The sequence below is a fragment of the Brienomyrus brachyistius genome, unplaced genomic scaffold, assembly GCF_023856365.1.
Source record: "Brienomyrus brachyistius isolate T26 unplaced genomic scaffold, BBRACH_0.4 scaffold115, whole genome shotgun sequence".
Taxonomy (NCBI): domain Eukaryota; kingdom Metazoa; phylum Chordata; class Actinopteri; order Osteoglossiformes; family Mormyridae; genus Brienomyrus; species Brienomyrus brachyistius.
Window position 1 is genome coordinate 217,267 of NW_026042390.1, and position 280,149 is coordinate 497,415.

The following is a 280,149-nucleotide window of genomic DNA, read 5'->3' on the forward strand; positions in this document are numbered from 1 at the left end:
ATAAACTATCATTTAAGAAACTGTGGAAAACTGAATTTACAATATTTTTGTATGTAAATTGAAGGAAGAGTCCATTAACGTAACGGAAAATGTGCTGGTAATTTTCTGCCAGTACATTTTCCATTTTTTGGTGGATTTTTTTTTACAGTGTATGACACACTTGAATTCACTGAGCTCAAGTGTATGTGAAAATTAATATATTTACATCTAGTATGTTTCATGGCTTCACTGTATTTCCCACTGCAATGATCAGTTTCATCTAACTGCTGATGTTAAAGGCAGAGCTGAAATTTAGTTTAGTCATGACCTCAAAATTTAATTGAGTAGGTATTCTGTACAACCAGACGGAACTGCTGGTTGGGCTGGTCATCACCTGCATTTTCTAAGTGAGGTCTAAATGTAACGTTTCAAATTGCACAATATATATTAATCTGTTTTTTAATGTTTTTACAAAATATTTTTTATGTGTTTGCATCTTATATTTTGCATAATGGGCTTGTACATTTGATTCTTCCTTGATTTTGGTGTAATGAAGTGTAACTAGTGAAAAAGAGAGAAGCTTTTGGGAAGCATTATTGAGCTGATTGTCCAGAGTCACTTGGGTGACAATTAAGGTCAATATAAATCACCTATTACCCACTGTAACCCTTTGTATTCCCCCCGCACACTCTGTTAACAAAATAAGAGGGTTGAAGTCAAATCAGGTTAAAAATGTAAATTTGATCCTCCGCCTATCGCGGAAGATGCGTTCCAGACCCATCAGCGATAGGTGAAAATCCACGATACAGAAAGACCATATACATTTTTTTTAAGTTTAAGCCTTAAAATACCCCTCCCACATGCTTTAAACACATGTAAACTCATTAAAATAACACATATCTGTTTAAATAACAAACATCTGTTTGTCAGGCTAAGGATATGAGTGACATAATAATAATAATAAAAATAAATAATAATATGTAATATATATATATACACACACACACAACTTTCTCTCTATATATGTAATGGAATATATAAAAATAAAAACATATATGGCTCTTACATATTCTTTTCATCCTTCTTCATGTAGCGTACTGTTGATTCATTCAAGCCATAATGGCGAACGCCGTCCGCATAACGCTTTCCTTCCCGAAGCACATCCAGAAGTTTTACCTTCTCCTGAATGGTCAACGTCTTCCATCGTAGGGCTTAGAACAAAATGAAAACAATCGGACCACAAACAATGTACGGGATATGCAGAGAATTGTGAGGCGTCGGAGGAAAATCCGCGATATAGTGGGGGAAATCGCTGTAATGTGAAATCTGCCAATCCTGGTTTTCAGCACCATGGACAGAAACCTTTCGTTTATGCCCATTTTCACTGTTCATAATTGGATTTTTATCTTCTCCTAGAATAGATTCACCCTTTTAATAGGTGATATCCTAGAATCCAATATATTATTGCAGGGCTGTTTTCATTTGATATTAACCAAATGTGATATATTTATTTTTACTTTTGATATCTCATCCTTTTCCCCTTATCTGATAAGAGCCGCTGTCCGCTGAGACAAGCTGGTGTGTTTTTACTGCTCACTGAAAAGTGGGTGGTGTGGACATTGTGTATTACATCACACTCTGAGACAGTCACTGATTGGTGGGCTCTGAGGGGGCGGTGTGACCTGAAAATCATCCATCAATCAACCCAGGATGGGGGGCCAGCCCATCGCAGAGCACACTCACACACCATTCACTCACACATGCTCTCCTACGGGCAATTTAGCAAGTCCAATTAGCCTCAGCATGTCTTTGGAATGTGGGGGGAAACCGAAGTACCCAGAGGAAACCCCACGACGACATGGGGAGAACATGCAAACTCCGCACACATGTGACCCATGCGGAGACTCGAACCTGGAACCTTTATAAAAGATTTTCAAAAGGTTGAAATCTTTATAAAATTTTCATATCTATTAAATCAAAACATTGGGCAGTATACATGCTATAGCTACTTATTAATGAATAAGCAATATAATAAGATTCAATTTTGCTTTCACTACTTAAAGCGCCAGAACAACGTATTTGAAAAATTCAACAGCAATATCTCTTACCAGAAATCAGGAACAGGTTAAGAAAATCCACAGACTTCGTCGCGAGCAGTTTAATATACGAACTATTTCCTTCTACCAGACTCCACACACCAATAATATCACTGCGCAGCAGATATCGCCAGGGAGCTCGCGCTTGTGTCTAATGCGAAGTGATACGAGTAGTGTACTTCGATAGAAGCCCGACATTTCTACGGCTGATATTTCCAAACCTGAACAACTCCCAGCAGAACTTTGATGAATAGATAGCATTAAGGCCCCTCTAAAATATCTTTTTATAGTTTTGGGGTGAACCTCCCATTTAAACGAAGTACATCGTGGTGCTCATGAATTTGAAAGCCTAGATGCCTCACCTCGCTTTTCCACAACGTGTCAGCAGCGCCACCATCTTGGAGCGATAATTAGACATAAACAAGCAACATGTCAGGGTGTAGATGGAAAGATCTTTTAGCCATAACTTCTTTACTAATTAACGCATTTATGTCTTACAATTATGTAGAATAAATAAACAAGCCCACCACTACTGCCCCCCCAAATTTATGTAGTACTACTCATAGTATTCTCAACAAAAACTAATCATGCTAGTATCCCGTCAGTATCACAGGATAGTAAACATGTTATGTATCTTATTTGACCGTACCGCAGATTTTTTTACCTGTGAAATGTGGTTCCCTGTTTTCTAGTTTTAACATTCCTCATGTTGTTGCAGTTTCGAAAATAGTCGGTTCACTAAGTCATATCTATGAATCCTCTATTTCACAATTACCGCGCCAACATCGCGTATCGGCATACAGGGTTTCAAATCTATGGCGGTGCTGCCTACGCTACTACCAGTCACATGACACAGGAGCTACCGTATACCCGCCAATCGGGAGCCGGCTAGATCAACCACGCCCACCCGTCACATAGAGAAGAGTGAGGCGAAAGAAGCGAATCAGTTTAAAAATGTCACCATCAACACAGTGTTCAGTAGTCTGAAGATATTTTACTTTAAGCAAGGCACAAAATAAAGTTGTAGTATTTGTAATAAAATTTGAAGATTAGCCATCCCCAAGGAGCTGACAGGAAAGCCAGGTACAGGTTTAGTCCTCCTTAATCAGCTTGTCGGTTACTAAATGTCGGCAAATAAGCTTGCCTTTTTCTGTGATTTTTTTTTCAGTTAAATTGACACTTGACGAAGTAATCTGAGACCTGAGATATAACATTGGCAACGATGGTCATTTTTACAATCATAGATTTTAACACTGAGGACGTGTGTCTCATGTCATTTTCACATAGAGGGAGTTTAATTGTTTTTATCTGTGTCTGTGTGTCAACATATGTCTATTTAGTTATGTCACTCAAATGTATGATTAGTATCGACATTTCGGTAGACTACTATGTTGTAATAAAACTGCATGGTCCTCTGGGAGTTGGGCAATAGAACGGAATTGTAAAGTATCAATAAGAAACACTATTAATGAAGTAGCCGCCCTAACCTTTTACTTTGTATGAAGTGTGCATACAAAACACAAATAATGCAGTTGTACTGTTATGTATGTAATTTAAAAGGTATACTTGCCAGCAAAAGATTGAGTTAATAAAATTAAATGAAAAGTATTAAGACCCCTTGTCATTAATAGTATTATATACTTCTTAATTTTACAAAGACTTTTTTTTCTGTCATATATTTAAGTTTTTGAAATTGATAATCTGGAAAACTGCTGCCTGGGATCCACTATCCATTCTTGACTCTTGGAATAGGAATTGAAGTCGAATCAAACAGCCTTCCAGCACCCTCTTGTGACATACAGTAATATGAATGAAGTGTCCCGTTTTAAGAGGCAGACGTTGAGGCCGAATTTAAGTTGGTCACAAATGTATTTTTCTTCTGCAGCTAGAAGCGTCGTCTGAGCCTGATTTTAACTGGCATGTCGGTGTGGGATTCTTGTAGTAGAAGTTATGTGAATTGCGGTACTCTGAAATTAAGTGATATGTGTATTAGAATCATGAAGTGTCATCTTCCTTTTGTTTTAGGTTCGCCCCGGGCATTTTTATGAACTGTATTGTAATATCAGACAGTGTGTCATGAATTTCTGAAGGGATGTTATATATGACCGTTTCTTGGATACGTCTCTTGTACAGTAGTTGCAGTTTGTCAGGACAAGACTGTTTGTCTAATCTGACATGGTGAACAAGTCCTGTGATTAAAGCATGTCTGCTGCTTAAAACATTGTGTTGTATGCTGAAGGTTTCTTGCCGGTACACGTTGAATTACCGTTCCATTAGAATATTCAAGTGTTATTTTTAAAATCATTTAATGAAATAGGTATTTATCTCATCATTGATGACTGTGGTCCACCTGTGTGACAAGTAACCTGTCCCAGACAGAGGTTTCTTCAAGGCCTGTTGTAGGAACCCCATGGTGTAGCATTATGAGAAAGTATACAGGGAGTAGTACAAATGAGCAGTCGCCCTGCCCCTCTTTTACTCATTTTGGATGCTTAAATTACTAAATTGTGTCTTTAATGCTAATCTGTATGATTCTATGGTCTGAGTGAGTCTCCAGTACTACATGAATGGTAAACCTAAAAACTCTACTTCTCTTAGCTTAATAATATTTTCTTTATTGAGTTGAATTAGTTTGTGTCTAATTTTCATTTTATTGATTTTCTGCACGGGGGCGGCATGGTGGTGCAGTGGTTAGCACTGTTGCCTCACACCTCTGGGACCTGGGTTCGAGTCTCCGCCTGGGTCACATGTGTGTGGAGTTTGCATGTTCTCCCCATGTTGTCGTGGGGTTTCCTCCGGGTACTCCGGTATCCTCCCACAGTCCAAAAACATGCTGAGGCTAACTGGAGTTGCTAAATTGCCCGTAGGTGTGCGTGTGAGAGTGAATGGTGTATGAGTGTGCCCTGCGATGGGCTGGCCCCCCATCCTGGGTTGTTCCCTGCCTCATGCCCATTGCTTCCGGGATAGGCTCCGGACCGCCTGTGACCCAGTAGGATAAGTGGTTTGGGAAATGGATGGATGGATGGATGGATGGATGGATGGATGGATGGGATGATTTTTTGCACACTTGGATTATTTATTTGCCCCCCTTGTCTTTTGTACATCTTACTTTGAAAAACTTTCATGTTATATTTTAAAACATCTGTACATCTTACTTTGAAAAACTTTGATGTTACGTCTTAAAACATTTGTGTAACTAAAAAATTATGGTCAAGTTATATTACCAAAAAAACTTCATTTGATAAATTTATATAATTTGTGCAACATGTTTGAAAAATAAACAATGTACAACTATGTTCAAGTTAGATTAAGAACAACACATTTGATAAATGCACACATTTGGTATAACATCTGTAAAATGTTACACTACTTGATAATGGTTGTCCGTTCTTCCCCATTGCTAGCATTCCGATCTTTTGCTCACCCCAGACATGGATATTACATTACAAGTTTTTTCAACGCTTGCATCTCCTTACGCCCCCGACTATCCTTGAACAGCGAATGGAAGAAATCCCCCTTTTCTTCAAACATCCGCATCCAAGTCACGAACGGTATTCTCAGCCCAAAACAGTCGCATTTCGGCCGCTGACATATATTCAGCATTCTGTCCCCCAGCTCCCCGGTCGCGTCCCACTTTATAAAGGTCCTCCGATCATTACCTTTGTCAGGATTTTTAAACTGCATGGCCAAATTGTAGATGTTCCCCCGATTGTCAGGGTTGGTGGTCGCTTTCATCATCGGGACGCTGATAGACTTCAAGTTTTCCCATTCATCTTCAGAGGAACTCAGTAGATGCGGGTCGTCTTTCGCGGGGTCTGTGCCGTCTACGGCGATCTGAAACATGTGCAGTTCCTCCTCATCGTAGTCAAAGAGCCAGATCAGTTTACCCCCGTTGGGCATCTCCCAGGTAGCCCTCAGGTATCCCGACGCTCGCATCGTAGGTACCCGTCTACATGCTGTACGAATCTTCCTGGGAGCCCCCGGAGGCCGTACACCATCCTCCTCCTCCTGCATCTTTGACCGTGCCGTAGAATCTTTCATTTCGGGCGTGTCGGACATGTCTGTATCTATATTCTCTGTATTACTTCTTATTGTTAGGCCTACTGCTCGAAGCTTGTTATATTACCCACGGCCCTCTGGGGGGCGGGCGTGGTACTCCCGACATGCATCTTTTGCGTTAGACGAACTTTTTTTTTTTTCTTAGGATTCTTTAATGTCGTGTCAAGTTTTAGGTTACCGGGGATTCCTAATTCTTTTGATCATCACGGAGTTTATTTCGTTTGTAGTTATGCGCAGACACCGACGGTAAGCTCGAACCAGGGTTGATCTACGACGGGGCAAAATAACAGGTGCATGGGAAAAACTAAACAGGATATGGGTAAAACAACTGGACCGCCCCAACTTCAAATGGAAAATAACTTGTTATATACTGTAAGACAAAATGTCAGTTTGATGTGTGGCTTTTCTATTCTGTCTCTTAGCCAACAGACAGGTGCACAAACATGGGAGCGCTGCGGTGGTAGGGGTCACACACTACCCCCCACGCTCCCTCTCCCCTCCCCGCCACTTTTCACAGACACACATCCGAACCGCTGCAGGAGGGGCGTTCATTGGAGGATAGCGTCGGACACACCTCCTTTCAATCTATGCTCTCTCACTTTCACAGGGTTTCTTTCATACTCATACAACACTCGCTCCAACACAGAATGTCCGAGTCTTTTGCAGACGCAACCAGCTCACAGAGGACCAGCCTACAGAGGGTCAGCCCACAGAGGGGCAGCCTACAGCGGGGGCACCCTGCAGAGAGTCAGCTTACAGAGGGGCAGCCACAGAGGGTCAGCTCGCAGAGATCCTGCCTCAGAGATCCAGTCTACAGAGGGGGAGCCGCAGAGACCCAACCTACAGAGACCCAGCCACAGAGGACTGTAGTATCCGCAACATTTTCCACGCTCCGGACCGGAATGATTCACCTTCCGACACGGTAGCGCCATCGGGAGCACCAGCAGCAGACGGTCACACTCGATTATTTTGTGCCAGCACCCTCATAACACAGGCTATAGCATTTCAGACACAATCACACTCGTATCCATAAGCACACAATTGAATTAAGTCAAGTTGAATAAATAATAACCAACCATAACTAATTTCATATCCCCAACATCTGGAAAAATTATCAACCATGAACAATATTTGTGACGTCACATGGCCCACACCTGGACCTTGCTTGGGCCCTGCCTGGCCCCGCCCCCTTTTGACCCCAATCCTTTGATGTTCGTGACCTTTGACCCAACCTGTCAATTTGATGTGAGTGGTATCCTTCTACTCTCTCTCACATTGATTAAGTGTCATTGTGTTAGTTCAGCTGCAGTGAATTTAACTTAATCCAGCAGACTGTGGTTTCATTATGTTACTCAGTTATGCTTTGGGTGACGCTGAAGCAGGACATTAATAGGACAGAACAGAAAGCCTTTATTGTCATTGTACAGGGAGGAAATACAGTAAATGGACATAAATATATAAAATGTACATATACAGGGGAGGGGGAAAGCCCCCCCCCCCAATCAGGATTACATTTAGTTACATTTTAGTCAGAGATAAAAACCATAAAACTATATTTTTCATGTTTATGCAGCTCGTTGAACACAGTCATTTATTTTTGTCAAACATACAGTACTGTGCAAAAGTCTTAGTCAGTCCAAAGAAATGTTTGAAGCTGTTTATCTGGGTAACAAGTGTACTTTGGCTTAGAATAAAAAACACAATATAACATTAGAATGTGTGCAAATTAAGAGTAACACAATAAAAACTAGTAATAATTTCTTCTGTTTCCTAAAAAGTTACTGATATCTAGTTGGATGGCTAGATGAACACCGCTTCAGTTCCCAAACTTCTCCTCAGGGGGACCTCAGCCGTTCCATGATTTTGTTAAATTTCACCAACAGCTCAATTAAACAATGAAATATATTGGTTTAAAAAGTCAGTGAGAGATTGACTACCTGTATGAGGTGTGTTAGTGGCCAAGTCAAAAAATACATGGCTGCACTGGACGGTCACTGCAAATACTTGGATGATTTTAGCAGAGGTTCTGAAATGGCGAAGCTGACACACTTTGACAGGCATAATATCATAGTTTTACATCAACACGAGGATAATCTAAACATAATTTTCTTTGCCTGCCTAAGACTTTTGTACAGTACTGTACATTTCAGAGTAAAAAGGATTATAAAGGCTAAAAAGCAGAGATTTGACCTTTTTGCCAGGATAACCAGCAGCACGTCACAGTGACACTGAGGAGTTTCTATAATGAACCCCAAACCCTGGATAGAGGGACTCAGTGAATGAGGAGGTGAATCTGTGCAGGGGGGTCAGTCCATCAGAGGAGACTCTGTAGAAGGACAGAGCACCAGCCCCCCAGTCCAGATACACTCCTACTCTGCGGGAGCCTGAGGGCTTTATGGGTATGAGAGTCTCTTTATTATTGTGCCAGACAGAGTATCTGTCAGTATTACAGCACAGACTCCATGACTTGTCATTGTATCCAAGTCCACAGTCCCTCCCTCCTTTCCTCCTGATCCCTTTATAAGTGACTCCTATCCAGGCACCAAATCCATCCCACTCAGCCTCCCAGTAACAGCGGCCAGTCAGACTCTCTCTGCACAGAACTTGGTTCCAGCTGTCAAATCTCTCTGGATGATCAGGATATGGCTGCTCTGCCCCCCCTGTCACCTTCCTCTTCCCCCCTGACAGAGACAGGAATCTGTTTGCTGTGTTGGGGTCCAGCGTCAGCTGGCAGGAGTCTGTAGGCAGGAGGAAGAATTATTAATCCCATCAGGCCGCCTGTACTTTATGTTTCTGTACGATATAAAAACAGCACAGCTTCCCCTAACGAAGCGGGAACTGAAGCTTATGAAACAGCTCAGGAAATGTCGGAGGGAAGAGCCGGCAAAATGCGGCGCGAGCTAAACTAACAGCTTAATTATGGGGAAATAAAATGACAAAGCAGCGACATTCATTTATCAGACATATTTATCAGACGCATATTTACCACAAAACGGCACCAGAGATCAATACTAAAGTCAGTATATTTCCTTCTAACCGCTAATTCCGGTGCGTGCGGCTTGAAAATGGCCATCAATAACAGAATATTTAAGCAATATTATTACATATTTAAAGTGATATTTAATAAAGGTTTGGACCTGGACTCTGATACAAACGATGATTCTGGCGCCGGAGTTGCGCTCCATGAGGATCCAGTATTTGCAGCGATTGTCTGACATGGTCTTTAGTCACAGCAAAGCCGGTCTGAATGCATTTCACATGCATCAGCTTATTTCCGTGAAGCATGTCATACTGTATCTACTGATCCGGGAGAAATACTGCAGTGTCGAGTGGGGCGGAATAGGTGCTGCGCAAAGTGCTCATTAATTAAACAAATCAGAAAAATATTGTTCAGAAAAACTGGATAATTATCTCATTAATTCGGAAAAAAACAGGATGATTATTACGTTAATTCGGAAAAACAGGATTTGGACACCCCTGCCTTAGGCAGAAGAAACCGGCAGAACCCCATCCATCCATTTTCCAAACCGCTTATACTTCTGGGTCGCGCGCTTACCGCGCGCGTGACTCTAGATGCGGCGCCGCTGCCGCGAGGCGTGAGCCCCGCATCTCGCGCACGCACGCGGCCGCTCTAATCTGTTAACATGGGCGCCGAAATGAAATTTGATATTTTCCGCCACATATCAAGTGTGTCCCGGGCGCTAATTTCTTTTAGCACCGTGGATCAGGAGAACTTTTTAATATTCATGAGCGAAGCCCTACATGGCTGTATGATTAATATTTATAAGAGGGGCACTACCTGATTGACCAGTTAACATCGACAGGTTCTGCTGGTGGGGTGGCATGGTGGTGCAGTGGTTAGCACTGTTGCCTCGCACCTCTGGGACCTGGGTTCGAGTCTCCGCCTGGGTCACATGTGTGTGGAGTTTGCATGTTCTCCCCATGTCGTCGTGGGGTTTCCTCCAGGTACTCTGGTTTCCCCCCACAGTCCCTCGTGCCCATTGATTCCGGTATAGGCTCTGGCCCCCCATCCTGGGTCGTGACCCAGTAGGATAAGCGGTTTGGAAAATGGATGGATGAATGAGGTTCTGCCGGTTTCTTCTGCCTAAGGCAGGGGTGTCCAAATCCAGTCCTGGGGGGGCGGAGCCCTGTGTAGCTTATTTCTATCCCTGTTCCACCATAAATGATTCAGCTCAAGAGCTGTGTGGTTATTAGCACAAGGAGTTGATGACAAAAATGTCATCCCTCTACTCTGTGCAGGACTCTGGCCCTCCAGAACTGGATTTGGGCTCCCCTGGTTTAAGGGATTCAGTGACCAATCTGCAATATTCTCTCATGAATATTAAGGAGTGTTCGAGATCCACTCTGTAAAAATGCAAATTCACATTTCACACTTTAGGAGAGAGTCACTGCTTACGGGTGCCGTCTTAGGACAATACTAATGAATCTGACACAGGAAACACGTACACTCACGGCATCCGCAAAAAGAGCAAATGCAAAGGATTCTTTTTTGTGAAATTAAAGATGTATAACTAATTCAGAATATATATTAACCATCCTACACTCCCACACAAACACAATACGAGCAGCTATAAAGCATTTGTAACAAATACTTTTTAATATCATTAAATGAATTGATAGTGTTTTTGTTGATGATTTTGATATTTTGTTTCTCGTTTGGATGTTGTCTAAAATGACATGAAACTCACCTAAACACAAACATGGAAATCCATCTACACACAGTGCAAAAAGTCACACTCATCACAACAATTGTGTGAATACAACCATAACATAGTTTTAATGCTATTATTAATAAAAACATGCAAAGACACTTACATTTCTGTAAGCCTGGTCTGGTCCTGCACTCTCCACCGTGATCCACACTATAGGAGAAACAGAATGACATAGTGCTGCTGTATCCATTTATTAATTGGTGCCTCTTCTTCACATACATGCATAAGTATCTGTAGCATGTCAGACACACACTCTGTACTCACTTCAGCTTCTCCAGTTTACAGCTGGGATCCTCCAGTACAGCAGAGAGCAGCTTCACTCCTGAATCTCCTGGGTGATTGTAGCTCAGGTCCAGCTCTCTCAGGTGTGATGGGTTTGACCTCAGAGCTGAATCCAGGGAAGAACAGCCTTCTTCTGTGACTCTACAACCTGACAGCCTGCAGAGAGAGAGCGACAGAAATTCCCCAATAAATAAGATCACCTCACCATTACAAGCATTACTTTTAAGCAAAAGTGACTCCTCTAATAAATATTTCAATAATCACGCAACATTAACATCTTTTGAACATTTTATAAGAACCTATACTTCTCAGAACCAGATCCAGTTGATATAGAATCATTTTTAAATAATCTAGACTTACCCATATTAACCAATGAAACAGCAGATGCCCTTGACACCAGAGGTGGAGATTTCAGGTCCAGAGAGTACAAATCTAGACCAAGATTTTGTTTTAACCAACCAGTTGAATATAGAGTTACAGTCACAGAGTACAACTGGTTTGTTGAAACAAAATCTTGGTCTGGATTTGTACTTCCTACACCTGAAATCTCCACCTCTTCTTGATGCACCATTAACATCAGAAGAACTCCATAAGGTCCTCCACCAAATGCCTAACAACCAATCGCCAGACCGGATGGTTACCCTGCAGAAATCTATACACATTTTTGGGGCATATTATCTCCACTCTTCAATAGACTGGTAAGAGAAATTAAACATGCATCACAAATCCCATCACGTATGAGCGCAGTGACCATTACAGTGTTATTGAGACCTGATAAAGACCCAACACAGCCCTCCAGTTACCGGCCATTACAGTGTTATTGAGACCTGATAAAGACCCAACACAACCCTCCAGTTACCAGAGATTACAGTGTTATTGAGACCTGATAAAAACCAAACACAACCCTACAGTTACCCACCATTACAGTGTTATTGAAACCTGATAAAGACCCAACACAACCCTCCAGTTACCGGCCATTACAGTGTTATTGAAACCTGATAAAGACCCAACACAACCCTCCAGTTACCGGCCTTTACAGTGTTACTGAGACCTGATAAAGACCCAACACAGCCCTCCAATTACCGGCCATTACAGTGTTATTGAGACCTGATAAAGACCAAACACAACCCTCCAGTTACCGGCCATTACAGTGTTATTGAGACCTGATAAAGACCCAACACAGCCCTCCAGTTACCGGCCATTACAGTGTTATTGAGACCTGATAAAGACCCAACACAGCCCTCCAGTTACCGGCCATTACAGTGTTATTGAGACCTGATAAAGACCCAACACAACCCTCCAGTTACCGGCCATTACAGTGTTATTGAAACCTGATAAAGACCCAACACAACCCTCCAGTTACCGGCCATTACAGTGTTATTGAGACCTGATAAAGACCAAACACAACCCTACAGTTACCCACCATTACAGTGTTATTGAAACCTGATAAAGACCAAACACAACCTTTGAGTTAAGATGGAATTCAATAAACCCTCCAGATAGAATTCATACTAATAACTGAACATAAAATTAGTCTCTCTGCAAATGATATCTTGCTGTTTTTACAAAACCCTCAATATATGAAATTTTAATTTTCTTTTCATATCTATCAAAATACAGAATAAACTGGAAAACACCCATAATATTCTCACTGTCTGAAGATGCCTGGGATTCAGCTAATCAGGATGGTCCATTTCACACCAGAAATATCCGGTACTTGGGTATCTACAGTACAGGCCAAAAGTTTGGACACACCTTCTCATTCAATGTGTTGTCTTTATTTTCATGACCATTTACATTGGTAGATTCTCACTGAAGGCATCAAAACTATGAATGAACACATGTGGAGTTATGTACTTAACAAAAAAAGGTGACATAACTGAAAACATGTTTTATATTCTAGTTTCTTCAAAATAGCCACCCTTTGCTCTGATTACTGCTTTGCACACTTTTGGCATTCTCCCGATGAGCTTCAAGAGGTAGTCACCTGAAATGGTTTTCCAACAGTCTTGAAGGAGTTCCCAGAGATGTTTAGCAAGTGTGTAAAGCAGTAATCAAAAAACAAAAACGCAAAATCAAACATTCCACATTACAGAAACATAAATCTCAAGGTGGATTAAAAGATCATTTTTCTTAATTATTACTTAGCAAATCAACTGCAAGACTTAACTAAATGGTCACATTACAGTAGTAACAGCAGCTCATGGTTACAGCAGGAGCAGCTGTACTGTAAAAATCAGACATGCAGACTTACTCAAAATTTCATTAAAGAAACAAATCTGCTTTGACAACACAGTGCTGCCATTTCCATAGCACTGACAGCCCAGTGGAAAGCCATTAAAATCACTAACTGTACTCTCAGACCCTGTAAATACACGCCAATCTGGAATGATCTGGACTTCCTACTTCACAATATCACTATTCACTATCACTCACGGGGACAGAAAGGGATTACACATCTCCACCTCCTTTTCAGTAACAGTCATTTCACGACATTCGAAGACTTAATCCAAAAATCTTAATTGAGAATAGGCATTTTTACTAATATTTACTAATTGAATCCAGCATCAAAACCAAAATGAAGCTCACACGTAATACACTGAATCCTCCTAAAATGAGACAACATTCTGCAACTTAAAAATAAAAAGAAACTAACCTCTAGAATATATAATCCTCCATCTGCGACAGACACATTGATATTTGTACCAAAAATTAATTGGAATAAGGACCTTATCTTTCCCCCAGCTCTGATTTCTGGATGGACGTCTGCAACAACATATTCACAGTGGGAAATACTGGCCTTCAGTTCAGTACAAAGTAATTCACATAAAACATGTAACTCAATATAAAAAGTATTCAGCACTGATATCTGCTCACAGTGTACAAGGGGTGTCACAGATAATTATGCACTTATGCACCCCCATACCATCAGAGATGCTGGCTTTTGAACTGAACGCTGATAACACGCTGGAAGGTCTCCCTCCTCTTTATACCGGAGGACACGGCACCCTTCATTACCAACAAGAATGTCACATTTGGACTCGTCTGACCATAGAACACTTTCCCACTTTGAAACAGTCCATTTCAAATGAGTCTTGGCCCACAGGACATGTTCAGATATGGCTTCCTTTTTGCATGATAGAGCTTTAGCTGGCAAGATTGTGTTTACCGACTGTGCTTTCTGGAAGTATTCCTGGGCCCATTTAGTAATGTCATTGACACAATCATGCCGATGAGTGATGCAGAGTCGTCTGAGGGCCCGAAGACCACGGGCATCCAATACAGGTCTTCGGCCTTGTCCCTTACGCACAGAGATATCTCCAGTTTCTCTCAATCTTTTGATGATGTTATGCACTGTAGATGATGACATTTGCAAATCCTTTGCAATTTGACGTTGAGGAACATTGTTTTTAAAGTATTCCACAATCTTTTTATTCACTCTTTCACAGATTGGAGAGACTCTGCCCATCTTTACTTCTGAGAGACTCTGCCTCTCTGACATCCCTGTTATAGCTCATCAGGTTACAGACCTGATATGAGTTAACTTAATTAGTTGCTAGATGTTCTCCCAGCTGAATCTTTTTAAACTTTCTTGCATTTTCAGCCATTTGTTTCTCCCGTACCAACTTTTTTGGGACATGTAGCAGGCATCAAATTTGAAATGAGCTCATTTACAGTATTACTTCCCGGTCCATGTGTGAAGGTGGGTGATTATAGCACGTCCGAGTGTAGATGGCTTGCAGCTACTTTTCCATTTTATTACTTAATGGGATTATCAATCAATGCTTATGAAATGTATCATAATTTTGTGTATATTTTAATAAATATTTCTGAACAGACCAAAGCGAACCTGTTTGTTCCTTCAAAAGCCCTATATCCCCCTCTCACATTAAAACAATATTCTAGGTGGGGTCTTACTAAGGCATTGTATAATCTTAGCATCACCTAATTTAACTTAAACTCCACACACCTAGAGATCCAACATCCTATTGGCCTTTTTAATTGCTTCCCCACACTGGTGAGAGTGGGACATAGAAGCATCAACATACACACCAAGGTCTTTCTCATGATCAGCTACCTTTATTTCAGTGGAACCCATAAATATCTGTACTTTATATTTCTGCTCTCTGCATGGATTACCTTACATTTATCTACGTTAAATTTCATCTGCCAGGTATCAGGCCAGTTGCTAATTAAATCAAGATCCCATTGTAGCCTCTGTGCTGCTAGTTCAGTATCTGCTACACCATCCACCTTAGTGTCATCGGCAAATTTAACTAGTTTACTGCATGTAAACTACTGTGTCAATATCATTAATGTAAATTAGGAATAATAGTGGTCCTAAAATTGAACCCTGCGGTACACAGGCCCACTGTGACATTGTGCCTCTAATAACTACCCACTGCTTCCTGTCTGTTAATCAGTTTTCAAGCCAAGCTGCTACATCCATCTATCCATCCATCCATCCATTCATTATCTACCGCTTTTCCGGGTCAGGTCGTGGGGGCAGCAGTCTAAGCAGGGAACCCAGACTTCCCTCTCCCTGGCCACTTCATCCAGCTCCTCTGGAGGAATTCTGAGGCATTCCCAGGCCAGCCGAGAGACATAGTCTCTCCAGCGTGTCCTGGGTCTTCCCTGGGGCCTCCTCCCAGTGGGACATGCCCGAAACACCTCACCAGGGAGGCATCCAGGAGGCATCCTGACCAGATGCCCAAGCCACCTCATCTGGCTCCTCTCAATGCACAGGAGCAGCTCTACTCTGAGTCCCTCCCGAATGACCGAGCTCCTCACCCTATCTCTAAGGGAGAGTCCAGCCACCCTGCGGAGGAGTAGCGGCTCTACTCTGAATCCCTCCCGAATGACTGAGCTCCTCACCCTATCTCTAAGGGAAAACCCAGCCACCCTGCAAAGGAAACTCATTTCGGCTGCTTGTATTCATGACCTTGTTCTTTCAGTGACTGCCCACAGCTCATGACCATAGGTGAGGGTAGGAACGTAGATCGACTGGTAAATCCAGAGCTTTGCCTTTTGGCTCAGCTCCTTCTTCACCATGATGCATCACTGCTGACATCACACTGATCCACCTGTTGATCTCCCGCTCCATCCTTCCCTCACTTGTGAACAAGACCCCGTGATACTTAAAATCCTCTACTTGGGTAAGGACCTCCTCCCCGACCCGGAGAGAGCACTCCACCCTTTTCCGGCTGAGGACCATGGTCTCGGATTTGGAGGTGCTGATTTTCATCCCTGTCGCTTCACATTCAGCTGCGAACTGCTCCAGTGAGAGTCGAAGGTCACGGTCTGATGAGGCCAACAGAACAACATCATCTGCAAAAAGTAGAGACCTAATCCTGAGGTCACCAAACCGGACAACCTCAACGCCCTGGCTGCACCTAGAAATTCTGTCCATAAAAGTTAAGAACAGAATCGGTGACAATGGGTAGCCCTGGTGGACTCCAACCCACACCGGGAACGAGTCCGACTTACTACCGACAATGCGGACCAAGCTCTGACACCAGTTGTACAGGGACCGAACAGCCCTTATAAGGCAGCCGGGGACCCCATACTCCCGGAGCACTCCCCACAGGACTCCATGAGGGACACGGTCGAATGCCTTCTCCAAGTCCACAAAACACATGTAGACTGGTCGGGCAAACTCCCATGGACCCTCCAAAACCCTGCCGAGAGTATAGAGCTGGTCCACTGTTCCACGGCCAGGGCGAAAACTGCTCCTCCTGAATCTGAGGTTCGACTATCCGATGGACCCTCCTCCCCAGCACCCCCGAATAGACCTTACCAGGGAGGCAGAGGAGTGTCATCCCCCTATTGTTGGAACACACCCTCCAGTCCCCCTTCTTGAAGAGGGTGACCACCACCCTGGTCTGCCAGTCCAGAGGCACCGCCCACGATGTCCACGCGGTGATCCCCACTGAACCCTTTTTACAAATCTTTACCACGTCTCCAAAAAGCTGCTACAGTTCCTAAAATCCCTGCAGCTTTGAACTTAAGCAAGAGCCGTTTCAGGGGGACAACATCAAAGGCCTTCAGCAATTCTAAGTACTTTTTGTGATCAATTTCTCTTGTAGCTTCCTCAAAGAACTCAAGTAGATTACTTGAACAGGATGTACCTCTCCTAAATCCATGTTGGCTATCCCTCAGAATGTTATTTGTATCCAGGTGATATACCATTTTCACTTAGATTATAGCTTCCATTACTTTTCCAGTAATCCGCAATTATTGGCAGCCCTTTGTACAAGGGGTAAGAAAAAATCCACCTTCTGGTGAAGTTGCTCCATCTCACAAAGAAAATATGAGAAAAATCCAACTTTAATTAAAATCAATTTATTTGAAGAAAAATCAAATCCTTCATCAAGAAATAATTATTTTTAAGAAAAACACATGAGTCACGATTATTGGCATCTCTGGAAATTATAGTGAACACAATGTAACTGAAGCATGTTTCCCATGTAAATTATACATCTTTGAGTTGATTGGAGTGAATAGGAACCTTCAAGCTGTAATCCATGACTTCCTGAGTAACTGGGGTACAAACATGAGGAGACACAGAGGGCAAATTCCCTTAGTCATCCATGAACATGGGAAAGATAAGAGACACACAGACCAAATGAGGGAGAAGTGTGCTGACCTTCATAAGTCAGGGAATGGGGATTAAAAAATAGCTACTCGCCTTAAAATGCCCATTTCTACTGTTAGGGCAATAATTAAAAAGTGGACATCAACTGGAACTGTTAGAAACCTGCCTGAAAGAGGAACCAAGTTTATTTTGCCCCCACATACAGTGAGGAGGATCGTAAGAGAGACAAAAAATCCCCAAGGATGACTGTTAGTCAATTACCAGACAAAGTAAAATCTTGGTGTTACCACGTCTCCAAAAAACCATCAGACGCCCCCTTCATGCTAACAGACGTTTTGAAAGTTATGACAGAAAGAAGCTTTTTCTGTCAGTTACTTAAAATGTTAGTGCCAGTAGTTTGCAAAACATTACTACAACTTTGACTGGAATCAAATTCAATGGTCTGATGAAACAAAGATGGAGCTTTTACCAATAAACATTCAAGGTGGGTTTAGCGTAAAAAGAAGGATGGTTATAATGAAATGAACATTATCCCAACTGTATAATATGGTGGAGGTTCCATGATGTTGTGGAGCTGTTTTTCTTCCAAAAACCCTGGAAACCTCGTTAGGGTACATGGCACTATGGGGTCCATGAAATACCAGGACATTTTATATCAAAATTTGGCTGCTGCTGCCAGGAAACAAAAACTGGGCCTTCATTGGATCTTCCAGCAGGACGGTGATCCTAAGCACATGTCCAAATCAACATTAAAATGGTCAGCTGACAGCAGAATCAAGCTTCTGCCATGGCCATCTCAGTCCCCTGACCTGAACCCCACTGAAAACCTGTGGGCTGAGCTGAAGAGGAGAGTGTACAAGAGAGGGCCGAGGACCCTGGGTGATCTGGAGAGATTCTGTAAAGAGGAATGGTCTCAGATGCCCTGCTCTGTATTCTCCAACCTTATAAAATGTTATAGGAGACTCAGTGCTGTTATACTGGCAAAGGGAGGTTGTACAGAGTATTAAAAGCAGGGCTGCCAATAATCGTGGCACATGTGTTTTTCTTGAAAATTATTATTTCTTGATGAAGGATTTGTTTTGCTTTGAATAAATTAATTTCAATGAAATGTTGGATTTTTCTAATTTTTTGAGAGTGAGATGAAGATTTTTTCTAACCCTTTTTACAAATATTTACAAGGGGGGGAAATAACTGTGGAGAGAGTGTATATTGTTTATATACGACACTGTATTTGTACTAAATGGTGGTAAGTTAATCATGTCCTCTACTGTGAACACCCGCATAAAATAATCATTAGACTCATTTACTATATCAATTTTCACTTTCAATTATAAGGCCCTTACTATCCTGCAGATGAGTGAGTTCACCTTTTAGAGCTTTTTTGGAGTTAAAATATTGGAAGAAACCTTTAATGTTATCCTTAGTCTCCAGTTTAATCTTCCTTACGACATTCTACTTAGCGAGTCTGATGTTATTTTTTAAGTAAACCTGTAGACTTAGATACTCCTGCTTTATTTTGAAATCATTAGTTATTTTCTACAGTACTTTAGTATCTTCAGCATACAGTGTGAAATACCCAGTAATACTCAACTCACTACTACCAGTTTACAGTGTGGAATACCCAGTAATACTGACCTCAGTATCCCAAGTTTACAGTGTGGAATGCCCAGTAATACTGACCTCAGTATCTCCAGTTTACAAAGTGGAATACCCAGTAATACTGATCTCAGTATCTCCAGTTTACAGAGTGGAATACTCAGTAATACTGACCTCAGTATCTCCAGTTTACAGTGTGAAATACCCAGTAATACTGACCTCAGTATCTCCAGTTTACAGTGTGAAATACCCAGTAATACTGACCTCAGTATCTCCAGTTTACAGAGTGGAATACTCAGTAATACTGACCTCAGTATCTCCAGTTTACAGTGTGAAATACCCAGTAATACTGACCTCAGCATCTCCAGTTTACAGTGTGAAATACCCAGTAATACTGACCTCAGTATCTCCAGTTTACAGTGTGGAATACCCACTAATACTAACCTCAGTATCTCCAGTTTACAGTATAAATCCCCCAGTCCAGCAGAGAGTAGCTTCACTCCTGAGTCCTGCAGGTCATTGTCACTCAGGTCCAGCTCTCTCAGTTGTGAGGAGTTTGATCTGATAGCTGAAGCCAGTGCCTCACAGCATTTCTCTGTGAGTTCACACAGGCCCACCCTTAAAAAAATTAAACACTTTTAAATCCACTTTTTACACTGCAGCTCTCTATTCAAATGAGGAGAATAGGGACCATGACATAATGGATTTTTAGAAAACAATTAAATTATTAAAAATCATTTTAACCATAACATGTTAAAGTCAGCATGTTTAACTGTAACAGTGCCGTTAACTTTGCTAACCAACACAAATGTTTTGCATGGATTATATGGTTGAATGAATGTTTCCTGCTTCACTGCTTAATTATTTCTAACATGGATCGAGGGCTGATAAGATTGTGGGATGTAAGGAAGTAGGAGAAGAAAACAGAAGCGGCTTGTGTTTGTTTATTATGTAACTGCTGAAAGGCATTGTGGGTTTTCTTGGTGTCCAGTTACTTTTGTGTAAAATGCATATTCTGTACTCACTGTAGCTTCACCAGTTTACAGCTGAGATCCTCCAGTAGAGCAGAGAGCAGCTTCACTCCTGAGTGATTGTAGCTCAGATCCAGCTCTCTCAGGTGTGAGGGGTTTAACCTCAGAGCTGAAGCCAGGGAAGAACAGCCTTCTTCTGTGACCCTACAGCCTGACAGCCTGCAGAGAGAGAGACAGAAACTCCCCAATAAATAATATCACCTCACCGTTACAATTATTAAATAAATGTGATGCTCTAATAAATATTTCAAGAATTACAATTTAGTGTCTAAGACAAGGCAGGCCCCCTCCTCCCTTTCCCTTAGCTAATTGTTCACTATCTCCTCTTTATAGTGTGGAATACCCAGTAATACTGACCTCAGTATCCCCAGTTTACAGTGTGGAATACCCAGTAATACTGACCTCATTATCCCCAGTTTACAGTGTCGAATACCCAGCAATACTGACCTCAGTACCCCCAGTTTACAGTGTGGAATACCCAGTAATACTGACCTCAGTATCTCCAGTTTACAGAGTGGAATACCCAGTAATACTGACCTCAGCATCCCCAGTTTACAGTGTGGAATACCCAGTAATACTGACCTCAGTATCTCCAGTATACAGTGTGGAATACCCAATAATACTGACCTCAGTACCCCCTGTTTAGAGTGTGGAATACCCAGTAATACTGACCTTAGTATCCCCAGTTTAAAGTGTGAAATACCCAGTAATACTGACCTCAGTATCCCCAGTTTACAGTGTGGAATACCCAGTAATACTGACCTCAATATCTCCAGTTTACAGTGTAAATCCCCCAGTGTAGCAGAGAGCAGCTTCACTCCTGAATCCTTCAGGTTATTGTCACTCAGGTCCAGCTCTCTCAGGGGGGAAGAGTTTGATCTTAGAGCTGAAGACAGCACATCACTGTGTTTATCTATGAGATCACAGCTGTTCAGCCTGAAACAGAAAACACTTTAAGACACAGACATATACACATCCTACACATTAGTAAAATACAAAGCATTACAATAAGCATTTGTTTTCAGTATAATTAGCAGCACAGCTTACACTTCAAAATGAATTATAGTCTGCAGAGTCTTCTGTGTGTCCTGACAATCTGCTGCAGTCATATGATCACTAATTGTGAGTCAGTGCATCTTTGCTCAAAACTAGAGGTAAAATCATTAAGTACAAGCTACAGCCAAAAATCACAGAATATACAGGTATAGGAACACATCAATAGCAAGATGGACGTGAACTTCCCATAAGAGTCAGACCAGTGCTTCCAGTGCAGTCCTTAGCCATCTTTCTGCCAGGTGTCCCTACACTCGACACGTATCACTGAAAGGAGGAGATGTGAACATTCCCAGCAGCTAATGCAGCAGCAACTGGCACTTGGATTCCTGATCCCATGAGTAAAATCCTTTTTCTCCCTGTATTGTTATACCTGGGAACATGTCAAATCACCAATTACGTCTGGGTGATATGACGATATTATCGGTAATGAGCGTAATCAGACAAGTATCCCGGTGTCGATATCTGACAGTGACTAACCGGCGATTATCGTCTTTGCTGGGGAAACGCGCTTAGGCTACATACAAAGCAAGATAACAGAAGGATTCATGATTTGCTTTCAGTTCAGCTTTCTAGCCTAAGATTCTGAGGCAGTTAAAAAGAAACATTGCACAGAATTTCACAAGCATTGTCCCTTGCAGTAACCATGCGTTTGCCATTCTGGTAAGTTCAGTATTGTCACATCACCAACTTCTATCTTTGAGTCAGCAGCCATAATGTCAGCCATTCAAGTGCAGCTTTCTGGTGGGAATTTTGAGCTTCCCAACCATTGTAGATGTGATCCCTGTGACTGGTGCGTGTAAATACTCTGCCAGCGGCATTCTGGGTCCATTGTAGAAGTGAAATAGATTTCTTAGGCAGACCAGACAAGAGGCCATTACAGTAATCTATTCTACTAGAAACAAAAGCAGGTATTATTTTTCCCCAGCCAGCATATGACAGCAGACCCCATAACTTATGTGGAGGGACGAACAAGACAAGCCCTTACGAATGTTAGTTTCTGTACAAAGTAAGAACATTGCAGACAGCCTTGATAACCCAGCTATGAATCCCTTCTTTGCAGATCCTTTCATTACAATCAAAACTTAAGATAAAATATGAAGAACCATTAATGGTTTTTAAATGAACTCTGCCTATTAATTAGGTAAACGCTTGTCCGTTGTGATGTGTAACCTCCATTTTTAAGCATAATTTTAATGATAATACATTAAGCATGATGTATTATTATTATAATAAACAAAGTGACTTATCATGGAATTCCATGCCAGCTGTTTCACTATTGGAGTATCACAGTTGCCTGACAACCAATTGACCAATCATAGCCCAACATGCAACCAGCCAATCACAACATGAATCGCTATTCCTCTGGGCAAAATCGTTCTGCACTGATCCACAAAAATATGCAATTTGTCCCGAATTTTCACAAACATTTTCTACTCCTGAGCTCGGCAAAATATATTATAGGTCACCCCCCCCCCCCCCTTGGCAAGTTTCAGTTAGGGAACTGACGTTACACCCCAACATGGTTGCGCATTCTGTTCACATCTTAAAAAAAGAAAAGAACGATAAAATTTATGTAGAGCTATAACTATTGACTGTGCATGATTCTGCAAAGACAAATTTCATAGAGGTGTGCAGCCTTGCGAAGATGTGTGTGTCAGTAACGCACTCTGGCCCCATCCCTGCTAGACATGGTGATGAAATATACAGCAGATTATCGTTGCTGCATCGCTGGCTGTCAGAATGGTGCCCGAAAAATGCTGTGGGTTATATAGACAATTAGTAAACGTTTTGGGGTAGGTCTGGGCTTTTGAAGAGGGACGGTATTCACCCCTCGTGGGCTGGTGCCAATCTCCTGTCCAAAAGCATAGCTCACAGTCTCCAGGAAAATCGCTGACTAGCCAGGGCCAAGTCCAGGCAGCAGGCAAACCGGCATAACCGACCGCCTGCTAGTCGCTTAGAGTCGTCACCTAAGGTTCATGTTACTGGGACTGTGTCTGTTCCCCGCGTCTTTTAATCATGGAGGTCTATTTCACCATAGTGTATGTCATGATAACTTAATAATAATTAAACCAAATCCGTTTTTAGATAATAGGTGTAATGAAAGGCTAAAACTTGGACTTTTGAATGTAAGATCACTGGCTCCTAATAAATGAAATGATTACTGATTTTAGTCTTGGTCCTTATGCCTTACAGAGACCTGACTTAAACCGAATGAATTCATGGCACTAAATGAATCTACTCCAGCTGATTACAGCATAACCCTCGACCAGATGGCAAAGGTGCTGGTGCTGCTGCAATATTTCAGTCTGACCTAGGAGTGTCTGAGCAAAGTGCTTATAGCTTTAGCACATTTGAAATTCTTCTTCTTAGTCTTGCGGGATCATCTCTGTGTAGTTCTTCACCACCAATCACCATTGTTATTGCGTATAGACCGCCTGGTCCCTAACTTCCAATCACAACTGTTATTGTGTATAGACCTCCTGGTCCCTAACCTCCAATCACCATTGTTATTGTGTATAGACCGCCTGGTCCCTAACCGCCAATCACCATTGTTATTCTGTATAGAATGCATGGCCCCTAACCTCCAGTCACCATTGTTATTGTGTGTTGACCACCTGGTCCCTAACCTCCAATCACCATTGTTGTTGTGTATAGACCGCCTGGTCCCTAACCTCCAATCACCATTGTTATTGTGTATAGACCGCCTGGTCCCTAACCTCCAGTCACCATTGTTATTGTGTATAGACCGCCTGGTCCCTAACCTCCAGTCACCATTGTTATTGTGTATAGACGGCCTGGTCATTGGAGTTTGCAGATTTTTCAACAATCCTGGTGTCACTACTGATAAAGCCGTGATTTTAATATTCACATGTAGAACGACAGCAATCCTTTAACAACGTTTTCTGCTATCCTTGACTCTGTAGATGTTTGTCAGACTGTAGTCGGGCTACTCATGCCTGCAACCACACCCTGGATTTGATTCTTAGCTATGGTGTCCTGGTGGATCACATATCTATTATACCTCAGAATCCTCTGCTTTCAGATCATTACTTGTTAACGTTTGATATACCATATAGCCTCCCTTCGTCTCCAGGTCCAAAGTTATATGTTGTTCCCACATGTGCAATTTAAATTGGTATTACCACAAACTAAGGGCCACGTCTATCTAAGAGTAAGATGTGCTATTTAAATGTGAATATGTAATGTAATGTCCGTACAAATGATCCAAAGTAGCAACCTCTGTTGATGTATATGGATGGGATTTATTAACATACATAATATCAGAAATTGTTAATTAATACAGATGGTATGAGGTGTGACCCCCCAGGCTGGTATGGCATGTTTGGTGTCAAACTGATGGAAAATCACTCCTGATTCCAAATCTGGTCAGTGGTTACCATGAAACTGTATGTATTAAAAGTTACACCAGTTTAATGAAAATCATCGGTAAAGTGGTACCAGTCTAGTCATAAATCCCAAAAGGACTGAAAACCTGCCAACTAGATGATCAGCCATTGCTTCAAGTGTCGAATTCCTGGTCATCCCTATTCATGAACTTTAGATCATAAAACATGGCACCTCAGAACAGAGCAGGGAGAAGAAGAGAGAGGAGCAGAGGAGAACATCAGCCCCGCAGAGGGAGGAGAAGAGAAGCCCCGGGAGAAGAGCAGCCCGTGAGAAGCCCTCCTGAAGCCTGCCGGTGAAGGCCTGCTACCCAACAGAGAACTGCAACCAAGACAGAGCCTTTCACCTTAAAGCTTCACAAGGAGAGAGAATCCAAGGGGCTCCACTCCAACAACCGCTCCAGACGCCGCGCCTTCTTGGGTGCTACCATTCCCTCAGCTCATCACCTCTGCGACCTACTGCTAAGACCCCCTCACTCTGCAAACAAGTAAACCAGCTTCCTTTCATTCTAACAACCTAAGCAGTTCTGTTAGCCTGCTTTATGACTTTAAGGTCGTGTTTCCACAAACTGTGCTTGCTTTGCAGAACAGTATTTCCCTTTTAAGGTTACCCATTTTAAATCTGGTCACTGCATTTTCATGTTACATTCTGTCTGGTTCTATTCTGTTATTTCGTGTTTGTTGTTTGTGTTAAGTGTTATGTCTGTCCTATGTTAGTTGTAGTGTTAGTTAGGAATAAATGCATGTCTTTTACACACCTTCAGCCTCCTTCATTGAGAGCTCACAATAGTCCAGCCTCTGTGCGATCTGGCTACTAAGCTCTGAAACCTCAAACTTGCCTGAAAAATCGCGAGACTCTCTCTCATCGGCCGTGAGGGGAGCTTCACTACCGATCGTTTGCATTACCTGGTGTAGTGCTGGGCGATATGGAAAAATCATATATCGCGATATGGATTAATTTATATCACGATAACGATATATATCACGATATACCACAATAAAGTACGTTTTCAGTTATTCTCTGAAAAGTTTGACAAAAATATCATTGCATACTTTTTTTTGCAACTTTATTTTGAAGTTACATTTAACTGAACTGTCACAAATGAGAAAAATACATTTTAGTTTAGCAATATAAATGTATCAAATGACAACAGATGTGGTGGAGGTAGAGCTACAGTAGCCTTCACATTTTTTTTATCCACATCATAGTTATTTAAATAGTATTATCAAAATAAACTCTATTTAAAAAAAAAAAATTAAAGTGCACAACCATTTCAGGTTTCTGAGCAGAAAAGCACTCAATTATAAAAAATAAACACAAAACATTTTTCAACCTTGTAGTGCAAAGTTTGCAAACCAAAATAAAGTATCAAAAGTAAATATCAGAGTTGAACATAACACTGTTTAAGGCATTAGCCATGAATAAAAGTGCAAACATAAAAGGCTACTTTGTAAAAGTAGAAAAAATGTCTCTGTCAAATTTAGAGGTTGAGTGCGAGGAAGACAAGTTGGTCAACTGTGTTTGGCTTAAGACATGACCTCTTACATGTGATGATGTTCCCACTCGCACTGAAGGCCCTTTCAGATGAAGAACTAGTAGCGGGAATGCTTAAGTACTTCTTGGCGAGCCTGGCCACCGATGGGAAACTCAACTCATGCTGCCTCCACCATTCCAGAGGGTCGGTCTCCGAGTCAGGCCCAGGTGCCTGAAGATACATGGAGAGCTCCAGTTCAATGGATGCTCTGCTTGGCTGGGAGTGGGTGGTACCTTGACCTGCCTTTTTGAAGTAGCTACCCAAACTCTTCTTTGTTTTCTTTGTGGGATGGGGACAGGGAAGCTCTGGATTATCTTCAGCAGCTGGGGGTGAAATGGAGGCTGCTTCTGTTTGTGCACTTTTAGGTGCCGCCATGTCCACCAGCTCTGCTGCAGCTCTCATTTTTATGAACTCCACCCTCTCTTCCTTCATGTAGGCTGTCTTAAACTGTGGGTCAACAAGTGTCGCCATGTCCAGAAGGTTGTTGGTGGTATGGTCATCATACTTTTCATTAAGGTACTTGAGAATGCCCTCTTTTATTGCTTTTGTGAGCTCTGTATCCCCATCCTTCTGGCTGAGGATTTCGTTGTTAAAGAGGTGCAGTATCGGCTTCAGAAAAGATACGCTGTGATACTTCTCCCCCGACAAAGCATCAATAAACCCGAACAGTGGACCCAGTGCTCTGTTTAAGGACTCTAGCACCACCATGTCTTGCCAGCTTGGCACCAGGTGTCTTGCCTAAGTCAGATAGCAAGCAAAGAAAATGGGTTACTATCATGAGGTGAATCTAGGCTACAAACAAATCAGAATCCACAATGAAAATCAGTGTGTAATGTCCATGTCTCACCTTCTTGTCTGCAAGGAGGACCTGTGAAAGAGCTTTCTCCTGTACAAGGAACCTCTCTATCATCTGCTGCCGAGAGCCCCATCTTGTAGGGGTTTCAGTAATGAGCTGATGGGGAGGCAAGCCCAGCACTGCTTGTGCCTTGGCCAAGTCACGTTTTCTCTTCCATGAGTTGGAGAAGGCACTGACCACCTTTTTACAGACTCCAACTGCACGTTCCACAGCCTGCTTTGTAGATGCTGGTGTGAGAGCTTTCAGAGCGTTCTCTGTTTGGATCAAATGGAAAAGTATGTAATTTAATAACATATTTTGACATTTTAACTTGATCATGTATTCCTTAACCAATTTATAGATTTATTTAACATTTAACGTATGGTAATACAACTAGATCTGTGGGCAGCTAGTATTCAGTTTTTGCCATAAAAGGGTAAAATAATAAATAATGAATAAAATGTAGGCAAGTATAACTTGTTCAATAATAATGTCTTGTACATCAAACATAACACAGGATAACCAAACTAATCTCAATTCACTAATATTTTTGCTGTTAGTATAGTATTCCCATTGCAATATTACACTAGGCAATTTTTAGATTGTTTTACACTTACCAATGGCTAGCTGTAAACGATGACCAAAGCACTGTAGCCGTTCCCACTCATTCAGTTCCATTGCAGAGATGTTGTTAGTGGCATTATCCGTGGTGACACAGACAAGGTGGCATTCTTGCAGTCCCCATGACTCCAGTGCATCTCTCAGACCTAGATAGATAAATACTTTAAGGGGTCTCACTCGGAATTACTACAGTAAAAATGACAGAACAGTAAACTAAAAGTACATCATACAAATTACTGCACGAGTAACGCACCTTGGGCTATCATGGCTCCCGTGTGGTCATCTGGAAAGTACGCAGTCTGTAAACAGCGAGCATGGAGGACCCAGTCTTTGCTGATGTAATGGATGGTTACGCTCATGTAGGGCTGCGTAGCTCTGCTCGTCCACAGGTCAGTTGTCAAGGCATAATGGACCACACTGCGAACATCCTTCTCTACTTCGGCCCGGCATGCGTTATATAAGCGAGGCAACTCGACTTTACTGAAGTGCTTACGACTGGGCATAACGTACCTCGGGTCAAGGACTTTGACGAGGTCTCGGAAGCTACCCTTCTCAACTGTATACACGGGGGTCATGCCTTTACAAATGTAATGCAAGATGGCACATGTGATTTCTTTATGGCGCTGGGACGTTTTTTCATACGGTGTGCTTTTTATGAAAGACTCTTTAATTTTAGGCTGGCTATATTTTTTCTCGCCACTTGCCCGGGCTGTTTCACAACTTTCTTTACGTCGCATTTTTTCGATTCTCCCGTATTCTTTTTCGTGGACCTTCTTCAAGTGGTAAAAGAGGTTTGTTGTGTTTGTCACGATCCAGGGTGTAGCTGACGGGCGATCGTGCGGGTAAGGAGAAGGCAGGCAAGCGGGATACGGGAAAACGGGGGTTTATTCGTGGGAATCGGGGCAAGGGACATCAGACATCAGGAAACATCAATGACAGACAAAACAAACTGGGGAGACCAGGAGTTAAATACACAAGACTGAATGACAGCAAACGGAAACAGCTGGGTACAATTCGGGAAACACACGTGGGTAAGCAGGGGGCGTGGCACACAGGAGGAGCGGACGAGCCGGGCGTGACAGAACCCCCCCCCAAAGGCGCGCTGCACCGGGCGCGCCCGGGAGGAGGCGAAGGACGGGACGAGACCAGGGAACCAAAACCTGAAAAACAAGAACCAAAACCATCAACGAGGGACAGGGAACAAGACAGACAGGCAAAACTGACACAAAGGCAGAAGCCAAGACAGGACACTACACAGGACAGGAAAAGCGGACAAACAGACCAGAAAAGGGGACACAGAGGGAACAGGCGGGACAAAAGGACCGGGAGTGAACGGAGGGAACCCAGAGGGAGAAGGAGGAACACGAGGAGCAGAGACGGGAGGAACAACGGAACGAGGAACGGAGAAAGGAGGAAAGACGGCAGGAGGAACAAACAAAGGAGGGACCAGGGCAGGAGAGAAGGGAGAGAAGGCGGGGGAACAAAGGGGAGCCCGTGGGAGCCCCAGCGGGCGACGGGAGGCAGCCGGAGGGGCCGCAGGCGGCCGGGAGGCCGGAGCCGGAGGGGACCACGGAGGGGCAGAGGAGACAGGGCGAGGGACCCGCGGAGGGGCCAGGGAGGGAGCAGGAGGGAGCACCAGGGAAGGGGACGAGGGAGCTGGAAGGGGCCAGGGCGAAGGCAAGGCGAGGGGGGGAGCCGCTGCAGGCGGCGACGTCCTCCGACGAGCCGAAGGTGGGGGCCCCGCAGGCGACCGAGGAGCCGCCGTCGGGGAACCCCCAGGCGACCGACCAGGACCCGGAGGGGGGAGCGAGGCAGGGCGACGAGGCACCGGAGAGGGACCCGCAGGCGACAGCCGACCTGGAGGGCCAGGACCCGCGGGCGCCACCCGAGCCCCAGCGCAGGCGAGGCAGGGCGAGCCAGGGGGCAGGGCGGGCGGGACCCCAGCCCTGCGTCTGTGTCCCCTCCCTTTACGGGACACAGACATGACCCCAGGTCGGGGTCGAGTTCGCCGGGGCGAGGGAGAAACAGTCACAGGGGGAGAAGGGACAGGAGCGCGGTCAGGACTTGGAGCGTGGTCAGGACTTGGAGCGCGGTCAGGACTTGGAGCGCGGTCAGGACTTGGAGCGCGGTCAGGACTTGGAGCGTGGTCAGGAGCTGCAGGTGGCTGCAGAGGGGGCGCCGGCCCGGGAGCTGCAGGTTGCTGCAGTGGGGGCGCCGGCCCGGGAGCTGCAGGTTGCTGCAGTGGGGGCGCCTGCCCAGGAGCTGCAGGTTGCTGCAGTGGGGGCGCCTGCCCGGGAGCTGCAGCAGGCGAAGGGGGCAGCGAAGGCGGCTGCGGCTGCACGGGAGCGGGGTCCGCCGGCAGCGGCGGCAGCGAACGGAGGGAGGTCCTCCGTACTGGCGATCGCCGGTCTCCTCCTTCTCCCCCGCTGGCGCCTGGCGGTGGCGGGAGGCGGCGCGATGTCCGTGAAAACGGACGGCGGAAGAAAGGCCTCCGGCTCCGGGTAAGGGTAGAGGAAGGGCTCCTCGTCCTCGTCCTCACTGGAGAACCAGTACTTCCACACGGGATCGGGGTCGCGTGTGGTCAGCCTCCGGGCTGGAGGTAGGGCGGGTACTTCCCTCTCGTCCCCTGTCGGGAGCCAAAGCCTGGAGAGCGAGCAGGCGCCGAGACGGATCGTCCCCTGCGGGACTCTCCGTCTCCTCCGCTTCTTTTTGAGGTCTGTCATTTTGTCACGATCCAGGGTGTAGCTGACGGACGATCGTGCGGGTAAGGAGAAGGCAGGCAAGCGGGATACGGGAAAACGGGGGTTTATTCGTGGGAATCGGGGCAAGGGACATCAGACATCAGGAAACATCAATGACAGACAAAACAAACTGGGGAGACCAGGAGTTAAATACACAAGACTGAATGACAGCAAACGGAAACAGCTGGGTACAATTCGGGAAACACACGTGGGTAAGCAGGGGGCGTGGCACACAGGAGGAGCGGACGAGCCGGGCGTGACAGTGTTAGCGTCGGGCACGGAAACAGTCTTTTGGCAGAGTTTGCACATGACTGTCTTCTGCTCCGTGTCGGAGCTCTTGAAGCCAAAATGCAACCAAATCACTGACGTACCTCCACGTTTCGGTAAAAGTACTTCTTGGGATGCTGCCTGCATAGCAGTTTCAGTTTGTTGCGACTCCGGGCATTCATCTTCAACCTCTTGCTTCTCCATCACTAGCGTAAAGCATGTCGCAACAACGTAAAGCGTCATGTCGCAAAACCACAAAACGGAGTTACTTTGCGAAAAGGTTTTTTTTTTAAAGTTCATTTTTATTCTTGATTATCACTTATATAAAGGGTAGAGTATGCATTGCATAGCGACAAGACATTATCATACATTTGTCATAGCCTATTTAATGCAATATTTTCGTTAGTAAGTTAGTAATTAGGTTAGAAACGATAGAAACGATAGAAGAGAAATAGGACGATAGACACTTTTCTATCGTCCCCACGATATATATCGTCATATCGCCCAGCACTAACCTGGTGATGCAGTTTGCTGGACGAGCCTTCTAACCCAGGTTACTAAGCGATACTGGTAACTAGTGAATCCCATGTAAGTCTCACATTAACCGACTCACGGGGATTCGCAATTGAGTTTGGAGCAACCAACCATTCGGCATAACAATTAGTTAATAAACATCATTAAATAATAATTAATTAAAATGTAATAAATTTCAAAACATATTGGTGGAGATATAAAAATTTACCTGAGCTAAATATTCCTACAATGGTGTCCCACAGGGATCAGTGCTGGGCCGCTACTGTACACTGTATATATTGGTCACATTATCAGAAATCATGGTGTTGGGTTTCATTGTTTTGCTGATGATACACAGTTATATATATCTGTTAAGCCAGATGATGCATCACAGCTCTCGGTTAGAAGACTGTCGACTAGATATCCGGTGCTGGATGGCAAATATTTCTTTATGTTAAAGACAGAAAAACAGAAGTACTGTTAACTGGTCCGAAGGCAGCTCAAAATAAGTTTGACAACCTCAACCTTGGTGGTCTTCATACCCAACCTAACACAGTGGTCAGAGATCTTGGTCTTCTGGTTGATTCAGATTTATGTTTCGATGCTCATATAAAAAAACATCACTAAAGCTGTGTTCTATCCTGTACGGAACCTCGCCAAGCTTCGGAAGATGCTCTCCTTTCATGAAGCGGAAACACTGACACCTTTATAACTTCCGGGCTGGATACTGTAATGCCTTCCTTTCTGGGAGCCCATCTGGATCCTCACATAAACTTCAGCTGGAACAAAATGCAGCAGCCAGAGTTCTTACAAACACTAATAAATGTGATTATATTAGCCCTGTTCTATGCTCCCTTCATTGGGTTCCAGTTAAGTCTCGGATTAACTACAATACTGCTATTGATTTATAAAACACTGAATGGCCTTGCACCAGAATATCTGCAGGCCTTATACAACTCTCCTCGCTTTCTTCGATCTCAAGGAGCAGGATATCTGTTAGTACCCAGAGTAGAAAGAGCTACGGCAGGCTGCAGAGCTTTCTCTTATAGAGCTGTGGAATAGTCTTCCACCGGATGTGCGGGATTCAGGATTGAGACTCTCAATATTCAAGTCTAGACTAAAATCACACCGGTTTAGTTTAGCATATAGTAACACTAGTTCTAGCTCTAGCTAACTGCTCACTCCCAGTCAGACCTATAGTGTGAGGTGTAGAGCTGGGTGGGGATCGGTGCCATTGGCTTTCAATAAACTGAACTGTCAGTCTCTCACTTTAGCTTCACACCCCCTTGTGGAATTGGAGTGCTGACATTTCAGGGACTCCCCATGCCTGCGTTCCCACCTGCCTCTCCCTCCTACTTATGCTGCCATAGCCATATCTGCCAGAGCTTACATACTGCACTCACCTAACTGTTCGCACTGTCTCTACTCTCCCCTACTTTGGCTAATTGCACATTTTATTTCCCCTAATCCCCCTGGGCTGTGCTGCCTGGCGACCCCGAATTTTCAAGATATCCTGCCTACCCTGCTGCCTGCGACATCTCCACTACCAGTGACGTCCTTCTGGCCTGCTGCTGCCCCCTGGAGGATGGGCTGCCCCTTTGAGTCTGGTTAGGGTTAGGGCTTCCTCTGCTGCCCTCTGGAGGATGGGCTCCCCCTCTGAGTCTGGTTAGGGTTAGGGCTTCCTCTGCTGCCCCCTGGAGGATGGGCTCCCCCTTTCAGTCTGGTTAGGGTTAGGGCTTCCTCTGCTGCCCCCTGGAGGATGGGCTCCCCCTTTGAGTCTGGTTAGGGTTAGGGCTTCCTCTGCTGCCCCCTGGAGGATGGGCTCCCCCTTTCAGTCTGGTTAGGGTTTCCTCTGCTGCCCCCTGGAGGATGGGCTCCCCCTTTGAGTCTGGTTAGGGTTAGGGCTTCCTCTGCTGCCCTCTGGAGGATGGGCTCCCCCTCTGAGTCTGGTTAGGGTTAAGGCTTCCTCTGCTGCCCCCTGGAGGATGGGTTCCCCTCTGAGTCTGGTTAGGGTTAGGGCTTCCTCTACTGCCCCCTGGAGGATGGGCTCCCCCTTTCAGTCTGGTTCCTCCCAAGGATTCTTCCTTCTAGGGAGTTTTTCCTTGCCACTGTCCCCTCTGACTTGCTCACTGGGGGCTTTGGGCAGGGATGCTGTAAAGTGCTTTGAGATGATGTAATGTTGTGAAAACACACTATACAAATAAAACTGAACTGAACTGAAAATTGCATTCAGCATGTGGGGGGGGGGGGGGGGCACAAAATGATAATTTATTGCGATATCTTTAAACTAAATACACATTTTTTTATTACCTCCCAGCCCTAATCAACAATATACTAATGGGAAGCTATCAATCCTGTGAAACAGGCTTTTAGAAAAATTGTTTGTTTGAATGATTTATGATTAATGGTACTTCATTCACCCCCATAGGGAAATTGTCTTTTCGCCCCTCCCATCTTGCTCTCCAAGAGACACACAGACACATATACAGGTCAGAGGAAGTTTGGGGGTCGCAGTGTAGGATCGGCCAGCATCCAGCACCCCTACAGCTCAAGGGCTCAGCGATGACATCACTCTGCTGGCCAAGAGATCTGAACCAGCAACCTTCCGCTCATGGACACAGAGTCCGAACCCAAAGAGTCATGCACCACACCCAGTATTTACAGAAATGCTTCCTACAGCATCCAGAACTGAAACGAATATGAGTGGTTTTCCCACTATTAATGAAAACTGGACCATTCTGTATGATGCTGTATCTTTGGTTATTTGTTACACAAAGGATGGTCGTGGAAATCTTGTCTTTTTGCTTTTACTACATCACTACCTTCAGCTAATATAAACTAGATTAAAAATTAACCTTGATGATAAAAAAGGGGAAATAAATTACATGTATACATATTCATTTTATATTTTAAACAATGTTTATCTATTTCTGCAGGACTAGATGTGCCGTCACATCCTCAGCCAGGTGCAGCTGAGGCCAGCAGAGGGCGCCAGTGAGCAGCCAGAGACAGCAGTCATACGGAAGCTCTGGGCTCCATCACATGAACACGCCTGCTGACAATAACACTCACATACCACTGATACACCCTGTGGATAAAGAGCCCTCACTGTTTCTATAGCAGGTTAGGATGCTGTGCCTGTGATCAGAAGGCAGACTGGATGGGAATGGAAACGTAGTAACAAACAAAAAGTGACATCACTACCTTCGGTTATTATAAAGTCTGTGGTCAAGATTAGCTACTGCTATACAAACAGCTATAGCTGTGATTATCAAAATAAAACTCACTTATTAATCCATGAGGAGAAATATATAGTATATATTACACATTTCAAACCATATTCATGTATCACTGCCAGACCAGACATGATTTCCCATCCCCATGTCACTTACAGAGCCGTCCTGGAGTTCTTGACCACAGGCAGCAGCCTGCAGTGCTCTTCATCTGATCTGATGTATTTCTTCAGATCAAACACATCCAGCTCCTCATCTGACATCAGCATCACAAAGGCCAGAGCTGAGTACTGTGCAGGTGAGAGGTCATCTGCTGAAATGTTTCCTGAATTCAGGTATCTTTGTACTTCCTCTACTAGGGAATTGTCACCCAGTTCAGTCAGACAGTGGAACAGGTTGATGGTCCTTTCTGGAGATAAATTCTCCTGTATTTTCTCCTTGATGTATTGAGCTGTTTCCTTAATGGTATGTGAGTTGATTCCTGTTGGCCCCAGTAGCCTTTGTAACAGAGTCTTACTGGAGTCTGTTGAGAGACCAAGGAGGAAGCGGAGGTAGAGGTCCAAGTGTCCATTCTTGCTTTCTAATGCCTGATTCACTGCAGTCATCAGCAGGTCAGCTGATGAGTTTGACAGAAACACATATAAAGCAGCGAGATACTCCTGGATGCTCAGATGCACAAAGCAGTACACCTTCTCCTGGTACAACCCATACTCCTCTTTAAAGACTTCTGTGCACATTCCAGAGTAAACTGAAGTTTCAGTGACATCAATGCCATTCTCTGACAGATCTTGTTAATAAAATATGAGATTGCCTTTCTCAAGGCTGTCAAAAGCCAGTTTACCAAGTTTTAAAAGGAACTCTTTGCTGTATTCCTTAAGCTTAGTTTCATGGTTTTTCATATACTTGTCATTTTTTAAACTTGTCTGAAAGATCAGGAAGTGTGTGTACATTTCAGTCAGTGTCCTTGGAATTTCTCCCCTGTCAGTCTCACTAAAAAACCTCTTAATCACAGTGGCTGAAATCCAGCAGAACACAGGAATGTGGCACATGATGAAGAGGCTCCTTGATGATTTCACATGTGTGATAATCCTGTTGGCCAGGCTCTGATCATTAAATCTCTTCTTGAAATACTCCTCCTTCTGGGCATCACTGAACCCTCGTATCTCTGTCACCTGGTGGACACACTCAGGAGGTATCTGACTGGCTGCTGCTGGCCGGGAGGTTATCCAGAGGAGAGCGGATGGGAGCAGATTCCCCTTAATGAGGTTAGTCAACAGCACATCCAGTGACGTTTTCTTTGTTACATCAAACCAGCTCTCATTGTTCTGAAAATCCAAAGGAAGGCGACATTCATCCAGACCATCAAAGATGAACAAGACTTTGTACCTAAACAGCTCAGTGGATTGAAGTGATTTCAGTTCTGGGACAAAGTGGTGAAGCAGTTTAATCAGACTGTATTCACTCTTAATCAAATTCAGGTCCTGGAAAGGAAGAGCAAATATGAAGTGAACATCCTGGTTTGCTTTTCCTTCTGCCCAGTCGAGAATGAATTTCTGCACAGAGACTGTTTTCCCGATACCTGCCACCCCTTTCGTGAGTACAGTTCTGATCAGTGTCTCACGCCCACATAAGGGTTTAAATATATCATTGCACTTGACTGTAGTATCTTCTGTTCGCCTTTGCTTGGATGCTGTTTCAATCTGTCTCACTTCATGTTCATCATTGACTGCTCCAGTCCCACCTTCAGTTATGTAGAGTTCTGTGTAAATCTCACTGAGAAGTGTTGGCTGTCCTTCCTTAGCTTTCCCTTCAAATACACACTCACATTGCTTCTTAAGTTTACATTTGATTTCCTGTAGCATGAGCTGTCCTGAAAAGAAATGAGAGGAAAATGCACTAATTCTCACCGTGATCCTGACCAGTATGAGAGGAAGAATATTTTCCAAAAACACATTTTTTTACACATACATATCCAGATATTTCCCTGTGACTGTGAATGTGAAACTGAAAGTTTTATCATGCGTATTTTACTGGAACACCGCATACAGGACCGTGAATAAGCCTTAGGCAGCCAAAGGAAATGTTTAAAGCCATTTATCTGGGTAGTAAGTGTATATCTGCTCAGAACCAAAAAAAAACACAAAACCCCTTTTCATTTCCCAAACCTCTCCTCAGGGGCACCACAGCCTGTCCATGTATTTGTTAAATTTCACCACCAGCTCACTTCATTAATTAATTAAATTAGTTTAAAAACTCAATGAGATATTGATCAGCCACATGAGGTGTGTTAGTGGTCAAGTAAAAAAATATGTGGATATACTGCACGATTTCTGTAAATATTAGGGTGATATTGGGAGAGGTTCTGAAATGGCAAACACACTTTGACATACATATTATAGTAGTTCTACACCAACATGAAGACCATTTAAACATCCTTTTCTCTGGCTGCCTAAGACTTTTGCACAATTTTGTACATGTATATAATGTTATAAAGCTCTTACTATTCTCCAGCAGATCAGCAAGATCATTTTGCTTCATGGTCCTCAGGATGTACAGTGTGATCTTCAGAGCTCCCTCTCTACCACTGGTCTTCTGCATCTGACCATCACAGTCCAGGTCATTGTCCTCCTCCAGCTGAGGCTCAAAGCATTCTGGGTAATTCTGATCTAGGTGGCTCACAAACGTCTTCAGCTCGTCCTTTAGGAACTTCGTGGCTTTTTCCTCTAGTGACTAGAATAAACAGTCAGAGTTAATTATTGCTACTTACACCAAACCTTTTCAGAGTTTCACTTGTGAATCATAATTTAAAACATATTTTCTTTAACATGATGAATTTCTTATTATACAGCTGTATAAAATATAAGCTAATTCACATAACAGCCAAGAAAATATATATCAGCAATAAACACAAACCTTCAATATGGATGATAAACCTGATTTATCATGTAGATCTGAACTGCATCCTTCCATTTGGTCTCTGTGAATTAGGCAGAAACATAAAGACCTCAATTCATCTACACAAATGTAATAGAAAGACTGAAAAGTTCCCCATTAAAATTGCTGTTACTGCAGATAAACAATAACATTCTGTCATATTACAACATCAATTTCAAAAAGTTGGGACATTGTACAAATTGTAAATAAAAACAGAATGTAATGATATGGAAATCTCATAAACCTGTATTATATTCATAACAAAGTACAGAAAACATATCAGATGTTTAAACTGAGACATTTTGCTATTTCATGAAAAATATTGGCTGATTTTGAATTTCATGACAGCAACACGTCTCAAAAAAGTTGGGAGGGGGGCAATAGGAGGCTGGAAAAGTTAGTGGTACAAAAACCCAACAGCTGGAGGAACAATTTGCAAATAATTATGTCAATTGGCAACAGGTGAGTAATATGACTGGGTATAAAAAGAGCATCTTAGAGTTGCAGTGTCTCTCTGAAGTAAAGATGGGCAGAGGGTCACAGTCCCCCTAATACTGCACTGACAAATAGTGGAGCAATTTCAGAAAGAAGTTCCTCAGTATAAAACTGCATAGAGGTTGAATATTTCATCATCTACAGCACATAATGTAATCAAATGATTCTGAGAATCTGGAGAAATCTCTGTGAAAAACCAGACCAGATGCCTGTGATATTTTGGCCCTTAGGCAGCACTGCATCACAAACAGGCATGATTCTATAATGGAATCACTAAATAGGCTCAGGAATATTTCCCACAAACATTGTCAGTGAACACAATTCGCGCTGCCATGCACAGATGCCAGTTAAAACTCTATCATTCAAAGAAGAAGCCGTATATGAAGATGATCCAGAATCACTGATGTCGTCTCTGGGCCAAAGCTCATTTAAAATGGACTGCGGCTGAGTGGAAAACTGTTCTGTGGTCAGTCGAATCTAAATTTTAAATACTTTTTGGAAACCAGGGACACCATGTCATCCGGACTAAAGAGGAGAAGGACCACCCAGCGTGTTATCAGCACTCAGTTCAAAAGCCAGCATCTCTGATGGTGTGGGGGTGCTTTAGTACATATGGCAGGGGCAGCCTGCATATCTGGAAAGGCACCATCAGTGCTGAAAGGTATATCCAGGTTCTAGAGCAACAGATGCTCCCATCCAGACGACGTCTCTTTCAGTGAAGACCTTGCATTTTCCCACATGACAATGCCAAACCACACACTGCATCAATTACAACATGATGGATTCGTAGAAGAAGGGTCCGGGTACTGAACTGGCCTGCCAGCGGTCCAGATCTTTCAGCCATTGAGAACATTTGCTACATCATAAAACAAAAAATATGACACAGAAGATCTAGGACAGACAAGCAACTAGAATCCTGTATCAGACGAGAATGGGACAACATTCCTCTCCCAAAACTCAAACAACAGATCTCCTCAGTCCCCAGACATTTACAGACTGTTGTTAAAAGAAGAGGAGATGCCACACAGTGGTAAACATGGCCTTGTCCAACTTTGTTGAGATGTGTTGTTGCTGCGACATTCAAAATTAACTTATTTTTTCCTTGCAATGATGCATTTTCTCAGTTTAAACATTTGATATGTTTTCTGTGTTCTCTTAGGGCCTGACGGGGCAGAGTCTGGCAGAGGAACACACCTGACCTCTTATCTGCAGCCGCATAACTGGCCCAGCTGCGCATGCAGGGCAGACAGCCTGAGAGCTGACAGGGCCTGGAGGGGCAGAGTCTGGCAGAGGAACACACCTCACCTCTTATCTGCAGCCGCATAACTGGCCCGTTGTTTTCTAATGTTTTTTTGTGTTTTTTTAGTTCAGTTAATAAACCCTGTTTATCCAGTGAGCCGCAAGTGGGTCATCCACATCTTCTGTTCCAGCTGCATGATGCCTCATCCCTGCTCAAAACCCGCCCGGATCCATGACACCTTTCTACATTATTTAAACTCAGATAAGGAAATGGGGACATGAGCTCTACGGTATATGCTGGGGTCCTCATGGTTAATTTGCCCCACTGGCCCAGTCCATAACCCAGCCAGTGTTTTTTCCTCATCGCTTGTATGTGTCTCTGTGCCATTTGACTGAGAGTCTGAATGTCATTAACAGTGTTTGTTTAAATGCACATTTACCTTTGACCTGTAGGAAAAGGTCCCTCTCTGAAGTGGAGTATGGGGTCCATTGACCAGTCACTCTTCAGGGAAACACAGCTGGGTACAGGGGAGTCTGCTCTCTTCATCAGGACACTGTGGGCAGCGAGAGGAAACAAACCCTCATGGTATAAATATAATTCATACAATGGGGACGGCGTCACACTGCTGTTTAGCCTTCTGCTCTGCCTTCATGTACTTTGATATGCTGTGAAGCTCTTGATGTAAACAGACTTATAAACATTCAGCTTTTAGGGAGATTTTCTCATCTAAAATTTAGATATTATATGAAACTTTTAGTATGTCCATTAAAAACCTCCATAACTAGACTAGACTGATGTTCCTTTTTACCTGTTTATATATGTTTTTGTTTGTTTGTTTAGTTTTGTTATGTGGCCATTTTGTATAGGAGGGATGGTCTGTTACTCGCCTCTAGTATAAAAGAACTGGCTGATTGTGGAAGAAGACGGTGAAGACAGAAGATGGCGAGGTCTTTTTATTAAGCTACACATATTAAAGTGCTGCCCACTGACCAGCCCTAGCTAGGAGCCCAGTTTACTTTTATGTTATGGCCTGACTATAGACCCAGAGAGACATGCATGCTAGTGGGCTGTAACACTGTTACCTCTCAGGGCTCTTTCTGTTACACCCCATCGGGGGGCGCATTTCAGAAGCAGATCCATCCATTTCTATGCTGATCCAGACCAGATGATTCCTGCTGGGGCCTCTGTGAACATCAAGGGTTAACAGATACATCCTATAATCTTTAAATTGTATTTCGTAATACCATTGTGATTCTCATTATTCATTATTATGAAATATTATTTCACATAATGCAAATGTCACGACTTCAATTATTCCAACTGTCCTGCACAATAAAGTACAACTTTCCACACTGATATTGTGCGGCCAAATGTAATTTTTATCGGTGTTGTGTCGAACCACACAATCATCGGAGCTAGGAGCCCAGTTTACTTTTATGTTATGGCCTGACTATAGACCCAGAGTGACATGCATGCTAGTGGGCTGTAACACTGTTACCTCTCAGGGCTCTTTCTGTTACACCCCATCGGGGGGCGCATTTCAGAAGCAGATCCATCCATTTCTATGCTGATCCAGACCAGATGATTCCTGCTGGGGCCTCTGTGAACATCAAGGGTTAACAGATACATCCTATAATCTTTAAATTGTATTTCGTAATACCATTGTGATTCTCATTATTCATTATTATGAAATATTATTTCACATAATGCAAATGTCACGACTTCAATTATTCCAACTGTCCTGCACAATAAAGTACAACTTTCCACACTGATATTGTGCGGCCAAATGTAATTTTTATCGGTGTTGTGTCGAACCACACAATCATCGGTGTGTGTTACGGTACCACGTTTCCACAAGGGAGCACAACCCGTCAGAACATCGGATCCTACTCTTCCACTCCCACCTTGTCTGCACTCCATGTGCACATCTATGTAATAATGTTCTTGTAGCGATGTGTAACTTATTTTGGAATTTACCCCGAAAATACAGGTTTTGTTTTCTGATTGGCTGGTAAGTGGCTATTAACTCACATCAGTTATTTCATCAAAAACATTGATAAGTTAGGATATTTTAAAAATATATTACAGGCCAATTTGTTGAAATAAAAAAAATATATAAAATAATATACGGTGAAAAAATTAGGACACCCCACTAAATATTTAGTTCTTTATTAAGAAATATCAACAAATCAGTATGAAAACTTCTTTCAAACTATATCTGTAGATAAAGGTTATGTAATTACATCATCTATGCAAAAACAAGAAACAAATTCACTTATTTACGACAAGAAATTGACTAAGACGCTAATTTCCACTGAGAAAAAAGTTAAGACCCCCTCACATTCATCACTATTTAAAATGCCTAGAGTTAGATTCAGGTGGCACCATATCAGGTGAAGATGGTTAGAACATCGTTACAGAGCTTTTTGGTGGAGCCTGTCTTATTTAAACCACAGATATTTAGTCTGGTTTGCCCTTGATTGTTGAAATGAGTGATATCACCATGTGAGATCCTAAGAGCTCTGAGGCCTTCAGGAAGAAGCTTGTAGATGCATATGAGTCTGGGAAGGATATAAAAAGATCTCGAGAGAGATTGGAATCAGCCATTCCACTGTCCGGGAAATAATTTACACAATAATTCACATTTAAAACAACTGCCAGCATGGCCAGGGCAGGCTGTCCTAGCAAGTTCAGCCCAAGAGCAGACGGCAAGATGCTGAAAGACATCTCCAAAACTCCTAAAAGGTCATCACGAGTCATACAGGAAGCTCCTGCCACAGCTGATGTCAAGGTACATGCATCTAGCATCAGAAAGAGACGCACAAGTTTGATTTACGTGGGAGCTGTGCAAGGAGGAAACCCTGCTGTCAAAAAAACATCTGAGCAACATTGAAGTTTGCCAGAGACCATCAAGACACAGACTGGGACTTAATGAACAATGTGCTTTGGACAGATGGATCTGACATTGAATTAGTTGGGCGCAGTAACAGAAGACATGTTTGGCATAAACCAAAGGCAGCTTTTGAGCAAAAGAACCTCATAGCAGCTGTGAAGCTTGGGGTGGAAATGTCATGGTTTGGGGCTGCTTTGCTGCAGCAGAACCTGGCCAGCTCACCATCATAGAATCCACTATGAAGTCTTCATCATATCAGAGGGTGCATGTGCCAAGGAATGGCTTACAAGAAAGAAATGGGGAGTTCTGGAATGGTCAAGTCAAAGCCCGGATCTGAATCCTATTGAGATGCTGTGGGGTGATTTGAAGCAGAAGTGCATGCAAGACACCCTTCAAACATCACAGCTTAAGGAATTCTGCACTGGAGAGGGGGGGGGGGGTACTTTCTGCCAGTCGAATCAGAGATTGATAGATGGTTATAGGAAATGTCTCGTTGAGGTTATTTCTGCCAAAGGAGGAAATACTAGCTACCTTTTTCCTCTGTAGGAATTGACATCTTAATTTCCTTTGTTAAATAAGTGAATTTGTTTCTTGTCTTTGCATAGGAGATGCAATTACATCACCTTTATCTACAGATTTGAAAGATGATTTAATCTTGATATTTCTTAATAAAGAATAAAATATTTCATTGGGTGTCCTAATTTTTTCACACGACTGTACTTATCCACACCTGAAAACACAAAATCAAACTCCATACTTTTCCGTACTGTACAGAAACCATGTAAATACATTTCTCTATATAATATTGTAACGAACCGAAACTAGCGTCAGATGCTGTAAATGGAGAACAGAGCACCACCAGAATGCAGCTACAATTACAAAGATAATTTTATTCAGTACAATTAATGCAGCGACCCATCGGGTCGGATCTGGATTCACAAAGAGTTCGGTCCCGCTTTCTCCCCGTAGCACACCACCCCTTTCCAAGCGTGTGTTAACACACGTTACCGCACAGTAAATCCCGCACCACACAACATCCCTATTAGGGCACGGCACACCAATAGCATTGCAATGCACAGTAATCCCCGCACTTCGGGCACAGGCAAGCGTTACGGGACCAGAACCGCCTCTATAGTCCCGCCCCGACCCTTAGCGACTACGCTGCTTACATAAAACACACAGGACACACATACAATAAGGACACGATTAAAACATAGCGTCCCCCCCAAGGATCAAGACCCTCCCCGGGGAGGGAACGTTCACACAGCTCCGTAATCTGAAGCGCCACACGGAAATGGAATTCCCCCCTCCCCCGATCCGTCACTTGAGGGTGCCGCTGCTCACGTCTATCAAACACCCCGGACTAAGCAGTGGTCATGCGCTCCTTCCCCCACCGTCCTGACTGTCCTCGCCCTACCATCCCGAAACCTGACCTTACAGCCCGCTATCTGGCTTCACCGCCGTCCGCCCTAAACTGCATACGAGCGGCACCTCCCTCCCGGACCCCACGAGTCCTGCGCCTAACAGAACGTTTCTCCCGAGCGCGGCTCTCACTCCCTCTCTTAACCTCAGATCCCTCACAACCCAGGTGTAGCCACTTAATTAACTACTACCTTCCACGCGCATCCCTCACCCCCCACACATCATTACAATTCCATACCATTTTAAATAATTTATTTATCCTAAACGACGCATCATCCTACCTAATCCGTCCGGCGCTAAGCCTGTCTTTACGTAAAAATACCAAACTGTTTATGAACTAAGAAAAAAGGAAAATACAGCAATGCCGTGGTTTAGCCTTGCTTCATAAAATATTAAGCCTTAGGTTTATCCCGGGTTCTTCGGCATGCTAGCAGTTATCCCCAACATCTTAAGACAAGCTTAATATAACTTCAAAGTATTATAATCTAGCCCCATGTACATGTTTAAGCGACGCTGTATATTAGGCGAAATCAGGATTGAGCGTAAATAATTAAATTTATTATTGTTGTTAATTCGCTTTACATTCGAAAGTTCAAAATATTCCGTGTCACAGTTACTTACTGTAATGCACGGAGGTATATTTAACGGGTGCGGGTAAAATGCGGAAATCCGTCAGACGTGAAAAACGGAAAGGTCGAGGAGCTCAGCAAGGCGCTGCAACTGCGCAGTCAGCCAGCGCTGTCATGATTCGGGGAGACACGGGGCGGGGAAACGGGAACTGGAGTCCAAAGTCAGGGAACGCGGGGTTTATTTTTAAAACACAGGACAGCAATGCACACGCAACGCGCGTGGCACACACGAGGATCGGACGAGCTGGGCGTGACAAGGGCAATATTGTTAGCCATACTACAGTGCAATACGGTTGTCCGAAATCCGTATTGTTGTTAATGTTAACATACATTTTATTGTTGATTTTTAAAAAAATTGAAAATGATCTGTATATTATCTGTTGAGCGTTATCTGGGCAAGGATAATCTGCATTTTTCCCTCTCTGTTATCCTGGCAAAAGACAGATGTGCATGTCCAGCTACCAACGTCACTGTTTATGGATGCCAGTTCCTGAGGAATAACATAAATCATAATAAATCAATAAATAAAAATGTGTCTTTCACCAAAAATGTCAATATTTTATTGTAATTTTTCAGTATTTTTGTAGATCTCATATCCAAGCACTATTGAACTGTCTTTGTTATCTGATTCAATTTTCTCATATAAGTAAAGCTACTGTACACCTTGCAAGCACTCCTGTGAAATATCTACACTATTATAGAAACGTCTCATTGGCTGCCACTATATAAGCCATCTTATTAGAATTAATACACGAAAGAAATGAAAGAAAAAGGAAATTGCAAAGCATCTGTTAGATTGAATGGAATGTAACCCTGGTCACTCCGAGCAGCTGTGCATGATAAGAGCGTAACAAAATATAGGAAATATAAGAAAAATAATAAGATACAAAATATATGAAATACATAATCTACACGTAAGATAGGTAACAGGTATTTTGCTCTACAATATAAGTGCAATGCCCTGCGATGGGCTGGCCCCCCATCCTGCGTTGTTCCCTGCCTCGTGCCCATTGCTTCTGGAGTAGGCTCCGGATCCCCCGCGACCCAGTAAGATAAGCGGTTTTGGAAAATGGATGGATGGATGGATATAAGTGCAATGTGCAAGAGGCCTGATGTGCAAAGCATTTGGACAGTGTGAAGCAGCACCTAGAGGCATTGAGTATTGTCCTGATGTAGGGGCATTTTGACCTGGGGGAAAAGCTCCTCCTTAACCTTTCTGTTCTGGGGGGCGTTTCCCAAAACCATAGTTCGAAAGAACGTTCGCAAACACTGCCGTTAAGTTGCGTAGTTCGAACTTCAGTTCTCGAGCTGTAGTTAGAAGCTTAGTCCCGGGTGAATATGTCAGCGATGGTGGAAAATGCCGTCTAAGAAGGGTATAGTCACCATGTAAGTAAGAAATGTAATAATCTTTCATAACTAATAAGGAATAATTCAGCTCTACAATCACATATAATGTGAAGTTGTCTGGAAATGTAGTTTGAAACGTAATTGTTGTGTGGGTCTCTGGTCATAAGTACCGTAACTGTCTAGTGAGCAATAGGGAAGTATTGTAGTAGCACAGGGGTTTTTATCCAGAAAAGGCCGTTAGACATGCAGATTTTCACTGCAACTACGTACTTAGAGGACTGTTTGACTGAAGAGGTCACACACCTGGGTTTGCATAACTGATCGAACGGTTATCCCAAAAAAACCTGCAAACACACCGGCCCTTTCTGGGTAAGATTGCCCACCCCTGTAGTAGCATATACAGTTAGTGTGTATTGCTTGGTAAAGGATGTTGTACCCAGTGGACATTGTGCCATATGGTACACTTCGCCATGTATAGTACAAAAATATGGAAATAATGATAAAAAAATTTATAAAATAAAAGAATAAAACCCAAAAATAATAATAATAAATCATTATCCCTTGTATGTGTACATGTGTGTATTTGTAGCCCTATGCAGACCATTGGGTGTTGTGCAGTTTCTTCATTACACACATAACTTCAGAGGGACAACAGTCGCCTTAGAAAAGAGTACAGCACTTTGATGAGGTTCTCCTTCATCACTGACAGATGTCAGTGCCATAATGGAAGAGCAGAATGACACTACAGCGGTCAGATAGGAATCCATGCCTTTGTACTGGGGACAACAGTCACCTTAGAAAAGAGTACAGCACTTTGATGAGGTTCTCCTTCATCACTGACAGGTGTCAGTGCCATAATGGAGGAGCAGAATGAAACTACAGTGGTCAGATACGAATCCATGCCTTTGTACTGGGAAAATGACACCTGTTAGGTTTGGATATGTCTTAAAATGGATGAGAGAGGGATATAGGGCTCTCGAAGGAACAAACAGGCACGCTTAGGTTCACTGAAAAACACTTTAATACAAGTGATACAAGATAACCTCGCATTAAAATCAATATCAATTAAAAAATGCAAGACAACCTTATACCACCAGAGATATAGAATAGTATAAATTATACGAATATATATATAGGAAGCAACAATAAAAATATAGGTAAGGCAAACTATTATCACAAGCGGTGATATTTAATCCCCTTAATCAATCGAACGCAAAAGCAGCTGCTAAACTATTTACACTCGGACGTGCCATCATCACCCACCTTCACACACGGACTGGGGAGCCCTTTTCAGTCCTGGCAGGAGACCAACAAGTAAGTTCCGAGAAATGCCGGGCCATGCGAGCTCTATCCCACGGCTGAGCTCCGGTCAGTACTGAGTTTTCCCCGTCCTTTATACTAAATTGGGTGCTACCTGTGGGCAGGGGGTGATCTGGCCAGGCTCACCCCTTCCCCCCAGGGCAAGGTGTTATCCAATTCCCCCTTTTGTCCGAGTGTTGCTGCTTGTGATAATAAAATACAATAGGCGTCCTGGTGCCGGGTGTCTGCGCAACGCCTCCCTGTCCCCCCTACCGACAACATAGGGTGCTAGATAACGACCCCCCTCTGTCTCCCGAAACCAAGATAAGCATTCTGTATGCCGATCTAATGGCTCAGATAAGCATCCTGGTTTCTTTTATGAGCCGAAGTTCTTTACGGCGAAATAGATTTCATTGTATGGAGATCGGTAGCGAAATAGATTTCATTGTATGGAGATCGGTAGCGAAATAGATTTCATTGTATGGAGATCGGTAGAGGACAACATGTTCGTGCAGTTCACTTGGGGTGAATCATGGACGATTAATCTGAATTCAGAATCCACCCGATCAGAATCAGTCCCCTTAATCAATATTACCGTAAAAGGATTAACTCCATACCACGTGGTCGACGTAATCGTCCGTGAATTCATCCTAATACAGGATATTACACGCATCAGTCTATTCCAGTCAGCCACTAACATTCTGTAAGCGACGACGTCGGACAAGGAATTTGTTTGTGTTTGTAGTGTGACTGAGACACAATCAACTGAAATCAAGTTCATTACAGATGGAGCGTCTTTCACAGAAGCTGTGTCACAGCTAAAAGATCTTCTGTTCACCACTCCAAGAAGCGTGACATTATTCTGCCGCTATATATTGTGAATATATTTCTGAGGTTTTCATATTATTGGTCTTATGTGACTGACACAATTAATTGGTGATATATATACATATATATATATGATTATTATATATTTATATGATTTTACACAGTTCTCGAGTTTTTGTACGCGACCGGATGTGAAAGTTAGACCATTGATATTATAAAGTTTGTTAGTTTTTGCACACGACTCGCCATGAGTCTGACCAATCAGCACTGGAACCACTGTAGTTCGAACTACGGAAATCCCAACTAACTAACGTGGTTCAAACTACTGTGGTACGACGGTTTTTTGGAAACAGTCGTACTTCGGATGTTGGTTAGTTTGAACTACCATAGTACGATGCATCGTTAATGCTAACTTCCGCCTTTGTTTGGAAAACGCAACCCAGGTCAGGTCACCCTCCAATTCAGTACCCAGGAACATGAACACCAGGACCCTCTCCACAAAAGCCCTGGCGATGGTGAGCGGCTGAATGTCAGTTTTATTTTTCCTGAAATCAATAACCAGCTCCTTTCCCAGATAGCAGAATCTTTCTGGCCCGGATGTGGCCACATCATGCATTTTCATCAGGCCCACATACTGCATGGAATGACGGCGATTGAGCAGACCGCTCTCGGTTGCCGCGTCAGGGTAACATCTGGGCCAGAGCAGGACCTTACTGTATGTTAGTCACAAGTGACCAGGCTCTGTTTGAGATTAGGCCCTATTGTGGCCCACATACCACATGGAATGACGGCGATTGAGCAGACCGCTCTCGGTTGCCGCGTCAGGTTAACATCTGGGTCAGAGCAGGGCCAGATGTTAACCACAAGTGACCAGGCTCTGTTTGAGATTAGGCCCTATTGTGGCCCACATACCGCATGGAATGACGGCGATTGAGCAGACCGCTCTCGGTTGCCGCGTCAGGTTAACATCTGGGCCAGAGCAGGACCGTACTGTATGTTAGCCTCAGGTTACCAGGCTCTGTTTGAGATCAGGCCCTATTGTGGCCCACATACCACATGGAATGACGGCGATTGAGCAGACCGCTCTCGGTTGCCGCGTCAGGTTAACATCTGGGCCAGAGCAGGACCGTACTGTATGTTAGCCACAGGTGACCAGGCTCTGTTTGAGATCAGGCCATATTGTGGCCCACATACCGCATGGAATGACGACGATTGAGCGGACCGCTCTCGGTTGCCACGTCAGGTTAACGTCTGGGTCAGAGCAGGACCGTACTGTATGTTAGCCACAGGTGACCAGGCTCTGTTTGAGATCAGGCCCTATTGTGGCCCACATACCGCATGGAATGACGGCGATTGAGCGGACCGCTCTCGGTTGCCACGTCAGGTTAACGTCTGGGTCAGAGCAGGACCGTACTGTATGTTACCCACAGGTGACCAGGCTCTGTTTGAGATCAGGCCCTATTGTGGCCCACATACCGCATGGAATGACGGCGATTGAGCGGACCGCTCTCGGTTGCCATGTCAGGTTAACATCTGGGCCAGAGCAGGACCGTACTGTATGTTAGTCACAGGTGACCAGGCTCTGAGATCAGGCCCAATTGTGGCCCACATACCACATGGAATGACGCCGATTGAGCGGACCGCTCTCGGTTGCCACGTCAGGTTAACATCTGGGTCAGAGCAGGACCTTACTGTATGTAAGCCACAGGTTACCAGGCTCTGTTTGAGATCAGGCCCTATTGTGGCCCACATACCACATGGAATGACGGCGATTGAGCAGACCGCTCTCGGTTGCCGCGTCAGGTTAACATCTGGGCCAGAGCAGGACCTTACTGTATGTTAGTCACAAGTGACCAGGCTCTGTTTGAGATCAGGCCCTATTGTGGCCCACATACCACATAGAATGACGGCGATTGAGCAGACCGCTCTCGGTTGCCGCGTCAGGTTAACATCTGGGCCAGAGCAGGACCTTACTGTATGTTAGCCACAGGTGACCAGGCTCTGTTTGAGATGAGGCCCTATTGTGGCCCACATACTGCATGGAATGATGGCGATTGAGCGGACCGCTCTCGGTTGCCATGTCAGGTTAACATCTGGGCCAGAGCAGGACCGTACTGTATGTTAGCCACAGGTGACCAGGCTCTGTTTGAGATCAGGCCATATTGTGGCCCACATACCGCATGGAATGACGGCGATTGAGCGGACCGCTCTCGGTTGCCATGTCAGGGTAACGTCTGGGTCAGAGCAGGACCTTACTGTATGTTAGTCACAAGTGACCAGGCTCTGTTTGAGATCAGGCCTTATTGTGGCCCACATACCGCATGGAATGACGGCGATTGAGCAGACCGCTCTCGGTTGCCACGTCAGGTTAACAACTGGGTCAGAGCAGGACCGTACTGTATGGTAGCCACAGGTGACCAGGCTCTGTTTGAGATCAGGCCCTATTGTGGCCCACATACCGCATGAAATGACGGCGATTGAGCAGACCGCTCTCGGTTGCCGCGCCAGGTTAACTTCTGGGTCAGAGCAGGACCTTACTGTATGTTAGCCACAGGTGACCAGGCTTTGAGATCAGGCCCTATTGTGGCCCACATACCACATGGAATGACGGCGATTGAGCGGACCGCTCTCGGTTGCCATGTCAGGGTAACGTCTGGGTCAGAGCAGGACCGTACTGTATGTTAGTCACAAATAACCAGGCTCTGTTTGAGATCAGGCCCTATTGTGGCCCACATACCGCATGGAATGACGGCAATTGAGCAGACCGCTCTCGGTTGCCACGTCAGGTTAACAACTGGGTCAGAGCAGGACCGTACTGTATGGTAGCCACAGGTGACCAGGCTCTGTTTGAGATCAGGCCCTATTGTGGCCCACATACCGCATGGAATGACGGCGATTGAGCAGACCGGTCTCGGTTGCCGCGCCAGGTTAACTTCTGGGTCAGAGCAGGACCTTACTGTATGTTAGCCACAGGTGACCAGGCTCTGAGATCAGGCCCTATTGTGGCCCACATACCACATGGAATGACGGCGATTGAGCGGACCGCTCTCGGTTGCCACATCAGGTTAACATCTGGGCCAGAGCAGGACCTTACTGTATGTTAGCCACAGGTGACCAGGCTCTGTTTGAGATCAGGCCCTATTGTGGCCCACATACCACATGGAATGACGGCGATTGAGCGGACCGCTCTCGGTTGCCATGTCAGAGTAACGTCTGGGTCAGAGCAGGTCCGTACTGTATGTTAGTCACAAGTGACCAGGCTCTGTTTGAGATCAGGCCCTATTGTGGCCCACATACCGCATGGAATGACGGCGATTGAGCAGACCGCTCTCGGTTGCCGCGCCAGGTTAACATCTGGGCCAGAGCTGGACCTTACTGTATGTTAGTCACAAGTGACCAGGCTCTGAGATCAGGCCCTATTGTGGCCCACATACCACATGGAATGACGGCGATTGAGCAGACCGCTCTCGGTTGCCGCGTCAGGTTAACATCTGGGCCAGAGCAGGACCTTACTGTATGTTAGTCACAGGTGACCAGGCTCTGAGATCAGGCCCTATTGTGGCCCACATACCACATGGAATGACGGCGATTGAGCAGACCGCTCTCGGTTGCCATGTCAGGGTAACATCTGGTCCAGAGCAGGACCTTACTGTGTGTTAGTCACAGGTGACCAGGCTCTGAGATCAGGCCCTATTGTGGCCCACATACCACACGGAATGACGGCGATTGAGCAGACCGGTCTCGGTTGCCGCGTCAGGTTAACATCTGGGCCAGAGTAGGACCTTACTGTGTGTTAGTCACAAGTGACCAGGCTCTGAGATCAGGCCCTATTGTGGCCCACATACCACATGGAATGACGGCGATTGAGCAGACCGCTCTCGGTTGCCGCGTCAGGTTAACATCTGGGCCAGAGCAGGACCTTACTGTATGTTAGTCACAGGTGACCAGGCTCTGAGATCAGGCCCTATTGTGGCCCACATACCGCATGGAATGACGGCGATTGAGCGGACCGCTCTCGGTTGCCATGTCAGGGTGACGTTTGGGTCAGAGCAGGACCTTACTGTATGTTAGTCACAAGTGACCAGGCTCTGTTTGAGATCAGGCCCTATTGTGGCCCACATACCACATGGAATGACGGCGATTGAGCAGACCGCTCTCGGTTGCCGCGTCAGGTTAACATCTGGGCCAGAGCAGGACCTTACTGTATGTTAGTCACAAGTGACCAGGCTCTGTTTGAGATCAGGCCCTATTGTGGCCCACATACCACATGGAATGACGGCGATTGAGCAGACCGCTCTCGGTTGCCGCGTCAGGTTAACATCTGGGCCAGAGCAGGACCTTACTGTATGTTAGCCACAGGTGACCAGGCTCTGTTTGAGATCAGGCCCTATTGTGGCCCACATACTGCATGGAATGATGGCGATTGAGCGGACCGCTCTCGGTTGCCATGTCAGGTTAACATCTGGGCCAGAGCAGGACCGTACTGTATGTTAGCCACAGGTGACCAGGCTCTGTTTGAGATCAGGCCATATTGTGGCCCACATACCGCATGGAATGACGGCGATTGAGCGGACCGCTCTCGGTTGCCATGTCAGGGTAACGTCTGGGTCAGAGCAGGACCTTACTGTATGTTAGTCACAAGTGACCAGGCTCTGTTTGAGATCAGGCCTTATTGTGGCCCACATACCGCATGGAATGACGGCGATTGAGCAGACCGCTCTCGGTTGCCACGTCAGGTTAACAACTGGGTCAGAGCAGGACCGTACTGTATGGTAGCCACAGGTGACCAGGCTCTGTTTGAGATCAGGCCCTATTGTGGCCCACATACCGCATGGAATGACGGCGATTGAGCAGACCGGTCTCGGTTGCCGCGCCAGGTTAACTTCTGGGTCAGAGCAGGACCTTACTGTATGTTAGCCACAGGTGACCAGGCTCTGAGATCAGGCCCTATTGTGGCCCACATACCACATGGAATGACGGCGATTGAGCGGACCGCTCTCGGTTGCCATGTCAGGGTAACGTCTGGGTCAGAGCAGGACCGTACTGTATGTTAGTCACAAATGACCAGGCTCTGTTTGAGATCAGGCCCTATTGTGGCCCACATACCGCATGGAATGACGGCGATTGAGCAGACCGCTCTCGGTTGCCACGTCAGGTTAACAACTGGGTCAGAGCAGGACCGTACTGTATGGTAGCCACAGGTGACCAGGCTCTGTTTGAGATCAGGCCCTATTGTGGCCCACATACCGCATGGAATGACGGCGATTGAGCAGACCGGTCTCGGTTGCCGCGCCAGGTTAACTTCTGGGTCAGAGCAGGACCTTACTGTATGTTAGCCACAGGTGACCAGGCTCTGAGATCAGGCCCTATTGTGGCCCACATACCACATGGAATGACGGCGATTGAGCGGACCGCTCTCGGTTGCCATGTCAGGGTAACGTCTGGGTCAGAGCAGGACCGTACTGTATGTTAGTCACAAATGACCAGGCTCTGTTTGAGATCAGGCCCTATTGTGGCCCACATACCGCATGGAATGACGGCGATTGAGCAGACCGCTCTCGGTTGCCACGTCAGGTTAACAACTGGGTCAGAGCAGGACCGTACTGTATGGTAGCCACAGGTGACCAGGCTCTGTTTGAGATCAGGCCCTATTGTGGCCCACATACCGCATGGAATGACGGCGATTGAGCAGACCGGTCTCGGTTGCCGCGCCAGGTTAACTTCTGGGTCAGAGCAGGACCTTACTGTATGTTAGCCACAGGTGACCAGGCTCTGAGATCAGGCCCTATTGTGGCCCACATACCACATGGAATGACGGCGATTGAGCGGACCGCTCTCGGTTGCCACATCAGGTTAACATCTGGGCCAGAGCAGGACCTTACTGTATGTTAGCCACAGGTGACCAGGCTCTGTTTGAGATCAGGCCCTATTGTGGCCCACATACCACATGGAATGACGGCGATTGAGCGGACCGCTCTCGGTTGCCATGTCAGGGTAACGTCTGGGTCAGAGAAGGTCCGTACTGTATGTTAGTCACAAGTGACCAGGCTCTGTTTGAGATCAGGCCCTATTGTGGCCCACATACCACATGGAATGACGGCGATTGAGCAGACCGCTCTCGGTTGCCGCGCCAGGTTAACTTCTGGGTCAGAGCAGGACCTTACTGTATGTTAGCCACAGGTGACCAGGCTCTGAGATCAGGCCCTATTGTGGCCCACATACCACATGGAATGACGGCGATTGAGCGGACCGCTCTCGGTTGCCACATCAGGTTAACATCTGGGCCAGAGCAGGACCTTACTGTATGTTAGCCACAGGTGACCAGGCTCTGTTTGAGATCAGGCCCTATTGTGGCCCACATACCACATGGAATGACGGCGATTGAGCGGACCGCTCTCGGTTGCCATGTCAGGGTAACGTCTGGGTCAGAGCAGGTCCGTACTGTATGTTAGTCACAAGTGACCAGGCTCTGTTTGAGATCAGGCCCTATTGTGGCCCACATACCGCATGGAATGACGGCGATTGAGCAGACCGCTCTCGGTTGCCGCGCCAGGTTAACATCTGGGCCAGAGCTGGACCTTACTGTATGTTAGTCACAAGAGACCAGGCTCTGAGATCAGGCCCTATTGTGGCCCACATACCACATGGAATGACGGCGATTGAGCAGACCGCTCTCGGTTGCCGCGTCAGGTTAACATCTGGGCCAGAGCAGGACCTTACTGTATGTTAGTCACAGGTGACCAGGCTCTGAGATCAGGCCCTATTGTGGCCCACATACCACATGGAATGACGGCGATTGAGCAGACCGCTCTCGGTTGCCGCGTCAGGTTAACATCTAGGCCAGAGCAGGACCTTACTGTATGTTAGTCACAGGTGACCAGGCTCTGAGATCAGGCCCTATTGTGGCCCACATACCGCATGGAATGACGGCGATTGAGCGGACCGCTCTCGGTTGCCATGTCAGGGTGACGTTTGGGTCAGAGCAGGACCTTACTGTATGTTAGTCACAAGTGACCAGGCTCTGTTTGAGATCAGGCCCTATTGTGGCCCACATACCACATGGAATGACGGCGATTGAGCAGACCGCTCTCGGTTGCCGCGTCAGGTTAACAACTGGGTCAGAGCAGGACCGTACTGTATGGTAGCCACAGGTGACCAGGCTCTGTTTGAGATCAGGCCCTATTGTGGCCCACATACCGCATGGAATGACGGCGATTGAGCAGACCGGTCTCGGTTGCCGCGCCAGGTTAACTTCTGGGTCAGAGCAGGACCTTACTGTATGTTAGCCACAGGTGACCAGGCTCTGAGATCAGGCCCTATTGTGGCCCACATACCACATGGAATGACGGCGATTGAGCGGACCGCTCTCGGTTGCCACATCAGGTTAACATCTGGGCCAGAGCAGGACCTTACTGTATGTTAGCCACAGGTGACCAGGCTCTGTTTGAGATCAGGCCCTATTGTGGCCCACATACCACATGGAATGACGGCGATTGAGCGGACCGCTCTCGGTTGCCATGTCAGGGTAACGTCTGGGTCAGAGCAGGTCCGTACTGTATGTTAGTCACAAGTGACCAGGCTCTGTTTGAGATCAGGCCCTATTGTGGCCCACATACCGCATGGAATGACGGCGATTGAGCAGACCGCTCTCGGTTGCCGCGCCAGGTTAACATCTGGGCCAGAGCTGGACCTTACTGTATGTTAGTCACAAGTGACCAGGCTCTGAGATCAGGCCCTATTGTGGCCCACATACCACATGGAATGACGGCGATTGAGCAGACCGCTCTCGGTTGCCGCGTCAGGTTAACATCTGGGCCAGAGCAGGACCTTACTGTATGTTAGTCACAGGTGACCAGGCTCTGAGATCAGGCCCTATTGTGGCCCACATACCACATGGAATGACGGCGATTGAGCAGACCGCTCTCGGTTGCCATGTCAGGGTAACATCTGGTCCAGAGCAGGACCTTACTGTGTGTTAGTCACAGGTGACCAGGCTCTGAGATCAGGCCCTATTGTGGCCCACATACCACACGGAATGACGGCGATTGAGCAGACCGGTCTCGGTTGCCGCGTCAGGTTAACATCTGGGCCAGAGTAGGACCTTACTGTGTGTTAGTCACAAGTGACCAGGCTCTGAGATCAGGCCCTATTGTGGCCCACATACCACATGGAATGACGGCGATTGAGCAGACCGCTCTCGGTTGCCGCGTCAGGTTAACATCTGGGCCAGAGCAGGACCTTACTGTATGTTAGTCACAGGTGACCAGGCTCTGAGATCAGGCCCTATTGTGGCCCACATACCGCATGGAATGACGGCGATTGAGCGGACCGCTCTCGGTTGCCATGTCAGGGTGACGTTTGGGTCAGAGCAGGACCTTACTGTATGTTAGTCACAAGTGACCAGGCTCTGTTTGAGATCAGGCCCTATTGTGGCCCACATACCACATGGAATGACGGCGATTGAGCAGACCGCTCTCGGTTGCCGCGTCAGGTTAACATCTGGGCCAGAGCAGGACCTTACTGTATGTTAGTCACAAGTGACCAGGCTCTGTTTGAGATCAGGCCCTATTGTGGCCCACATACCACATGGAATGACGGCGATTGAGCAGACCGCTCTCGGTTGCCGCGTCAGGTTAACATCTGGGCCAGAGCAGGACCTTACTGTATGTTAGCCACAGGTGACCAGGCTCTGTTTGAGATCAGGCCCTATTGTGGCCCACATACTGCATGGAATGATGGCGATTGAGCGGACCGCTCTCGGTTGCCATGTCAGGTTAACATCTGGGCCAGAGCAGGACCGTACTGTATGTTAGCCACAGGTGACCAGGCTCTGTTTGAGATCAGGCCATATTGTGGCCCACATACCGCATGGAATGACGGCGATTGAGCGGACCGCTCTCGGTTGCCATGTCAGGGTAACGTCTGGGTCAGAGCAGGACCTTACTGTATGTTAGTCACAAGTGACCAGGCTCTGTTTGAGATCAGGCCTTATTGTGGCCCACATACCGCATGGAATGACGGCGATTGAGCAGACCGCTCTCGGTTGCCACGTCAGGTTAACAACTGGGTCAGAGCAGGACCGTACTGTATGGTAGCCACAGGTGACCAGGCTCTGTTTGAGATCAGGCCCTATTGTGGCCCACATACCGCATGGAATGACGGCGATTGAGCAGACCGGTCTCGGTTGCCGCGCCAGGTTAACTTCTGGGTCAGAGCAGGACCTTACTGTATGTTAGCCACAGGTGACCAGGCTCTGAGATCAGGCCCTATTGTGGCCCACATACCACATGGAATGACGGCGATTGAGCGGACCGCTCTCGGTTGCCATGTCAGGGTAACGTCTGGGTCAGAGCAGGTCCGTACTGTATGTTAGTCACAAGTGACCAGGCTCTGTTTGAGATCAGGCCCTATTGTGGCCCACATACCGCATGGAATGACGGCGATTGAGCAGACCGCTCTCGGTTGCCGCGCCAGGTTAACATCTGGGCCAGAGCTGGACCTTACTGTATGTTAGTCACAAGTGACCAGGCTCTGAGATCAGGCCCTATTGTGGCCCACATACCACATGGAATGACGGCGATTGAGCAGACCGCTCTCGGTTGCCGCGTCAGGTTAACATCTGGGCCAGAGCAGGACCTTACTGTATGTTAGTCACAGGTGACCAGGCTCTGAGATCAGGCCCTATTGTGGCCCACATACCACATGGAATGACGGCGATTGAGCAGACCGCTCTCGGTTGCCATGTCAGGGTAACATCTGGTCCAGAGCAGGACCTTACTGTGTGTTAGTCACAGGTGACCAGGCTCTGAGATCAGGCCCTATTGTGGCCCACATACCACACGGAATGACGGCGATTGAGCAGACCGGTCTCGGTTGCCGCGTCAGGTTAACATCTGGGCCAGAGTAGGACCTTACTGTGTGTTAGTCACAAGTGACCAGGCTCTGAGATCAGGCCCTATTGTGGCCCACATACCACATGGAATGACGGCGATTGAGCAGACCGCTCTCGGTTGCCGCGTCAGGTTAACATCTGGGCCAGAGCAGGACCTTACTGTATGTTAGTCACAGGTGACCAGGCTCTGAGATCAGGCCCTATTGTGGCCCACATACCGCATGGAATGACGGCGATTGAGCGGACCGCTCTCGGTTGCCATGTCAGGGTGACGTTTGGGTCAGAGCAGGACCTTACTGTATGTTAGTCACAAGTGACCAGGCTCTGTTTGAGATCAGGCCCTATTGTGGCCCACATACCACATGGAATGACGGCGATTGAGCAGACCGCTCTCGGTTGCCGCGTCAGGTTAACATCTGGGCCAGAGCAGGACCTTACTGTATGTTAGTCACAAGTGACCAGGCTCTGTTTGAGATCAGGCCCTATTGTGGCCCACATACCACATGGAATGACGGCGATTGAGCAGACCGCTCTCGGTTGCCGCGTCAGGTTAACATCTGGGCCAGAGCAGGACCTTACTGTATGTTAGCCACAGGTGACCAGGCTCTGTTTGAGATCAGGCCCTATTGTGGCCCACATACTGCATGGAATGATGGCGATTGAGCGGACCGCTCTCGGTTGCCATGTCAGGTTAACATCTGGGCCAGAGCAGGACCGTACTGTATGTTAGCCACAGGTGACCAGGCTCTGTTTGAGATCAGGCCATATTGTGGCCCACATACCGCATGGAATGACGGCGATTGAGCGGACCGCTCTCGGTTGCCATGTCAGGGTAACGTCTGGGTCAGAGCAGGACCTTACTGTATGTTAGTCACAAGTGACCAGGCTCTGTTTGAGATCAGGCCTTATTGTGGCCCACATACCGCATGGAATGACGGCGATTGAGCAGACCGCTCTCGGTTGCCACGTCAGGTTAACAACTGGGTCAGAGCAGGACCGTACTGTATGGTAGCCACAGGTGACCAGGCTCTGTTTGAGATCAGGCCCTATTGTGGCCCACATACCGCATGGAATGACGGCGATTGAGCAGACCGGTCTCGGTTGCCGCGCCAGGTTAACTTCTGGGTCAGAGCAGGACCTTACTGTATGTTAGCCACAGGTGACCAGGCTCTGAGATCAGGCCCTATTGTGGCCCACATACCACATGGAATGACGGCGATTGAGCGGACCGCTCTCGGTTGCCATGTCAGGGTAACGTCTGGGTCAGAGCAGGACCGTACTGTATGTTAGTCACAAATGACCAGGCTCTGTTTGAGATCAGGCCCTATTGTGGCCCACATACCGCATGGAATGACGGCGATTGAGCAGACCGCTCTCGGTTGCCACGTCAGGTTAACAACTGGGTCAGAGCAGGACCGTACTGTATGGTAGCCACAGGTGACCAGGCTCTGTTTGAGATCAGGCCCTATTGTGGCCCACATACCGCATGGAATGACGGCGATTGAGCAGACCGGTCTCGGTTGCCGCGCCAGGTTAACTTCTGGGTCAGAGCAGGACCTTACTGTATGTTAGCCACAGGTGACCAGGCTCTGAGATCAGGCCCTATTGTGGCCCACATACCACATGGAATGACGGCGATTGAGCGGACCGCTCTCGGTTGCCACATCAGGTTAACATCTGGGCCAGAGCAGGACCTTACTGTATGTTAGCCACAGGTGACCAGGCTCTGTTTGAGATCAGGCCCTATTGTGGCCCACATACCACATGGAATGACGGCGATTGAGCGGACCGCTCTCGGTTGCCATGTCAGGGTAACGTCTGGGTCAGAGCAGGTCCGTACTGTATGTTAGTCACAAGTGACCAGGCTCTGTTTGAGATCAGGCCCTATTGTGGCCCACATACCACATGGAATGACGGCGATTGAGCAGACCGCTCTCGGTTGCCGCGCCAGGTTAACTTCTGGGTCAGAGCAGGACCTTACTGTATGTTAGCCACAGGTGACCAGGCTCTGAGATCAGGCCCTATTGTGGCCCACATACCACATGGAATGACGGCGATTGAGCGGACCGCTCTCGGTTGCCACATCAGGTTAACATCTGGGCCAGAGCAGGACCTTACTGTATGTTAGCCACAGGTGACCAGGCTCTGTTTGAGATCAGGCCCTATTGTGGCCCACATACCACATGGAATGACGGCGATTGAGCGGACCGCTCTCGGTTGCCATGTCAGGGTAACGTCTGGGTCAGAGCAGGTCCGTACTGTATGTTAGTCACAAGTGACCAGGCTCTGTTTGAGATCAGGCCCTATTGTGGCCCACATACCACATGGAATGACGGCGATTGAGCAGACCGCTCTCGGTTGCCGCGCCAGGTTAACTTCTGGGTCAGAGCAGGTCCGTACTGTATGTTAGTCACAAGTGACCAGGCTCTGTTTGAGATCAGGCCCTATTGTGGCCCACATACCACATGGAATGACGGCGATTGAGTAGACCGGTCTCGGTTGCCGCGCCAGGTTAACTTCTGGGTCAGAGCAGGACCTTACTGTATGTTAGCCACAGGTGACCAGGCTCTGAGATCAGGCCCTATTGTGGCCCACATACCACATGGAATGACGGCGATTGAGCGGACCGCTCTCGGTTGCCATGTCAGGGTAACGTCTGGGTCAGAGCAGGACCGTACTACTGTATGTTAGTCACAAATGACCAGGCTCTGTTTGAGATCAGGCCCTATTGTGGCCCACATACCGCATGGAATGACGGGGATTGAGCAGACCGCTCTCAGTTGCCACGTCAGGTTAACAACTGGGTCAGAGCAGGACCGTACTGTATGGTAGCTACAGGTGACCAGGCTCTGTTTGAGATCAGGCCCTATTGTGGCCCACATACCGCATGGAATGACGGCGATTGAGCAGACCGGTCTCGGTTGCCGCGCCAGGTTAACTTCTGGGTCAGAGCAGGACCTTACTGTATGTTAGCCACAGGTGACCAGGCTCTGAGATCAGGCCCTATTGTGGCCCACATACCACATGGAATGACGGCGATTGAGCGGACCGCTCTCGGTTGCCATGTCAGGGTAACGTCTGGGTCAGAGCAGGACCGTACTGTATGTTAGTCACAAATGACCAGGCTCTGTTTGAGATCAGGCCCTATTGTGGCCCACATACCGCATGGAATGACGGCGATTGAGCAGACCGCTCTCGGTTGCCACGTCAGGTTAACAACTGGGTCAGAGCAGGACCGTACTGTATGGTAGCCACAGGTGACCAGGCTCTGTTTGAGATCAGGCCCTATTGTGGCCCACATACCGCATGGAATGACGGCGATTGAGCAGACCGGTCTCGGTTGCCGCGCCAGGTTAACTTCTGGGTCAGAGCAGGACCTTACTGTATGTTAGCCACAGGTGACCAGGCTCTGAGATCAGGCCCTATTGTGGCCCACATACCACATGGAATGACGGCGATTGAGCGGACCGCTCTCGGTTGCCACATCAGGTTAACATCTGGGCCAGAGCAGGACCTTACTGTATGTTAGCCACAGGTGACCAGGCTCTGTTTGAGATCAGGCCCTATTGTGGCCCACATACCACATGGAATGACGGCGATTGAGCGGACCGCTCTCGGTTGCCATGTCAGGGTAACGTCTGGGTCAGAGCAGGTCCGTACTGTATGTTAGTCACAAGTGACCAGGCTCTGTTTGAGATCAGGCCCTATTGTGGCCCACATACCACATGGAATGACGGCGATTGAGCAGACCGCTCTCGGTTGCCGCGCCAGGTTAACATCTGGGCCAGAGCTGGACCTTACTGTATGTTAGTCACAAGTGACCAGGCTCTGAGATCAGGCCCTATTGTGGCCCACATACCACATGGAATGACGGCGATTGAGCAGACCGCTCTCGGTTGCCGCGTCAGGTTAACATCTGGGCCAGAGCAGGACCTTACTGTATGTTAGTCACAGGTGACCAGGCTCTGAGATCAGGCCCTATTGTGGCCCACATACCACATGGAATGACGGCGATTGAGCAGACCGCTCTCGGTTGCCGCGTCAGGTTAACATCTGGGCCAGAGTAGGACCTTACTGTGTGTTAGTCACAAGTGACCAGGCTCTGAGATCAGGCCCTATTGTGGCCCACATACCACATGGAATGACGGCGATTGAGCAGACCGCTCTCGGTTGCCGCGTCAGGTTAACATCTGGGCCAGAGCAGGACCTTACTGTATGTTAGTCACAGGTGACCAGGCTCTGAGATCAGACCCTATTGTGGCCCACATACCGCATGGAATGACGGCGATTGAGCGGACCGCTCTCGGTTGCCATGTCAGGGTAACATCTGGGTCAGAGCAGGACCTTACTGTATGTTAGTCACAAGTGACCAGGCTCTTTTTGAGATCAGGCCCTATTGTAGCCCACATACCACATGGAATGACGGCGATTGAGTGGACCGCTCTCGGTTGCCATGTCAGGGTGACGTTCGGGTCAGAGCAGGACCTTACTGTATGTTAGTCACAAGTGACCAGGCTCTGTTTGAGATCAGGCCCTATTGTGGCCCATATACCACATGGAATGACGGCGATTGAGCAGACCGCTCTCGGTTGCCATGTCAGGTTAACATCTGGGTCAGAGCAGGACCTTACTGTATGTTAGTCACAAGTGACCAGGCTCTGTCTGAGATCAGGCCCTATTGTGGCCCACATACTGCATGGAATGATGGCGATTGAGCAGACCGCTCTCGGTTGCCATGTCAGGGTACCATCTGGGTCAGAGCAGGACCTTACTGTATGTTAGTCACAAGTGACCAGGCTCTTTTTGAGATCAGGCCCTATTGTAGCCCACATACCACATGGAATCACGCCGATTGAGCGGACCGCTCTCGGTTGCCATGTCAGGGCAACGTCTGGGTCAGAGCAGGACCTTACTGTATGTTAGTCACAAGTGACCAGGCTCTGTTTGAGATCTGGCCCTATTGTGGCCCACATACCACATGGAATGACGGCGATTGAGCAGACCGCTGTCGGTTGCCACGTCAGGTTAACATCTGGGTCAGAGCAGGACCTTACTGTATGTTAGCCACAGGTGACCAGGCTCTGTTTGAGATCAGGCCCTATTGTGGCCCACATACCACATGGAATGACGGCGATTGAGCAGACCGCTCTCGGTTGCCGCGTCAGGTTAACATCTGGGCCAGAGCAGGACCTTACTGTATGTTAGTCACAAGTGACCAGGCTCTGAGATCAGGCCCTATTGTGGCCCACATACCACATGGAATGACGGCGATTGAGCAGACCGCTCTCGGTTGCCATGTCAGGGTAACATCTGGTCCAGAGCAGGACCTTACTGTGTGTTAGTCACAAGTGACCAGGCTCTGAGATCAGGCCCTATTGTGGCCCACATACCACATGGAATGACGGCGATTGAGCAGACCGCTCTCGGTTGCCGCGTCAGGTTAACATCTGGGCCAGAGCAGGACCTTACTGTATGTTAGTCACAGGTGACCAGGCTGTGAGATCAGGCCCTATTGTGGCCCACATACCACATGGAATGACGGCGATTAAGCAGACCGGTCTCGGTTGCCGCGTCAGGTTAACATCTGGGCCAGAGTAGGACCTTACTGTGTGTTAGTCACAAGTGACCAGGCTCTGAGATCAGGCCCTATTGTGGCCGACATACCACATGGAATGACGGCGATTGAGCAGACCGCTCTCGGTTGCCGCGTCAGGTTAACATCTGGGCCAGAGCAGGACCTTACTGTATGTTAGTCACAGGTGACCAGGCTCTGAGATCAGGCCCTATTGTGGCCCACATACCGCATGGAATGACGGCGATTGAGCGGACCGCTCTCGGTTGCCATGTCAGGGTAACATCTGGGTCAGAGCAGGACCTTACTGTATGTTAGTCACAAGTGACCAGGCTCTTTTTGAGATCAGGCCCTATTGTAGCCCACATACCACATGGAATGACGGCGATTGAGTGGACCGCTCTCGGTTGCCATGTCAGGGTGACGTTTGGGTCAGAGCAGGACCTTACTGTATGTTAGTCACAAGTGACCAGGCTCTGTTTGAGATCAGGCCCTATTGTGGCCCACATACCACATGGAATGACGGCGATTGAGCAGACCGCTCTCGGTTGCCGCGTCAGGTTAACATCTGGGCCAGAGCAGGACCTTACTGTAGGTTAGCCACAGGTGACCAGGCTCTGTTTGAGATCAGGCCCTATTGTGGCCCACATACTGCATGGAATGATGGCGATTGAGCGGACCGCTCTCGGTTGCCATGTCAGGTTAACATCTGGGCCAGAGCAGGACCGTACTGTATGTTAGCCACAGGTGACCAGGCTCTGTTTGAGATCAGGCCATATTGTGGCCCACATACCGCATGGAATGACGGCGATTGAGCGGACCGCTCTCGGTTGCCATGTCAGGGTAACGTCTGGGTCAGAGCAGGACCTTACTGTATGTTAGTCACAAGTGACCAGGCTCTGTTTGAGATCAGGCCTTATTGTGGCCCACATACCGCATGGAATGACGGCGGTTGAGCAGACCGCTCTCGGTTGCCACGTCAGGTTAACAACTGGGTCAGAGCAGGACCGTACTGTATGGTAGCCACAGGTGACCAGGCTCTGTTTGAGATCAGGCCCTATTGTGGCCCACATACCGCATGGAATGACGGCGATTGAGCAGACCGGTCTCGGTTGCCGCGCCAGGTTAACTTCTGGGTCAGAGCAGGACCTTACTGTATGTTAGCCACAGGTGACCAGGCTCTGAGATCAGGCCCTATTGTGGCCCACATACCGCATGGAATGACGGCGATTGAGCAGACCGGTCTCGGTTGCCGCGCCAGGTTAACTTCTGGGTCAGAGCAGGACCTTACTGTATGTTAGCCACAGGTGACCAGGCTCTGAGATCAGGCCCTATTGTGGCCCACATACCACATGGAATGACGGCGATTGAGCGGACCGCTCTCGGTTGCCATGTCAGGGTAACGTCTGGGTCAGAGCAGGACCGTACTGTATGTTAGTCACAAATGACCAGGCTCTGTTTGAGATCAGGCCCTATTGTGGCCCACATACCGCATGGAATGACGGCGATTGAGCAGACCGCTCTCGGTTGCCACGTCAGGTTAACAACTGGGTCAGAGCAGGACCGTACTGTATGGTAGCCACAGGTGACCAGGCTCTGTTTGAGATCAGGCCCTATTGTGGCCCACATACCACATGGAATGACGGCGATTGAGCAGACCGGTCTCGGTTGCCGCGCCAGGTTAACTTCTGGGTCAGAGCAGGACCTTACTGTATGTTAGCCACAGGTGACCAGGCTCTGAGATCAGGCCCTATTGTGGCCCACATACCACATGGAATGACGGCGATTGAGCGGACCGCTCTCGGTTGCCATGTCAGGGTAACGTCTGGGTCAGAGCAGGTCCGTACTGTATGTTAGTCACAAGTGACCAGGCTCTGTTTGAGATCAGGCCCTATTGTGGCCCACATACCACATGGAATGACGGCGATTGAGCAGACCGCTCTCGGTTGCCGCGCCAGGTTAACATCTGGGCCAGAGCTGGACCTTACTGTATGTTAGTCACAAGTGACCAGGCTCTGAGATCAGGCCCTATTGTGGCCCACATACCACATGGAATGACGGCGATTGAGCAGACCGCTCTCGGTTGCCATGTCAGGGTAACATCTGGCCCAGAGCAGGACCTTACTGTGTGTTAGTCACAAGTGACCAGGCTCTGAGATCAGGCCCTATTGTGGCCCACATACCACATGGAATGACGGCGATTGAGCAGACCGCTCTCGGTTGCCACGTCAGGTTAACAACTGGGTCAGAGCAGGACCGTACTGTATGGTAGCCACAAATGACCAGGCTCTGTTTGAGATCAGGCCCTATTGTGGCCCACATACCGCATGGAATGACGGCGATTGAGCAGACCGGTCTCGGTTGCCGCGCCAGGTTAACTTCTGGGTCAGAGCAGGACCTTACTGTATGTTAGCCACAGGTGACCAGGCTCTGAGATCAGGCCCTATTGTGGCCCACATACCACATGGAATGACGGCGATTGAGCGGACCGCTCTCGGTTGCCACATCAGGTTAACATCTGGGCCAGAGCAGGACCTTACTGTATGTTAGCCACAGGTGACCAGGCTCTGTTTGAGATCAGGCCCTATTGTGGCCCACATACCACATGGAATGACGGCGATTGAGCGGACCGCTCTCGGTTGCCATGTCAGGGTAACGTCTGGGTCAGAGCAGGTCCGTACTGTATGTTAGTCACAAGTGACCAGGCTCTGTTTGAGATCAGGCCCTATTGTGGCCCACATACCACATGGAATGACGGCGATTGAGCAGACCGCTCTCGGTTGCCGCGCCAGGTTAACATCTGGGCCAGAGCTGGACCTTACTGTATGTTAGTCACAAGTGACCAGGCTCTGAGATCAGGCCCTATTGTGGCCCACATACCACATGGAATGACGGCGATTGAGCAGACCGCTCTCGGTTGCCGCGTCAGGTTAACATCTGGGCCAGAGCAGGACCTTACTGTATGTTAGTCACAGGTGACCAGGCTCTGAGATCAGGCCCTATTGTGGCCCACATACCACATGGAATGACGGCGATTGAGCAGACCGCTCTCGGTTGCCATGTCAGGGTAACATCTGGTCCAGAGCAGGACCTTACTGTGTGTTAGTCACAAGTGACCAGGCTCTGAGATCAGGCCCTATTGTGGCCCACATACCACATGGAATGACGGCGATTGAGCAGACCGCTCTCGGTTGCCGCGTCAGGTTAACATCTGGGCCAGAGCAGGACCTTACTGTATGTTAGTCACAGGTGACCAGGCTCTGAGATCAGGCCCTATTGTGGCCCACATACCACATGGAATGACGGCGATTGAGCAGACCGGTCTCGGTTGCCGCGTCAGGTTAACATCTGGGCCAGAGTAGGACCTTACTGTGTGTTAGTCACAAGTGACCAGGCTCTGAGATCAGGCCCTATTGTGGCCCACATACCACATGGAATGACGGCGATTGAGCAGACCGCTCTCGGTTGCCGCGTCAGGTTAACATCTGGGCCAGAGCAGGACCTTACTGTATGTTAGTCACAGGTGACCAGGCTCTGAGATCAGGCCCTATTGTGGCCCACATACCGCATGGAATGACGGCGATTGAGCGGACCGCTCTCGGTTGCCATGTCAGGGTAACATCTGGGTCAGAGCAGGACCTTACTGTATGTTAGTCACAAGTGACCAGGCTCTTTTTGAGATCAGGCCCTATTGTAGCCCACATACCACATGGAATGACGGCGAATGAGTGGACCGCTCTCGGTTGCCATGTCAGGGTGACGTTTGGGTCAGAGCAGGACCTTACTGTATGTTAGTCACAAGTGACCAGGCTCTGTTTGAGATCAGGCCCTATTGTGGCCCACATACCACATGGAATGACGGCGATTGAGCAGACCGCTCTCGGTTGCCGCGTCAGGTTAACATCTGGGCCAGAGCAGGACCTTACTGTATGTTAGTCACAAGTGACCAGGCTCTGTTTGAGATCAGGCCCTATTGTGGCCCACATACCACATGGAATGACGGCGATTGAGCAGACCGCTCTCGGTTGCCGCGTCAGGTTAACATCTGGGCCAGAGCAGGACCTTACTGTATGTTAGCCACAGGTGACCAGGCTCTGTTTGAGATCAGGCCCTATTGTGGCCCACATACTGCATGGAATGATGGCGATTGAGCGGACCGCTCTCGGTTGCCATGTCAGGTTAACATCTGGGCCAGAGCAGGACCGTACTGTATGTTAGCCACAGGTGACCAGGCTCTGTTTGAGATCAGGCCATATTGTGGCCCACATACCGCATGGAATGACGGCGATTGAGCGGACCGCTCTCGGTTGCCATGTCAGGGTAACGTCTGGGTCAGAGCAGGACCTTACTGTATGTTAGTCACAAGTGACCAGGCTCTGTTTGAGATCAGGCCTTATTGTGGCCCACATACCGCATGGAATGACGGCGATTGAGCAGACCGCTCTCGGTTGCCACGTCAGGTTAACAACTGGGTCAGAGCAGGAGCGTACTGTATGGTAGCCACAGGTGACCAGGCTCTGTTTGAGATCAGGCCCTATTGTGGCCCACATACCGCATGGAATGACGGCGATTGAGCAGACCGGTCTCGGTTGCCGCGCCAGGTTAACTTCTGGGTCAGAGCAGGACCTTACTGTATGTTAGCCACAGGTGACCAGGCTCTGAGATCAGGCCCTATTGTGGCCCACATACCACATGGAATGACGGCGATTGAGCGGACCGCTCTCGGTTGCCATGTCAGGGTAACGTCTGGGTCAGAGCAGGACCGTACTGTATGTTAGTCACAAATGACCAGGCTCTGTTTGAGATCAGGCCCTATTGTGGCCCACATACCGCATGGAATGACGGCGATTGAGCAGACCGCTCTCGGTTGCCACGTCAGGTTAACAACTGGGTCAGAGCAGGACCGTACTGTATGGTAGCCACAGGTGACCAGGCTCTGTTTGAGATCAGGCCCTATTGTGGCCCACATACCGCATGGAATGACGGCGATTGAGCAGACCGGTCTCGGTTGCCGCGCCAGGTTAACTTCTGGGTCAGAGCAGGACCTTACTGTATGTTAGCCACAGGTGACCAGGCTCTGAGATCAGGCCCTATTGTGGCCCACATACCACATGGAATGACGGCGATTGAGCGGACCGCTCTCGGTTGCCACATCAGGTTAACATCTGGGCCAGAGCAGGACCTTACTGTATGTTAGCCACAGGTGACCAGGCTCTGTTTGAGATCAGGCCCTATTGTGGCCCACATACCACATGGAATGACGGCGATTGAGCGGACCGCTCTCGGTTGCCATGTCAGGTTAACATCTGGGCCAGAGCAGGACCGTACTGTATGTTAGTCACAGGTGACCAGGCTCTGAGATCAGGCCCAATTGTGGCCCACATACCACATGGAATGACGCCGATTGAGCGGACCGCTCTCGGTTGCCACGTCAGGTTAACATCTGGGTCAGAGCAGGACCTTACTGTATGTTAGCCACAGGTTACCAGGCTCTGTTTGAGATCAGGCCCTATTGTGGCCCACATACCACATGGAATGACGGCGATTGAGCAGACCGCTCTCGGTTGCCGCGTCAGGTTAACATCTGGGCCAGAGCAGGACCTTACTGTATGTTAGTCACAAGTGACCAGGCTCTGTTTGAGATCAGGCCCTATTGTGGCCCACATACCACATGGAATGACGGCGATTGAGCAGACCGCTCTCGGTTGCCGCGTCAGGTTTACATCTGGGCCAGAGCAGGACCTTACTGTATGTTAGCCACAGGTGACCAGGCTCTGTTTGAGATCAGGCCCTATTGTGGCCCACATACTGCATGGAATGATGGCGATTGAGCGGACCGCTCTCGGTTGCCATGTCAGGTTAACATCTGGGCCAGAGCAGGACCGTACTGTATGTTAGCCACAGGTGACCAGGCTCTGTTTGAGATCAGGCCATATTGTGGCCCACATACCGCATGGAATGACGGCGATTGAGCGGACCGCTCTCGGTTGCCATGTCAGGGTAACGTCTGGGTCAGAGCAGGACCTTACTGTATGTTAGTCACAAGTGACCAGGCTCTGTTTGAGATCAGGCCCTATTGTGGCCCACATACCGCATGGAATGACGGCGATTGAGCAGACCGCTCTCGGTTGCCACGTCAGGTTAACAACTGGGTCAGAGCAGGACCGTACTGTATGGTAGCCACAGGTGACCAGGCTCTGTTTGAGATCAGGCCCTATTGTGGCCCACATACCGCATGGAATGACGGCGATTGAGCAGACCGGTCTCGGTTGCCGCGCCAGGTTAACATCTGGGCCAGAGCAGGACCTTACTGTATGTTAGCCACAGGTGACCAGGCTCTGTTTGAGATCAGGCCCTATTGTGGCCCACATACCACATGGAATGACGGCGATTGAGCAGACCGCTCTCGGTTGCCGCGTCAGGTTAACATCTGGGCCAGAGCAGGACCTTACTGTATGTTAGTCACAAGTGACCAGGCTCTGTTTGAGATCAGGCCCTATTGTGGCCCACATACCACATGGAATGACGGCGATTGAGCAGACTGCCCTCGGTAGCCGCGCCAGGTTAACATCTGGGCCAGAGCAGGACCTTACTGTATGTTAGCCACAGGTGACCAGGCTCTGTTTGAGATCAGGCCCTATTGTGGCCCACATACCACATGGAATGACGGCGATTGAGCAGACCGCTCTCGGTTGCCGCGTCAGGTTAACATCTGGGCCAGAGCAGGACCTTACTGTATGTTAGTCACAAGTGACCAGGCTCTGTTTGAGATCAGGCCCTATTGTGGCCCACATACCGCATGGAATGACGGCGATTGAGCAGACCGCTCTCGGTTGCCGCGTCAGGTTAACATCTGGGCCAGAGCAGGACCTTACTGTATGTTAGTCACAAGTGACCAGGCTCTGTTTGAGATCAGGCCCTATTGTGGCCCACATACCACATGGAATGACGGCGATTGAGCAGACCGGTCTCGGTTGCCGCGCCAGGTTAACTTCTGGGTCAGAGCAGGACCTTACTGTATGTTAGCCACAGGTGACCAGGCTCTGAGATCAGGCCCTATTGTGGCCCACATACCACATGGAATGACGGCGATTGAGCGGACCGCTCTCGGTTGCCATGTCAGGGTAACGTCTGGGTCAGAGCAGGTCCGTACTGTATGTTAGTCACAAGTGACCAGGCTCTGTTTGAGATCAGGCCCTATTGTGGCCCACATACCACATGGAATGACGGCGATTGAGCAGACCGCTCTCGGTTGCCGCGCCAGGTTAACATCTGGGCCAGAGCTGGACCTTACTGTATGTTAGTCACAAGTGACCAGGCTCTGAGATCAGGCCCTATTGTGGCCCACATACCACATGGAATGACGGCGATTGAGCAGACCGCTCTCGGTTGCCATGTCAGGGTAACATCTGGCCCAGAGCAGGACCTTACTGTGTGTTAGTCACAAGTGACCAGGCTCTGAGATCAGGCCCTATTGTGGCCCACATACCACATGGAATGACGGCGATTGAGCAGACCGCTCTCGGTTGCCACGTCAGGTTAACAACTGGGTCAGAGCAGGACCGTACTGTATGGTAGCCACAAATGACCAGGCTCTGTTTGAGATCAGGCCCTATTGTGGCCCACATACCGCATGGAATGACGGCGATTGAGCAGACCGGTCTCGGTTGCCGCGCCAGGTTAACTTCTGGGTCAGAGCAGGACCTTACTGTATGTTAGCCACAGGTGACCAGGCTCTGAGATCAGGCCCTATTGTGGCCCACATACCACATGGAATGACGGCGATTGAGCGGACCGCTCTCGGTTGCCACATCAGGTTAACATCTGGGCCAGAGCAGGACCTTACTGTATGTTAGCCACAGGTGACCAGGCTCTGTTTGAGATCAGGCCCTATTGTGGCCCACATACCACATGGAATGACGGCGATTGAGCGGACCGCTCTCGGTTGCCATGTCAGGGTAACGTCTGGGTCAGAGCAGGTCCGTACTGTATGTTAGTCACAAGTGACCAGGCTCTGTTTGAGATCAGGCCCTATTGTGGCCCACATACCACATGGAATGACGGCGATTGAGCAGACCGCTCTCGGTTGCCGCGCCAGGTTAACATCTGGGCCAGAGCTGGACCTTACTGTATGTTAGTCACAAGTGACCAGGCTCTGAGATCAGGCCCTATTGTGGCCCACATACCACATGGAATGACGGCGATTGAGCAGACCGCTCTCGGTTGCCGCGTCAGGTTAACATCTGGGCCAGAGCAGGACCTTACTGTATGTTAGTCACAGGTGACCAGGCTCTGAGATCAGGCCCTATTGTGGCCCACATACCACATGGAATGACGGCGATTGAGCAGACCGCTCTCGGTTGCCATGTCAGGGTAACATCTGGTCCAGAGCAGGACCTTACTGTGTGTTAGTCACAAGTGACCAGGCTCTGAGATCAGGCCCTATTGTGGCCCACATACCACATGGAATGACGGCGATTGAGCAGACCGCTCTCGGTTGCCGCGTCAGGTTAACATCTGGGCCAGAGCAGGACCTTACTGTATGTTAGTCACAGGTGACCAGGCTCTGAGATCAGGCCCTATTGTGGCCCACATACCACATGGAATGACGGCGATTGAGCAGACCGGTCTCGGTTGCCGCGTCAGGTTAACATCTGGGCCAGAGTAGGACCTTACTGTGTGTTAGTCACAAGTGACCAGGCTCTGAGATCAGGCCCTATTGTGGCCCACATACCACATGGAATGACGGCGATTGAGCAGACCGCTCTCGGTTGCCGCGTCAGGTTAACATCTGGGCCAGAGCAGGACCTTACTGTATGTTAGTCACAGGTGACCAGGCTCTGAGATCAGGCCCTATTGTGGCCCACATACCGCATGGAATGACGGCGATTGAGCGGACCGCTCTCGGTTGCCATGTCAGGGTAACATCTGGGTCAGAGCAGGACCTTACTGTATGTTAGTCACAAGTGACCAGGCTCTTTTTGAGATCAGGCCCTATTGTAGCCCACATACCACATGGAATGACGGCGAATGAGTGGACCGCTCTCGGTTGCCATGTCAGGGTGACGTTTGGGTCAGAGCAGGACCTTACTGTATGTTAGTCACAAGTGACCAGGCTCTGTTTGAGATCAGGCCCTATTGTGGCCCACATACCACATGGAATGACGGCGATTGAGCAGACCGCTCTCGGTTGCCGCGTCAGGTTAACATCTGGGCCAGAGCAGGACCTTACTGTATGTTAGTCACAAGTGACCAGGCTCTGTTTGAGATCAGGCCCTATTGTGGCCCACATACCACATGGAATGACGGCGATTGAGCAGACCGCTCTCGGTTGCCGCGTCAGGTTAACATCTGGGCCAGAGCAGGACCTTACTGTATGTTAGCCACAGGTGACCAGGCTCTGTTTGAGATCAGGCCCTATTGTGGCCCACATACTGCATGGAATGATGGCGATTGAGCGGACCGCTCTCGGTTGCCATGTCAGGTTAACATCTGGGCCAGAGCAGGACCGTACTGTATGTTAGCCACAGGTGACCAGGCTCTGTTTGAGATCAGGCCATATTGTGGCCCACATACCGCATGGAATGACGGCGATTGAGCGGACCGCTCTCGGTTGCCATGTCAGGGTAACGTCTGGGTCAGAGCAGGACCTTACTGTATGTTAGTCACAAGTGACCAGGCTCTGTTTGAGATCAGGCCTTATTGTGGCCCACATACCGCATGGAATGACGGCGATTGAGCAGACCGCTCTCGGTTGCCACGTCAGGTTAACAACTGGGTCAGAGCAGGAGCGTACTGTATGGTAGCCACAGGTGACCAGGCTCTGTTTGAGATCAGGCCCTATTGTGGCCCACATACCGCATGGAATGACGGCGATTGAGCAGACCGGTCTCGGTTGCCGCGCCAGGTTAACTTCTGGGTCAGAGCAGGACCTTACTGTATGTTAGCCACAGGTGACCAGGCTCTGAGATCAGGCCCTATTGTGGCCCACATACCACATGGAATGACGGCGATTGAGCGGACCGCTCTCGGTTGCCATGTCAGGGTAACGTCTGGGTCAGAGCAGGACCGTACTGTATGTTAGTCACAAATGACCAGGCTCTGTTTGAGATCAGGCCCTATTGTGGCCCACATACCGCATGGAATGACGGCGATTGAGCAGACCGCTCTCGGTTGCCACGTCAGGTTAACAACTGGGTCAGAGCAGGACCGTACTGTATGGTAGCCACAGGTGACCAGGCTCTGTTTGAGATCAGGCCCTATTGTGGCCCACATACCGCATGGAATGACGGCGATTGAGCAGACCGGTCTCGGTTGCCGCGCCAGGTTAACTTCTGGGTCAGAGCAGGACCTTACTGTATGTTAGCCACAGGTGACCAGGCTCTGAGATCAGGCCCTATTGTGGCCCACATACCACATGGAATGACGGCGATTGAGCGGACCGCTCTCGGTTGCCACATCAGGTTAACATCTGGGCCAGAGCAGGACCTTACTGTATGTTAGCCACAGGTGACCAGGCTCTGTTTGAGATCAGGCCCTATTGTGGCCCACATACCACATGGAATGACGGCGATTGAGCGGACCGCTCTCGGTTGCCATGTCAGGTTAACATCTGGGCCAGAGCAGGACCGTACTGTATGTTAGTCACAGGTGACCAGGCTCTGAGATCAGGCCCAATTGTGGCCCACATACCACATGGAATGACGCCGATTGAGCGGACCGCTCTCGGTTGCCACGTCAGGTTAACATCTGGGTCAGAGCAGGACCTTACTGTATGTTAGCCACAGGTTACCAGGCTCTGTTTGAGATCAGGCCCTATTGTGGCCCACATACCACATGGAATGACGGCGATTGAGCAGACCGCTCTCGGTTGCCGCGTCAGGTTAACATCTGGGCCAGAGCAGGACCTTACTGTATGTTAGTCACAAGTGACCAGGCTCTGTTTGAGATCAGGCCCTATTGTGGCCCACATACCACATGGAATGACGGCGATTGAGCAGACCGCTCTCGGTTGCCGCGTCAGGTTTACATCTGGGCCAGAGCAGGACCTTACTGTATGTTAGCCACAGGTGACCAGGCTCTGTTTGAGATCAGGCCCTATTGTGGCCCACATACTGCATGGAATGATGGCGATTGAGCGGACCGCTCTCGGTTGCCATGTCAGGTTAACATCTGGGCCAGAGCAGGACCGTACTGTATGTTAGCCACAGGTGACCAGGCTCTGTTTGAGATCAGGCCATATTGTGGCCCACATACCGCATGGAATGACGGCGATTGAGCGGACCGCTCTCGGTTGCCATGTCAGGGTAACGTCTGGGTCAGAGCAGGACCTTACTGTATGTTAGTCACAAGTGACCAGGCTCTGTTTGAGATCAGGCCCTATTGTGGCCCACATACCGCATGGAATGACGGCGATTGAGCAGACCGCTCTCGGTTGCCACGTCAGGTTAACAACTGGGTCAGAGCAGGACCGTACTGTATGGTAGCCACAGGTGACCAGGCTCTGTTTGAGATCAGGCCCTATTGTGGCCCACATACCGCATGGAATGACGGCGATTGAGCAGACCGGTCTCGGTTGCCGCGCCAGGTTAACATCTGGGCCAGAGCAGGACCTTACTGTATGTTAGCCACAGGTGACCAGGCTCTGTTTGAGATCAGGCCCTATTGTGGCCCACATACCACATGGAATGACGGCGATTGAGCAGACCGCTCTCGGTTGCCGCGTCAGGTTAACATCTGGGCCAGAGCAGGACCTTACTGTATGTTAGTCACAAGTGACCAGGCTCTGTTTGAGATCAGGCCCTATTGTGGCCCACATACCACATGGAATGACGGCGATTGAGCAGACTGCCCTCGGTAGCCGCGCCAGGTTAACATCTGGGCCAGAGCAGGACCTTACTGTATGTTAGCCACAGGTGACCAGGCTCTGTTTGAGATCAGGCCCTATTGTGGCCCACATACCACATGGAATGACGGCGATTGAGCAGACCGCTCTCGGTTGCCGCGTCAGGTTAACATCTGGGCCAGAGCAGGACCTTACTGTATGTTAGTCACAAGTGACCAGGCTCTGTTTGAGATCAGGCCCTATTGTGGCCCACATACCGCATGGAATGACGGCGATTGAGCGGACCGCTCTCGGTTGCCGCGTCAGGTTAACATCTGGGCCAGAGAAGGACCGTACTGTATGTTAGCCTCAGGTGACCAGGCTCTGTTTGAGATCAGGCCCTATTGTGGCCCACATACTGCATGGAATGATGGCGATTGAGCGGACCGCTCTCGGTTGCCATGTCAGGTTAACATCTGGGCCAGAGCAGGACCGTACTGTATGTTAGCCACAGGTGACCAGGCTCTGTTTGAGATCAGGCCCTATTGTGGCCCACATACCACATGGAATGACGGCGATTGAGCGGACCGCTCTCGGTTGCCATGTCAGGGTAACGTCTGGGTCAGAGCAGGTCCGTACTGTATGTTAGTCACAAGTGACCAGGCTCTGTTTGAGATCAGGCCCTATTGTGGCCCACATACCGCATGGAATGACGGCGATTGAGCAGACCGCTCTCGGTTGCCGCGCCAGGTTAACATCTGGGCCAGAGCTGGACCTTACTGTATGTTAGTCACAAGTGACCAGGCTCTGAGATCAGGCCCTATTGTGGCCCACATACCACATGGAATGACGGCGATTGAGCAGACCGCTCTCGGTTGCCGCGTCAGGGTAACATCTGGTCCAGAGCAGGACCTTACTGTGTGTTAGTCACAAGTGACCAGGCTCTGAGATCAGGCCCTATTGTGGCCCACATACCACATGGAATGACGGCGATTGAGCAGACCGCTCTCGGTTGCCGTGTCAGGTTAACATCTGGGCCAGAGCAGGACCTTACTGTATGTTAGTCACAGGTGACCAGGCTCTGAGATCAGGCCCTATTGTGGCCCACATACCACATGGAATGACGGCGATTGAGCAGACCGGTCTCGGTTGCCGCGTCAGGTTAACATCTGGGCCAGAGTAGGACCTTACTGTGTGTTAGTCACAAGTGACCAGGCTCTGAGATCAGGCCCTATTGTGGCCCACATACCACATGGAATGACGGCGATTGAGCAGACCGCTCTCGGTTGCCGCGTCAGGTTAACATCTGGGCCAGAGCAGGACCTTACTGTATGTTAGTCACAGGTGACCAGGCTCTGAGATCAGGCCCTATTGTGGCCCACATACCGCATGGAATGACGGCGATTGAGCGGACCGCTCTCGGTTGCCATGTCAGGGTAACATCTGGGTCAGAGCAGGACCTTACTGTATGTTAGTCACAAGTGACCAGGCTCTTTTTGAGATCAGGCCCTATTGTAGCCCACATACCACATGGAATGACGGCGATTGAGTGGACCGCTCTCGGTTGCCATGTCAGGGTGACGTTTGGGTCAGAGCAGGACCTTACTGTATGTTAGTCACAAGTGACCAGGCTCTGTTTGAGATCAGGCCCTATTGTGGCCCATATACCACATGGAATGACGGCGATTGAGCAGACCGCTCTCGGTTGCCATGTCAGGTTAACATCTGGGTCAGAGCAGGACCTTACTGTATGTTAGTCACAAGTGACCAGGCTCTGTCTGAGATCAGGCCCTATTGTGGCCCACATACTGCATGGAATGATGGCGATTGAGCAGACCGCTCTCGGTTGCCATGTCAGGGTAACATCTGGGTCAGAGCAGGACCTTACTGTATGTTAGTCACAAGTGACCAGGCTCTTTTTGAGATCAGGCCCTATTGTAGCCCACATACCACATGGAATGACGCCGATTGAGCGGACCGCTCTCGGTTGCCATGTCAGGGCAACGTCTGGGTCAGAGCAGGACCTTACTGTATGTTAGTCACAAGTGACCAGGCTCTGTTTGAGATCTGGCCCTATTGTGGCCCACATACCACATGGAATGACGGCGATTGAGCGGACCGCTCTCGGTTGCCATGTCAGGTTAACATCTGGGCCAGAGCAGGACCGTACTGTATGTTAGCCACAGGTGACCAGGCTCTGTTTGAGATCAGGCCATATTGTGGCCCACATACCGCATGGAATGACGACGATTGAGCGGACCGCTCTCGGTTGCCACGTCAGGTTAACGTCTGGGTCAGAGCAGGACCGTACTGTATGTTAGCCACAGGTGACCAGGCTCTGTTTGAGATCAGGCCCTATTGTGGCCCACATACCGCATGGAATGACGGCGATTGAGCGGACCGCTCTCGGTTGCCACGTCAGGTTAACGTCTGGGTCAGAGCAGGACCGTACTGTATGTTACCCACAGGTGACCAGGCTCTGTTTGAGATCAGGCCCTATTGTGGCCCACATACCGCATGGAATGACGGCGATTGAGCGGACCGCTCTCGGTTGCCATGTCAGGTTAACATCTGGGCCAGAGCAGGACCGTACTGTATGTTAGTCACAGGTGACCAGGCTCTGAGATCAGGCCCAATTGTGGCCCACATACCACATGGAATGACGCCGATTGAGCGGACCGCTCTCGGTTGCCACGTCAGGTTAACATCTGGGTCAGAGCAGGACCTTACTGTATGTTAGCCACAGGTTACCAGGCTCTGTTTGAGATCAGGCCCTATTGTGGCCCACATACCACATGGAATGACGGCGATTGAGCAGACCGCTCTCGGTTGCCGCGTCAGGTTAACATCTGGGCCAGAGCAGGACCTTACTGTATGTTAGTCACAAGTGACCAGGCTCTGTTTGAGATCAGGCCCTATTGTGGCCCACATACCACATGGAATGACGGCGATTGAGCAGACCGCTCTCGGTTGCCGCGTCAGGTTTACATCTGGGCCAGAGCAGGACCTTACTGTATGTTAGCCACAGGTGACCAGGCTCTGTTTGAGATCAGGCCCTATTGTGGCCCACATACTGCATGGAATGATGGCGATTGAGCGGACCGCTCTCGGTTGCCATGTCAGGTTAACATCTGGGCCAGAGCAGGACCGTACTGTATGTTAGCCACAGGTGACCAGGCTCTGTTTGAGATCAGGCCATATTGTGGCCCACATACCGCATGGAATGACGGCGATTGAGCGGACCGCTCTCGGTTGCCATGTCAGGGTAACGTCTGGGTCAGAGCAGGACCTTACTGTATGTTAGTCACAAGTGACCAGGCTCTGTTTGAGATCAGGCCCTATTGTGGCCCACATACCGCATGGAATGACGGCGATTGAGCAGACCGCTCTCGGTTGCCACGTCAGGTTAACAACTGGGTCAGAGCAGGACCGTACTGTATGGTAGCCACAGGTGACCAGGCTCTGTTTGAGATCAGGCCCTATTGTGGCCCACATACCGCATGGAATGACGGCGATTGAGCAGACCGGTCTCGGTTGCCGCGCCAGGTTAACATCTGGGCCAGAGCAGGACCTTACTGTATGTTAGCCACAGGTGACCAGGCTCTGTTTGAGATCAGGCCCTATTGTGGCCCACATACCACATGGAATGACGGCGATTGAGCAGACCGCTCTCGGTTGCCGCGTCAGGTTAACATCTGGGCCAGAGCAGGACCTTACTGTATGTTAGTCACAAGTGACCAGGCTCTGTTTGAGATCAGGCCCTATTGTGGCCCACATACCACATGGAATGACGGCGATTGAGCAGACTGCCCTCGGTAGCCGCGCCAGGTTAACATCTGGGCCAGAGCAGGACCTTACTGTATGTTAGCCACAGGTGACCAGGCTCTGTTTGAGATCAGGCCCTATTGTGGCCCACATACCACATGGAATGACGGCGATTGAGCAGACCGCTCTCGGTTGCCGCGTCAGGTTAACATCTGGGCCAGAGCAGGACCTTACTGTATGTTAGTCACAAGTGACCAGGCTCTGTTTGAGATCAGGCCCTATTGTGGCCCACATACCGCATGGAATGACGGCGATTGAGCGGACCGCTCTCGGTTGCCGCGTCAGGTTAACATCTGGGCCAGAGAAGGACCGTACTGTATGTTTAGCCTCAGGTGACCAGGCTCTGTTTGAGATCAGGCCCTATTGTGGCCCACATACTGCATGGAATGATGGCGATTGAGCGGACCGCTCTCGGTTGCCATGTCAGGTTAACATCTGGGCCAGAGCAGGACCGTACTGTATGTTAGCCACAGGTGACCAGGCTCTGTTTGAGATCAGGCCCTATTGTGGCCCACATACCACATGGAATGACGGCGATTGAGCGGACCGCTCTCGGTTGCCATGTCAGGGTAACGTCTGGGTCAGAGCAGGTCCGTACTGTATGTTAGTCACAAGTGACCAGGCTCTGTTTGAGATCAGGCCCTATTGTGGCCCACATACCGCATGGAATGACGGCGATTGAGCAGACCGCTCTCGGTTGCCGCGCCAGGTTAACATCTGGGCCAGAGCTGGACCTTACTGTATGTTAGTCACAAGTGACCAGGCTCTGAGATCAGGCCCTATTGTGGCCCACATACCACATGGAATGACGGCGATTGAGCAGACCGCTCTCGGTTGCCGCGTCAGGGTAACATCTGGTCCAGAGCAGGACCTTACTGTGTGTTAGTCACAAGTGACCAGGCTCTGAGATCAGGCCCTATTGTGGCCCACATACCACATGGAATGACGGCGATTGAGCAGACCGCTCTCGGTTGCCGTGTCAGGTTAACATCTGGGCCAGAGCAGGACCTTACTGTATGTTAGTCACAGGTGACCAGGCTCTGAGATCAGGCCCTATTGTGGCCCACATACCACATGGAATGACGGCGATTGAGCAGACCGGTCTCGGTTGCCGCGTCAGGTTAACATCTGGGCCAGAGTAGGACCTTACTGTGTGTTAGTCACAAGTGACCAGGCTCTGAGATCAGGCCCTATTGTGGCCCACATACCACATGGAATGACGGCGATTGAGCAGACCGCTCTCGGTTGCCGCGTCAGGTTAACATCTGGGCCAGAGCAGGACCTTACTGTATGTTAGTCACAGGTGACCAGGCTCTGAGATCAGGCCCTATTGTGGCCCACATACCGCATGGAATGACGGCGATTGAGCGGACCGCTCTCGGTTGCCATGTCAGGGTAACATCTGGGTCAGAGCAGGACCTTACTGTATGTTAGTCACAAGTGACCAGGCTCTTTTTGAGATCAGGCCCTATTGTAGCCCACATACCACATGGAATGACGGCGATTGAGTGGACCGCTCTCGGTTGCCATGTCAGGGTGACGTTTGGGTCAGAGCAGGACCTTACTGTATGTTAGTCACAAGTGACCAGGCTCTGTTTGAGATCAGGCCCTATTGTGGCCCATATACCACATGGAATGACGGCGATTGAGCAGACCGCTCTCGGTTGCCATGTCAGGTTAACATCTGGGTCAGAGCAGGACCTTACTGTATGTTAGTCACAAGTGACCAGGCTCTGTCTGAGATCAGGCCCTATTGTGGCCCACATACTGCATGGAATGATGGCGATTGAGCAGACCGCTCTCGGTTGCCATGTCAGGGTAACATCTGGGTCAGAGCAGGACCTTACTGTATGTTAGTCACAAGTGACCAGGCTCTTTTTGAGATCAGGCCCTATTGCAGCCCACATACCACATGGAATGACGCCGATTGAGCGGACCGCTCTCGGTTGCCACGTCAGGGCAACGTCTGGGTCAGAGCAGGACCTTACTGTATGTTAGTCACAAGTGACCAGGCTCTTTTTGAGATCAGGCCCTATTGCAGCCCACATACCACATGGAATGACGCCGATTGAGCGGACCGCTCTCGGTTGCCACGTCAGGGCAACGTCTGGGTCAGAGCAGGACCTTACTGTATGTTAGTCACAAGTGACCAGGCTCTGTTTGAGATCTGGCCCTATTGTGGCCCACATACCACATGGAATGACGGCGATTGAGCAGACCGCTGTCGGTTGCCACGTCAGGTTAACATCTGGGTCAGAGCAGGACCTTACTGTATGTTAGTCACAGGTGACCAGGTTCTGTTTGAGATCAGGCCGTATTGTGGCCCAAATACCACATGGAATGACGGCGATTGAGCAGACTGCCCTCGGTAGCCGCGCCAGGTTAACATCTGGGCCAGAGCAGGACCTTACTGTATGTTAGCCACAGGTGACCAGGCTCTGTTTGAGATCAGGCCCTATTGTGGCCCACATACCACATGGAATGACGGCGATTGAGCAGACCGCTCTCGGTTGCCGCGTCAGGTTAACATCTGGGCCAGAGCAGGACCTTACTGTATGTTAGTCACAAGTGACCAGGCTCTGTTTGAGATCAGGCCCTATTGTGGCCCACATACCGCATGGAATGACGGCGATTGAGCGGACCGCTCTCGGTTGCCGCGTCAGGTTAACATCTGGGCCAGAGATGGACCGTACTGTATGTTAGCCTCAGGTGACCAGGCTCTGTTTGAGATCAGGCCCTATTGTGGCCCACATACTGCATGGAATGATGGCGATTGAGCGGACCGCTCTCGGTTGCCATGTCAGGTTAACATCTGGGCCAGAGCAGGACCGTACTGTATGTTAGCCACAGGTGACCAGGCTCTGTTTGAGATCAGGCCATATTGTGGCCCACATACCGCATGGAATGACGCCGATTGAGCGGACCGCTCTCGGTTGCCACGTCAGGTTAACGTCTGGGTCAGAGCAGGACCGTACTGTATGTTAGCCACAGGTGACCAGGCTCTGTTTGAGATCAGGCCCTATTGTGGCCCACATACCGCATGGAATGACGGCGATTGAGCGGACCGCTCTCGGTTGCCACGTCAGGTTAACGTCTGGGTCAGAGCAGGACCGTACTGTATGTTACCCACAGGTGACCAGGCTCTGTTTGAGATCAGGCCCTATTGTGGCCCACATACCGCATGGAATGACGGCAATTGAGCGGACCGCTCTCGGTTGCCATGTCAGGTTAACATCTGGGCCAGAGCAGGACCGTACTGTATGTTAGTCACAGGTGACCAGGCTCTGAGATCAGGCCCAATTGTGGCCCACATACCACATGGAATGACGCCGATTGAGCGGACCGCTCTCGGTTGCCACGTCAGGTTAACATCTGGGTCAGAGCAGGACCTTACTGTATGTTAGCCACAGGTTACCAGGCTCTGTTTGAGATCAGGCCCTATTGTGGCCCACATACCACATGGAATGACGGCGATTGAGCAGACCGCTCTCGGTTGCCGCGTCAGGTTAACATCTGGGCCAGAGCAGGACCTTACTGTATGTTAGTCACAAGTGACCAGGCTCTGTTTGAGATCAGGCCCTATTGTGGCCCACATACCACATGGAATGACGGCGATTGAGCAGACCGCTCTCGGTTGCCGCGTCAGGTTTACATCTGGGCCAGAGCAGGACCTTACTGTATGTTAGCCACAGGTGACCAGGCTCTGTTTGAGATCAGGCCCTATTGTGGCCCACATACTGCATGGAATGATGGCGATTGAGCGGACCGCTCTCGGTTGCCATGTCAGGTTAACATCTGGGCCAGAGCAGGACCGTACTGTATGTTAGCCACAGGTGACCAGGCTCTGTTTGAGATCAGGCCATATTGTGGCCCACATACCGCATGGAATGACGGCGATTGAGCGGACCGCTCTCGGTTGCCATGTCAGGGTAACGTCTGGGTCAGAGCAGGACCTTACTGTATGTTAGTCACAAGTGACCAGGCTCTGTTTGAGATCAGGCCCTATTGTGGCCCACATACCGCATGGAATGACGGCGATTGAGCAGACCGCTCTCGGTTGCCACGTCAGGTTAACAACTGGGTCAGAGCAGGACCGTACTGTATGGTAGCCACAGGTGACCAGGCTCTGTTTGAGATCAGGCCCTATTGTGGCCCACATACCGCATGGAATGACGGCGATTGAGCAGACCGGTCTCGGTTGCCGCGCCAGGTTAACATCTGGGCCAGAGCAGGACCTTACTGTATGTTAGCCACAGGTGACCAGGCTCTGTTTGAGATCAGGCCCTATTGTGGCCCACATACCACATGGAATGACGGCGATTGAGCAGACCGCTCTCGGTTGCCGCGTCAGGTTAACATCTGGGCCAGAGCAGGACCTTACTGTATGTTAGTCACAAGTGACCAGGCTCTGTTTGAGATCAGGCCCTATTGTGGCCCACATACCACATGGAATGACGGCGATTGAGCAGACTGCCCTCGGTAGCCGCGCCAGGTTAACATCTGGGCCAGAGCAGGACCTTACTGTATGTTAGCCACAGGTGACCAGGCTCTGTTTGAGATCAGGCCCTATTGTGGCCCACATACCACATGGAATGACGGCGATTGAGCAGACCGCTCTCGGTTGCCGCGTCAGGTTAACATCTGGGCCAGAGCAGGACCTTACTGTATGTTAGTCACAAGTGACCAGGCTCTGTTTGAGATCAGGCCCTATTGTGGCCCACATACCGCATGGAATGACGGCGATTGAGCGGACCGCTCTCGGTTGCCGCGTCAGGTTAACATCTGGGCCAGAGAAGGACCGTACTGTATGTTAGCCTCAGGTGACCAGGCTCTGTTTGAGATCAGGCCCTATTGTGGCCCACATACTGCATGGAATGATGGCGATTGAGCGGACCGCTCTCGGTTGCCATGTCAGGTTAACATCTGGGCCAGAGCAGGACCGTACTGTATGTTAGCCACAGGTGACCAGGCTCTGTTTGAGATCAGGCCATATTGTGGCCCACATACCGCATGGAATGACGACGATTGAGCGGACCGCTCTCGGTTGCCACGTCAGGTTAACGTCTGGGTCAGAGCAGGACCGTACTGTATGTTAGCCACAGGTGACCAGGCTCTGTTTGAGATCAGGCCCTATTGTGGCCCACATACCGCATGGAATGACGGCGATTGAGCGGACCGCTCTCGGTTGCCACGTCAGGTTAACGTCTGGGTCAGAGCAGGACCGTACTGTATGTTACCCACAGGTGACCAGGCTCTGTTTGAGATCAGGCCCTATTGTGGCCCACATACCGCATGGAATGACGGCGATTGAGCGGACCGCTCTCGGTTGCCATGTCAGGTTAACATCTGGGCCAGAGCAGGACCTTACTGTATGTTAGTCACAGGTGACCAGGCTCTGAGATCAGGCCCAATTGTGGCCCACATACCACATGGAATGACGCCGATTGAGCAGACCGCTCTCGGTTGCCGCGTCAGGTTAACATCTGGGCCAGAGCAGGACCTTACTGTATGTTAGTCACAAGTGACCAGGCTCTGTTTGAGATCAGGCCCTATTGTGGCCCACATACCACATGGAATGACGGCGATTGAGCAGACTGCCCTCGGTAGCCGCGCCAGGTTAACATCTGGGCCAGAGCAGGACCTTACTGTATGTTAGCCACAGGTGACCAGGCTCTGTTTGAGATCAGGCCCTATTGTGGCCCACATACCACATGGAATGACGGCGATTGAGCAGACCGCTCTCGGTTGCCGCGTCAGGTTAACATCTGGGCCAGAGCAGGACCTTACTGTATGTTAGTCACAAGTGACCAGGCTCTGTTTGAGATCAGGCCCTATTGTGGCCCACATACCGCATGGAATGACGGCGATTGAGCAGACCGCTCTCGGTTGCCGCGTCAGGTTAACATCTGGGCCAGAGAAGGACCGTACTGTATGTTAGCCTCAGGTGACCAGGCTCTGTTTGAGATCAGGCCCTATTGTGGCCCACATACTGCATGGAATGATGGCGATTGAGCGGACCGCTCTCGGTTGCCATGTCAGGTTAACATCTGGGCCAGAGCAGGACCGTACTGTATGTTAGCCACAGGTGACCAGGCTCTGTTTGAGATCAGGCCATATTGTGGCCCACATACCGCATGGAATGACGACGATTGAGCGGACCGCTCTCGGTTGCCACGTCAGGTTAACGTCTGGGTCAGAGCAGGACCGTACTGTATGTTAGCCACAGGTGACCAGGCTCTGTTTGAGATCAGGCCCTATTGTGGCCCACATACCGCATGGAATGACGGCGATTGAGCGGACCGCTCTCGGTTGCCACGTCAGGTTAACGTCTGGGTCAGAGCAGGACCGTACTGTATGTTACCCACAGGTGACCAGGCTCTGTTTGAGATCAGGCCCTATTGTGGCCCACATACCACATGGAATGACGGCGATTGAGCAGACCGCTCTCGGTTGCCGCGTCAGGTTAACATCTGGGCCAGAGCAGGACCTTACTGTATGTTAGTCACAAGTGACCAGGCTCTGTTTGAGATCAGGCCCTATTGTGGCCCACATACCGCATGGAATGACGGCGATTGAGCGGACCGCTCTCGGTTGCCGCGTCAGGTTAACATCTGGGCCAGAGATGGACCGTACTGTATGTTAGCCTCAGGTGACCAGGCTCTGTTTGAGATCAGGCCCTATTGTGGCCCACATACTGCATGGAATGATGGCGATTGAGCGGACCGCTCTCGGTTGCCATGTCAGGTTAACATCTGGGCCAGAGCAGGACCGTACTGTATGTTAGCCACAGGTGACCAGGCTCTGTTTGAGATCAGGCCATATTGTGGCCCACATACCGCATGGAATGACGCCGATTGAGCGGACCGCTCTCGGTTGCCACGTCAGGTTAACGTCTGGGTCAGAGCAGGACCGTACTGTATGTTAGCCACAGGTGACCAGGCTCTGTTTGAGATCAGGCCCTATTGTGGCCCACATACCGCATGGAATGACGGCGATTGAGCGGACCGCTCTCGGTTGCCACGTCAGGTTAACGTCTGGGTCAGAGCAGGACCGTACTGTATGTTACCCACAGGTGACCAGGCTCTGTTTGAGATCAGGCCCTATTGTGGCCCACATACCGCATGGAATGACGGCAATTGAGCGGACCGCTCTCGGTTGCCATGTCAGGTTAACATCTGGGCCAGAGCAGGACCGTACTGTATGTTAGTCACAGGTGACCAGGCTCTGAGATCAGGCCCAATTGTGGCCCACATACCACATGGAATGACGCCGATTGAGCGGACCGCTCTCGGTTGCCACGTCAGGTTAACATCTGGGTCAGAGCAGGACCTTACTGTATGTTAGCCACAGGTTACCAGGCTCTGTTTGAGATCAGGCCCTATTGTGGCCCACATACCACATGGAATGACGGCGATTGAGCAGACCGCTCTCGGTTGCCGCGTCAGGTTAACATCTGGGCCAGAGCAGGACCTTACTGTATGTTAGTCACAAGTGACCAGGCTCTGTTTGAGATCAGGCCCTATTGTGGCCCACATACCACATGGAATGACGGCGATTGAGCAGACCGCTCTCGGTTGCCGCGTCAGGTTTACATCTGGGCCAGAGCAGGACCTTACTGTATGTTAGCCACAGGTGACCAGGCTCTGTTTGAGATCAGGCCCTATTGTGGCCCACATACTGCATGGAATGATGGCGATTGAGCGGACCGCTCTCGGTTGCCATGTCAGGTTAACATCTGGGCCAGAGCAGGACCGTACTGTATGTTAGCCACAGGTGACCAGGCTCTGTTTGAGATCAGGCCATATTGTGGCCCACATACCGCATGGAATGACGGCGATTGAGCGGACCGCTCTCGGTTGCCATGTCAGGGTAACGTCTGGGTCAGAGCAGGACCTTACTGTATGTTAGTCACAAGTGACCAGGCTCTGTTTGAGATCAGGCCCTATTGTGGCCCACATACCGCATGGAATGACGGCGATTGAGCAGACCGCTCTCGGTTGCCACGTCAGGTTAACAACTGGGTCAGAGCAGGACCGTACTGTATGGTAGCCACAGGTGACCAGGCTCTGTTTGAGATCAGGCCCTATTGTGGCCCACATACCGCATGGAATGACGGCGATTGAGCAGACCGGTCTCGGTTGCCGCGCCAGGTTAACATCTGGGCCAGAGCAGGACCTTACTGTATGTTAGCCACAGGTGACCAGGCTCTGTTTGAGATCAGGCCCTATTGTGGCCCACATACCACATGGAATGACGGCGATTGAGCAGACCGCTCTCGGTTGCCGCGTCAGGTTAACATCTGGGCCAGAGCAGGACCTTACTGTATGTTAGTCACAAGTGACCAGGCTCTGTTTGAGATCAGGCCCTATTGTGGCCCACATACCACATGGAATGACGGCGATTGAGCAGACTGCCCTCGGTAGCCGCGCCAGGTTAACATCTGGGCCAGAGCAGGACCTTACTGTATGTTAGCCACAGGTGACCAGGCTCTGTTTGAGATCAGGCCCTATTGTGGCCCACATACCACATGGAATGACGGCGATTGAGCAGACCGCTCTCGGTTGCCGCGTCAGGTTAACATCTGGGCCAGAGCAGGACCTTACTGTATGTTAGTCACAAGTGACCAGGCTCTGTTTGAGATCAGGCCCTATTGTGGCCCACATACCGCATGGAATGACGGCGATTGAGCGGACCGCTCTCGGTTGCCGCGTCAGGTTAACATCTGGGCCAGAGAAGGACCGTACTGTATGTTAGCCTCAGGTGACCAGGCTCTGTTTGAGATCAGGCCCTATTGTGGCCCACATACTGCATGGAATGATGGCGATTGAGCGGACCGCTCTCGGTTGCCATGTCAGGTTAACATCTGGGCCAGAGCAGGACCGTACTGTATGTTAGCCACAGGTGACCAGGCTCTGTTTGAGATCAGGCCATATTGTGGCCCACATACCGCATGGAATGACGACGATTGAGCGGACCGCTCTCGGTTGCCACGTCAGGTTAACGTCTGGGTCAGAGCAGGACCGTACTGTATGTTAGCCACAGGTGACCAGGCTCTGTTTGAGATCAGGCCCTATTGTGGCCCACATACCGCATGGAATGACGGCGATTGAGCGGACCGCTCTCGGTTGCCACGTCAGGTTAACGTCTGGGTCAGAGCAGGACCGTACTGTATGTTACCCACAGGTGACCAGGCTCTGTTTGAGATCAGGCCCTATTGTGGCCCACATACCGCATGGAATGACGGCGATTGAGCGGACCGCTCTCGGTTGCCATGTCAGGTTAACATCTGGGCCAGAGCAGGACCTTACTGTATGTTAGTCACAGGTGACCAGGCTCTGAGATCAGGCCCAATTGTGGCCCACATACCACATGGAATGACGCCGATTGAGCAGACCGCTCTCGGTTGCCGCGTCAGGTTAACATCTGGGCCAGAGCAGGACCTTACTGTATGTTAGTCACAAGTGACCAGGCTCTGTTTGAGATCAGGCCCTATTGTGGCCCACATACCACATGGAATGACGGCGATTGAGCAGACTGCCCTCGGTAGCCGCGCCAGGTTAACATCTGGGCCAGAGCAGGACCTTACTGTATGTTAGCCACAGGTGACCAGGCTCTGTTTGAGATCAGGCCCTATTGTGGCCCACATACCACATGGAATGACGGCGATTGAGCAGACCGCTCTCGGTTGCCGCGTCAGGTTAACATCTGGGCCAGAGCAGGACCTTACTGTATGTTAGTCACAAGTGACCAGGCTCTGTTTGAGATCAGGCCCTATTGTGGCCCACATACCGCATGGAATGACGGCGATTGAGCAGACCGCTCTCGGTTGCCGCGTCAGGTTAACATCTGGGCCAGAGAAGGACCGTACTGTATGTTAGCCTCAGGTGACCAGGCTCTGTTTGAGATCAGGCCCTATTGTGGCCCACATACTGCATGGAATGATGGCGATTGAGCGGACCGCTCTCGGTTGCCATGTCAGGTTAACATCTGGGCCAGAGCAGGACCGTACTGTATGTTAGCCACAGGTGACCAGGCTCTGTTTGAGATCAGGCCATATTGTGGCCCACATACCGCATGGAATGACGACGATTGAGCGGACCGCTCTCGGTTGCCACGTCAGGTTAACGTCTGGGTCAGAGCAGGACCGTACTGTATGTTAGCCACAGGTGACCAGGCTCTGTTTGAGATCAGGCCCTATTGTGGCCCACATACCGCATGGAATGACGGCGATTGAGCGGACCGCTCTCGGTTGCCACGTCAGGTTAACGTCTGGGTCAGAGCAGGACCGTACTGTATGTTACCCACAGGTGACCAGGCTCTGTTTGAGATCAGGCCCTATTGTGGCCCACATACCGCATGGAATGACGGCGATTGAGCGGACCGCTCTCGGTTGCCATGTCAGGTTAACATCTGGGCCAGAGCAGGACCGTACTGTATGTTAGTCACAGGTGACCAGGCTCTGAGATCAGGCCCAATTGTGGCCCACATACCACATGGAATGACGCCGATTGAGCGGACCGCTCTCGGTTGCCGCGTCAGGTTAACATCTGGGCCAGAGCAGGACCTTACTGTATGTTAGTCACAAGTGACCAGGCTCTGTTTGAGATCAGGCCCTATTGTGGCCCACATACCGCATGGAATGACGGCGATTGAGCGGACCGCTCTCGGTTGCCGCGTCAGGTTAACATCTGGGCCAGAGAAGGACCGTACTGTATGTTAGCCTCAGGTGACCAGGCTCTGTTTGAGATCAGGCCCTATTGTGGCCCACATACTGCATGGAATGATGGCGATTGAGCGGACCGCTCTCGGTTGCCATGTCAGGTTAACATCTGGGCCAGAGCAGGACCGTACTGTATGTTAGCCACAGGTGACCAGGCTCTGTTTGAGATCAGGCCATATTGTGGCCCACATACCGCATGGAATGACGACGATTGAGCGGACCGCTCTCGGTTGCCACGTCAGGTTAACGTCTGGGTCAGAGCAGGACCGTACTGTATGTTAGCCACAGGTGACCAGGCTCTGTTTGAGATCAGGCCCTATTGTGGCCCACATACCGCATGGAATGACGGCGATTGAGCGGACCGCTCTCGGTTGCCACGTCAGGTTAACGTCTGGGTCAGAGCAGGACCGTACTGTATGTTACCCACAGGTGACCAGGCTCTGTTTGAGATCAGGCCCTATTGTGGCCCACATACCGCATGGAATGACGGCGATTGAGCGGACCGCTCTCGGTTGCCATGTCAGGTTAACATCTGGGCCAGAGCAGGACCTTGCTGTATGTTAGTCACAGGTGACCAGGCTCTGAGATCAGGCCCAATTGTGGCCCACATACCACATGGAATGACGCCGATTGAGCAGACCGCTCTCGGTTGCCGCGTCAGGTTAACATCTGGGCCAGAGCAGGACCTTACTGTATGTTAGTCACAAGTGACCAGGCTCTGTTTGAGATCAGGCCCTATTGTGGCCCACATACCACATGGAATGACGGCGATTGAGCAGACTGCCCTCGGTAGCCGCGCCAGGTTAACATCTGGGCCAGAGCAGGACCTTACTGTATGTTAGCCACAGGTGACCAGGCTCTGTTTGAGATCAGGCCCTATTGTGGCCCACATACCACATGGAATGACGGCGATTGAGCAGACCGCTCTCGGTTGCCGCGTCAGGTTAACATCTGGGCCAGAGCAGGACCTTACTGTATGTTAGTCACAAGTGACCAGGCTCTGTTTGAGATCAGGCCCTATTGTGGCCCACATACCGCATGGAATGACGGCGATTGAGCAGACCGCTCTCGGTTGCCGCGTCAGGTTAACATCTGGGCCAGAGAAGGACCGTACTGTATGTTAGCCTCAGGTGACCAGGCTCTGTTTGAGATCAGGCCCTATTGTGGCCCACATACTGCATGGAATGATGGCGATTGAGCGGACCGCTCTCGGTTGCCATGTCAGGTTAACATCTGGGCCAGAGCAGGACCGTACTGTATGTTAGCCACAGGTGACCAGGCTCTGTTTGAGATCAGGCCATATTGTGGCCCACATACCGCATGGAATGACGACGATTGAGCGGACCGCTCTCGGTTGCCACGTCAGGTTAACGTCTGGGTCAGAGCAGGACCGTACTGTATGTTAGCCACAGGTGACCAGGCTCTGTTTGAGATCAGGCCCTATTGTGGCCCACATACCGCATGGAATGACGGCGATTGAGCGGACCGCTCTCGGTTGCCACGTCAGGTTAACGTCTGGGTCAGAGCAGGACCGTACTGTATGCTACCCACAGGTGACCAGGCTCTGTTTGAGATCAGGCCCTATTGTGGCCCACATACCGCATGGAATGACGGCGATTGAGCGGACCGCTCTCGGTTGCCATGTCAGGTTAACATCTGGGCCAGAGCAGGACCGTACTGTATGTTAGTCACAGGTGACCAGGCTCTGAGATCAGGCCCAATTGTGGCCCACATACCACATGGAATGACGCCGATTGAGCGGACCGCTCTCGGTTGCCACGTCAGGTTAACATCTGGGTCAGAGCAGGACCTTACTGTATGTTAGCCACAGGTTACCAGGCTCTGTTTGAGATCAGGCCCTATTGTGGCCCACATACCACATGGAATGACGGCGATTGAGCAGACCGCTCTCGGTTGCCGCGTCAGGTTAACATCTGGGCCAGAGCAGGACCTTACTGTATGTTAGTCACAAGTGACCAGGCTCTGTTTGAGATCAGGCCCTATTGTGGCCCACATACCACATGGAATGACGGCGATTTTAGCAGACCGCTCTCGGTTGCCATGTCAGGTTAACATCTGGGCCAGAGCAGGACCGTACTGTATGTTAGCCACAGGTGACCAGGCTCTGTTTGAGATCAGGCCATATTGTGGCCCACATACCGCATGGAATGACGACGATTGAGCGGACCGCTCTCGGTTGCCACGTCAGGTTAACGTCTGGGTCAGAGCAGGACCGTACTGTATGTTAGCCACAGGTGACCAGGCTCTGTTTGAGATCAGGCCCTATTGTGGCCCACATACCGCATGGAATGACGGCGATTGAGCGGACCGCTCTCGGTTGCCACGTCAGGTTAACGTCTGGGTCAGAGCAGGACCGTACTGTATGTTACCCACAGGTGACCAGGCTCTGTTTGAGATCAGGCCCTATTGTGGCCCACATACCGCATGGAATGACGGCGATTGAGCGGACCGCTCTCAGTTGCCATGTCAGGTTAACATCTGGGCCAGAGCAGGACCGTACTGTATGTTAGTCACAGGTGACCAGGCTCTGAGATCAGGCCCAATTGTGGCCCACATACCACATGGAATGACGCCGATTGAGCGGACCGCTCTCGGTTGCCACGTCAGGTTAACATCTGGGTCAGAGCAGGACCTTACTGTATGTTAGCCACAGGTTACCAGGCTCTGTTTGAGATCAGGCCCTATTGTGGCCCACATACCACATGGAATGACGGCGATTGAGCAGACCGCTCTCGGTTGCCGCGTCAGGTTAACATCTGGGCCAGAGCAGGACCTTACTGTATGTTAGTCACAAGTGACCAGGCTCTGTTTGAGATCAGGCCCTATTGTGGCCCACATACCACATGGAATGACGGCGATTGAGCAGACCGCTCTCGGTTGCCGCGTCAGGTTAACATCTGGGCCAGAGCAGGACCTTACTGTATGTTAGCCACAGGTGACCAGGCTCTGTTTGAGATCAGGCCCTATTGTGGCCCACATACTGCATGGAATGATGGCGATTGAGCGGACCGCTCTCGGTTGCCATGTCAGGTTAACATCTGGGCCAGAGCAGGACCGTACTGTATGTTAGCCACAGGTGACCAGGCTCTGTTTGAGATCAGGCCATATTGTGGCCCACATACCGCATGGAATGACGGCGATTGAGCGGACCGCTCTCGGTTGCCATGTCAGGGTAACGTCTGGGTCAGAGCAGGACCTTACTGTATGTTAGTCACAAGTGACCAGGCTCTGTTTGAGATCAGGCCCTATTGTGGCCCACATACCGCATGGAATGACGGCGATTGAGCAGACCGCTCTCGGTTGCCACGTCAGGTTAACAACTGGGTCAGAGCAGGACCGTACTGTATGGTAGCCACAGGTGACCAGGCTCTGTTTGAGATCAGGCCCTATTGTGGCCCACATACCGCATGGAATGACGGCGATTGAGCAGACCGCTCTCGGTTGCCACGTCAGGTTAACGTCTGGGTCAGAGCAGGACCTTACTGTATGTTACCCACAGGTGACCAGGCTCTGTTTGAGATCAGGCCCTATTGTGGCCCACATACCGCATGGAATGACGGCGATTGAGCGGACCGCTCTCGGTTGCCATGTCAGGTTAACATCTGGGCCAGAGCAAGACCTTACTGTATGTTAGTCACAGGTGACCAGGCTCTGAGATCAGGCCCAATTGTGGCCCACATACCACATGGAATGACGCCGATTGAGCGGACCGCTCTCGGTTGCCACGTCAGGTTAACATCTGGGTCAGAGCAGGACCTTACTGTATGTTAGCCACAGGTTACCAGGCTCTGTTTGAGATCAGGCCCTATTGTGGCCCACATACCACATGGAATGACGGCGATTGAGCAGACCGCTCTCGGTTGCCATGTCAGGTTAACATCTGGGCCAGAGCAGGACCGTACTGTATGTTAGCCACAGGTGACCAGGCTCTGTTTGAGATCAGGCCATATTGTGGCCCACATACCGCATGGAATGACGGCGATTGAGCGGACCGCTCTCGGTTGCCATGTCAGGGTAACGTCTGGGTCAGAGCAGGACCTTACTGTATGTTAGTCACAAGTGACCAGGCTCTGTTTGAGATCAGGCCCTATTGTGGCCCACATACCGCATGGAATGACGGCGATTGAGCAGACCGCTCTCGGTTGCCACGTCAGGTTAACAACTGGGTCAGAGCAGGACCGTACTGTATGGTAGCCACAGGTGACCAGGCTCTGTTTGAGATCAGGCCCTATTGTGGCCCACATACCGCATGGAATGACGGCGATTGAGCAGACCGCTCTCGGTTGCCACGTCAGGTTAACGTCTGGGTCAGAGCAGGACCTTACTGTATGTTACCCACAGGTGACCAGGCTCTGTTTGAGATCAGGCCCTATTGTGGCCCACATACCGCATGGAATGACGGCGATTGAGCGGACCGCTCTCGGTTGCCATGTCAGGTTAACATCTGGGCCAGAGCAAGACCTTACTGTATGTTAGTCACAGGTGACCAGGCTCTGAGATCAGGCCCAATTGTGGCCCACATACCACATGGAATGACGCCGATTGAGCGGACCGCTCTCGGTTGCCACGTCAGGTTAACATCTGGGTCAGAGCAGGACCTTACTGTATGTTAGCCACAGGTTACCAGGCTCTGTTTGAGATCAGGCCCTATTGTGGCCCACATACCACATGGAATGACGGCGATTGAGCAGACCGCTCTCGGTTGCCGCGTCAGGTTAACATCTGGGCCAGAGCAGGACCTTACTGTATGTTAGTCACAAGTGACCAGGCTCTGTTTGAGATCAGGCCCTATTGTGGCCCACATACCACATGGAATGACGGCGATTGAGCAGACCGCTCTCGGTTGCCGCGTCAGGTTAACATCTGGGCCAGAGCAGGACCTTACTGTATGTTAGCCACAGGTGACCAGGCTCTGTTTGAGATCAGGCCCTATTGTGGCCCACATACTGCATGGAATGATGGCGATTGAGCGGACCGCTCTCGGTTGCCATGTCAGGTTAACATCTGGGCCAGAGCAGGACCGTACTGTATGTTAGCCACAGGTGACCAGGCTCTGTTTGAGATCAGGCCATATTGTGGCCCACATACCGCATGGAATGACGGCGATTGAGCGGACCGCTCTCGGTTGCCATGTCAGGGTAACGTCTGGGTCAGAGCAGGACCTTACTGTATGTTAGTCACAAGTGACCAGGCTCTGTTTGAGATCAGGCCCTATTGTGGCCCACATACCGCATGGAATGACGGCGATTGAGCAGACCGCTCTCGGTTGCCACGTCAGGTTAACAACTGGGTCAGAGCAGGACCGTACTGTATGGTAGCCACAGGTGACCAGGCTCTGTTTGAGATCAGGCCCTATTGTGGCCCACATACCGCATGGAATGACGGCGATTGAGCAGAACGGTCTCGGTTGCCGCGCCAGGTTAACTTCTGGGTCAGAGCAGGACCTTACTGTATGTTAGCCACAGGTGACCAGGCTCTGAGATCAGGCCCTATTGTGGCCCACATACCACATGGAATGACGGCGATTGAGCGGACCGCTCTCGGTTGCCATGTCAGGGTAACGTCTGGGTCAGAGCAGGACCGTACTGTATGTTAGTCACAAATGACCAGGCTCTGTTTGAGATCAGGCCCTATTGTGGCCCACATACCGCATGGAATGACGGCGATTGAGCAGACCGCTCTCGGTTGCCACGTCAGGTTAACAACTGGGTCAGAGCAGGACCGTACTGTATGGTAGCCACAGGTGACCAGGCTCTGTTTGAGATCAGGCCGTATTGTGGCCCACATACCGCATGGAATGACGGCGATTGAGCAGACCGGTCTCGGTTGCCGCGCCAGGTTAACTTCTGGGTCAGAGCAGGACCTTACTGTATGTTAGCCACAGGTGACCAGGCTCTGAGATCAGGCCCTATTGTGGCCCACATACCACATGGAATGACGGCGATTGAGCGGACCGCTCTCGGTTGCCATGTCAGGTTAACATCTGGGCCAGAGCAGGACCGTACTGTATGTTAGCCACAGGTGACCAGGCTCTGTTTGAGATCAGGCCATATTGTGGCCCACATGCCACATGGAATGACGGCGATTGAGCGGACCGCTCTCGGTTGCCGCGTCAGGTTAACATCTGGGTCAGAGCAGGACCTTACTGTATGTTAGTCACAGGTGACCAGGCTCTGAGATCAGACCCTATTGTGGCCCACATACCACATGGAATGACGCCGATTGAGCAGACCGCTCTCGGTTGCCGCGTCAGGTTAACATCTGGGTCAGAGCAGGACCTTACTGTATGTTAGTCACAGGTGACCAGGCTCTGAGATCAGGCCCTATTGTGGCCCACATACCACATGGAATGACGCCGATTGAGCAGACCGCTCTCGGTTGCCGCGTCAGGTTAACATCTGGGCCAGAGCAGGACCTTACTGTATGTTAGTCACAGGTGACCAGGCTCTGAGATCAGGCCGTATTGTGGCCCACATACCACATGGAATGACGGCGATTGAGCGGACCGCTCTCGGTTGCCATGTCAGGGTAATATCTGGGTCAGAGCAGGACCTTACTGTATGTTAGCCACAGGTGACCAGGCTCTGAGATCAGGCCCTATTGTGGCCCACATACTGCATGGAATAACGGCGATTGAGCGGACCGCTCTCGGTTGCCATGTCAGGGTAACATCTGGGTCAGAGCAGGACCTTACTGTATGTTAGCCACAGTTGACCAGGCTCTGAGATCAGGCCCTATTGTGGCCCACATACCATATGGAATGACGCCGATTGAGCGGACCGCTCTCGGTTGCCGTGTCAGGTTAACATCTGGGCCAGAGCAGGACCGTACTGTATGTTAGCCACAGTTGACCAGGCTCTGAGATCATGCCCTATTGTGGCCCACATACCATATGGAATGACGCCGATTAAGCGGACCGCTTTCGGTTGCCGCGTCAGGTTAACATCCAGGCCAGAGCAGGACCTTACTGTATGTTAGTCACAGGTGACCAGGCACTGAGATCAAGCCCTATTGTGGCCCACATACCACATGGAATGATGCCGATTGAGCGGACCGCTCTCGGTTGCCGTGTCAGGTTAACATCTGGGCCAGAGCAGGACCGTACTGTATGTTAGCCACAGGTGACTAGGCTCTGAGATCCGGCCCTATTGTGGCCCAAATACCACATGGAATGACGGCGATTGAGCGGACCGCTCTCGGTTGCCATGTCAGGGTAACATCTGGATCAGAGCAGGAGCTTACTGTATGTTAGCCACCGGTGACCAGGCTCTGAGATCAGGCCCTATTGTGGCCCACATACCGCATGGAATGACGGCGATTGAGCGGACCGCTCTCGGTTTTCGCGTCAGGTTAATATCTGGGTCAGAGCAGGACCTTTCTGTATGTTAGTCACAAGTGACCAGGCTCTTTTTGAGATCAGGCCCTATTGTGGCCCACATACCACATGGAATGACGGCGATTGAGCAGACCGCTCTCGGTTGCCGCGTCAGGTTAACATCTGGGCCAGAGCAGAATCTTACTGTATGTTAGTCACAGGTGACCAGGCTCTGAGATCAGGCCCTATTGTGGCCCACATACCGCATGGAATGACGGCGATTGAGCGGACCGATCTCGGTTGCCATGTCAGGGTAACATCTGGGCCAGAGCAGGACCTTACTGTATGTTAGCCACCGGTGACCAGGCTCTGAGATCAGGCCCTATTGTGGCCCACATACCACATGGAATGACGGCGATTGAGCAGACCGCTCTCGGTTGCCATGTCAGGGTAACATCTGGGCCAGAGCAGGACCTTACTGTATGTTAGTCACAGGTGACCAGGCTCTGAGATCAGGCCCTATTGTGGCCCACATACTGCATGGAATAACGGCGATTGAGCGGACCGCTCTCGGTTGCCATGTCAGGGTAACATCTGGGTCAGAGCAGGACCTTACTGTATGTTAGCCACAGGTGACCAGGCTCTGAGATCAGGCCGTATTGTGTCCCACATACCGCATGGAATGACGGCGGTTGAGCAGACCGCTCTCGGTTGCCGCGTCAAGTTAACGTCTGGGCCAGAGCAGGACCTTACTGTATGTTAGTCACAAGTGACCAGGCTCTGAGATCAGGCCCTATTGTGGCCCACATACCACATGGAATGACGCCGATTGAGCAGACCGCTCTCGGTTGCCGCCTCAGGGTAACATCTGGGCCAGAGCAGGACCTTACTGTATGTTAGTCACAAGTGACCAGGCTCTGAGATCAGGCCCTATTGTGGCCCACATACCACATGGAATGACGCCGATTGAGCAGACCGCTCTCGGTTGCCGCATCAGGTTAACATCTGGGCCAGAGCAGGACCTTACTGTATGTTAGTCACAAGTGACCAGGCTCTAAGATCAGGTCCTATTGTGGCCCACATACTGCATGGAATGACGGCGATTGAGCAGACCGCTCTCGGTTGCCATGTCAGGTTAACGTCTGGGCCAGAGCAGGACCTTACTGTATGTTGGCCACAGGTGACCAGGCTCTGTTTGTGATCAGGCCCTATTGTGGCCCACATACCACATGGAATGACGCTGATTGAGCAGATCGCTCTCGGTTACCGCATCAGGTTAACATCTGGGCCAGAGCAGGACCTTACTGTATGTTAGTCACAAGTGACCAGGCTCTGAGATCAGGCCCTATTGTGGCCCACATACTGCATGGAATGACGGCGATTGAGCAGACCGCTCTCGGTTGCCATGTCAGGTTAACGTCTGGGCCAGAGCAGGACCTTACTGTATGTTGGCCACAGGTGACCAGGCTCTGTTTGTGATCAGGCCCTATTGTGGCCCACATACCACATGGAATGACGCCGATTGAGCAGATCGCTCTCGGTTACCGCATCAGGTTAACATCTGGGCCAGAGCAGGACCTTACTGTATGTTAGTCACAAGTGACCAGGCTCTGAGATCAGGCCCTATTGTGGCCCACATACTGCATGGAATGACGGCGATTGAGCAGACCGCTCTCGGTTGCCATGTCAGGTTAACGTCTGGGCCAGAGCAGGACCTTACTGTATGTTGGCCACAGGTGACCAGGCTCTGTTTGTGATCAGGCCCTATTGTGGCCCACATACCACATGGAATGACGGCGATTGAGCAGACCGCTCTCGGTTGCCACGTCAGGGTAACATCTGGGCCAGAGCAGGACCTTACTGTATGTTAGTCACAAGTTACCAGGCTCTGAGATCAGGCCCTCTTGTGGCCCACTACCGGTTTCTGAACCTCACAGATGTTAATCACAAAAAGGCCACATAATGTCCCGGATTAGGCTTCAAATGTGTTTAAAAACAACAAAAGTCCAATGTCTTCAAGTATTTTTAATTTGAGAAAAAAAAAGAAACCTTTGGATGTCTGGTGCTATGGGGGGGGGGGGACTGTCTTGTTGGATACACCCTTTATATTTACATCATTTAGCAGACACTTGTATCCAGAGCAGATTCCTTTTTTAACTTGGTGTGAAGGGTCTTGCTTAGGGACCTAATGCTAGGGACTCAAACCCACAACTTCATTGTTCAGAGGAAAGCATCCACTAGACCACCAGCACACCCTCTTTTTCATGCACCTACCACTGGGAAAGTATTTTTTGGAAGTAGTCCCATTCCCAGTTGCAGAAAAAGTAAATACTTTTCCACACTGTAAAAAATGGCTGTGAAATTAACAGCTAAATGCTGTAACATACCAACATTAAAAAAGTGTAAATAGAAAAACAATGAAGCAATGTTTTATTTACAGTAATATTCACTAAACTATTAAACCAAACAAAACTTTTAATTTTACAGTACGTAAATGTTAAAATTATATTTCTACAGGGGCGTAGATTTAGGGTGGACGGAGGGGATGTGTCCCCACCAATATCCTCCGACCACTGAAATGTCCCCACCAATAATTTAATCCACTTAAAAAAAAAACAAAATAAACAATCGTGCTGTCAACATTAACCTAGACACGCAGGAAGGGATAAATCACGTGCTCTCCTTGAGTCCTCCCGCCCCCAAAACACATAGGAACATTTTGATTGGCTGTGCATTTCCCTGCTATCATGTGAGAGGCTGTGGCTGCGTTCAGATACAAGCAGCACCAAATGCAGTGGATTCTTTTCCCCGTGCAAGAAGGTGTGTTGGGTGTGGTGACACATGTGAGGATGGCGGCAGAAAAAAAAAGAAGCTGGACATAAGGAGCTTTTTTTCAAAGAAAAGTGTAAGTCACGTCAAGTTCGCTAGTGAATCCATCAAAGTCCATCAAAGTAACGACAGCAGTTAACGTTAATGCTAGTGGGTTTTTTTTTTTACCGCTTTGACGCACATTCATTATAGCAGGGCAGGCTATAGTCTGTGAATACGGACTAAACTAACAGCAGATTAAACAGCTAAATGTAAAAGTATAAATATGATCCCTGTCAGTTCTCCTAATCTAATGACGACTATTTGTCAGAAATCAGTCTTGTGAAAGAAATTGATATGCTACATACTAATATTGCCATGGCTAGAATTTTATTGACAGTTCACCAATAGACAATCCACTTCGCACAAATAGTTTTTAAAATGCATTCACTGACTTGGCAAACATTAATGATTTGATTCGAGATTTGCACACTAAGACTCAGAAAAAGTGAAATAAAATGATTGCTGTTTAAATGGCATGTGTTTATCCTGTTTTGTCAGGTGACAGAACCTAAACAACTGTGCTGTGTATCAGACAGTGATGGAGAGAAGGGGTCACAGGTGATGTTGAACGATGACTTGATATTATTATACCTAGTTGTCCTGAGATTTAACATTGCTACCAATAATAGGCTGAAGCATTCTCTGTCAATGCTCATAAGGAATCCCTCAATGTTTTTTTATTAGGGGACAGAAGCAGATCAGCCATGTTGTAGTTCAGGTGAAGAGGCAAGGTCACAGGAGGTGAATCTGAATGTTGATTATATATAACATATAATATGTGTGTGTGTATTATACATGTTGATTATACTAATATTTAACATTATGAGGAGTGATAGGCTGAGGATGTAAGTGATTCATTAGTGTTTTTGGCAAAAGTTTTGAACTGACATGTCTCACTTTTTTGTCACGCTATTTCATCAGGTGGCAATCCTGTCAGGTACTAGTGCAGTCAGAGGGGAAGAGTTAGGGTCAAAGGTCAGGCCTATTAAAGGCATTGTCCAGCCCCCAAAAAAACTTTACTCACTATTTACTCCTTAAGTGGTTCCAAACTTTTATGATTTTCTTTATTTTGTTGAATACAAAATAAGATATTGTGAAAAAAAGCTGAAAACCGTTAAACATTGACTTCCGTAGCAGGAAAAACAAATACTATGTAAATCAATGGTTACATGTTTTCAGCATTCTTCAAAATATCTTCTTTAGTGTTCATCAGAAGAAAAAAAACTTAAAAAGACTTGTGACAAGTGGAGGATGAATAAATGATGACAGAATTTTCATTTTTTGCGTGAATTGCCCCTTTAAGCACATAATCATGGTTTTAATGTAGGGATAAAAAGTATGTTGTTATCTAAATAGAATGAGTGGTGTGTTCTCATAAAGTCACATATGTATCATCATAGTCAGTCTTACAGTATGACTAATTGTATAATGTGGTGTATTTCTAAGGAAACTGGTCCACCTGTAGTGAGCAGCAGGGAGAGCAGCAGTGAAAGTGACAACAATGTGGAACATTGTAGTAGTGGAGATATTCTGTATATTACAAATAAGCCAAACCAGCCTAACGCCAAATCCATCCCTGTTCAAAAATTGTCCAATAGGGTCCTCCATTTTCAGGAAAGGTGGTACAAAGAATATCCATGGCTTCATTATAGCCCCACAGTTAAGGGAATTCTCTGTTTTCACTGTGTGAAAATATATACCATACATAAAAGTACTATGTCAAAAAAGACAGACCCTGCATTCTGCTCAAAGGGGTTCACTAACTGGAAAAATGCTCTTGAAAGATTTGAACGCCATCAAAATACTAAATCCCATCATCATGCAGTCACAGTTAGTTGTCAAGAAGCAGTCCCAATAAATACACAACTCTCAACCGCCTGGTCAAAACAACAGGAAAATGCCAGACACTGCTTACAAATTATTGTAGGTGCAGTACAGTATCTTACTAGGCAGGGTTTGGCACTGTGTGGTCATGACAAAGACGATGGTAACCTATTTCAATATTTAAAATATAAAGCCAAGGATGATGCCTGCCTTTCTGACTGGCTATGCCATTGTCATGACTATACCTCTCCACAAGTGCAAAATGAGATTTTGCAGATGTTAGGAAACAGCATTGTCAGAAATATTGCACAGACTATCCAGTCTCTATCTGTCCTGCAGTTCTCAATCATTATAGATGGTACTCAAGATATCGCAGGTGCAGAGCAAGAGTCTATATGTTTAAGATATGTGGATGAGGACCTGGTTCCACATGAGGTTTTTATTGGCTTATATGACATCTCAGAAACTACAGGAGTGGAGATTTCCAAGATGGCTGTGGATGTGCTTTTGAGGTTGAATATTCCGATGACATGTTTAAGAGGTCAGACATATGATGGTGCTGCCAACATGTCTGGAGCATATTCAGGTGCTCAGGCAGTACTGAAGAACTATGAGCCATTGGCTGAACTCAATCACACAGGCTGCATGCCAAGCTAGTCCTTTAATTCGAGATGCTTGTGGGGCAGGGGGTGGGGGGGGGTGGAGTCATAGGTCCCCACCAATGTCCAGAGCAAATCTACGCCCTTGACAGTTACTCATTTCCCTGTGTCTGCTCTGATCAGTGAGCGCTAGCTCTGGCTGAAAGAAGCAGCATATTCCCGTGACGCACGGCAGCTGAAATAGATGTGAATGAGCTGCGCATGTGCAAACGGTGTTGCCACGGCCCAATCCGTCCGTGAAATAAGGACGAAAAGCATTCTGTGGCATAAATTACATCTATTTTCATTTTACTTGTAAATATAACTGATAATATCACAACACATATGCTGTATTTAACTTACCTACAGTAGTGATTTTGTCCAACGCAGTTATAAATCCGGATTCCGGAATTATTTCATTGCAGAGGATATAGCTGCTGGTTAATAAGTTCTGTTGTGTTGTCTGACAGAAAATATGTAACGTAATTGATAACAGTTTTATATTGGACACGTGAGGAAGGATTAGGGAAAACACGCAGAATGCAAATACGACTTAATTACGTCTTCCTCTTTTCTGGTAAGGTCAAAACAAAGGAGAACACCAAGGGATACAAAAGGAGTCGTTTATTAAATAAGGCTGCAGGCTACAGATTTTCCCTCTCACGACAAATACCAAGCCAGCCACGGTTTTCTCACACGGGCTCAAACAAACACACATCACTGCCTGGGATTAACAGGTTAAGTATAATCAGTCCAGCATTTTACACAGCGACCCACGCGGTTTCAATCCAAAACCTTACTCCGTGCACAGCTTTATTCCCCCGTCTATGTCCGAAAGGCCGCCCCCGAAGGACACATTTGCGCTGCAGTTAAAATCCATCGCATCCACACATTCTCACACTCACACTACAGTCAAACATTAGAAAGAGTTATGCTTCCCTGGAAGGAGGACTATCCCGTCCCACCGTACTCCTCCGGGGGATGAAAATGATTATTATTGTGGTGAATGTTGTGGGGAGTATCTGTTGTGATTGTTAATGGGTTACAGCTGGGGGGGAGGAATGTCTTTTTAAAGGGGGGTGGAATAGATTGAGGGGTTGTTCTGTGTTTGGTTTGGTTTGGTGGAGAAAGGACCGGTGTGGTTCGGGAGGGAGGGGAATCCCTTGGCTGTCCGCGGTTAATGTTGGGGGAAATGTGGTGTGTCCGTCGCTGATGTTAGATCGGCCGCGGGCGAAGATAAGTAGGTAAGAGTGAGGTGGGGGGATGAACGTGTAGGGAAGTTAGCGATGTGTGGGTGATAAGGAGCCGCGGAGCGAAGTGCGCTTTGGGAGTAGAGCCTCTTCCTTCTTCGGGGGAAGGACGGGGGGCTGTGTTGCCTCTCCCCTTAGAAGTAACCGTCCTTTTAAAGGTTTCTGTCTTTTCGTATGAATGTGTGTGGTTGTGTGTTGATTTTAGCCGGGGTTGGTAGTACAGTTGTTGATGGTGGGGAAGGAGACTGGGGGTGATTTGGGTGATATACGGAGTGCAGTGCTTTTTCCCTCACTAGATTTGTGTATTTATAATTATGGATTTTGTGGTGTGATCTGATGTTGTGGAGTCAACACGTGTGATGTATTGCCCCCTACTGTCTGGTGTTGCCCTCTGGGAAGGATTGTGATCCCCGGCTATTACATGAAATAAAGTAATATTCTATTTATACTCTTGGCTTTGGTGTCTGGACCTCCCCAGATAAATTATAAAGAAAGGTGGTGGCAGTGGTTACCAGTGGACCCGCTTAAGTTGTAGCGGACATAGGAGTTTTAGTTCGCTACACGTATTACACTGGTGGCAGCGGTGGGATCGCTGCTAGTTTTGATTGTTGCAGTTTTGGTAATTGACCGGTAATGATGTCGCAGCGGGAGAGTGTGCGGGGGCAAGCCACTTCCTCACTGGCATCTTCGCAAGATGATCAGCAAGAGATTCCTGGTGCGGCAGCGCGTGTTGTAAGTCGTCCGGTTTTTATGCCCGATACGTTTACGGGCGTAAATAGAGAATGGTCAGACTGGCTTGAACAATTTGAGATGGCTGCGGTAGTAAATATGTGGGATGACGGGATTAAGTTAAAGTTCCTGTCCTTACTGTTGTCTGGTAAAGCGAGAGAAATTTATGGGGGGTTACCTCCACAGGCTCGTGCAAGTTATGCGGCATTGAAACAAGCCCTGCAGGCGTGCTTAGAGCCTAGTGGGAGTGCTGACTGGCATCGGGCAGAGTTTGCCTCTCGTATCCGGCTGCCAAATGAGTCGGCTCGTGAGTTTGGTACTGCCCTTAGGCGTTTGGTTGTGCGTGCTTACCCTTTAGTCGATTATGCCACACAGGATATGTTAGCTCGTGATCGTTTTGTTGTACATGTGGGGTCTGGTGAGTTGCGTATTCAGTTGCACAGTGCTAAGCCCTCCACTTTAGAAGATGCCATCAATCTGGCCTCAGAGATAGAGTCTATAAGGCGTTTGGAAGGCTATTCAGGTCCCCCGGTGGCCCAGGTTTGTGGTGTGAGTGGGTCTGGGTGGGATAAAGATCAGGCTGAGACGCTGTTGGGGGTGGTAGAAGGCTTACGGCAGGAAGTGCAGGCATTGCGTGCTGAGGTTAGGGCATTGAAAGCTGGTGGGTCTTTGTCCCAGTCTGGTGGTAGTGCATCTATATCACCGCCAGTGGTTTCATCTGGACCCCAGGCGTCAGCCCGAGGGGAGCGTATGGTGTGTTGGGAGTGTGGGTGTGATAGACACTTGCGAAAAGACTGCCCGTATGTGACGGGAAACTCCAGAGGGCGGGCACGGTAGGCCGTGTGCCCGCTCAGATGGAGGAAGGCCTGGTGTCTGGAGGACCTTTTGTGGTTAGTTTGTGTGGAAAAGGGTTGTATGTGAGTGCTATTGTGGGAGGGGCAGATGCTACCCTGTTGGTGGATACTGGGGCACAGGTCTCTGTAGTGCCGAGGCATTTTTGGGAGTCTGTTACTCGTGGTGTAGGACAGTTGGATCCGTATATAGGCAGGGTGGTTGTAGCTAATGGTGAGGAATTGAAAATCCTGGGTAAGTGGCACACTGTGTGTCAGTTTGAAGCGTTGGCATTGGGGGTTGAGTTTTTAGTGGTGGACACGGATATGCGTGAGTCATTGTTGGGTAATGACTTCCTTCTGAAGTATGGAGCCATAATAGATTTGAAGGGACAGTGTTGCCAAGTGATGGGCAAGAAGGTACCCTTGGTGACTCAAGGCATTAGTGACCGGCCCCAGGTGGTTATGTTGAGTGCCGATGTGATGGTCCCCCCTCGCAGTGAGATTATAATCCCTGGGACTGTTAAAATGATCACTGACAGCCCTGTAGTGGGTATGGTAGAGCCGGCAGCATCATTAGCGGGCCAGTGTGATGTTTTGGTGGCGCGGGTGGTGTGTCGTGCAGACAGAGGTGTTGTTCCAATTAGGGTGATTAATGTGACTGAAGAGGAGCGTAAACTTTATAGGGGGATGAAAGTAGGTTCGCTGGTGACTGATATTGAGGTGGGCAGGGCAGCAACTCATGGTCAGGAAAAAGGGCCTGGGCAGCAGTGGACTGGGGCTGAGCTCTTTTGTCAGCTTGGCCTTGATAGAAAGGGTCTTAGTGCTGGTGAGGCAGAGGCAGCTCAGGAAATGTTGTATCAACATGCCGCGGTGTTTAGTACTGGTGAGGATGATTTAAGTAGGACCCAGCTGGCAACCCATGTAATTGATACAGGTGATGCTCGGCCCGTAAAAGTGTCATCTCGGCGGGTTCCTCTGCAGTTACAGGGGGAGATAGATAGGTGTTTGAAACAGATGCTGGAGGCTGAAGTTATTCAGCCTTCATGCAGCCCATGGGCAGCACCTATTGTGCCTGTTCGGAAGAAGGATGGGGGGTTGCGCTTTTGTGTGGATTATCGTAAATTAAATGAGGTTACTCGCAAGGATGCGTACCCGTTGCCACGCATTGATGATGCATTGGATAGTCTGGCTAATGCATCTTGGTTTTCAACTCTTGATCTGGTTAGTGGGTATTGGCAGGTGGAGATTGATCCAAAGGATAAGCCCAAAACTGCTTTTATTACCCGACAGGGGTTATATGAATTTAACGTCTTGAGTTTTGGATTGTGTAATGCACCGTCAACTTTCCAACGCCTCATGGATCTTGTGCTGGCTGATTTACAGTGGTCAACATGTTTGGTCTATTTGGACGACATTATTGTGTTTGGCCGGTCTTTTGAGGAACATCTTCAGCGGCTGGATGAGGTATTGGGTAAATTGGAGGGGGCAAATTTGAAGGTAAAGCCCATTAAGTGCAACCTGTTTGCTAAACGGGTACAGTATTTGGGGCATGTAATTTCTGCTGAAGGGGTTAGGGTAGATCCTGCAAAGGTTAAGGTTGTAAGGGAGTGGCCAGTACCAAAGAACCAAACAGAAGTGCGTAGTTTTGTGGGTTTAGCCTCATACTATCGGAGGTTTATCCAGGGGTTTGCTGAGATGGCACACCCTCTCCACCAGCTAACTGAGAAGGGCCGGAAGTTTAGTTGGAATGCTGAGTGTGATAAAGCTTTTTTGAAGCTGAAGGAATGTCTAGTAAGCGCTCCAGTGTTGGTGTACCCTGACCCTGAGAAGAGGTTTGTGTTGGACACCGATGCTAGTGATCTGGGCATAGGAGCGGTGTTATCACAAGAGATGGAGGGGGGTGAGCGAGTGGTGGCATATGCCAGTCGTGCTTTGACTAAGGCAGAGCGGAAATATGCCACTACGAGAAAGGAATTGTTGAGCATGGTCACATTTATGAGGTATTTTAGACACTATCTACTGGGCCGTGAATTTGTGTTGCGCACAGATCACAACTCGCTGCGGTGGCTACACAACTTTCAGGGGGTGGAGGGCCAGTTGGCCCGGTGGATGGAGCAGTTGGCTAATTTCCAATACATAATTGTACATAGAGCAGGTAAGCTGCATGCTAATGCAGATGCAATGTCGCGGGTGCCGGCGTTTGGGGGGTGTGAGGTAGAGCCCCAGGTTTGTGCCCTCCAGACCATATCCCCAGGGGTGGCGAATGTGTGGGGGGATTCTTTTGAGTTAGGGGAGGTGCAGCAAGAGGATGAGGTCATTAAACTCGTAATAAGTTTGAAGCAGAGGGGGTTAGACGGTCGTGTGGCAGCGACAGAGCAGGAGGGTGTGCGGCGTTACCTGCCAGTGTGGGATGAGTTGGAAGTGCGGGAAGGGATATTGGTGCGGAAGGTAGTGAGGCCATATGGGGCTGAGGGGTGTCAGCCAACACAGTTGGTAGTGCCTGCAGGTGTGGTACCTGGTGTATTGTATTGGTTGCATAATACCAAGACTGGCGGCCATTTGGGGGTGCAGAAAGTTCATGCTAAAGTTCGGGACCGGTTTTTCTGGCCAGGGTGGCAGGGGGATGTGCGGCGTTGGTGTCGGGAATGCATGGAGTGTGCATCGCGGAAGGAGGTAGGGGCGGCCCCCCCGGGCACCAATGGTCTCTACAGTGTCAGCAAGGCCATATGAGAGGGTAGCCCTAGATGTTTTGGGACCCCTCCCGGAGACGGGGAAGGGGAATAAATATATTCTGGTGGTTGCAGATTATTTTTCGAAGTGGACAGAGGCTTTTTCCCTGCCAAATCAGGAGGCAATTACAGTGGCAAGAGTGTTAGTAGAGGAGTGGGTATGTAGGTATGGTACACCTGGCACTCTGCATTCTGACCAAGGGAGGAACTTTGAGTCTCGGGTTTTTCAGGAGGTATGCCGGCTGTTGGATATTCATAAAACACGGACATCCCCTTACTCACCCCAGTCCGATGGATTGGTAGAAAGGTTCAATCGGACCTTGCTGGCAATGCTTTCGTTATTTGTGAATCAGAACCAGTCAAATTGGGATACGTTGTTGCCGTATGTGATGATGGCATACCGGAGTAGTGTGCATGCTAGTACAGGGTATACCCCGTACAAGGTGTTGTTTGCACGTGAAATGGTGCTCCCTATTGACATAATGTTAAATCTTGATCATGGGGAGAAGTTTAGACCTGTGTCGGAATATGTGGCAGGTGTGTCCCAAACTTTAGAGACTGTAGTAGAGGCAGTGAGGAGGCATCAGAATAAGGCGTCAGCACAACAGAAAAAGGGTTATGATTTCAGAGCACAGCCTCAGTGGTATACGGAGAACGAATTGGTATGGGTGCGAGATAAGGCTAGGAGGAGGGGTCTGTGCCCTAAGTTGCAAAGGAGGTTTAAGGGCCCTTTCAGAGTCATGGAGCGGATCTCAGAAGTACTGTATAGGATACGTCCAGTACATGGGGGAGGGGAAACTGTTATTCATGTTAATCGCTTAAAACCTTGTGTGTCTCCTTCTGAGGAAATCCCTAGGTCCCAAGGAGTGGGAGTACGGCAAAAGGAGTGGAGGAGGCAAGTAGGGGGTACGAAACAACCTCGAGAGGTCTACTCCCCTGCTAGCTGGTGGTTCCTACAGCCAAGGGCTGGTCCAGACAATGGTGGTGGAGCGGAGCTGGAGAGTACAGGGACAATGCCTGGGACAAGGCTGCAGGAGATGCCAAGGGGGCCGGAGACTACAGCAGGGGGGATGGAGAGGATAACCCCACAACAGTTAGGAGCCGTTCCACAGAGGGTGGCATTGCAGGAAACCCAGGCTGGAGTGACAGAGAGTCCACAACCACAGCAACAGAGGCCAAGAAGGGATAGAAGACTTCCGGCTTGGACAAGAGATTTTAAGATGGATTGACTCGGGGACGAGTCTTTTGTAGCAGGGGGGGGGGATAGTGTGGTGAATGTTGTGGGGAGTATCTGTTGTGATTGTTAATGGGTTACAGCTGGGGGGGGGAATGTCTTTTTAAAGGGGGGTGGAATAGATTGAGGGGTTGTTCTATGTTTGGTTTGGTTTGGTGGAGAAAGGACCGGTGTGGTTCGGGAGGGAGGGGAATCCCTTGGCTGTCCGCGGTTAATGTTGGGGGAAATGTGGTGTGTCCGTCGCTGATGTTAGATCGGCCGCGGGCGAAGATAAGTAGGTAAGAGTGAGGTGGGGGGATGAATGTGTAGGGAAGTTAGCGATGTGTGGGCGATAAGGAGCCGCGGAGCGAAGTGCGCTTTGGGAGTAGAGCCTCTTCCTTCTTCGGGGGAAGGACGGGGGGCTGCGTTGCCTCTCCCCTTAGAAGTAACCGTCCTTTTAAAGGTTTCTGTCTTTTTCGTATGAATGTGTGCGGTTGTGTGTTGATTTTAGCCGGGGTTGGTAGGACAGTTGTTGAGGGTGGGGAAGGAGACTGATGGGGGTGATTTGGGTGATATACGGAGTGCAGTGCTTTTTCCCTCACTAGATTTGTGTATTTATAATTATGGATTTTGTGGTGTGATCTGATGTTGTGGAGTCAACACGTGTGATGTATTGCCCCCTACTGTCTGGTGTTGCCCTCTGGGAAGGATTGTGATCCCCGGCTATTACATGAAATAAAGTAATATTCTATTTATACTCTTGGCTTTGGTGTCTGGACCTCCCCAGATAAATTATAAAGAAAGGTGGTGGCAGTGGTTACCAGTGGACCCGCTTAAGTTGTAGCGGACATAGGAGTTTTAGTTCGCTACACTTATTACACTGGTGGCAGCGGTGGGATCGCTGCTAGTTTTGATTGTTGCAGTTTTGGTAATTGACCGGTAATGATGTCGCAGCGGGAGAGTGTGCGGGGGCAAGCCACTTCCTCACTGGCATCTTCGCAAGATGATCAGCAAGAGATTCCTGGTGCGGCAGCGCGTGTTGTAAGTCGTCCGGTTTTTATGCCCGATACGTTTACGGGCGTAAATAGAGAATGGTCAGACTGGCTTGAACAATTTGAGATGGCTGCGGTAGTAAATATGTGGGATGACGGGATTAAGTTAAAGTTCCTGTCCTTACTGTTGTCTGGTAAAGCGAGAGAAATTTATGGGGGGTTACCTCCACAGGCTCGTGCAAGTTATGCGGCATTGAAACAAGCCCTGCAGGCGTGCTTAGAGCCTAGTGGGAGTGCTGACTGGCATCGGGCAGAGTTTGCCTCTCGTATCCGGCTGCCAAATGAGTCGGCTCGGGAGTTTGGTACTGCCCTTAGGCGTTTGGTTGTGCGTGCTTACCCTTTAGTCGATTATGTCACACAGGATATGTTAGTTCGTGATCATTTTGTTGTACATGTGGGGTCTGGTGAGTTGCGTATTCAGTTGCGCAGTGCTAAGCCCTCCACTTTAGAAGATGCCATCAATCTGGCCTCAGAGATAGAGTCTATAAGGCGTTTGGAAGGCTATTCAGGTCCCCCGGTGGCCCAGGTTTGTGGTGTGAGTGGGTCTGGGTGGGATAAAGATCAGGCTGAGACGCTGTTGGGGGTGGTAGAAGGCTTACGGCAGGAAGTGCAGGCATTGCGTGCTGAGGTTAGGGCATTGAAAGCTGGTGGGTCTTTGTCCCAGTCTGGTGGTAGTGCATCTATATCACCGCCAGTGGTTTCATCTGGACCCCAGGTGTCAGCCCGAGGGGAGTGTATGGTGTGTTGGGAGTGTGGGTGTGACAGACACTTGCGAAAAGACTGCCCGTATGTGACGGGAAACTCCAGAGGGCGGGCACGGTGGGCCGTGTGCCCGCTCAGATGGAGGAAGGCCTGGTGTCTGGAGGACCTTTTGTGGTTAGTTTGTGTGGAAAAGGGTTGTATGTGAGTGCTATTGTGGGAGGGGCAGATGCTACCCTGTTGGTGGATACTGGGGCACAGGTCTCTGTAGTGCCGAGGCATTTTTGGGAGTCTGTTACTCGCGGTGTAGGACAGTTGGATCCGTATATAGGCAGGGTGGTTGTAGCTAATGGTGAGGAATTGAAAATCCTGGGTAAGTGGCACACTGTGTGTCAGTTTGAAGCGTTGGCATTGGGGGTTGAGTTTTTAGTGGTGGACACGGATATGCGTGAGTCATTGTTGGGTAATGACTTCCTTCTGAAGTATGGAGCCATAATAGATTTGAAGGGACAGTGTTGCCAAGTGATGGGCAAGAAGGTACCCTTGGTGACTCAAGGCATTAGTGACCGGCCCCAGGTGGTTATGTTGAGTGCCGATGTGATGGTCCCCCCTCGCAGTGAGATTATAATCCCTGGGACTGTTAAAATGATCGCTGACAGCCCTGTAGTGGGTATGGTAGAGCCGGCAGCATCATTAGCGGGCCAGTGTGATGTTTTGGTGGCGCGGGTGGTGTGTCGTGCAGACAGAGGTGTTGTTCCAATTAGGGTGATTAATGTGACTGAAGAGGAGCGTAAACTTTATAGGGGGATGAAAGTGGGTTCGCTGGTGACTGATATTGAGGTGGGCAGGGCAGCAACTCATGGTCAGGAAAAAGGGCCTGGGCAGCAGTGGACTGGGGCTGAGCTCTTTTGTCAGCTTGGCCTTGATAGAAAGGGTCTTAGTGCTGGTGAGGCAGAGGCAGCTCAGGAAATGTTGTATCAACATGCCGCGGTGTTTAGTACTGGTGAGGATGATTTGGGTAGGACCCAGCTGGCAACCCATGTAATTGATACAGGTGATGCTCGGCCCATAAAAGTGTCATCTCGGCGGGTTCCTCTGCAATTACAGGGGGAGATAGATAGGTGTTTGAAACAGATGCTGGAGGCTGAAGTTATTCAGCCTTCATGCAGCCCATGGGTAGCACCTATTGTGCCTGTTCGGAAGAAGGATGGGGGGTTGCGCTTTTGTGTGGATTATCGTAAATTAAATGAGGTTACTCGCAAGGATGCGTACCCGTTGCCACGCATTGATGATGCATTGGATAGTCTGGCTAATGCATCTTGGTTTTCAACTCTTGATCTGGTTAGTGGGTATTGGCAGGTGGAGATTGATCCAAAGGATAAGCCCAAAACTGCTTTTATTACCCGACAGGGGTTATATGAATTTAACGTCTTGAGTTTTGGATTGTGTAATGCACCGTCAACTTTCCAACGCCTCATGGATCTTGTGCTGGCTGATTTACAGTGGTCAACATGTTTGGTCTATTTGGACGACATTATTCTGTTTGGCCGGTCTTTTGAGGAACATCTTCAGCGGCTGGATGAGGTATTGGGTAAATTGGAGGGGGCAAATTTGAAGGTAAAGCCCATTAAGTGCAACCTGTTTGCTAAACGGGTACAGTATTTGGGGCATGTAATTTCTGCTGAAGGGGTTAGGGTGGATCCTGCAAAGGTTAAGGTTGTAAGGGAGTGGCCGGTACCAAAGAACCAGACAGAAGTGCGTAGTTTTGTGGGTTTAGCCTCATACTATCGGAGGTTTATCCAGGGGTTTGCTGAGATGGCACACCCTCTCCACCAGCTAACTGAGAAGGGCCGGAAGTTTAGTTGGAATGCTGAGTGTGATAAAGCTTTTTTGAAGCTGAAGGAATGTCTAGTAAGCGCTCCAGTGTTGGTGTACCCTGACCCTGAGAAGAGGTTTGTGTTGGACACCGATGCTAGTGATCTGGGCATAGGAGCGGTGTTATCACAAGAGATGGAGGGGGGTGAGCGAGTGGTGGCATATGCCAGTCGTGCTTTGACTAAGGCAGAGCGAAAATATGCCACTACGAGAAAGGAATTGTTGAGCATGGTCACATTTATGAGGTATTTTAGACACTATCTACTGGGCCGTGAATTTGTGTTGCGCACAGATCACAACTCGCTGCGGTGGCTACACAACTTTCAGGGGGTGGAGGGCCAGTTGGCCCGGTGGATGGAGCAGTTGGCTAATTTCCAATACATAATTGTACATAGAGCAGGTAAGCTGCATGCTAATGCAGATGCAATGTCGCGGGTGCCGGCGTTTGGGGGGTGTGAGGTAGAGCCCCAGGTTTGTGCCCTCCAGACCATATCCCCAGGGGTGGTGAATGTGTGGGGGGATTCATTTGAGTTAACGGAGGCGCAGCAAGAGGATGAGGTCATTAAACTCTTAATAAGTTTGAAGCAGAGGGGGTTAGACGGTCGTGTGGCAGCAACAGAGCATGAGGGTGTGCGGCGTTACCTGCCAGTGTGGGATGAGTTGGAAGTGCGGGAAGGGATATTGGTGCGGAAGGTAGTGAGGCCATATGGGGCTGAGGGGTGTCAGCCAACACAGTTGGTAGTGCCTGCAGGTGTGGTACCTGGTGTATTGTATTGGTTGCATAATACCAAGACTGGCGGCCATTTGGGGGTGCAGAAAGTTCATGCTAAAGTTCGGGACCGGTTTTTCTGGCCAGGGTGGCAGGGGGATGTGCGGCGTTGGTGTCGGGAATGCATGGAGTGTGCATCGCGGAAGGAGGTAGGGGCGGCCCCCCGGGCACCAATGGTCTCTACAGTGTCAGCAAGGCCATATGAGAGGGTAGCCCTAGATGTTTTGGGACCCCTCCCGGAGACGGGGAAGGGGAATAAATATATTCTGGTGGTTGCAGATTATTTTTCGAAGTGGACAGAGGCTTTTTCCCTGCCAAATCAGGAGGCAATTACAGTGGCAAGAGTGTTAGTAGAGGAGTGGGTATGTAGGTATGGTACACCTCGCACTCTGCATTCTGACCAAGGGAGGAACTTTGAGTCTCGGGTTTTTCAGGAGGTATGCCGGCTGTTGGATATTCATAAAACACGGACATCCCCTTACTCACCCCAGTCCGATGGATTGGTAGAAAGGTTCAATCGGACCTTGCTGGCAATGCTTTCGTTATTTGTGAATCAGAACCAGTCAAATTGGGATACGTTGTTGCCGTATGTGATGATGGCATACCGGAGTAGTGTGCATGCTAGTACAGGGTATACCCCGTACAAGGTGTTGTTTGCACGTGAAATGGTGCTCCCTATTGACATAATGTTAAATCTTGATCATGGGGAGAAGTTTAGACCTGTGTCGGAATATGTGGCAGGTGTGTCCCAAACTTTAGAGACTGTAGTAGAGGCAGTGAGGAGGCATCAGAATAAGGCGTCAGCACAACAGAAAAAGGGTTATGATTTCAGAGCACAGCCTCAGTGGTATACGGAGAACGAATTGGTATGGGTGCGAGATAAGGCTAGGAGGAGGGGTCTGTGCCCTAAGTTGCAAAGGAGGTTTAAGGGCCCTTTCAGAGTCATGGAGCGGATCTCAGAAGTACTGTATAGGATACGTCCAGTACATGGGGGAGGGGAAACTGTTATTCATGTTAATCGCTTAAAACCTTGTGTGTCTCCTTCTGAGGAAATCCCTAGGTCCCAGGGAGTGGGAGTACGGCAAAAGGAGTGGAGGAGGCAAGTAGGGGCTACGAAACAACCTCGAGAGGTCTACTCCCCTGCTAGCTGGTGGTTCCTACAGCCAAGGGCTGGTCCAGACAATGGTGGTGGAGCGGAGCTGGAGAGTACAGGGACAATGCCTGGGACAAGGCTGCAGGAGATGCCAAGGGGGCCGGAGACTTCAGCAGGGGGGATGGAGAGGATAACCCCACAACAGTTAGGAGCCGTTCCACAGAGGGTGGCATTGCAGGAAACCCAGGCTGGAGTGGCAGAGAGTCCACAACCACAGCAACAGAGGCCAAGAAGGGATAGAAGACTTCCGGCTTGGACAAGAGATTTTAAGATGGATTGACTCGGGGACGAGTCTTTTGTAGCAGGGGGGGGGGATAGTGTGGTGAATGTTGTGGGGAGTATCTGTTGTGATTGTTAATGGGTTACAGCTGGGGGGGAGGAATGTCTTTTTAAAGGGGGGTGGAAGAGATTGAGGGGTTGTTCTATGTTTGGTTTGGTTTGGTGGAGGAAGGACCAGTGTGGTTCGGGAGGGAGGGGAATCCCTTGGCTGTCCGCGGTTAATGTTGGGGGAAATGTGGTGTGTCCGTCGCTGATGTTAGATCGGCCGCGGGCGAAGATAAGTAGGTAAGAGTGAGGTGGGGGGATGAATGTGTAGGGAAGTTAGCGATGTGTGGGTGATAAGGAGCCGCGGAGCGAAGTGCGCTTTGGGAGTAGAGCCTCTCCCTTCTTCGGGGGAAGGACGGGGGGCTGTGTTGCCTCTCCCCTTAGAAGTAACCGTCCTTTTAAAGGTTTCTGTCTTTTTCGTATGAATGTGTGCGGTTGTGTGTTGATTTTAGCCGGGGTTGGTAGGACAGTTGTTGAGGGTGGGGAAGGAGACTGATGGGGGTGATTTGGGTGATATACGGAGTGCAGTGCTTTTTCCCTCACTAGATTTGTGTATTTATAATTATGGATTTTGTGGTGTGATCTGATGTTGTGGAGTCAACACGTGTGATGTATTGCCCCCTACTGTCTGGTGTTGCCCTCTGGGAAGGATTGTGATCCCCGGCTATTACATGAAATAAAGTAATATTCTATTTATACTCTTGGCTTTGGTGTCTGGACCTCCCCAGATAAATTATAAAGAAAGGTGGTGGCAGTGGTTACCAGTGGACCCGCTTAACCCTACTATTATCCTAGCATTTCCACCCATCTGTTATCTTGGGCGTGGCCGGTCGGGTCGGTGCTGACCCGTGTCCTAAATCAGCCTCCCTCAACACTCAAACATTTTTTTATCATCCAGTTTGTTTCCTTACCTCTTGGTTGCCTTGTTAGGCTTCCTTATCCATGAAAAGATTTTAAAATTTGGTTTTAAAATTTTTGGTGTGGCCCTCTGAAGATGAGATGTATGATGTCAATAGAACGGCCCGGTCCAAAAAAATTGGTAAAATAAACCTCAGGAGAATTATACAAATAAATCAAAGGTTTATATGTTACCTGACTATTACTGAGGGGTATTAGAACACAACTGTAAAAAAAAAAATAATAATAAAATTTTTTATTTTAATAATATTACTATCAATATCAATATTATTAATATTAGTTACATCTGTGGTGTTAGGGTCGGTTTTGACCCATATATATTTACTTCAAGAAGAAGGCAAAAAAAGTATTTTTTTCCAAAAGTTGAACTTTAATTCAAATCACAAAGACAAAGCCAAACAAGTAAGACAAAATAAAATACAAAATAAATTACAAAATGTAGACTAAACAAACAATCAAACCAATAGAATTAGTAGTATGGTGGTAGGGTGGTAGCTCTCCAGGAGCAGGATTGGTACTGTATGTTTACACTATGTGCAAGTAGGACAGTAAGTGACATTTTTAGTGTGCTCTTTGCAAATATATTTCTTGCATTTGACACACATTGAATTGGTTTTTCTGTCCTTGCTGCTTGGGCAGACCTGACAGCGCTTTCTTTTGTAATCCAGCGGCCTCTCTGGGTCTGGGTCTGTGGCTGTGGCCGGACTGGCTGTGGCCGGGCTGGCTGAGGAGGATGCTGGTGCTGAAGCTCTTCGTCTTCCTGCTGACGTGGACGGAGTGCTTGCCATGGTCTGCAGCTGTCTGACCACTGCTGCAGCGGCTGGGTCTCGGGGGACCCGTTCCCTTTTTTCAATGTGTCCCTTTATAAGAGAATCCCCTAGTTCTTGGAGAAACATTCTTCGCCTTTGATTCTTCCCTGCATTCCACCCTTGGTGGATTTGGGTCCACAACACAAATGCGTTGTAGGCTGACACATCCAGGATATTGTAGAACAATACCACTGGCCATCTCCTGGTCATGCGCTGGCATGTATAGGTGGCAGTCAGCTTGTCCAGGTTGTCCACCCCTCCTTTGTTTTTACTGTAACCCAGAATAATTATGGGCTTTTTCTCTTTTGCTGATGACACAGCAGTGTCCTTGTGGAGTGTGGACATGAGAATCACACTCCGGTTTTTTTTTTGGACAATATGACACAATAGTGGTTGTGTCTGTAAAGGCAAATTTTGAAGACAGTGGTGCCCTGTTCTTCAAATTCACAATTTCAGCGGGCAGCTTAGGTTTATTTTTTTTGATAGTGCCCACCATGGTGAGCCCACTCATCTCTCCCAGACATCCCTTATGGGAGCAAGCTTGTCACGTCTTGCTCTCATGTCTCGGTTGTCAAACCTGAGGACTCTCGAGATCATGTGGAAGCTCTTCAGTGACATCGTGGCCCGAAAAATATTTCTGCCTGTTGCTGTGTTCCAGAGACTGGCTGTGGCCTCATTGCTGGACCGGTACACTCCAGCAAGAAGAATAATTCCAATATAAGCATCCAGGAATTCTTCGTCAAAGTCAATCCATGTGTCTCCGTAGACTTTTTGTCCTTCTAGGTTTGTCATGTCAAGTATTATTTTTTTCAGCGATGATGGCATGAACTGTTCAAAACTTGTTTTGATGTCACTTATCCTTGTTATGGCAAACCTTCTGACCCCAGGAGTCATTCTGATGATATTTTCAGCAGCTGCCCTGCCAGCTGTCCTGCGAGTCTCGTCAGGTGGTACTAACCTCCAGGAGATGCTGCCATTCTTGGACTGTAGTACTTCAGCTGGTGGGGAAACTGCTTCAGAGGTGATCTCCTCCTCAGACTCTGTGTCTGTGTCTTCTGACTGACACTCCACAATGTCTTCCTCCTCTGAGTCCACCTAATCAGTGTCGCTGTGCCACTCTGTAACTTGTCCTTCAGCTAGGATATGATCCATAGCTTGGAGTGCTATGAATTTGGCCATTTTTACCTCTGCAAATTAGATGCTTTCTCTCCAATCACAATCACCAAACTGAACTGGTCTGGGCCAGTTTTGCCTGGGCTGTCTCTGTTTTTTTACTCGGGGGAGGTGTGAAGAGATAAGCCCCTGACTACAGCTCAGGGGATGGGAGAGGCCTGCTGCCTGACAGAGTTGTGTGGGGGTGTGGGGCCCGAGTGAGCTGAGAGTGTGTTTATACTGTAACTTCAGTTTGGCCAGTATTTATTGTTTTATGATCTCTTATTGTACCCTGGGTCATGGCTGACCCGTTAAGACCACAGGCAGTGAATTTCTGATTAGAGAAATAATTTACCTTTTTTTTTTTTTTTTTTTGTTTAAATGGAAGTTTCAGAAAAATAGAAAAAGCCTTGATGCAGTAAACAAAATGTATGTGGTACTTTTATGCATTTAAAACTTGAAAACGGGTCAGTACCGACCCTAGGGTAATAGTAGGGTTAAGTTGTAGCGGACATAGGAGTTTTAGTTCGCTACACGTATTACAGTACTTTTTAACATTGTAAAAGCTTTGTTCCGAGACTTAACTGCAGTATCACATTCCTTTGTTTACTATGAGATCTTTGGTTAGTCTGCTTTGCTGCCTCTAGAATTACTGCATCATGGTTAGATTTCTTTTGTCCGACATAAAGCCGGCCCTGCAAAACGTCACCTAACGTCACCAAGTCACATGGTACAAAAACCTACAAGACGATCGTGACAGATCGTGCAGCACGTGCAGAGAGCAAGTAAGATCGTGCAGCACCTTTCAGCCGGCGTAACTGTAAATGTCGCTACTATGTGCTCCTGGCTTATTTTGTAAATGTCTCGTAAATGTTCTTGTTTGTTTTGTTAATCTTAATGGTCACTGGTCAGCTATTACTTCTGTTGTAATTTAAAGCTTCAATAACAAAAATAATAAAAAAAACCTCTCAGCCGGCTGCACAAACTGGAACTGCTTCCGTGACACAACTTTGCCCTTATTGGCTGAACAATTTTAGTCACACGCATGACGTTTGTATCTCTGGAAGTTCCGATACGTTATCTGCTATTTCTCCCGAAAAGCCTGTAAAGAAGTAAAGTTTCAATAAATGCTCTAATAGTACACATAAGTTAATCGTTTATTTATTGTTAGTTACTGTAATGTTGCGCTGCTTTATGTGTTTAATCGTCTAGTCTGTGAAGAAGGCATTCAAGTAAGAATTGCATTGTATTCTGTGCATGACAATAAAAACTTTGAATCCTTGAAATAAATGTATTTGATCTTTTTCCTGGCAGCTATCTTTTCACTGCTAGCACTTTGGATCAGGAGTTGGTTATTGTAGAAGAGGTAATGTGCATGCAGGTGATATTTGTATAGATGTATCTACACCCTTTTGGAAGTGCGGCCATCTCAGTCAGGTCTCGCACTACGAGGAGTAGAAGTTGTCTAGTTTGGCTGCTGTCAGTTTATATTACAAGTTTATATTACAGTTTATATTATTATATTACACTCCTGCAGCCGCCGGCAGATGGCGCTCCCCCTCACGTCAGCTGCAGTCAGACCTAAGTGAAGTCGAACGCACCCAACGCATTCCCAATTATCAAAAAACCCACTAACTGAATGGGTCGCGTAATTATCGCTATGAATTCTGGGAGTCTGTGCAACTTCAAGACCGCAGCTCTCGTGTTAATTATAACAAGGAAGGAATATTATTCTATATTTTTAATGGCGACCGAATGATTGATTGATATAATGTAGTGTTTCATTCTATATCCTGTTTTGATAAGATATCGACATTTCGTAAACATTCGATATACAATTAAACCATAATTGGTCCGTCTTGTTTCTTTGTCACAACTGTGTTGTGAGCGGATTTTCAGCGCTTATATGTTTTTAAACTTGTCTTAAAATTTTGTGGTACTTCTACGTTTCTGCGCTTTTGTAAATGTAGATCGTATGTTTCGTCATTTGATTAAAGCGTTTGAAGACTTTGCAGCGCGCTGACACCAATCGGCCACCGTAGCTTAGCAACCGAATCATAACAATTCTTTTCCGTTTAGAGTTTTCATTTGAACATTTAAAGCAGCTCAGACTTGCAGTTTATCAGCAAGAGAGAAGACGCGAAAGATGTCCATCGTGAAAACCACCGTGAATCTCCAGAGGATTGACTGGCTGCTGCCGAAAGGTGCAGTCAGTGTGCGGATCGCCCCGGAATACATCCCCGGTCCAGTTGGCCGAGGTAAGGATGGCAAAATGATGCCCAGACTAACTCAGCACTTAAAGAGTTAAAGTCAGAATATGCTTGACTAGTCTTCTTGAATCTTCTGTTCTATTATCTTGTTTTAGAAGTACATGTCTAAATAATAAAGTAGTTCACCTTTAGCTTTAATATACGGGAGTCTTTTTGCATGTCTACTGCATTATATAATGAAATCAGTAAAATCTGTGGCTGTGCTGTGTTTAAACATCAGAGAAAATCATCATGAAGTGGTAAAGTAACAGCTGAATATGTCCTAATATACGGTGTTTCCCCGAAAATAAGACAGGGTCTTATATTAATTTTTGCTCCAAATGACGCGTTACGGCTTATATTAAGGTAGTATTTTCCCAAGTATAACATGCTACAGTATATTTACCGGTATTCATGAAAAAAATCCACATTTATTCAAACACAGACATCATGTCATCTTCTAACAGTATCTTTCCATGTAAACAATTTGACGGTGAATTTATTCATGAACAAAATTCTGCTGTATACTGCATATGTTTATTCAGATATAGTCGTAATGTCATGTTCTTCTGGAACATCATCGTAAATCTCCAAGTTCCAAATTCCGTCCTGAATATCTCGCAACTCAATTTCCTGTAGAACCAGTGTCCCCAATCTCTCATGTTTAGCAATAACTCTGTCCTTAAATGAGCGCCTCTTGTCCATGTAGCCTTCTCGTAGTATAACCGCATCTCATTCTAGTTACCGTACAATCCATGGGACAATAACTAGGGCTTATATTACGAGCTTCTTGAAAAATCATGTTAGGGCTTATTTGCGGGGAAACGCGGTAGTAATCAGAAAAAGCATAAATCTTAGTTTGGTACCTTGAGAGTGAATAAATAATGCAACTTATGGAAAGTGTAAGATATGTAAAGGATTTGACTTAATAGTCAGTTGTTGATGCCAGCATTTGGATTGAGTGGGCTGCTATATTTGATGCACATGAACCTTTCCAGTGTTGTTTTTCGCTGTTGTTCTGCGTATCAGGGAATCTGTGCACAAACTGGCTTGTTTTTATAGGTCAGGTTCCCCTGCTGAAACGCAGACGGCCCAAGTCAAGACCAGCGCATAAGTTTCCCAAGCGTGTGTTTCCTGTATCCAATAAAGACGGCAGAATTTTTCTTAGTGTGCAATACCGACTGCCAAGTGTGATATCTGTGATGGTTGTGATGTAGTGTTGTTGTACAGTGACATAATGTTTCATTTAAATTAAATATGCTGTCCCCTGTCTTTATAATCCCAAAGGACAAACCAGTTCCAGTGATGCTGGCCGTCGGAAGAAGTGCCGCACCAGGCCGCCGGCAGCCAGCTCCCTGACCACGTCTGCCTCTCCTGGATCTGCTGCCATCCCGGTGGCAACCAGCAGGGGTCAGCAGGGCACAGGCCGCCGTAGAAATACGGCGGGAGGCCGGTCAGGGCGAAGAAGGAGGTATGACCAACAGAAGGGGTTAGAGCCTAAGCCCAGCTCACCAACCTTCTCCTCCTCTTCATTTTTATTTCCGTCTTCAGCCCCCTCCCCTTTTGTTTCATCCCCATTTCTTTTTATGGGCTCCTCTGTTTTATCCCCACACTTAGTCACACCTGTTAGCCCAGCTCCACATCCATATTCAGCTCCAGGCCTGGTTCATCTGACCCATCTGCTTCAGGCTCCAGCACAGGCTGTAGCCGCCTCATCTAACCTGGAAAAATTCTATTGGTTGTATAACTATTATGTAACCAAGTACTCTAAAATGACCTATGACGCCAAGTGCTTTACTGAGTACTGGTGTCAGGAGTTTTGGAACAGACATTTAAATGAAATTAACTTAGCGAAACAGGGGAAGAATGAGGATAATGAGGGTACTCATTCAACCAAGAGGCGTAGGATTGATGAAGATGAGTTCATCTTTCCTATTGATGCACTGGAGCAGCTAAGTACCATGCCCAGTGCTCAGGAGATGGGTGTGGAGATGGGCTATCAGTCAGATGCACATAGCTACATTTCCCTGTAGATTCAGCACATAATTACACGAGAGTTGTCATACATACTTAGGATAAGATAAAATTAGGATATGTTACCATGTAGTTCTATAACATAAGGTACTATAGGATAAGATTAAGATAGGATAAGGTTAAGATTGTATAGAATAAGATTAAGATAGTCTTAACTTGTATGCCATTTTATGTTTTACAAAGACATGATAAATTACCATAGGTTTAGGATAAGATTATATAAGATAGGATTGCATAGCATAAGATAAGAAAGATAGGATAAGATAACATAGAATAAAATTAAGATTGTACAACATAGGATTAGATTAATTATAAATAAAGCAGTCCTCCTTAGAGGGGGGGTGGTGGAGGGAATATTTAAGAAATAAAAATAGAATTAATTAAGATAAGGTTAAGATAAGCTTGTATAACATAGGATTAGATTAATTGTAAATAAAGCAGTCCTCCTTAGAGGGGGGGTGGTGGAGGGAATATTTAAGAAATAAAAAATAGGATTAGTTAACATAAGGTTAAGATAAGATTGTATAACATAGGATTAGATTAATTATAAATAAAGCAGTCCTCCTCAGAGGGGGGGTGGTGGAGGGAATATTTAAGAAATAAAAATAGGATTAATTAAGATAAGGTTAAGATAAGATTGTATAACATAGGATTAGATTAATTGTAAATAAAGCAGTTCTCCTTAGAGGGGGGGTGGTGGAGGGAATATTTAAGAAATAAAAATAGGATTAGTTAACATAAGGTTAAGATAAGATTGTATAACATAGGATTAGATTAATTATAAATAAAGCAGTCCTCCTTAGAGGGGGGGTGGTGGAGGGAATATTTAAGAAATAAAAATAGGATCAGTTAACATAAGGTTAAGATTAGATTGTATAACATAGGGCTACAGTGAAGAAATCAAAAATTTCAAGGCAGCATGAAGGTAACGCACAATCAGGGATGTGCAATTTCTGAGGCATGTATTCAAAAAAAGTATTTTAATTGTGTTTTATGATTCATATTTGACTTAGTTCATGAAATAAAATGTTTTTTTCTACAGACTTTGATCAGTGTTTTTGTATTTTGTAAAATACGAGAAATACTGTATGCATGGTAATGTCAGGTGTGCAAAATGTTTGTGCTAACAAAGGACACAGAGCCCCTAGAAGGGCACAGAGCCAGGCTGAGCACCGCAGCGCTATCCAGCCCATGGCTGCCGATGGTCACATTCCACCAGAACCCCCCAACACTAACTCCCCAGGGAACTTCCAAGCAGCAGAGCAGATTCCAACAACCGAGGATCAAAGGAAAAGAAAAGATACTGGCAGGAAGAAGATGATCTTGTGGCCAAAGGTTAAAAATGTAGAAGTTTGGAGAACAAATGTGTTACAAATGAAATATTATTTGAAATGTGCTACAGCTTAATCATTCTATCATACATCTATCCATCCATTTTCCAAACCGCTAATCCTACTGGGTCACGGGGGGTCCGGAGCCTATCCCGGAAGCAATGGGCACAAGGCAGGGAACAACCCAGGAAGGGAGGGCCAGCCCATCGCAGGGCATACTCACACACCATTCACACCTACAGGCAATTTTTTAGCAACTCCAATTAGCCTCAGCATGTTTTTGGACTGTGGGGGGAAACCGGCATACCCGGAGGAAACCCCACGACGACATGGGGAGAACATGCAAACTCCACACACATGTAACCCAGGCGGAGACTCGAACCTGGGTCCCAGAGGTGTGAGGCAACAGTGCTAACCACTGCACCACCATGCCGGCCCAAAAATTTAAACAAATTCATTTTAAAAAACTTTAGTCTCAGAGCCAATTACCATTTGCCCACAAATATTTCAATTATTATTGTTTATGATTATAAATGCCGAATACATTCCTGGAGCCTTCGATTTAGCATACACAGTGCCCTCTACAGGATTCTGTCGAAACAGCATCTCTCAACCTCGTTCACAAGATTTGTGTCTTTTTCACAAAACGTTTTTCTTTGTAAATCCCAAAATCTTCCTATAAATGTATGTATGAATGCTTCTCGTCTTTTTCAGTCACACGAAGCCTTTATAAATGAGCTCCCCGATTAATCTGTTTACATGAAAACATCTTAATTGCGTTAAGGCATGTAAACGTAGCCACCTAACGAAAGGTAACCACGTGACTTAGCAGACTGCATGTTCCTCATCTCCTCTGTATGGACCATAGAGCTGTGTGTCGGAGAGTCTGACAACACGCTACGTTTCAAGATACAGGCATTACAATTCAGTGCGCTGCTCTATTTTGCCAACACATGGCATATAGAGAGCACACCACCAAATGGATGAAATCTGAGTAAAAACATTTGATTTTTAACGCAATCAGAATAAAGGGGTCTGCATTTATCACTGTCCCTGTAACAATCCAGCATCGTAGCACGAGAGCTATTTCGGATTCAGCCAACGAATAACGTTGCTAGTCAGCAGCCTTGTGCAAGCTACTGAAAATTACTAATTACCAATTACTGCATATAAAAGTAATTATAATAAGGGTGGGATTCGACCGTGTGTCTGCCTGGGGGGTCGCCGGCCAGGATCGCCAGCAGTTTGGACGTGTGGTTGGTGTGGCAACGCGCTGCATCAGCGTCTGCTCCCTCTGCCTGACCTGCCCTGTATAATTACATAATCAAGGAAAATAACAGTGGGCTAAAGGTTGCATAGTGATCACATTAACATCGCGTCGATGTTGAAATACATGGTGCAAACAAAAGTAGTGGAATTACACTGACGAGTTACTACCAACACTGCTAGGCAGCTAGGTTTGCTAATGCTAACGTTAGCAGCGCACCCATATGCTACTTCCTCTCGCAAGATAAGGCAGCGTTACTGTCACTGTAAATACAATGAGATCTCTTTGGAGCAAGCCTGTCGATACCATGTTAAGTGTAAAACCACAAGTAAAATACCTAGAAAAATAATAGAAATATAGATGGTGCTGAACCATGGTGAACAGTGGAGCCATAACAGAGGCTGTGCGTTGTGTTCAGTCACCTTTCACTGTAAATCACACATGGCTTCACAATCTTTTGTGTCTGCTCTGAATCCCTCAGGGCTGGAGTGAAAACTCCATTCACACTAACATGGTGCCAAGGGGTATTGGGTAGTCATGATTCTATCCTTTTTGGATGCAATTTGTTTTACTGATTTAAATAAGTTTTAAAAAATTTCAAAATATAAGGATAGCTCATTGTATCCAAAGGGATGTGCCAAGCTTGCAGTGTTGATATGCTGCCACCTTCTGGGAAAACGATGAACTGATTTTCAGATTAAGAACATGTATGGTTTTCTGGTATCAGGTGAGAACCGTTCATACTGCGAACCTATGCTTATGGGTTAGGGTTAAGCTTGGGTCTAGAGCTCAGGGTACTTCCAGGCTTGGAGGCCAAGGGTAAGGTCTCTCTTTCCCCATGTAAGCATTGAATGATGATCCAGCACCAGGGCTTGGGTAAGTCACCACGAGTTGGGAGCCTCATTCCCCAGGTAAAGGATGAACGATGTCCATCCAGCCCGGGGATTCTGGTGAACCTCTCCTTACGCTGGAAGCCTCCTCCCTCAGGTAAGGGTTTAAGAATCTCGTGGTACTTCCATTGAGCCTTGGGGTTCTGGAGAAAAATCCCAGGGCCATCTAACTGTAGCAGTGTGGAATTTTGCGGGTAGGACTTGTTGATTATTTCCGGTAAGTGTGTTGGCGTTTCCCGGTCCGGTAACTCCCCTTCCGCACCGCAGTGGTCTGCCGTGGTACGCTGGCATGCTGGCTGAGGTTCACACTTATTCTGTGTCTTGGTGGGAGGTTTTGCTGTTTTAATTAGCATTAATCCTCTGCTTGATTTAAATGGCTAATGGTAATATTTTATATTGCAGTGTTTCTCTGGTGTCTGTGTTGCAGCTCCAGTGGTTGCAAGTTATTCTGGTGACTAGGCCTATAGCTACTTGTCAGTTGCTTTACTTGATGTGTTTTAATTGTAGTTACGGTTGTTGCCAGGATTACAGTTTCAGTTGCTCGTCAGCTTCAGTTTATGCCTCTTCCAGCAGATTTGTCAGACAATAATAGTTTGAACCTGCACTGTGGCTGCTGTGTTTCCTACGTCAGTTTTTCTTTTCCATCAGTCTTGTCTTGTCCTCAGTCGGTCCGATGTCGCCCAACAACTGCTGCTTGAAGCTCCTGATCCTCGGTGGGACATCGGCGATGTGCTGGGAGCCTTAGAACGCGCTAAGGATCGTCGCACCTTTTCCTGCATTTGGAGCTGTTTCATTCCCTAGTTCTGCGACTTAACAGACTTTGGGCCGCCCTTTCTTTCTGTATGGGACTGATACAGAGGGATAGCCTGTATTCTGCTACTCATTGTTTGCACTCTTCATAGTTTTCAACACTCAGATTCTTGGTTAGATTGGGGTATTTTCTGGGAGACTGTGAGCAGTGGCTGCCTCGATTGATCTGGCTGACTAAGATTTGATTGGTCTGGGGTGTTGGTGTTCACACTTTCACCTTGTGCAGTATATTTGTGTGGGGATCAGTGTGGTGGAGCACAGGTGTGTGTGTGCGTGTGTGTGTGTGTGTGTGTGTGTGTGTATGTGTGTGTGTGTGTTAGTTTAAGGGACTCTATTCCCCATTTTGATCAACTTCCCCGGACACCTGTCTCCTGCTTGAGTTTAGTCAGCCAGTGGCCAAAGGCTGGTTGCTGGTTTATTTTTTAAGGTTGTTGATGCTAAAGCGCTTGTCTTGTTTCTTTGTTTTATATTTTCAACAAACTGTTAATAGTACAAACACATCTCTAGCTCCATTCGGTAAATGAACTTGTCTGCTCTTAATTTAGAGTAATTTTTCCTGTGGTGAAATTCCCCAGGTGATGTAGTCGTGTCCTTGTACTACTGACCGCTCTCTGCCACAAACACTTTACCCTAAACCTAAGCCTAATCCTAACCCTAACCATAGCCCCAAACGTCATGTCCTGCCACCTCCCTGACGTGGCTCTAATAAGCCATGCCTGCTGCTCGTTGGTCTCGCGTCTCGTTCCATCCCTCATGTTAAACACTGCCAGCTACTTCCAGTCTGTTCCCTTGTTATTCCTGTATAAGTGCTTCCTGGCCCTGTGTTCCCCATTGATGTGGTGCCCTCCATGTTGCCCGTTCCCTAGCTTCACATCTTGATCCCAGTAAATCCCAGTTTATTGTCTGACACCTGCTCCCAGAGTCGTTCATTCTGGCACCCAACAGACTGACGGAACTCGACAAGCCCCAGTAGATTCCCCAGGTCCCTACAGCCGATCACTGCTGCTTGTGTCAAGCATACCTAATGTCGCTGGTTCAGGCCGCAGTACATCTTTCCCCAGAGAGAATGACCCATCTCTGACAGAGGCCATAGCCGCCCTCTCCCCGGACTCCCAAGTGGAGGGTGTGACAGCTATAGCAGAGATCCTCAGGGCCCTCTGGAATGGAGTGAGTGTGCTGAACCCCGCAGAGGTGGGGTGCTCTGGAGAAAAGGAGCCCGCCGTCTCCATGTCATTTGCCGTAGGGCGACCTGCGTCCTCATTGTCACTTGAAGTCTGACAACATGATGCTTCTCTGGGATTTACTGTGGTCCTCCTGCTCGTTGTGGATGTGACTGCTGGCTCCCCAAAGCTCTCCGACACAGAAGAACAGGCTTCACTCCTAGTTCTAGGTTGTCAGAGTGCTGGACCACAGTAGAGGTCGGACATTGCTTCAACATGGTTTTATTGGAAGTCTGCACACAATACAGATGTTTCCTACTGTCCTTCGTTCCAATTAAATGTGGAAACGTTTTGTCAGCTGGCTGGACAAGACCCTACTGCCTCTTTTAATAGTACACATAGTAGTGAGCAGTGGTGACGTAATGGTTAGGGAAGCGCACTCGTGATTGAAAGACACTGCATCTACAGCATCTGGCCCAGGAGAGCCAGCCGCTGCAGTCGTTACATCCGCACTTAAGGCTCCCGGCCCAGAGGGCCGCTCAGGCCGCACCCACAGTGTCCAACACAGGTGAGGCCTTGGTTGCCTCTAGGCTTCTCATAGAATCTGACACGGTTCCCTGGTAACCAGCCGACACCTGCCACACTGCTCCATAATGTCCGGCCAGCATCCACCTCTCTGTCCCCTGATGCCTGGCCAGCACCCACCTCAATGTCCCCAGACGTCCAGCCGGCGCCGACCTCATCTCCTGACGGCCTGCTGGTGCCCACTTTCTATCCTGATGTCCCATGGGCACATGCCTGCAGGCTGCCACCAGCCCAGAGAAGATGGATCCAGAGGATGTCCTGCTGGACTGCCCTGGGTCCTGATACGTGGGTCCCTCCTTCATCCCAGACTCCGGTTACTCTGGTCCCAGTTTCTGGTCACCAGTATCAACAGGAGTCCAAGAAAGCAGCAGGCAGAATGTCTGTCTCCCAAAGAGGGTTTGCCAGTCTCTGCTCTTGCCCTGTATGTCCCTTGTCATCTTCCTGTTCCTGTCCTGTTGTCTCCTTGCTGCCCTACTGCTCTGCGGTTCTCTCATCACCTCCCAACCCCTCATGTCCTCCGGCCCTGCTGGCCCTCCCAGACCCTCTGGTCCTGTGATTCGGCGGAGTTCAGCCTCACCTGGAAAGGACCCTAGGAGGGTCCCCAGCCCCGAGTCTTTGCCTGTCTTCCCTGGATGCCCCATCTCTCCTTGTCTTGTGCATCCTGTGCCCCAGTTCTTGTTGACCCTCCACCTGTCCGTCCTGTTTTGGGGTCTGACAGGACTGCTGTACCTGTGGTTCCTAGCTTTTCCTTTATCCGCTCCATGTCCTTAGTGATGTCCTGCAACTGCTCTTATGTCTGGTGTTGCTGTCTGTCTAGTGTTCTGTCTAGTCTTGTCTGGTCTTGTCCTGTCTACCATCTGTTCTGTCGTCCCCTGTCTAGTCCAGAGTCCAGTCTGGTTCCATCCCTGTTATCTAACCCCCTTTGGACTTCATGGCCGGAGCGCATGCTTTTGGTGGGTTGGGGGGGGGGGGGTACTGTCACATTAAGCAATGCCATTTTTATCCACTATGCCTGTCCATTTATGTGTCAACGCATGTTCTGACCATCCATGCTCTCTGCCTCCCCACATTTCCAGGTGCTGCCCGGGGGGGGCACCATCTGAGCTGGAGTCCTGGTTCTGTCCCATGGAGGGGTGACACTGCGAATTGGACCTGCTAACTGTGTCATCCTGGGTGCAGCCTTGAGTGTCACCCTACACAGGCCAGCGTGGAGAACAGGCTTATTGACAGACTTTAATCACACCTCACACCTGGTCTTTAGCAAGCAGCTCCACTCTTTTCTGTTCTCAGTAATATTAGTCTGCCCGGGGGGGGGGGTTGGGCAGCCAGTTGTCCATGGACCCCCAGAGGTCTTTTTTTCTCCTTACTTGGGGTTTTTTGGTTCCTCTCCTCCGTTGTCATCTGGCTTTCTTTATTTAATATCTTTCTTTCCTTTTTCCCGTTGTGTATCACTGTCTTTAATGATGTTGTAATGTATGACTACACATCTATGTAAAGTGCCTTGGGACGACTCTGTGATGCGCTATATAAAAATGTAATTAAATGTCCCGCCTCCTCCCTGACGTGGCTCTAACAGGCCATGTTTGCTGCTTGTTGGTCTCACGTCTCGTTCCAGCCCTCGTGTTAAACACTCCCAGCTGTCTCCAGTCTCTTCCATCATTAGTCCTCCATTTAAGTGCTTCCTGGTCCTGTGTTCCCCAGTTCGATCACTGATGTTGTGCCTTACTTGTTGCCGGTTCCATAGCCTCCCATCCTGATCCCAGTAAGTCCCTGTTTGTTGTCTGAGAAACACCTGCTGCATGAGTCTTTCATCCCGGTGATCACGACACCAACCACCAGTGATGTCTGTGGAGCCCAGAAATACCAGCCTAGCTGCACTAGTGCCCAGGCAGCACCTTGACAGCGGCATGTTTGCATTGTTATATTTGCCTCACTTGTTCACCACTTTCAGCAACAGTATCTGCTATGTACTAGAACTGTAATCATATGTGAGTGAGTCTGTCTGCTTTGAAGGAGCAGAGATCCCAGCTCCTTACTGTAGGTACAGGGCACAGAAACGGGTAAATCCTGTAAGGTAACATTCTTACAGTCAGCATAGATTCCAACACGGTTCTGGAATATGAAGTTCATAGTCAGTCATCATTTTGTAGCATTAAAATATAAATTTTACATTAATCCTAACAGTATGTGTGATTGTGGGGGGGTGTGGGGTCTCGGGGTGTAACCTCTGTCTCTTGGCTTGTTTCCTGTCCCTCCTGCTGTATGTGTGAAGTCTGCATGTTCTTCCAATGTGGGCTTTCTCCTCCTACTTTGGAGAACATGAAACTGCGATCAGCCGATTGGAATCTCTAAGCTGCCCTTAGTGTGAGTCTGTATGTGTGAGTTTGTGCTCTGCTATAAACTAGTATCCTGTCCATTGTGTCCCCTGCCCTGTGCCACCTGGGACAGGCTCCAGGCTCCCCACCCCCCCGTACAGGATAAGCAGTAATGCAGGACGGCTCCACACTGTTCCAAAGAAATGGCGCTCCAGCTCCCTTCAGGACTTCAGACCAGCTGCTCTCACTTCACACCTCCAGGCTTGTGGGTGTGGTTCCCACTCCTGGTTCTGCATGTACAGCTTGCATGTTCTCCCCGTGTTCCTGTGGGTTCCCTCAGGTTTCCTCATGCTGTCGAAGATCATGCAGTTTGGTGAATTAGTGTCTCTTGATTGTCCTCAGCATGTGAGTGAGTGTTTGCCCTGTGATGGACTGGCATCCCATCCAGGGTGTCTCTGCCTTGTGCCCTGTGCTTCCTGTGATGTGTGTGTCCCATAACCCTGTACTGTGGTTATTGGAATTTGTTGGATACTTTTTTGATATATGATCTTTCTGTTCCTGGGGATGGCTGAAGCTGGTCCATTAACTTTTGGCTTAAATATAAGAGTAGTGTTCAATGAATATCTAGAATAAATTTTCATTATTAGAGTATGGAATTATTTTGGATGATTAAAATGATCACTCTGAACTTGACTGTCCTTCCTAACATAAATACACTCCCTGCACAAACACACAGAAAGAAAAGGAAGAGATGACATATATTTTCTTGAATATTGTATATAGAATAATGTAAAAAAACAAAACTGTGCATTGACAGTACTTGTCAAAGCTTGTTCTGTCTAATCCTGACACAGTCTGTCTATAACTGCACATCCCTGCATGTTTCACCTGAAACCACATGATCCCAAACGTGATTCTAAACCGACACAGAAATTCATTCTCAGTAGATCTGCTCTCTTATACCTTTATACATAATTTCTATCTACTGTACAAAATCAAAGAGTAGGATTATAGTTTGTTTACAGAAAAACAATGTCAGTAACTGTTATTCTCATAAAAGATAAATAAATGTTCGCTTTGGGTACAGTTTGTATAATGTACTATTTTGTTCATAAACTGCAGCTCCACTGTTTGCCCAGTCTGCTCTTCTCAGTCTGGTCTCAGTCCAAAACCACACCTGCTGCAGTCTGAGAAGCAGGAAGTTCCTCCCACTGTCACACACAGACGACTGTGAGAGAAAATGAGACTGAATCCTATCAGTGTTCGTGGTAAAATGGCAGAAGCCAGAGTTGCAGTGGATGTAAACAAGTTCAGCTGTGCAATATGTCTGGATCTACTAAAGGATCCAGTGGCTATTCCCTGTGGACACAGTTACTGTATGAGCTGCATTAAGAGCTGCTGGGATCAGGAAGATCATGTTGGAGTTTACAGCTGCCCCCAGTGCAGACAGACCTTCATACCCAGACCTGTTCTGGGCAGAAACACCATGCTGGCTGAAGTGGTGGAGAAACTGAAGAAGACTGGACTACAAGCAGCTACTCCTGCTGACCAGTATGCTGGACCTGGAGATGTGGAGTGTGACGTCTGAACTGGGAGAAAACACAAAGCTGTCAAGTCCTGCCTGGTGTGTCTGGCCTCTTACTGTGAAACTGACCTGCAGCTTCACAATAAACTCCACCATGCAAAACAGCACAAGCTCACTGCAGCCACCGGATAAAACTCACACTGTTCCATTGGGACTGGTGTGGTGCTGAGGTGTCACCCACTGTACGGCTGCACTCAGGTTCTCATCCCTGAGGTGGTTCGTCGTGTGGTGGGTGCAGTAAGGCACTGTACTCAGTGTGTGCTCCTTACCTCCGTACCTTACCTTACCTTACCTTACCTTACCTACATCAACACAGTACAAATGTACATGTTATAAAAGGTCTTTCGGTACTAAGATGTACGTAGATTAATACTTTTCTATTCAAGGTTAAAGGGTTCAGCCTTTAATGCATTGTGTTGGTTGCCATAGGATAATATTTTGGCTTTCAATGATAACCAGTGAAGCTCAAAATTTATGAAAATATTAACAAAGAGGTTCATTGTTTTGTCTGATATGCTGAATTATGTCTGACTTGGAACAAATGAAGTAAAAGTAGTCAGGGCTGGAGTGGGACTGAATATCTAACCAGGAATTCAAGCCCCCGGACAGCCCAATATAAAACTATATAAACAATTACACTGTTATTATATGTTTCTATTCACACATTCATTTGCTTGGCTACTGAACACACATTCTTACCTACATGCTTTAATTTCACCTTCATGTCATTTTTACCTGCACATTTCACTAATATTAATAACGCGTGGAGCAGCTTTGACATAAATAATGAAGCTTCGTCTCAGTGCCTGTCCTTGTGTCTCTTCCCCGTGTGGCCAGCAGCCATCGCTGTCCATCCCCTTTGTCCTCTCATCGTCTTTGGCCCTAGTGTGTTCTTCCTTTTCCCCACATGGCTGCATTTGGCTCATTGGGATGAGTGTGTGACACAGAGGCTGGGACCAGCTGGTTATGGGTTTGAGGCAGGTCAGGAACCAACCACACCTCTTTTATTTAATTATTGCTTTTCTATTCTTCCCAGTGTTTGTTAGTTCTCTGTTCTGCTTGTGCCTTGTTTTATTATGTTCCACATGTTTCTGTACTTTCTAAGTATTGAATTCCTTGTGTGTGTTTCTTACTTTCAGTGTTTGTGGGAGTTTTCCTAGTCTTGTGTTCATTAATATAAGTTACTGCACTTGTTGCCTGTTTTCCCTGCACTGTTGTTATTGGTTAATTGTCTTATATGTCACATCTGCTTCTTTGTTAGTTCGGTACAGCAGCCTGAGCATTAGAACAGAAACCTGCAGTTTTATATCTTGGACCCAGCAGTGTGGCCAGTGTCATTATGCTATGTGAGCTCTGTCTTCAGAGTGACCAATGCAGCTACAACTGGCTCTCCTTGATCATGTGATCATCGCAGCATTGAATAGGTGATATTCCAGCTGGTTTCCACTTCTGTAATCATTCTCAGAGTGGGTCTGCCCATCTGCTGCTGGATTTGACAAAGCCTTTCTCTAGCAGTTGTACTGGTTCTGAAGTAGGTCACACAGAATCTGTCTTACCTTGGATCTGATATCCTCAGGTCCTTGTGTCTGTTCTATGTTCTTCTTCACAGCCAAATTCAATGCATGTACAATGCAGGTTGTGTGTCTGACACAGGCAATCACATTTTGTGCAGCGTCAGTGTGAGCCATCGGACTTTATTCTGTATTCCCCACTCCTCCATCAGGCTGCCTCGACTGCAGCCATGTTTTCTGCAGAATGAGACTTTGGGAATTTTCCTGCTCCCAATAATAAGGTCGACAGCTCAGTCTTATCATTTATAAAATGGCATTTGACTGCTAAATAAGCTTCCATATGTATGAATGTCCACATGTCAGATGTTAGTCTTACTGCTTTGGCCTTTCTCACCTCTTCCTTTGTCTCTTTTTCTATCTTAAATGTTTCTGTCACCAAACCCTTTCATGTTTGCCTGGATGGGAGAATGTAGGTTGGATCCAGGATCCCCACAACCTCCCTAAATCCTGCGTTATCCACTATGGTGAAGGGTTGTGCATATTGACCAAAGCCTCATCAATCATTTGTTTCTTGGTCTCTATACTGGGAAAATTATACAGATTATTGGGTAATACCCTCACCCAAATCTGATATTATGTATTCATACAATTATTATTATTATTCATACAATTATTATTATTAAATTAATTATTGAAAATGAATTATTATTAAATTATTATGATGATTAAAACTTACGCTGCAGTGTGTGTGTACGCCGAAATATGTGCTGTACAACAGGTTTGAAACCGGTAATGAGGATTGTGCCACATTTTCAGTTTCCAAAGCAGTCACATGGTTGAGTGCAGAATGAAGCTTCAGATGACCATGGTCACGTGTTCAGGGTGGAACGAAGGAAACTGAAGCTGTGCTTCAGAATGTAGTGAATCGCTTTTTTATTGTCAAGCTTAACATCACTAGCTGCCCCATTCCCTCTGTTAGTCTACGTGTCATTTTCTTAGCTACTTTTTCCCTGGTGAGTTTTGACCCCTTATTGTTCCTTTATTGTGTGTCTTTCCAGTTTGGTTCAGTCTCCTTAAATTCCTTTGTCTTGGAGCTTTTAAGTGGATCCTCACCTTGTTTCCCTGCCTGCACCAGGCTGCGCCCCAACATGCACATTAAATATATGATATGTTCAAATTCTGAAGAATCTTTAATGTATCCCATTTTACACATTTTCCTTTCTGAATTTGCGTGGAACATCAGTGATGCAGACTTTGACACAGTTTCCATATGAATGGGTCACAACAGTCCAATATTAAACCAACTTCCCAGCGGATTCAGAGTTTTTAGGGTTGCAGGAGAAAAGATGCATTATTGTTGTTCACAATGCAGTTTACTACACAGTGGCCCATTATCAACACACATGCGATCTGACATCAATCTAATAGGACGTCAGTTGAGTAGCCGGTCCTGCAGTGCAGCCCAGGACACATTCGCCTTCACATTGCTATAAGAATGTGGCCATATGCAGCCCAGACCACCTCCCAATGTGGTTTGAGTGATCGGATCTCAATGCATCTTCAATGCGTCCTGGGTAATTAGCGCTGTCCACTTGTGATTGGATCACCCAGGACGCATGTTAATACCAGGTGGAAACAGGACCAAAGGGTCTATGTCCATTGAATCCTACCTACAGTCAATAAATCATTAATGAATATCCATCCATCCATCCATCCATCCATCCATCCATCTCCTATCCGGTAATCCAGGTCAGGGTCAGGGGGAGTGCCTGGAGCCTTTCCCAGGCAGCATAGGGCCCAAGGCTGGGGTCCACCCTGGACAGGATGATAAATGAATGTAATCTCAGCTAATGAAACAAACTTGTTTTGTCGTCTTGTTTCCTATCTGTAGAAACAAATGGGTGAAACACAGAGGGAATTTCAGCAGAGAATTCAGATGAGAGAGAAGGAGCTGCAGGAGCTGAGAGAGGCTGTGGCCTCACTCACAGTGAGTATGAACCTGAGGAGAAGATAACAGCTGGCTTGTGATCATAATGAATCTTCTTTCAGATTCAACAGATTGCAGATTTACAGACTTGTGCGGATTAATCAAATTAATGCTGCTGTGGGTTATTCTGGGTCAGTGGGATAAAGTTGCTGGATTACAGAGTTTAACCAAGTGTTGCAGCAGTAGTAGCTTATTTATTTAAAAAATACCATAAAAGGCCCATTTGAGAAAAATGCAACTTTTCACAACCCAGCGTAATGCAAATAAACACTAAAAAAGTCACCTATTAAACTGAGACCTAATGGTGACAACCAACCTGCCCCATACAGCCACCAGTCTCTGCCAAATCCCTGCAGCTGACAGTGTATGAGCTTAATGAGCGATCATTTCCAATCAGTGCTGGATGGGTTTCAGTACCTGAGGCATCCAGCATGGTGTCGCTCCAAACCCCAGTCCTGTGCTGTTTTTATACCTCCTGTCGGCTCACATCTCTTTTGTACAATGAGGCTCTCTGGAGTCTCAAAAGGGGCCAATTGTAATTTACTGTCCTCTGCTCCCTGTGTCACCAACAGAGCTCAGCACAGTCAGCAGTGGAGGACAGCGAGAGGATCTTCACTGAGATGATCCGCTCCATTGAGAGAAGACGCTCTGAGGTGACAAAGCTGATCAGAGATCAGGAGAAGGCTGCAGTGAGTCAGGCTGAAGGAGACATGGACAGACTGAAGCAGGAGATCGATGAACTGAAGAGGAGACACTCTGAGCTGGAGCAGCTTTCACACACAGAAGATCACATCCATTTCCTCCAGGTAACAGAACAGCTACTTTGGCAATAAGAAAACCAGAGTATTCAAATGAATGCATATTGTCATTTGTATTTCAACTAGTCTGTCATTGGTCAGATGTTAAAGGTTCTGTTAATTAGATTGCAATACACATTTGTGTTGATGAAGCTGTTTAATCAGACTGTGTGTCTGTAGAGGCGCCAGGCTCTTCCTGTCACTCCTGAAGCTGGATTTGGACCCAGAATCTCTGTCAGTCCCAGATCTGATTTTGGGAATTTGAGGAAGGCAGTTTCTGAGCTGAAAGATCAACTGGAGAATTTTTGCAGAATGAAAATGGCAGAGATCCATCACCAGGTTAATACATTTTCTAGTCTGTTCATGTTAATATAGACCAGGGCTGGCCAATCTTACCCAGAAAGGGCTGCTTTTGCTGGATTACTAATTAGAGGACTGATTGGCTGAAGGGTCTCACACCTGGGGTTGAACAGCTGCAGAGAGAGTATGCAGTACAGTCAGCCTCACATTTGTGTGACCAAGTCAGTTTGTTTACAATAAGTTTAAATCTTTGTGATAACTGGTGAAAGAGCTTCACATTCTACAGGCTGCAAAACCCAGATCACATGAAACATGTTTCTTCTACATTACAGAAACCAAAAATCTGTATTATGTGTCACTTAGCATGATTTGCCGTTTGTTAAAATTCCTGTTATTGTCCCTCATAATGATAATACCCCACTGCTGTTATCTCCACAGTGAATGAAGTCCATCTCCCACAAGTAAATTCCTTTTACTCACATCCCTGTTTCTCTCTGTCTCCTTCTAGTTACCAAAGACACCGTCCTACTGGTATTAGTGCCCAGGACCAGAGCAGAATTCTTACACTGTGAGTCTGTTCACACACACGCTTCTCTCTCCCTGTATGAGGTGGAGTGTGTTTTACTGTGTTTTACTGTGTTTCATTTTCTACTGCCAGTGGAGCTTCTCTTTCTCTCTCCCGCTGCCTCCTGGTCTTTCACATTTACATGAGCTTTTTATCTCAGTGGACTTTAAATCCAATTGCTAAGTAAGGTAAGTTTATTCAGGGTGCTTTTCCACTGCACCAGGTTCGGTACTTTTGGTTCTTTCCCTTTTCCATTCACTTCCAGTCGAGTACCAGTACCAGAAGTTCCAGTACCAAAAAGCACCACTGCAACTGCGATACTTTTTCGGTACTTCAGAACTTTGGTGTGGGACTTACAAACACGTTCATTGTTGTCTTGCCCGGCTCGTCCACTTCTCGTGTGTGCCACGCCCCCTGATTACCCACTTGTGCTTCCCTGATCGTCTCCAGCTTTGTCCACTTACTTTGATTAGTCCCGTCCTATTTAAGTCCTGGTCTTACCTGTTTCCCTTGTCAGTCATAGATGTTAGTCGGCGTCAGATGTTTTCAGTCCTGAGTCTCCCCATTAAACCCCCGTATACCCTGAATCCTGCCTGTTTGCCTGCTTTCCGCTTGCTCGCCCACCTGTGCGATTACCCGCGTCCAGCGAGATCGTGACAATTGTCAATTTAAAAGACAATTTTAAAAAGTCTAAAAGCCCAAAAAACAAACAGTTAACTTAAAAGAAGTGACATTGTAGAGGCAGCGTATGACTCAACTCCTGCTGATTTAATTTATTGAGAACCTGCAGCAAACAGTAACGTTTTAAGCCCTGATTATAATGAGCCGACAGTGTTAGCAGACCTCAGGTCTTCAGGAAGCTTGTTCCAAAGACAGGGAGCATAGAGACTAAAAGCTGCTTCAGCCTGTTTGGTCTTCATTCTGGGACACTGAGTAAAGTTTCAGGGGTCTGGATGCTTCAAAGGTTCAAGGAAGTTAGTGCCATTTAGTGCCTTGTAGACAACGAATAATATATTTAAAAATCAACCCAGGAAGCCAGTGCAGTGATTAAGGAGCTGTGTGATATGCTCCACTTCCTTGGTGTTAGTGAGGACTCTGGTGGCAGCATCCTGGATGAGCTGCAGCTGTCTGACTGATTTATTACCAAGACCTGCAAAGACACCATTTCAATAGTCTAGCCTGCTGGAAATAAACACATGAACAAGCTTTTCCGTATCTGGTTTAGAGAGAAATCCTTCTCTCTCTCTTATTGTGCTAGTTTCAGCTTCTGTTGGGTGGATCTTAAGCAGACCTTGGGCTGGACCTGGGAACACTGTACTGATGCCTCATTTCCACCAACATGGAGCCGGTGCTGGGCTGGTTGTCACTTGATGCCTTTTCAGAACCTGCCTGCATTTCCACCAGTTTAAAAAATGAACATAGGTGACAGTGAGAGTAAAGGTTCATATGTATTCCGTTTTGTTGGATTTGTTCTTATCTGTTCCAGAATAAGTTTTTATAAGCTGCCAACTGTCCTCTTACCGATCGCGCTATTAAAGATGCCAATAACTGAACTTTGCAATCTGCCTCATGATCTCTTCGCCACTCAAGTGCCACTATTTTATTTATTAGACCTGGTTTTCATTTATAATGCAAAGTTACTCCGATAATAAGCTGGCTAGTTGTTTTACTGCTGGCACCGGAAATATTAGACAAAACTATATTGGTGATTGACTGAATTATCCAGGTATGCGGACGGTTTGGACACGATGGCCCCTCCCACTTGCACTGATGTTATGAGAACTTTTTTTTTTTTTTGTGGTGGCCTATAGCCTTCTACCTTTGACCGAATCACAGCCATGATATACCGGAGTATCTTCTTATATGTTATTGCTTAATTATACTGCACTCATAAAGCATTATAAACACAGTTATAAATATTTATAAAAAAGCATAACACATTATATCCACCATTATAACGCTTTATGAATGCTTTATGACACACTCAACTATAAGGCACTATAGATACCTTCATAATGCAATACAAAGCATCCTTAATGCTTATACCGATCATTATAATGCATTATGAAGGTATTTATAGTGCACTAAAGAGAGCTTCATACATCATTCATTATGCATAATAAGCATGCCTATAATGTGTTATGCCTTTTGATAAATATTTAAAGCCATGATTATAATGCATAACAATGGATTATTATTTGTTGTGATTTTTTTTTTAATTACTAACAACATGGCCTTAAGTGTTCCAGAGATTTTATAGTGTTCCGTAATCTGAGCAAATGGAAGCATGTAGATGTTGAACAAAGAGGCTCAGTGAGGATTATAATTCTAATTGGTGATCAGTGTTGACACACCACAGCACACAGTGTACAACACCGAAATGTGTCCTCTGCTTTTAACCCATATGTGACATCGTGACATAGCAAGGGGCAGCTAATTCAGCGCCCAGAGAGCAGTGTTTTGCTTAGGGTCCCTCAGCGGTGCCTTGCTGGTCGGGGATTCAATCCAACAACCATTAAGCCACCACTGCCCACTGCCAATAATGGACCCTTGAGGAACTCCACATGTAATTTCTGTTCATTCAGATTCATAATTACCCTTCTGACAGAAAGTAGTGCCTGACTTGTAAAAATAATTCAAACCCATTAAATAAGGCGGCGGCTCCACCTCCTTCCCTAAGTGCTCTAGTCTCACTGATAAAGGGCAAGTAGGAGTAGCTGGTTTGATCAGGGCTGCTGCATAGTTTTCATTTGACCCCATTTCAGTTTAACGCATAAAAATCAAGGTTTATCTTGATATTAAAATCAGTCATTAATAATGATTTTCCAGCCACAGACCTGATATTCAGTAAAGATCAGTTTAATGTATTAAACACATTGTCTGACCCAGTGTGTAGGTGACACACAACTGGAGTCAGATGAGAGAGAGTAGCTGTGGGCTTTGATGCACTTTGTTCCCCCTGAAGTCAGTCAGAGCAGGAATGGCTGACACTGGGGCTGCTCCTCACTGCCTAGTGTGGGCTGTAGCTACAGCAGGGGATCCAAACCAAGTAAGCGGCGGGCGGTGGGGTAAGGGCCCCCTGTCCTAGGTGTCATCATGCACTGTAATGCTGAAAGCTGGGAAACTGCCCTCGCTTTGTTTGAGTAGCAGGAACGTTTGGTATCACTCAGTAACAGCTCATCAAAACCTTTTATCTGCATCCTTATCTTGTGTGAGCTACGGTATCTATGAGCAGTGAGGTTCGGGGGGGGGGGGCGGGGGGGGGGGCTTCCTTCCCTCACATTTGTCCTTTTTGTGTATTCGCTGAGTGCACTTTTTTTCAGATTCATTAATATTGTCCTAAGACGGCACCTGCAGTCTTACCCAAACTGGCTGTGACACTGAACATCTCCTAAGTCTGTGCTTTAGGGCCATGACTTCACACGACACGACTACACTTGCATGCGTAGTTTACATCTATCTGGAGGACTGAAGGTCATGTCCACCGGGGGGCAGTGCGAGAAAACCATCTTGGTCGGTTCCTTCGTTTCCAGTCTCACTTGTTAGTATGAGGTTGTGGCATTAAATGTTGTACAAGGACGAAGGAGTCAAGACGGCGCTCTGAAGAACACGCTTTGGTTAGAGCTGCAAGCCGACTTGGTTTGTTTACCATGTACTGTGAACTATATGCAGTTTTACTACTGTCTGGTTTTATTTAATCATCCAGTGACTGCAATAACTATACATAGTCATGATTAGCTTGATGATAGGCTTGCTGACTTTCTAGCCTAAAGAAATAGGCTGAGTTCTGCTCACCTTGTTCAAGCCATTTTTGCCACAATCTAACAAAGGCTCCTTCTGCCTTATGTTTATATATAATCATACAATTTATTCTGTAAGTCACCTCCTACATTATTTTCTGTATCAGTAAGACGAATGACTGGTTTGCAGGTTAAAGCAGTAAATCTCATTTATAATTTTGTTTTCTTCATCTCTTCCGATTCGCGCCAAGTCACTACTAAAAGTTTTGCTACATGATGTTATTATTGCAATACTTTTTTCTATATTGGGTCTGTTCCAGTGTAAGTCAGTTAATTATTCTATATTTAAAATAGCTACTTTATTTCTCAAGATTGATCTGTTTATTATCCAGTTTGAAGATATTTTATATCCAGTAGACGATGACAAAGATTGCATGTTCTCCCCATGTCGTCGTGGGGTTTCCTCCGGGTACTCCGGTTTCCCCCCACAGTCCAAAGACACGCTGAGGCTAGTTGGAGTTACTAAATTGCCCATAGGTGTGCATGTGTGAGTGACTGGTGTGTGAGTGTGCCCTGCGATGGGCTGGCCCCCCATCCTGGGTTGTTCCCTGCCTCGTGCCCATTGCTTCCGGGATAGGCTCCGGACCCCCCGCGACCCAGTAGGATAAGCGGTTTGGAAAATGGATGGATATATATATAATATATATAACCGCACACACACACACACACAAATAGATTATATGTTATATATTAGATAAGTGTCAGAAAAATCGATGGATGGATGGAACTGTATGAAAAATAATGCTGCTCATGAAAGTAGGCAAGTAAGAATTTCAGGTTAGAATTTCATTGTACCTTATACGCATGACACTGCTTTCTTAGAAACTTATACTGCCATTAAATTTTGAAGATGCTGTACAAAGAACACAGTGTTCGGAATTTTTCTTTTCTTGTCTGTGAAAATATACAGCTCTTCTGGACACTCATTCTTAAAAAAATCAGATGCTACTTTAATACTATCTGTACCGTTAGTAAAGACAATGTTCCGTGACAAAACGTGACCATACTGCCACGCCAATTTCTGGTGGCACTGCACGTCGCGCATGCGTCTTGTTATCCTCATGTAAGTGCACAGACGAAGCCGGAATCAACACAGAAAACACGTGGCGGCCAGACTGGTACCTCTCCGCGCACGTATAAGCGGACGTGTTTGTGTGCACGTTTATGATGCATTTTACTCCTCCGCGGACGACCGCCTGCCGCACTCCAAATTTGTCTTTAAACGCCAACATAGATGATTTTGATGAGGATTGGGGTAGTTTGCAAACCCTACAGCCAATTTGCACGGTAATAGAACTGTTGCATACATATAAATGCGTATGCATATGTGTGCAGACTTGTTGACCAAATTGAAAATCTCACACCAGCCAGTTGATCAAAGCTGGCAGCCCCGTGAACTGCCGCTCTGAATTTGTAAAACGTAGGGAAACATACACAGACCTCGCGGCTGTGGTACGTGTGCAGGGAATATCAGAATTACTACTAATACTTAAATAGGACACGTGCGCATGTGCAAAGTACACAGCTTGACCAGAGAAATATGAACGTTTCCATGTACGCACAGCGGTGTAATACGCGAGTGCTGCGCTTTGCGGAGAACCAGCCTAGATGCGTCCGCGTTGGGAGCGTCGAGTCGGCGCGCTGCTGGAGAGAGGTGTGTGTCCAAAGTGGATTAAAAGTTCATATTGTGACCTAAAGACAAACTCACTTTTAGTGGTAATCTTTGTTGTGTAATTTTATGGTTAATATGTTTGATGAATGCTGTTTGTAATTTTATTTACCTATAATTATCCCATAACATGCGCGTCATTTCGGCGCGTCTTCCCACCGGCGTCGCGCGGGCGACCAACATTTCCTGAGGTATTTCACATATTTGACTTTTTATATTTTATGTATCGTACAGAATAATAGAGCGAAGGCTAAAGTGCAGTTCGGCCCCAGCGAGTCTCAGCGCGGCGTGTCTCACAGCGCAGGGGGCAGCCGGAGCGCCGCAGACTCGGGCGGCTACATGAGTATATTGGGAATAAAATGTGTGTATTGGAGCGAGTTCTGTGTTAGTGAGTGTGTGAGGTGTGACAGTGATAATGATGGAGATGCTGGGCTTTGTCATGGCATCAATCGCTCTTCCTCCTGCCTACAGACTCCTGCCAGCTGACGCTGGACCCCAACACAGCAAACAGCCGCCTGTCTCTGTCAGGGGGGAACAGGAAGGTGACATGGGGGGCAGAGCAGCCATATCCTGATCATCCAGAGAGATTTGACAGATGGAGCCAAGTTCTGTGGAGAGAGAGTCTGACTGGTCGCTGTTACTGGGAGGCTGAGTGGAGTGGAAATGGAGCCTGGATAGCAGTGACTTATAAAGAGATCAGGAGGAAAGGAGGGAGTTATGACTGTGGGCTTGGATTCAATGACAAGTCATGGAGTCTGTACTGTAATACTAACAGTTACTCTGTCCTGCACAATAATAAACAGACTCTCATACCCATACGGCCCTCAGGCTCCCACAGAGTAGGAGTGTATCTGGACTGGGGGGCTGGTGCTCTGTCCTTCTACAGAGTCTCCTCTGATGGACTGACCCCCCTGCACAGATTCACCTCCTCATTCACTGAACCCCTCAATCCAGAGTTTTGGGTTTATCCAAACTCCCCCGTGTCGCTGTGCATGCTGGGATAGCTCACTGTGTGCTGGAGGAATCATTTTTACCTTATCAGAGTGTCACATGTCGCTGCTTCTCCGTGGCAAAAAGGTAAAATCTCTGCTTTATAACCAGTATAACCCTTTTTACTCTGTCTGAAGTGTGACGTATGTTAATAAAACAAGTAATTGGGTTCTGTAAGCTGAACAAACATACAAAATGACTGTTTTTCTCTGACTTATGTTCTATGTTGTCTGTAAATGCACCAAAACTGCCAAAACAAATTCATAGTACATGCAGTTGTACCAATGGAGTGAATTCTGATTCTGAAAAAAATAAAATGTAATGAAATCTAAGCCTGATGAGTGGGGGGAGCTTTTCCCCTCCCCTCTATATGTATATTTTATATTTCTGTCTATATATTGTATTTGCTACCTGTACACTGACAATAAAGGCTTCCTATTCTATCCCATTAATGTCCCGGTTCCGCGCTGCCCAGAACGTAACTGAGTAACAGACTTAATCCGCGCTCTCTGCTCACTGAGCGCAGCAGCCTGATATCGCAGCGGCGACGCTTTGGCCAGCAGGGGGCGGCAGACGGCAGACAGTTTATTAACTCAAAACCTACAGCGGTCCTGAGGTAACTTAGTAAAGATAATAACATAATCAAATTAATCATATATTAACTAAGTAAACATAAATAACATAAAATCTTAATAAGGCACGTTAGTACAACAACAGAAAAGCACCTGATCATCATCAAGTAGTGTAGGTGATTACCAATTACCAGAAAAAAATCACATAAATCCTGTTTCATTAGGAATCCTGAGATATATACAGTACTGTGCAAAAGTCTTAGGGAGTCATAGGAGTCATCAGCTGGGTCCAATAAATCTGACCGCCGTAGTCACAGTTAGCATTAGCACAACTTCTCTATCCATGGCCTTCTCACTTCATAAGTCAAAGTCAACTTTACTGTCATTGTGTATGAGCACAACGAAATGGGGTAGTAGGGCCAATAAAGGTAGTAGAATACAATAAATAACAATAAAGGCAGTGCGGCAATTAGTGTCCTGAATATATATATATATTATATATATATATATATATATATATATATATATATATATATATATATATATATATATATATATATATATATATATATATGACATTGCTAATGGCCACATTCGGATTCAGATATAAAGTCAAAGTAATTAAAAATCTGGGGCCGAGTGCCTGAAAGACTTCAAGTCCTGCTACAGGTTGTCCTGTAACTAATAGTTGTCCTATGGACAGATTCCCCCACCTGAGCTGTAGATCTCTGCAGCTCGTCCAGAGTCACCATGGGCCTCTTGGCTGCATTTCTGATCAGCGCTCTCCTTGTTCAGCCTGTGAGTTCAGGTGGACGGCCTTGTCTTGGTAGGTTTACAGTTGTGCCATACTCTTTCCATTTCTGAATGATTGCTTGAACAGTGCTCCGTGGGATGTTCAAGGCTTTGGAAATCTTTTTGTAGCCTAAGCCTGCTTTAAATTTCTCAATAACTTTATCCCTGACCTGTCTGGTGTGTTCTTTGGAATTCATGGTGTTTTTGCTCCCAATATTCTCTTAGACAACCTCTGAGGCCGTCACAGAGCAGCTGTATTTGTACTGACATTAGATTACACACAGTTGCACTCTATTTAGTCATTAGCACTCATCAGGCAATGTCTATGGGCAACTGACTGCACTCAGACCAAAGGGGTCTGAATAATTACGCACACCCCACTTTGCAGTTATTTATTTGTAAAAAATGTTTGGAATCATATATGATTTTCGTTCCACGTCTCACGTGTACACCACTTTGTATTGGTCTTTCACGTGGAATTCCAATGAAATTGATTCATGTTTGTGGCTGTAATGTGACAAAATGTGGAAAAGTTCAAGGGGGCCGAATACTTTTGCAAGCCACTGTAAACCACAGGCATCACCCTAACGGTAAGAAGTGTGATCCGCTTACGACTGACACGCAGTACAGACAGGATCCCATCCAACACGGGACCCACTATAGGCTCACACAGAAATAAATGAGAAAATCACCAGCTGCCTTTTCCAAGCTGTTTACATTCCTGCGCTTCCTCATGGTGACAGTAACAGCCCGTGTCACATGACCACTGTCATGTCCTACCCATCACACCTGCCTGACCCTCCTGTCTCCTCATTAGCGTGACCCTGATGATTCATGCCTGTTGCTTGTTGCCCCTCGTTAGTCTTTGCATTTAAGTATCTATTTGTCTCGTCAGCCCCAGTCCGGTCATTGATGTTAAACCTTCCTGCTGCCTGTGACCTTCCCGGTTGCCAGTCCTCCCATTTGTGATCCCTCACGATCCTCTTTGTTTCCAGTCTCAGCCCATCTAGTTCAGCAAACCCCCTTTTTGTTTCGCTACCAAGGATACAGAGATGAGAGTCTTTTACCAAGCGTACGGTGTCCAGAGTGGATGAGCATGACCACAGTGAGAAGAGGATCTGATGGATGGAGGACCTAAGTACCATAATCTTAGTAACGCATGAGCAGAATTGGACCATAAGAGGAACTGGCCGGCTCCATCTCACACATGGTACGTGGGTGTAGAAGTTACTCAAAACCATATGGCTGAAATCCTCCACATGTGCATTTTGAATGTATTGGGAATGTTGTCCTGTTTTAACCATGAGAATCCAGTGAGGGGCGACTCAGTGGGTAACAGGGCTGCCTTGCAGCTGCAGTGTTGAATGTTTCCATCCTTCTCCTACACTGTCTGTGTGGCGTTTGTTTGCTCTCTTTATCCCACATGGGTTTCTTCCTGCAGCGACTCAGACAGGCATCTGTAAATTGTCCGGACTCCATAACTGTGAGTGTGCCTTGTGATTAAATGGCATTCTATCCATGGTGGACCCCAGCTTTGTGCCCTGCGTTTCCTGTAATTGGCTCTGGGATACCCTTGTGATAAGTGTTTGGAAGATGGATGCATCACATCTTAGTACTTGTGACGATCTATCCCGTCTCCTCCCAATTGAGCCAGCAGAGGTCACTAAATGCCCTCCGTAACTCTCCTAACCCTCCCCAGCTGTATCCCATCATTGACGTTCTCCACCCTGATCTGTTAGCCTCCTACACCTCTCTCCCGTCGGTGATTACTGTGTATAAATGTTCCTGCTCTCATGGTTCCTCAGCTCCGTCATCGTTGTTCCAAGTGTTGTTTGCTGTATTCCCTTAATAAAGCCTGTGTCTTTCCCAGAGCTACTGCATCTGAGTCGTCCTTAACCCACTTTGTATTACTCATCACATAGAATATCCATTTACATTTAACCCCATGGACACTAAGCTTTTCTCCCAGGGGTCTAAGGTAAGAGAGATCAATTGGACCAATTCGTCCAAATAAATACATTTGTAAAAGAAGTAGTGAATACGTTTCCAATCAATTCCTATTACACATTGATGTTATAATCAGAAGCCACATTATGAAATGGAATATATCCAAACAGCATTTTAATCTGACCAGTAGGGCATGCTGTTGTATCACTTGTAGAAACACTTTTGCATTTACCAGACTTGTTTACCCAAAGTGACTTACAGCAGTGGGAAGGGTAATGTTTTATGTATATTCTTGGGGGATTTGAACCCATGACCAATGCATCATAAATGCAACACTCTACTTGTTCAGCTAGAGAATCTCTATGAAAAAAGTCCTAATGACTTGAAGTAATCAGCTCCTAATGCCAGGTAGCTGAAAACACAATGAGGTTCTTCCTCAATGTGATGCTGCCCAACCCAGCAGACGGGAATCTGATGAATCAGACACGCCTGCCAGTGTCCAGTTTAACCTTTGGGGTCCGTAGACTCGACGGCCAATCAGAGATGGCAGACAGCTGTCTGCATGGCCCCGATTGAGCGGTACGTTTGCGTAACCTGCTGGCTGTAAAAGGAGACCATGTGTTTGAATGCTGCATCGCAGGCCTGACACATGAGAAAGACCAGATGCCAGCCACCTCAGACATGTGGATTTTATCTGTGTTCCACAGGCACTTCCATATAAGTGATTTACAGGAACAGCCAGTCTAGTGCAGGGCAGCGCAAACACCCTCATGCATATACTGGTTTTAGCACAGCTTCATTGTAAAGCATATCAGATGGCCTCAGAATCCTGCTCCCTGCTTAATACAAGGTGAATAGGGAGTAGGAACTGGGGGACCAAGGAGTAGTAGACTATGGGATTAGGGGCCACAGGACTAGGAGACTATGGGACTAAGGGAATAGGGGACCAGGGGAAAAGGGGCTACAGTGTTAGGGACTATGGGACTAAGAAACAAGGAGACTAGGGACTTGTGGATCATGGAAGTGGGGCAAAGGGGAATTGGGCACTATGGACTATGAGACTAAGGTATAGAGGGACCACAAAATTTGAGCACTTAAGACTAGAGGACTGTGGGACTGCAATGCATCATCTCCGGAAACCTGTTTACTCCTGCTGGGCAGCTTTCATGTGGCACCCCCTGCTGGACAGTGGAGACACTACAGAGGCTGTGTATTGTGTTCAGTCACCTTTTACTGTAAATCACACATGGGTTCACGCTCATTTGTGTCTGCTCTGAATCCCCATGGGCCGAGGTGAAAACTCCATCCACTTTAGGTAATTCAGGGGCCTCTTGCCAAGTTATGTGAGCTTCGTGTCTGATTCTTTGGGCTTCCGTACTGGAAGCAGTCCAGGGTAATTCTGGGAAAGTGTGGAGCTTAGACAAACCAAACTACAGCGTAACATGCAGCCAAGGGGGATTTTAAGATTTTGGTATATTGTGTGGGCATCTTTCTGTTCTTGATATTGATTGATGTATGTAATTATGTAGTATTTTTAATATACGGATAGCGCACTATTGTATACAAAGCGACAAGCCAAGCTTGCAGTTTTGCAATGTTCATGTGCTGCCACCTTCTGGGAAAACGAAGAACGGATTTTCAGATTAAGATCTAAAAAACTACACATTTACATTTTAGCCCATGTTACACTGGGCTTTTCTCCCAGGGCAGTAAGGTCAGAGAGACCTACCAGAGAGAAATCTACCATAGTTACTGTTGTATATACATTTATACTGACTTACATTTTACTTATTTATCAGAAGCTTTTATCAAAACGACATACAAATGAGGAAGCAGATTGACACTGTACGGTGCTGGGCGTCGCCCCGGTATGCAAAGTGCTTGGAAAGATTAAAAGCGACAAAACATTGTATCAAAGATCGAGTGCAAGTGCATCAATTATTAAAAATAATACTTAAGAATATCAGTAACAGAGCTCAGCACCAGCATGTATGGGTCCGCAGGACCTGGGATGATGAGCCCAAAAACACCAACGCAAATCCCCAAACTGCACAATATTGTGTTTGGAGTGAAACCTCAATGAGTCTTTAGGTCCATGATACTGTAACAATTTCGAGGAACTTTGGCGCTACATGCAATTCCCAAAGCGCACCACTAGATGGCGGCTTCCTACCGTGAGCTGAAACAGCCGCCGTAGGGGCTATACGCGGCAAGTTTCCCCAGCCGCCAACCGGCGTGCACCGGGGCTGCGTCTGGGTCAGGCTTTTGCCTGCTGTTTTCCTCCAGCTTATTTTCTTGTGTAACTTGGTGCTGGGCTCCTCGCCATATAAACAAACTCAGGCTAGCAAACATTAAGAAATCTGGATGCTATGAAAGGATCGTCTACCATACTCCCATATTCCACTCTGCTTTCATCCAATTGTCTTTGGTTTGTGCTGCTGGGAACCATTATCGCTGTCCTTTTATTTTGCTGCAAACGTAATCGTATGATCACATTATATCGCGACGTCCCTTGTCCCCACCCACGTTTTGTTGAAACTGCATGAAGGTCAGACCCACTTTTGTACCGTTTGAAACACATGTTGATCATTTTTTCTCCTGCAAAAAAGAGCATTTACTTTTATTTTAGAGATATTTTTTTGCAAAGCGACTTACAATTGAGAAAGCGGCGAGTTGAGCAGCAAACTTAAGGCGATGTGACTAAGCAGGTTTGGACCCACGAAGCTCAAATTCCACAGTCAGACAATTTAAAATTGTTTCTTTGAGAAGGCAGACGCAGGCAGTCACTGGTGCGTTTGGGGTTAAGGGCCTTAGTCACACGAGCATAGTGATATAAGCCACTGAGCCAAACGCCAACCCACAGCACTGACCTCTGGCAGAATTCACCTTTACAAGCATGCTTGGCAAATGCCACTAAGTACAAAACTGATGCACTTTTACATAAATAATTGTACTTATCATCAGGGTTCAAATGTCAGAAGTGCTTCTGCTACTCTTTAGTAAGGTTGCAAATTCCATCTGTCCATCCATCCATCTTCTGTAGCCAGGTATACACAGGCGCACACATGCACGCTAACACGCACACACACACACAGACGCACACACACAGAGGCGCACACATGCACGCTAACACGTGCACACACACACAGACGCACACATGCACGCTAACGCGCGCACACACACACAGACGCACACATACACACAGACGCAGACGCACACACGCACGCTAACGCGCGCACACACACACAGACGCACACACACACAGACGCACACATGCACGCTAACGCGCACACACACAAACACAGATGCGCACACAGACACGCACGCACACGCGCACACACACAGAGGTTTGTAATTATATCTTTGTGGGGACTTTCCATTTGTTTCGATCGTGAAAACTCTAATCCCAACAATGACAGTCTACCCAGCCCCAACCTTAACCAAAAGTAAGCAAACAAAATACAAGATTTTAGGTATTTTCAGTTTTGTGATTCTATTCACAGATTTTTTTATGAAATTGAGGTTATGTTTGTGGGGTGTTTGGAGTGAAAATGTCCTTATATGGCAAAAAAAACCTTATATGGTTTTTATCACATCGTGGGGGACGTTTGGTTCCCCCAATGTAATACACTGTGTTCACAATTATTAGGCGAGTTGTGTTTTTGGGATTAATTTTTATAATAAACAAATATAGTGTCATCAGTCAGTCCAAAATGTTAATGAACCTGAAGCCTGAATGTTATGCAAAGGAAATGTGAGTGTGAACATTATCAGGGGAAAACACGTGTGTGCAGAATTATTAGACAACTATTGGTGTGCACAATTATTACACAACTATTAGTGTGCAGAATTATTACACAACTATTAGTGTGAACAATTATTACACAACTATTAGTGTGCACAATTACTACACAACTATTAGTGTGCACAATTATTATGCTACTAAATGGAAAACCTACATTTTCCCATCTCCCTTGTTTATTATCATCTTTCAAAGTGCGATTAATAAACAAACATCACATAATTTCCAAATAAACAATTCTGACATGAAATATCAATTAGTGAGCAATATAGCCACCTCCTTACAGATGTAGTGGGAAGTGCGAGTGTCCTGCAGGCTGGAGAGCTGCTGATGACGCGCTCAGCGGTCCGGACCCTTCAGAAGACTGTGCAGACCGCTGAGTGCATCATCGGCAGCTCTCTCCCCAGCCTGCAGGACACTTACACTTCCCACTGCATCCGTAAGGCCACCAGCATTGTGACTGACCGGTACCATCCAACCCACGAACTGTCTACTACCCCTCTTCCATCCGGAAGAAGATTCTGCAGCATCAGGAGCAGATCTGCACGACTGTGCAATAGCTTCTTACCCCAAGCAGTCCGGCTCCTGAACAGCAATAAGTCTTCCATTCATGGAATCTGGTATTTTCTTGATCTGTTGACAATAAACTTTTTGTGCAGCAGCAACCACAGCCTCCCAGATACTGTTCAGAGAGCTGTACTGCTTTCCTTCACTGTAAATCTCCCGTTTAAGCAGGGCCCATAAGTTCTCAATAGGGATTATGTCAGGTGATTATGTCATTATTCTGTCATCCTTAAGGCCTTTACTGGCTAGCCATGCAGTGGAGTACTTCGATGCATGCGATGGAGCATTGTCCTGCATAAAAATCATGGTCCTGCTGAAAGATGCTGACTGTTTCCTGTACCACTGCTTGAAGAAAGTGTCTTCTAAAAACTGACAGTAGGTTTCGGAGTTGAATTTGAATCCATCTTGGCATTTTCTGGGAAAGTAGAGTGTACCCTTGGGGAGGTGGGCTCCGGCTGGGCTTAAGATACGGTTTCATTAATGAGACTCACATGGTCAGAAGGATTGAGGTAAACGAGTCTCACTGGCTGTTTCTGAAAGTGGGACCCCCCCCCCCCCAATAAAAATCTCACGTCTTCCCATTAAAATAATAATTGTAACTCTCCACTATGATTATTCATGTTACAAGGTCCAACTGACAGCACTACTTTGAGGAGAGTTCTTCATCTTCTACCTGTGTGTTGGTAGAATAGTGATTCAGAACTTGGGCCTGTGATCTGAAGCAGGCGGGTGTTTGCCGTTGTACCTTTGAGGGAGGTTCCTCACTGAATTAATCTTGTTTGTATAACCCTTCAGCAGCGAGAGTAGTAACTATTGTAGTAAGATGGAGCTGGAGGGTGCGATCTCTTCAGGTATCGTGATTTTGTTAAATTGATTGATTAATAGTTGTGGCCAGCGTACGTATATAAGATCCAGTTGTAGTTGTCTGTTGGACCACCCTGTAACCAGTGACGCGACTCTCCATGTGCCAGTATCTCCTTTCTCAAAGTTGTGGGTATCTCCATCGCTGCAGTTTGCGAGGGCTTGGTAATCTAGCCACTTGCAGTTGTTTCCCGTTTTAAGGTTCCCTTTTAATACCGCTTGTGATCAGTCAGTGGATGGCGATTTGGTGGAGTGTTCCCGGACCGGCGTGAGCCAGGCAGCCGGCGGGATACTGAGCCACTGCAATTGCTGCTGTTTTGTCCTGCTGTGTTTTCTGCTTTTGTTTCGTTTATTTTGTTTTCGGGTTTCCTGTTTAATTAGTATTAAGTATTTATGTGTTTTGTTTAGTTTGTTGTACGTAAACCGTGGGGCGCCGTTGGGGAGGCTTGGTGTTGGGTGGTGAGGATCTGGTTTGGGGGGGGGGGGGGTAGGTCGTGGCGATATAGCGCTGCGTGGTCGCTCTGCCTTCTTAGCCCACCCCCCTGGTGTGTGTATCTACGCCATGTGATGTGGTGACCCTGTGGAGTACCTTCTGACAGTGTGTCCCCCCACCCCAAGGTAATAGCTGCTGGGTTTGGGTTTCTTTGTGTGATTGGAGTGTTATTCTAACATGATTTGATTTGTACCATTTGTGGGTAGCAATTTGTTTGCTGTTTGGTTTTTCCTTTGGAGTGTTAACTGGAAGCAGAATAATAAAGGCAGTGTTCATGGTCTTCACGTCCCCCAGGCGGTGATTACGAATCTGTGTCCTTTTATATCGGAGTGGGTTGCAAACTCCTGTACTTAATTCTCTGGGTGAATTTCCCAGAGTGGCGTAGTCGGGTCTCCATTTCTGTGTCCCTCTCTGCTTCCTCCCTAACCGCTACAGATTTGACGCAGTCGGCAGGATTTCACCAGTATATGGTGGAGATGTGACTCCCTGATCGCTCCCTGGGAAGGTTAGGTGAGATTTTTTTGTCTTTTTATTTTTTGGTGTTTAATGTGTATTAGTGGAAAGGCAAAGTAAAACAGCAGCATTTGTTTCTCAGGAGTCGGTACTATTTTGAGTAAATTTTGTTTGCTGGGCTTTGTGTATCCTGTCTAGTTTTATCCTCTGTTGTCATTATGGACAATAATGTTGTCACAAAGCTAAACATTGGGTGATCATCTAAGACAGAATTCCATGGCACAACATAGGCCTTCATTGTGGATCGTAGCCTGAGGTAGAAGAAAAATGAGAAGCCAGGCAGACTGTATTCTTTTTGAATGTCCTGGAATGTGCGCACAACATTCGCATCAAACGTATTAGAAAATGTGAAAACCCCCTTGGATGACCAGGGGGGACAAACAAAAGCTTTATAGTCTGACAGAAAGTGGAAATTGTTCCATAAAGGAGATTGTTGACCTATTACTTTTTCGGCGTTGTACCATGCAGCTAAGGTGGATGAAAAGATACAACCAAGTTTGTGTCGTGATTTACGAAGACCTACCCCTGGGAAAGGTAAGTCCTGGAGTCTGTGGGGATGCACTATAGCCGATTCAATACCTCTCCACGACACTACACTGCCTGCGTCTGTCCAAGTGCGCATAGCCCTAATTTGAAATGCCCAATGCTAGAGCTTAAAATCAGGGAGGGCGAGGCCACCGTCTGATTTGGTGCGCTGTAAAACTGAGAAGCGTTTCCTGGGTTGTCTGCCGTTCCAAATTAATTTGGATACAATGAAATTCAAATCTTCAAAATAATTTGGAGGTGGTACACATAGAATCATAAAAGACCAAAAGATAAGTGAGTAAAATATTCATTTTGATTGAACGGCATCTTCAGCTAGAGAAAGACGTGGAGACAAAAGGCTGGAGGAGATAAAGACAGTGCAGAAAGAAGACGACGTATGCAGACAAGTGACAAACCACTGTTTCACAGAATGGCCAGAGAGATGTAAGTTAGATCCAGACATTAAACCATACTGGCAGCGCAGAATGGATTTTCACCTTGTTCACGACCTTCTCATGAAGGGAGAAGGACTTGTGATACCTCCCCCCTTGAGAGCGGATGTTCTTCAGCGTCTGCATGAAGGCTATCAGGGAATTACAAAATGCCGAGCCAGAGCTACACTGTCAGTATGGTGGCCCGGTATCACAGCACAGATTAGCCAGATGGTGGACAGCTGGGTCCTAAATGGCCAGATCTGCAAGTTTTTCGCAAGCAGGATGAGGAGAGAAGGCGTCAGCAGGCAAAACACTACAACCGCAGACTCCGCTCCAGACCTCTCGCAGAACTGACATCTGGTCAGACAGTTTGGATTAGCACAGAAGGGACTGCTGGGAGTCGTCAGACCTGCAGATACTCCTAGACCATATGTTGTAGAGACTGTAAAGGTCATCTTTGGCCTACAGGGACTGTTACTAAGTCAAGTTGACTGGAAAACCACCTGACAGAATGGACTTGTGAACAAAGAGGGAAGTTCAGTAGAAGAGAGAGAGAGAGAGAGAGAGAGAAGGAGGTTGTTGATAGCAGTAACAGAAATTAATGTCAAAAGGTACACAGCACATTTGACTTAAGCTAAAAGGAGGAGGTGTAATAATAGGACTACTGTTCCCATAATGCTCTATTCCCCACAGTGCTTTTGTGCCTTGTATGCGGTATTCCAGTTGTTGTATTAAACACAATCTAACCATGTAGAGACAGTCCTATCTGCTCATTATACAGTTTAGTCAGGGTGATGACTGACTGATGACTGATAACTGACGGGGACAGTAAAGTTACTTTGGTTAGTCTTTATTTATTTACTATTTTTTTATTTTTGGTTATTTCTGTATGTTTTTCCCTTTTTTTAAATATTCTTTAATTACATTTGGTTGTTTGGAGCCTATTGACACTTGATAGAGGGATTTAATGGACAATAAAGAATGTGCATCCTATCCTATCCTGTAAGGCATTCAAGTTTGTCCATCAGCCCACAGGCCAGCAAGCAAAGGCAGTTTAAAGTTTATAAAAGTTTAGATGAATGCAAGTATTTTCTGGCTGATCATGTACACGGGACTGATTGCTTCCTAATTGTATAGTTTTTATTATTTATCATTTTATATGTTTTATCCTGGGGTGGCATGGTGGTGCAGTGGTTAGCACTGTTGCCTCACACCTCTGGGACCCAGGTTCGAATCTCCGCCGGGGTCACATGTGTGTGGAGTTTGCATGTTCTCCCCATGTCATTGTGGGGTTTTCTCCGGGTACTCCGGTTTCCCCCCACAGTCCAAAAACATGCTGAAGCTAATTGGAGTTACTAAATTGCCCATAGGTGTGCATGTGTGAGTGAATGGTGTGTGAGTGTGCCCTGTGATGGGCTGGCCCCCCATCCTGGGTTGTTCCCTGCCTCGTGCCCATTGCCTCCGGGAAAGGACCCCCCGCAACCCAGTAGGATAAGCGATTTGGAAAATGGATGGATGGATGGATATATATGATATTTGATGTATACACAGGCCTATAGAGGACTCGGACGTCAGCCCCTCACACGGGCCTATAGTGGACTCGGACGTCAGCCCCTCACACAGGCCTGTAGAAGACTCGGACGTCAGGACTAGCCCCTATAGAGGACTCGGAGGTCAGCCCCTCGCACAGGCCTATAGAGGACTCGGAGGTCAGCCCATCGCACAGGCTTATAGAGGACTCAGACGCCCCTCGCACAGGCCAATAGAGGACTCGGACGTCAGCCCCTCGCACAGGCCTATAGAGGACTCGGACGTCAGCCCCTCACACAGGCCTATAGAGGACTCAGACGCCCCTCACACAGGCCTATAGAGGACTCGGACGTCAGCCCCTCGCACAGGCCTATAGTGGACTCGGACGTCAGCCCCTCGCACAGGCCTATAGAGGACTCAGACGCCCCTCACACAGGCCTATAGAGGACTCGGACGTCAGCCCCTCGCACAGGCCTATAGAGGACTCAGACGCCCCTCACACAGGCCTATAGAGGACTCGGACGTCAGCCCCTCGCACAGGCCTATAGAGGACTCGGACGCCGGCCCCTCGCACAGGCCAATAGAGGACTCGGACGTCTGCCCCTCGCACAGGCCTATAGAGGACTCGGACGTCGGCCCCCCGCACAGGCCTATAGAGGACTCGGACGTCGGCCCCCCGCACAGGCCTATAGAGGACTCGGACGTCGGCCCCCCACACAGGCTTATAGAGGACTCAGACGTCAGCCTCTCACACAGACCTATAGAGGAATCACTGAAAGTATCCTTACCAGTGGCAGTGAGAGGAAATCTCTTCAAGGAGTTGTTGTAAAAACTGCATAAAGGATCATTGGCTCTGACCTCCCCTCTTTGGACACATTAAATACACAATGCTGTCGGAGGAAAACTCAGAACATACTCAGTGATCAACATCACCCAGCATTATGCCTGTTTAGGAGGAAGAACTTTAGGATACAACCTAAGACACCGCAGGCCAGAGAGCATGACCGCCTACAAAACACGATTCTACAACAGCTTTATCCCAGCCACAGTTAGACTGATGGCTAAGCACATTAAAGTGGGTATGAAATACAGTCCCCCCCCGTGGACATTACCTGGACAGTTACCACTCCAAAGAGGCAATCAGACACATCGGAGCACTACAGCCTCACTTTCATTCTTTCCCTTAGGTAGTCAAATAACTCTTTCAGTGCAATAGTCTAACAAACATGTGCAATATTCCACTTTTCTGTACATTATACTGTCTTGATATTATTTCTGTGAAATAATTCACTCACACACCCAGGCCATGCACTCTGTATCCTGTATCTGCATCTGTACACAGTGTGTAACCACTTACTGTATTACGTTCTGGAATTAGTGTGTTGGCTGCTTTTATTATTTACATTTTTTATCCATCCATCCATTTTCCAAACCGCTTATCCTATTGGGTCGCGGGGGGTCCGGAGCCTATCCCAGAATCAATGGGCACGAGGCAGGGAACAACCCAGGATGGGGGGCCAGCCCATCGCAGTACATTTTTTATATTATGTTATTTAATGTTTTAAAAAACTGTCTCTTCTCCTCTGTCTCTCTATTTTTTAAAAATGACTCTGGGAGATACGCACAAGAATTCCAATGTACTTCTACTGACCTGTTCCTGTGCAAATGGCAATAAAGATATCTACTACTACTCTACCAATGATATACCAGGCCCTTCAGGTCTGGGTGTGCAGCAGGACCACAAGACAGGAGAGTTCAGGACAACTGACTTCACTGACTCGACCTGGTCCACTGATGCTGAATAACCTCTCAGGTGACAATGAGCGAAAGCGGAGAGATGTAGGTGGGAGCTATGGAAGTGAGAAGAGTGAGCAAACTGTAGGATATACCCAAGATGACGTAAACCAGGATGGGTTACCAAAACATAATAGTGGAAATTGGTGGTATAAAGGGGCTGATACACCGCTGCTTCATTAGGGAGGAGGATTGTGTGGTGTGTGCGAGTGCAGAGCCTCCAGCTCAGGGAGTCCCGTTCCCGTACACTAATAACCAGTGTGGAGACTGGGGAATGGAGAGAGTTAGAAGAGTCTGGAAGAGTCTGTGTCAGGATGGTTTGATTCCCCTGATAAAGTATGCAATCTTAAATCTAGTCCGAAAGTGCGCATGCAGTACTGTCCATATTGGTGCCTGATATACCAGGGAAATATTAAATATGCTTATAGGGTGGACAGTTTAGGCCTTGGGAAGGTGGACAGCGATATATTATGGGGCAGAAATTGAGTTTTTTTCAAGGGACTTCCTTGTGAGTGTTTTAAGAATAATGGGACAGAGGAGGTGGGCATCTCCGGGGGAAACTGTCGAACTGTTTGGGATGTGAAAGGCGACCAAGTGCAGAATGGAGAAGTATCGAGCATTCCGCTGGATGCATTAGAGAACCAGAGCGTACCTCTGGCAGATACGTGGTGGCTGTGTGGTCAGGAGGGAGGATTGAGGCCTCCTCTCCCCAATAATTATGGAGGCCTCTGCACTAGGGGGATGTTAGCTAGCCAGGTGGATATTTACTCTGACAAACAGCCCTCTAGGTCCCACAGGTTTGTTACGAGCTGCGAAGATGATCCCAGTGTGTATATAGATGCCATATGCCAGCCGAGGGGCATTCCAGAGAAATATAAGGTGAGAAGTGAGATAGCTGCAGGGTTTGAATCATTATTAATTTGGCCTACTGTTAACAAAAATGTGGAATGGATACATTATTTGTACTATAATCAGCAGAGGTTTACCAACTATACTCAGGAGGCACTCGCATCTCTGGGGGAGCAGCTTCAGGCCACCAGTCTGATGGCCTGGCAGAACAGGATGGCCCTGGATTGGCTCCTGGCAGAAAAAGGGGGAGTGTGTGTGCTGTTCGGGGATCAGTGCAGTACGTTTATTCCTAATAATACAGCCCTGGATGTTTCATTTACTGAGGGTATGAGAAAGTTGCAGGGGTTACAGGATGAGATGGCGAGAAATTCGGGACAACATGACGAGTTGTTTGACTGGTGCTATAATATGTGGGGTAGTTGGCAGTAAGCCCTTATGAAAGCACTCTGTGTGCGTGCTGTGTTCATTCTTGCTTTGCTACTAATCTTTTGTTGTGTAGTTCCTCTTGTTCGCTCCCTAGTGGGAAAAGCGCTGTCTCAGCAGGCGACTATAGCTGCAATGTTTAGAGTGGTGGGAGGACCGTTTGGAGCGGCAACCTCCTGGACCAACACGGAAACGGATGGCGACATAGACACCTTGGATACGCTCCTGCCCATAGCTGAAGTTCGGCCGTACCGCCTGTGAATACTCCATGTTGGAAACGCTTCAGCCTGCCTGCCGCCCACGACACCTGGGACTTTCCTGCTCATGACAGAGTGCCTGTTATAGTAATCTACAGTGTTATCAGTTAACCTTTCAGTTATCTTTGTATTAGCCGTATATGTTTATGTAATGAGCTTGTGGTAGGTGATGTACTCCTGGTAGATTATGTATTCCTGATAATATATGCAATGTATCCTGGGGAGTTCATTGCTGTTGGTTGATTCTGAGTGTTGATAGTTTGTGAGCCATGTCAGCCATGGACCCCGAAGGGGGGCCGCGCCTGTGGCGGGCTGGGAGTGGAATTTCCCTAGATCTTAGGGTTTTAGCCCTCCCTCCTAGGCTGGATGGACAGAATTGTGTGTGGGACTCTTTAGAATCCCAAAGGGGGGAAATATATGGGATATTATTTAGCACTATACAATGTAGAATATAATCATTACGGTATTATTAAAAAGCATGCCAAATACCCGTGATGTAATCATTACAATGTAATCATTATAATGTAATCAACACAATGTAATCAATTGAGTATGTATTTGCACCTTGTATTAGCCTCAAACTTTCTGTTAGCTACTTTATGTTAGCCCTGAATGCATGAATATCCACCTTTATTAGTGTTATGCCTTATCATTATGTTGAATGACAAATATATTATCAACCCTCTAATTAGACAATGTGCAACAGGTTGAAGCTGCCAAGGTTTGCTACTGAAGGAAGGTATTCGCCCGAGTTCCCCAAAAGTTCACGACTGAGCATTTTTAAAAAACCAATTGGAGATGGTCGCACCACCATTATGTTCGGCTGAGGGACCAAACAGTAAAAGAAATGATGGACAAACTTATCACCTAGGGGTGTGGATTGATGTAAAAAACAATGATTGTGAATGGTTGAAGGAATGATGATGCTTAAGTGACGAGATATTGTTCAATGATAAGAACTTGTATAAAAATAGGTATAAAACAGTACTGGACACACTTTAAGTGTCCGGCCTTGGTTGTAACTTGTTTGCAATAAAGACTGAATTTGGATCTACACCAGCGGCTTCTGACTTCTGATTTAGCAGGGAATGAAAAACCACAAAACTAACATTTTGCCTTTTTCCCCATCTGTAACTGTTATTATGTTATTATCATTTAGAACTGAATATCCATACTCCCTTTTAATCTCATGCATCTTTTTTATCATTCCCCAGACTTTACTAATGTCAGTTTCCCGTCCTACTGAATTACAGAAGGACCTCCAAAACTCCCTCTTTGCTCATTTAACTACCCTCCTTACGTTAGCCTGCAACTTTTTGTACTCAATCAAATTCTGAAAGTTGTGAGTACTATTTAACATTGTAAAAGCTTTGTTTTGAGACTTAACTGCAGTATCACATTCCTTTGTTTACTATGAGATCTTTGGTTAGTCTGCTTTGCTGCCTCTAGAATTACTGCATCATGGTTAGATTTCTTTTGTCCGACATAAAGCCGGCCCTGCAAAACGTCACCTAACGTCACCAAGTCACATGGTACAAAAACCTACAAGACGATCGTGACAGATCGTGCAGCACGTGCAGAGAGCAAGTAAGATCGTGCAGCACCTTTCAGCCGGCATAACTGTAAATGTCGCTATTATGTGCCCCTGGCTTATTTTGTAAATGTCTCGTAAATGTTCTTGTTTGTTTTGTTAATCTTAATGGTCACTGGTCAGCTATTACTTCTGTTGTAATTTAAAGCTTCAATAACAAAAATAATAAAAAAAACCTCTCAGCCGGCTGCACAAACTGGAACTGCCTCCGTGACACAACTTTGCCCTTATTGGCTGAACAATTTTAGCATGACGTTTGTATCTCTGGAAGTTCCGATGCGTTATCTGCTATTTCTCCCGAAAAGCCTGTAAAGAAGTAAAGTTTCAATAAATGCTCTAATAGTACACATAAGTTAATCGTTTATTTATTGTTAGTTACTGTAATCTTGCGCTGCTTTATGTGTTTAATCGACTAGACTGTGAAGAAGGCATTCAAGTAAGAATTGCATTGTATTCTGTGCATGACAATAAAAACTTTGAATCCTTGAAATAAATGTATTTCATCTTTTTCCTGGCAGCTATCTTTTCACTGCTAGCAGTTTGGATCAGGAGTTGGTTATTGTAGAAGAAGTAATGTGCATGCAGGTGATATTTGTATAGATGTATCTACACCCTTCTGGCAGTGCGGCCATCTCAGTCAGGTCTCGCACTACGAGGAGTAGAAGTTGTCTAGTTTGGCTGCTGTCAGTTTATATTACAAGTTTATATTACAGTTTATATTACAGTTTATATTATTATATTACACTCCTGCAGCCGCCGGCAGATGGCGCTCCCCCTCACGTCAGCTGGAGTCAGACCGAAGTGAAGTCGAACGCACCCAATGGCTCCTCCCCATTCCCAATTATCAAAAAACCCACTAATTGAATGGGTCGCGTAATTATCGCTATGAATTCTGGGAGTCTGTGCAACTTCAAGACCGCAGCTCTCGTGTTACTTATAACAAGGAAGGAATATTATTCTATATTTTTAATGGCGACCGAATGATTGATTGATATAATGTAGTGTTTCATTCTATATCCTGTTTTGATAAGATATCGACATTTCGTAAACATTCGATATACAGTTAAACCATAATGGGTCCGTCTTGTTTCTTTGTCACCCAGAAACTTCACAACTGTGTTGTGAGCGGATTTTCAGCGCTTATATGTTTTTAAACTTGTCTTAAAAATTTGTGGTACTTCTACGTTTCTGCGCTTTTGTAAATGTAGATCGTATGTTTCGTCATTTGATTAAAGCGTTTGAAGACTTTGCAGCGCTCTGACACCAATCGGCCACCGTAGCTTAGCAACCGAATCATAACAATTCTTTTCCGTTTAGAGTTTTCATTTGAACATTTAAAGCAGCTCAGACTTGCAGTTTATCAGCAAGAGAGAAGACGCGAAAGATGTCCATCGTGAAAACCACCGTGAATCTCCAGAGGATTGACTGGCTGCTGCCGAAAGGTGCAGTCAGTGTGCGGATCGCCCCGGAATACATCCCCGGTCCAGTTGGCCGAGGTAAGGATGGCAAAATGATGCCCAGACTAACTCAGCACTTAAAGAGTTAAAGTCAGAATATGCTTGACTAGTCTTCTTGAATCTTCTGTTCTATTATCTTGTTTTAGAAGTACATGTCTAAATAATAAGGTAGTTCACCTTTAGCTTTAATATACGGGAGTCTTTTTACATGTCTACTGCATTATATTATATTTAAACATCAGAGAAAATCATCATGAAGTGGTAAAGTAACAGCTGAATATGTCCTAATATACGGTGTTTCCCCGAAAATAAGACAGGGTCTTATATTAATTTTTGCTCCAAATGACGCGTTACGGCTAATATTAAGGTAGTATTTTCCCAAGTATAACATGCTACAGTATATTTACCGGTATTCATGAAAAAAATCCACATTTATTCAAACACAGACATCATGTCATCTTCTAACAGTATCTTTCCATGTAAACAATTTGACGGTGAATTTATTCATGAACAAAATTCTGCTGTATACTGCATATGTTTATTCAAATATAGTCGTAATGTCATGTTCTTCTGGAACATCATCGTAAATCTCCAAGTTCCAGATTCCGTCCTGAATATCTCGCAACTCAATTTCCTGTAGAACCAGTGTCCCCAATCTCTCATGTTTAGCAATAACTCTGTCCTTAAATGAGCGCCTCTTGTCCATGTAGCCTTCTCGTAGTATAACCGCATCTCATTCTAGTTACCGTACAATCCATGGGACAATAACTAGGGCTTATATTACGGGCTTCTTGAAAAATCATGTTAGGGCTTATTTGCGGGGAAACGCGGTAGTAATCAGAAAAAGCATAAATCTTAGTTTGGTACCTTGAGAGTGAATAAATAATGCAACTTATGGAAAGTGTAAGATAAGTAAAGGATTTGACTTAATAGTCAGTTGTTGATGCCAGCATTTGGATTGAGTGGGCTGCTATATTTGATGCACATGAACCTTTCCAATGTTGTTTTTCGCTGTTGTTCTGCGTATCAGGGAATCTGTGCACAAACTGGCTTGTTTTTATAGGTCAGGTTCCCCTGCTGAAACGCAGACGGCCCAAGTCAAGACCAGCGCATAAGTTTCCCAAGCGTGTGTTTCCTGTATCCAATAAAGACGGCAGAATTTTTCTTAGTGTGCAATACCGACTGCCAAGTGTGATATCTGTGATGGTTGTGATGTAGTGTTGTTGTACAGTGACATAATGTTTCATTTAAATTAAATATGCTGTCCCCTGTCTTTATAATCCCAAAGGACAAACCAGTTCCAGTGATGCTGGCCGTCGGAAGAAGTGCTGCACCAGGCCGCCGGCAGCCAGCTCCCTGACCACGTCTGCCTCTCCTGGATCTGCTGCCATCCCGGTGGCAACCAGCAGGGGTCAGCAGGGCACAGGCCGCCGTAGAAATACGGCGGGAGGCCGGTCAGGGCGAAGAAGGAGGTATGACCAACAGAAGGGGTTAGAGCCTAAGCCCAGCTCACCAACCTTCTCCTCCTCTTCATTTTTATTTCCGTCTTCAGCCCCCTCCCCTTTTGTTTCATCCCCATTTCTTTTTATGGGCTCCTCTGTTTTATCCCCACACTTAGTCACACCTGTAAGCCCAGCTCCACATCCATATTCAGCTCCAGGCCTGGTTCATCTGACCCCTCTGCTTCAGGCTCCAGCACAGGCTGTAGCCGCCTCATCTCACCTGGAAAAATTCTATTGGTTGTATAACTATTATGTAACAAAGTACTCTAAAATGACCTATGACGCCAAGTGCTTTACTGAGTACTGGTGTCAGGAGTTTTGGAACAGACATTTAAATGAAATTAACTTAGCTAAACAGGGGAAGAATGAGGATAATGAGGGTACTCATTCAACCAAGAGGCGTAGGATTGATGAAGATGAGTTCATCTTTCCTATTGATGCACTGGAGCAGCTAAGTACCATGCCCAGGGCTCAGGAGATGGGTGTGGAAATGGGCTATCAGTCAGATGCACATAGCTACATTTCCCTGTAGATTCAGCACATAATTACACAAGAGTTGTCATACATACTTAGGATAAGATAAAATACCATGTAGTTCTATAGCATAAGGTACTATAGGATAAGATTAAGATAGGATAAGGTTAAGATTGTATATAATAAGATAGGACAAGTTAAGATAGTCTTAACTTGTATGCCATTTTATGTTTTACAAAGACATGATAAATTACCATAAGTTTAGGATAAGATTATATAAGATAACATAGTATAAGAATAAGATAGGATTGCATAGCATAAGATAAGAAAGATAGGATAAGATAGGATAGGTTACGGTAAGCTTAAGATTGTATAACATAGGATTAGATTAATTATAAATAAAGCAGTCCTCCTTAGAGGGGGGGTGGTGGAGGGAATATTTAAAAAATAAAAATAGGGTTAGTTAACATAAGGTAAAGATAAGATTGTATAACATAGGATTAGATTAATTATAAATAAAGCAGTCCTCCTTAGAGGGGGGGTGGTGGAGGGAATATTTAAGAAATAAAAATAGGATTAATTCAGAAGGTTAAGATAAGATTGTATAACATAGGATTAGATTAATTGTAAATAAAGCAGTCCTCCTCAGAGGGGGGTGGTGGAGGGAATATTTAAGAAATAAAAATAGGATTAATTCAGAAGGTTAAGATAAGATTGTATAACATAGGATTAGATTAATTGTAAATAAAGCAGTCCTCCTCAGAGGGGGGTGGTGGAGGGAATATTTAAGAAATAAAAATAGGATTAATTCAGAAGGTTAAGATAAGATTGTATAACATAGGATTAGATTAATTGTAAATAAAGCAGTCCTCCTTAGAGGGGGGGTGGTGGAGGGAATATTTAAGAAATAAAAATAGTATCAGTTAACATAAGGTAAAGATAAGATTGTATAACATAGGATTAGATTAATTGTAAATAAAGCAGTCCTCCTTAGAGGGGGGGTGGTGGAGGGAATATTTAAGAAATAAAAATAGGATTAATTCAGAAGGTTAAGATAAGATTGTATAACATAGGATTAGATTAATTGTAAATAAAGCAGTCCTCCTCAGAGGGGGGTGGTGGAGGGAATATTTTAAGAAATAAAAATAGGATCAGTTAACATAAGGTTAAGATAAGATTGTATAACATAGGGCTACAGTGAAGAAATCAAAAATTTCAAGGCAGCATGAAGGTAACGCACAATCAGGGATGTGCAATTTCTGAGGCATGTATTCAAAAAAAGTATTTTAATTGTGTTTTATGATTCATATTTGACTTGGTTCATGAAATAAAATGTTTTTTTCTACAGATCAGTGTTTTTGTATTTTGTAAAATACGAGAAATACTGTATGCATGGTAATGTCAGGTGTGCAAAATGTTTGTGCTAACAAAGGACACAGAGCCCCTAGAAGGGCACAGAGCCAGGATGAGCACCACAGCGCTATCCAGCCCATGGCTGCCGATGGTCACATTCCACCAGAACCCCCCAACACTAACTCCCCAGGGAACTTCCAAGCAGCAGAGCAGATTCCAACAACCGAGGATCAAAGGAAAAGAAAAGATACTGGCAGGAAGAAGATGATCTTGTGGCCAAAGGTTAAAAATGTAGAAGTTTGGAGAACAAATGTGTTACAAATGAAATATTATTTGAAATGTGCTACAGCTTAATCATTCTATCATACATCTATCCATCCATTTTCCAAACCGCTAATCCTACTGCGTCGCGGGGGGTCCGGAGCCTATCCCGGAAGCAATGGGCACAAGGCAGGGAACAACCCAGGAAGGGAGGGCCAGCCCATCGCAGGGCACACTCACACACCATTCACACCTACAGGCAATTTTTTAGCAACTCCAATTAGCCTCAGCATGTTTTTGGACTGTGGGGGGAAACCGGCGTACCCGGAGGAAACCCCACGACGACATGGGGAGAACATGCAAACTCCACACACATGTAACCCAGGCGGAGACTCGAACCTGGGTCCCAGAGGTGTGAGGCAACAGTGCTAACCACTGCACCACCATGCCGGCCCAAAAATTTAAACAAATTCATTTTAAAAAACTTTAATCTCAGAGCCAATTGCCATTTGCCCACAAATATTTCATTTATTATTGTTTATGATTATAAATGCCGAATACATTCCTGGAGCCTTCGATTTAGCATACACAGTGCCCTCTACAGGATTCTGTCGAAACAGCATCTCTCAACCTCGTTCACAAGATTTGTGTCTTTTTCACAAAACGTTTTTCTTTGTAAATCCCAAAATCTTCCTATAAATGTATGTATGAATGCTTCTCGTCTTTTTCAGTCACACGAAGCCTTTATAAATGAGCTCCCCGATTAATCTGTTTACATGAAAACATCTTAATTGCGTTAAGGCATGTAAACGTAGCCACCTAACGAAAGGTAACCACGTGACTTAGCAGACTGCATGTTCCTCATCTCCTCTGTATGGACCATAGAGCTGTGTATCGGAGAGTCTGACAACACGCTACGTTTCAAGATACAGGCATTACAATTCAGATCGCTGCTCTATTTTGCCATTCTTTTTAAAAAATCTGCTTTTAGGAAAACATGGCACATTATAGAGAGCACACCACCAAATGGATGAAATCTGAGTAAAAACATTTGATTTTTAACGCAATCAGAATAAAGGGGTCTGCATTTATCACTGTCCCTGTAACAATCCAGCATCGTAGCACTACAGCTATTTCGGATTCAGCCAACGAATAACGTTGCTAGTCAGCAGCCTTGTGCAAGCTACTGAAAATTACTAATTACCAATTACTGTATATAAAAGTAATTATAATAAGGGTGGGATTCGACCGTGTGTCTGCCTGGGGGGTCGCCGGCCAGGATCGCCAGCAGTTTGGACGTGTGGTTGGTGCGGCAATGTGCTGCATCAGCGTCTGCTCCCTCTGCCTGACCTGCCCTGTATAATTACATAATCAAGGAAAATAACAGTGGGCTAAAGGTTGCATAGTGATCACATTAACATCGCGTCGATGTTGAAATACATGGTGCAAACAAAAGTAGTGGAATTACACTGACGAGTTACTACCAACACTGCTAGGCAGCTAGGTTTGCTAATGCTAACGTTAGCAGCGCACCCATATGCTACTTCCTCTCGCAAGATAAGGCAGCGTTACTGTCACTGTAAATACAATGAGATCTCTTTGGAGCAAGCCTGTCGATACCATGTTAAGTGTAAAACCACAAGTAAAATACCTTAAAAATAATAGAAATATAGATGGTGCTGAACCATGGTGAACAGTGGAGTCATAACAGAGGCTGTGCGTTGTGTTCAGTCACCTTTCACTGTAAATCACACATAGCTTCACAATCTTTTGTGTCTGCTCTGAATCCCTCAGGGCTGGAGTGAAAACTCCATTCACACTAACATGGTGCCAAGTGGTATTGGGTAGACATGATTCTATCCTTTTTGGAAGTAATTTGTTTTACTGATTTAAATAAGTTTTAAAAAATTTCAAAATGTAAGGATAGCTCATTGTATCCAAAGGGATGTGCCAAGCTTGCAGTGTTGATGTGCTGCCACCTTCTGGGAAAACGATGAACTGATTTTCAGATTAAGAACATGTATGGTTTTCTGGTATCATTTGAGAACCGTTCATGCTGCGAACCTATGCTTATGGGTTAGGGTTAAGCTTGGGTCTAGAGCTCAGGGTACTTCCAGGCTTGGAGGCCAAGGGTAAGGTCTCTCTTTCCCCATGTAAGCATTTAATGATGATCCAGCACCAGGGCTTGGGTAAGTCACCACGAGTTGGGAGCCTCATTCCCCAGGTAAAGGATGAACGATGTCCATCCAGCCCGGGGATTCTGGTGAACCTCTCCTTACGCTGGAAGCCTCCTCCCTCAGGTAAGGGTTTAAGAATCTCGCGGTACTTTCATTGAGCCTTGGGGTTCTGGAGAAAAATCCCAGGGCCATCCAACTGTAGCAGTGTGGAATTTTGCGGGTAGGACTTGTTGATTATTTCCGGTAAGTGTGTGTGGGGACCCCTAGTGTGTGGAGGCGTCATTGGCGTTTCCCGGTCCGGTAACTCCCCTTCCACACCGCAGTGGTCTGCCGTGGTACGCTGGCATGCTGGCTGAGGTTCACACTTATTCTGTGTCTTGGTGGGAGGTTTTGCTGTTTTAATTAGCGTTAATCCTCTGCTTGATTTAAATGGCTAATGGTAATATTTTATATTGCAGTGTTTCTCTTGTGTCTGTGTTGCAGCTCCAGTGGTTGCAAGTTATTCTGGTGACTAGGCCTATAGCTACTTGTCAGTTGCTTTACTTGATGTGTTTTAATTGTAGTTACGGTTGTTGCCAGGATTACAGTTTCAGTTGCTCGTCAGCTTCAGTTTATGCCTCTTCCAGCAGGTTTGTCAGACAATAATAGTTTGAACCTGCACTGTGGCTGCTGTGTTTCCTACGTCAGTTTTTCTTTTCCGTCAGTCTTGTCTTGTCCTCAGCCGGTCCGATGTCGCCCAACAACTGCTGCTTGAAGCTCCTGATCCTCGGTGGGACATCGGCGATGTGCTGGGAGCCTTGGAACGCGCTAAGGATCGTCGCACCTTTTCCTGCATTTGGAGCTGTTTCATTCCCTAGTTCTGCAACTTAACAGACTTTGGGCCGCCCTTTCTTTCTGTATGGGACTGATACAGAGGGACAGCCTGTATTCTGCTACTCATTGTTTGCACTCTTCATAGTTTTCAACACTCAGATTCTTGGTTAGATTGGGGTATTTTCTGGGAGACTGTGAGCAGTGGCTGCCTCGATTGATCTGGCTGACTAAGATTTGATTGGTCTGGGGTGGTGGTGTTCACACTTTCACCTTGTGCAGTATATTTGTGTGGGGATCAGTGTGGTGGAGCACAGGTGTGTGTGTGCGTGTGTGTGTGTGTGTGTGTATGTGTGTGTGTGTGTGTGTTAGTTTAAGGGACTCTATTCCCCCTTTTGATCAACTTCCCCGGACACCTGTCTCCTGCTTGAGTTTAGTCAGCCAGTGGCCAAAGGCTGGTTGCTGGTTTATTTTTTAAGGTTGTTGATGCTAAAGCGCTTGTCTTGTTTCTTTGTTTTATATTTTCAACAACCTGTTAATAGTACAAACACGTCTCTAGCTCCATTCGGTAAATGAACTTGTGTGCTCTTAATTTAGAGTAATTTTTCCTGTGGTGAAATACCCCAGGTGGCGTAGTCGTGTCCTTGTACTACTGACCGCTCTCTGCCACAAACACTTTACTCTGAACCTAAGCCTAATCCTAACCCTAACCATAGCCCCAAACGTCATGTCCTGCCACCTCCCTGACGTGGCTCTAATAAGCCATGCCTGCTGCTCGTTGGTCTCGCGTCTCGTTCCATCCCTCATGTTAAACACTCCCAGCTACCTCCAGTCTGTTCCCTTGTTATTCCTGTATAAGTGCTTCCTGGCCCTGTGTTCCCCATTGATGTGGTGCCCTCCATGTTGCTCGTTCCCTAGCCTCCCATCTTGATCCCAGTAAATCCCAGTTTATTGTCTGACAACACCTGCTCCCAGAGTCGTTCATCCTGGCACCCAACAGACTGAAGGAACTCGACAAGCCCCAGTAGGTTCCCCAGGTCCCTACAGCCGATCACTGCTGCTTGTGTCAAGCATACCTAATGTCGCTGGTTCAGGCCGCAGTACATCTTTCCCCAGAGAGAATGGCCCATCTCTGACGGAGGGCATAGCCGCCCTCTCCCCGGACTCCCAAGTGGAGGGTGTGACAGCTATAGCGGAGATCCTCAGGGCCCTCTGGAATGGAGTGAGTGTGCTGAACCCCGCAGAGGTGGGGTGCTCTGGAGAAAAGGAGCCCGCCGTCTCCATGTCGTTTGCCGTAGGGCGACCTGCGTCCTCATTGTCACTTGAAGTCTGACGATGATGCTTCTCTGGGATTTACTGTGATCCCCCTGTTCGCCAAAACATGCTCCCCAAAGCTCTCCAGCACAGAAGAACAGGCTTCACTCCTAGTTCTATGGTTGTCAGAGTGCTGGACCACAGTAGAGGTCGGACTTTGCTTCAACATGGTTTTATTGGAAGTCTGCACACAATACAGATGTTTCCTACCGTCCTTCGTTCCAATTAAATGTGGAAACGTTTTGTCAGCTGGCTGGACAAGACCCTACTGCCTCTTTTAATAGTACACATAGTAGTGAGCAGTGGTGACGTAATGGTTAGGGAAGCGCACTCGTGATTGAAAGACACTGCATCTACAGCATCTGGCCCAGGAGAGCCGGCCGTTGCAGTCGTTACATCCGCACTTAAGGCTCCCGGCCCAGAGGGCCGCTCAGGCCGCACCCACAGTGTCCAACACAGGTGAGGCCTTGGTTGCCTCTAGGCTTCTCATAGACTCTGACACGGTTTCCTGGTAACCAGCCGACACCTGCCACACTGCTCCATAATGTCAGGCCAGCGTCCACCTCGCTGTCCCCTGATGCCTGGCCAGCACCCACCTCAATGTCCCAAGACGTCCAGCCGGCGCCCACCTCATCTCCTGACGGCCTGCTGGTGCCCACTTTCTATCCTGACGTCCCACCGGCACATGCCTGCAGGCTGCCACCAGCCCAGAGAAGATGGATCCAGAGGATGTCCTGCTGGAGTGCCCTGGGTCCTGCTACGTGGGTCCCTCCTTCATCCCAGACTCCGGTTACTCTGGTCCCAGTTTCTGGTCACCAGTATCAACAGGAGTCCAAGAAAGCGGCAGGCTGAATGTCTGTCTCCCAGAGAGGGTTTGCCAGTCTCTGCTCTTGCCCTGTATGTCCCTTGTCATCTTCCTGTTCCTGTCCTGTTGTCTCCTTGCTGCCCTACTGCTCTGCGGTTCTCTCATCACCTCCCAACCCCTCACGTCCTCCGGCCCTGCTGGCCCCCCCAGACCCTCTGGTCCTGTGATTCGGCAGAGTTCAGCCTCACCTGGAAAGGGGCCTAGGAGGGTCCCCAGCCCGAGTCTTCGCCTGGCTTCCCTGGATGCCCCATCTCTCCTTGTCTTCTGCATCCTGTTTCCCTGTTCTTGTTGACCCTCCACCTGTCCGTCCTGTTTTGGGGTCTGACAGGACTGCTGTACCTGTGGTTCCTAGCTTTTCCTTTATCCGCTCCATGTCCTTAGTGATGTCCTGCAACTGCTCTTATGTCTGGTGTTGCTGTCTGTCTAGTGTTCTGTCTAGTCTTGTCTGGTCTTGTCCTGTCTACCATCTGTTCTGTCGTCCCCTGTCTAGTCCAGAGTCCAGTATGGTTCCATCCCTGTTGTCTAACCCCCTTGGACTTCATGGCCGGAGTGCATGCTTCTGGTGGGTTGGGGGGGGGGGGGGGTACTGTCACATTAAGCAATGCCATTTTTATCCACTATGCTTGTCCATTTATGGGTCAACGCATGTTCTGACCATCCATGCTCTCTGCCTCCCCACATTTCCAGGTGCTGCCCGGGGGGGGCACCATCTCAGCTGAAGTCTTGGTTCTGTCCCATGGAGGGGTGACACTGCGAATTGGACCTGCTAACTGTGTCATCCTGGGTGCAGCCTTGAGTGTCACCCTACACAGGCCAGCGTGGAGAACAGGCTTATTGACAGACTTTAATCACACCTCACACCTGGCCTTTAGCAAGCAGCTCCACTCTTTTCTGTTCTCAGTAATATTAGTCTGCCGGGGGGGTTGGGCAGCCAGTTGTCCATGGACCTCCAGAGGTCCTTTTTTCTCCTTACTTGGGGTTTTTTGGTTCCTCTCCTCCGTTGTCATCTGGCTTTCTTTATTTAATATCTTTCTTTCCTTTTTCCCGTTGTGTATTACTGTCTTTAATGATGTTGTAATGTATGACTACACATCTATGTAAAGTGCCTTGGGACGACTCTGTGAGGCACTATATAAAAATGAAATTAAATGTCCCGCCTCCTCCCTGACGTGGCTCTAACAGGCCATGTTTGCTGCTTGTTGGTCTCACGTCTCGTTCCAGCCCTCGTGTTAAACACTCCCAGCTGTCTCCAGTCTCTTCCATCATTAGTCCTCCATTTAAGTGCTTCCTGGTCCTGTGTTCCCCAGTTCGATCACTGATGTTGTGCCTTACGTGTTGCCGGTTCCATAGCCTCCCATCCTGATCCCAGTAAGTCCCTGTTTGTTGTCTGAGAAACACCTGCTGCACGAGTCTTTCATCCCGGTGACCACGACACCAACCACCAGTGATGTCTGTGGAGCCCAGAAATACCAGCCTAGCTGCACTAGTGCCCAGGCAGCACCTTGACAGCGGCATGTTTGCATTGTTACATTTGCCTCACTTGTTCACCACTTTCAGCAACAGTATCTGCTATGTACTAGAACTGTAATCATATGTGAGTGAGTCTGTCTGCTTTGAAGGAGCAGAGATCCCAGCTCCTTACTGTAGGTACAGGGCACAGAAACGGGTAAATCCTGTAAGGTAACATTATTAAAGTCAGCATAGATTCCAACATGGATCCAGAGGATGTCCTGCTAGACTGCCCTGGGTCCTGCTACGTGGGTCCCTCCTTCATCCCAGACTCCGATTACTCTGGTCCCAGTTTCTGGTCACCAGTATCAACAGGAGTCCAAGAAAGCGGCAGGCTTTCTGTTCTGGAATATGAAGTTCATAGTCATAGTCATAGTCAGTCATAATTTTGTTGAAGTTCATAGTCAGTCATAATTTTGTAGCATTAAAATGTAACTTTTAAACAAATCTTAACAGTATGTGTGATTGTGGGGGGGTGTGGGGTCTCGGGGTGTAACCTCTGTTTCTTGGCTTGTTTCCTGTCCCTCCTGCTGTATGTGTGAAGTCTGCATGTTCTTCCAATGTGGGCTTTCTCCTCCTACTTTGGAGAACATGAAACTGCGATCAGCCGATTGGAATCTCTAAGCTGCCCTTAGTGTGAGTCTGTATGTGTGAGTTTGTGCTCTGCTATAAACTAGTATCCTCTCCATTGTGTCCCCTGCCCTGTGCCACCTGGGACAGGCTCCAGGCTCCCCACCCCCCCGTACAGGATAAGCAGTAATGCAGGACGGCTCCACACTGTTCCAAAGAAATGGCGCTCCAGCTCCCTTCAGGACTTCAGACCAGCTGCTCTCACTTCACACCTCCAGGCTTGTGGGTGTGGTTCCCACTCCTGGTTCTGCATGTACAGCTTGCATGTTCTCCCCGTGTTCCTGTGGGTTTCCTCAGGTTTCCTCATGCTGTCGAAGATCATGCAGTTTGGTGAATTAGTGTCTCTTGATTGTCCTCAGCATGTGAGTGAGTGTTTGCCCTGTGATGGACTGGCATCCCATCCAGGGTGTCTCTGCCTTGTGCCCTGTGCTTCCTGTGATGTGTGTGTCCCATAACCCTGTACTGTGGTTATTGGAATTTGTTGGATACTTTTTTGATATATGATCTTTCTGTTCCTGGGGATGGCTGAAGCTGGTCCATTAACTTTTGGCTTAAATATAAGAGTAGTGTTCAATTTTCATTATTAGAGTATGGAATTATTTTGGATGATTAAAATGATCACTCTGAACTTGACTGTCCTTCCTAACATAAATACACTCCCTGCACAAACACACAGAAAGAAAAGGAAGAGATTACATATATTTTCATGAATATTGTATATAGAATAATGTAAAAAAACAAATCTGTGCATTGACAGCACTTGTCAAAGCTTGTTCTGTCTAATCCTGACACAGTCTGTCTATAACTGCACATCCCTGCATGTTTCACCTGAAACCACATGATCCCAAACGTGATTCTAAACCGACACAGAAATTCATTCTCAGTAGATCTGCTCTCTTATACCTTTATACCTAATTTCTATCTACTGCACAAAATCAAAGAGTAGGATTATAGTTTGTTTACAGAAAAACAATGTCAGTAGCTGTTATTCTCATAAAAGATAAATAAATGTTCGCTTTGGGTACTGTCATGCCCGGCTCGTCCGCTCCTCGTGTGTGCCACGCCCCCTAATTACCCACGTGTGATTTCCTGATCCTGCCCAGTCGTGTCTTGTTTCCTGCTGCCTTGTTCTGTGTATTTAAGTCCTGGTCTCCCCAGTTTGCTTTGTCTGTCATTAATGTCAGTTGATGTCAGTCTGCGTCCAGTGTTCCCGGCTCCCCGAAGCCAGAATAAACCCCCGTTTTCCCGTATACTGTTGCCTGCCTGCTCCTTCCGCACGATCGCCGCTTTCTGCTCGCGATCGTTGCCCACGACCCGTGACAGAATGACAGACCAAAACAAAGCACCTGCCGTGACAGAGGAGGAGTACTGCGGTTACGGCGAGCAGGTGCTCTTCTGGATTTCCCGGCCTGGCATCCGGGAGGATTCTCCGGCTTGGAACCTTGTCAGCCGGAACCGGGATATCTTAGAAGGGTTATCCCTGGAGGAAGACGCGCACCTAATCAAGGAGGTGCGCGACAACTTCAGGAGGATAGCCGAGCTCCGGAAAGAGCGATATGTCGCTCCCAGCGAACCAGGGACTATCCTCGCGCCGTCCGTCTTTGCGGGCTTAGCGCCGCCTCCCGCTACCACCGGTCGCCGGAGGAGGAAGAGGAGACCAGCGATCGCCCCGTCGATCGTCCTAGGGGCGTGCTCCATCGCCCTCGCTCCTCTTCCTGGGGAGGATCGGGAGAGTATCCCGATTACCCCGGAAGTCTCCAACGCTGTTAAGCTGCCTCCCAGGGCAGCTTCCCCTTTCCGGAAGACACGCCGGGACGCTGAACAGCTTGAGCAGCCGCCTCCGCTGCTCGCTGCGGCCGCCTGGTCAGAGGGGCTTCCCCCGCTCCTACCGCCTGCGCATCCCGCGCAGCCGTCGCCGCAGCCGCCGGCGCAGACTCCTCTGCCTGCGCTGCCTGCCGCTCTCAAGCGGGCACCCCCTCAGCCTGCGAATCCGGCTTCCGAGCAGGCGCTCCCTTTGCTCTTGCCGCCGACGTGGCCGCCGCTGCCTGCGGATCCCTATCCCGTGCGGCCGCCGCTGCCTGCGGATCCCTATCCCGTGCGGCCGCCGCTGCCTGCGGATCCCTATCCCGTGCGGCCGCCGCTGCCTGCGGATCCCTATCCCGTGCGGCCGCCGCTGCCTGCGGATCCCTATCCCGTGCGGCCGCCGCTGCCTGCGGATCCCTATCCCGTGCGGCCGCCGCTGCCTGCGGATCCCGCTCCCGTGCAGCCGCCATTGCCGGCGGACCCCGCTCCCGTGCAGCCGCCATTGCCGGCGGACCCCGCTCCCGTGCAGCCGCCGCCGCTTGCGCAGCCGCCCTCGCCTGCTGCAGCTCCCGGGCCGGCGCCCCCACTGCAGCAACCGGCAGCTCCCGGGCCGGCGCCCCCACTGCAGCAACCTGCAGCTCCCGGGCCGGCGCCCCCACTGCAGCAACCTCCTGTTCCTGACCGTGCTCCTGTTCCTGCAGAGGCGCCCCCTCTGCAGCCGCCTGCTGCAGCTCCCGGGCAGGCGCCCCCTCTGCAGCCGCCTGCTGCAGCTCCCGGGCCGGCGCCCCCACTGCAGCCACCTCCTGTTCCTGACCGTGCTCCTGTTCCTGACCGTGCTCCTGTTCCTGCAGAGGCGCCCCCACTGCAGCCGCCTGCTGCAGCTCCCGGGCAGGCGCCCCCACTGCAGCCACCTGCTGCAGCTCCCGGGCAGGCGCCCCCACTGCAGCCAGCTCCTGTTCCTGACTGCGCTCCTGTTCCTGACCGCGCTCCAGTTCCTGCAGAGGTGCCCCCTCTGCAGCCGCCTGCTGCAGCTCCCGGGCAGGCGCCCCCACTGCAGCCACCTGCTGCAGCTCCCGGGCAGGCGCCCCCACTGCAGCCAGCTCCTGTTCCTGACCGCGCTCCTGTTCCTGACCGCGCTCCTGTTCCTGTCCCGGCGCTCCCTCCGCCTGCTGCAGCTCCCGGGCCGGCGCCCCCACTGCAGCCACCTGCTGCAGCTCCCGGGCCGGCGCCCCCACTGCAGCCACCTGCTGCAGCTCCCGGGCAGGCGCCCCCACTGCAATCACGTGCAGCTCCTGTCAGCGCTCCAGTTCCTGACCGCGCTGCAGCAGCTCCCGAGGCGCCCCCTGTGACAGTTTCTCCCTCGCCCCGGCGAACTCGACCCCAACCTGGGGTCATGTCTGTGTCCCGTGAAGGGAGGGGACACAGACGCAGGGCTGGGGTCCCGCCCGCCCTGCCCCCTGGCTCGCCCTGCCTCGCCTGTGCTGGGGCTCGGTGGGCGCCTGCAGGTCCTGGCCCTCCGGGTCGGCTGTCGCCTGCGGGTCCCTCTCCGGTGCCTCGTCGCCCTGCCTCGCTCCCCTCTCCGGGTCCTGGTCGGTCGCCTGGGGGTTCTCCGACGGCGGCTCCTCGGTCGCCTGCGGGGCCCCTACCTCCGGCCCTCCCCCGGACATCGCCGCCTGCTGCGGCTCCCCCCTCCTCCGTGCCTTCACCCTGGCCCCTTCCAGCTCCCTCGTCCCCTTCCCTGGTGCTCCCTCCTGCTCCCTCCCTGGCCCCTCCGCGGGTCCCTCGCCCTGTCTCCTCTGCCCCTTCTCGGTCCCCTTCGGCTCCGGCCTCCCGGCCGCCTGCGGCCCCTCCGGCTGCCGCCCGTCGCCCGCTGGGGCTCCCACGGGCTCCCCTTTGTTCCCCCGCCTTCTCTCCCTTCTCTCCTGCCCTGGTCCCTCCTTTGTTTGCTCCTCCTTTCTCCATTCCTCGTTCCTTTGTTCCTCCCGTCTCTGCTCCTTGTGTTCCTCCTTCTCCCTCTGGCTTCCCTCCGTTCACTCCCGGTCCTTTTGTCCCGCCTGTTCCCTCTGTGTCTCCCTTTCTGGTCTGTCTCTCCGCTTTCCCGACCCTCTGTCAGGTTTTGTCCTTCGTCTTGTCCCTCGCTGTGTTTTGTACCTCAGTCCTGTTCCCTGTCCAGCGTTGATTCTGTTCTTGTTTTCCAGGTCCTGTCCTGCCTCGTCCCGTCCGTCGCCCCCTTCCTTGGCGCGCCCGGTGTAGCGCGCCTTTGGGGGGGGGTTCTGTCATGCCCGGCTCGTCCGCTCCTCGTGTGTGCCACGCCCCCTAATTACCCACGTGTGATTTCCTGATCCTGCCCAGTCGTGTCTTGTTTCCTGCTGCCTTGTTCTGTGTATTTAAGTCCTGGTCTCCCCAGTTTGCTTTGTCTGTCATTAATGTCAGTTGATGTCAGTCTGCGTCCAGTGTTCCCGGCTCCCCGAAGCCAGAATAAACCCCCGTTTTCCCGTATACTGTTGCCTGCCTGCTCCTTCCGCACGATCGCCGCTTTCTGCTCGCGATCGTTGCCCACGACCCGTGACAGGTACAGTTTGTATAATGTACTATTTTGTTCATAAACTGCAGCTCCACTGTTTGCCCAGTCTGCTCTTCTCAGTCTGGTCTCAGTCCAAAACCACACCTGCTGCAGTCTGAGAAGCAGGAAGTTCCTCCCACTGTCACACACAGACGACTGTGAGAGAAAACGAGACTGAATCCTATCAGTGTTCGTGGTAAAATGGCAGAAGCCAGAGTTGCAGTGGATGTAAATGAGTTAAGTTGTGCAATCTGTCTAGATCTACTAAAGGATCCAGTGGCTATTCCCTGTGGACATAGTTACTGTATGAGCTGCATTAAGAGCTGCTGGGATCAGGAAGATCATGCTGGAGTTTACAGCTGCCCCCAGTGCAGACAGACCTTCATACCCAGACCTGTTCTGGGCAGAAACACCATGCTGGCTGAAGTGGTGGAGAAACTGAAGAAGACTGGACTACAAGCAGCTGCTCCTGCTAACCAGTATGCTGGACCTGGAGATGTGGAGTGTGACGTCTGTACTGGGAGAAAACACAAAGCTGTCAAGTCCTGCCTGGTGTGTCTGGCCTCCTACTGTGAAACTGACCTGCAGCTTCACAACAAACTCCACCATGCAAAACAGCACAAGCTCATTGATGCCATCGGCCATCTGAAGGACAAGGTCTGTTCCCACCATGACAAACCGCTGGAGGTCTACTGCCGTACCGACCAGCAGTGTATCTGTTATCTCTCTACGATGGATGAACACAGAGGCCATGATACAGTCTCAGCTGCTACAGGAAGGGCGGAGATACAGGTCAGGCTAATTTAAAAGAATTTCCCCTTTCTATCTAAAAGAATTTCCCCAAAGGGATCAGTGAAAGTATCAATTATTGTTATTATCTAAAAGTTAATTTTAAATAAATGGATTTTGTCTTAACACTTGTTCGTGTAATTGCTACGAAACACTCAGATCAAGTCTGGTTCGGTAAAGTTGTCATGACCTACTTGTCCGGTCTTACTAGCGGGGTTACTAGCTTGTCGGATTTAAGGTAGTCTGGGCAAAATGTAAGTAAACGAATATGAAGTCCATTTAAACTGTGGTACCTTACATCCGACAAGCCAGTAACCCTTCATAGTACAGAATAACTCACTAGAGCCACAGTACAGTAAGGCCGTGCCGCCGAAGATGTTTGTACGGGACGCCATGACACTCAAAATAAAATAAGTATATCAAAAAATATAAATAAAATGATAAATATTTCAATAATGTATCCTTTTATTTTTAAATAATTTCATAAAATTTCATGAATTTCATAAAATTATATTTCATAATAACACTTGTCTTCTATGTATAATTTTTAAATTTTACAATTTATTGTTTCGTAATAATGTCGCGATTTTCATTAGACAATTATTATTATAAAATAATATTTTCACAATAAAGTTTAACTTTTCACATTATCCACATGCATATTTATACTGCATCAGGAGGTGTTTTGCAGGATTGGCACTGCAGCCACCGGATAAAACTCACACTGTTCCATTGGGACTGGTGTGGTGCTGAGGTGTCACCCACTGCACGGCTGCACTCAGGTTCTCATCCCTGAGGTGGTTCGTCGTGTGGTGGGTGCGGTAAGGCACTGTACTCAGTGTGTGCTCCTTACCTCCGTACCTTACCTTACCTTACCTTACCTTACCTACATCAACACAGTACAAATGTACATGTTAAAAAAGGTCTTTCGGTACTAAGATGTACGTAGATTAATACTTTTCTATTCAAGGTTAAAGGGTTCAGCCTTTAAAGCATTGTGTTGGTTGCCATAGGATAATATTTTGGCTTTCAATGATAACCAGTGAAGCTCAAAATTTATGAAAATATTAACAAAGAGGTTAATTGTTTTGTCTGATATGCTGAATTATGTCTGACTTGGAACAAATGAAGTAAAAGTAGTCAGGGCTGGAGTGGGACTGAATATCTAACCAGGAATTCAAGCCCCCGGACAGCCCAATATAAAACGATATAAACAATTACACTGTTATTATATGTTTCTATTCACACATTCATTTGCTTGGCTACTGAACACACATTCTTACCTACATGCTTTAATTTTACCTTCATGTCATTTTTACCGGCACATTTCACTAATATTAATAACGCGTGGAGCAGCTTTGACATAAATAATGAAGCTTCGTCTCAGTGCCTGTCCTTCTGTCTCTTCCCCGTGTGGCCAGCAGCCATCGCTGTCCATCCCCTTTGTCCTCTCATCGTCTTTGGCCCTAGTGTGTTCTTCCTTTTCCCCACATGGCTGCATTTGGCTCATTGGGATGAGTGTGTGACACAGAGGCTGGGACCAGCTGGTTATGGGTTTGAGGCAGGTCAGGAACCAACCTCACCTCTTTCATTTAATTATTGCTTTTCTATTCTTCCCAGTGTTTGTTAGTTCTCTGTTCTGCTTGTGAAGCTTGTGCCTTGTTTTATTATGTTCCACATGTTTCTGTACTTTCTAAGTATTGAATTCCTTGTGTGTGTTTCTTACTTTCAGTGTTTGTGGGAGTTTTCCTAGTCTTGTGTTCATTAATATAAGTTACTGCACTTGTTGCCTGTTTTCCCTGCACTGTTGTTATTGGTTAATTGTCTTATATGTCACATCTGCTTCTTTGTTAGTTCGGTACAGCAGCCTGAGCATTAGAACAGAAACCTGCAGTTTTATATCTTGGACCCAGCAGTGTGGCCAGTGTCATTATGCTATGTGAGCTCTGTCTTCAGAGTGACCAATGCAGCTACAACTGGCTCTCCTTGATCATGTGATCATCGCAGCATTGAATAGGTGATATTCCAGCTGGTTTCCACTTCTGTAATCATTCTCAGAGTGGGTCTGCCCATCTGCTGCTGGATTTGACAAAGCCTTTCTCTAGCAGTTGTACTGGTTCTGAAGTAGGTCACACAGAATCTGTCTTACCTTGGATCTGATATCCTCAGGTCCTTGTGTCTGTTCTATGTTCTTCTTCACAGCCAAATTCAGTGCATGTACAATGCAGGTTGTGTGTCTGACACAGGCAATCACATTTTGTGCAGCGTCAGTGTGAGCCATCGGACTTTATTCTGTATTCCCCACTCCTCCATCAGGCTGCCTCGACTGCAGCCATGTTTTCTGCAGAATGAGACTTTGGGAATTTTCCTGCTCCCAATAATAAGGTCGACAGCTCAGTCTTATCATTTATAAAATGGCATTTGACTGCTAAATAAGCTTCCATATGTATGAATGTCCACATGTCAGATGTTAGTCTTACTGCTTTGGCCTTTCTCACCTCTTCCTTTGTCTCTTTTTCTATCTTAAATGTTTCTGTCACCAAACCCTTTCATGTTTGCCTGGATGGGAGAATGTAGGTTGGATCCAGGATCCCCACAACCTCCCTAAATCCTGCGTTATCCACTATGGTGAAGGGTTGTGCATATTGACCAAAGCCTCATCAATCATTTGTTTCTTGGTCTCTATACTGGGAAAATTATACAGATTATTGGGTAATACCCTCACCCAAATCTGATATTATGTATTCATACAATTAAACTGAACCTTGGACACAATAATGACTAATAATAATAATTATTATTATTATTAAATTAATTATTGAAAATGAATTATTATTAAATTATTATGATGATTAAAACTTACGCTGCAGTGTGTGTGTACGCCGAAATATGTGCTGTACAACAGGTTTGAAACCGGTAATGAGGATTGTGCCACATTTTCAGTTTCCAAAGCAGTCACATGGTTGAGTGCAGAATGAAGCTTCAGATGACCATGGTCACGTGTTCAGGGTGGAACGAAGGAAACTGAAGCTGTGCTTCAGAATGTAGTGAATCGCTTTTTTATTGTCAAGCTTAACATCACTAGCTGCCCCATTCCCTCTGTTAGTCTACGTGTCATTTTCTTAGCTACTTTTTCCCTGGTGAGTTTTGACCCCTTATTGTTCCTTTATTGTCTGTCTTTCCAGTTTGGTTCAGTCTCCTTAATTCCCTTTGTCTTGGAGCTTTTAAGTGGATCCTCACCTTGTTTCCCTGCCTGCACCAGGCTGCGCCCCAACATGCACATTAAATATATGATATGTTCAAATTCTGAAGAATCTTTAATGAATCCCATTTTACACATTTTCCTTTCTGAATTTGCGTGGAACATCAACGATGCAGACTTTGACACAGTTTCCATATGAATGGGTCACAACAGTCCAATATTAAACCAACTTCCCAGCAGATTCAGAGGTTTCAGTGTCGCAGGAGAAAAGATGCATTATTGTTGTTCACAGTGCAGTTTATACACAGTGGCCCATTATCAACTGACATGTGATCTGACATCAATCTAATAGGACGTCAGTTGAGTAGCCGGTCCTGCAGTGCAGCCCAGGACACATTCGCCTTCACATTGCTATAAGAATGTGGCCATATGCAGCCCAGACCAACTCCCAATGTGGGTTGAGTGATCGGATCTCAATGTATCTCCAATGCGTCCTGGGTAATTAGCGCTGTCCACTTGTGATTGGATCACCCAGGACGCATGTTAATACCAGGTGGAAACAGGACCAAAGGGTCTATGTCCATTGTATCCTACCTACAGTCAATAAATCATTAATGAATATCCATCCATCCATCCATCTCCTATCCGGTAATCCAGGTCAGGGTCAGGGGGAGTGCCTGGAGCTTTTCCCAGGCAGCATAGGGCCCAAGGCTGGGGTCCACCTTGGACAGGATGATAAATGAATGTAATCTCAGCTAATGAAACAAACTTGTTTTGTCATCTTATTTCCTATCTGTAGAAACAAATGGGTGAAATACAGAGGGAATTTCAGCAGAGAATTCAGATGAGAGAGAAGGAGCTGCAGGAGCTGAGAGAGGCTGTGGCCTCAATCACTGTGAGTATGAACCTGAGGAGAAGATAACAGCTGGCTTGTGATCATAATGAATCTTCTCTCAGATTCAACAGATTGTAGATTTACAGACTTGCGCGGATTAATCAAATTAATGCTGCTGTGGTTTATTCTGGGTCAGTGGGATAAAGTTGCTGGATTACAGAGTTTAACCAAGTGTTGCAGCAGCAGTAGTTTATTTATTTAAAAAAATACCATAAAAGGCCTATTTGAGAAAAATGAAACTTTTCATAACCCAGCATAATGCAAATAAACACTAAAAAAGTCACCTATTAAACTGAGACCTAATGGTGACAACCAACCTGCCCCATACAGCCACCAGTCTCTGCCAAATCCCTGCAGCTGACAGTGTATGAGCTTAATGAGGGATCATTTCCAATCAGTGCTGGCTGGGTTTCAGCACCTGAGGCGTCCAGCATGGTGACGCTCCAAACCTCAGCCCTGTGCTGTTTGTATACCTCCTGTCAGCTCACATCTCTTTTGTACAATGAGGCTCTCTGGAGTCTCAAAAGGGGCCAATTGTAATTTACTGTCCTCTGCTCCCTGTGTCACCAACAGAGCTGGAGCTGAAGCTGGATTTGGACCCAGAATCTCTGTCAGTCCCAGATCTGATTTTGGGAATTTGAGGAAGGCGGTTTCTGAACTGAAAGATCAACTGAAGAATTTTTGCAGAATGAAAATGGCAGAGATCCATCACCAGGTTAATACATTTTCTAGTCTGTTCATGTTAATATAGACCAGGGCTGGCCAGTCTTACCCAGAAAGGGCTGCTTTTGCTGGATTACTAATTAGAGGACTGATTGGCTGAAGGGTCTCACACCTGTGGTTGAACAGCTGACCTAAAGGTTACCCCAAAGACCTGCGTACACACTGGACTTTGCGGGTATAATTCCCCCCCCCCCCCCGATGTAAACCGTGCAGAGAGAGTATGCAGTACAGTCAGCCTCACATTTGTGTGACCAAGTCAGTTTGTTTACAATAAGTTTAAATCTTTGTGATAACTGGTGAAAGAGCTTCACATTCTACTGGCTGCAAAACCCAGATCACATGAAACATGTTTCTTCTACATTATAGAAACCAAAAATCTGTATTATGTGTAACTTACCATGATTTGCAGTTTGTTAAAATGCAATTTTATTTTTTATTGTCCCTCATAATGATAATACCCCACTGCTGTTATCTCCACAGTGAGTGAAGTCCATCTCCCACAAGTAAATTCCTTTTACTCACATCGCTGTTTCTCTCTGTCTCCTTCTAGTTACCAAAGACACCGTCCTACCAGTATTAGTGCCCAGGACCAGAGCAGAATTCTTACACTGTGAGTCTGTTCACACACACGCTTCTCTCTCCCTGTATGAGGTGGAGTGTGTTTTACTGTGTTTTACTGTGTTTCATTTTCTACTGCTAGTGGAGCTTCTCTTTCTCTCTCCCGCTGCCTCCGGGTCATTCACATTTACATGAGCTTTTTATCTCAGTGGACTTTAAATCCAATTGCTAAGTAAGGCAAGTTTATTCAGGGTGCTTTTCCACTGCACCAGGTTCGGTACTTTTGGTTCTTTCCCTTTTCCATTAACTTCCAGTCGAGTACCAGTACCAGAAGTTCCAGTACCAAAAGCATCATTGCAGCTGTGGTACTTTTTCGATACTTCGGAACTTTGGTGTGGGACTTACAAACACGTTCATTGTCAATTTAAAAAACAATTTTAAAAAGTCTAAAAGCCCAAAACACAAATAAACAGTTAACTAAAAAGAAGTGAGATTGTAGAGGCAGCGTATGACTAAATTCCTGCTAATTTAATTTTTTGAAACAAAGCAGCAACAAAAACATTTTAAGCCCTGATTATAATGAGCTGACAGTGTTAGCAGACCTCAGGTCTTCAGGAAGCTTGTTCCACAGACAGGGAGCATAGACACTAAAAGCTGCTTTAGCCTGTTTGGTCTTCATTCTGGGACACTGAGTAAACTTTCAGGGGTCTGGATGCTTCACAAGGTTCAAGGAAGTTAGTGCCATTTAGTACCTTGTAGACAAGTAATAATATTTAAACCAATCCTGTGATGCTCAGGAAGCCAGTGCAGTGATTAAGGAGCTGTGTGATATGCTCCACTTCCTTGGTGTTAGTGAGGACTCTGGTGGCAGCATCCTGGATGAGCTGCAGCTGTCTGACTGATTTATTACCAAGACCTGCAAAGACACCATTTCAATAGTCTAGCCTGCTGGAAATAAACACATGAACAAGCTTTTCCTTATCTGGTTTAGAGAGAAATCCTTCTCTCTCTCTCTTATTGGGCTGGTTTCAGCTTCCGTTGGATGGATCTTAAGCAGACCTTGGGCTGGACCTGGGAACACTGTACTGATGCCTCATTTCCACCAACATGGAGCCGGTGCTGGGCTGGTTATCACTTGATGCCTTTTCAGAACCTGCCTGTGTTTCCACCAGTTTAGAAAATGAACATAGGTGACAGTGACAGTAAAGGTTCATATTGTCACGTTCAAAGCCGGACGGAACGGCGATCGTGCGAGGCGAACGGGCAGGAAGCAGGCGGACAGGCGGAAGTCGGGGTAAACCAGGGATTTAATAAATAAACAGGGCGCAGGAGACATGAAACGCCAACTAACATCAATGACAGACAAAGGACTCAGGTAAGACACGGACTGAAATACACAGGACTGATTGAAAATAATCGGACACAGCTGGGTACAATCATGAAAGAACACGTGGGTAATCAGGGGGCGTAGCACACACGAGGAGCGGACGGGCCGGGCATCACACATATGTATTCCGTTTTGTTGGATTTATTCTTTTCTGTTCCAGAATAAGTTTTATAAGCTGCCAACTGTCCTTTTAACAGTCGCACTATTAAAGATGCCAATAACTGAACTTTGCAATCTGCCTCATGATCTCTTCGCCACTCAAGTGCCATAATATTTTATTTATCAGACCTGTGGCATGGTTTTCATTTACAATGCAAAGTTACTCCGATAATAAGCTGGCTACTTGTTTTATTGCTGGCACCGGAAATATTAGACAAAACTATATTGGTGATTGACTGAATTATCCAGGTATGCGGATGGTTTGGACACGATGGCCCCTCCCACTTGCACTGATGTTATGAGAACTTTTTTTTTTTTGTGGTGGCCTATAGCCTTCTACCTTTGACCGAATCACAGCCATGATATACCGGAGTATCTTCTTATATGTCATTGCTTAATTATACTGCACTCATAAAGCATTATAAACACAGCTATAAATATTTATAAAAAAGCATAACACATTATATCCACCATTATAACGCTTTATGAATGCTTTATGACACACTCAGCTATAAGGCACTATAGATACCTTCATAATGCAATACAAAGCATCCTTAATGCTTATACCGATCATTATAATGCATTATGAAGGTATTTATAGGGCACTAAAGATGAAAGCTTCATACATCATTCATTATGCATAATAAGCATGCCTATAATGTGTTATGCCTTTTGATAAATATTTAAAGCCATGATTATAATGCATAACAATGGATTATTATTTGTTGTGAATTTTTATTTAATTACTAACAACATGGCCTTAAGTGTTCCAGAGATTTTATAATGTTCCGTAATCTGAGCAAATGGAAGCATGTAGATGTTGAACAAAGAGGCTCAGTGAGGATTATAATTCTAATTGATGGTCAGTGTTGACACACCACAGCACACAGTGCACAACACCGAAATGTGTCCTCTGCATTTAACCCATATGTGACATTGTGACATAGCAAGGGGCAGCTAATTCAGCGCCCAGAGAGCAGTGTTTTGCTTAGGGTCCCTCAGCGGTGCCTTGCTGGTCGGGGATTCAATCCAACAACCATTAAGCCACCACTGCCCACTGCCAATAACGGACCCTTGAGGAACTCCACATGTAATTTCTGTTCATTCAGATTCATAATTACCCTTCTGACAGAAAGTAGTGCCTGACTTGTAAAAATAATTCAAACCCATTAAATAAGGTGGCTGCTCCACCTCCTTCCCTAAGTGCTCTAGTCTCACTGATAAAGGGCAAGTAGGAGTAGCTGGTTTGATCAGGGCTGCTGCATAGTTTTCATTTGACCCCATTTCAGTTTAACGCATAAAAATCAAGGTTTATCCTGATAATACAATCAGTCATTAATAAAGATTTTCCAACCAAAGGCTTGATATTCAGTAAAGATCAGTTTAATGTATAAAACACATTGTCTGACCCAGTGTGTAGGTGACACACAACTGGAGTCAGATGAGAGAGAGAGTAGCTGTGGGCTTTGATGCACTTTGTTCCCCCTGAAGTCCTTCCTTCACGTTTGCTCTTTTTGTGTATTCGCTGAGTGTACTTTTTTCAGATTCTTTAATATTGTCCTAAGACGGCACCTGCAGTCTTACCCAAACTGGCTGTGACACTGAACATCTCCTAAGTCTGTGCTTTAGGGCCATGACTTCACACGACACGACTACACTTGCGTGCGTAGTTTACATCTATCTGGAGGATTGAAGGTCATGTCCACCGGGGGGCAGTGCGAGAAAACCATCTTGGTCGGTTCCTTCGTTTCCAGTCTCACTTGTGAGCATGTGGTTGTGGCATTAAATGTAGAAGGAGGAGGGAGTCAAGATGGCACTCTATCATACACTGTTTGATTAGAGCTGCAAGCCGACTTGTTTTGTTTACCGTGTAGTGTGAACTATATGCAGATTTACTACTGTCTGGATTTATCATCCAGTGACGGCAATAACTATACATAGTCATGATAGGCTCTGAAAAAAGAAAAAATGATGGAAGAGATTAAACAAGAGATTTTCCAACCAAATGTGTTGGACCTTTTCAAATCAGTCACAAACTGATTTTTGGCTTATTTCTAATGAATTAGGAAATATTTAAACAAACATTATAGCTTCACCATTTTCTGACCACCGAGCCATTGACATCCATATATCCATATTGTCATCGTCTATCCATCTATCCATCCATTTTCCAAACCGCTTGGGTCGAGGGGGGTCCGGAGCCTATCCCAGAAGTGATGGGCACGAGGCAGGGAACAACCCAGGATGGGGGGGCCAGCCCATCGCAGGGCACACTCACACACCAGTCACTCACACATGCACACCTATGGGCAATTTAGCAACTCTAATTAGCCTCAGCATGTCTTTGGACTGTGGGGGCAAACTGGAGTACCCGGAGGAAACCCCACGACGACATGGGGAGAACATGCAATCTTTGTCATCGTCTACTGCATATAAAATATCTTCAAACTGGATATTAAACAGTTCAATCTTGAGAAAAAAAGTAGCTATTTTAAATATAGAATAATTAACTGACTTACACTGGAACAGACCCAATACAGAAAAAAGTATTGCAATAATAATATGATGTAGCAAAATTTGTCAGAAGGTTTAGTAGTGACTTGGCTCGAATCGGAAGAGATGAAGAAAACAAAATTATAAATGAGATTTACTGCTTTAACCTGCAAACCAGTCAGTCGTCTTACTGATACAGAAAATAATGTAGGAGGTGCCTTACAGAATAAATTGTATGATTATATATAAACATAAGGCAGAAGGAGCCTTTGTTAGATTGTGGCAAAAATGGCTTGAACAAGGTGAGCAGAACTCAGCCTATTTCTTTAGGCTGGAAAGTCAGCATGTCAGGAACAACTGCATTATGCGGGTGAGGATTTATGGAAATGCTGCAGATGACATCAAGAAAATAGCCAAATTCTGCACTGAGTTCTTTAATAATTTGTATGTCAGGAGTCTTGATCCAAAATTTTTGATTTCTTCTGAAACATCACGGGAATAACTGATGTGGATCGTGAACTTTGTGACGTCCCAGTTGGTTTAACTGAGATGTGTGCAGCAATAAATTGCTTAAAAAATAATAAATCGCTGGGAACAGACAGTCTAATCCAGAGTCTTTTTTCATCATTGCTGGAGATTTCAATCAGGCAAATCTGAAGCCAGTTTTCCCCAAATTCTTCCAATATATGAACATCCCAGCTAGAGGGAGAATCTGTCTGGACAATGTTTACACAAACGTTTGTGAGGCCTACAAGGCCCCCCCCACCTCGGCTACTCAGACCATGTCACTGTGATCATGGTTCCTGTGTATAAATCCCTGCTGAAGCACAACAAACCAGTCAGTCAGAGTGTGGCCAGCTGGTGCCGTCTCAGCTCTCCAAGGCTGCTTTGGATCTACTGACTGGGACATTTTTAAGGAGGCTGCTATAAATGGTGACGCCATCAACCTGGAGGAGTATATAAACTCTGTGATCGATGACCACGAGAGCCGACCAAAGGCCCTGGATGATGAGGGAAGTGCTCACATAGCTAAGAATCAGAAATGCAGCTTTCAGATCTAAAGACAAGGCTGCCCTCAGGACGCCCACAGACAACCTGTCCCGAGCTATGAGGATAGCCAATCAGGCACATGCACAGACGATCAATGTACACTTTAAATGCACCAAAGACACACGCCGTATATGGCAGGGAATTCAGCCAATCACGATCTACGAGCCCATCCTACACATCAATGGCGGTGATGTCTCCCTTCCAGATGAGCTAAACAACTGTTTTGTACAGAATAAGCCGACACCCCCCCCCACCAAGTGAGAAGCTACTTTGTCTGACCACAGCTGATGTGAGAAGTACTCTATCCAGAGTCAACCCACGCAAGGCAGCAGGAGCTGACAACATACTTGGCTGAGTGCTGAGAGAATGCACTGACCACATGGCTGGGGTCCTCACAGAATGCACCTCTTTAAGCCAGTGGTCTGTCCCAGCATGCTTCAAACTAACCGCCATCATCCCAGTGCTGTAGAAGCCATCAGTGACAGGCCTGAATGACTACTGCCCAGTAGCACTCATGTCAATCATCATGAAGTGCTTGGAAAGGCTGGTCATGGCAGTAATACATAAAGACTAATCTTCCCACCTCTCTAGACCCTCTCTGATCTGCATACCGGTCCAACAGGTCTACTGAGGACACCGTAGCCTCTGCCCGTCACCTTTCCCTGATACATCTGGGTAAGAGAGTCACAGATGTCAGGATGTTATTCATAGACTTCAGCTCTACCTTCAACATGTCCCTCAAAAACTGAGGGGGTTAAGCTTGAACACCACTCTCTGCAGCTGGATCTTGGATTTCCTGACAGAGACGCCCCAGTCAGTATGTATGGGCTGCAACACGTCCAACACCATCATCATCAAGTTTGTGGATGATACAACTGTGGTGGGACTGATAAATAGAGAAGATGAATCAGCATACAGAGAAGAGGTGGAAAGTCTGTCTACAAGGTGCAGAGACTATAATCTATCTGTCAACGCTGACAAGGCAAAAGAGATGATTGTGGACTTCAGAAGGACACGTCCTGCCCACACCCCACTCAGCATCAACGGTACTGCTGTGGAGATTGTAAGGAGAACCAAGTTCCTCGGTGTGGACATAACTGAGGAATTTACATGGACAAATAACACCAGCTCCTTATTCAAGAAAGCCCAGCAAAGACTAAACTTCCTGAGGTGGCTGAAATAAGCAAACCTTCCCCTCCCATCCTCACCATGTTCTATAGAGGCACCATCAGCAGTGTTCTGACTAACTGCATCACCATCTGGTGTGGCAGCTGCAACAAATCTGACCGCAAATTCCTGCAGAGAGTAGTGAAGACAGCAGAGAACATTATGGGATGCCTCTCCCTTCCCTACAAGCCGCTTTTTGCAAACGCAGTGTCCGCAAGGCCTGCAGCATTGTGCAGGACCCATCACATCCCTCACATGGTCATTCCACACTCCAGCCACCTGAGAGAAGATACTGCAGCATCAGAGCCGGGTCTGCCAGGCTGCGTGGCAGTTTTTACCCCCAGGCTGTCAGGCTCCTCAACACCATGCTGCCTCCCAGGATCCCTCACTCTGCCTCCTCACTGCCTCAACCCCCCCGTAACCCACAACTAAAGGCCACAGACTGACCCTTAAGCGCTGCACTGCACTTAACACTTTGTCACTCTGACATGGGGGCAATAATAAGAATCCCCATTATTCTCTGTCTGCCCCATTATTCTGCTTCTATTCCTATTTTCAGCTGTTAGAAATGTTAGACGTGTTACTGCTGTTACTACTATTATCATACACTGTTTACACTGTGAACTCAGGCTGTTACAGCGTACATGATGGTGAATTCAGGTCTAACTGACTGCAGAAAAAACATCATATATTTAATATAGTTCTAACAATATTGCACATTGTCCAGTATTGCACATTACTGTATATTGCACAATCTACTCCTCTTCCTCAGTTGCACTGTCCTGTAAGTCCTTTGCACATTGTCTTGTCTTGTTCTCTATATTGGACTAAGTTTATGCTTACACTGTGGGCCCTGAGCTTCGCCATTTCATCTCTCTGTATACTTATATATGGTGGAGATGACAATAAAGTTCAATTTGACTTTGATCTCGGGGGTTTGTTCACGGTGCAGCAATTTGGAAAAAGAGGGAACTGAGCTGGAAGGTGAAGCTTTTAATTTACCAGTTGATCTACGTTCCTACCCTCACTTATGGTTATGAGCTCTGGGTGATGACCGAATAAATGAGATTGTGAATACTGTACAAGCAGCAGAAATGAGTTTCCTCAGCAGGGTGTCTGGGCTCAGCCTTAGAGAGGGTGAGGAGCTCAGACATCCGGGCTCAAAGTAGAGTCGCTGCTTCTCCGCATTGAAAGGAGTCAGTTGATAGTTCTAGGATACCTCTTGGACGGCGCCCTGGGGAGGTGTTTCAAGGCATGTCCAACCAGGAGGAGGCCTGGGGGCAGACCCAGAGATTATATATTATATATAACCTGAGAGATTATATATAATATATACTACATTATATACCAGCCTAGATGCGTCCGTGTTGGGAGCGTCGCGTTGGCGCGCTGCTGGAGAGAGGTGTGTGTCCAAAGTGGATTAAAAGACGTTCATATTGTGATCTAAAGACAAACTCACTTTTATTAATAGCTGTTGTAGAATCAATATTAAACTCACTATTTTATTTGTGTCCATTGCTTGGTCAAAATATCAGGCGGATCATTGTGAGCAGCAATAAGTAATAAACATAACAATCTCAAATAATGATAGACATTAATTAGCTTTGCACATTAGTTAATTTTGCACATTGCTTACTGAGCAAAATTAGCACAATACGATCATTAATAACATAATCAGTTTACTGAATGTGTCTGGCAGGCTGTGGGGTGGACTCTCTATAAAACAAAACAGGTGTTTAGTACCAAATTTTAGTACTTTTTTTTAATTAAAAATTAAGGATGGCATGGTGGTGCAGTGGTTAGCACTGTTGCCTCACACCGCTGGGACCTGGGTTCGAGTCTCCGCCTGGGTTACATGTGTGTGGAGTTTGCATGTTCTCCCCATGTCGTCGTGGGGTTTCCTCCGGGTACTCCGGTTTCCCCCTCCCCAGTCCAAAGACATGCTGAAGCTAATTGGAGTTACTAAATTGCCTATTCAGTAGGTGTGCATGTGTGAGTGAATGGTGTGTGAGTGTGCCCTGTGATAGGCTGGCCCCCCATCCTGGGTTGTTCCCTGCCTCGTGCCCATTGCTTCTGGGATAGGCTCCAGACTCTCCGCGACCTAGTAGGATAAGCGGTTTGGAAAATGAATGGATGGATATATATATATATATATATATATATATATATATATAAAACCGCACACACACACAAATAGAATATATGTTATATATTAGATAAGTGCCAGAAAAATCGATGGATGGATGGAACTGCATGAAAAATAATGCTGCTTATGAAAGTAGGCAAGTAAGAATTTCAGGTTAGAATTTCATTGTACCTTGTACGCATGACACTGCTTTCTAAGAAACTTATACTGCCATTAAATTTTGAAGACACTGTACAAAGAAGGACACAATAGTGATCGGAATATTTTTTTCTTGTCTGTGAAAATATACAGCTCTTCTGGACACTCATTCTTAAAAAAATCAGATGCTACTTTAATACTATCTGTACCGCTAGTGAAGACAATGTTCCGTGACAAAACGTGACCATACTGCCACGCCAATTTCTGGTGGCACTGCACGTCGCGCATGCGTCTTGTTATCCTCATGTAAGTGCACAGACGAAGCCGGAATCAACACAGAAAACCCGTGGCGGCCAGACTGGTACCTCTCCGCGCACGTATAAGTGGACGTGTTTGTGTGGACTTTTATGATGCATTTTACTCCTCCGCGGACGACCGCCTGCCGCACTCCAAATTTGTCTTTAAACGCCAACATAGATGATTTTGATGAGGATTGGGGTAGTTTGCAAACCCTACAGCCAATTTTCAAGGTAATAGAACTGTTACATACATATAAATGCGTATGCATATGTGTGCGGATTTGTCCCAAATTGAAAATCTCACGCCAGCCAGTTGATCAAAGTTGGCAGCCCCGTGAACTGCCGCTCTGAATTTGTAAAACGTAGGGAAACATACACAGACCTCGCGGCTGTGGTACGTGTGCAGGGAATATCAGAATTACTACTAATACTTAAATAGGACACGTGCGCATGTGTAAAGTACACAGCTTGACCAGAGAAATATGAACGTTTCCATGTACGCATACGCGGTGTAATACGCGAGTGCTGCGCTTTGCGGAGAACCAGCCTAGATGCGTCTGCGTTGGGAGCGTCGTGTCGGCGCGCTGCTGGAGAGAGGTGTGTGTCCAAAGTGGATTAAAAGACGTTCATATTGTGACCTAAAGACAAACTCACTTTTAGTGGTAATCTTTGTTGTGTAATTTTATGGTTAATATGTTTGATGAATGCTGTTTGTAATTTTATTTACCTGTAATTAAGCCTATTAGTTTAACAAGCGCCCCATTTTGGCGGCTCTTCCCGCCGCCGTCGCGCGCCCACTTTATGTTTCATAAGCTTCAGTTCCGGCTTCGTTAGGGGAAGCTGTGCTGTTTTTATATCGTACAGAAACATAAAGTACAGGCGGCCTGATGGGATTAATAATTCTTCCTCCTGCCTACAGACTCCTGCCAGCTGACGCTGGACCCGAACACAGCAAACAGACGCCTGTCTCTGTCAGGGGGGAACAGGAAGGTGACATGGGGGGCAGAGCAGCCATATCCTGATCATCCAGAGAGATTTGACAGATGGAGCCAAGTTCTGTGCAGAGAGAGTCTGACTGGCCGCTGTTACTGGGAGGCTGAGTGGGATGGAGATGGAGCCTGGATAGGAGTGACTTATAAAGGGATCAGGAGGAAAGGAGTGAGGGACTATGGGCTTGGAGCCAATAACAAGTCATGGATGCTTATCTGCTCTCCTCACAGACACTCTGTCTGTCACAATAATAAACAGACTCTCATACCCATACGGCCCTCAGGCTCCCAGAGTAGGAGTGTATCTGGACTGGGGGGCTGGTGCTCTGTCCTTCTACAGAGTCTCCTCTGATGGACTGACCCCCCTGCACAGATTCACCTCCTCATTCACTGAGTCCCTCTATCCAGGGTTTGGGGTTTATCCAAACCCCCCCGTGTCGCTGTGCATGCTGGGATAGCTCACTGTGTGCTGGAGGAATCATTTTTACCGTATCAGAGTCTCACATGTCGCTGCTTCTCCGTGGCAAAAAGGTAAAATCTCTGCTTTATAACCAGTATAACCCTTTTTACTCTGTCTGAAGTGTGACGTACGTTAATAATTGGGTTCTGTAAGCTGAACAAACATACAAAATGACTGTTTTTCTCTGACTTATGTTCTATGTTGGCTGTTAATGCACCAAAACTGCCTAAACAAATTCATAGTACATGCAGTTGTACCAATGGAGTGAATTCTGATTCTGAATAAAATAAAATGTAATGAAATCTAAGCCTGATGAGTGGGGGGAGCTTTTCCCCTCCCCTCTATATGTATATTTTATATTTCTATCTATATATTGTATTTGCTACCTGTACACTGACAATAAAGGCTTCCTATTCTATCCCATTAATGTCCCGGTTCCGCGCTGCCCAGAACGTAACTGAGTAACAGACTTAATCCGCGCTCTCTGCTCACTGAGCGCAGCAGCCTGATATCGCAGCGGCGACGCTTTGGCCAGCAGGGGGCGGCAGACGGCAGACAGTTTATTAACTCAAAACCTACAGCGGTCCTGAGGTAACTTAATATATGATTAATTTGATTATATCATTATCTTTACTAACTAAGTAAACATAAATAACATAAAATCTTAATAAGGCACGTTAGTACAACAACAACAGAAAGGCACCTGATCATCAATGAAGTAGTGTAGGTGATTACCAATTACCAGAAAAAAACACATAAGTCCTGTTTCATTAGGAATCCTGAGATATATACAGTACTGTGCAAAAGTCTTAGGGAGTCATAGGAAATGTTTAAAGCTATTTATCTGGGTAGTAAATTTATATTTTCTCAGTATGAAAAAGAAAATGTAATATTAGAACATGTGCAAATTATGAGTAAAACAAAAAAACTAAAAGGAATTTCTTATGTTCTCCAAAAAGTTACTGATATCTTGTTGGATGGCTAGATGAACACCAATATGGTTCCTAAACCTCTCCTCAGGTTCACCTCGGCCATTTCATGTATTTGTTAAATTTCACCACCAGCTCAATTAATTCATGAAACTAGTTTTGAAAAGTCACTGAGGTATTGATTAGCTACACACGTGGACAAAATTGTTGGTACCCTTCAGTCAATGAAAGAAAAGCTCACAATGGTCACAGAAATAACTTTAATCTGACAAAAGTAATAATAAATAAAAATTCTATGAAATTTAACTAATAAAAGTCAGACATTGATTTTTAACCATGCTTCAACAGAATTAATAAAAAAAAAAAAACTCATGAGTGTTGCTTGTTGCCCCTCGTTAGTCTTTGCATTTAAGTATTTATTTGTCTCGGCCATTGATATTAGACCTTCCTGCTGCCTGTGACCTTCCCGGTTGCCAGTCCTCCCATTTGTGATCCCTCACGATCCTCTTTGTTTCCAGTCTCAGCCCATCTAGTTCAGCAAACCCCCTTTTTGTTTCGCTACCAAGGATACAGAGATGAGAGTCTTTTACCAAGCGTACGGTGTCCAGAGTGGATGAGCATGACCACAGTGAGAAGAGGATCTGATGGATGGAGGACCTAAGTACCATAATCTTAGTAACGCATGAGCAGAATTGGACCATAAGAGGAACTGGCCGGCTCCATCTCACACATGGTACGTGGGTGTAGAAGTTACTCAAAACCATATGGCTGAAATCCTCCACATGTGCATTTTGAATGTATTGGGCATGTTGTCCTGTTTTAACCATGAGAATCCTGTGAGGGGCGACTCAGTGGGTAACAGGGCTGCCTTGCAGCTGCAGTGTTAAATGTTTCCATCCTTCTCCTATGCTGTCTGTGTGGCGTTTGTTTGCTCTCTTTATCCCACATGGGTTTCTTCCTGCAGCGACTCAGACAGGCATCTGTAAATTGTCCGGACTCCATAACTGTGAGTGTGCCTTGTGATTAAATGGCATTGTATCCATGGTGGACCCCAGCTTTGTACCCTGCGTTTCCTGTAATTGGCTCTGGGATACCCTTGTGATAAGTGTTTGGAAGATGGATGCATCACATCTTAGTACTTGTGACGATCTGTCCCGTCTCCTCCTGTTTGGGCCAGCAGAGGTCACTAATGGCCCTCCGTAACTCTCCTAACCCTCCCCAGCTGTATCCCATCGCTGACGTTCTCCACCCTGGTCTGTTAGCCTCCTACACCTCTCTCCCGTCGCTGATTACTGTGTATAAATGTTCCTGCTCTCATGGTTCCTCAGCTCCGTCATCATTCTTCCAAGTGTTGTTTGCTGTATTCCCTTAATAAAGCCTGTGTCTTTCCCAGAGCTACTGCATCTGAGTCGTCCTTAACCCAGATTATATTACTCATCACATAGAATATCCATTTACATTTAACCCCATGGACACTAAGCTTTTCTCCCAGGGGTCTAAGGTAAGAGAGACCAATTGGACCAATTTGTCCAGATAAATACATTTGTAAAAGAAGTAGTGAATACGTTTCCAATCAATTCCTATTACACATTGACGTTATAATCAGAAGCCACATTATGAAATAGAATATATCCAAACAGCATTTTAATCTGACCAGTAGGGCATGCTGTTGTACCACTTGTAGAAACACTTTTGCATTTACCAGACTTGTTTATCCAAAGTGACTTACAGCAGTGGGAAGGGTTATGTTTTATGCATATTCTTGGGGGATTTGAACCCATGACCAATGCATCATAAATGCAACACTCTACTTGTTCAGCTAGAGAATCTCTATGAAAAAAGTCCTAATGACTTGAAGTAATCAGCTCCTAATGCCAGGTAGCTGAAAACACAATGAGGTTCTTCCTCAATGTGATGCTGCCCAACCCAGCAGACGGGAATCTGATGAATCAGACACGCCTGCCAGTGTCCAGTTTAACCTTTGGGGTCCGTGGACTCGACGGCCAATCAGAGATGGCAGACAGCTGTCCACATGGCCCCGATTGAGCGGTACGTTTGCGTAACCTGCTGGCTGTAAAAGGAGACCATGTGTTTGAATGCTGCATCGCAGGCCTGACACATGAGAAAGACCAGATGCCAGCCACCTCAGACATGTGGATTTTATCTGTGTTCCACAGGCACTTTCATATAAGTGATTTACAGGAACAGCCAGTCTAGTGCAGGGCAGCGCAAACACCCTCATGCATATACTGGTTTTAGCACAGCTTCATTGTAAAGCATATCAGATGGCCTCAGAATCCTGCTCCCTGCTTAATACAAGGTGAATAGGGAGTAGGAACTAGGGGACTAAGGAGTAGTGGACTGTGGGATTAGGGGCCACAGGACTAGGAGACTATGGGACTAAGGGAATAGGGGACCAGGGGAAAAGGGGCTACAGTGTTAGGGACCATGGGACTAAGAAACAAGGAGACTAGGGACTTGTGGATCATGGAAGTGGGGCAAAGGGGAATTGGGCACTATGGACTATGAGACTAAGGTATAGAGGCACCACAAAATTTGAGCACTTAAGACTAGAGGACTGTGGGACTGCAATGCAGCATCTCCGGAAACCTGTTTACTCCTGCTGGGCAGCTTTCATGTGGCACCCCCTGCTGGACAGTGGAGACACTACAGAGGCTGTGTATTGTGTTCAGTCACCTTTTACTGTAAATCACACATGGGTTCACGCTCATTTGTGTCTGCTCTGAATCCCCATGCGCCGAGGTGAAAACTCCATCCACTTTAGGTAATTCAGGGGCCTCTTGCCAAGTTATGTGAGCTTCGTGTCTGATTCTTTGGGCTTCCGTACTGGAAGCAGTCCAGGGTAATTCTGGGAAAGTGTGGAGCTTAGACAAACCAAACTACAGCGTAACATGCTGCCAAGGGGGATTTTAAGATTTTGGTATATTGTGTGGGCATCTTTCTGTTCTTGATATTGATTGATGTATGTAATTATGTAGTATTTTTAATATACGGATAGCGCACTATTGTATACAAAGCGACAAGCCAAGCTTGCAGTTTTGCAGTGTTCATGTGCTGCCACCTTCTGGGAAAACGAAGAACGGATTTTCAGATTAAGATCTAAAAAACTACACATTTACATTTTAGCCCATGTTACACTGGGCTTTTCTCCCAGTGCAGTAAGGTCAGAGAGACCTACCAGAGAGAAATCTACCATAGTTACTGTTGTATATACATTTATACTGACTTACATTTTACTTATTTATCAGAAGCTTTTATCAAAACGACATACAAATGAGGAAGCAGATTGACACTGTACGGTGCTGGGCGTCGCCCCGGTATGCAAAGTGCTTGGAAAGATTAAAAGCGACAAAACATTGTATAAAAGATCGAGTCCAAGTGCAACAATTATTAAAAATAATACTTAAGAATATCAGTAACAGAGCTCAGCACCAGCATGTATGGGCCCTCAGGACCTGTGATGATGAGCACAAAAACACCAACGCAAATCCCCAAACTGCACAATATTGTGTTTTGAGTGAAACCTCAATGAGTCTTTAGGTCCATGATACTGTAATAATTTCGAGGAACTTTATCGCTGCATGCAATTCCTAAAGCGCACCACTAGATGGCGGCTTCCTACCGTGAGCTGAAACAGCCGCCGTAGGGGCGATACGCGGCAAGTTTCCCCAGCCGCCAACCGGCGTGCACCGGGGCTGCGTCTGGGTCAGGCTTTTGCCTGCTGCTTTCCTCCAGCTTATTTTCTTGTGTAACTTGGTGCTGGGCTCCTCGCCATATCAACAAACTCAGCCTAGCAAACATTAAGAAATCTGGATGCTATGAAAGGATCGTCTACCATACTCCCATATTCCACTCTGCTTTCATCCAATTGTCTTTGGTTTGTGTTGCTGGGAACCATTATCGCTGTCCTTTTATTTTGCTGCAAACGTAATCGTATGATCACATTATACCGCGACGTCCCTTGTCCCCACCCACGTTTTGTTGAAACTGCATGAAGGTCAGACCCACTTTTGTACCGTTTGAAACACATGTTGATCATTTTTTCTCCTGCAAAAAAGAGCATTTACTTTTATTTTGGAGATATTTTTTTGCAAAGCGACTTACAATTTAGAAAGCGGCGAGTTGAGCAGCAAACTTAAGGCGGTGTGACTAAGCAGGTTTGGACCCATGAAGCTCAAATTCCACAGTCAAACAATTTAAAATTGTTTCTTTGAGAAGGCAGACGCAGGCAGTCACCGGTGCGTTTGGGGTTAAGGGCCTTAGTCACAGGAGCATAGTGATATAAGCCACTGAGCCAAACGCCAACCCACAGCACTGACCTCTGGCAGAATTCACCTTTACAAGCATGTTTGGCAAATGCCACTAAGTACAAAACTGATGCACTTTTACATAAATAATTGTACTTATCATCAGGGTTCAAGTGTCAGAAGTGCTTATGCTACTCTTTAGTAAGGTTGCAAATTCCATCTGTCCATCCATCCATCTTCTGTAGCCAGGTATACACAGACGCACACACACAGACGCACACACACACAGACGCACACACACAGAGGCGCACACATGCACGCTAATGCGCACACACACACAGACGCACATGCGCACACAAACACGCACGCACACGCGCACACACACAGAGGTTTGTAATTATGTCTTTGTGGGGACTCTCCATTTGTTTCTATGGTGAAAACTCTAATCCCAACAATGACAGTCTACCCAGCCCCAACCTTAACCATAAGTAAGCAAACAAAATACAAGATTTTAGGTATTTCCAGTTTTGTGATTCTATTCACAGATTTTTTTATGAAATTGAGGTTATGTTTGTGGGGTGTGGGGAGTGAAAAATATCCTTACATGGCAAAAGGTTTTTATCTCATCGTGGGGGACATTTGGTTCCCACAATGTAATACACTGTGTTCACAATTATTAGGCGAGTTGTGTTTTTGGGATTAATTTTAATAATAAACAAATATAGTGTCATCAGTCAGTCCAAAATGTTAATGAACCTGAAGCCTGAATGTTATGCAAGGGAAATAATAATAATAACCGACACTTTTATTGTCCCTGTAGGGAAATTGTCTTTACGCCTCCCACAACTTGCTCTTTTTTTTCCATAGAGGAAGTTGTCTGCGAAGGGCTGCCACCTGTAGCGGCACCCAGGGAGCTGGGGGTTAAGGGCCTTGTTCAAGGACCCACAGGCTGAGGCTGGGTTTGAACCTGCGACCTTCTGATTACAAGCACACAGGCTTAGCCCACAGAGACACACGCTGCTCCCAATGTTCCCAGAAATGTGAGTGTGAACATTATCAGGGGAATACATGTCTGTGCACAATTATTACACAACTATTAGTGTGCAGAATTATTACACAACTATTAGTGTGCACAATTATTATGCAACTAAATGGAACACCTACATTTTCCCATCTCCCTTGTTCATTATCATCTTTCAAAGTGCGATTAATAAACAAACATCACATAATTAGTGAGCAATATAGCCACCTCCTTACGGATGTAGTGGGAAGTGCGAGTGTCCTGCAGGCTGGAGAGCTTCTGATGACGCACTCAGCGGTCCGGACCCTTCAGAAGACTGTGCAGACCGCTGAGTGCATCATCGGCAGCTCCCTCCCCAGCCTGCAGGACACTTACACTTCCCACTGCATCCGTAAGGCCACCAGCATTGTGACTGACCGGTACCATCCAACCCACGAACTGTCTACTACCCCTCTTCCATCCGGAAGAAGATTCTGCAGCATCAGGAGCAGGTCTGCACGACTGTGCAATAGCTTCTTCCCCCAAGCAGTCCGGCTGCTGAACAGCAATAAGTCTTCCATTCATGGAATCTGGTATTTTCTTGTTCTGTTGACGATTAACTTTTTGTGCAGCAGCAACCACAGCCTCCCAGACACTGTTCAGAGAGCTGTACTGCTTTCCTTCACTGTAAATCTCCCATATAAGCAGGGCCCACAAGTTCTCAATAGGGATTATGTCAGGTGATTATGTCATTATTCTGTCATCCTTAAGGCCTTTACTGGCTAGCCATGCAGTGGAGTACTTCAATGCATGCGATGGAGCATTGTCCTGCATAAAAATCATGGTCCTCCTGAAAGATGCTGACTTTATCCTGTACCGCTGCTTGAAGAAAGTGTCTTCTAAAAACTGACAGTAGGTTTGGGAGTTGAATTTGAATCCATCTTGGCATTTTATGGTAAAGTAGAGTGTACCCTTGGGGAGGTGGGCTCCGGCTGGGCTTAAGATACGGTTTCATTAATGAGACTCACATGGTCAGAAGGTTTGAGGTAAACGAGTCTCACTGGCTGTTTCTGAAGGTGGGACCCCCCCCCCCCCCAATAAAAATCTCACGTCTTCAAATTAAAATAATAATTGTAACTCTCCACTACGATTATTCATGTTACAAGGTCCAACTGACAGCACTACTTTGAGGAGAGTTCTTCATCTTCTACCTGTGTGTTGGTAGAATAGTGATTCAGAACATGGGCTTGTGATCTGAAGCAGGCGGGTGTTCGCCGTTGTACCTTTGAGGGAGGTTCCTCACTAAATTAGCCTAGTTGTGGGCATCTCCATCACTGCAGTTTGCGAGGGCTTGGTAACCTAGCCACTTGCAGTTGTTTCCCGTTTTAAGGTTCCCTTTTAATAGCGCTTGTAATCAGTCAGTGGATGGCGATTTGGTGGAGTGTCCCGGACCGGCGTGAGCCAGGCAGCCGGTGGGATACTGAGCCACTACAATTGCTGCTGTTTTCTGCTTTTGTTTCGTTTATTTTGTTTTCGGGTTTCCTGTTTAATTAGTATTAAGTATTTATGTGTTTTGTTTAGTTTGTTGTACGTAAACCGTGGGGCGCCGTTGGGGAGGCTTGGTGTTGGGTGGTGAGGATCTGGTTTGGGGGGGGGGTAGGTCCTGGCGATATAGCGCTGTGTGGTCGCTCTGCCTTCTTAGCCCACCCCCCTGGTGTGTGTATCTACGCCATGTGATGTGGTGACCCTGTGGAGTACCTTCTGACAGTGTGTCCCCCCACCCCAAGGTAATAGCTGCCGGGTTTGGGTTTCTTTGTGTGATTGGAGTGTTATTCTAACATGATCTGATTTGTACCATTTGTGGGTAATTTTTAAAGTAATTGCTTTGCTGTTTGGTTTTTCCTTTGGAGTGTTAACTGAACGCAGAATAATAAAGGCAGTGTTCATGGTCTTCACGTCCCCCGGGCGGTGATTATGAATTTGTGTGCTTTTATATCGGAGTGGGCGTAGTCGGCAGGATTTCACCAGTACATGGTGCAGATGTGACTCCTTGATCGCTCCCTGAGGAGGTTAGGTGAGATTTTTTTTTGGTTTTTTATTTTTTTGGTGTTTAATTTGTCATAGTGGAAAGGCAAAGCAAAACAGCAGCATTAGTTTCCCAGGAGCCGCTACTATTTTGAGTAAATTTAGTTTGCCGGGCTTCGTTTGTGCCGTCTAGTTTTATTGTCCTATTGTCATTATGGACGACGAAGTGCAGCAGCTCAGGAATTTGTTGGGGCAGCTCCAGCCTGATAATGATCGTTTGCACCAGGAACGAGCAGAAGTTCCAGGTCCCTCTACTGCCACCCAATCCTCCCCCGCACCTCCACCTGTTTCGGTCGAGCCTCGTGTCTATAATGAACGTTTTACTTTTATTTCTAGAGACCGGAAGTGTCCAATGTTTGGGGGCAGGTCTGGTGTGAGCTTTGAGGAGTGGGAGGAAGAGGTGCGAGTTTGTATGCGGGCCTGGCTTCTGTCGTCTGCTGATCAAGCATTTTTTCTTTTTGACCATTTAGAAGCAGAAGCTAAGGAGGAGATTAAATATGGCCCTGCTGTTGAACGGGGTGACCCAAAAAGGAGATACTGGCACATGGAGAGTCACGTCACCGGTTACAGGGTGGTCCCACACGCAACTACAACCGGATCTTATATACGCACGCTGGCCACAACAATTAATCTATCAATTCAACAAAATCACGATACCTGAAAAGATCGCACATGGAACTCATGTTTTTTTTCATTGGTACATGTCAGGGTCTTATGTTCACCAGAAATGGTTGTCAGTTCAACAAGACATGTATCAGGATGCACCAAGAGAGCTACAGAAAGTCAGTGATACCAGATGGGCATGCAGGTACTATGCATGTAAAAATCTCATGGACAGACTGCCAGCTGTATTGCATGTACTACATGAGATAGATGGAGAGAGCAGTGCGGAGAGATCAGTGGATGCACGGGGCCTGCTTTCACAAGTAGACCTTACCTTTATTGGAATTCTAGCAGTTCTTAGGAAGATTCTTGGGGAAGCCAAATATCTGTCAGACATGCTTCAAGCACCTTCCCTTGATCTAGCTAGAGCTGTGGACCTAATCCAGGCCCTACAGGACACTTTATGGGAATACAGGGGTGAATCATGTTTTGATCAACCGTTACAAGATACTGTGTACAGCAAAAATGTATAATGTTGTAGTTGAGGCTGTTTTTTTTGTGATTATAATTTTATTGTCATTCCGTCAATTTATCAGAAGGCACATACAGGACAGAGATACCACAAGAATAAATGACAAAAAAGCAGCAAGAGAAAGGAGAAAAAAGAAAAGAAAAAAAGAAAAGGAAACACAGAACAACTTTTCACACTTGACATGTTGGCAGCAAACTCATATAAACTAGACCATTCAAAGAAGCTCTTTAAGAGCAGCAGCCATATTCCTCCAGGTATTTACAGTGATTGCTTTGCCTTGTTAATCTTTGCAGTGGTATACTCTAAATAGACAATGTAATGGAATGAGACAATCCAGAATTGCTTCAGGTTTGTATCAGGGTGTATCCATCGCTGTTGTGTGGTTTTCTTAGCAGCTGTAAAGCCTGCCTTTAACAGTTTTTTATCACGTAATGAGAACTGGTACATCATGTCATCATTAAGCAATAGTAAGCAAGGCTCCATGTCAAAGTATAGTCCAGTAAGATCACATTACACACGAGTGACAAGCTTCCATAAATGTTGGGTCACTGGAAAGTCCCAGAACATGTAGAAACGTACCGGTAGTGTCAGTGTTGCAAATGCTGCAGTATGGATGGGGAGCAGGTTTGATGAGATACCGTTTGTAGGGTTACAATAGAAACGATGGATAGTTTTAAAGTGAATACGTACATAACTAAGGTTTTTGGAAGTAAGGCAAAGATTCGACCGCACTGTTTCCCAAACCGGGTGGAATCCAAACCTAGAAAGTTCTAAATCCCATTTTGACAGAATCTTCAAAGGCTTATGAACGTTAAGGAGTAAATTGTTGTAAATGTTTGTGACCGTGCCTTTAGATGCCTCAACAGGATCGATCCAGCTAAACATTGGGTGATCATCTAAGACAGAATTCCATGGCACAGCATAGGTCTTCATTGTGGATCGTAGCCTGAGGTCGAAGAGAAATGAGAAGCCAGGCAGACTGTATTCTTTTTGAATGTCCTGGAATGTGCGCACAACATTCGCATCAAACGTATTAGAAAATGTGAAAACCCCCTTGGATGACCAGGGGGGACAAACAAAAGCTTTATAGTCTGACAGAAAGTGGAAATTGTTCCATAAAGGGGATTGTTGACCTATTACTTTTTCGGCGTTGTACCATGCAGCTAAGGTGGATGAAAAGATACAACCAAGTTTGTGTCGTGATTTATGAAGACATACCCCTGGGAAAGGTAAGTCCTGGAGTCCGTGGGGATGCACTATAGTCGATTCAATACCTCTCCACGACACTACACTGCCTGCGTCTGTCCAAGTGCGCATAGCCCTAATTTGAAATGCCCAATGCTAGAGCTTAAAATCAGGGAGGGCGAGGCCACCGTCTGATTTGGTGCGCTGTAAAACTGAGAAGCGTTTCCTGGGTTGTCTGCCGTTCCAAATTAATTTGGATACAATGAAATTCAAATCTTCAAAATAATTTGGAGGTGGTACACATGGAATCATAAAAGACCAAAAGATAAGTGAGTAAAATATTCATTTTGATTGAACGGCATCTTCAGCTAGAGAAAGACGTGGAGACAAAAGGCTGGAGGAGATAAAGACAGCGCAGAAAGAAGATGACGTATGCAGACAAGTGACAAACCACTGTTTCACAGAATGGCCAGAGAGATGTAAGTTAGATCCAGACATTAAACCATACTGGCAGCGCAGAATGGATTTTCACCTTGTTCATGACCTTCTCATGAAGGGAGAAGGACTTGTGATACCTCCCCCCTTGAGAGCGGATGTTCTTCAGCGTCTGCATGAAGGCTATCAGGGAATTACAAAATGCCGAGCCAGAGCTACACTGTCAGTATGGTGGCCCGGTATCACAGCACAGATTAGCCAGATGGTGGACAGCTGGGTCCTAAATGGCCAGATCTGCAAGTTTTTCGCAAGCAGGATGAGGAGAGAAGGCATCAGCAGGCAAAACACTACAACCGCAGACTCCGCTCCAGACCTCTCGCAGAACTGACATCTGGTCAGACAGTTTGGATTAGCACAGAAGGGACTGCTGGGAGTTGTCAGACCTGCAGATACTCCTAGACCATATGTAGTAGAGACTGATAAAGGTCATCTTTGGCCTACAGGGACTGTTACTAGGTCAAGTTGACTGGAAAACCACCTCACAGAATGGACTTGCGAACAAAGAGGGAAGTTCAGTAGAAGAGAGAGAGAGAAGGAGGTTGTTGATAGCAGTAATAGAAATTAATGTCAAAAGGTACACAGCACATTTGACTTAAGCTAAAAGGAGGAGGTGTAATAATAGAACTACTGTTCCCATAATGCTCTATTCCCCACAGTGCTTTTGTGCCTTGTATGCAGTATTCCAGTTGTTGTATTAAACACGATCTAACCATGTACTGACAGTCCCATCTGCTCATTATACAGTTTAGTCAGGGTGATGACTGACTGATGACTGATAACTGAGGGGGACAGTTAAGTTACTTTGGTTAGTCTTTATTTATTTATAATTTTTTTATTTTGGGTTATTTCTGTATTTTTTCCCCTTTTTTAAATTTTCTTTAATTACATTTGGTTGTTTGGAGCCTATTGACACTTGATAGAGGGATTTAATGGACAATAAAGAGTGTGCATCCTATCCTATCCTGTAAGGCATTCAAGTTTGTCCATCAGCCCACAGGCCAGCAAGCAAAGGCAGTTTAAAGTTTATAAAAGTTTAGATGAATGCAAGTATTTTCTGGCTGATCATGTACACGGGACTGATTGCTTCCTAATCGAATAGTTTTTATTGTTTATCATTTTATATGTTTTATCCTGATTAATTCTGCAAGGTTTTTGTGGTTTTTCGACCTCCCAAGAGCAACTTCGATTTCGTTTTGTTTTTAGTTCATACTTGGTTCAGGCAGAAGTTCTTTTGGTAAGTAGTAGTAAATTTATCGGATTTAAAATTTTAAATAAAAATAATAATTAAGTTCCGTTTCAACCCAAGTAACTTATTTTAGTGTACTCGGCACTTTATTGCATTTAACGGTACGCTAATTAATCTTTAAAGTTAAATACGCTATATAAATTTACTGGGCTGGGAGTACGGGGTCATAGTGAGTTAGTTAATTATGGGGCCGGCTCAGTGTTGCGTTTGCAACATGTTTGCCCTTCTGGACGTTAGTGTCCAGTCGGACTTCATCTGCGAGCGATGTAAGCTAGTGGACTCGCTCATGGTCAAGGTTCGCGACCTTGAGGAGCAACCAGCTCTCATCCAATGCAACAGTGAGTTAGAGGAGCAAGTTAATACGCCTTTTAGGGAGAAGGTGTGTACGGCACTAGCCGGGAGGGGGGAGAATGAAGAGCAGAGAGGTTGAGAGAGCTGGGTGACCGTAGGTCGTAGACGCAGGAAAGGGCGTACACACGTTGCAGAGGCGGCATCACCTGAGGTGACTGTGTCGAACAGGTTTCAGGTTCTTCCAGCTTTAGAGCCGGAACGGACTGGGGAGGCAGGTGGGCCCTTGGGCACTGAGGAGCCCCCTCCCCCCAGGAAGAGGGAGGTTGTGGTAGTGGGGGATTCCATTATTAGGGGAGTAGACAGTTATGTGTGCACGCGTGATAGAGGGTCCCGTACGGTGTCTTGCCTGCCTGGGGCCCAGGTAGGAGACCTTCCAGATCGTGTGGATAAGCTTTTGGCCCCAGCTGGGGTGGATCCAGTTGTCGTGGTGCATGTTGGCACCAACGACATAGGCAAGGGTAGAAGGGCTGTTCTGCAGGATAAATTTATAGAAGTCGCCAATAAGCTTAGAAGCAGAACGTCCACGGTGGTATTCTCCGAAATACTCCCCGTGCCACGTGCAAGTCAGGCTAAGTTAGCTGAGATAAGGAAATTAAATGCATGGCTAAAAGGATGGTGTAGGAAAGAGGGGTTTAGGTTTATGGGGCATTGGAGGACCTTCTGGAACAGGTGGGACCTGTTCAAGCCGGATGGGTTGCACCTGAACCAGAGGGGAACCAGTGTATTGGGGAGGCGTATGTGTAGAGTAGTTGAGGAATGTTTAAACTAGGGACTGGGGGGGCAGGGAGGTTAGTTAACTATGTCAGTGGGGGGAAACGGAAAGCCCCAAATAATCATATTGTAAGTGGGCACCGTAATAGGCCTACCCTTTGTTGTCTGTATTTAAACGCCAGAAGTATTAGGAATAAAATTCATGATTTAGAGGCTTTTATCTCATCGGACTCTTATGATATTATAGGAATAACTGAAACGTGGTTGAGTGAAAAGGATGGACAAGAATATAATATGGATGGTTACACGTTGTTCCGTAAGGATCGTATAGGAAAAAAGGGAGGTGGTGTTGCAGTATATGTAAAGGAAAACTTGCAGGCAAGGGAACTTACTGATATAAATAAAACTACGGAAGCAATATGGGTAAAATTAGATGCTAAAAACTCAAATAGCCTAATTGCGGGTGTTTGTTACAGAACACCTAATATAGCTGCTGAGGAAAGCAGATTGTTATACAGTGATATTAGGACTATGAGCAATAAAAATGATGTGGTAGTTATGGGTGATTTTAATCTACCAGGAATGCAGTGGGACATTGTCACTGGCTCTTCAGAAAATGAACTGGAGATGGTGGAATTAGTACAGGATTGTTTTTTTACTCAGTTTGTCAAGATGCCATTCTTGATCTTGTTCTCTCTAATAACCAGGACAGGATTGGTAAATTAGACGTTTTAGAACCACTTGACAGTAGCGATCATAACATGGTCAAATTTGAGGTTAAGTTTAGTGTTCGAAGAGCTAAGTCCAAATCAAAAATATATAATGTTAGGAAGGCTGACTTTAAGTGTATGAGACTAAAACTAGAAACTGTGAACTGGATGGAGTTAAATAACAAAACTGTTGAAGAGGCCTGGGAATTTTTTAAAAGCACATTATTGCAAGTGCAAGAGGACTTCATACCTGTTTCCAGCAAGAATAAATCTAGGAAATTGAAACCTAGGTGGTTTACTAGGGAAATAAAGTATAAAGTAAGGAGGAAAAGGGCTTTGTTCTAGCAATGGAAAATAACTTATGATGACAGAATTAAGCAGGAATATCTAAGTCTACAGGCTGAGTTAAAAAATGATATTAGACGAGCTAAAAGAAATGTCGAAAGGATGGTTGCATTGGAAGCTAAGGATGACGTTAAAAGTTTCTTCCAGTATTTTAACTCTAAAAGAGCTCTAAAACCTGAAATTACTAATCTGCAGGATAGTAAGGGTCTTATAATAGTAAACGACATTGATATAGTAAATGAGTTCAATGATAGTTTTGCACGGGTATTCACTGTTGAGGACCTTAGTAATTTACCAGTTATTACCTATCCAGCATTGTCTATAGCTAATATATATATAACTGAAGCAGATGTTTTGCAAAGCCTAGCTAAGCTCAAAATAAATAAATCACAGGGCCCTGATGGCATCTTACCTATAGTGTTAAAAGAGATGAGGGATATTATTTGCCGACCCTTAACTTTACTGTTTCAAAAATCCTTATCTGAAGGTGTGGTACCTTCTGATTGGAAGCACGCCTTCATAACGCCTATTTTCAAAAAAGGGGATAGAAGTAATTTGTCTAACTATAGGCCAATCAGTCTAACTTGTATAACTGGTAAAGTTATGGAGGCTATAATCAAAGAGAAAATGGTAGATTACCTGGACTCCAATAACATTTTGCGGGATAGCCAGCATGGATTTAGGAGAGGTAGATCCTGTTTAACAAATCTGTTGGAGTTTTTTGAGGAAGCTACTCAGGAAGTTGATGATAAGAAGGCCTATGATGTCATCTACTTAGATTTCCAAAAGGCTTTTGATGTTGTCCCCCACAAGAGGCTCCTACTTAAACTCAAAGCGACAGGTATTTTAGGTACCGTAGCGACCTGGATTGATAACTGGTTAACAGATAGGAAACAGCGAGTAGTTATAAGAGGCACAATGTCACAGTGGGCTTGCGTTCATAGTGGGGTACCGCAGGGTTCGATTTTAGGACCACTATTGTTCCTAATTTACATAAATGATATGGATACCAATATATACAGTAAACTGGTGAAATTTGCAGATGACACCAAGGTGGGTGGTGTAGCAGATACTGAATTAGTGGCTCAGCAGCTACAGCGGGATCTTGATTTAATTAGTGACTGGGCCGATACCTGGCAGATGAAATTTAACGTCGATAAATGTAAGGTACTCCATCTAGGGAGCAGAAATATAAAGTACAGGTATTTCATGGGTGTCACTGAAATAAAGGTAGCTGATCATGAGAAAGACCTTGGTGTGTATGTTGATGCTTCCATGTCCCATTCTCGCCAGTGTGGGGAAGCAATAAAAAAGGCCAATAGGATGTTGGGGTATATCTCCAGGTGTGTGGAGTTTAAGTCAAGGGAGGTAATGCTAAGATTATACAATTCCTTGGTGAGACCTCACCTAGAATATTGTGTGCAGGTTTGGTCACCATATCTTAAAAAGGACATTGTGGCCTTAGAAAAGGTGCAGCGTAGGGCCACAAAAATGATTCCTGGTCTTAGAGGAATGTCATACGAGGAACGGTTACTTGAGCTAAATCTGTTCAGTCTCAAGCAAAGGAGACTGAGGGGGGACATGATCCAGGTATATAAGATTCTAACAGGTTTGGATGCTGTTCAACCAAATAGTTACTTCAGCATTAGTTTAAATACACGAACTCGTGGCCATAGGTGGAAATTAGCGGGAGAACATTTCAAGCTGGATTTAATGAAGCACTTCTTTACACAGCGTGTAGTCAGAGTATGGAATAGCCTTCCTGATAATGTAGTGCAAGCTGAATCCTTGGGTTCCTTTAAATCAGAGCTAGATAAGATTTTAACGACTCTGAGCTATTAGTTTAGTTCTCCCCAAGCGAGCTTGATGGGCCGAATGGCCTCCTCTCGTTTGTATAGTTCTTATGTTCTTATGTATAATGACAGACAGACAATATGTAAATCAATTTTGAAATCAGCCTATGGCTGGGCAATATTGTACAATAGTAAAGTTTTTTTCATAGGAAATGATATTGATAATTATCACGATATAATTTTATTCTACATTTTTACTTAAAATTCACATAATTGCGTTTAAAAAGGCAACGTGAAAATTGAGAAACGTGGAAATTGAATTGACTGCAAACTTAAATCTAAATTTAATAAATTATATATATGATATTTGAATGATGTGTGAATGTGCCCTGCGATGGGCTGGCCCCCCATCCTGGGTTGTTCCCTGCCTCGTGCCCATTGCTTCCGGGATAGGCTCCGGACCCCCCGCAACCCAGTAGGATAAGTGATTTGGAAAATGGATGGATGGATGGATGGATATATATGATATTTGATGCATACACAGGCCTATAGAGGACTCAGATGTCGGTCCCTCACACGGGCCTACAGAGGACTCAGACGTCAGCCCCCCACACAGGCCTATAGAGGACTCAGACGTCGGCCCCCCACACAGGCCTATAGAGGACTCAGATGTCGGCCTCTCACACAGGCCTATAGAGGACTCAGACGTCAGCCCCCCACACAGGCCTATAGAGGACTCAGACGTCGGCCCCTCACACGGGCCTATAGGGGACTCAGACGTCGGTCCCCTCACACAGGCCTATAGAGGACTTAGACTTCAGCCCCTCGCACAGGCCTATAAAGGACTCAGACGTCAGCCCCTCACACAGGCCTATAGAGGACTCAGACGTCAGCCCCCCACACAGGCCTATAGAGGACTCAGACGTCGGCCCCCCACACAGGCCTATAGAGGACTCAGATGTCGGTCCCTCACACGGGCCTACAGAGGACTCAGACGTCAGCCCCCCACACAGGCCTATAGAGGACTCAGACGTCGGCCCCCCACACAGGCCTATAGAGGACTCAGATGTCGGCCTCTCACACAGGCCTATAGAGGACTCAGACGTCAGCCCCCCACACAGGCCTATAGAGGACTCAGACGTCGGCCCCTCACACGGGCCTATAGGGGACTCAGACGTCGGTCCCCTCACACAGGCCTATAGAGGACTTAGACTTCAGCCCCTCGCACAGGCCTATAAAGGACTCAGACGTCAGCCCCTCACACAGGCCTATAGAGGACTCAGACGTCAGCCCCTCACACGGGCCTATAGAGGACTCAGACGTCAGCCCCCCACACAGGCCTATAGAGGACTCAGACGTCGGCCCCTCACACGGGCCTATAGGGGACTCAAACGTCAGCCCCTCACACAGGCCTATAGAGGACTCAGACGTCAGCCCCTCACACAGGCCTATAGAGGACTCAGACGTCAGCCCCTCACACGGGCCTATAGAGGACTCAGACGTCAGCCCCTCACACGGGCCTATAGAGGACTCAGACGTCAGCCCCCCACACGGGCCTATTGAGGACTCAGACGTCAGCCCCCCACACAGGCCTATTGAGGACTCAGACGTCAGCCCCCCACACAGGCCTATAGAGGACTCAGACGTCAGCCCCCCACACAGGCCTATAAAGGACTCAGACGTCAGCCCCTCACACAGGCCTATAGAGGACTCAGACGTCAGCCCCTCACACAGGCCTATAGAGGACTCAGACGTCAGCCCCTCACACAGGCCTATAGAGGACTCAGACGTCGGCCCCCCACACAGGCCTATAGAGGACTCAGATGTCATTCCGCTGGATGCATTAGAGAACCAGAGCGTACCTCTGGCAGATACGTGGTGGCTGTGTGGTCAGGAGGGAGGATTGAGGCCTCCTCTCCCCAATAATTGTGGAGGCCTCTGCACTAGGGGGATGTTAGCTAGCCAGGTGGATATTTACTCTGACAAACAGCCCTCTAGGTCCCACAGGTTTGTTACGAGCTGCGAAGATGATCCCAGTGTGTATATAGATGCCATATGCCAGCCGAGGGGCATTCCAGAGAAATATAAGGTGAGAAGTGAGATAGCTGCAGGGTTTGAATCAATATTAATTTGGCCTACTGTTAACAAAAATGTGGAATGGATAAATTATTTGTACTATAATCAGCAGAGGTTTATCAACTATACTCAGGAGGCACTCGCATCTCTGGGGGAGCAGCTTCAGGCCACCAGTCTGATGGCATGACAGAACAGGATGGCCCTGGATTGGCTCCTGGCAGAGAAAGGGGGAGTGTGTGTGCTGTTCGGGGATCAGTGCTGTACATTTATTCCCAATAATACAGCCCTGGATGTTTCATTTACTGAGGGTATGAGAAAGTTGCAGGGGTTACAGGATGAGATGGCGAGAAATTCGGGACAACATGACGGGTTGTTTGACTGGTGCTATAATATGTGGGGTAGTTGGCAGTAAGCCCTTATGAAAGCACTCTGTGTGCGTGCTGTGTTCATTCTTGCTTTGCTACTAATCTTTTTTTGTGTAGTTCCTCTTGTTCGCTCCCTAGTGGGAAGAGCGCTGTCTCAGCAGGCGACTATAGCTGCAATGTTTAGAGTGGTGGGAGGACCGTTTGGAGCGGCAACCTCCTGGACCAACACGGAAACGGATGGCGACATAGACACCTTGGATACGCTCCTGCCCATAGCTGAAGTTCGGCCGTACCGCCTGTGAATACTCCATGTTGGAAACGCTGCAGCCTGCCTGCCGCCCACGACACCTGGGACTTTCCTGCTCATGACAGAGTGCCAGTTATAGTAATCTACAGTGTTATCAGTTAACCTTTCAGTTATCTTTGCATTAGCCGTATATGTTTATGTAATGAGCTTGTGGTAGGTGATGTACTCCTGGTAGATTATGTATTCCTGATAATATATGCAATGTATCCTGGGGAGTTCATTGCTGTTGGTTGATTCTGAGTGTTGATAGTTTGTGAGCCATGTCAGCCATGGACCCCGAAGGGGGGCCGCGCCTGTGGCGGGCTGGGAGTGGAATTTCCCTAGATCTTAGGGTTTTAGCCCTCCCTCCTAGGCTGGATGGACAGAATTGTGTGTGGGACTCTTTAGAATCCCAAAGGGGGGAAATATATGGGATATTATTTAGCACTATACAATGTAGAATATAATCATTACGGTATTATTAAAAAGCATGCCAAATACCCGTGATGTAATCATTATAATGTAATCAACACAATGTAATCAATTGAGTATGTATTTGCACCTTGTATTAGCCTCAAATGTTCTGTTAGCTACTTTATGTTAGCCCTGAATGCATGAATATCCACCTTTATTAGTGTTATGCCTTATCATTATGTTGAAGGACAAATATATTATCAACCCTCTAATTAGACAATGTGCAACAGGCTCACCAAAAGTTCACGGCTGAGCATTTTTAAAAAACCAGGTGGAGATGGTCGCACCACCATTACGTTCGGCTGAGGGACCAAACAGTAAAAGAATTGATGGATAAACTTATCACCTAGGGGTGTGGATTGATGTAAAAAACAATGATTGTGAATGGTTGAAGGAATGATGATGCTTAAGTGACGAGATATTGTTAAATGATAAGAACTTGTATAAAAATAGGTATAAAACAGTACTGGACACACTTTAAGTGTCCGGCCTTGGTTGTAACTTAATTGTTGCAATAAAGACTGAATTTGGATCTACACCAGCGGCTTCTGACTTCTGATTTAGCAGGGAATGAAAAACCACAAAACTAACATTTTGCCTTTTCCCCATCTGTAACTGTTATTATGTTATTATCATATAGAACTGAATATCCATACCCCCTTTTAATCTCATGCATCTTTTTTATCATTCCCCAGACTTTACTAATGTCAGTTTCCCGTCCTACTGAATTACAGAAGGACCTCCAAAACTCCCTCTTTGCTCATTTAACTACCCTCCTTACGTTAGCCTGCAACTTTTTGTACTCAATCAAATTCTGAAAGTTGTGAGTACTTTTTAACATTGTAAAAGCTTTGTTCCGAGACTTAACTGCAGTATCACATTCCTTTGTTTACTATGAGATCTTTGGTTAGTCTGCTTTGCTGCCTCTAGAATTACTGCATCATGGTTAGATTTCTTTTGTCCGACATAAAGCCGGCCCTGCAAAACGTCACCTAACGTCACCAAGTCACATGGTACAAAAACCTACAAGACGATCGTGACAGATCGTGCAGCAAGTGCAGAGAGCAAGTAAGATTGTGCAGCACCTTTCAGCCGGCGTAACTGTAAATGTCGCTACTATGTGCCCCTGGCTTATTTTGTAAATGTCTCGTAAATGTTCTTGTTTGTTTTGTTAATCTTAATGGTCACTGGTCAGCTATTACTTCTGTTGTAATTTAAAGCTTCAATAACAAAAATAATAAAAAAAACCTCTCAGCCGGCTGCACAAACTGGAACTGCCTCCGTGACACAACTTTGCCCTTATTGGCTGAACAATTTTAGTCACACGCATGACGTTTGTATCTCTGGAAGTTCCGATACGTTATCTGCTATTTCTCCCGAAAAGCCTGTAAAGAAGTAAAGTTTCAATAAATGCTCTAATAGTACACATAAGTTAATCATTTATTTATTGTTAGTTACTGTAATGTTGCGCTGGTTTATGTGTTTAATCGTCTAGTCTGTGAAGAAGGCATTCAAGTAAGAATTGCATTGTATTCTGTGCATGACAATAAAAACTTTGAATCCTTGAAATAAATGTATTTGATCTTTTTCCTGGCAGCTATCTTTTCACTGCTAGCACTTTGGATCAGGAGTTGGTTATTGTAGAAGAGGTAATGTGCATGCAGGTGATATTTTTATAGATGTATCTACACCCTTTTGGAAGTGCGGCCATCTCAGTCAGGTCTCGCACTACGAGGAGTAGAAGTTGTCTAGTTTGGCTGCTGTCAGTTTATATTACAAGTTTATATTACAGTTTATATTATTATATTACACTCCTGCAGCCGCCGGCAGATGGCGCTCCCCCTCACGTCAGCTGCAGTCAGACCTAAGTGAAGTCGAACGCACCCAATGGCTCCTCCCCATTCCCAATTATCAAAAAAACCCACTAATTGAATGGGTCGCGTAATTATCGCTATGAATTCTGGGAGTCTGTGCAACTTCAAGACCGCAGCTCTCGTGTTACTTATAACAAGGAAGGAACATTATTCTATATTTTTAATGGCGACCGGATGATTGATTGATATAATGTAGTGTTTCATTCTATATCCTGTTTTGATAAGATATCAACATTTCGTAAACATTCGATATACAGTTAAACCATAATTGGTCCGTCTTGTTTCTTTGTCACCCAGAAACTTCACAACTGTGTTGTGAGCGGATTTTCAGCGCTTATATGTTTTTAAACTTGTCTTAAAATTTTGTGGTACTTCTACGTTTCTGCGCTTTTGTAAATGTAGATCGTATGTTTTGTCATTTGATTAAAGCGTTTGAAGACTTTGCAGCGCGCTGACACCAATCGGCCACCGTAGCTTAGCAACCGAATCATAACAATTCTTTTCCGTTTAGAGTTTTCATTTGAACATTTAAAGCAGCTCAGACTTGCAGTTTATCAGCAAGAGAGAAGACGCGAAAGATGTCCATCGTGAAAACCACCGTGAATCTCCAGAGGATTGACTGGCTGCTGCCGAAAGGTGCAGTCAGTGTGCGGATCGCCCCGGAATACATCCCCGGTCCAGTTGGCCGAGGTAAGGATGGCAAAATGATGCCCAGACTAACTCAGCACTTAAAGAGTTAAAGTCAGAATATGCTTGACTAGTCTTCTTGAATCTTCTGTTCTATTATCTTGTTTTAGAAGTACATGTCTAAATAATAAAGTAGTTCACCTTTAGCTTTAATATACGGGAGTCTTTTTACATGTCTACTGCATTATATTATATTTAAACATCAGAGAAAATCATCATGAAGTGGTAAAGTAACAGCTGAATATGTCCTAATATACGGTGTTTCCCCGAAAATAAGACAGGGTCTTATATAAATTTTTGCTCCAAATGACGCGTTACGGCTTATATTAAGGTAGTATTTTCCCAAGTATAACATGCTACAGTATATTTACCGGTATTCATGAAAAAAATCCACATTTATTCAAACACAGACATCATGTCATCTTCTAACAGTATCTTTCCATGTAAACAATTTGACGGTGAATTTATTCATGAACAAAATTCTGCTGTATACTGCATATGTTTATTCAAATATAGTCGTAATGTCATGTTCTTCTGGAACATCATCGTAAATCTCCAAGTTCCAAATTCCGTCCTGAATATCTCGCAACTCAATTTCCTGTAGAACCAGTGTCCCCAATCTCTCATGTTTAGCAATAACTCTGTCCTTAAATGAGCGCCTCTTGTCCATGTAGCCTTCTCGTAGTATAACCGCATCTCATTCTAGTTACCGTACAATCCATGGGACAATAACTAGGGCTTATATTACGAGCTTCTTGAAAAATCATGTTAGGGCTTATTTGCGGGGAAACGCGGTAGTAATCAGAAAAAGCATAAATCTTAGTTTGGTACCTTGAGAGTGAATAAATAATGCAACTTATGGAAAGTGTAAGATATGTAAAGGATTTGACTTAATAGTCAGTTGTTGATGCCAGCATTTGGATTGAGTGGGCTGCTATATTTGATGCACATGAACCTTTCCAGTGTTGTTTTTCGCTGTTGTTCTGCGTATCAGGGAATCTGTGCACAAACTGGCTTGTTTCTATAGGTCAGGTTCCCCTGCTGAAACGCAGACGGCCCAAGTCAAGACCAGCGCATAAGTTTCCCAAGCGTGTGTTTCCTGTATCCAATAAAGACGGCAGAATTTTTCTTAGTGTGCAATACCGACTGCCAAGTGTGATATCTGTGATGGTTGTGATGTAGTGTTGTTGTACAGTGACATAATGTTTCATTTAAATTAAATATGCTGTCCCCTGTCTTTATAATCCCAAAGGACAAACCAGTTCCAGTGATGCTGGCCGTCTGAAGAAGTGCCGCACCAGGCCGCCGGCAGCCAGCTCCCTGACCACGTCTGCCTCTCCTGGATCTGCTGCCATCCCGGTGGCAACCAGCAGGGGTCAGCAGGGCACAGGCCGCCGTAGAAATACGGCGGGAGGCCGGTCAGGGCGAAGAAGGAGGTATGACCAACAGAAGGGGTTAGAGCCTAAGCCCAGCTCACCAACCTTCTCCTCCTCTTCATTTTTATTTCCGTCTTCAGCCCCCTCCTCTTTTGTTTCATCCCCATTTCTTTTTATGGGCTCCTCTGTTTTATCCCCACACTTAGTCACACCTGTAAGCCCAGCTCCACATCCATATTCAGCTCCAGGCATGGTTCATCTGACCCCTCTGCTTCAGGCTCCAGCACAGGCTGTAGCCGCCTCATCTCACCTGGAAAAATTCTATTGGTTGTATAACTATTATGTAACCAAGTACTCTAAAATGACCTATGACGCCAAGTGCTTTACTGAGTACTGGTGTCAGGAGTTTTGGAACAGACATTTAAATGAAATTAACTTAGCGAAACAGGGGAAGAATGAGGATAATGAGGGTACTCATTCAACCAAGAGGCGTAGGATTGATGAAGATGAGTTCATCTTTCCTATTGATGCACTGGAGCAGCTAAGTACCATGCCCAGGGCTCAGGAGATGGGTGTGGAAATGGGCTATCAGTCAGATGCACATAGCTACATTTCCCTGTAGATTCAGCACATAATTACACAAGAGTTGTCATACATACTTAGGATAAGATAAAATACCATGTAGTTCTATAGCATAAGGTACTATAGGATAAGATTAAGATAGGATAAGGTTAAGATTGTATATAATAAGATAGGACAAGTTAAGATAGTCTTAACTTGTATGCCATTTTATGTTTTACAAAGACATGATAAATTACCATAAGTTTAGGATAAGATTATATAAGATAGGATTGCATAGCATAAGATAAGAAAGATAGGATAAGATAACATAGAATAAAATTAAGATAGGATAGGTTACGGTAAGCTTAAGATTGTATAACATAGGATTAGATTAATTATAAATAAAGCAGTCCTCCTTAGAGGGGGGGTGGTGGAGGGAATACTTAAAAAATAAAAATAGGGTTAGTTAACATAAGGTTAAGATAAGATTGTATAACATAGGATTAGATTAATTATAAATAAAGCAGTCCTCCTCAGAGGGGGGGGTGGTGGAGGGAATATTTAAGAAATAAAAATAGGATCAGTTAACATAAGGTAAAGATAAGATTGTATAACATAGGATTAGATTAATTATAAATAAAGCAGTCCTCCTCAGAGGGGGGGTGGTGGAGGGGATATTTAAGAAATAAAAATAGAATCAGTTAATATAAGGTAAAGATAAGATTGTATAACATAGGATTAGATTAATTATAAATAAAGCAGTCCTCCTCAGAGGGGGGGTGGTGGAGGGAATATTTAAGAAATAAAAATAGGATCAGTTAACATAAGGTTAAGATAAGATTGTATAACATAGGGCTACAGTGAAGAAATCAAAAATTTCAAGGCAGCATGAAGGTAACGCACAATCAGGGATGTGCAATTTCTGAGGCATGTATTCAAAAAAAGTATTTTAATTGTGTTTTATGATTCATATTTGAGTTCATGAAATAAAATGTTTTTTTCTACAGACTTTGATCAGTGTTTTTGTATTTTATAAAATACGAGAAATACTGTATGCATGGTAATGTCAGGTGTGCAAAATGTTTGTGCTAACAAAGGACACAGAGCCCCTAGAAGGGCACAGAGCCAGGCTGAGCACCACAGCGCTATCCAGCCCATGGCTGCCGATGGTCACATTCCACCAGAACCCCCCAACACTAACTCCCCAGGGAACTTCCAAGCAGCAGAGCAGATTCCAACAACCGAGGATCAAAGGAAAGAAAAGATACTGGCAGGAAGAAGATGATCTTGTGGCCAAAGGTTAAAAATGTAGAAGTTTGGAGAACAAATGTGTTACAAATGAAATATTATTTGAAATGTGCTACAGCTTAATCATTCTATCATACATCTATCCATCCATTTTCCAAACTGCTAATCCTACTGGGTCGCGGGGGGTCCGGAGCCTATCCCGGAAGCAATGGGCACAAGGAAGGGAGCAACCCAGGATGGGGGGCCAGCCCATCGCAGGGCACACTCACACACCATTCACACCTACAGGCAATTTTTTAGCAACTCCAATTAGCCTCAGCATGTTTTTGGACTGTGGGGGGAAACCGGCGTACCCGGAGGAAACCCCACGACGACATGGGGAGAACATGCAAACTCCACACACATGTAACCCAGGCGGAGACTCAAACCTGGGTCCCAGAGGTGTGAGACAACAGTGCTAACCACTGCACCACCATGCCGGCCCACAAATTTAAACAAATTCATTTTAAATAACTTTAATCTCAGAGCCAATTGCCATGTGCCCACAAATATTTCAATTATTATTGTTTATGATTATAAATGCCGAATACATTACTGGAGCCTTCGATTTAGCATACACAGTGCCCTCTACAGGATTCTGTCGAAACAGCATCTCTCAACCTCGTTCACAAGATTTGTCTTTTTCACAAAACGTTTTTCTTTGTAAATCCCAAAATCTTCCTATAAATGTATGTATGAATGCTTCTCGTCTTTTTCAGTCACACGAAGCCTTTATAAATGAGCTCCCCGATTAATCTGTTTACATGAAAACATCTTAATTGCGTTAAGGCATGTAAACGTAGCCACCTAACGAAAGGTAACCACGTGACTTAGCAGACTGCATGTTCCTCATCTCCTCTGTATGGACCATAGAGCTGTGTATCGGAGAGTCTGACAACACGCTACGTTTCAAGATACAGGCATTACAATTCAATGCGCTGCTCTATTTTGCCATTCTTTTTTTAAAAAATCTTCTTTTAGAAAAACATGGCACATTATAGAGAGCACACCACCAAATGGATGAAATCTGAGTAAAAACATTTGATTTTTAACGCAATCAGAATAAAGGGGTCTGCATTTATCACTGTCCCTGTAACAATCCAGCATCGTAGCACTACAGCTATTTCGGATTCAGCCAACGAATAACGTTGCTAGTCAGCAGCCTTGTGCAAGCTACTGAAAATTACTAATTACCAATTACTGCATATAAAAGTAATTATAATAAGGGTGGGATTCGACCGTGTGTCTGCCTGGGGGGTCGCCGGCCAGGATCGCCAGCAGTTTGGACGTGTGGTTGGTCATCAATGTGCTGCATCAGCGTCTGCTCCCTCTGCCTGACCTGCCCTGTATAATTACATAATCAAGGAAAATAACAGTGGGCTAAAGGTTGCATAGTGATCACAGTAACATCGCGTCGATGTTGAAATACATGGTGCAAACAAAAGTAGTGGAATTACACTGACGAGTTACTACCAACACTGCTAGGCAGGTAGGTTTGCTAATGCTAACGTTAGCAGCGCACCCATATGCTACTTCCTCTCGCAAGATAAGGCAGCGTTACTGTCACTGTAAATACAATGAGATCTCTTTGGAGCAAGCCTGTCGATACCATGTTAAGTGTAAAACCACAAGTAAAATACCTAGAAAAATAATAGAAATATAGATGGTGCTGAACCATGGTGAACAGTGGAGTCATAACAGAGGCTGTGCGTTGTGTTCAGTCACCTTTCACTGTAAATCACACATGGCTTCACAATCTTTTGTGTCTGCTCTGAATCCCTCAGGGCTGGAGTGAAAACTCCATTCACACTAACATGGTGCCAAGGGGTATTGGGTAGTCATGATTCTATCCTTTTTGGATGCAATTTGTTTTACTGATTTAAATAAGTTTTAAAAAATTTCAAAATGTAAGGATAGCTCATTGTATCCAAAGGGATGTGCCAAGCTTGCAGTGTTGATGTGCTGCCACCTTCTGGGAAAACGATGAACTGATTTTCAGATTAAGAACATGTATGGTTTTCTGGTATCAGAACCGTTCATACTGCGAACCTATGCTTATGGGTTAGGGTTAAGCTTGGGTCTAGAGCTCAGGGTACTTCCAGGCTTGGAGGCCAAGGGTAAGGTCTCTCTTTCCCCATGTAAGCATTTAATGATGATCCAGCACCAGGGCTTGGGTAAGTCACCACGAGTTGGGAGCCTCATTCCCCAGGTAAAGGATGAACGATGTCCATCCATCCATCCAGGTTATGCTAATACTTAAAAGTAAATAGCATAATCATACAATGATAAGAAAGAGAATAAGGCAAAAACATTTCTTGAAATTTGGCCTGAGGGTGGCGCTAGAGTGATGGATGGATTGAACCCAAATTTGGTATGAATAGTTGGAAATGACCTCTATCGATGTGCCAAATTTAAAAAAAGTTGCCAATCGGCTCTATGGGCTGCCATAGACTCCCATGGCAAAAAGCATAATAATAGTGAAAACTACTAAAAACTATAGGTATCCTAATAATAATAGACTGTCATCTCTAAATTGCCCACAGTGTGTGAGTGAGTGCATTCCCTGCAATGGACTGGCATCCCATCCAAAAGTATACCATTGTGTCCTATGCTACCTGGGATAAGCTACAGGCCCTCGTCTCCAGGATATGTGGTACGAGGATGGATGAATAATAATCATGTTTATTTCAATTTCAATTATTGGCAAATATAAACATGTACCAAGGATAATAGCAATAAATACAGTATGCCAAAATAAATGCTAGAGGAGAATCCTGCAATTCCTGCCCCAGTCCTGGGTCTGGGGAGTTTATTCTCACTGAGATTGCATAGGATTCCTCTGGCTGCTGTTTTTCTCCCATACATGTGAAGTGCTACTTCTTCATTGCCCACATGTGAGCCAGTATGTGAGCCCTGATCCGGGCTACCATCCCGCCCAAGGCATTTCCATTGTATGCTGCTTCCTGCAGTCCTGCAGTGGATAAAACTAAAGGACAATGGTTTGTTGATTTATAGCACATGTATTATTATATTTTATATTGTTCAAATACACATTACTCAGTAATAACTTAGTAACTACTCAAGTACAAATGATGAACAAATACACTAACTTATGATTAAGAATGAACGAACGTGGGATCAGTATATAACTAACACTTTCTGGTTAATTAATAAATTAAGTAAGAGTGTACTACTTCAGGGGCGGCATGGTGGTGCTGTCATGCCCGGCTCGTACGATCCTCGTGTGTGCCACGCCCCCTGATTACCCACGTGTGCTTCCCTGATCTTGCCCAGCTGTGTCCACTTATTTTCGTCCAGTCTCGTCTATTTCAGTCCATGACTTGCCTTAGTTTCTGGTCCGTCATTGATGTTAGTTAGTCTTAGTGCTGTCTGCTCCGTCCCGATCCCGAATAAATCCCTGTTTTCCCCGTACTCCGCCTGCTTGCCTGCTTCCTGCCCGCTTGTCAGCCTGTGCGCACTACCCGCTTTAACCAGCGAACTCTGACAGGTGCACTGGTTAGCTCTGTTGCCTCACACCTCTGGGACCCGGGTTCGAGTCTCCACCTGAGTCACATGTGTGTGGAGTTTGCATGTTCTCCCCATGTCGTCGTGGGGTTTCCCCCCACAGTCCAAAAACATGCTGAGGCTAACTGGAGTTGCTAAATTGCCCGTAGGTGTGTGTGTGAGAGTGAATGGTGTGTGAGTGTGCCCTGCGACGGGCTGGCCCCTCATCCTGGGTTGTTCCCTGCCTTGTGCACATTGCTTCCGGGATAGGCTCCGGACCCCCCGCGACCCAGTAGGATAAGCGGTTTGGAAAATAGATGGATGGATGTACTACGACATTATTTGTGCCCCCTCAAGTAAAGTGTTGCTCCTAACTCATCTGGTCTTTTTATATGTTGTTAAAACATACTGAATTAATCCCTGCAAGAAATTTTTTGAGGGGGTTAGAGAGAAAATGCAGGAGACTGAATCCAGGACCTCAGCTATATCTTTTTTAAGTGTTTACGTGTAAACAGTCAAGACTTAACTATATGGGCTCATACTAAAATTAAAAAATCATGGCAAAGTGTTACTCCATTTTGAACAATATGAGCAGAGTATGCACAACCTTTTTATGTGAGACACAGCTATATGCACTATATATTTGTGCTTCCCCTAGACTTCCTGAGACCTTAAATAGTGTGACATTTGCAATAGCGAAAGCCTTCGTATTAAAGATGACTTTTCATGTTTTCACTTGAAATCATGTGGAAAGATCACATCTCCACCCACAAAGCTCTTTCATATTTCCTGCGAGCCTGCTGCAGTGGGCTCTTGGGCAGGCAATATTGTATGTTACAGACCAATAAAGGAGGATCACTGTTTGAGGGTACTATTATAGCACTTGATTTATATTACTTATTATCCTCAGTCTTGATAGAATGGTAGACTTCATTGATAAGGACCTACAGTGGTCTGTCAGTAAACCTACAGCTTGGACCACTACCTTAATTTCAGATCAGGTCAGGTCAGGTCAGGTTGGGGAGATTGCACTGGAATAGGGTAGTAGGGACCTTGCGAGCTGGATCACCCTCAGGGAATCATGCCACATGGTCATAGTGCTGTACCTGACACTTACAATGCAGGTAACCTGACTCACGCGGGACTCCCTGAGCAACAACTCATTTGACACGAAGTCAAACCAGTGGTACCCAAGGATTCTCCGAAGAGACACAGTACCAAAGGAGTCCAGTCTTCATCTCTGGTCACTGGATAACGTCCATGTCTAGCAGCCACACAGCAAAATAAGGAGCACCAGGAGACCTTCACCGTCTTACAAAAATATCAGGAGTGCCACAGACCCCATTCCAGCGACTACATGACCCCCATGCTCTCCCAATCCATCTACTGACATGATAGGAAGAGGCACGAGAGACATGAATGTCACTGCTGAGGTAAGTGATCCTCTCAAGGTTGACATTCTCTCTTTTTCTGAACTACATTTCACTGTAAACAGTACATCTACTGTAGATTCCCATTCATATTCCATTACTGCTTCTCCAGTACAGGGAACTGCTGTGCTGGGAGCTTACAACAGGACCCAAGGTACCCAGAGTAGTATACACACAGTCATAGTTCACACAGTCTGTTGATGGAAACTAGTGAACACAGAAAATTTGCAACATTATACTGATTTTTTGTCAGGGTCAGAACTGAACTCACAGCTCCGTAATTGTGGGGCCATGGTGTTACTCACTGAGCAAAACAAGCTCATGTCTGGATGTCTGCAAAGACCCCTATGAAGAGAAACAGAGAGGACCTTGTAACTTTGCCTGGATTAGGGTTAACAGGGTCCTGCCCAGGGGCGATTTTAGCCCATTTTTGGGGCTGCTTCAGTACCCCCAAAATGAATAAAAGCACCCCCAAGGATTTCTAAAGATTTCTAACTTTTTTTGACAGTTCATGCTGTTTATGTGAGACAGTATTAAAATATGAAAAAGCATTCAGATGTAATATTTCAATAACTAGTATAGATACCCCCCCCCCCCCAGCCCCGAAAAATGGTTCGTTCCAGCTTCACTCTCCGCTACTCTGACTGGCTCCAGCGCTCCTGCCAGAGCAATGGTGGCTGAGACGCATTGCAGCGGTGGTGTGAGTACTTGGCTTAAAACAGGACATGTTAGCTGCATTTAACCTTCAGTAACTCTTTCTATATATAGTTAGGTAGTAGGAGTCTGACCATGTCTCTTATTAGCTGAAAAACATTACCCTCACAGGTAAACTGCAGTGTTGAAAACACGTTTTCTGACGATGTTTGCTACTCTACAATCCGCCCAACTCTGTAAGAAAATCAGCAACATTTTGACCGTCCTGTTGCTCCCATTGAAATTTATATAGCCTAAATCTACAAACTTAAATTGCCAACCGTTTCACCAGTCCTCTTTGAAATGGACCGAGAGAAGCTGGTTATTTTTTCATGTTCCGAATATTAAACCTAAGGTAGCTAACTGACTGGATGCCCATTAACTTTATAACTTCTGGTGTGTGTGTGTGTGTGTGTGTGTGTGTGTGTGTGTATTTTGCACAGAAAGACAGCCAGGTTCATAATGGATATAAGGAAGTTTTTTCAAAAAATGGACGGGCATTCAGGTAAAAGTAGAAGATCATGATCTGTCAATCAAGAATAATGTTGGATCAGTGTTTAAATAGTCATATATTTTATTAAATGTACACGTGGTTTGGTTATTTGCCTTTTGATTGAAAGTACACTGAGAGAAGAGTTTTTTTATTAGTGATGTCAATAGCATTTTTTTATATAAATGTAATTTCTTTATCTAATTGAATACAATCTATTTGTGTATGATTGTCAGTTCAAAGAGGGAGAGAGGAAAGAGCAGACAGTGAGGAGAAAGTACAAGGTCAGGAAGAACCAGGTAAGAAAACAAACAGGGAATAGTCAGTGACAGGCAAAACAGAAACTGTTAAACTGACAGAAAAAGATCCTAATTTTACTCATACAATCTGGAAATTGTGTTCTCTCTGTATTAAAGCTGCTATACAGAATCTGCAAAACAAACTGTGTTGAAGCAGTTTTTGCCTCTTTAACAATATTCCAACATAACATTATTATCATTAATTGGGCAGAATAAAATTAATGATATATTTTTTGTGGTTCAGCCACAAATCTACAAAACCTCAGCCAATAGTAGGTAGGTCAACTTTTGGACCATCTAGTCTGTATGACTACCGCAGTACGTGCCACCCACATTTGCATTAAGTCAGAATGAGCATCCTAAGAACGTGAAAATTTAGCAGGCTGACATTGAAACAAGAAGAAAAGGGAAGACAATGCTTAGTATATTCGAAAAATATGAATTTAGTATACTTTAGGTATTTTAATTCAAAGATTTGTACTTTTTTGATTGAATTGTACATGTTTGAAGTATTTTTATTTTCAAAAGATGCTTATAACTTTCCTCCAAGTACCGCAATGGGGAGCTCACGTACCAGGTACCATAGTTTGAGAATCATGATCTTATATCATTAGACTTCATTCTGAAATGTAAACAGGACACCTTCATTACATTTTCCTATTTATCGATATGATTTACTGTTTGGTTAATCTCATTACACAAGGAGGCGAAGAACAGGGAGAGACTCTGAGAAAGCAGACCAGGGAACAAGATGAGGAGAGGCAGAAAGAACCAACCAGGGAAAGAGATGAGGAGAGACAGACAGGGCAGAGTTCCAGTCAGCAGTCCAAAGATGTTCAAGATATGGCTCTTGATTTGGGGGATAAGACTACTGGTCCTAAACAGGTAAAACTGTCCCAGTACCCTCTCACTCAGTTTGGCACACAAAAAAGATCCTTCCAAGAAAACTGGTTCAAAAGCTTTAAATGGTTAGAATATTCTTTATCCAAAAAAAATGCTGCTTTCTGCTACGCTTGTCAAGTCTTTGGCAAAAGTCTTAGGTATGACACATTAGTGAACGATGGAGTCAGTAATTGGCAAAAGGCACTGAGCAAGTTTCAAAAACATGAATCCACTCAGTCACACAAGGACAGCGTAGTTTGTTGGAACAGCTACAAAGCAAGTCTGTCACAAGGCAATATTGTGGAACAGATAGAGGCAGCAAGTGCCGCAGAAGTAAGTGAAAGAAGGGAGTACCTAGAACGTATTGTGGCAGTGACCTGCTTTTTGGGGAAGCAAGGAATATCATTTAGAGGTCATGATGAAACAGAAGAGAGTGACAATAAAGGGAATTTCTGTGAGTGCATAAAACTTTTGGAAAAGTTTGATCCATTTTTGCAGAGGTACATACCCCCATCAAACACAACATACATCTCTTGTAGTAGTCAGAATGAGATGATTGAATGTTGTTCACAAGAGGTAACTGTAGCTATTGTTCATGAGATGACGGAATCACAGATGTATGCCATTATGGCTGATGAGGCCAGAGATGGAAAGACAGAACAGTTGGCTTGTGCAACTCTCAAACACACGCTGGGCATGCCAGGTTCGTTCAGTAATGGCTGTGCTTAACAACTTGAGTGCCTCTCCACTATCAACACACCTATTGAGGTGGGATTAAAGGCAAAACTCAGTAAATTCTCCTCAGTGTATTTGCTGATTGTTTTCTAGGATCTACTGTCTGTAACCGCATGTTTACACAGATACCTACAAAAGGAGACCATAGATATTGCCCAGGCACAGACATACAAAGATGCGGTGGTTGAGACTCTGAAGCAGAAGCGCAGTGATGCCACTGCTACTGATATTCATGCAAGGACAAAGGCTTTGTGTGAGGCAAACCAGATAGCTGTTTTGGAGCAGTCTTCTGGACGGAGGCAGAAACGAAAGAAAATGGATGGATTTGTTGTTGAGTCAACCTGTGGGGCAGGCAGTGAAGTCTGTGGCTCTTCTGTGTCAGAAGAGCTTAAAAGGAAATTGTTGTTTCCTTGTCTGGACAGAATGATCTCTGAACTTGAGAAGCGATTTTCTGGTGTTAGTCAGGAATTGCTTAATGGGATTCAAGCGTGTAGTCCAACCTCAAACCAATTCTTGTCTGAGCCTCATTTGTCAGCCCTGGCACTGCATTACCATATTGAACTTCAGTTAGAGGAAGTTGCAGTTGCCAAAAACTTTTTGAAGCTCCAGAGTGAGGCTGGTGCCATTCCAGATATGTTAACATTATACAAACTTCTGGATAAGAAGATCTTCCCCACACTGAAAACTGTTATTCAGGTTGCCCTAACAATCCCAGTTAGCAGCTGTAGCTGTGAGAGATCTTTCAGTGTCTTGCGTCGGCTCCATACCTGGCTGAGAAGGACCATGGGTCAAAGCAGACTCCAGCACCTGGCTGTGATGTCAGTTGAGAAAGAGATGCTTGAGAGAGTTGACCACCAAAAAGTGACAGACAGATTTGCCAGCCACAAGGTGAGGCGACATAGGTTAAAATAAAAAAACAAATCTGCAGAGTCATAGTAGTATCTGCAGTAAAGATCTTTTCATACATTGCATACATTGTACCATAGGCAAAGTTGCCAACATCTTTATAATTTTTTTAATTAATATTTTGTACATTTGTGTATTTCACACTGTTTTATTTTTTGAGGGTATCCTTTATGTATCTGTATTATATTATACATACACATTAAAAGTGAATCCCTGTACAAAAAATGCACTCCGTTTACTTTTTACTCACTATTAGCATCATTCATTACTCTCCTCCGGTAATTAAGGTTAGGATATGTATTTTTTATTCCAATCCATTCTTCTTTTGCAGTTGTGGTCTTTTGCAGCATTTTTAAAAAAAACTTTATCAAATTTGATGGTCTTGTTAAAGACTTTTCCAAAAAGTGTTTTGCTTTTCTTACACAAATGTTGGAATTAAATTGTTAAAATGTACAAAACAGTCATGTCATGTTTTTTGACAAGGACCCAGGCACAGAGAAACTCTTAGGATTTAATAAAGAAATTTGCAGACTTGCACAGAGATGGTAAAATGATGACTGATGACGGAGACGAAGACAACAGACGAAAAGAACAGGGAGGAACAGGGATTTAAATGCACAAAGGAGACAGTCAGATAGAACTCGGGACAACTGGAGACATTTAAGGATGCGGGGACTGAAAGAGGCAGGGAAAAAGTCTCATTGTGACGAGTAAAGTGTATCTTGCCTTGCTGGGCAGCTCTCTGGGTGCTCAGCACCCCCAAAGCTCTGAACCTAGAATCGCCCCTGGACTACAGTTTTGCAGTCTGTTCTGCCAAAAAATGTATTAAAAAGTGTAGTGTTATACATGACACTGTAATTAATTCAAGAGATGTACAATCAAGTTATAATAGTGTGATTATCATAATCACACAAATATATGAATTCCTCCGATGCTGAATTAAACAACCCTTCATGCTGTCCCTTATGTGAATTAGTAAAAATTTCCACACCTTTTTCACTATAGCCAACCATTCTCTCCATAGTCATATGCAATTCCAATTCCCCCTTTTATTTATTTTATGGCAGACAGACAGCAGTGTTTCCCCTATCATTATATTAGGGTGCCCCCCCCCCCCCCCACAGAAGGTCAAGTTCTTCTTATTTAATTACATTTTCTATATAGCGTCAGATCACAGCAGAAGTCATTTACTGTAAGGTTACCTTTACTATAGAAGAGCTCTATACATTGTCCTTTTAATAAACAGATTAAATAGCCTTTTGTTATTCATCTTATTTGCACAACAGCTTGTCATTTTTGTCTCTATACCAGAGGTGCCCAATACATCGATCGCGATCTACTGGTCGATCGCAAAGACTGAGTAGATCGCATGACATAAAAAATAGAGGAAGGGTGACGCGATCAACCGCGCCAGCTGCTGCAAAACTCCAGTAAGCAACCGAGTCGCCTCCAATTTATTTCTACTAAACTTAAGAGAGGGTATAAAACTGAATGGGGGAGCAGGACCAAGTACGAAGCCAATAACCTACCACTTCCATACGGAATGAAAGGAGGAGTATTTTTTCCCCACAAGGTCATTTTCGAAGTGCGTTTGTTTCATCTGTCAGTCTACCATGCTATTCCGAAGAAGGGAAATGTGGAGCGGCATTTTCGGACTGCTCATAAAAACTACGGCATTAACTTCCCTCCGAAAAGCGAGCTGAGTAAGAGAAAGGTGAAGGAACTAAAATCCCAGTTCAATGCAAAAATGCTTCATTTATGCCAAAGGGAAATTAATAATAATGATAAACAATATTAAATAATAACAATAATAATAACAACAATAAATAATAACGAATATCTATAAATATATAAATAACAATATGTTTTGCATTTTTATAGTAGATCATTTTGACTTGGTCATTTATAAGTAGCTCGCAAGCTGAAAAAGTGTGGACACCCCTGCTCTACACTTCCGCGCATGGCGGAGTTCCGTCCCGATGCGCGCTCACAGACACGTGCGCGCACACACAGGTGAGCACACTCCCACCAGCGGACAGAGAGCGCGCGTCAGAAAATATGTAGCGTCAGCCACCTGAAAAGCAGAGAAAAATATCTGTGTTTTTTAAAGGGTGATAAAGACGTTTCACAATGGAATTTTCTGCTTTAAACTATCACCATTTTATGCTATCAGCTATCGTTTTTAAAGCCTAACAGTTAATATATTTTCAGCTCGAGCCAAACATCCGCAATAGGCTGCCAGGAGACCACCTTGTAGCTTTCATGCGGATCTCAATAAATAGGCCTGATGTTTCTGACTTCCCATATCAAGAGACTCTAGAAATGTTCTCTTTTTTCCCCTTGTCCTGTCTGGCAGCTTTAGCAGAATCATGGTCTGAATGCACTGCTGTGCCAAACATGCTTGCTTTACCATGAGGGGCTCTATAAACTCTGTATAGACCCCTGATGTTGATCTATTTCTTTTTATGTTAATTTAATTTATTTATTTCAGTTTCATCATGTAAAAACATTGCAGTGGGTGAGCTGGCCGTAGAGGAGGGACATATTAGGAGGGGAAAAAAGGAAAAGGAGAAAAAAAAGACAGGAAAAAGAAAAGGAGTGATAGATTCAGAAAGGAATAAACAAAATTATAGCGTGCAGAAAGTAACACAACTATACAAGCATATAAAATCTTAGTGTGTGCTTGGATGGGTGCATGCAAGTATATGTACATGTGTGCTCAATTGTGTAGGCGAGATGCAGGCTAGCGTGCGTGACCACTCTCAGAGATAGAGTGTTGGATGCGTGTGGAGATGTATGAGACTGTATGTAGTGTAGGGGTGAGTATGACTGTTGAGAAACTAAGATGAATTTAAAATTGACGGGCGCTGCTTGTGAACAGCTCTCCTCCACATCACTCCCCCATCAAGACCCTGAATGTATATGGTCTGAGTAAAATTGGGGGGGGCAGCAGCACAGAGGCGAGTGATACCACCAGCCTCTGAGTAGTGCCCCCGCCCCCCAAGGCCCTGTGTGTATACTGGCATGTGATGACTAAAGTGCAATTAAAACAGGGGGAGGCAGAAGGCCGCACAGCACAGTGAGTAAGGCCACGTAAATGGCCCTCCCCACCGTAGTATGCACGGCATACACCCCACCCCCCTTCCCCCCGAGGCCCTACATGTGTGCGCGGCATATTGTGAATGAGGGGGGAGAGGGGCTGGGATTCATAAGGCCAGGGGGCAGATTGCTCACCCCCTGACAAAAGAGAGCCAGCTAACCAGCTGGCTCAGTAGGCACCCCAGCCCCCCACCGCCGTGCGGGAAGGAGCGGACCCGGGGCCCCCGGCGACCACACCCCAGGGCACTGCCAGCACCACTTGTGTATGCTTGTGTACACTTTGCTTGGCGTTGTGTACACTTTGTGCCATTAATTATGCTTTGCATTGAGCATATGGCAACATGGAGAAAATGGGAATGTAACAGAAATGTGATGCAGAGAAAAAGTAGTGAGAAAACGTGGGAGGAGCCTTAAGTGAACTAAAACAGTGCAGGAGCCAAAGCAACATCGCAAAGTGACAACAGCAATCAAGAGGGGAAAAACAAGGGACAAAAAGAAAGAGAGAAGAAAAGGATAATAATAATAATAATAATAATAATAATCATAATAATAAAAGAAGAGAGACGATGACAATGCCTTAAGCTCATTAGACCGGCAATTATTATTATATCTAGATCTCTTAGATAAACTATGGATTATTACATCAAGATTGTTAGTGTGGATACAGATCACCTGTTGCTGATTCAGAACAGCCAGGGGGTGGAATTCTGGTGGCAACAGAGCCATCCGTTGACGTACAGTTTGTCGACCGCAATGACAGCAAGGGAGCCTCCGTCGATGAATGTTTTCCGTATAGGGAACAGGATCTTCCTTCTTTCCAGGATATCCTTGGGAAACTGGTCGTTGATACTAAGGTTCGTTCCTTTTAGTTCCCGGCCGCGGCTTTTAACCAGTTCTTTTTGTTTAAAGTGCTAGAATTTGGCCACTATTGGTCTGGGTCTGCGTCCGTCGGGTCTCTTCCCTCCTAAGCAGTGAACTCGATGGAAACTGATGGTTTTTACTGTGTCCTCCGGGAGTTTTAGCTGAGTTTGGATGAACTCTTTCATCGTAATAATAATAATAATAATAATAATAATAATAAATTTTATTTGTAATGCACTTTATATTTTAACAATTTCAAAGTGCTAAACTCTGCTTTCGTAATAATGCCTGAAATTACTAAATTGTCTCTCATGCTGCAGGCCTGGAGGTCAATGATAGTTTCTTTAATTTTTTTATTTTCCTCCGAAAGGCACGTCAATCTGTGAGGGATTTTACCGATTCCCAGAGGGTCGCATTCTCTGCAGCGAGTGATTCCACCTGCTGTTGGCTGTACTCCACTGACTCACGCAAAGCCTGGAACTCTTTATGGAGAATTTCCATTAGGGACAGATGCGCATCTAAGCTGGATAGTCGTTTATCTATAGACTCCAAAATGTCTGTCACGTCGTTGGTATTAGGAGAAGCCGCTTTCGGCGGATTCCTCTGGGCGGCTTCTCTTGGAGGATGAGTTGTTTTTACAGGTGGAGGAAGTCGGTGTTTTGTCTGATTTCCCCATAGCAATTCTCTCGAAGCACTCGTCCATAAAAATTTATAAACTGTTCAGAATTTCACTGTGCTCCAACATGCTAAAGTTTTTACGGATACAACTGAAATGTATTTTGATTACCTTTAAGGCTGTCTAGAGATAAGTTGGCGTGGAAAGAATACAATTGATAACCTTTTTGTAGTCAGTTGCGTGCCGCCATGTTCAATACTGCCGTGGTTCTCGTGGTCTCGTGTTGTTACAGCATGCCGCTATCCCAACGGAGGACACTGCTCGTACGATCCTCCTGTGTGCCCTACAACAAAGACGGCGAAATTGAATTACAAACCTTCAATTAATTCAGTATAGCGTTATTTATAGATCACATATAACTCAGTATGAAATGTCCAATGTGGGCCTTGCTGATGCAGACATGTTCCCAGTGCTCCCATACTAGTATCCATGATTCCTTTCATGCTATGTGGACTTACCAACCAGCTCATACATTCTGGGCAGCAGTAACTCAGACATTACCATCTATACTGAGTTATAGGATATATTAATGCCAAAATTGGAAGCACATAATTGTCTAAAATGCCATGGTATGTTGAAATTTCTCAGTGCACAGTTTTTCTGCAATTATTGAGTCAACAAAGCATTAGCAACTTTGCACCTTAGCACTCTGTTACATTATGTGGCCTGCCACTTTTTAGCACAGTTTTTGTTATTCCTAAAGACATTCACTTTGCAATAATACCACTGACAGTTCACTATGGGATATATAGCAGGAAAGGAATTTCAAAAACTGCCTAATTGCAAAGGTGGCATTCCATGATAGTACCATGCTTGAATTCACTGAGGTCTTCAGAACAACCCATATTTTCACAAATGTTTGTAAACCTGTCTGCATGGCTAGGTGCTTGATCTTATGCACCTTTGGCAATGGGTCTCAGTGAAACACCTGAAAAGTTTAAATCTAGCATGTGTCACGCCCAGCTCGTACGATCCTCGTGTGCTTCCCTGATCGTGCCCAGCTGTGTCTAGTTATTTTGATCAGTCCTGTCTATTTCAGTCCATGTCTGGCCTGAGTTCATTGTCTGTCATTGATGTTAGTTGGCGTCTGATGTTTCCCGCACCTAGTTCATCCAATAAATCCCCGTTTCCCCGTCTTCCGCTTGCCTGCCTGCTTCTTGCCTGCTCGCCTGCCCGAACGGCCGCCCGCTTCACCCAGCGATCGCGACCAACCCTGACAGCATGTTTCATGGCTTCACTGCATTTCCCTCCACAATGATCATCTAACTGATGAAGTTGAAGACAGAGCTAAAAATTTGTTAAATTATGACTTCAAGAGTTATCCAAGGGACAAGAGATTCTGAAAAATCAGAGATAGAACTACTGGTTGGGCTGGTCATTGCCTCCTTTTTCTAAATGAAGTTTCAAACTACTTAATTAATGTATGTAAATCTGTTTTATAATGTTTAAACAAAAAAGCTTTTTAATGGATTTGCATCTTATATATCCTACAGTGTGCTTGCGCATTTGATTCCTCCTTGATTCAGGTGAAACAGAAAATAACTGGCAAGAGAGACAGAGAGAAACGTCTGGGAAGATTTGTTGTCCAAAGTTGAACTGAGTGTCCAAACCCTTTTGGATGTCAAATTTACATTTACATTTACATTTACAGGATTTGGCAGACGCCCTTAGCCAGAGCGACTTACATAAGTGCTTTGAGACTCTGCAATGAATTTCCAATGCTAGCTCAATAAGGACCCAAGCTATGAATACTATCTCTGAGAACTCCATTGAGTAGTGCAGAATTTTTTTTTTTTTTTTTTTTTTTTTTTTTTAAACACACACCAGAATAAGAGTCGAGAAAGAATATAGAAGTTCTACGTCAGGTATTTCTGAAAAAGAAAAGTTTTGAGTCGTCGCTTGAAGACAGTCAAGGATTCAGCTGTTCGGACATCTAGGGGGAGTTCATTCCACCAATTAGGTGCCAGGACAGAGAAGAGCCGAGATGCGTGTCTTCCTTGTGCCTTGAGGGGAGGAGGGACCAGTCGAGCAGTGCTGGAGGATCGGAGAGATCGTGGTGCAGAGCGGGGTGTGATGAGGTCCTTTAGGTAGGATGGTGCCAGAGAATTTTTGGCTTTGTATGCGAGCATCAGTGTTTTGAATCTGATGCGTGCAGCTACAGGAAGTCAGTGGAGGGAGCGCAGCAAAGGAGTGGTGTGGGAGAACTTGGGAAGGTTGAAAACAAGACGAGCAGCTGCATTCTGAATCAGTTGGAGGGGACGGATGGCGCTCAGTGGCAAACCCGCTAGAAGCGAGTTACAGTAGTCAAGGCGTGAGATGACGAGGGACTGGACGAGTATCTGGGTAGCCTGAGTGGAAAGAAATGGACGTATCCTCCTGATGTTAAAGAGGAGAAACCGACAAGAGCGAGAAAGACTGGCGATATGTGAGGAAAATGACAACCGATCATCTATGGTAACTCCAAGGTTTCTAGCAGAAACCGAAGGACGGATCAGGGAGTTGTCGAAAGAGATCGCAAGGTCCTGGAGGGGGGATGAGTCAGCCAGGATGTAAAGCAGCTCAGTTTTACTAGTGTTGAGTTTTAGCTGGTGAGTGGTCATCCAAGATGAGATGTCTGCCAAGCATGTAGAGATCTTAGTGGAGACATGAGTGTCTGAGGGAGGGAAGGAGAGGATGAGTTGAGTGTCATCGGCATAGCAGTGGTAGGAGAAGCCATGTGAGGATATAACTTCGCCAAGAGATTTAGTGTAGAGGGAGAATAGGAGAGGGCCAAGAACCGAGCCCTGAGGGACACCGGTGGAAAGACAACGTGGAGTAGATGTGGATCCATTCCATGTCACTTGGTATGTTCGGCCTTCTAGGTAGGAAGCCAGCCAGCGCCAGGCCAGGCCACCAATGCCAAGACTCCTAAGGATGGATAGGAGAGTTTTGTGGTTGACCGTGTCAAATGCTGCTGATAGGTCAAGAAGGATGAGGACAGATGACAGTTTGGCCGATCTGGCAGCATGTAGCTTCTCCGTGACTGCTAAGAGGGCAGTCTCTGTAGAGTGAGCTGCTTTAAAGCCAGACTGATTAGGATCCTGGAGGTTGTTCTGAGAGAGATAGAGAGAAAGCTGGTTGTAGACTGTACGTTCGAGGATTTTTGAAAGGAAGGAAAGAAGCGATACTGGTCGGTAGCTGCAAGTGTCTGAGGGATGTAGAGTGGGTTTTTTTAGGATGGTAATGACCCTGGCTATTTTGAATGCTGTTGGTACATGACCGGAGGTTATGGAGCCATTAATGATAGTCGTGATGAAGGGGAGAAGGTCTAGAGAGATTGTCTGAAACAATGCAGAAGGGATTGGATCAAGTGGGCAGGTGGTAGGGTTGGAAGATGAGATGACTTTCATGATCTCATCTGCCGTAAGACCGGAAAACTGGGCCAGTGAGGGGGGAGGGAAATCCTTAGTGTGTAGTGTAGTGGATGAGGGAGAGAATGTCTGACAGATTCTGTCAATCTTCTCGGCAAAGAAGTTGGCAAAATCTTCAGCAGTCAGGAAGGAAGGAGCAGGAGGAGGGGGAGGGTTGAGAAGAGACGAAAAGATGTTATGGAGTTTGCGAGGATCTCGTGAGGATAATTCAAGTTTGTCTTTGTAAAAGGCAGTTTTAGCTGCAGTCACGTCCATAGAGAATTTGGATAACAGAGTACGGTAGGAAGACAGATCTGCATCAAGCTTAGATTTCTTCCACGTCCTCTCTGCTACCCGCAATTCTCTTCGGTTAGTACGTAATGCAGCTGAAAGCCAAGGAGTAGGCCGAGTTTTCCTTGGTTTGGAAGACAGCGGGCAGAGGTTGTCCAAGGATGTGTGAAGTGAGGAGATGAGAGTATCAGTTGCAGACTCCAGTGCCAAGGAGGAAAAGGAGTCAGGGTCAGGAAGGTAAGACAGGGTGCAGGAAGCAACAGAAGAAGCGGAGACAGAGTGGAGGTTTGGTCGAGTGGGGAGGAAACGTTGAAAACTGGGATTGGGCAAGACGGGTAGGGCAATGGTAAAGGATACAAAGTGGTGATCAGAAATGTGTAGAGGAGTAGAAGAGATGTCAGTAGCCGGAGAGGGGCGGCTGAAAACCAGGTCGAGGACGTTACCTCCTTTGTGTGTCGGAGAGGAGCTGTTGGATGTTAGAGAGAAGGAATCGAGAAAAGGGAGGAGACCAGAAGAAGGGAGCTTGTCATGGGGGAGGTTGAAGTCACCAAGGAGAATGAGAGAGGAGCTGTCAGTGGGGAAGAGACTGAGGAGAGTATCAAGCTCCTCTAGAAAGCAGCCTAGGGGGCCAGGAGGGCGGTAGACAACAATGATCCGAATATCGAGTGGAGAGGTAACAGCAACTCCATGGAATTCAAAGGATGAAATTTCATCTAGGTTCATCTAAATCACCCATTACCCACTGTAATCCTTTCAATACCAACCTCTGTAGACGTCACACAGCATCACTGCCAACAAAATAAGAGGGTTATAGTTAAATTAGATAAAGGAATTTTGTGTAAAATTTGCCAATCCGGGTTTTCAGCACCATGGACAGCAACCTACTGTTGCTTAAAGGTGCATTATTATGCTCACTTTCAGTTTAAAATTGTATTTTTAGGCTCTACTAGAATAGCGTTTGCATGCTTCAGTATTCCAAAATCACATATCATTTCTCATTAATGCACATCTCTATTCACCCTCTGTCTAATCCCACCCCCAATGAGTCCAGTGTGGTTTGATTGGTCAGCTTACCCTTCATTCCCCTGTCTTGCAGTCGGCAGATGGATCCTTGCAGGTAGACAGCCAATAAGGACTGTGTTATGAAGAGACCTCATCATGTTGTAAAAGTAAGGGCTGGAATTCCAATGAGGTGTTTTAGGCAGATGAGAGAAGAGTGGTTTCTGTGGTGAGAGTTACTCCCTTTGCTATGTACTTTGCGTCTTAAGACTTTGCAGACTGTTTACATGCACCTGAAGCCATATAACACACGAATAGAAAGGGAAAAGCATAATAGGTCACATTTAGTGAGTGTTATACCAGTTTCTAGTACATTATTTTATATTTATACTACGGGACCGTTGAATGCTTTAATCTGATTGGCTGACGAACGTTTTGAGGTGTGCAATTATTTTCAGATAAACGCACGGTGAACGTAGTTCCAGGTAGCTCTCTTGACCGCATTACAGTTCCATATCACTTCGCATAGTTAACTGTAATAACGGAAATTAGCATACAGTACCTATACAGCACACAGGACTAACAAAAACAACAACATGACAGACGATTTTCCGAAAGTAAATTTTAATATTTACGGTGAATATGAAACTTTCAACAACTGGGCTGCAGCAGTATTAGTTAGCCTAGTGTACCAACTTAAAGGCTACACATGACATTTCTCACTAGCGAGGTAATAACAGCGCTGCATCTTAAAGCAGACTTACAGTTTAGAGACGGTGCTTCAGAACAATGTTGAGGGACACACAGAGGTAGCCTAATTCATACAAGCTCTCTCTCTCTCTCTCTCTCTGTTTCTCTTTCTCCGTGTCTCTGTCTCTCTCGCTCTCTTTCTAATAACTTCATTATTAACTGTATTAGTCTGCTATCAACGGCTCAAGCCTCCATTGCCAGCTTTAAAATGACGTTTTGGAACTAGCAAAAGAGTCGTTGGATGAGATGCGGAAGAAATAATCCTACTCACAATAGCGATTTAAGTAGAAAAACTGGACGAATCCCTTGAAATATATCATCTGATCGATGTATTGAGGTGTGGCAACCGTAGTATAAGCGGAATAATTGACTCCGGACCGTTGAATTATTAGAAAATAATGCACACCCGAGGTGTAACAGCATTACACCTCGGGTGTGCATTATTTTCTAATAATTCAACGGCCGTCGTCAATTATTCCTTACGTAAATCTCTTTTGATGTTGACCAGAAGGTATGTGATATCTTTCTCCCCTTACCCCATATCGGATAAGTAAGAGCTGCTGTCAGCTGAGACAAGCTGGTGTGATTCATTTCAATTTAATTCAATGTTACTTCTGTCGCGCATTTTCACAACATTATATTGTCTCAAAGCACTTTACCTCATCCCTGCCCAAAGCCCCCAGAGAGCAAACCAGTGGCAAGGAACAACTCCCTAGAAGGAAGAAACCTTGGGAGGAACCAGACTCACAGGGGAAGCCCATCCTCCAAGTGCCGGCACAGGAAGTGATATGAGCAAAATGGCAAGATCCCAATTCACACCGTCTGTATTTTAAGATTTGAGTCTCAAAGTGGGCAGGTCATGGCAGGCAGGTGCTGGTGCTGCTTCTGATGACAGGAGGAACTGTGGTACAGCAACAGGGCATAAAGGAGAGACGTTACAGGCTGAGAAAAAAGTGGGCTGTCCTGATTTCATGTCTTTCATCAAGATGGTCACTGATTGGTGGGCTTTGAGGGGGAGCTGTGATCTGAAAACCACAACCATTTACATTTAATTTTGAAATATTTGTAAAATATTAATTCAATCAGAATATTTATTAAATCAAAATAATGACAAATGTAAAATTTTTAAGAATTAATAAGCAATGCAATAAGATTTTTACTTTCACTAATGAATAAACCAATTTTAATCTTTGACCGGCAGGTGGCAGCAAAGCACGTGTGAAGAAGAGGCCATCAGCAGTACAAAGCACCGGCTGTACAGGTTCCCAGCAGACAATCCAAACCTCCTTGATTAACTGACTCTCATGGTATGACTAGACAGACTGAGCAGGGCTGCGTGAAAGAGGCCTCACTGCAGTTAGCATAACCATTTATTTTACAGCTCTTCTGTCTCATTCTACTCCATAAAGGTCACATCCCCCTTCCAGCTTCCTCTGACGCAAGGAGATTCATGCACAAATAAGTAGCTACAGCCCTTTATGTTTCTACTGATTAATCTATCAATTATTTTAATGATTGGTCGATCAATCTAAGCAATTAATTTTCCTGCAGAAAATCACATTGAGCATGTAGTTTAATTTTGACAACAACAAGCTGTATGTCACTGCAGGGCTATAGAGAATAACTACTCCAATAATTAAATAGTGATATTGAAGAAAGACATGTCATGGACTACGTCCACTAATCACGGCAGCCTTAATGCATATATCAAGAAAATGGTGTGTATATACAAAATGGTACTTTAATACGTATTATATCTGTTTACGTGATAAAGACCTAAATATATAAGCTATTTGCTTTAAATATGTGACTCATGTTAGAGAAAATGTAAGTAAACCATGGGGACAGAAAAATCACTGAATAACAGGAATGACCGACATATAGTGCCAAACGGATACGGTGCAAAGACAGAACTCATGGTACAAGCAAAGTAAACGTAGTGCACTATGTAGGGTAGGTTGTACATTTGTCTGCACTTTGCAGCTTACCTTGCGTTGACTCTTTGTAGTACAGTCCCCACAACGGTAGAAGCAAAGGTACAAATTTTTACCCATTTTTCTAAGTGTACTTGGGCCTGCAGTATCGTAAAACAAAGAGCTACTGCACACTGCCGCACATCAGCTGAGCCTAACCTGAGCCTTCATACGGTCTGGGTCTTTGCCGTGTATATAAGTGTCTGCCTTCAGCACACTCTCCAGCTCATCACTGAGGTCAGTGTTAAGTGGGCACAGAATGCTGCAGCTGCTATGAATAAGGCCCATCAGCACCTTTACTCCCTTAGCTGTCTGAGGGAGGCCTGGATGTTACCTGCAGTTCTGGCAAGCAGGTCCATCCTCACAAGCAGCATAACCTCCTGGCAACTCCTTCTGTCTTTTTCGGTTTGAACTGTGTCTACTTCTTCCCACTTTGTCTATTGCGTGATGCGATAGCCGGCTGCAAACTCGCCATCAACCACCAGGGGGCAATCAGACCATGCATGCTAATATTAACCATGGTTTCCTCTTTGTGGGCCGTAAGGGGTGATATGCGGGCATGGCTGGTGACCCCAGTTTGGCCCAGCCAAGGGGTGCAGCTGTCCCTGCCAAGGCTCGCTTGTAAGCACGATGAGAAAATCCTGAATTTCTTCTCTATTTTTTTTTTGTTTAACCAAAAGGTTCTTTTTTTTTGCAAACCAGTATACAATTACTGCCCACATTCTTGCTATGCATGTGTATTTTGATGAGAATATACATTGTTTATATCTGTGTGTAAGTTTTTTCAGTGTTCATTTTTGATTTTGGGTTTTGTTTATAGTTCTGCTAAATTGTGCAGTTTTCCGAGAATTGTGTGTAACCAGTCGTGCAAAACTGTAAAGATAAAATAACGTAGGATTAGGGCATAACTTTTGCTGGAACATTGGAGGTGTTGAGGTCTCCACCCATTACTGGGGAAAAATTATTATTGATTCTGGAATTGCCTTAATCCATACTAAATGTAATTGTAAATAATGAAACTTCAAACAATAAACTGGTAATAAGATAATTTATTGTGCGAGTTTACAAAATGTAGGCTGCACATCAGGGTCTCTCCTTTTCTCCAGATGTCCACAGCTGCTGTGACGTATGAGAATGAATGTTGACGTATGAGATCCTGAGATTGGGCCGCTGCTCCAAGGATGAGTGGCAGGAGGCTTTTCCCAGGAACTGCAGGATGGAGATTCCTGAGGATTTGTTCTGGAGTGAAGACAGAAAGAGAAGTGAAGAAAGAGAGGGTGTGGGGAGAAAAAGACTGCAGAAGCAGTTAAAGTTGTACAGATGAAGTGTACAAAATGCCCTTGAAGTCTCGGTCTACGAGGGATCCTGTGCTTAACAAAAATAGACAATAAATTAATTCTAATTAATCTTAAGCCGCATCATTTCTATCTGTTCATGAGTTAAACATCTAAAATCAACTTACCTGGTGATTTTGTAACTTCCGAATCCAAAGTAAAATAATACTGATTAAACCTAAATGCATCATATTACTTGGGGAAAAATAAATAGATTCAATAAGATACTAACTCTGGACGTTAAAACAAAAACAACTGGGATTTATCTGGGATAAATATAATTTTAAGGGTGTTCAATACATTTTTCCTGCATATGTTCCCTTCACTTGTATATTGATATAGACATCCATCCATCCATCCATCCATCCATCCATTTTCCAAACCGCTTATCCTACTGGGTCGCGGGGGGTCTGGAACCTATCCCGGAAGCAATGAGCAGGAGGCAGGGAACAACCCTGGATGGGGGGCCAGCCCATCGCAGGGCACACTCACTCACCATTCACTCACACATGCACTCCTACGGGCAATTTAGCAACTCCAATTAGCCTCAGCATGTTTTTGGACTGTGAGGGAAAACCGGAGTACCCGGAGGAAACCCCACGACGACATGGGGAGAACATGCAAACTCCGCACACGTGACCCAGGCAGAGACTTGAACCCGAGTCCCAGAAGTGTTAGGCAACAGTGCTAACCACTGCACCACCATGCCACCCCCTACTTACGATTCGTAAATTATTTATTGATTTAAAACTTTCTTTGATTTAGTAAAATTGCAATTAGTGTAACAATATGGAAAAGAAGAGATCAGGAGGGGCTGAAAAGGTCAGGCTAAGAAAAAAAAGAGCGTTGGAGGAGGATGCGGCCAAATGTACCAAAATCACAGAGATTTTTTCAAAAGAATGAAAAGAACTGGGAACAGGTAAATGTTGCAGGTAAACCTGCAGCAAAATATGAAACCAATTCAAATATTAGTGCATTTCTATGGCTTATCATGACAGATCAATGTGTTCACAAATGTAATTTTAAGAAAAAATATACATATAAAAATCTAAAGGACAATCTAATGATGCAGTAAAATGACCATTTAACCATTTTGTAGTTTCTGACCAGCAGAACCCTGTCAGTCAGTGTTCTGCCAAGAATGAGGGACTGATTAGCAGTGAGGACGCCAGGCTGGCTGAGAGGTCTGCTATTAAATATGAATTAAAGTTACTTAATATACTCATACACACACACAAGTGATAGATGGATTCCATATGAAATTCAGATATTCAGAAGTCGATGAGATTTACAGTTTAGATTCAGAGGTAAACTACACAGCAGTGTATTAGTGAAATTAAAAGACTGATAAGTCAAATGTTTTTGTACAGCATATTTCAGGCACAAACACATTGTGATGTATATGAAAAGATATTTTGACACTTTCAATCACTCACTGACTCCAGAGCACTTGGAGGCCTTTGTGCTGATGTGCACAGAGAAGGAAATCCTTATGTTTATAGATAATGAGACAATAATAAAGAAAGTTGCAGAGACCATCAGGGGCGCTGCTAAGGATTTTGGGCCCCATGAAAAGAATCTTGACAGGGCCCCCAACACAGTTTATTGGGGGCTTCTCTGGGCCCCCTCTCAGTCATGCGCCCCGAGAATCGTCATCGTTTACCCCCCCTTTACAGCGCCCCTGGAGACCATTACACTACTCAGGCGGCTGTTACTGTTATAAATGTTATGTTATTGTTGTTTAAGCCATTTACAGTTAAACATCTGTATAGTAGTGCAACATGCCTCACGTGAAGAACTGCGAGATTCATTTTGACATTGTTTTATTTGAAAAGATATTTTGACACTTTCAATCACTCACTGACTGTTGTTAAGCCAAAACGCAATTTAATATGTCTGTTGCACATTTAGATTGACGGAACTATACGGCTTTTCTCCCTTCGAATCGAAGAAAAGCGCGGTGCGCGCTCCCGATAGGGGGCGCATTTTACGTCAGGGGTACAGAATTCAGCACAACACCTGTTCCTCCGGAGAGTCAAAATATCTTTTCAAATAAAACAATATCAAAATGAATCTCGCAGTTCTTCACGTGAGGCATGTTGCACTACTATACAGATGTTTAACTGTAAATGGCTTAAACAACAATAACATAACATTTATAACAGTAACAGCCGCCTGAGTAGTGTAATGGTCTCTGCAACTTTCTTTATTATTGTCTCATTATCTATAAACATAAGGATTTCCTTCTCTGTGCACATCAGCACAAAGGCCTCCAAGTGCTCTGGAGTCAGTGAGTGATTGAAAGTGTCAAAATATCTTTTCATATACAATACAATGTGTTTGTGCCTGAAATATGCTGTACAAAAACATTTGACTCATCAGTCTTTTAATTTCACTAATACACCTCTGTGTAGTTTACCTCTGAATCTAAACTGTAAATCTCATCGACTTCTAAATATTTGAATTTCATTTGGAATCCATCTATCACTGGTGTGTGTATATGAGTATATTAAGTAACTTTAATTCATATTTAATAGCAGACCTCTCAGCCAGCCTGGCGTCCTCACTGCTAATCAGTCCCTCATTCTTGGCAGAACACTGACTGACAGGGTTCTGCTGGTCAGAAACTACAAAATGGTTAAATGGTCATTTTACTGCATCCATAGATTGTGCTTTAGATTTTTATATGTATATTTTTTCTTAAAATTACTGTGCTGTTCTATTGAGATAGTCACATTTAACCTTGTATAGAGTTGCAGTTTAGTGCCACCTTCTGGACAAAGATTGGTACTACACTTAGCGTTAGTGTCCTTGTTTGATGACGTTAAAAATGTGAGTCTAGCAGTAATACCAAAGAGCACATGGTCATGGCTCTTATCGCTCCCTGATTTAAGTTGATTTGAAGGCACATTCGGTATGTATACATTGTACAATTATTATTTTACTTATGTCTACATATATATACGTTATATCCATGTTAGTTTACATGTTGGATATATAACTTTATTCTTTATTTAAATGATTGTATTACCTTTATGATTTAGGGAAGCAGGTCCCAGTTGTGCTTGTATGTGTACATATCATTATTTTTGTATACTTACCATTCTGTAATTTGTATGTTTTGCAGTTTTACATCATTCCATAAGCAACAGTAAAGGATAAACATTACCGTCTGAGTCTGTTGTCTTTTGGGAAACGTTATCTGACTGCCGAGTCAAGCAAGGCGTTTGACGCAGAAGGCAGAACAATTACATTTGTGAACACATTGATCTGTCATGATAAGCCATAGAAATGCACTAATATTTGAATTGGTTTAATATTTTGCTGCAGGTTTACCTGCAACATTTACCTGTTCCCAGTTCTTTTCATTCTTTTGAAAAAATCTCTGTGATTTTGGCACATTTGGCTGCATCCTCCTCCAACGCTCTTTTTTTTTCTTAGCCTGACCTTTTCAGCCCCTCCTGATCTCTTCTTTTCCATATTGTTACACTAATTGCAATTTTACTAAATCAAAGAAAGTTTTAAATCAATAAATAATTTACGAATCGTAAGTAGGGGGTGGCATGGTGGTGCAGTGGTTAGCACTGTTGCCTCACACCTCTGGGACCCGGGTTCGAGTCTCCACCTGGGTTATATGTGTGTGGAGTTTGCATGTTCTCCCCATGTCGTCGTGGTACTGGTACTCCGGTTTTCCCTCACAGTCCAAAAACATGCTGAGGCTAATTGGAGTTGCTAAATTGCCCGTAGGAGTGCATGTGTGAGTGAATGGTGAGTGAGTGTGCCCTGCGATGGGCTGGCCCCCCATCCTGGGTTGTTCCGTGCCTCGTGCCCATTGCTTCCGGGATAGGCTCCGGACCCCCCGCGACCCAGTAGGAGAAGCAGCTTGGAAAATGGATGCATGGATGGTTGTGGTTTTCAGATCACAGCTCCCCCTCAGAGCCCACCAATCAGTGACCATCTTGATGAAAGACATGAAATCAGGACAGCCCACTTTTTTCTCAGCCTGTAACTTACATATAAAATAATGTACTGGAAACTGGTATAACACTCACTAAATGTGACCTATTATGCTTTTCCCTTTCTATTAGTGTGTTATATGGCTTCAGGTGCATGTAAACGATTGCAAAGTCTTAAGACGCAAAGTACATAGCAAAGGAAGTAACTCTCACCACAGAAACCACTCTTCTCTCATCTGCCTAAAACACCTCATTGGAATTCCAGCCCTTACTTTCACAACATGATGAGGTCTCTTCATAACACAGTCCTTATTGGCTGTCTACCTGCAGGGATCCGTCTGCCGACTGCAAGACAGGGGAATGAAGGGTAAGCTGACCAATCAAACCACACTGGACTCATTGGGGGTGGGATTAGACAGAGGGTGAATAGAGATGTGCATTAATGAGAAATGATATGTGATTTTGGAACACTGAAGCATGCAAACTCTATTCTAGTAGAGCCTAAAAATACAATTTTAAACTGATAGTGAGCATAATAATGCACCTTTAAGCAACAGTAGGTTGCTGTCCATGGTGCTGAAAACCCGGATTGGCAAATTTTACACAAAATTCCTTTATCTAATTTAACTATAACCCTCTTATTTTGTTGGCAGTGATGCTGTGTGACGTCTACAGAGGTTGGTATTGAAAGGATTACAGTGGGTAATGGGTGATTTAGATGAACCTAGATGAAATTTGACATCCAAAAGGGTTTGGACACTCAATTCAACTTTGCACAACAAATCTTCCCAGAAGTTTCTCTCTGTCTCTCTTGCCAGTTATTTTCTGTTTCACCTGAATCAAGGAGGAATCAAATGCACAAGCACACTGTAGGATATATAAGATGCAAATCCATTAAAAAGCTTTTTGTTTAAGCATTATAAAACAGATTTACATACATTAATTAAGTAGTTTGAAACTTCATTTAGAAAAAGGAGGCAATGACCAGCCCAACCAGTAGTTCTATCTCTGAATTTTCAGAATCTCTTGTCCCTTGGATAACTCTTGAAGTCATGATTTAACTAATTTTTAGCTCTGTCTTCAACTTCATCAGTTAGATGATCATTGTGGAGGGAAATGCAGTGAAGCCATGAAACATGCTGTCAGGGTTGGTCGCGATCGCTGGGTGAAGCGGGCGGCCGTTCGGGCAGGCGAGCAGGCAAGAAGCAGGCAGGCAAGCGGAAGACGGGGAAACGGGGATTTATTGGATGAACTAGGTGCGGGAAACATCAGACGCCAACTAACATCAATGACAGACAATGAACTCAGGCCAGACATGGACTGAAATAGACAGGACTGATCAAAATAACTAGACACAGAAAAACCATCAGCTTCCATCGAGTTCACCACCTAGGAGTGAAGTGACCCGACGGACGCAGACCCAGACCAATAGTGGCCAAATTCTAGCACTTTAAACAAAAAGAACTGGTTAAAAGCCGCGGCCGGGAACTAAAAGGAACGAACCTTAGTATCAACGACCAGTTTCCCAAGAATATCCTGGAAAGAAGGAAGATCCTGTTCCCTATACGGAAAACATTCATCGACGGAGGCTCCCTTGCTGTCATTGCGGTCGACAAACTGTACGTCAACGGATGGCTCTGTTGCCACCAGAATTCCACCCCCTGGCTGTTCTGAATCTGCAACAGGTGATCTGTATCCACACTAACAATCTTGATGTAATAATCCATAGATTATCTAAGAGATCTAGATGTAATAATAATTGCCGGTCTAATGAGCTTAAGGCATTGTCATCGTCTCTCTTCTTTTATTATTATTATTATTATCCTTTTCTTCTCTCTTTCTTTTTGTCCCTTGTTTTTCCCCTGTTGATTGCTGTTGTCACTTTGCGATGTTGCTTTGGCTCCTGCACTGTTTTAGTTCACTTAAGGCTCCTCCCACGTTTTCTCACTACTTTTTCTCTGCATCACATTCCTGTTACCTTCCCATTTTCTCCATGTTGCCATATGCTCAATGCACAGCATAAATAATGGCACAAAGTGTACACAACGCCAAGCAAAGTGTACACAAGCATACACACGTGGTGCTGGCAGTGCCCTGGGGTGTGGTTGCCGGGGGCCCCGGGTCCGCTCCTTCCCGCACGGCGGTGGGGGGCTGGGGTGCCTACTGAGCCAGCTGGTTAGCTGGCTCTCTTTTGCCAGGGGGTGAGCAATCTGCCCCCTGGCCTTATGAATCCCAGCCCCTCTCCCCCCTCATTCACAATATGCCACGCACACATGTAGGGCCTTGGGGGGGGGGGGGGGGGGTGTATGCCGTGCATACTACGGTGGGGAGGGCCATTTACGTGGCCTTACTCACTGTGCTGTGCGGCCTTCTGCCTCCCCCTGTTTTAATTGCACTTTAGTCATCACATGCCAGTATACACACAGGGCCTTGGGGGCCGGGGGCACTACTCAGAGGCTGGTGGTATCACTCGCCTCTGTGCTGCTGCCGCCCCCCAATTTTACTCACACCATATACATTCAGGGTCTTGATAGGGGAATGATGTGGAGGAGAGCTGTTCACAAGCAGCGCCCGTCAATTTTAAATTCATCTTAGTTTCTCAACAATCATACTCACCCCTACACTACATACAGTCTCGTACATCTCCACATGCATCCAACACTCTGTCTCTGAGAGTGGTCACGCACACTAGCCTGCATCTCGCCTACACAATTGAGCACACATGTACATATACTTGCACGCACCCATCCAAGCACACACTAAGATTTTATATGCTTGTATAGTGGTGTTACTTTCTGCACGCTATAATTTTGTTTATTCCTTTCTGAATCTATCACTCCTTTTTTTCTTTTTTCCTGTCTTTTTTTTCTCCTTTTCCTTCTTTTTTCCCCTCCTAATATGTCCCTCCTCTACGGCCAGCTCACCCACTGCAATGTTTTTACATGATGAAACTGAAATAAATAAATTAAATTAACATAAAAAGAAATAGATCAACATGAGGGGTCTATACAGAGTTTATATACATGGTAAAGCAAGCATGTTTGGCACAGCAGTGCATTCAGACCATGATTCTGCTAAAGCTGCCAGACAGGAAAAGGGGAAAAAAGAGAACATTTCTAGAGCCTCTTGATATGGGAAGTCAGAAACGTCAGGCCTATTTATTGAGATCCGCATGAAAGCTACAAGGTGGTCTCCTGGCAGCCTATTGCGGATGTTTGGCTCGAGCTGAAAATATATTAACTGTTAGGCTTTAAAAACGATAGCTGATAGCATAAAATGGTGATAGTTTAAAGCAGAAAATTCCATTGTGAAACGCCTTTATCACCCTGGGAGCGTTTAAAAAACGCAGATATTTTTCTCTGCTTTTCAGGTGGCTGACGCTACATACTTTCGGACGCGCGCTCTGTCCGCTGGTGGGAGTGTGCTCACCTGTGTGTGCGCGCACGTGTCTGTGAGCGCGCATCGGGACGGAACTCCGCCATGCGCGAAAGTGTAGAGCAGGGGTGTCCACACTTTTTCAGCTTGCGAGCTACTTATGAATGACCAAGTCAAAATGATCTACTATAAAAATGCAAAACATATTATTATATATTTATAGATATTCCTTATTATTTATTGTTGTTATTATTATTGTTATTATTTAATATTCTTTATCATTATTATTAATTTCCCTTTGGCATAAATGAAGCATTTTTGAATTGAACTGGGATTTTAGTTCCTTCACCTTTCTCTTTCTCAGCTTGCTTTTCGGAGTTAAGTTAATGCCGTAGTTTTTATGAGCAGTCCGAAAATGCCGCTCCACATTTCCCTTCTTCGGAATAGCAATGGTAGACTGACAGATGAAACAAACGCACTTCAAATATGACCTTGTGGGGAAAAAATACTCCTCCTTTCATTCCGTATGGAAGTGGTAGGTTATTGGCTTCGTACTTGGTCCTGCTCCCCCATTCAGTTTTATACCCTCTCTTAAGTTTAGTAGAAATAAATTGGAGGCGACTCGGTTGCTTACTGGAGTTTTGCAGCAGCTGGCGCTGTTGATCGCGTCATCCTTCCTCTATTTTTTATGTCATGCGATCTATTCACTCTTTGCGATCGACCAGTAGATCGCGATCGATGTATTGGGCACCTCTGGTATAGAGACAAAAATGACAAGGTGTTGTGCAAATAAGATAAATAACAAAAGGCTATTTAATCTGTTTATTAAAAGGACAATGTATAGAGCTCTTCTATAGTAAAAGTAACCTTACAGTAAATGACTTCTGCTGTGATCTGACGCTATATAGAAAATGTAATTAAATAAGAAGAACTTGACCTTCTGCGGGGGTGCACCCTAATATAATGATAGGGGAAACACTGCTGTCTGTCTGCCATAAAATAAATAAAAGGGGGAATTGGAATTGCATATGACTATGGAGAGAATGGCTGACTATGGTGAAAAAGGTGTGGAAATTTTTACTAATTCACATAAGGGACAGCATGAAGGATTGTTTAATTCAGCATCGGAGGAATTCATATATTTGTGTGATTATGATAATCACACTATTATAACTTGATTGTACATCTCTTGAATTAATTACAGTGTCATGTATAACACTATACTTTTTAATATATTGTTTGGCAGAACAGACTGCAAAACTGTAGTCCAGGGGCGATTCTAGGTTCAGAGCTTTGGGGGTGCTGAGCACCCAGAGAGCTTCCCAGCAAGGCAAGATACACTTTACTCGTCACAATGAGACTTTTTCCCTGCCTCTTTCAGTCCCCGCATCCTTAAATGTCTCCAGTTGTCCCGAGTTCTATCTGACTGTCTCCTTTTTGCATTTAAACCCCTGTTCCTCCCTGTCCTTTTCGTCTGTTGTCTTCGTCTCCGTCATCAGTCATCATTTTACCATCTCTGTGCAAGTCTGCAAATTTCTTTATTAAATCCTAAGAGTTTCTCTGTGCCTGGGTCCTTGTCAAAAAACATGACATGTTTTGGACATTTTAACAATTTAATTCCAACATTTGTGTAAGAAAAGCAAAACACTTTTTGGAAAAGTCTTTAACAAGACCATCAAATTTGATAAAGGTTTTTTTAAATGCTGCAAAAGACCACAACTGCAAAAGAAGAATGGATTGGAATAAAAAAATACATATCCTAACCTTAATTACTGGAGGAGAGTAATGAATGATGCTAATAGTGAGTAAAAAGTAAACGGAGTGCATTTTTTGGACAGGGATTCACTCTTAATGTGTATGTATAATATAATACAGATACATAAAGGATACCCTCAAAAAATAGAACAGTGTGAAATACACAAATGTACAAAATATTAATTAAAAAAATTATAAATATGGAGGCAACTTTGACTATGGTATAATGTATGCAATGTATGAAAAGATCTTTACTGCAGATACTACTATGACTCTGCAGATTTGTTTTTTTATTTTAACCTATGTCGCCTCACCTTGTGGCTGGCAAATCTGTCTGTCACTTTTTGGTGGTCAACTCTCTCAAGCATCTCCTTCTCAACTGACATCACAGCCAGGTGCTGGAGTCTGCTTTGACCCATGGTCCTTCTCAGCCAGGTATGGAGCCGACGCAAGACACTGAAAGATCTCTCACAGTTACAGCTGCTAACTGAATAACAGTTTTCAGTGTGGGGAAGATCTTCTTATCCAGAAGTTTGTATAATGTTAACATATCTGGAATGGCACCAGCCTCACTCTGGAGCTTCAAAAAGTTTTTGGCAACTGCAACTTCCTCTAACTGAAGTTCAATATGGTAATGCAGTGCCAGGGCTGACAAATGAGGCTCAGAGCAGAATTGGTTTGAGGTTGGACTACACGCCTGAATCCCATTAAGCAATTCCTGACTAACACCAGAAAAACGCTTCTCAAGTTCAGAGATCATTCTGTCCAGACAAGGAAACAACAATTTCCTTTTAAGCTCTTCTGACACAGAAGAGCCACAGACTTCACTGCCTGCCCCACAGGTTGACTCAACAGCAAATCCATCCATTTTCTTTCATTTCTGCCTCTGTCCAGAAGACTGCTCCAAAACAGCTACCTGGTTTGCCTCACACAAAGCCTTTGTCCTTGCATGAATATCAGTAGCAGTGGCATCACTGCGCTTCTGCTTCAGAGTCTCAACCACCGCATCTTTGTATGTCTGTGCCTGGGCAATATCTATGGTCTCCTTTTGTAGGTATCTGTGTAAACATGCGGTTACAGACAGTAGATCCTTGAAAACAATCAGCAAATACACTGAGGAGAATTTACTGAGTTTTGCCTTTAATCCCACCGCAATAGGTGTGTTGATAGTGGAGAGGCACTCAATTATGGCATGGAAGTTGTTAAGCACAGCCGTTACTGAACGAACCTGGCATGCCCAGCGTGTGTTTGACAGTTGCACAAGTTCACTTTGCTCCAATCCTAATTTCTTCTGAGTGTCCATGAACTTATGATGGTTTACAAGAGACACACTAAAGAAGGAATGGAGACTTTCAAGCATGTTAAAGAACTCTACAGTTTCAGAAACAGTGTGTGACATAGGATGTGCATGTGTGACATAGGATGAGATTTAACTCATGTGCATAGCAATGAACATATATTGCCTCAGGGTGCTTCTTTTGAAAATGGGATTGCACCCCCCAACTGTTCCGCTCATGACAGCTGCTCCATCATAGGTCTGTGCCACACATTTCAACTGCTCAATTCCCTTTTCTTGCAGCTGATTCTCAATAGCAGCATTTATTGAGGCAGCATCAAACTTTGGGATCTCTGTCAGGGCTAGGAAGCTCTCTTTAACTTCCACAGACACATACCTCACACAGAGGGCCAACTGTTCTGTCTTTCCATCTCTGGTCTCATCAGCCATAATGGCATACATCTGTGATTCCGTCATCTCATGAACAATAGCTGCAGTTACCTCTTGTGAACAACATTCAATCATCTCATTCTGACTACTACAAGAGATGTATGTTGTGTTTGATGGGGGTGTGTACCTATGCAAGAATCGATCAAACTTTCTAGGTACTCCCTTCTTTCACTTACTTCTGCGGCACTTGCTGCCTCTATCTGTTCCACAATATTGCCTTGTGACAGACTTGCTTTGTAGCTGTTCCAACAAACTACACTGTCCTTGTGTGACTGAGTGGATTCATGTTTTTGAAACTTGCTCAGTGCCTTTTGCCAATTACTGACTCCATCGTTCACTAATGTGTCATACCTAAGACTTTTGCCAAAGACTCGACAAGCGTAGCAGAAAGCAGCATTTTTTTTGGAAGAATATTCTAACCATTTAAAGCTTTTGAACCAGTTTTCTTGGAAGGATCTTTTTTGTGTGCCAAACTGAGTGAGAGGGTACTGGGACAGTTTTAACTGTTTAGGACCAGTAGTCTTATCCCCCAAATCAAGAGCCATATCTTGAACATCTTTGGATTGCTGACTGGAACTCTGCCCTGTCTGTCTCTCCTCATCTCTTTCCCTGGTTGGTTCTTTCTGCCTCTCCTCATCTTGTTCCCTGGTCTGCTTTCTCAGAGTCTCTCCCTGTTCTTCGCCTCCTTGTGTAATGAGATTAACCAAACAGTAAATCATATCGATAAATAGGAAAATGTAATGAAGGTGTCCTGTTTACATTTCAGAATGAAGTCTAATGATATAAGATCATGGTTCTCAAACTGTGGTACCTGGTACGTGAGCTCCCCATTGTGGTACTTGGAGGAAAGTTATAAGCATCTTTTGAAAATAAAAATACTTCAAACGTGTACAATTCAATCAAAAAAGTACAAAACTTTGAATTAAAATACCTAAAGTACACTAAATTCATATTTCGAATATACTAAGCATTGTCTTCCCTTTTCTTCTTGTTTCAATGTCAGCCTGCTAAATTTTCACGTTCTTAGGATGCTCATTCTGACTTAATGCACTTACTTTTTAGCGTAACTTTTCATTTTAGGAACAGATTGGAATTTTGTCTTGTAAGATTTACGAGTTTCATGCTTTCATAGTGGTACTTGGGAGAGCTTAACATTTTCTCAGGTGGTACACGCTGTAAAAAGTTTGAGAAACACTGATAAGGCAAGTTTATGTGCTTTTGGAAAACATTTAAAGCTGCTGTACAGAAACTATGAAATAAACTAGCTTAAAACATTCTTAGTATACATATATATAAACTGAGCACTCTGCTTCTCTTTACAACTCCTCACTCCACCAGGACACTGTTTGGCACTTTCTGATAGTGCGCAAATGTGGGGGGCACGTACTGCGGCAGTCATACAGACTAGATGGTCCAAAAGTTGACCTACCTACTATTGGCTGAGGTTTTGTAGATTTGTGGTTGAACCACAGAAAAATATATCATTAATTTTATTCTGCCCAATTAATGATAATAATGTTATGTTGGAATATTGTTAAAGAGGCAAAACCTGCTTCAACACAGTTTGTTTTGCAAATTCTGTATAGCAGCTTTAATATAGAGAGAACACAACTTCCAGATTGTATGAGTAAAATTAGGATCTTTTTCTGTCAGTTTAACAGTTTCTGTTTTGCCTGTCACTGACTATTCCCTGTTTGTTTTCTTACCTGGTTCTTCCTGACCTTGTACTTTCTCCTCACTGTCTGCTCTTTCCTCTCTCCCTCTTTGAACTGACAATCATACACAAATAGATTGTATTCAATTAGATAAAGAAATTACATTAATATAAAAAATACTATTAACATCACTAATAAAAAAACTCTTCTCTCAGTGTACTTTCAATCAAAAGGCAAATAACCAAACCACGTGTACATTTAATAAAATATATAACTATTTAAACACTGATCCAACATTATTCTTGATTGACAGATCATGATCTTCTACTTTTACCTGAATGCCCGTCCTTTTTTTAAAAAAACTTCCTTATATCCATTATGAACCTGGCTGTCTTTCTGTGCAAAATACACACACACACCAGAAGTTATAAAGTTAATGGGCATCCAGTCAGTTAGCTACCTTAGGTTTAATATTCGGAACATGAAAAAATAACCAGTTTCTCTCGTTCCATTTCAAAGAGGACTTGTAAAATGGTTGGCAATTTAAGTTTTTAGATTTAGGCTATATAAATTTCAATGGGAGCAACAGGACGGTCAAAATGTTGCTGATTTTCCTACAGAGTAGGGCGGATTGTAGAGTAGCAAACATCGTCAGAAAACGTGTTTTCAACACTGCAGTTTACCTGTGAGGGTAATGTTTTTCAGCTAATAAGAGACATGGTCAGACTCCTACTACCTAACTATATAAAGAAAGAGTTACTGAAGGTTAAATGCAGCTAACATGTCCTGTTTTAAGCCAAGTACTCACACCACTGCTGCAATGGGTCTCAGCCACCATTGCTCTGGAAGGAGCGCTGGAGCCAGTCAGAGTAGCGGAGAGTGAAGCTGGAACGAACCATTTTTCGGGGCTGGGGGGGGGGGGTATCTATACTAGTTATTAAAATATTACATCTGAATGCTTTTTCATATTTTAATACTGTCTCACATAAACAGCATGAACTGTCAAAAAAAAGTTGGAAATCTTTAGAAATCCTTGGGGGGCTTTTATTCATTTTGGGGATACTGAAGCAGCCCCAAAAATGGGCTAAAATCGCCCCTGGGCAGGACCCTGTTAACCCTAATCCTGGCAAAGTTACAGGGTCCTCTCTGTTTCTCTTCATAGGGGTCTTTGCAGACATCCAGACATGAGCTTGTTTTGCTCAGTGAGTAACACCATGGCCCCACAATTACGGAGCTGTGAGTTCAGTTCTGACCCTGACAAAAAATCAGTATGATGTTGCAAGTTTTCTGTGTTCACTAGTTTCCATGAACAGACTGTGTGAACTGTGACTGTGTGTATACTACTCTGGGTACCTTGGGTCCTGTTGTAAGCTCCCAGCACAGCAGTTCCCTGTACTGGAGAAGCAGTAATGGAATATGAATGGGAATCTACAGTAGATGTACTGTTTACAGTGAAATGTAGTTCAGAAAAAGAGAGAATGTCAACCTTGAGAGGATCACTTACCTCAGCAGTGACATTCATGTCTCTCGTGCCTCTTCCTATCATGTCAGTAGATGGATTGGGAGAGCATGGGGGTCATGTAGTCGCTGGAATGGGGTCTGTGGCACTCCTGATATTTTTGTAAGACGGTGAAGGTCTCCTGGTGCTCCTTATTTTGCTGTGTGGCTGCTAGACATGGACGTTATCCAGTGACCAGAGATGAAGACTGGACTCCTTTGGTACTGTGTCTCTTCGGAGAATCCTTGGGTACCACTGGTTTGACTTCATGTCAAATGAGTGGTTGCTCAGGGTGTCCCGCGTGAGTCAGGTTACCTGCATTGAAAGTGTCAGGTACAGCACTATGACCATGTGGCATGATTCCCTGAGGTTGATCCAGCTCGCAGGGTCCCTAATACCCTATTCCAGTGCAATCTCCCCAACCTGACCTGACCTGATCTGAAATTAAAGTATTGGTCCAAGCTGTAGGTTTACTGACAGACCACTGTAGGTCCTTATCAATGAAGTGTACCATTCTATCAAGACTGAGGATAATAAGTAATATAAATCAAGTGCTATAATAGTACCCTCAAACAGTGATCCTCCTTTATTGGTCTGTTACATACAATATTGCCTGCCCAAGAGCCCACTGGAGCAGGCTCTCAGGAAATATGAAAGAGCTTTGTGGGTGGAGATGTGATCTTTCCACATGATTTCAAGTGAAAACATGAAAAGTCATCTTTAAAACGAAGGCTTTCGCTATTGCAAATGTCACACTATTTAAGGTCTCAGGAAGTCTAGGGGAAGCACAAATATATAGTGCATATAGCTGTGTCTCACATAAAAAGGTTGTGCATACTCTGCTCATATTGTTGAAAATGGAGTAACACTTTGCCATGAATTTTTAATTTTAGTATGAGCCCATATAGTTAAGTCTTGACTGTTTACACGTAAACACTTAAAAAAGATATAGCTGAGGTCCTGGATTCAGTCTCCTGCATTTTCTCTCTAACCCCCTCAAAGAATTTCTTGCAGGGATTAATTCAGTATGTTTTAACAACATATAAAAAGACCAGATGAGTTAGGAGCAACACTTTACTTGAGGGGGCACAAATAATGTCGTAGTATATCCATCCATCCATCCATCCATTTTCCAAACCGCTTATCCTATTGGGTCGCGGGGGGTCCGGAGCCTATCCCGGAAGCAATGTGCACAAGGCAGGGAACAACCCAGGATGAGGGGCCAACCTGTCGCAGGGCACTCACACACCATTCACTCTCACACACACACCTACGGGCAATTTAGCAACTCCAGTTAGCCTCAGCATGATTTTGGACTGTGGGGGGAAACCCCACGACGACATGGGGAGAACATGCAAACTCCACACACATGTGACCCAGGCGGAGACTCGAACCCGGGTCCCAGAGGTGTGAGGCAACAGTGCTAACCAGTGCACCTGTCAGAGTTCGCTGGTTAAAGCGGGTAGTGCGCACAGTCTGACAAGCGGGCAGGAAGCAGGCGGAGTACGGGGAAAACGAGGATTTATTCGGGATCGGGACGGAGCAGACAGCACTAAGACTAACTAACATCAATGACAGACCAGAAATTAAGGCAAGACATGGACTGAAATAGACAAGACTGGGCGAAAATAAGTGGACACAGCTGGGCAAGATCAGGGAAGCACACGTGGGTAATCAGGGGGCGTGGCACACACGAGGATCGTACGAGCCGGGCATGAGAGCCCCTGAAGTAGTACACTCTTACTTAATTCATTAATTAACCAGAAAGCATTAGTTATATACTGATCCCACGTTCGTTCATTCTTAATCATAACAGTTACTGTATTTGTTCATCATTTGTACTTGAGTAGTTACTGAGTTATTACTGAGTAATGTATATTTGAACAATATAAAATATAATAATATATGTGCTATAAATCAACAAACCATTGTCCTTTCCTTTTATCCACTGCAGGGCTGCAGGAAGCAGCATACAGAGGAAATGCCTTGGGTGGGATGGTAGCCCGGATCAGGGCTCACATACTGGCTCACATGTGGGCAATGAAGAAGTAGCACTTCACATGTATGGGAGAAAAACAGCAGCCAGAGGAATCCTATGCAATCTCAGTGAGAATAAACTCCCCAGACCCAGGACTGGGGCAGGAATTGCAGGATTCTCCTCTAGCATTTATTTTGGCATACTGTATTTATTGCTATTATCCTTGGTACATGTTTATATTTGCCAATAATTGAAATTGAAATAAACATGATTATTATTCATCCATCCTCGTACCGCATATCCTGGAGACGAGGGCCTGGAGCTTATCCCAGGTAGCATAGGACACAATGGTATACTTTTGGATAAGATGCCAGTCCATTGCAGGGAATGCACTCACTCACACACTGTGGGCAATTTAGAGATGACAGTCTATTATTATTAGGATACCTATAGTTTTTAGTAGTTTTCACTATTATTATGCTTTTTGCCATGGGAGTCTATGGCAGCCCATAGAGCTGATTGGCAACTTTTTTGAAATTTGGCACATCGATAGAGGTCAGTTCCAACTATTCATACCAAATTTGGGTTCAATCCATCCATCACTCTAGCGCCACCCTCAGGCCAAATTTCAAGAAATGTTTTTGCCTTATTCTCTTTCTTATCATTGTATGATTATGCTATTTACTTTTAAGTATTAGCATTACCTGTCTTGGTGACATCCCATAATACAGCTCTGATGACCTGATCACATATAAAACACTTCCCACGGAGCACATTATGCTTTATTATCTATTTATTATTCAAACATCAAACATTGATGACGTCAATGTATATCCCTGACATAAATCACTGATGTGAAGCTATGGACATCATATTTAACTAGCTGACGTTTTAGTATTTTATATAGCATGATGGGTGCAGATCTAATTTAGTGTATAACTTAGTTTCGGCAGTGATTTTGCTATATAGAGTCCATCGTCATGATCCCATAGTTAGCGGAAGCGAAAATAGTGTAATTAGTACAAGTACTAAAGAAATGTAATGTAATGTAATACCGAACAGCTTTCAAAAATGCGGTACCGCAATACCTTTTTGGCACCGGTATCCCGCGCAGCATCAGTCTGCCTGAGATATTTGATAAAGTGTGGATCTTCCTATACGTGCAGCACGAATAAATAAAAACCTCTGCTTTGTATACTTGACAAATCTGTGTGTCATCATACTCAAAACCGCCCCAAATAAGCCACGAAATTAACCATGAATTCTACCCTACTGTGGTACACAGCTTTGCTTCTTATGTTTCTTTCACACAAAAAGTTGCAGGTTGATGACAAAACGTGCTCGCGTCCGGACCAGTAAGTGCAACAGGGGGGCAGAACTGGGGAGGGGTGCGGGATGCGATCGTGCTCGGTTGCCGTATAAGGCAGCCGGGCCCAGTGTGGTACGCGCTTAGTCTAATTACAGGTTCTTGTGGGAAGCTTGTGTGATATATAACCTTGTTCGTGTCAGGTTTTGGGCTTTTTGCGAGCGCGATCGCACTGGCAGGAAACAGGCAAGCAGAACACGGGGAAACTGGGATTTATTAGCACTAAAACGGGACGAAGCACGAACATCGACTAACTAACATCAATGACGGACCAGGAACGAAAGCAAGACATGGACTGAAATAGACAGGACTGGGCGAAAATAATCGGACACAGCTGGGTATAATGGGGAAGCACACGTGGATAATCAGGGGGGCATGGCACACATGAGGATCGTACGAGCTGGGCGTGACAGTTCGACATACTGATCGCTATGTATCGCGATACAACAGTTTGCAATGTTACCAAAGTGTCATTTTATAATTCCCATATTAAACAAGTTACCGTGCATAGTGCTTTGGGGAGAGACAGACTCCAAGAGTGCAGTTCATTTCACGTCTTTAAGTCATTGTCTGATATTATCCAGAGCTGAATTCATGCTTACTACTATATTTTTGCTTTGCAGTTCTTACACATTTTTTTTTCTTATTTACCTCTATTAGTAAATAAAAAACTTATAAAACTGTCATTATTATATAACAACTATACGTATTATGATGTTATTATTTAGTTATGTTGTTGCTTGGTTACATTTGATGCCTCCGCACGTGGGAAGCTACCGATTTGAAAGACGCGGCTTCACTTGCTTTTCTGCACCAAGATGGCAAGGTACGTTGCATTTCTGCTCCCATTTTATCGTATAACTTATCTTATTATTTAGTATCTGTCTTTGTATGTACAGTGGTACCTCGACCCACGAACAGTCCTGATCACGAATAAATCGGGTTACGAACCAGATGTTCCAAAATGTTTTGTACAGGTTGTCGAACCGTGTTTCGGGCCGCGAACCCATAAACGTCCCGAAAAGGGTCCAATGAAAGCTCCCCAAAGAACCACAGAAATGTCCAGTATAATAATAATAAAAAAAATCATATTTTCGAAATTACTGCATTTGACTGTTACTCAGTCTTTTAATGTTGATTGTTTAGTTTTTTGGGGGGATGTTTTGTGGTTCTTTTCCATGTTTTGGCGTCTTTCGAGCGACCAGCGTATGCTCAGTTTTAATGTTTTATTTAATTTAGCATTTGTTAGCATGTAAATGTATGCTCTCAGTTATATGTGCACAGTCTGTCATAATTTGATTGTACGGTAGGGGGTGTTGAGTTGTACTGCGCGTGCTCGAAGTGTATATATGTATGTATAGAGTGACCTAAAGAGAAAGTCGGCGATATGTTCTAGTTCATGGTGAATAACGTGTTGTGTGAACTTATTTTTCCATGTATAAATCCTCTATTATTGTTAGTCTTCTCCCGATTTTCTTACCGCTGCACCGACAGTTTGACGTGCCAACAGCATTATTTGTTACAAGTAAGGTTATTTTAATTTAAGTCTATATTCTTGGTCGCGTTCTCCCCATGTCGTGGGGTTTCCTCCGGGTACTTGCTAAATTGCCCGTAGGAGTGCATGTGTGAGTGAATGGTGTGTGAGTGTGCCCTGCAATGGGCTGGCCCCCCCATCCTCGATTTTTCCCTGCCTCGAGCCCATTGATTCCGGGATAGGCAACCCAGTAGGATAAGCGGTTTGGAAAATGGATGGATGGATTCTTGATCACAGAAAAATATAAAAAATTGAAGAAAATGCAGCGTTTCTGAGGTTTAAACATATTGAACATAATACATATTTACATTATTTGAAATGGGAGAAATTGATTGAGGTCACGCACTTTTCAGGTCAGGAACTAAGTTCGTGAGCCGAGGTATGACTGTATATTGAAATATGTTTGTGTAAAATTCAGTATATTGTTTGGATTATATTTAAATTTTATGTGCAGGTTAGTTAGTGTCATATGCAGGGTTGCCAACCCTCACTCAAGATGTCTTGTAGTCAATCTGTTTTGTTCCATTATAAACCTAAAATTAGCTGCATCAAAAGTGTTGGGGTAGTCTGCAAACCCTCCAGACTATTTACAAGGTAGTAAGACTGTTACATATATGGAGATGAATGTGCAGACTTGTCTGGAATTGAGAATCTCACGCCAGCCAGCTGACCAAAGATAGCAGCTCTGCCTGTGCAGTAATGCGGTTGTTGATTGGGAAGGTGTGGGTCAGTGCAGAAGTGTAGTCCACATGTCAGGAGTGACTGACAGCTCCATTGCATTGCCTGTATGTCGTTTTTCCTCATTCAGAATCAGACGAATGGAGAAAGCTGTTTGCTGGAGCGATGACAGATACTGGGCAACTTGGGACAAGTGGGGAGAGGTGATTGACTGGGGAGATGAGAAAGAGCTGTGCTCCCCAGCAGAATCACCTTCTGACCAGGCTGACAGTTCCACTGAGTCACATTCCCGAAGGCGAATTGCCAAGGCAGTTAGCTGGACGGATGATGCTTATTGGGCAGCCTGGGACAAGTGGGAAGAGATCATCTGCTGGGGTGATGAAGAGGAGTGCTCCCAAGTAACTCCACCCACTAGCCAGCTTGGGAGGGATAAGGGGATAGATGTACATGGGTTGGAGGCTTTTGTGATAAATAACAGGACAATCTCCATAAAGCCTGTAGACAACCATCAAGACAGTCTGAAGATAGGAGCTGTGCTGGTAGACCTCTGCCAGTTTGATCTCGAATATTTAGATCAAAGTAAATTTAATTTTGAAATTGTGCAAGTACAAATTGGAGAAGTTGAAGTGGAGGAGACTAGAGAAAAGGCTTTTGAAAAAGCATTTGAATTGGAAATTGTGGATGTGGCAGTAGAAGTTGTAAACAGTGAATTCCAGCTGAATGCTATAAATTTGGATATTGTTGAGACTAAGGTGGACAAATTATTATTGGAAGAACTGATCGTTGGCGATTTAGAAGCAGGCAATGTGAAGGTGTCAGTATCAAATGGCAATGTGGTGAAGGTACCCTTAAGGTACCCTTCACCACAGAGGAACAGAAGAACCAGGCAACCTTAGACCATACTCTCTGGTGGTTGACTCGTGGCAACTGGACTTGTCTCTGAAAGTTAGAAACGTTTCGCTGCTCATCCAAGCAGCTTCTTCAGACTGAGGGAGGTAGTAAGTGTCCACATATTTATCCTCCTGGGTAAGTAGTCTAAGGGGGCTCGTTGAGTGAAACAAAGTGGGGGGGGGAGTTGCGGGTTGATGTAACCAGTCCCTCCTACTCCAATAGAGTGGGTCATTAAGGGTGGTCCACCTGGTGGAGGTGTGAATTGGGTCTGTTTTTTTCCTGGGAATTATTTTTGTTTTGGCAAATGATGAGAGGGCCGCAGGTTAAATTGGAGACAGGTTGTGCCTAATGCCTCTACCTCTGTTGAGTGAGGGGTTGTGCATTTGCACATGCAAAGCTGCTTGGACGAGCGGTGAAACGTTTCTACCTTTCAGAGAGGTACAATGTCTTTGGATGTCTTTTGTCTTATGCAGTCTGGGAGTTGACTGAATGCTGGGGTGGGGGTAGCTTTTCCTTTGTAGTGGGGTCCGGTGGGGCGCCTTGGGCTCTGTGGGGCCCGGTGGTGCTGCTGCCTTGGGCCCCGGTCTGGATGGGCCTGGGCCCCCCTCCCTGGATGGATTTCGGGGAACGGGGAGTGCCTATGGGGGTCAGCGGGGGAGCTGGCTCCGGGGGGGGAGGTATTTTGCCCCCACCCATTCCTTTCCTCCCCATCCCTAAATGCTTCCCTCCTCCCGCTCCATCACACCACCACACATGTAGGGCTTTGAGGTGTAGGTGCGTTGCTGGGATGCAGGGTAGGTATTCCTCCTCTGTCCCCTCGCGACCACCTGTACCTCATTCATACACTACAACGTAGACACTCTCATTACTTACTCTCTCATGACACATACATTTAGGGCGTTGGGGATGGGCACACAGAATGGCATCCAGAGGGCGGTCTGTTCATTCAGCCTTACCTCTGGTGCCAGGGCCCACATCTCAATTTTAATCACACATAGACATTGAGGGCTCTGGAGAAAGGCCGAGCTAACACCAGCTGTTGGTCGGCAGGGGGTGGTTAGTGCCATGCCCTTCACCTGTTTTAAAAGCACTTTAGAACAACACACACCAACACCACATCTGAGCGGGCAAAGGGGGGCATGGGGTCTTTTCACACCCCCGTTCCCTGTTCGCCATTTGGGGCTGAGAGGAAGAGCTGGCCGTCTGGTCGGGGTCTGGGCTGGTGGGCTTCTCGGCTGCTGCGGGGTCCGGGGTGATCTTCTGGTCTCCTCGCCAGAGGAAAAATAGGGGTCCACATAGAGTATATATGGGGAGTGAGAGTATGTGTACAGCGTTCATTTCTGTGTGTCTAAATGTTGGGTGAATGTGTAAATATTTGTTTATGTCTGCATGAGGGTGGGAACGTATGCTTGTATATGTGTGTGCCTGTTTGTCTATACACACGTGTCAGGTTGGGTCCTAGACTCCACCTGAAATAACATCTCGGGCACAATAAAGTGGTCCTCCGCAGAGGGGGGGTGGTGGAGGGAAAAAAAAAAAAAAAGCTTGTGACCCACCGACCGATTTCTTATTTGATTACTGTTGTTCCTTGTCTTGTTTTTGACCCCTCGTGGTCTGCTTTTGTTTTTATTAGTGTCTCTAGTGTTTTTCCCCTTTCCTCCTTTGAATCCCTGAGTGAGTCGTCCACTCTCTGTTTCTGCTTGCTCCATGACACGCTGTCGCTCTCAATCCGCCCTGGACCTGTGACAGTATTTCTGTTTTTGCTTTTGTTTGGACGTACTGAGTTTAGGATACCTAGCTTAGAAGGAATAGTTTAGCCTGTCATGTGTAACGTTGTTAAATGCGCTGATATCAGTGTTATGTCACAGTACCAGAAACTTAAAATGGTACATTTTGTTTTCTTTTTGTTTTCTTGCAATTACTACATACAAATGTTTAATGTTTTGCTGACATCTAATTAGAAAATAAATGCATTTATGCTTTAAATGATCTTTTTGTTGTCTTCAATCATTTCAACAGGTGAAAATGACCTGAAATCAATGAGTTTGAACACTGGACACTACATTCCGTGTTTGTGTATAAAGTCATGTTTAGCGTACATGCGAGTTCATTCGTATCCTTTTCCCCAGAGACAAAAAGTAGGCTAGGCTAATGGGAAAAAAAACACACAAATATATGGACCTAATGTCAGTGTATTATTCATGAGGTTTTGTAATATCTGAGACCAAATTAAACTTAATCTGTGTATTTAATGGATTTATGTGCTATTGCTACTGGTTTAATTGGTAAATAGGCCTTTTTCCAAGCAATTGAATATTTAAATGGGAATGTTTTACATTATTGATTTAGCTTTAATGATGTACCAAGTTTGATATCAATCCATGTCTAATGTGACATATTCAGGACATGCAAAGTCTATACACATAGGCACAGACTATGGCTGGGATTCGTGTGGCCTACCCTGCAGATGGGAGGCCAACACTGCATGGTATATATTCTTTAAATTTATTTAATATTAGTTACATAATTACTCATATAGACCATGTTAATACTTAATAGTGCATGTAAAGAAAATTATACTCTCATTTGACATTAATGTGTGGAGTGCATGTAAGTATGGAATATCCATCCATTGGCTGTAGCACTTATCCTATTCAAGGTCAAAGCCAGAAGCTATGGATGCAAGACTGGGACAACAGGAGCTGACCCTGACAGGAAGCTCATCTCATAATGATATTCCCCACATCGTGCTACTTCTTGCAGAGCTTTGCTGGGGTAGGTGGTGTGGCTATCATACCAGCCGGCGACGCATCCAGTTAGGATGCTCTTGATGACACAGTTATAAAGTGTCCTGAGGATAAGGGGACTTGTGCCACACCTTTTAGCTCGTCGGAGGTAGAAGGGCCGCTGCTATGCATTTAAATTTTTCCCAATATGATAAATGTAGCGTGGAAAAAGTAACCATATCAGTTTACATGGGCTTCTACAGGGGGTTAAGTATCCATCCATCCATTTTCTGAAGCCACTTAATTCCAACTGGGGTTGCCTGGGGACTGGAACCTATCCCAAGAACACTGGGCACAAGTGGGAACCAACCCTGGGGAATCACCAACACACCACAGGGTGCACACACAACTACAGGACCAATTTAGACTCACCATTCAACCCCTCTTGAATGCTTTTGGACCGTGGGAGGAAACTACAGCGCCTGGTGAAAACTCAGACAAACAGAGGGAGAGCGTGCAAACTCCACGCAGAAAGGACTTGGGATTGAACACAGGACGTTCTTGCTGTAAGGCAGCAGGGCAAACCACTGCGCCACCATGCTGCCCCCGTGTTAAGTATGATAAGTAATATGACAAATGTCATAACTTAGCTATAGATATGCATAAAATGTACGGAAAGGCGATATAAACATCTTGTTACTGGTTCATAATCATAGTGAGAATATCTTATTGTTATGCAAACGTTAGTGCTTCCTTTGTTTCTGATTTGTGTCTTCAGGATCTCCAGTGCAGCTTGTGGACAAACAGGAGGTGACGCCTATGAAAGGAGACACTGTCAGTATTCAGTGTCACTATACTGACATTTACATTGACATGACGTGGTGTAGGATGGGCAGGGGCTCCTGTGTAGGGAATTCTGGGAGTTTGGATGGGAGGCCTGTGGAGCTCAGTGATGAAAGAGTTAATAAAGTGCTCAGCATCACAATGAGGCGACTGGAGAGGAAGGACACGAGCTGGTACCTGTGTGTGGCAGAAAACCTGCAGACACTCCTTCCTATTAAAGTCAATGCACAACCACACACAGCACTGAATGTAAGTAATTAATTAAAATATGTGAGTCGTTTATACTCTATTACAAATAAATAAAGGCTAAATGGATCCCAAATCTTTCCCTCGTGATGGAAGTTTTTCGGGAAGAATCTGTTTGGGGGAGGGGGCGTGCACTGTACTCACTGGGGTATTACCAACAAGCACCAGGGTGAACAAAATACTCAGCTAAAGTCAGAGCAAAGCTAAAAAGAATGAAATTAAGCAGTTTTAGCTGACTTTAGCGGACATTCTTATAATAAACTCATTTCTTACGGGTATTATACTTGATATATGAAGTATGTTAACACCCCTTGGCCTAGATTTGTGATCTTTCATTCCTCTGAATCCTTTGGTCATCCCGATTCAAATTCATCCATTGCCGTTAATTTCCTTATTGGATTTTCTGTCATTCTGAATTTTTCAGAAAACCTGCTTATTTTGCACTGGCCAAAAATTTTGTCCAGTCTTCTGCTTTGTAATTTGGCACCCTGACAGAGGCCCATCCAAAATACTGGCTCATCAAATTTCTGTATTACTGTAGCAACACCATCAGGTCAAATTTCAAGATATGTTTCTGCATGTAAATTCTGAATTCTTAAACCTGGGATTATGATCTTTGGTGTGTTTAAAGCCATGGCTTGTCTAACTTCGATTGCACTCATTAATTAAGTCTGTCATATTGTCATTTTGAATTTTTCTGAAAAAAAAGTTTTTTGGAAACTTAGGCTGTTGATCAAATCATCATCAAATTTGGGGTGCATCATCTAGAAGGGATTGTGACCAAAAGTTACTAAAAGTCAGATGCTATGGCCACTATCATCCAATGAATTTGATGACAAAGCCACTGAACAGGATGTGTGGCCATATCTCAACAAAACTTTGATTGGATAAAATTGATTTGGTGACTGGACTTGGGGCCCAATTCTGAGGAATAAGAACAAAAAGAGTGTCATTCCACCACTAGGTGGTGTTGCAGTAAATAAACATGCCTTGTGGCTAATAACTGTTGAATGGATTGACCTAGGGGGGCGGCATGGTGGTGCAGTGGTCAGCACTGTAGCCTCACACCTCTGGGACCCGGGTTCGAGTCTCCACCTGGGTTACGTGTGTGTGGAGTTTGCATGTTCTCCCCATGTCGTCGTTGTAATATACTGCCATCTAGTGACTGCAGTATGTAGTGGTTTGGTGTGTTGTCCCAGTTAGGCTTCCGTACTGCAATGTAAAAAACTCATGCGTGTGAGCAGCAAGTAAAGCCGTGTTCTACACAACCACCCAACGGTGTATTGAGTCATTTTGTGGCGTATGTTACATGGTGTCAGAAGTCTAGCGACTACACGCATTTCTCGTGAATAATGGTGTCTTCACATTTTGATCACCCGAAAATAGACTGGGATGCGGCCGATTTGCATCAGGAATTCGAACGGTTTCGCAGTCATGTCACGTTCGTGTTTGATGGCCCGCTGTCCGAATTATCAGCCAAGCAACGTGCAGGCTGGTTGGGCACCTGGATCGGAGAACAAGGCAGGGAAATTTACAAAACGCTGGTTTGGGCAGACGGCGAGAAAGATGATCCCGCCAAAGTTCTGGATAAGTTTGCAGGCTACATCAGACCGAGAAAAAACAAGCGGATAGTCAGACATCGCTTCAAACAGAGGAAACAGAGCGCATCGGAGAGCTTTGATAATTTCTTAAAGGATTTGAAGCTCATATTAATGGACTGTGAGTACGCCGACCCAGATGATATGCTAATCGATGCTATAATCGCAGGAGTCAGAGAGAAGCGAGTCCAAGAAAGACTACTGGACAAAGGTGAGGATCTCACATTAGCAAAAGCTATTGAAATCCCTCAGCAATTTGAACTGTCACAAAGACAAATTAAAATTGTTAGAGAGGAAGACCAGTCTGTAGGATTATCGGCAGTATTTGCTGGGGCCAAATATGTTGCACGCAAGAAATATGCGTTCGATAAATCAAAGAAAAACATCGCAAAACGTACTACATCAAGCCAATATAAAAGTTGTCCGAGGTGCGGAAAAGATGCCCAACATGTATGGAACAAAGGAAAATGTCCAGCTGCAGGCTCCATATGTTCTTACTGCCATAAACAAAATCACTGGGCTGCAGCATGTCGCAAGCGTCCAGTAAGCACAGTGAGTGTAGAACAAAAAAACGACGAAGACGATGGAGAAATTCTTAACATCAACCTGACTCAAACAGGTGCTCCTGAAGAGGATAAATGGACTGTTTGTGTCCAAGTTTTATCTCAGGATGTACAGTTTAGAATAGACACAGGTGCTAAGTACAACACCCTAACACTAGGAAATTACCAGATTCTGCACCACACGGGGGAGTTGATGCGCTCCAATAGAGTGCTTCGATCATACTCTAACCACACGTTGAAGCCAGTAGCCAGAGTAAAGCTCCCGCTAAAGTACAAACACCATGTCACCAACAGTGAGTTCGAGTTGGTGGACATAGCACAAGAAAATGTACTAAGTGGCACAACAGCTGAAACCCTAGGCCTCATAGTGCGACTGGACTCAGTGAGAGCCTCAGCGGAAGAGCAAGATGGAAACACTAGCTGTATGACTACCGCAGCTCGTTATAAAGCAGCATCTCTGAATGACTTCCCGGAGCTAAAGAGAACCACAGGTACATTGCCTGGGAAACACTCGATCAAAATTGACCCCGATGCAAAAGGTGTAATTCACCCTGTCCGCCGACAACCAGCAGCACTAAGACAACAAATAGTGGAGAAACTGCAGGAGATGGAAAAGGATGGTTACATCACGAGAGTCGACCAACCTACAGAGTGGGTGAGTTCAATGGTGGCTGTCTTACGTAATGGCAGTGTAAGAATCTGTATAGACCCAAGCGACTTGAACAAAGTAATCAGAAGAGAACATTATCCAATGCGCACCATAGAAGAGGTTGTGTCTGCAATCCCAGGTGCCAAAATCTTTTCTGTTTTAGATGCCAAGTCAGGGTTTCTACAAATAGAACTAGATGAAGCATCATCCTTCCTCACCACTTTCAATACGCCACTTGGCAGATTCAGGTGGCTCAGACTTCCATTTGGGATAAAGTCAGCGCCAGAAATCTTCCAGCGCATAATGGATCAAATGCTTGAGGGGATTGAGGGAGCCGTAAGCGTAATGGATGACATACTTGTAGCAGCACCCACAATAGAAAGGCATGATGCCATCCTTCGCAAAGTAGTCGAGCGAGCCGTGAGCTACAATCTAAAACTAAATGTCACATTCGTCAACTGTCAGTGCCATACGTCGGACAGCCTCACTCAGCCGGTTGGTCAGTACGTCACCAGGCATGGCAGAATTGTAAAGCCCCCAAACAGACTCAGTCTGTAGGTGTCGAATCAGTAGGGCCAGGTGTGGTAAAGACACCTGTGGAAGTGAAGTGCTGGAAACCTCTCCTTCCAAATTACTAGATTTTGATATGTGTTGTTACATTGTCAGACCTGAAAATCTACTGTTCAAGGGACATTCAATTTGTGTAAATTGCTAAATCATAAGCTGTTTTCTATTTTCGTTCATAAACGACACATCTGTTTGTTGATTTTGATACATTTCTTTGGTAAGAGGGGAGATGTAATATACTGCCATCTAGTGACTGCAGTATGTAGTGGTTTGGTGTGTTGTCCCAGTTAGGCTTCCGTACTGCAATGTAAAAAACTCATGCGTGTGAGCAGCAAGTAAAGCCGTGTTCTACACAACCACCCAACGGTGTATTGAGTCGTTTTGTGGCGTATGTTACAGTCGTGGGGTTTCCTCCAGGTACTCCGGTTTCCTCCCACAGTCCAAATACATGCTGAGCCTAATTGGACTTGCTAAATTGCCCGTAGGTGTGCGTGTGAGCGTGAATGGTGTGTGAGTGTGCCCTGCGATGGGCTGGCCCCCCATCCTGGGTTGTTCCCTGCCTCGTGCCCATTGCTTCCAGGATAGGCCCCGGACCCCCCGCGACCCAGTGGGATAAGCGGTTAAGAAAATGAATGGATGGATTGTCTTAGTACCCAGCCTCATAAGTGAAACCTGAGGAACTTTTGACTTGCAAAGCGATTTGTCCATCACATTCAAATGATTTTGATGGTGATGCCGCCAATCACTGTGTGTTAACATATCTCAGCAATTCTTTGGTCGTTTGAGGCCAAACTTGGTATTTTTACTTGGGGCCACACCTTTGGGGAGCGCATCAAATTCTGTGTCATTTAACCACTGGGGTGGGACACGTTTCATTGACCTACAATATTTTTTCTAATACATTTTGATGTATTGGCCTTTCAAAAGTAGTTGCTATGACTGGGGATTGTCAGGATTTGTCATTGTTTTTTGTAGCCTTTTGATCACCTTCATATCTATTCATAGACATCGTTTTTAAATGTGCAACAACATGGATTATTTGTGACTGTGAAAGTCATGACAGCCAGCTGATCGGCAGATTTATTTGCAAAGCCTTCACTACATAATGTTCATACCTCAATTCTTTTCATCTTTCCCAGTTAATGGCCTCCAGATTCTACCAGTAGTACAGAAGTACAGAGCAGCACTTGGTCACACTTTAAAGTGCAGTTCAGTCTTTAAAAAATCAACTAGCTAAAGTGTGATTTTGATGATGTTACCACGTGTTATATAAGGGGAAAAAATGCAAACAAGTGACACTATGAATGTATAAATGCAAAATGTTATGTGCTCAGAGCCAGGCTTGTTTAAAAAACTGATTTTAAACATGAATTTCCCAAGTTACCCAAAATGAATTAATAACAAATGTCACTTGGTGGGAAAAATTGTGTTTTACTGAATTGTAACAGAGGTAGTGAAGAGTATGAAAAGCACTTCAACTGTACATGGAAAGCAGAACACCACAAACATACAATTCACACACTGTTATCAGAGCTTCATTTTCTCGGAAGTAGAGTTTATGATATTTGGAGACAATTAACAGCTACACAACAAAGACAAATGACCCATACGAGTATAACAGCATAGAAATGGTATTCCTAAGTAAAGTCCATCCATCTATCCATCCATTTTCCAAACCGCTTATCCTATTGGGTCGCGGGGGACCGGAGCCTATCCTGGAAGCAATGGGCACGAGGCAGGGAACAACCCAGGATGGGGGGCCAGCCCATCGCAGGGCACACTCACACATGCACACCTATGGGCAATTTAGTAACTCCAATTAGCCTCAGCATGTATTTGGACTGTGGGGGGAAACCAGAGTACCTGGAGGAAACCCCACGACGACATGGGGAGAACATGCAAACTCCACACACATGTGACCCAGGCGGAGACTCGAACCCGGGTCCCAGAGGTGTGAGGCAACAGTGCTAACCACTGCACCACCGTGCCGCCCCAGTATGATACATATATTTAAAAAAAAAATGACACAAACAAAAACATCTGTCCAGTTCCTGAAAATCTGATTTAGAAAAATACATCCCACAATTATGATTACATTTTTTTATATACAGTATATAATGCTATATATCAGGGTTCCCCAATTCCAGTCCTGGAGAACCAGTTTGCAAGCACCTGTCAAATATGCCTACTAAACCTGGCAATTGGCTGGTGAGCTGAATAAGGTGTTTGAGTATTAAAATCTGGGTGCAGACTAGGCCTGCAGGACTGGAACTGGGGAATCCTGGGGAATTGAAAGTTACCATCACCAAAAATAACTTTTATTTTAAAGTTTCATAATGAAATTAATTTGCTCATCAGGATGTTCTGTTTGGCAAAGTATTCCAGTACTTGGGTTTTAAATTATCCATCGTAAATCTTTGTCACCAGATGCACAGTAATCATCCCGCTAAAGCAGAACTACACTGTCATCGTATTAAAGGGGTGAGTGTGCACACAGAATCGGTTGCTCCAGCATCCACAGTGTCATTCTCCCAAGTTACTATACAGCAATTAACAATCACTGACAGCCGCTAGTAATTAAATGCCTAATAACCATCATGTAGTGATTGAAAGTGATTCAGTCTCAGCCATGGCAAATGTAATCTTATGCATAGCTATTTAACAACAATAGTATTCCCAGATTGAGGTGAGTACGAGGACAATCTTTTCATAGCCATTTCCTAGCATGGAGTATGGTGTAAGAGGCAAGTTTATGCATGCAGACAATTGCATATTTCAACTGATATGGGAATGCCACTTTGGGGCCAATGACATGCTGACCTCAGTAAAATTCCAGAAGATATTTTTCAGCCTGGATACTTCTCTCCCGTGTAGTAGTTCTCCGCTTTACAGCAACAAGAACTTAACATACATGATGGTACATAAATGTGATCTGCTGATTTCAGATCTGTAAGCATAAATTACCTTTGTTGTATTCCCTGGCCTTCAGGCTAATTGGAGTTGCTAAATTGCCCGTAGGAGTGCATGTGTGCGTGAATGGTGTGTGAGTGTGCCCTATGATGGACTGGCCCCCCATCCTGGGTTGTTCCCTGCCTCGTGCCCATTGATTCCGGGATAGGCTCCGGACCCCCCGCGACCCAGTAGGATAAACGGTTTAGATGGATGGATGGTATTCCCTGGCCTTCAGGGAATACTTTTGGTTTTAGCACTGTTCCCCTGTCGCTGCAGATACTTTGGCATGCAAGCCAATAACTCAAAAACCGTTCGACGAATCCTTTTCAATCTTTGTACAGGTATTGGTGAGGAACTAGAACTGATTTAATTTTGAAACAGTCCCAAAATGGAAGCAGCGCCACATAGTGATAATGAAAAAAGCAGCAGTTTTGATGCTTGACCCTGCTAAGACCTTAATTCAATAACCGTTTGATGGATCTTTTTCAGTCTTTGCAGAGGCATTATAGGGGGCTGGAATGGAACTGATAAAATTTTGAGACAGCTCGCCAGCAAATATGAAATATGGCTCTCAGGAAATATGAAAGAGCTTTGTGCGTGGAGATGTGATCTTTCCACATGATTTCAAGTGAAAACATGAAAAGTCATCTTTAAAACGACGGCTTTCGCTATTGCAAATGTCACACTATTTAAGGTCTCAGGAAGTCTAGGGGAAGCACAAATATATAGTGCATATAGCTGTGTCTCACATAAAAAGGTTGTGCATACTCTGCTCATATTGTTCAAAATGGAGTAACACTTTGCCATGAATTTTTTATTTTAGTATGAGCCCATATAGTTAAGTCTTGACTGTTTACACGTAAACACTTAAAAAAGATATAGCTGAGGTCCTGGATTCAGTCTCCTGCATTTTCTCTCTAACCCCCTCAAAGAATTTCTTGCAGGGATTAATTCAGTATGTTTTAACAACATATAAAAAGACCAGATGAGTTAGGAGCAACACTTTACTTGAGGGGGCACAAATAATGTAGTAGTACATCCATCCATCTATTTTCCAAACCGCTTATCCTACTGGGTCGCGGGGGGTCCGGATCCTATCCTGGAAGCAATGTGCACAAGGCAGGGAACAACCCAGGATGAGGGGCCAGCCTGTCGCAGGGCACACTCACACACCATTCACTCTCACACACACACCTACGGGCAATTTAGCAACTCCAGTTAGCCTCAGCATGTTTTTTGGACTGTGGGGGGAAACCCCACGACGACATGGGGAGAACATGCAAACTCCACACACATGTGACCCAGGCAGAGACTCGAACCCGGTTCCCAGAGGTGTGAGGCAACAGTGCTAACCAGTGCACCTGTCAGAGTTCGCTGGTTAAAGCGGGTAGTGCGCACAGGCTGACAAGCGGGCAGGAAGCAGGCAAGCAGGCGGAGTACGGGGAAAACGGGGATTTATTCGGGATCAGGACGGAGCAGACAGCACTAAGACTAATTAACATCAATGACGGACCAGAAACTAAGGCAAGTCATGGACTGAAATAGACGAGATTGGGCGAAAATAAGTGGACACAGCTGGGCAAGATCAGGGAAGCACACGTGGGTAATCAGGGGGCGTGGCACACACGAGGATCGTACGAGCCGGGCATGACAGCACCACCATGCCGCCCCTGAAGTACTACACTCTTACTTAATTTATTAATTAACCAGAAAGTATTAGTTATATACTGATCCCACGTTCGTTCATTCTTAATCATAACAGTTACTCTATTTGTTCATCATTTGTACTTGAGTAGTTACTGAGTTATTACTGAGTAATGTGTATTTGAACAATATCCATCCATCCATTGTCCAAACCGCTTATCCTACTGGGTCGCGGGAGGTCCGGAGCCTATCCTGGAAGCAATGGGCACGAGGCAGGGAACAACCCAGGATGGGGGGCCAGCCCGTCGCAGGGCACACTCACACACCATGCACTCTCACATGCATTCCTACGGGCAATTTAGCAAGTCCAATTAGACTCAGCATGTTTTTAGACTGTGGGGGGAAACCGGAGTACCCGGAGGAAACCCCACGACGACATGGGGAGAACATGCAAACTCCACACACATGTGACCCAGGCGGAGATTCGAACCCGGCTCCCAGAGGTGTGAGGCAACAGTGCTAACCACTGCACCACCATGCCGCCCCTTATTTGAACAATATAAAATATAATAATATATGTGCTATAAATCAACAAACCATTGTCCTTTCCTTTTATCCACTGCAGGGCTGCAGGAAGCAGCATACAGAGGAAATGCCTTGGGCGGGATGGTAGCCCGGATCAGGGCTCACATACTGGCTCACATGTGGGCAATGAAGAAGTAGCACTTCACGTGTACGGGAGAAAAACAGCAGCCAGAGGAATCCTATGCAATCTCAGTGAGAATAAACTCCCCAGACCCAGGACTGGGGCAGGAATTGCAGGATTCTCCTTTAGCATTTATTTTGGCATACTGTATTTATTGCTATTATTCTTGGTACATGTTTATATTTGCCAATAATTGAAATTGAAATAAACATGATTATTATTCATCCATCCTCGTACCACATATCCTGGAGACGAGGGCCTGTAGCTTATCCCAGGTAGCATAGGACACAATGGTTTACTTTTGGATGGGATGCCAGTCCATTGCAGGGAATGTACTCACTCACACACTGTGGGCAATTTAGAGATGACAGTCTATTATTATTAGGATACCTATAGTTTTTAGTAGTTTTCACTATTATTATGCTTTTTGCCATGGGAGTCTATGGCAGCCCATAGAGCTGATTGGCAACTTTTTTGAAATTTGGCACATCGATAGAGGTCAGTTCCAACTATTCATACCAAATTTGGGTTCAATCCATCCATCACTCTAGCGCCACCCTCAGGCCAAATTTCAAGAAATGTTTTTGCCTTATTCTCTTTCTTACCATTGTATGATTATGCTATTTACTTTTAAGTATTAGCATTACCTGTCTTGGTGACATCCCATAATACAGCTCTGATGACCTGATCACATATAAAACACTTCCCACGCAGCACATTATGCTTTACTATCTATTTATTATTCAAACATCAAACTTGGATGACGTCAATGTATATCCCTGACATAAATCACTGACGTGAAGCTATGGACATCATACTTAACTAGCTGACGTTTCAGTATTTTATATAGCATGATGGGTGCAGATCTAACTTAGTGTATAACTTAGTTTCGGCAGGTTGATGACAAAACGTGCTCGCGTCCGGACCAGTAAGTGCAACAGGGGGGCAGAACTGGGGAGGGGGGCGGGATGCGATCGTGCTCGGTTGCCGTATAAGGCAGCCGGGCCCAGTGTGGTACGCGCTTAGTCTAATTACAGGTTCTTGTGGGAAGCTTGTGTGATGATGTTCGTGTCAGGTTCTGGGCTAGTTGCGAGCGCGATCGCATGGGCAGGAAACAGGCAGGCAGAACACGGGGAAACTGGGATTTATTAGCACTAAAACGGGACGAAGCACGAACATCGACTAACTAACATCAATGACGGACCAGGAACGAAAGCAAGACATGGACTGAAATAGACAGGACTGGGCGAAAATAATCGGACACAGCTGGGTATAATGGGGAAGCACACGTGGATAATCAGGGGGGCATGGCACACATGAGGATCGTACGAGCTGGGCGTGACAGTTCGACATACTGATCGCTATGTATCGCGATACAACAGTTTGAAATGTTACCAAAGTGTCATTTTATAATTCCCATATTAAACAAGTTACCGTGCATAGTGCTTTGGGGAGAGACAGACTCCAAGAGTGCAGTTCATTTCACGTGTCTTTAAGTCATTGTCTGATATTATCCAGAGCTGAATGTGTGATTCATGCTTACTACTATATTCTTGCTTTGCAGTTCTTACACAATTTTTTTCTTATTTACTTCTATTAGTAAATAAAAAACTTATAAAACTGTCATTATTATATAACAACTATACGTATTATGATGTTATTATTTAGTTATGTTGTTGCTTGGTTACATTTGATGCCTCCGCACGTGGGAAGCTACCGGTTTGAAAGACGCGGCTTCACTTGCTTTTCTGCACCAAGATGGCAAGGTACGTTGCATTTCTGCTCCCATTTTATCGTATAACTTATCTTATTATTTAGTATCTGTCTTTGTATGTACAGTGGTACCTCGACCCACGAACAGTCCTGATCACGAATAAATCGGGTTAGGAACCAGATGTTCCAAAATGTTTTGTACAGGTTGTCGAACCGTGCTTCGGGCCGCGAACCCATAAACGTCCCGAAAAGGGTCCAATGAAAGCTCCCCAAAGAACCACAGAAATGTCCAGTATAATAATAATAAAAAAAAATCATATTTTCGAAATTACTGCATTTGACTGTTACTCAGTCTTTTAATGTTGATTGTTTAGTTTTTTGGTGGGATGTTTTGTGGTTCTTTTCCGTGTTTTGGCGTCTTTCAAGCGACCACCGTATGCTCAGTTTTAATGTTTTATTTAATTTAGCATTTGTTAGCATGTAAATGTATGCTCTCAGTTATATGTGCACAGTCTGTCATAATTTGATTGTACGGTAGGGGGTGTTGAGTTGTACTGCGCGTGCTCGAAGTGTATATATGTATGTATAGAGTGACCTAAAGAGAAAGTCGGCGATATGTCCTAGTTCATGGTGAATAACGTGTTTTGTGAACTTATTTTTCCATGTATAAATCCTCTATTATTGTTAGTCTTCTCCCGATTTTCTTACCACTGCACCGACAGTTTGACGTGCCAACAGCATTATTTGTTACAAGTAAAGTTATTTTAATTTAAGTCTATATTTTTGGTCGCGTTCTCCCCATGTCGTCGTGGGGTTTCCTCCGGGTACTTGCTAAAATGCCCGTAGGAGTGCATGTGTGAGTGAATGGTGTGTGAGTGTGCCCTGCAATGGGCTGGCCCCCCCATCCTCGATTTTTCCCTGCCTCGTGCCCATTGCTTCCGGGATAGGCAACCCAGTAGGATAAGCGGTTTGGAAAATGGATGGATGGATTCTTGGTCACAGAAAAATATTAAAAATTGAAGGAAATGCAGCGTTTCTGAGGTTTAAACATATTGAACATAATACATATTTACATTATTTGAAATGGGAGACATTGATTGAGGTCACGCACTTTTCAGGTGAGGAACTAAGTTCGTGAGCCGAGGTATGACTGTATATTGAAATATGTTTGTGTAAAATTCAGTATATTGTTTGGATTATATTTAAATTTTATGTGCAGGTTAGTTAGTGTCATATGCAGGGTTGCCAACCCTCACTCAAGATGTCTTGTAGTCAATCTGTTTTGTTCCATTATAAACCTAAAATTAGCTGCATCAAAAGTGTTGGGGTAGTCTGCAAACCCTCCAGACTATTTACAAGGTAGTAAGACTGTTACACATATGGAGATGAATGTGCAGACTTGTCTGGAATTGAGAATCTCACGCCAGCCAGCTGACCAAAGATAGCAGCTCTGCCTGTGCAGTAATGCGGTTGTTGATTGGGAAGGTGTGGGTCAGTGCAGAAGTGTAGTCCACATGTCAGGAGTGGCTGACAGCTCCATTGCATTGCCTGTATGTTGTTTTTCCTCATTCAGAATCAGACGAATGGAGAAAGCTGTTTGCTGGAGCGACGACAGATACTGGGCAACTTGGGACAAGTGGGGAGAGGTGATTGACTGGGGAGATGAGAAAGTGCTGTGCTCCCCAGCAGAATCACCTTCTGACCAGGCTGACAGTTCCACTGAGTCACATTCCCGAAGGCGAATTGCCAAGGCAGTTAGCTGGACGGATGATGCTTATTGGGCAGCCTGGGACAAGTGGGAAGAGATCATCTGCTGGGGTGATGAAGAGGAGTGCTCCCAAGTAACTCCACCCACTAGCCAGCTTGGGAGGGATAAGGGGATAGATGTACATGGGTTGGAGGCTTTTGTGATAAATAACAGGACAATCTCCATAAAGCCTGTAGACAACCATCAAGATAGTCTGAAGATAGGAGCTGTGCTGGTAGACCTCTGCCAGTTTGATCTCGAATATTTAGATCAAAGTAAATTTAATTTTGAAATTGTGCAAGTACAAATTGGAGAAGTTGAAGTGGAGGAGACTAGAGAAAAGGCTTTTGAAAAAGCATTTGAATTGGAAATTGTGGATGTGGCAGTAGAAGTTGTAAACAGTGAATTCCAACTGAATGCAATAAATTTGGATATTGTTGAGACTAAGGTGGACAAATTTTTATTGGAAGAACTGATCATTGGCGATTTAGAAGCAGGCAATGTGAAGGTGTCAGTATCAAATGGCAATGTGGTGAAGGTACCCTTAAGGTACCCTTCACCACAGAGGAACAGAAGAACCAGGCAACCTTAGACCATACTCTCTGGTGGTTGACTCGTGGCAACTGGACTTGTCTCTGAAAGTTAGAAACGTTTCGCTGCTCATCCAAGCAGCTTCTTCAGACTGAGGGAGGTAGTAAGTGTCCACATATTATCCTCCTGGGTAAGTAGTATAAGGGGGCTCGTTGAGTGAAACAAAGTGGGGGGGGGGGGGGGGGTTGCGGGTAGATGTAACCAGTCCCTCCTACTCCAATAGAGTGGGTCGTTAAGGGTGGTCCACCTGGTGGAGGTGTGAATTGGGTCTGTTTTTTTTCCTGGGAATTATTTTTGTTTTGGCAAATGATGAGAGGGCCGCAGGTTAAATTGGAGACAGGTTGTGCCTAATGCCTCTACCTCTGAGTGAGGGGTTGTGCATTTGCACATGCAAAGCTGCTTGGACGAGCGGTGAAACGTTTCTACCTTTCAGAGAGGTACAATGTCTTTGGATGTCTTTTGTCTTGTGCAGTCTGGGAGTTGACTGAATGCTGGGGCGGGGGTAGCTTTTCCTTTGTAGTGGGGTCCGGTGGGGCGCCTTGGGCTCTATGGGGCCCGGTGGTGCTGCTGCCTTGTGGGCCCCGGTCTGGATGGGCCTGGGCCCCCCTCCCTGGATGGATTTCGGGGAACGGGGAGTGCCTATGGGGGTCAGCGGGGGGAGCTGGCTCCGGGGGGGGAGGTATTTTGCCCCCCCCATTCCTTTCCTCCCCATCCCTAAATGCTTCCCTCCTCCCGCTCCATCACACCACCACACATGTAGGGCTTTGAGGTGTAGGTGCGTTGCTGGGATGCAGGGTAGGTATTCCTCCTCTGTCCCCTCGCGACCACCTGTACCTCATTCATACACTACAACGTAGACACTCTCATTACTTCCTCTCTCATGACACATACATTTAGGGCGTTGGGGATGGGCACACAGAATGGCATCCAGAGGGCGGTCTGTTCATTCAGCCTTACCTCTGGTGCCAGGGCCCACATCTCAGTTTTAATCACACATAGACATTGAGGGCTCTGGGGAGAGGCCGAGCTAACACCAGCTGTTGGTGGGCAGGGGGTGGTTAGTGCCATGCCCTTCACCTGTTTTAAAAGCACTTTAGAACAACACACACCAACACCACATCTGAGCGGGGCGAAGGGGGGCATGGGGTCTTTTCACACCCCCGTTCCCTGTTCGCCATTTGGGGCTGAGAGGAAGAGCTGGCCGTCTGGTCGGGGTCTGGGCTGGTGGGCTTCTCGGGTCCGCGGTGATCTTCTGGTCTCCTCGCCAGAGGAAAAATAGGGGTCCACATAGAGTATATATGGGGAGTGAGAGTATGTGTACAGCGTTCATTTCTGTGTGTCTAAATGTTGGGTGAATGTGTAAATATTTGTTTATGTCTGCATGAGGGTGGGAACGTATGCTTGTATATGTGTGTGCCTGTTTGTCTATACACACGTGTCAGGTTGGGTCCTAGACTCCACCTGAAATAACATCTCGGGCACAATAAAGTGGTCCTCCGCAGAGGGGGGGTGGTGGAGGGAAAAAAAAAAAAAAAGCTTGTGACCCACCGACCGATTTCTTATTCGATTACTGTTGTTCCTTGTCTTGTTTTTGACCCCTCGTGGTCTGCTTTTGTTTTTATTAGTGTCTCTAGTGTTTTTCCCCTTTCCTCCTTTGAATCCCTGAGTGAGTCGTCCACTCTCTGTTTCTGCTTGCTCCATGACACGCTGTCGCTCTCAATCCGCCCTGGACCTGTGACAGTATTTCTGTTTTTGCTTTTGTTTGGACGTACTGAGTTTAGGATACCTAGCTTAGAAGGAATAGTTTAGCCTGTCATGTGTAACGTTGTTAAATGCGCTGATATCAGTGTTATGTCACAGTATCAGAAACTTAAAATGGTACATTTTGTTTTCTTTTTGTTTTCTTGCAATTACTACATAAAAATGTTTAATGTTTTGCTGACATCTAATTAGAAAATAAATGCATTTATGCTTAAATGATCTTTTTGTTGTCTTCAATCATTTCAA

The 280,149-nt window shown here is 46.0% G+C and overlaps 6 protein-coding genes and 4 long non-coding RNA genes across 15 annotated transcripts; 7 read left to right on the forward strand and 3 right to left on the reverse strand.

Annotated features, from left to right (window-relative positions):
- Positions 1-8,351: 8,351 nt before the first annotated feature.
- LOC125727749 (NACHT, LRR and PYD domains-containing protein 12-like) lies at positions 8,352-35,313 on the reverse strand. Its single transcript, XM_049004656.1, has 5 exons — positions 34,736-35,313; positions 21,134-21,307; positions 11,132-11,305; positions 10,971-11,017; positions 8,352-8,872 (listed from the first exon to the last, which is right to left on the reverse strand). The coding sequence occupies exons 1-5, from the start codon at positions 35,311-35,313 to the stop codon at positions 8,352-8,354; spliced, it is 1,494 nt and encodes a 497-aa protein (XP_048860613.1).
- On the reverse strand, positions 11,703-12,551 carry LOC125727744 (uncharacterized). Of its 2 annotated transcripts, none has more exons than XR_007388833.1 (3): positions 12,257-12,551; positions 12,089-12,144; positions 11,703-11,920 (listed from the first exon to the last, which is right to left on the reverse strand). It is a non-coding gene; the product is annotated as an uncharacterized LOC125727744 (long non-coding RNA). The 2 variants fall into 2 exon arrangements; XR_007388832.1 differs by having other exon boundaries at positions 11,703-11,976.
- Positions 35,314-35,367: 54 nt separating the features above from the next.
- LOC125727734 (NLR family CARD domain-containing protein 3-like) lies at positions 35,368-44,243 on the reverse strand. Of its 3 annotated transcripts, XM_049004642.1 has the most exons (7): positions 44,182-44,243; positions 40,744-40,845; positions 40,328-40,429; positions 39,685-39,798; positions 37,490-37,553; positions 37,078-37,306; positions 35,368-36,446 (listed from the first exon to the last, which is right to left on the reverse strand). In XM_049004642.1, the coding sequence occupies exons 2-7, from the start codon at positions 40,803-40,805 to the stop codon at positions 35,368-35,370; spliced, it is 1,650 nt and encodes a 549-aa protein (XP_048860599.1). In that variant the 5' UTR covers positions 40,806-40,845; positions 44,182-44,243. The 3 variants fall into 3 exon arrangements, with proteins under 3 accessions (XP_048860599.1, XP_048860600.1, XP_048860601.1); XM_049004643.1 differs by lacking the exon at positions 40,328-40,429; XM_049004644.1 differs by lacking the exon at positions 40,744-40,845 and having other exon boundaries at positions 44,182-44,221.
- Positions 44,244-103,173: 58,930 nt separating this feature from the next.
- On the forward strand, positions 103,174-111,606 carry LOC125727736 (uncharacterized). Its single transcript, XM_049004645.1, has 2 exons — positions 103,174-103,573; positions 109,383-111,606. Exon 2 carries the CDS (start codon positions 109,862-109,864, stop codon positions 110,876-110,878), a length of 1,017 nt encoding a protein of 338 aa, XP_048860602.1. The 5' UTR covers positions 103,174-103,573; positions 109,383-109,861; the 3' UTR covers positions 110,879-111,606.
- A 7,939-nt stretch (positions 111,607-119,545) lies between these two features.
- Positions 119,546-218,004, forward strand: LOC125727738 (uncharacterized). Of its 3 annotated transcripts, none has more exons than XM_049004647.1 (2): positions 119,546-119,928; positions 121,207-122,326. In XM_049004647.1, the coding sequence occupies exons 1-2, from the start codon at positions 119,817-119,819 to the stop codon at positions 121,950-121,952; spliced, it is 858 nt and encodes a 285-aa protein (XP_048860604.1). In that variant the 5' UTR covers positions 119,546-119,816; the 3' UTR covers positions 121,953-122,326. The 3 variants fall into 3 exon arrangements, with proteins under 3 accessions (XP_048860604.1, XP_048860607.1, XP_048860605.1); XM_049004650.1 differs by lacking the exon at positions 121,207-122,326 and adding an exon at positions 216,903-218,004 and having other exon boundaries at positions 119,576-119,928; XM_049004648.1 differs by lacking the exons at positions 119,546-119,928; positions 121,207-122,326 and adding exons at positions 215,280-215,653; positions 216,903-218,004.
- LOC125727739 (uncharacterized) lies at positions 161,594-164,321 on the forward strand. The gene is made up of 2 exons (XM_049004651.1): positions 161,594-161,958; positions 163,208-164,321. Exons 1-2 carry the CDS (start codon positions 161,847-161,849, stop codon positions 163,951-163,953), a joined length of 858 nt encoding a protein of 285 aa, XP_048860608.1. The 5' UTR covers positions 161,594-161,846; the 3' UTR covers positions 163,954-164,321.
- Positions 164,357-165,145, forward strand: LOC125727745 (uncharacterized). The gene is made up of 3 exons (XR_007388834.1): positions 164,357-164,368; positions 164,484-164,828; positions 165,061-165,145. It is a non-coding gene; the product is annotated as an uncharacterized LOC125727745 (long non-coding RNA).
- Positions 218,005-218,128: 124 nt separating the features above from the next.
- On the forward strand, positions 218,129-218,595 carry LOC125727747 (uncharacterized). The gene is made up of 2 exons (XR_007388836.1): positions 218,129-218,181; positions 218,299-218,595. It is a non-coding gene; the product is annotated as an uncharacterized LOC125727747 (long non-coding RNA).
- Positions 218,596-225,223: 6,628 nt separating this feature from the next.
- LOC125727748 (uncharacterized) lies at positions 225,224-229,325 on the forward strand. The gene is made up of 3 exons (XR_007388837.1): positions 225,224-225,290; positions 225,994-226,175; positions 229,125-229,325. It is a non-coding gene; the product is annotated as an uncharacterized LOC125727748 (long non-coding RNA).
- A 45,880-nt stretch (positions 229,326-275,205) lies between these two features.
- LOC125727741 (uncharacterized) lies at positions 275,206-278,249 on the forward strand. Its single transcript, XM_049004653.1, has 2 exons — positions 275,206-275,857; positions 277,378-278,249. Exons 1-2 carry the CDS (start codon positions 275,850-275,852, stop codon positions 278,141-278,143), a joined length of 774 nt encoding a protein of 257 aa, XP_048860610.1. The 5' UTR covers positions 275,206-275,849; the 3' UTR covers positions 278,144-278,249.
- Positions 278,250-280,149: the final 1,900 nt, after the last annotated feature.

What these genes read in the sequence shown, in the direction of transcription:
- LOC125727736 (XM_049004645.1), top strand. Translation starts at nt 109,862, where the DNA reads ATGATGTCGCAGCGGGAGAGTGTGCGGGGGCAAGCCACTTCCTCACTG.
- LOC125727749 (XM_049004656.1), bottom strand. Translation starts at nt 35,313, where the DNA reads ATGTGCACAGAAGTCTTTAAAGAGGAGTATGGGTTGTACCAGGAGAAG. An exon ending in TGTAAACTGGAGATATTGAG is followed by an intron (nt 11,306 to 21,133) that starts GTCAGTATTACT and finishes CTCTCTCTGCAG; the next exon opens with GCTGTCAGGTTGTAGAGTCA. An exon ending in TGTAAACTGGAGAAGCTGAA is followed by an intron (nt 11,018 to 11,131) that starts GTGAGTACAGAG and finishes TTTCTCCTATAG; the next exon opens with TGTGGATCACGGTGGAGAGT.
- LOC125727734 (XM_049004642.1), bottom strand. Translation starts at nt 40,805, where the DNA reads ATGGATGGATCTGCTTCTGAAATGCGCCCCCCGATGGGGTGTAACAGA. An exon ending in CCTTTTCCTACAGGTCAAAG is followed by an intron (nt 37,554 to 39,684) that starts GTAAATGTGCAT and finishes CCTAATTCACAG; the next exon opens with AGACCAAATGGAAGGATGCA. An exon ending in GTTTATCATCCATATTGAAG is followed by an intron (nt 37,307 to 37,489) that starts GTTTGTGTTTAT and finishes TGTTTATTCTAG; the next exon opens with TCACTAGAGGAAAAAGCCAC.
- LOC125727739 (XM_049004651.1), top strand. Translation starts at nt 161,847, where the DNA reads ATGTCCATCGTGAAAACCACCGTGAATCTCCAGAGGATTGACTGGCTG. An exon ending in CCCCGGTCCAGTTGGCCGAG is followed by an intron (nt 161,959 to 163,207) that starts GTAAGGATGGCA and finishes ATAATCCCAAAG; the next exon opens with GACAAACCAGTTCCAGTGAT.
- LOC125727738 (XM_049004647.1), top strand. Translation starts at nt 119,817, where the DNA reads ATGTCCATCGTGAAAACCACCGTGAATCTCCAGAGGATTGACTGGCTG. An exon ending in CCCCGGTCCAGTTGGCCGAG is followed by an intron (nt 119,929 to 121,206) that starts GTAAGGATGGCA and finishes ATAATCCCAAAG; the next exon opens with GACAAACCAGTTCCAGTGAT.